A 217178-nucleotide genomic window follows, 5' to 3' on the forward strand; every position below is an offset into this window, starting at 1 on the left:
GATAATACTTTTATTCAGCAAGTAAATACATTAATAATGTTATGAAAGATTTATATTTAAAATAAGTGCTTGTATTTATCAAACTATTCTATTTTTCTTGCGCACCAAACCAACATATTAAATATATTTCTGAAGGATCATGTGACACTGAAGACTGGAGAAATTGTTGCTGTAAAATTCAGCTTTGTCATCAGCAATAATTAAAAATTTTAAATATATATATATATATTTTTTTATTTATTTTTTTATTTTAGATCAAATAAATGCAGCCTTGGTGAGCATAAGTGTCACAAGTGTATGCAGGCAGACAAAGACACAGAAGAGTAAGGTTCCAACACAAAGTTTACTCCAAACGGGTAGCGATACAAACAGGCAGAAGAGTTTACACACTTAAATATAACAGTGACCGGACAAACTCAAAGGGAACAGACATGAACTAATATACAAAAGATAACGAGGTAAACACAGCTAACCAAACTAAGTAATGACAGTAACCATAGAAACTAACGAGTGGCGGGAATTGCAATGGCACAGACCGAGGACCGATGGAGCTGAGCGACATCGCTTGTGCTGGAGACCCAGGTGATTCCGTGGTGAAGAGCGTCGGCGGTGGAGCCAGGTGTGACTGAGGACAAAGGCAATCCCGAAGGGAAGAAGGAACCCGCTGCAGCCGTAGGGGAGGAGGGACGGAGCGCAGCGGACAGAAGTAGGGCAACGACTGACCAAGGGGGAACCGGTGGGACGAGGGAACCCGGTGAAGCTGCAAGGCCGAGGGTCTCTGGTGGAGCAGAAGGTGGGAGGAGCCAAGGCAGAGCCATCAGGTCGACGGGCCGAGATGGAGCGAAGTTATCCGAGGCAGGAGGAATTAGATGTTGGGTAGGCTTGGATGGGAATCGATTCTTCCTCACTGACGTCCATCAGCCAGTCCTCGGTTCTCATTCTCATTCTCTGCTGGAGTCGCGGGCTCACACCCCTGGTCAGACTTGCTAGGGGTTGCACTTCCGGGGCGATGGTGAGTGCTGTTCTCTTGTCCTCGGGCTCTGGCTCACTCGTCGCAGCGGGTGGTCCCTCAACGTCTGCAGAGGGCTCTCGCAAATTCTTCACGATCAAAGGTGGTAAACCTGGCTCTGGGTCTGGCTGTGCTTTGAATTGGGGCCAGACGCTCTTCAGACACCTAACGATGGCCTCCCTCCAGTTAAGTCCAGTGGTGTCTAAGAGGTTTATAGGGTGGTTTAAATGAATTCTTTAAATGAATCAACCCCGCAAGATTACTGTTATAAACATGAGCCTCGTCCGAAACGCAAAGGGGGTGGTGTTGCTGTAATTTATAGTAATAGTTTCAAAACCACTAAGAAATCAAGTTTTAAATATAATTCTTTTGAAGCATTGGTGCTTAATGTAAAAATATATAGTGTAAACGATAAATCACGTTTGAGATTTGTGCTGGCTACTGTATACAGGCCACCAGGGCACCATACAGACTTTATCAAAGAATTTGCGGACTTTCTATCAGAATTAATATTGACTGCAGATAAAGTACTAATTGTTGGTGATTTTAATATACACATCGATAATGAAAAAGATGCATTGGGATTGGCATTTAAAGACATTGTAAATTCAATTGGAGTTAGACAACACGTGTCAGGACCTACTCATCGTCGTAATCATACTCTAGATCTAATATTATCACACGGAATAGATGTTGATGCCGTTGAAATTCTGCAGCAGAGCGATGACATCTCAGATCATTACCTAGTCTCGTGTAATTTGCATTTAGCCAAGGCTGCAAAGCCGACTCCGTGTTTCAAATATGTGAGACCTATCACTTCTGCTACTAAAGATTGCTTTATTAATAATCTTCCTAATCAGTTTCATCATCTCAGCATCTCAGATAGCTTAGAAGAACTAGATATTACAACAGAAACGTTTAACTCTCTCTTTTCCAGCACTTTAGACACAGTTGCTCCGTTGCGCTTAAAGAAGATTAAAGAAAATAGTCCAACGCCGTGGTACAATGAGCACACTCGGGCCCTTAAGAGAGCAGCTAGAAAAATGGAGCGCAACTGGAAGAAAACAAAACTAGAGGTATTTCGCATTTCATGGAAGGAGAGCTCTATTGCTTACAGAGAGGCTTTAAAAGCTGCTAGATCTGCTTATTTTTCAACCCTATTAGAAGAAAATAAACATAATCCTAGGTATTTATTTGAAACGGTGGCTAAACTAACGAAAAATAAAGCTTCAAGCCCAGAAGTTTCCAAGCAACACAGCAGTAATGACTTTATGAACTTCTTCAATTATAAGATTGATAATATCAGGGACAAAATTATAACTATGCAACCGTCTACTACAGTATCGCATCAGGCAGTGCATTGTAGTCTCCCTGAGGAAAAATTTGATTCATTCGTTGCTATAGGAGAGGAAGAATTTACTAAACTCATTAAATCATCTAAATCTACAACATGTATGTTAGACCCTATACCGACTAAGCTACTGAAAGAAATACTTCCAGAGGTCATAGATCCTCTTCTTAATATCATTAATTCGTCTTTGTCTCTAGGATACGTACCAAAAAACTTTAAGCTGGCTATGATTAAACCGCTTGTTAAAAAAACGCAACTTGATCCTACAGAATTAGTCAATTACAGGCCGATCTCGAATCTACCTTTTCTGTCAAAGATATTAGAAAAGGCAGTATCCTCACAACTGTGTTCCTTTCTTGAAAGAAATGATATCTGCGAGGATTTCCAGTCAGGATTTAGACCGTACCATAGTACCGAGACAGCTCTCGTTAGAGTCACAAATGATTTGCTCTTATCATCCGATCGTGGTTGTATCTCTCTATTAGTGTTACTCGATCTTAGTGCTGCATTTGACACCATTGACCACAACGTTCTTTTAAATAGATTAGAACATTATGTTGGCATTACGGGAATTGCACTAGCATGGTTTAAATCATACTTATCTGACCGTTATCAGTTTGTAGCAGTAAATGATGAGATGTCTCATCGATCACAAGTTCAGTATGGCGTACCACAAGGCTCAGTACTAGGACCGTTGCTGTTCACTCTGTACATGCTACCATTAGGAGATATCATTAGGAAACATGGAATTAGCTTTCACTGCTATGCCGATGATACTCAGCTCTATATTTCTTCAAAACCTAACGAAACTTATCAATTCACAAAATTAACGGAATGCATAGCGGATATAAAAAATTGGATGACTTGTAATTTCCTACTTCTAAATTCTGAAAAAACAGAGTTTCTAATTATTGGACAAAAAACTTCCTCACGTAATAATCTAGAATACTGTCTAACACTCGATGGCTGCTCTGTTAAGTCTTCGTCGTCGGTTAGGAACCTGGGTGTGCTCTTTGATACCAATCTTTCATTTGAAAGTCACGTGTCTAGTATCTGTAAAACTGCATTTTTCCATCTTAAAAATATATCTAAATTACGCCATATGCTCTCATTGACAAATGCGGAACAATTAGTTCATGCGTTCATGACCTCAAGGCTAGATTATTGTAATGCTCTACTGGGTGGTTGCCCTGCACGCTTAATAAACAAACTACAGCTAGTTCAAAACACAGCAGCTCGAGTTCTTACCAGAACCAGGAAGTATGACCATATTAGCCCGGTTCTGTCAAAACTGCATTGGCTCCCTATTAAACATCGCATCAATTTTAAAATATTGCTGATCACTTACAAAGCACTAAATGGTTTAGCTCCGCAGTACTTGAGCGAGCTCTTAACGCATTATAGTCCGTCACGTCTATTGCGATCTCAAAATTCCGGCCAGTTGATAATACCTAGAATATCAAAATCGACTGCTGGCGGTAGATCCTTTTCCTATTTAGCACCAAAACTCTGGAACAGTCTTCCTACCATTGTCCGGGAAGCAGACACACTCTGTCAGTTCAAAGCCAGATTAAAGACACATCTCTTTGACCTAGCTTTCACATAATACATTATAGACTTCTATAATTTAATGTTAGGCTGCATAGATTAGGTCAGCCGGAACCGGGAACACTTCCCAAAAATCCTGATGTACTCGTTACATCATGAGAAGAATGGCATCTACGCTAATTTTAGTGTCTGTGTTTATCCCGAGGTTTTCCTGCAGCCTGCCAGATCCAGGCCGTATCCAGATCTGACGAAGGACCTTCGCCTGGACCGATGACAACGCAGTGCTGAAGTGCCAACTAGTCTCTCCCTATGGAGGATCCCACTACCACTCTACAGATAAGGCGTTGTCGGGAAAATCCGTTTCGCGTTCCTACCCCAAAGCAACAAAATAAAATAAAATTCTTTATCAAAATTTATAGGGAAAGACAAGTACTTTGTTTAGGCTTGGCTTGTAGGGAATTCCAAACCTGCATATATTCAAACGCACATAACTATAGAACTCATTCTAAATGCTCATGTGAACGCCACAACGTTTCTCACAGATTCGCGTTTAAAGTCTGTGTAGAGGGATTGGTGTTGTCTTAGCGGCCCCTAATTTAATAACAAATGATCATTGCGACGGAAGCAAATCAATCAAAACTAACTTCAGATGGAAATAACTTAACTCTGCTGTAAAGCCGAAACAATCTCTGTTACCTTAAATTATACGCTTATCTCTGTAAAGCTGCTTTGAAACAATCTACATTGTTAAAAGCGCTATATAAATGAAGATGACTTGACTTGACTTGACTTGGTGAAAGTTCGCCCCAATCCAAAACAGGCTCTTTAGGGTCTCATCGTCGTGGGGGCTGGTGATGGCAAGACGTGCTCTCCTGAGAGACCTGGATGAACTGGGCGTTCCAGTCCAAATTTTGTGGTCCGGTCATCTGTCCCAGGTGTACGCAGGCAGGCAGGCAGACAAAGACACAGGGTGTGAAAACTAACAAGTGGTGAGAATCTAAACAAAGGGAAACCAGGAACTGAAGGATTTCAAATTAAAAGTCCAAGAACAAAACAAACTGAACATAATGGTGACATCATGAAACGACTTTCAAAAATATAAAAAAAAAACCTCTTGAACGATACCGTGTAAATTAGGTATGTGCAATATATTGGTGGCCACATTAATACTGAATTTAGTGAAATATTAGCTAGTAACATCAATTATTATGTTAATATTAGTAAAAATGTATTAATATTTTCACTAATATTAATATATTGTTTAATGGATTCAAATCACTTAAATTGATATCAATATAAAATATACTGCAGATATAATTTAGATATTCATATAAATCACAAATATTGATTAAACTAAACTGGGGAAATGTGATGTCACATAATTAATTCATATGTATGAGCTGTTTTATTTAAGACCTTAAAATAAGATTTACATTAAGCTCTGAAGTCTGAGTTGACTTGTAGATTAGGGTTTTAGATTATTTTAGATTTGTTAAATATTGCATGGATGTATAATAATATTAGCAATTGTATTGCTGTCTTCATATTAATATATGAAAATAAATATCTTGTAATAAGCATCAGTCAGAATATTCTGACTGATGCTTATTACAAGATATTTATATGTATGTATATATGTATATCTATATTCACATTATTCACAAGTTTCTGCATGGCCCTAACTACAGCCTAGTGTTTTATTCTGTCACATATTTATATAGCTGCGTTGAGACCAAATATCACTCAGTTGATCAGTGATGTTCTCTCTCACCGACAATGTTGTTGCTTCCTGCATTACATTTATTTATATTTTACATTTATTACTAACTCCCATTGTATTAAGAAGTAATTAATACTAATTAATTACGAATTAATGAATTACTACTACTACTACTACTTTTGTAGTAGTAGTAGTATTAGTAGTACTTTATTGGTCCCAGTTGGGAAATGAAAGTGCATTAGCAGCAATACATGAAGACAGTAAAGTACTCGCAGTACACACAAAACATACAATACACATTTAACCCTCTGATGGTCCTCGGTCATTTCTGACCGAATAATTTTCTGTTTTGAAATTTAAAAAATCACAGCTTCATCGGAAGGTTATGAAACTTGGTGACTTTTCTGGCATTAGGTATGTGAATACAAAAAAAAATTGAGGTCATGATCCGAGCATGCTAAGTGGTCGTAAACAAAAAGAGTCACACTCGTGGTCTTCGGTCAAAAATGACCGACCCATAGGAAATGAATGGGAAATTTACAAAAACACAATCTACAAATCGGACAGGATTCTAAAAAAAAGTACACCGCAGTAAAGGGGTGACACTCTACAACATCAAGAGTGCAAAAAATTCACACCCACCCACACACACACACATACAAACACACGTTTATACACATACACACCAATAAATTCAGATTACAAAAATCTGTTTTGAATTTTTAAAAATCACAGCTTCATCAGAATGTTACGAAACTTGGTGACTTTTCTGGCATTAGGTATGTGAACACACAAAAAAATTGAGTTCATGATCCGAGCATGCTAAGTGGTCGTAAAAAAATTAGTTATGATTTTGGTCTTCGGTCAAAATTACCCCCATAGGAAATGAATGGGAAATTGACAAAAACACAAAAATTCTCTACAAATCAGCCACGATGCAGAAAAAAAATGCTCAGCAATGAAGGGGTGAAGCTCTAAAACATCAAGAGTGAAAAACATAACATAATTAATAATTATAATTAATATATGTATATATAATAATTATTAAAATTATTAAAATAATAATTAATAAAATGTTATAAACCTTGGCAAAAAGTATTATTTGAGAATTTCTAAAAAAATACATTCAATCCATATCTTAAAAGTAAGTAATTTGGTCCAAAAACAACTAGAATTCACAAACATCTCCATTTAGAGCTATACAGGCATCTAGTGGTAAACCCATGCAATATCCGCCCGTCCTTCGGATGAGACGTTAAACCGAGGTCCTGACTCTCTGTGGTCATTAAAAATCCCAGGATGTCCTTCGAAAAAGAGTAGGGGTGTAACCCCGGCATCCTGGCCAAATTTGCCCCTTGGCCCCTGTCCATCATGGCCTCCTAATCATCCCCATATACTGATTGGCTTCATCACTGTCTCCTCTCCACCAGTAAGCTGGTGTGTGGTGGGCGTTCTGGCGCAATATGGCTGCCGTCGCATCATCCAAGTGGATGCTGCACATTGGTGGTGGTTGAGGAGATTCCCCCATCTATGTAAAGCGCTTTGAGGTCTCAGAAAAAGCGCTATATAAATGTAACGAATTAATATCATGTTTTATTTAATTTTATGATTAATAAATTGATGAACTTTTTTTTATTTTATTTTTTTTCTGAAAGCCTAGTCTCTATTTTACCCGAAAATACTGCATAGAAAAAAAAAAATTTTAAATCAAAAAAAAAAAAAAAAAAAATCATTATTTTCAATGGCAAAAAATGGACTATAAATATTGCATAAATATTAATAAGTTCAATAAAATTGTCTCAAAATTCTAAATTAAAAAGAATAAATATTATAGAACAAAAATAAATTGCATTGGTTTTTACTGGGATGGAGGAAGTTTCATTTTTAGGTGTCCGGTCATTTATGACCGGGAAGGCCCCCAGTGTGACTGCTAAACGAAGACCATCAGAGGGTTAATAAATAAACAAATAGCCATAATCTTGTTCGAAGTTTAAGAAGGACAAAATAGAGTAAAATATAAAAACAGGTCAGACAATAAAAGCAATAATGAATATTTTATGTCTGATAATTAACTGCCTTGAGTACAGCTATACGATGGGTGTAGTGACCTAATTCCTAGACCTCGGCACAGGATAGATGAGTTGTAAAGTCTCACAGCAGTAGGCATAAATGACTTCCTATAGCGTTCTCTGTTGCACCGTGGCTGGATCAATCGGTTGCTGAATGTACTTCTCATTTTAGCAAGCATGTCATGGAGGGGGTGTGAGGTATTGTTTGTGATGTTCAACAGCTTGGACATTATTCTCCTCTCTGTAACAACCTCAAACATGTCCAGATCCACTCTAATGACAAAGCCCGCCTTCTTAATAAGCTTATTCAGCCATTTGGTATCTCCAGCTTTAATCCTAGTGCCCCAGCACACTATGGCGTAAAACAGGGCACTAGCGACGACAGATTGATAGAACATGTGAAGCATCTTGCTACACACATTGAAGGACCTGAGTCTTCTCAAGAAATAGAGTCCGCTCTGGCCCTTTTTATAGATCGTTCCGGTGTTTTTTGTCCAGTCAAGTTTGTCATCTATGTGGATCCCCAAATACCGATAGGAGTCCACTATCTCAACGTCTCTGCCGTGAATAGAAATAGGTGAGGGATGGTCTTTTTTCCTTCTAAAATCAATTACCAATTATTTTGTTTTATTTACATTCATTTGTAGATGGTTCACTCCACACCACTTCACAAAATTGTTGACCAGAGCTCCATATTCCGTCTCTTGCCCGCCCTCAATGTAACCAACCACAGCTGAATCATCTGAAAACTAAACTGACTTCGAGTTGTAATTGAAGTCAGTCTCACAAACTGTGGTCTGCCTGTGAGGTAGTCCATGACCCAGGAGATTATGGAGGAGTCCACCTGCATAACATCCATTTTCCTTCCCAGTAATGCTGGTTGGATGCTGTTGAAGGCACTGGAGAAGTCAAAGAACATTATTCTCACAGTGCTGCCAGCTCTGTCCAGATGTGAATAGACCCTCTGCAGCATGTAGATGATGGCATCGTCCACACCCTGAGGTTGGTAGGCAAACTGTGAACCTAGGACCAACCTCTCCATGGTCTTCATACTATGGGAAGTCAGTGCTACTGGTCTATAGTCGTTTAGATGGGCGGGGCACCGTTTCTTTGGTACTGGAACAATGCAAGATGTTTTCCAGAGCACCGGAACTCTTTCCAGGCTAAGATTCAAGTTGAACAGGCGCTGGAGCACTCCCCTCAGCTAGTCGGCACAGGCTCTTAAGACTCTGGGACAAATGCCATCAGGTCTTGCTGCCTTACCCTGGTGAAGTCTCCCCAGTTCCCTCTTAACCTGGCCCTCTGTGATGGTCAATGTGGCCTGACGGCTGTCAGCTGTGAAGAGTGTCTGAGAGGGAAGCTGCTGGGGGAGTTGAAGGTGAAAATGATTGTTGTGGGTGGTCTCTATCGGTACAGTGAAGTAACAGTAGGGGGATGTGCATTGGAGAGCAGCCTGGGGCCCTATATCAAACCTGTTGAAGAACTGATTCAACTCGTTAGCCATCTCTAGGTCCCCCTTCGTTGCAGTCCCTGGCTGTTTAAATTGTTGTGTCTCTGGCTATCCTGATTATTATTAGCAGAACTGTCTAGGGGTGCAGTTCCATCTATTCAGGACCTCTTTTGATCAGAAACACCATCAGCTCATCAAGGATATGAAAAATGAAAATGTGCTTGACTGCCTTTTTGACCTTTTGGCAATATTAACTTATTTTTATTGGAATAATTTGTCAGGTATACACTCTCCAAACTTTCCGCAGTTCACAGCGCACAAAACAAAAAACTGTAAGCTGTCACCATGTATTGCCCTTGTTAACATACAACTGCCGGAACGCAAAATCTGACATTTTCCTGACCAGCATCCAGCAGGATCTGGCTCAAATTAATCACAGAGTGCTTATGTATTATGTGAATGATCATAATGCACACAAGCCATTGTTTTACCTTCACTTATTGACACAAACACACACAGGGGTCTTGAATACATGTCTAATTGCCAGCAATCTCTCTACACAGAGACCTCTCTCTATCTCTGCCAACTAGCACATTCTCGAAAGGACATTTTCTCCCAAAATTATCAGCCCTATTGTAACGGGTTATTAAAATAATGCAGCTTTATTCATAGAGGCTTGAGAGGGTGAGAGATAATGAGTGGATACATCTGCTACCAATCACATGTCCTCCAGTCCAACACACTACACATCTGGCAGCCCGAGCTGAGGTAGGAGGGAGTTTCAGTCAGTGAGCACATCCTTCCATATTTCCTCTGCTCCTTTACCCCATTACTCAAGTCTGTCGTTCCGACAGTCAGTCCTCCATCTCTATTACACATCTGCGAACATGCAGCTGACACGACAGACATGATGAGGTGCATCTGTTTCAGAAGGTGAGTCTAGTCTAAAAAGCAGAGGCAGAATGTAGAATACATAAATGAAAGAACCCAAAATGTCACCAGATTGCTACTGTACACTTTCTACACTCGCTCATTGGCAATTATGTTCAACTTTGTTTCACCAGCAGTCACAGTTACTCAGTTAGCTCAATTAGCCACAAATCACCAATATTCATAAAGAACAGTTGACGTCTGGTTTCTTTGTCATGATTTTGAGGTTGTAGAAAGAGCCAGGTCCATTAGAAATCTAGCGGAAATACAGCAAAGTGGACTTTGGAAAGCATAATTGGATCTGAAATTCTCATTAGTCAGTGGATGTCAATGTCAGAGCATTATCCAGCAAAAGTTTTAGTCGTAAGATACAGTGCACTTTCACAAACCTTGCATTGTTCCTCTATGTCCTTGCTCCATTTTAATCAATGCTTCCAAGTGACTATGACATACAAGATCAGAAAAACATTAATGTTTATGGGTCAGTGGGGCAGTACCCTCAAAGGTATATGTACCTGTTACCCCTACAACAGGGTGCATATTAATACCTCAAGAGTACATATTAGTACCTTAAGAAGTATAAACCGGGTATAGATGCTGCCTTTAAGGGTAAATAAGGAACAAAGGTGCACCCATGATGGTAGTGCCCCAGTGATATATTTTTGCAAAATTTTGTTTTACAACAGGCATGTTTATATACACATTTTTTTCCAACGAATCCAATCCAATCCAATCCAAATAAACCGATTTCAGATTCTGAAAGCTCTATGTTCCCTAGACCAGTGCACATTCATTAAACATAAGCCCTGGTCACACCACCAGCGACACGCAGTGACAAAATGATTGGATCCCATTCATTTTCAATGGAGAGCTGGCGACTTCCGGTGACATACAGTGACCATTGATGACAGGATGTGGGCATGTCCAGTGACGAGACAAAGTTGACAAATGTTTAACTTTATACAAATGCACAGCAACCTTTGGGAGTGACAGCCAATACAAGACACAGCTCATGTGAATCTTCTCCTCTATCTGAATTAATTGTGATATATATAATGCCCTCTAAAACTATTAAAATATAAACCATAAGTACCATATGTAAACATCACAGCACTGCATGTGATTTTTGAATCCGATTGAGAAAGTTGTTAGATCCAAGTGTTTCCATAGCTTAAATTATTCTTGTTAAACGGATTAAGATCTACACCACCCATTTCAATCAGATCGGAATTAATTTAGGATCAAGCTCAATCGAGGGCGGCACGGTGAGCCAGGCTCTTTCTGTGTAGAGAATGTTATCCATGTGTTGTCATGGGTTTCCTGGTGCTCTGGTTTCCCCCATTATCCAAAGACAGGATAGGTGAATTAAAGACAGTAAATAGCCCATAGGTATGGTTGAGATTGTGATAGCCATGTCTGTGTGTGTTAGCCCTGTGATGGACTGGTCATCCATCCATGGTGGTTCTTGGGATAAGCATACCCCCATCACCAAACATAAAACTGCTGGTCCTATGTAGACTTACAGATGGATTGAGCTCAATCGGATTGAAGGAGGTGATTAGCAATGTCAGTTGAGTATCAATTGCACGGAGACCGGAACTAGAGAAACATTGGACGATCCGAAGCTCTCATCGGTTTGATGGTGTTTATGCTACAAAAATGGTAAAACGATGTGTACTTGTAACACTGATTCTAGGTATCCTGAGAGGATGGGCAATGGAATTTATTTTATTCCATTTCCTAAACCCAAACACGACAGAGCAAAATGTCTGCTTTGGATTAAGCTGTGTATTAATCCAATGATGTGGGAGCAGTAACCTAGTCCTTAAAGGGATACTTCACCTCTGGAAAGAAGAATGTGTATTTAAATTGGGTCATTTATGTAGTAGAAATGTGAAATTATTTTGGAATTTGAAGACTTCTAGACTGAGAAAAGCCAGAAAATTTATTTTTGGCTCATATGGATGAAAGAAGACAACTCCCAGAATGCACTTGCTTCGCTGCTCTACTAGGCCACTCCCAAGCCACGCCTACCGGTTAGAGAGCAGTTGTAAACAACAAAGCTAAGCTACTAACGTTAGTCTCCGTGAGTCTGCCCGGGTTTTTGAGATTGCACAAAATGTCCGGGATTCGGCTTTTGCGTTCTACAGTCGCGCACAGGACGAGACTAGGGCCGCGGGAGAACGAGGCGAGGCCGGTGGCGTGATTACTGATGACCGACACCTGTGAGACGCACTGGTCTTGTATCTCTCACGGAGGAGCGGGTATTTTCTTAGCAATGATAAAACGCACATCAACCGATCACGCCACCGGCCTCGCGTCGTTCTCCCGCGGCCCTAGCCTCGTCCTGCTCGCCACAGTAAACGTGATGAATGGCGACTGTAGAACGCAAAAGCCGGTGGCGTGATTACTGATGAACGCCTGTGAGATGCACCGGTCTCGTGGGCTATCTCTCACGGAGGAGCGGGTATTTTCTTAGCAAGGGTAAAACGCACATCAACCGATCACTTGTTTAGCGTTCATGTAAACACTACATTCAAATTCACCAATCGGAATGAATTCAGTTAGATTGAAACAAAAGGTGTGCATGTAAACAATGAATGGTGAAATCAAACGCACTGGCACTGATCTGTGATAGGTCTGTTAGCGCATTAGGTCCAACCCCCTATGGGCGGGTTTGAAAGGGTGGGAACTAGTGCTTGTGGTCTCAACAGAAATCCCCCCCTCTTACACTTCCTCCAACAATGACGCAAAATTACGATTTTTGCGTCATTGTGGGAGGAAGTGTAAGAGGTAAATACGGATTTCTCCCGTCTCAGGGGAAAATGAGAGAGTGTTGCACGACCATTCAATAGTATGACTGGGTTTCTAACAATGCAAAGCTTAATGCAAATGGGTGGAGTGTTCCTTTAAGGATTCAACCCCAATCCCAATGAAGACGAAATGAAAATGTTCATTTTCTGATTGTCATACTCTCATTCAGTTGCAAATAAAGTTAGTGAGTCCATGCTAACGTACAAACCTAAATAGCTAACTGTTCTCACGTCATGTACAGACTGGTGTACAATTCAATGCCTCTCCATATTAAACTGGTTAAACGTAAATTAATTTAATTTACCCTGTGGTACATGAACAGTGTTGATCCTGGAGGTTGTAATCTGCGATCGTGACAACCGTAGAAGGGCTTCTCCCACTTGCATTGTGATCACTTTCAAATTAATCTGGTTACCCACCATATTTATTTTAAAATATTTTATACATTGAGGAAAATAAGTATTTGAACACCCTGCTATTTTGCAAGTTCTCCCACTTGGAAATCATGGAGGGGTCTGAAATTGTCATCGTAGGTGCATGTCCACTGTGAGAGACATAATCTAAAAAAAAAAAATCCCGAAATCACAATATATGATTTTTTAACTATTTATTTTTATGATACAGCTGCAAATAAGTATTTGAACACCTGTCTATCAGCTAGAATTCTGACCCTCAAAGACCTGTTAGTCTGCCTTTAAAATGTCCACCTCCACTCCATTTATTATCCTAAATTAGATGCACCTGTTTGAGGTCGTTAGCTGCATAAAGACACCTGTCCACCCCATACAATCAGTAAGAATCCAACTACTAACATGGCCAAGACCAAAGAGCTGTCCAAAGACACTAGAGACAAAATTGTACACCTCCACAAGGCTGGAAAGGGCTACGGGGAAATTGCCAAGCAGCTTGGTGAAAAAAGGTCCACTGTTGGAGCAATCATTAGAAAATGGAAGAAGCTAAACATGACTGTCAATCTCCCTCGGACTGGGGCTCCATGCAAGATCTCAACTCGTGGGGTCTCAATGATCCTAAGAAAGGTGAGAAATTAGCCCAGAACTACACGGGAGGAGCTGGTCAATGACCTGAAAAGAGCTGGGACCACCGTTTCCAAGGTTACTGTTGGTAATACACTAAGACGTCATGGTTTGAAATCATGCATGGCACGGAAGGTTCCCCTGCTTAAACCAGCCCATGTCAAGGCCCGTCTTAAGTTTGCCAATGACCATTTGGATGATCCAGAGGAGTCATGGGAGAAAGTCATGTGGTCAGATGAGACCAAAATAGAACTTTTTGGTCATAATTCCACTAAACGTGTTTGGAGGAAGAAGAATGATGAGTACCATCCCAAGAACACCATCCCTACTGTGAAGCATGGGGGTGGTAGCATCATGCTTTGGGGGTGTTTTTCTGCACATGGGACAGGGCGACTGCACTGTATTAAGGAGAGGATGACCGGGGTCATGTATTGCGAGATTTTGGGGAACAACCTCCTTCCCTCAGTTAGAGCATTGAAGATGGGTCGAGGCTGGGTCTTCCAACATGACAATGACCCGAAGCACACAGCCAGGATAACCAAGGAGTGGCTCTGTAAGACGCATATCAAGGTTCTGGCGTGGCCTAGCCAGTCTCCAGACCTAAACCCAATAGAGAATCTTTGGAGGGAGCTCAAACTCCGTGTTTCTCAGCGACAGCCCAGAAACCTGACTGATCTAGAGAAGATCTGTGTGGAGGAGTGAGCCAAAATCCCTCCTGCAGTGTGTGCAAACCTGGTGAAAAACTACAGGAAACGTTTGACCTCTGTAATTGTAAACAAAGGCTACTGTACCAAATATTAACATTGATTTTCTCAGGTGTGTGGGAGAACTTGCAAAATAGCAGGGTGTTCAAATACTTATTTTCCTCACTGTATATCCCTCCATGGCATATTTAAGTCCCACATGAATGCTACTCGACGAGAGGTGGTCCTTCTTTGTCCAAAATGTATCAAAACATCTTGGGACAAGGTTTAGCAAGTTAGCAATTCTGTTTGTTTGTCCGAGTTAGCAATAGTAACAAAAGGGTCTTACTTATGATAGGTCAGTTATAAAATTAATTAAGTTGCATTTAAACGCAAGCACATAGATTGGTCAATATCTCAGCCAACACATTTAATATGCATCAGAGGGAAGAGTTAGGTAAAGTAGCCCGTACATCTCATCAAGTCAATCCACTACCTTCATGCTCAGACTTTCACTATTGCGCAAAGACGCGCACACACACACACACACATGACATTGAAGTTGTACAATGGTTTTACAGAAATCCCTGCATGACTCCATGTCAGTAGTCCAGCATTAGCACCTGGGTGATTTCAGTTCACCTCAGGTGTTCGACTGAATGAATGGATCTGTCTGTGTAAGCCTGAGCCTGCGGTTGAACTTTTATGTCTTCCTGTGTGAGTTCATGCTGGTGATACTGGTATCCACAGAACATCAAAGTCCCAACAAAGCCTATGATGCAAGCTTGCACACACAATGGTGTTGGGGTAGGCCTAATGCTGTTACACCACACTAGAGCTCAGGAAAAAACCTTTACACGTACACACACATATTCAGTTACACAAACTTAACAACAGCTAAATGAGGACACTAAACTTTAAGTTCTGATCTACATGTCTGTGAAATCAGAACCAATAAGACAAAGCCTTATTAATTATATTTCTAAATCCCTAAGGGTTAAACCTGAGTTAATTTCAGTTTAAGCTATTTAACTTAGAACAAATGAAGATGCTCAAGAAATGAGTATAAGTCTTTCATTCTCAAGATCAGTCAAATCCATCAATGTATTTTATGAAAACTTCCCCTCTGAGTCCAAGCATTATAAGCCAAGGAAGGATCTGACGGTTGAAAGAGAATGTCTGTAAAATCGGAGAAAGGTCGAGTCATTTCAGTTGTTGGCAGCTGCTCCGGTGGCTGAGGTGAACGAATGGAAATTGCATTCAGAACAAGTGGCTTTGACCACCTGGGCTGTTGGATAAGATACAACGTGTGCAGTTAGGGCCTCTTAAAAATGATAAACTCAGATTTCACAGATCTTCTGGTCTCTGATAAATGTACTGCATTTCATTTGAGCAGGGAACAAACTATCCAAGAGAAACAGAATATTCAAAGAGGGAAAAATAATTGGAACATGAAAAGTGGGCGTTCTCCTCTACAAGAAAGGAATGAGACCTGAATGTAAAGTTCATGTGAAGTTCCCATCCAAGACTCTGCCGTAGCCCACTATTTGACGTGGAGGCTGAAAGTCAGGTCATGACATTTTGATACATCCCAATGGTAACACTTTTTATCAAATTACCTGCAATGCCTGAATAGCTATAGATGATGTCAACAAAAAAGAAAGGTCAAACTAAAGGCATAGAAAGTTATTACATTTAAAAGAAAAGTTATCACAAAAATATATTTAGCTTTTCTTTGGTATAACATGCACTGATGAATTGTGCACAACACACTTAAAACAGACACCCTAATGCGTGCAGGGCATTTTATGGGGTTAATTGAGAACGAAAGGGGACATCGCACTATGATTGGATATGATCGGTTATGATTGGATATGATTGGTTCATGTGATAAATCCCACCTCTTGTTATTGTGCGTGTTCTCATCGGCCTGAATGAAGAAAATTATGGTGTTAATGGGAAGACTAATTAAAAAGAAGTAAACAACTTAGAGATCACCGCTTTGTCACGTCAAAATCAAACTTGAAATGGCCTGAAAACATGATGACTGTGTAGGGGTTTTAGTGAGCATTCAGCTTGGGGAAATTAAGGTACATCTTCATGTCTGTGACCAGTGTGTACAAGCTTGATGACTGCTGAAAATAAGTTGGCTATCAAAAAGAACAGCTGAACATTAGTTCACAAATAATATATATGTAGTTTAAATTGTTACTGCCTTTAGCTATTATTTTGGAACAAATGTAGAAATGAGTAGCCTAAAAGAACGATTGTTCTATTTATTAAAACCAAGTATAAATTTCATCATACTTCAAAGATATTGCAAAAAATACAAAACAGAATTGTATTTGGTCTCTCTTTTTTAATGTAATGTTTATTTAACCAGGAAAATTAAGTGTAATTGGCATAAATGTACATTTGATATACAGAGAGGACTTTGCCTCATTTTAAAACACCACCGCACACCACTAGTGCACAATAAGACCAGGAAGGTGTATTAATAAAGTAAATAGGGACAATATGATAAAAACTGCGTAACTGTACTCTGTCAAACAATATTTCCCTTGGAATATAAACTGTATAACTTCACTTAGCCTAAATGGCTTGCCCACATTCTTTTCAGGGCTTTTTTTTTTTTTAGTTTACTGGCTCAATGTAGTATTCTGAAGACACAACAGGAAGTATTTGGCCACATCAGACAGATTTCAGTGAGTTTTGGTAGCATATTTTCCTTTCCCAGTGTTGCCTCCCCCACCCGCGTCTCTTTCTCATTTATTTCTCTTCATCTCTCACCATGAGGGATTCCCCTAGGCTGTTCCCATCTTGGTCTCCCAAATACAGCCCAAAAATAAAGCCCTAAAACCTGCCAAAACAAGATTAGGTAAAATAAAACCGACAAGCAGGATGTTAAAATAAACCCTTTTCCACTGATGGTGGCCAAGACGTCTATTATGTGAGATGAATGGTGTTTAAGGGCCTACTGTGCACTGTAGGGTAAGTACAGGAGAGAGTGAGGAAAATGCAGAGGAAATAAGTGGGTAGTGTCAGAGTGCTTAGCCTTGTTCTGGGTGAAATAGTCTCCAAATGATAGTTCTCATTTAAGCTCGATCATAGCAGAATGGCCACAGGAACCAATGTGCGGCAAAAACAACACATAAAATTTGTTGACAAAACATTTTGGTAAGTTGAGTGAATGGTTACATGCTACATGCTCCGATCAGAAGTGTAATGCGACTATAGAGATGTAATGTAGTGGATAGATAAGATTTTCTGGGGGGAAAATGTGTGGTTTCTGTCCATGCAAAAGTCACTACAACAACGTCAGGGTGTTGCTAGTGGTTGCTCAGCTGTACTGAGTATGTTTGAACAAGTTGCTTTGTGGTTGATATAGGGTGTTATTGGTGGTTTCCAAGGAGTTACTATGCAGTTACTTAGATGTGCTGAGTGGTATGTAGGCTAGCATTTTGCTGTGCAGTTGCTAGGGTGTTGTGGGTTGATATGTGCTTGCATATCTCTTCTGAGCATAGATATGTATATGTAGATTCCTTATTAGGGACTGCTTCTATGGGCAGCTATGTGTAAGCCTTCCGCCATACTGGAATGGTCAAATCAGGTTAATTTGCACTTGAGAGCAAGTTCTTCATGCCTTAAAAAAGTTTTAATGTAACTCAACACCCTTGCCTCATTTAGTATATACAGAACCATGAATATTCAAATTAGCCACGCCTCCACTCACTCACACCAGCTCAGAGATCCACTCACTTAACTCAACGTTTCAAAATGCATAACTTTTGCTACGGTTACGCCTGTCGTCTACACTACTCCAGCGTTTTCGACCCTCGAAAATGGATTCTTACAAAAATGCTACAGATCCCGATTTCGTTTGAAATCTCCGGGGTTGTGTTTCAGTGTAAACGGACCAAAACTGAGACTTTTGGCTTGACTACGTATTCAAATAGCTACTAATTTGTTGCTAATGTTACACAAACCATGTTCCCGTTTACTTTCTCAGTCTGCCTTCTAATAATCAGCATCCCTAGAAACGCATTTAACAACTTTAAACATCAGTGGAGAAAGGCATATAGTTCATCATAACGTTGTAATATACATCATATACATAATTAACCCGCTATATTGCTAAACTACCTGATTTTTCATGAACAGAAAAAAAACTACCAGGATAACCTGGCTTCTCTTGAGACTCCACTGCTTCCCAGTTAATGATATGCAAAAACCCAGCCCCCACATTGACGTGATTGGTTGCAAGGTAGTTTGTGACGCAAGAAATTTCAAATTTCCGATTTCAAACTGCGTTTTTGTGACTATCTTTGGTTCACTGGAGTTTTAAGGAGAAAATGCTCAGTAATGGTGTTGACTTATGAATATGCACATGGTTTGTCTTAAAGCATATTAAAAACGCCACATAGATATACACTCACCTAAAGGATTATTAGGAACACCTGTTCAATTTCTCATTAATGCAATTATCCAATCAACCAATCACATGGCAGTTGCTTCAATGCATTTAGGGGTGTGGTCCTGGTCAAGACAATCTCCTGAACTCCAAACTGAATGTCAGAATGGGAAAGAAAGGTGATTTAAGCAATTTTGAGCGTGGCATGGTTGTTGGTGCCAGACGGACCGGTCTGAGTATTTCACAATCTGCTCAGTTACTGGGATTTTCACGCACAACCATTTCTAGGGTTTACAAAGAATGGTGTGAAAAGGGAAAAACATCCAGTATGCGGCAGTCCTGTGGGCGAAAATGCCTTGTTGATGCTAGAGGTCAGAGGAAAATGGGCCGACTGATTCAAGCTGATAGAAGAGCAACTTTTACTGAAATAACCACTTGTTACAACCAAGGTATGCAGCAAAGCATTTGTGAAGCCACAACACGCACAACCTTGAGGCGGATGGGCTACAAAAGCAGAAGACCCCACCGGGTACCACTCATCTCCACTACAAATAGGAAAAAGAGGCTACAATTTGCACAAGCTCACCAAAATTGGACAGTTGAAGACTGGAAAAATGTTGCCTGGTCTGATGAGTCTCGATTTCTGTTGAGACATTCAGATGGTAGAGTCAGAATTTGGCGTAAACAGAATGAGAACATGGATCCATCATGCCTTGTTACCACTGTGCAGGCTGGTGGTGGTGGTGTAATGGTGTGGGGGATGTTTTCTTGGCACACTTTAGGCCCCTTAGTGCCAATTGGGCATTGTTTAAATGCCACGGCCTACCTGAGCATTGTTTCTGACCATGTCCATCCCTTTATGACCACCATGTACCCATCCTCTGATGGCTACTTCCAGCAGGATAATGCACCATGTCACAAAGCTCGAATCATTTCAAATTGGTTTCTTGAACATGACAATGAGTTCACTGTACTAAAATGGCCCCCACAGTTACCAGATCTCAACCCAATAGAGCATCTTTGGGATGTGGTGGAACGGGAGCTTCGTGCCCTGCATGTGCATCCCACAAATCTCCATCAACTGCAAGATGCTATCCTATCAATATGGGCCAACATTTCTAAAGAATGCTTTCAACACCTTGTTGAATCAATGCCACGTAGAATTAAGGCAGTTCTGAAGGCGAAAGGGGGTCAAACACAGTATTAGTATGGTGTTCCTAATAATCCTTTAGGTGAGTGTATATTAACAACATTAAAAACATGATTTTCACCACAAGGGGACATTAACAGTTGCCAATTTTACCAATTGTTAAACAGAAATATGTAAGCAATAATTTACATGGGGCCGTTGAATAATTAAAAAATAATGCACACTCGAGGTGCTAATGCGTTCATGATCCAAAGCAGAGTGAATCATTTTTCAATAATTAAACAGACCACAATCATTTATATTGCTTATATCCAGGTTACCACAGCTCAAGATATTGGGATTTATTCACTAATAATTGCGTTCACTATTCGTATTTTTATTTTATGTGTGTGATTTTTGCGTACGAGTGGTTTTAGTTGTTCCTGTATTTTTTCGTAAATTCAGAATATATTTTAGAAAGAAAGTTATTGGTGAATCATGATTTGTTTGTGAAAAAACTTTTGTACGCAGATTTCACGATGCGTACGCGTGCTCATGTGGATGAGACCCATTGTTCAGATGTTTTATTTCAAGATATTAGTCAGGTTTTTTGTCATTAAAACGGTTGTACGCATAACAAATTTCTTCTGCATCTCATCCCAAGCCTTCATTGTTAACTCCATTTTAGAACTAGTGACGGAGGCTAGAGAGAGATAGAGAGAGATTAAACATAAGTCTGTGTGGCTCTCAAAAGTGTTCGGCAGCAGTGTCTCCACTAATAGCTAAACTGTACGTTTAACTGCTTCAAAAACAACAACGTTGCCACCACACTACTTAGAAATGTCATGTAACTTTTCAGTTGTGAACAATTTTATAGAAAAAGTCGATCGCGGGGCAACGCTGACAATAAATTTCTGTGCACATGTATGTTTTCGAGTGTGTCAGTACAGTACGTGTGCATGAGAGAGCGAGAGAGAAAGAGAGAGAGAGGGACAAAGCATGCTTTCCATAAATAATAAAAGGAAATTTGGTGGGAAAAGCATGGAAATTGTTTTTATTTTTATCCTTTTGTTCGCTTAGGTCCATTTGCTGTTGTAATGTAGACTGTAAGGATCTTTGAATTAACTTAAATAATAATGGCAAAGTAATATGACTGCAATGCGATCTACAGGCCTGGAACTACTTCATACTATTGGTTTGTCAACCAATCAGAATCAAGCATTCAACAGCTCTGTGGTGTGTGTGTGTGTGTATATATATATATGGTGCATTATCCTGCCGGAAGTAGCCATCAGAGGATGGGTACATGGTGGTCATAAAGGGATGGACATGGTCAGAAACAATGCTCAGGTAGGCCGTGGCATTTAAACGATGCCCAATTGGCACTAAGGGACCTAAAGTGTGCCAAGAAAAAATCCCCCACACCATTACACCACCACCACCAGCCTGCACAGTGGTAACAAGGCATGATGGATCCATGTTCTCATTCTGTTTACGCCAAATTCTGACTCTACCATCTGAATGTCTCAACAGAAATCGAGACTCATCAGACCAGGCAACATTTTTCCAGTCTTCAACTGTCCAATTTTGGTGAGCTCGTGCAAATTGTAGCCTCTTTTTCCTATTTGTAGTGGAGATGAGTGGTACCCGGTGAGGTCTTCTGCTGTTGTAGCCCATCCGCCTCAAGGTTGTGTGTGTTGTGGCTTCACAAATGCTTTGCTGCATACCTCAGTTGTAATGAGTGGTTATTTCAGTCAAAGTTGCTCCTCTATCAGCCTGAATCAGTCGGCCCATTCTCCTCTGACCTCTAGCATCAACAAGGCATTTTCGCCCACAGGACTGCCGCATACTGGATGTTTTTCCCTTTTCACACCATTCTTTGTAAACCCTAGAAATGGTTGTGCGTGAAAATCCCAGTAACTGAGCAGATTGTGAAATACTCAGACCGGCCCGTCTGGCACCAACAACCATGCCACGCTCAAAATTGCTTAAATCACCTTTCTTTCCCATTCTGACATTCAGTTTGGAGTTCAGGAGATTGTCTTGACCAGGACCACACCCCTAAATGCATTGAAGCAACTGCCATGTGATTGGTTGATTAGATAATTGCATTAATGAGAAATTGAACAGGTGTTCCTAATAATCCTTTAGGTGAGTGTATATATATATATATATATATATATATATATATATATATATATATATATATACACACACACTATATTTTAATGCATTTGAGTGTTTTCGCAAAATTTGCATAATGTTGCAGATGTAGTGGGATTGCCCCTTTAACAATAGTCTGCGTAGCCCCTTTAAAAATAGCGTACGGATTGCATAAAGTGGGTGGGTACGTCAGGTAATCACGTAGCTATAAAGACACAGGTGAGAGTAGTTTCCTCATGACATTGTACCGATGTGACCTGTTTGTGTAGGTCTTGTATCTCCTTCACTCCTCGGGAAAGGTAGGTTTTGTTGAATTGGAGGCTCATAGACGGGAGGGAATTATAAACTTAGAATTTGGGTGTTTGTGGGAATTTAACTTAATTCACATGTTTGATTAATGTGCTTGTTTGGTGCAATTTTAGATTAGTCGGGCGCGTCCAGGCATTGTAGTGAGTATGAGAGTGTCATACACGTGAAAGGTAATTTTATTGTTCTCTTACCCTGTTGTGTGATTTTAAAAATGTGAGGAGTGGGGAGGGAGAAGAAAGCAAACGAAAATGTCTATTTGTTTTGCAGAAGTTGCCAGCTGCTGCTTTGCTGCGGCTTAAATAGCGTTTCCAGTTTGGGACGCGGGATTTTTGCCTTGAACGCTCGCGATTGCATTGAACGTCCTCGCTATTGCCTGTACAACGCTCACGTTGGATGCGCTAAAGCCGTGGCCTTTGATTCTGGAGCCACCTGGTGTTTGCTCACTTCGCTGGTGTAATTTTATTGATTTGTGTTCATTCGTTGTCTGTGTATTTTGTTTAAGTGTGTGTGCAATGGAGTTGAATTGAAATTGTTTTGTTTCTTTTTGGTTTGCTTTATTTTATTATTATTATTATTATTATTATTAGGTTTTGTTTATTAACTAATTTATTTAGTTTGTTTATTTTGTTATTTGGGTTGGTTGTATAATTTCTTTGTCTTGTGTTACATTGATACTGCTCAATTACGGAGCGGATTGATTCTCTTTTTTTGTTCTATTTGACTTTGGTTTATTTGGTTGGTGTTGAGTGGGTTTAAATAATTATTGTATTTTTGGGTTTGGTTGGTTTGAAGTGTTTTGATTTGTATTTATTTTGTTGTATTATTTGAGCAGTGAAATGTTTTATACAAAGACCTAATATCAAAGAAAGAAACCAACTTGTTTAGTTCTTTTTTTTTTGTGAATTGTTCTTTTGTTAGTATATATTTTTTTCTTTTTTCTTTTTGTGTGTTTGGCCAGTGTATGGGTGGCCGGCCCATTTGAACCGACTAAAAAAACGAAGCCCATTGGGCTGATTCATTCACATTGATTAAAGTGATTTTATCATTGATGTTGAACTCAAGGTGTTTTTAGTAACTAATTGATAAATAAAATTTTAATCTGTGGTTTTGTCTCTGCTCGTCCTTTTCCTTTAGTGGAAAGCCTGTTTGGGGAGGCTTGAAAATTTGGGGTCTTGAGTACGGGCCTTACTAGTGTAAGTTGATCGAGTCATACGGTCACACAGAGGTGAGGTGAGCTTATTGTCAGGTTTATGTTCCGTTATGTGGACCCTTATTTTGACATTCTATTCTGTTTCCTTTATTTCCTGTTTCCTCGCTCTGTTTAGTTTCATTGGTTACTAATTACATCCTTGTTTGCTTTCGTAGTTACGTATTGGTTTCACATGTCTAGTTTACTCTCCATTGCTCTATCCCTGTTTATATAGCCCGTGTTTCAGTTGTTCTTAGTCAGCTCTTGTGTGATTTGCATTATTTTTCTGTGTGTTTGAATTATTAATAAAGCCAAAATCTCCATCTTCATGCATGCTGACCACATCGTAACACATCGTAACAAGTATTTATATAGCAATAAATAAATAAATAAATAAATATCATGTGTATATCAAACATTGCTGATCGTGATATTGAGCAACTCAAATTCACCGCAAGGGAATAGAAATTCCTTCAGTCTGACAGCCCAAGTGGACGCAGTCAACTTGCTCTCGAGTGTTCAAGGACAATGGCTGCATCCGAAATTGCATATTTCCCTACTATATAGTAGAAAGGGGAGTTTCCTCCTCAGAGGAGGCATTGGAGGCAGAGCCTCCTCAAAAAAAATTGGATGAGAAAATAATCCATATTACAAAATTAAAACAAAGCAAATATTATAAAATGTGACATTAAAAAGTGTATAAATCACTAGTTTTTCTAAAGTAACACTATCCAACAGCAACACCAGCAGCCCATTGAGTTTTACCAGACCCCTTAAAGCAACACTAAATAACTTTTTTTACCTTAAAATAATGTTTCCAAAATCGTTACAGTGGTTCATCAAGTCGTAACAGGGTGAAAGGCACTTCTGGATTTGCTTTGCAGCCCTATCTCTGCTATAACCGCACTATGCAAGTTTGCCAGATCGGGTAGCGTTTCTGTAGTTCGAATGAGATATAAGAAACTACAAATTTGACTTGCTTTACGGCAAGCGTTACAATAGTCATTATTTAGTTTTTCTTCGTTTCTGATATCGCAATACATCATACTTTCATAGATTCATGCAACATACTCTACCTTGTCTGTGGACATCGTCCATTCTAAAGCCGGTGCTGGATAAACAGCAAGTGTGCGTGCGACAGTAGGCTGCGGTAGGCAAAATTATTTACGACAGCGGTAATGGACAATTCCGCTTACAACCTGTAGGGAGATGGAAGAGGAAAAGTTCTTTAGTGTTGCTTTAAAGCCTGCCAGGGGGTTTGGTGGGGGTTAATAGACTGAATGTGAGAAAGTTGAATGAGAGGAGACAATACCTCCATCATGCTATGATTGGATATGATTGGTTATGACTGGATATGATTGGTTCACGCAATAAAACCTGCCTCTTTTTTCCGTGCAGGTTTGCAAATCGGTCTGAATGAACAAAATGATGGCGTTAATGGGAAGACTAATTAAAAATTAAGTAAACAACTCACCCACTTCGATATCAAGTTTGCCAGAGTTATCACCTCTGTTATCACAAGTTATCACTGCTCTATGTCACATCAAAATAAACTTGAAATGGCCTGAACACAAGATGACTATGGGTTAAAGGTTTGGTAAAATTTCTAAATAAAAACAGAAAAATGCTCAGTAGCACTAAAAATTACTCAAACATTTTCACTAATCATTACTGTAGAGTGCCATTAAAGACTTCTAGACAGCAGACGTCACGCCTTCCTGGGTGGCGCGAGTGCAGTAGAGGCAGACAGTCTGAGGAACGGGTTCACAGGCACATGCGGGCAATGCCCGGATGCTTGGTTTAATGAAAGAGAGAGGGTCATGATGATGGCTCTATGTTTTAAACGAGCAGCTGGAAAAATCAGTTCCTGGCAGTAAATTATAGCACTGCTGGCATATTTATACACACTGTGGTCATACTGTATCTGTAGCATAGAGAAACTAGTACACTCAGAATGAAACTGCATCAAATTTTTCTTTCTAGGTAGTTTCTAGTCTGTCTGCAATATTTTTGCAGCCCAGGATTTAATTTAACAAAATTTTTGGGGTTGAAATTGATATTTTATCCGTCGTAATAGAGCCATTTACAGTAATCAGTAGACGTCAAAACAGTACTCTGGTGGGACCACTGTACAGTAATGTATCAGATATATCAAGCTTCATGAATAGGGTAATACTGACGAAAAATTATATCTCAATATTTTCTGGAATTTTGTCAGTAATGATAATTAGACAGAACTTCACTGAATGTGTCTCTGTGCTTGTTTATTGGCTGGTTTAGGTCTGTCGTGGACAGGTGACTCTCAAAGCTTTTAATATTCTTCATATTCTGTGTGGTGGTTACTTTTTTAATTAAGGGGCGATATTTGCCACCTCAAATTTACCTTTATAAGGGCAATTTTTTCTAACCTTGTTAGATTTCTGCATCATCATACATGTCAAATGCTCACATTTAAATAGAAAAAATCTATTAGAATAAGACACCATAGTCTTACCTATTACATTTAATCAAAAGTAACAAAATCCATTTTTTGCACTGCATAAGTGGCACAGAATGTGCATCTAAAGCACCATGTATATGTACAAACCCATTTCCAGAAAAGCTGGGATGTTTTGTAAAATGCAAAAAAATCAAGTATCTGTTATTTGTTAATTATCTTTAACCTTTATTTAACTGACAAATGTACAAAGAAAAGATTTTCTAAATTTTCACTGACCAACACATTTTAATTTTGATGGCTGCAACACACTCCAAAAAAGTTGGGACAAAGGCAAAATAAAAGTGAAAAGCTTACAGAATATCTAATTTAAACTGTTTTGAAACAGTCCTCAATGACCAGGTGAACTGTTAAGTCTCGTGATTTAGTGTAAAAGGAACATCTCTTTTTTTTTTTTTTTTGGATGGGTCATGGCTCATCACTTTGTGCCAAATATCATGAGAGAATTGTCAAACAATTCAAAAATCACATATCTATATGCAACATTGCAAAGAATTGATGTCTTTCACCATTGACCATAAAAAAATATTGTGAAAAGATTCAGGGAATCCAGAGAAATCTCAGTCTGTGTAGGGCAAGGGCAGGAGACTTATGTTGAATGTGCGTGACCTTTGAGCCCTCCGACGGCATTGCATGAGAAACCATCATGCAACTCTATCAAATACAGCCACATGTGCTCAAAGAGTACTTTGGAAAACCATTTTCACTGAACACAGTCTGACATTGCATCAAGAAATGCCACTTGAATCTCTGTTATGCAAGGAGAAAGCTATACATCAGTTCTATGCAGAGATGCCGGCGAGTTCTCTGGCCCAAGCTCATCTCAGATGGTCTAGAAGACGGTGGAAATGTGTGCTGTGGTCAGATGAGTCAATGTTTCAGCTTGTTTTTGGGAAAAACAGACAACGAGTTCTCAGTCCCAAAGACGAAAGGGACCATCCAGACTTTCATCAGCGACAGGTGCAAAAGCAAACATCTGTCCTGGTATTGGGGGGAATCAGAGCAAACGACATGGGTGACTTGCATTTGTCTGAAGGTACTATTGACATGGAGGCATATATTGGGATTATACAGAAACATTTAATGGCATCAAAATGGCATCTTTCCTGGGAAGCAAGACAATGCCAGGCCTCATTCTGCACATGCTAAAACTGAGTGGTTTCTAGACACTCTGCACCATAGAAGGGATGTGCCTGACTGCAGTCCAGATCTGTCTCTTATGAAAATGTAAGGCCCATCATGAAAAGGACAATCTGACAGTGACGACCACAGACTGTTGAGCGAGCAGTCTTGTTTCAGATAAGATTGGGCAAATATTCCGCTTGAAAGTAGTATCCTCTATTCCCAAAGGATTAAAAAGTGTAATTAAATGGAAAGGTGATCTGAGAGTGGTAAACATACCTCTGTCCCAACTTTTTTGGAGTGTGCTGCAGCCATCAAAATCAAAATTTGTTTATATTTACTAAATACACTTAAGTTGGTCAGTGAAAACTTTGAAAATCTTTTCTTTATACTTTTGTAAGTTAAATAAAGGTTAAAGAGAATAAACAAAAATCACAGATTCTTGATTTTATTGCATTTTACAAAAAATATTGAAATGCTGTATAAAATCAATATCACATTTGCAATTGTGCTGAGATTTGGGAAAAACAGCATAAGCACAGTAACTAAACCATGGGCATTTTTGCGCTATATCGAATTTTGGGGTCATTCGAACTGCATTGTAAGCTGGCACTCTCAAAGCAAGTTTTTTATATTGTTTGTTTGTTTGTTTGCAAAGTGAGTGACTTACTCAATAACACCAGCTTTAACATATACATCTTGTACACTCCAATTTAGTACCATGGTATATATCACAATAGTGCTGGTCTAAATAAAAAACATGGTTTTACCAAGCTTTCTTGTTATTGTAAATAAATAAATGTTCAAATAAAAAAATCTAAAATTCTAAAATAATTGAGGCTTAATGCAGTTAATAAACAGAGCAATTCCGTTAGATATGACTGCATACCTCAACCTTAAGCAAAATAACACCTCAATGTCAAATAACAATAACAAACAACAATACCAACCAAACCTGCGGGAGAAAATGCCCATGATGGAGCTCTCCTCCACCACCCTCAGGTCAGCCAGCAGGGCCAGCTCCAGACCTCCAGCCACAGCGTACCCACCGACTGCTGCGATCAAGGGTTTTGAAAGCCTCATACGAGACGGACCCTATACAGCAAACAACACACATCATATTTATTTATTTCTGTTCTAAATATCCTGCAAACCAAGGTTTATAGACTCAACCCTCCACTATGAATGACATTTACAGTGACAGTTTTTAATCATCAGAAGCCGCTAACTCGCTTTTACTAGTAAGTGTTTCCAATAGTATCACATGGTTCAGAAGATTGCGTGAGTTTCACAGTCTGCACTACTCTTGATGGTCTCTGTCAGAACAGGCCTTAAGGCTGTTTAAGGAAAATGGTCATGTAAAACTATTTTTGCTGCAAGAAACATTCATTAGTTATAATATTACAAGCTGAATTAAAAGGAATGCATTATATGACTCCTTTAGTATTAATATGCAATACTGCATCTGAGAAGGACCACTCCATACCATGGGACCAGGACCACGGCGGACATCTTGCTCCAGTTTGAAGGAACCAGGCCTCTGGGCCAACTCCTTCAGATCAAATCCAGCACAGAAATTCCCTCCTGAATCAAACAAACTCCATTATACAACAAAGCAGATTAAACCATGAATGTCAGACAGCATAACATAACTTAATAGCATGAGTATCCCTTTCATGTGTTCAGGCCTACACACTCTATTCTTATATTAATATTTTGACATGTATTCAGGTGCTAAATTACATATGAAAAAAACACATTAGAAAGAATGACCAATGCGATGGCATACACTTTGGTAAAGACAAAGCAACCCTTGTGAAAAAGAAGTACGCTTTAGCATACTTAATCATTTGAAGTATATAATTTCGATAATAAGAACTTAAGTACAAACTGAATGTTCTGTTTTCAGACACATCACTGCAAGTTAATTTCAATTAAATGAAAATGTATTATAGGTTAAATTTATATTAATTGCAATTAGCTGACCCTATAAAGTATGACTTAAGTATATTCATTTCATAATTACTTCTGTTGTTTTCAAATATGGTTAAAGTGTACTGCCGAATGTTCTGATAAGGTAAACTAAAGTATACTTTAATGTCATTTCTATTGAAACTTGCATTTAAATGTGATGTATTATGTACAAATGTACATACACATTTGTAATGATTAAGTTGTATTTAGTACATTTAAAAAAAATATTCACTTTAAGTAACACTTTTTTAATGTGTCATTGTTACATGCATTTATTATGGTAAATTATTCATAATTACAAGTACTAACACTAAACCAAATCCTAACCCTTAACTTAATAGTAAGTACATGTTGTTAACTCAGTTCTTATTTGTGTAATTACACTGCAAAGTGTACTCCCTTTAAGTACACTTACCCTTTTATTTTATTAATATAAGATCTGCAAGACAAGTAGTTTTTTTTAAATATACTTTAAAGATTTTAAGTACACTACAAATGCACATTCAAAATAATTAAGCGCACTTCTTCAGGGAAACACATGCTAATTACAAGTCATTTTAAACTTGAGTAAAAAGTTACCAGTTAAAACAGTCCTTCAGTGTACTTGAACAAATCATTGCTCGAACCAGCAATTATTCATAATTTAGCTGAAATGCGAACATGCCATGGACAATTTTCCTAATGGCTTCCTAATGGACTTGTAAAATCTAGACCAGTAAGTCAGCTTGTGTAATGTGCTCAATTGCATTTTAATGTTCATTTAAATGTCTTGAGATACAGTAGATGTTAACACAAATAAAGGAATCCTTGTGTGGCCAACATTAACTCTGACACTTCTTCAAAACTCAAGCAATTACTGTCATCACACATTCTTTACATGTGTTGTCAATGTAATGTTATCTGCTGTGGTCAGTTCACCTGCAGATGGTCCTCTGGCTGGGATCCAGGTTTAGAGTGTGAGAGAAATCAAAACCTCTCGTTTAACTCGTGATAAAGGTGACTGAGGAAATTTGAGTAGGGATGGTCGATCCAGGTTGAACAAATTATTTCTATTTAGCGTGTCCAATTTGATGGCCTGAGATAATTGTTTTCAATGTTGTAATATTGTCATCATAGACTTTTACATAACACAGGACTCTTGTAGCCATGTGCTGCCCACTCAGTCAAAGACTTGGCTTTTAGTATATGAAGGCAGCAAATTTAAAGGCAATGTTAGCATGCTTAAGACATAACCAAGTAAATATTTAATATCTACATTAGATCTTATGCGCCATCCTTAGAATTTGGTCTTTAAACTTCAGTTTTTGCGGAATCTCTGTATATTTCTATAGGTGCGTCTAAATCAGCTCCCTAGTTCAGTAGTCAGGGCACTGATCAGGGAGTCAACCATTTTCTCAATCGCACAGTCCTTCCAGTGCACTGAAACATTTGCTCCCTAAAAAGTCACACAATGCACCGTGAAAAACCGGGCAGCATCGATGCTCACTATGTTCACTAAACGGAAGTTCTGAAGCGCAAAACTTAAATCCTGTGAGCCAACCTACTACACAATGACACGTGATAGATGTTTTTAAAAATAAAAAACATTATTTTATTATATTTCAGCATAAACATTCATCGCTAGACAGGTAATGACCATAATCTTGCTAATATTTACAATTTATTTACAGCTGAAATGTTGCACGTATATTTAACAAGTCAAGTATTTATCATAATGTAACTTAAATAACATTACAAGTAATGTCAGAAATATATCAGCTCTGCTGTTGTTCATAAAAACCAGTTGTGATATTGTACAATGAGGATGTTCTCATGTTGCCGGAAATAGAGTCATCAGTGTCCCAATGTGTAGTGAGTGAGCCAGGGTCCTTACTGTCCTTACCAGCAGGGCCGTTTCTAGGCATAGGCAAACTAGGCGGTCGCCTAGGGCGCAAACAGCTGGGGGGCGCCAGTGAGAGCCCCCACCACACCAAGAGATTTTTTTCTCGCCCAAGCGAGTGGAAGAAAAATCCTTCTTTTTTTACATTTCCGATAATGGAGTGTATATTTGCACTAAGTGTCTGTCTTTTTGGCAAAAAGACGCCCACCACTAAATATCTACAGTGGCATAGGTCGTAAGGCGTGAGGTGCTTGAAAATAGCTTTTGATGCGTTCGACCCGAGTTCGAATCCGCCTTTTGCCAAACTCGCTCTTCTCCCTTTTCCCAACACTATGTAAAATTTATAGCCTAACATTATATTTTGTCAACGATCTAAAATCGAAATCGTGATACGGCTTTGTGCCTTTATAAAACAGCACAAGACTTTAATTAAGTAGCCTATATAGGCATTCTGTTTGTGATGCGTGATTTAGAGAAAAGTGCGCACTTTGCTCATGTGATCAGCATGATGATCTGGTGTTTTTCTCCAAAATAAAAGCTAAAGGGTTTATTTCTTGCAAGTGAAGAAATTAGGACAAAAGTATTGTAATTTTCCTATACTATAGTATAATGTAAAATATACTTTTGAAATATTCATTTTAATTTATACAGTACATATTATTGGCTATATGGATTTTACGTCATAGGAATACTTATATAAATCATAAACACCAGTGATAATGTAGTTTAGACTGAGACTATATCATAACTAAGATGTTTGAGCCCTCTTTAGTGTCCAGGTACAAGTCAATGGTTTTTCTTTGTTCAATGTGCACAGTTCATAGGTTGAAGCTCTTAATTTTTAGCTCTCAAAGTGCACCTTAACCTTAAATGTACCTTTAATTTAACCTTAAAATGTACATGTACAAAATGGTCTCAATAGGAATCTTGCCTAGGGTGCCAAAAAGGCTAGAAACGGCCCTGCTTACCAGTGCCTGAATTCGTGAACCAGATATACTGATTCACGAGCTAGGGAACCAAATGAGACGCTCCCTATGGAATCGCTGTCGAAGAGTAATTAGCTGGTGAAGTGGATATATTTAGCATGAGCATTGTAATGTTTGAAGCGGATGTCATAACAAATGTCAGTAGACCGGGAAGACTTTAAAACGAACGGTTCATTCATAAAACCGTAAGATCTTACCTTCGTGATGTGGAAATACAAACCAGAAGACAGAAAACAAACAGTGCCCCATAAAGTCTATACAAATTTCACAGCAAAATTTGGCGGGTAAAGTGCATTTATAAACTATTCTTTGCTTTACTGCTCAATCAGACGACATTCTTCATTCTTTCCACTGACCATCAAACTGAACTGAAGTCAGCCCACTTTTTCCACAGTGTGTCACAGTAGTGTGTAACTGAACTTACCGACTCCATAAAGCACTGCCACATTAAGGTTGTTGTCCTGGTCAAAGGCTGTCAGCTCCTCGGTCAGTCTCTGAGCAGTCTCTTGATTTACTGCATTACGCGCTTCAGGGCGGTTAATCCCAATGACCATCACCGCACCCCTCCTTTCAGAAACCACCGTCCCACCTGTACCTGCATTAATCACAGGAGGAAACACATGAACATTTGAGAAGAATGAATCTGTCTGCAGGCACATACAGTAGATTAAAAAAAAAAAGTGTGACATGCATGGCCTCATTTGGACACTTAAGATATTAGATAACAAAATATTAAAACAAGTTTAATTTTAAATGTCTACGATTTTATCATTTTAAAACCTAATAAAAGTTCTTTTGTGAAATGTCTTGCTAGAAAAGTGGGGCATGTGTTAACTTTCTTTGTATGCAATGCAATGACATTCATATATTTTATGTGTACAAATGCTTTTTAAGGCCATCATATAGGCCTAGGTGCCACAAAACTGCTTAACCTACAAGAGAAAAGTTTTTTGTTTTCCATAACTATCCACAACTATTCTCTCATAGATAATGACTTGATTTATTTATATATACCCACAGACATAGTACGTAAATTAAAATAAAATAATGGAAGTCAATGAATTGAGGTGATGAATAAAATGTTGTGGACAGGACAGGAGTAACGTTATGCCTACGACTGATGCAGGCAGCCATTAAAAGCTAGAGCAATTTTAGAGGTTACAAAATCTCCTGTCTGCTAATCTTCAACATGACATATTCTCACTTTGAAGTGAGCTATATTTGTGGTCTTCCACAAGAATAGAGTAGGCTAGAGCAGTCACAGGCAATTTTGTAACAGGTGATATTCGTTTTAACAAAAATTTTGCTAAATCGGAATAACATTACAACAACAAGGCCTAACGTTACTTCTTAAATGGCCGTTAAAATAGTAGCCTATACTATTACAAATTCAGTCCATAGCTTTCTTACACACACCAATGTGTAGAATCTCTGATTTTGGCATCACAAAATCTCTGCCAAACTGGCAATGATGACAGAATGAGTTTTGTAAAAACAACTTCAAGTGTAAAGTGTAGTAAATTTATACTGACCTCTACTGTTAAGAAACGGAAACACGGCTATAACTTTACCTGAGTTACCGCTGTTTCTCTCTTCTTTTAAAACGGTGCTATAAAGTCTTTGTCTTTTCACTGACTTGAAACACGTGTGGTGGATTACCCTCCAAAAGCCTTTATCAACTGACCTTCTCCCTAAAGTTAAAGCCATAATTTCGGGAAAATGATGAAAGCACTTTTAATCTGTGTTTTGCAAAATGTGTTGTGTCAAACTTCACTGTTTTATGTTTACGTAAGAAGAATCAGTATTGCGGATTACCAAAGTAAAAGTCACTCATAAATCACATACTGTAGTAACACACACACATCCTCTATTTTACTGCCAAAATTAGCAAGAAGTGACACCAAAGGTTTCCAAAACATTAAATGACAGACCTTTCACTGCATCTAAATAGAATTGCACTTCTTATCCAAAATATGGTAGCGTAAATATCTACAAATGAGAGAAACATTCTTTATCTGTTAACAAAGAAAATCAGTCTGTTATAAGGTAGCCTATATCACAAACTCACATATCTGCTTGTTTAAATTAAATATTTTAAATAAACCAATTAAATGAAATCTACCATAAGAAGAAAAAAAAAATCTGAAGATGATACTACTTTTCTGAAATTATAATAAAAAAAATTAAAGAAAAGCAGTACAAAAATATTACCATTATGTTTATAAATGCTTTACAGTTTACGGTTTTCTTTATGCAAAATATAACTCTTTTGAAATTTTATTAAAATATGGAACATTTTTGTGACAGGTTTAACAGAGTGCAGGGCAACCACCCATAATAGCATTACAATAATCTAGCCTTGATGTCATGAACGCATTAACTAATTGTTCCGCATTAGTCAATGAGAGCATGACGTAATTTAGATATATATTATGAATAAACACAGCATTGAAAATTAATTGTAATATAACAAAACTAAAAAAAATGAACTATTGTGTATGAAATATGTAATTTAAGAATGTGTATGGGATTCATTTCCCGTCAAAAGTATTGTAGTCATGAATAAAATAAATAAATAAGCGTGAATCAAAATTTCTGATTTGGTTTTTAAAACACATGTAAATAATATATTGCACAAACTGTGTTCACAGAGCAAAAAATAATAAGTACTATTTTCACAAGTAACGTGTACATTTGCAAACTTAGTGCTAAAATCAAAAGTGCTCTTTTTCAAACATTTCATGTTTTTAATTGTGTTTGTGCGATACTCAATCACAAAGTATCCTTTTCACTACACAAAATATTTCACTACACTAAATTTCATCTAGTCTATTTAAATGTTTCATTCAGAGTAGCTGCCTTTCATAATCCTATTACTATCAAACTTTTCATTTGCATCTCTTTTCATTCAGTTTAATACTTTTGTCTATTATTTAATACAACTGATCTTAATGGTTAATCAATGAAGAAAGGATGAGAGGAGCAAAATGAGCAAAATAGATTTGGTACATCTATAGATTTCTATATACAGATTCTATAGATATAGTTTCTACTTTGTTTGCAATTTCTGACACAGATACCAAATGTAATGAATTATTTTTACATTATAAGTGATTTTTCTTAGATCATAACCACTATGTTCAAAGTGTGGTCTGTGTGTCCTGGTAAACTATACATTATGGGGACAAAATGTCTCTGCAAAGATGGCAATATCCGAAATCCTTGTCCTTGTGGGGACATATACTATTAGGTCCATAAGGAAAACTGCTTTGAAATCATACTACAGTAAGTGGTTTGTTGAAAAGTCAAAATACAGAACGTTTTCTGTGATGAGTATATTTAGGGGTAGGGGATAGAATAGGCCAATAAAGTTTGTCCAGAATAAAAATCGTGTGTGTACGTACATACGTACATGTTTTTCTATCCTGGTGGGGACTTCAACCTGAATGCACACAGACTCATGGGGACTCGTGTCACAGTGGGGACCTAAATAGAGGTCCCTATGGGTACATAAGCTTATAAATCATACAGAATCATATTTTATTTGTTTTAAATTCTTATAAAAAAAAAAAAACATTGAACATTGAACTGAAATTTCAGAATTTGTAGATAGTAGTACAGGCAACAGAGGAGGTATGTCAGGCAGCAAAGGAGGTACATTAATCCCTGTTGTACATAATACTGCCAGACAAGTTCATTAATGCCCCCGAAAACCTAATCTGGTCAATTATTGCCTCTGCTCTGTTTTCTCTCTCATCCTCTTCACCAGGTGAAGAGAAAGTGGGCCATCCAGAATGTGGTGTACTGGTTCTTCAAGGCACCTATCACTCTCTCTGCAGAGAACATATTTATCTGTTATTACACCTCCATTTTTACTTTAGATCCAATAAAAATATAAAAAGTAACATAATACCTAATGTCTGATTCCTAAAGCATTCATGAAATGGAGAACTGACTACTGTAGTACTGACTTGATAATACTTACCACTGTGAATTCTGATGTTTGACTTGACATGAGAATTTTCCACATTTTGTGCTGACAACTGTTTTTGCCCCCGTGTGAAAGATGGCGTGATAAGTTGTGCACCCAGAATGGTGAAGTCGTCTTTTAGAGAGAACCCTCTGTCGCCAAAACAGAAATGACAAAATATAACTTAAGATAAAGACACTGCACAAATATATTCCATCAAAACATATGGGAATAGAGCCCACTGCAACATGGGGAATACATAACTTCAAATGCTTTCAGTAAAAATAGGAAGTTTCAAGTTAAACTCTGACCTGATCTCCAGCTTGATGGTACTTCGAGGATAGGAAATCCGAGTTCCTTACAATCTGAACATCTGATGCTCTTCTGCCCCAGCCTTTGGAGATGCACGCAATTGCGCCAGATGGGTGGCACGCAATGAAATATTTTACAGTAGTCCAGTTCTTGTATCTGGTTTAATTGACTGATCTGTGGGGAGAATTTTTGTTTTTAATTTTGGTTTAGATATGCTATATGCATATATCTTATCTGTGCAGTATAGGTGGCCATGAAAAATCTTAACGTTATAGGAAAAAAACACAGTTTTAATCAACTATAACTGGTATGCATTGCTGGTATGCATCAGCTTCTTCGAATGATCAATTCTCATCTCGAAACAGTCGATAAGCCTTGGGTACTGTACAAGCACTTCGGCTGGTATCGTGCTCCACATGCATTCCCTTTCTGGCCAGGCAATCATGAAGGATATTTTGGCATACATGAGGTCCAGTCTTCAGGTAAATATGTCACTAAACATGCTGTGTGCAATATGTAATATACACATTAATTCAGTAATAGGGTTCTAGCACAGTATAACCAGAGTAATGAACAACTGGTCTTCAGTTGAAAACTTGCACAGGACCCTTGGCTTGACAAACTGCACCAGATACTGATGCAAAAATGTCAAACCATGACAGGCCTGTCATAACTCTGCATTTGGTGTCATTTCCTTTCACGCTGTCTGAAGAAAACGTGACTTTCTTCAACTGCCTGATCGCTTCATCTTTGATTCTATTGATTCAATTCCCTAATTAGAACTAAAATACAGGACTTCTGCAATAACATATGGATAAAGTAAATTACCTGTTATGAAGTGCAGACCACACACATACACATGACGAGATATAGGATCCCACAACCATCCTGAGGAATCCTGCCACCCGATAGATAGCCTGCAGCCACTTTGTTCTTCTTCCCGGCTCCGTTTGTTTATTCGGCAGTATATAAAACTTCAGAGTGGTTTTTTTTTATTTTTTTTATTAGAGGTGCAGAATGCCAGACAGCAACTTTTCGGCATTACACCCATCAAAAATCAATCGTAATTATTACTAATAGTAAAGATCAGATCAAATAGTCCTAACCAGGTCTACAGCGAGTGTTTGAGCAACCGAACACCTCTTAAAATATTGCTCTGTGACGTGTCAATGGTCGCTTGGGCCAAGTGGTATTTATCATAGACATAATAAATACATAGACGCCCTATTGGCCGCTGGACCGTACGTCAACTGCGCCGGCGTATTGCAGAGGGCAACTTTCCGATATCTCTCATAACAAGAATTGAGAAAAATGCCTGCCTCTTGTGCTACTTGGGGCTGTACAAATCGCCGCACAATTGAAAACAGGTCTCGGGGAATTACTTTTCACAAGTAAGACTGAACATTTCTGGTTTCTGGTTGTATTTGGTCATTATATAATTAGTAATAGTAACGTTAGTTGGCCACCGGAGTCAGTCAGACTAAAATAGCAATGTCGCTAGTTAACTTTGCTGTGAAAATTGAGACATGAGTTGACATGATTTATATTATAGTTTTAACTTATATTGTATTTTATATTATAAAGAAAATTTCCTGAAAATCGAAATATTCATCTATATTTTCTTAAAACCGACTTTTATGACAAGAACTCGTTTCGGGTAGGCGACTGACATATTGTGAATCTTACTGTAACGTTAGTTAACAGTTAGTTAGTTAGATAGTTGGCTAGCTCACTTTTCTCACACATTGAAGGTTTCCCAAAGACAAAGAGTTGAGGAGACAGTGGGAAGTAGCTATACAAAGGCAAGGTTCTTCCGCAAGCGATTCCTCTGTGTTATGCAGTGAGCACTTCAAGTCGGAGGACTTTGACAGGACAGGTGAGACTGTCAGGATTAGGGATGGAGCTAAACCATCAGTCTTGTTTCCCGACTCATCTACAAAGAGTAGGTTTTTCTTCACTAGATTATAAGGATTTAGCTTGCCATTAAATGGTTATTTGTTTATATTTCTATTTCCTTTTTAGCCTGTTGCAACCATCAGGGCTTCACAAGCCTCAGGGAAAGCTGAGGAAAGCCTGTTAGTGTACTGTTCTCAGCATTTCCAAGAGACTGATCCTCCTCTGCCTAATGCTGTGACTGTGAGTATTTGTTCTAGTTAAACCCAGAACAGCTGTGAGCATTATGGCCTTGTTCATATTCAAACGTCTCTGTCTCTCACCGAAAACTACATTTTGATGAAAACAAATTAAAAAATTGTCATAATTTACTGACATCACATCACATTTTCAATCAGACAGCCACACCAGGTATATAACAAAAGAACAATTTTGTGTGAATTATAAAACAATACATACATAACAGTACACTTTGTATACCTGTCATGTATGTGTATGTGTAAGTATGTCTGTGTTTGTGTGTCAGTCAGGAAAAGCATATTCAACACCAGCATGTTTAAGAATGCAAGCCAGCAAGTATAACATTGTTCTAGCTATTCACCAACCAGCTGAGACTGTGTGCCAGGTGATATAAACTTTACTCAGAACATTTTCATCCTTCTTTCTTCTAGGACCACACCTATGCATTGCCTGCATCTCCCACTGGTTTAAAGACCAGACTCTGTGAAGCCTTGGCTAGAGTGGAGAGTCTGGAGCGAGAGAAGAGGATTGTGAAGGACCGAGAACGGAGGGCAAAGAGCACTGTGCATGATCTTCTGGAGGATCTGAAGGGGAAGAACCTCATAAATGAAGACTTGAAAGAGAGGCTCAATTTCTACTCTGGTAAAAAAAAAAAAAAAACTTTGAACTTTATGCATATCTTATGTGTACACTTTCCCATTGTTATTATTATTATTTCCATTATTACTGCAAGAACACATATTAGTTAGTCTGTTATAACTGAATTTCAGATCTTCAGGGCCACGAGTACACAAAAGAGCAGAGGGAGTTTGCCCTCACTCTTCACTTACATGGCCCAAAAGCCTATAACTATTTGATATCTCTCCATCTCCACCTCCCACATCCACATACATTACAGAGGTATTCTTCGTTTAATTTTATTTGAATTTGTTATTACAACTGATTTTGTGCACAAAGATTGCACATTGAATTTGATTGCACAAAATGGTTTAATACATTAATTAACTACTTTTCATTTTACAAAGGTGGATGAGTTCTGTAGATTCCAAACCTGGACTCAACATGATGATGTTGGACATGTTGAAAAGACGACAAGAGGAAGACCCAGCTAAATATGGATGTGTGACTCTCATTTTGGATGCCATTGATATAAAAAAAAACATGTTCAGTACAATCCTCATACGCAGAAAATGTCTGGATTTGTGGATATGGGGGATGGTATGAACGAAACTGATGTTGCCACCGAAGCTCTTGTTTTTATGGTGGTTGGCCTACAAGGCCATTGGAAGACTCCAATTGCCTACTACCTGACCAACTCTCTGTCACCAGATACACAGAAGGTCTTAATTGTGCATGCCTTGGAGGAACTGCATGAGCATGAAATAAGAGTGGTGTGTGTCACAATGGACATGCCTCTAATATTAGCATGTGCACCCAACTTGGGTGCCAGTTAAAAGCAAACTCTCTTGTGCCCTTAAAAACCTTTTTCGCACATCCAGTGACTGGTGAGAAGGTGTTTGTGATGATGGATGCTTGCCACATGTTGAAGCTGGCTCGAAATATGTTGCAGGCTTACAGTCCAATAACCAGCAGCTCTGGTCAGATCAACTGGACATTCATTGTTCATCTAAATGATGTTCAAGTCAAAGATGGAGTGCATGCAGCCAACAAGGTAACAGGCAAGCACGTGCATTTTGATACCCAGAAGATGAAGGTGTCTTTGGCTGCACAGACACAAAGTCGCTCAGTCGCTGTAGCTCTGCGCACATTGAGAGACCTTGGCTATTCACAGTTTAAACACTGTGAAGCAACGGCTGAATTCATTGAGGTAATCCTATGCAAAAATGTTGATGAATCAAATGCTTTCTCTTAATGCAAACATTTGCTTTTAGATGATTGACAGGCTATTTGACATAATGAACAGCTGCAATCCTTGTGCCAAAGGGTTCAAAAGTCCCCTGGGTTCATGGCATTGGAGAGATAGAGTTCTTGTTGAGAGCCAGGGAATATTGGATCAGTTTGGTGATGAAAGATGGCACAACATCATCAATCAAAGAGGTTATTTAAAATTGTCAAGCTTCTGTTCACGTAGAGTTCACAAGTTCATGACATAATAAGTTCATTTGATGCTCTTGTTCCCTTGTTCTGATCTTTTCACTTTCTCTATTTGTTTCTGTTGGAATTCTTCTATGTTCAGTATTTTTTCAAGTCTTTCAGGTGGCAAATTGGTATGCACTATGTTCATATTTTTAAGCCTTTCCAGTTCCGTTCTAAAATTGTTCCTAGTTGGCTTATTGCCCTAGAGGTAAATCATTTACTTAAAGGTTCCTAACCCTGACACTAATTTATACTCTTAAGGAGCATGCAGTAATTTATGTACTAGGAAAATACAATTACCAACCAGAGACATTGCACTGGTGTGGCTTCTTGGGAATCGTACCTGAATGTTTTCTCAAAAGCCCCAACATTTTTGGATTTTACAAAAACCTTTGTATCATTTGCCCTCAGTCTCTCTAACTAATCTGCTATACAAGTCAATTGAGCAAATGTTCTATTATTAGAGCTTTCTATTGGTCACCACAATGGCATGTCACCGTGTTGTTGTGCCACATCAAGACAATTTAAAACTTTCAGTGAAACTGTGCTCTCTTAAGAGTATCTTGATTTTGCCATGATCATATTGACAAAACATTTTGTTATGAAGGTACCTGTCTGTCATGGGGTTCATCATCAATACTGACACCTTAATGTTGATGATTCCTGAACAGCTACAATTTCAGCGGTACATCTGCTGTGCACTTACCATTTTAGCCAGGTTCACTTGGAGCTCCTCTTCAATTCTGGTATCAGGTAGGGATTTCAGAAATTTAGAAATGATAAGAAAATATAATCTGAAAAGAGGCAATATCTGTATTAAAGGAAGAGCTGCATGATTAATCGTAAAAAAGAATATTGATTCAAACACCTACACCATCTTATTCCTAAATGACAATTATTCATCTATGTCTATTCAACTATGTCTATACTTCCGAGTAAAATGGCTGCCAGGAGGCTTGCCCCGGTACCTGCTCTTCTATTATGTTTTGCACTTTTGTCTGTGGTATATGTGAGGGAAACATCATGCATCACATCATAGAGTCGTGAGGAGCTGTTACATATCAGGAGGATTACACCTGACAATTTGTAATTATTTGCCAACATTCCAGAGGATATACTGGATGTTAACAACACTGGCTCGCCACCATGGGGAAATACATCTAGCACAAAAAGATGGAGAACTGGAGTGGTCTCCAGGTTCAGATGCTTACCGGGCATTCCCCAGGGCTCCACTGGGGAGGTCTGACCATGCTGTGTTGCTCCTCATTCCGAAGTACAGACAAAAGCTTAAATCCATTAAGAAAACATCCAAATCTGCCAGGTCCTGGTCCATAGATGCCATTGAAACGCTTCGAGGGTGTTTCAAATGCACGAATTGGAACATATTCAGTGCAGCTTGTGACTCCCTCGACAAACTCACTGATACTGTGACGTCATGCGTCAAGTTCTGCAAGGAAATGTGCATCCCCACCAAAACAGTGACATTCTATGGCAATAAAAAAACATGGTTCTCCAAAGACTTACATCTCTTACGCAAAGAAAAGAACTGGGCGAACAAAAATGGAGACAAGAGTCAATACAGAACAGCCAAATATAAACTACGAGCTGCAATAAGGAGAGCAAAGCACAGTTATGGAACGAAACTGGAACAACAATTCTCATCAAGCAGCTCAAGATCAATATGGAAAAATCTTAAGGACATGACAGACGACAAAAAACGCCCCATCTCCCCTCTTAAATGTATAGCGGAGGATTTTCTTTTTCCAGGTGGATCATCAAGACTATTGGTCCACCTAAGTGTCAATCATTCTGGCGATATGTTTACGTAAGGCCATCATACGTGCTTGTGCACACGATTCACACGATGGCGTGCGCTCAAAACACAGGTTAGGCTTCCCACTGATGCCTCAGTCGCGAAGTTTCTACTTGACAGGTAAACTTTGGCATGCTATTTGGAGAAATCCATTTAAAATCACTGCTAGTAAAAGTTAATGTAAGCTATGATTAGCTCGTGCATGCTCTCTCGTGCACACGTTTAATAGGCGTTCCCTCTCTTGAGCAGGTAGAGTGTTGCGCATGTGCATTTTTTCAAAAAGTGGAGAGGGTGGTTTTTTTCTAAAATTCGGGAAAATCCTCCGCTATACCTTTAACAATGATCCAAGTCTCCCAGACATATTAAATAACTTTTATGCAAGATTTGAAAAACCTACCTCACCAGTCATCCTCCCCGACCCCATTCCAACACCACCCTTCTGCATCCAGGAGGATGAGGTGAGAACTACATTTAAGAGGCTAAAGATCAGGAAAGCAGCAGGGCCGGATGGGATCAGTCCTGCTTTGCTTAGCCATTGTGCAGCTCAATTGGCGCCTGTTTTTTCCACCATTTTTAATATCTCATTAAGCCAATGTACAGTCCCACAATGCTTTGAATGCTCCATCATTATTCCTTTGCCAAAGTCCTCAAAGATCACCTGCCTCAATGACTTCAGACCAGTTGCCCTAACATCTGTGGTAATTAAAGCATTTGAACGGATTATTCTGGCATACCTGAAATCCTGCACTTCCTTGCTGATGGAGTCATATCAATTCGCCTACCAAGCCAACCGGTCCGTTGAGGATGCAATCAGCATAGCGCTCCACCATACTGTACCTTGCAACATCTGGAATCACCAAACACCTACACACACATCCTGTTCATAGACTTTAGTTCCACCTTTAACACTATTAACCCATTTAAAATCTTTACCACACTCTTGGACATGAACATTGACCCAGCCATATGCCACTAGATAAGGAGCTGCCTGTGGAATAGATCACAGAGGGTGAAGGTTAATAACATAACCTCACACCCTCTCACCCTCAGTACAGGAGCTCCTCAGGGCTGTGTTCTCTCCCCTTGGCTCTTTTCGCTTTATACAGCATACTTTACATCCATGGACACTTCAGTGAAAACAATAAAGTATGCGGACGACAACCATTGTAGGCCTCATCTCAGACAATGATGAAACAGTGCCGCATGGTGGTGGACCAAGCTGTAAATTGGTGTTCGAACAATGACCTTCAGCTCAACACAGCCAAAACCCAGAAACTCATTATTGACTTTAGACGTAGGCGTAGGCCATTTCCCAAAACACCCATACAAATAAATGGCAATCCAATCACCATCACTTACTCCTTTAAATTCCTAGGAACACACATTAGCAACAACCTGAAGTGGACAACTAACACTAAACACATCATTGCAAAAGCTCAACAAAGACTTTACTTCCTCAGGCAGCTTTAAAAATTCCGGATCAAACATCAGCTCCTTGTTCTGTTCTATTCCGCTATTATCGAGTCCATCATTACATCATCAATCACAGTATGTTATGGTAGCACAGACAGCCAAACAAGAAAAAACTACAGCAGACTGTCAATAAAGCATCCAAGATCATAGGGAAACCACTGCCCTCAGTTGATTCCCTCTATACACATCGGACTGTAAAGCGAGCAAAGAAAATCATCTCCGACCCCTCACATCCTGCACACCACCTCTTTCAGCTCCTTCCCTCATGGAGGCGCTACAGGTCATGCTCTACCAAGACCAAACATTTCACAAACAGCTTTTTCCCCATAGCCATCAGGACTCTGAACTCCTCTCTTTAGTTTAGTTTAGTTGTCCTCTCATACACTACGCATGGTCATTCACCTACTGTATCTTGTATTGTTACATGTTGTGAAGTGTATTGCCTTTTTGTTGTTTGTAATGTATGATGATGTAGAGCTTAAACATACTGTACCGAAAACAAATTCCACCGGCATTGTCGTGTGGCTAAATAAACAATCTATCTATAATCTAAACCTTTGACAAGTAGGATTACAGCAAAACAATCGTGATTCATCCAGAATCACAAATTTATCCAGAATTGTGCAGCTCTAGTTCACCCAAAAATGAAACTTTGCTGGTAGTCACCATCAGGCCAAGATGAAGACTTTCTTCATTTTATGAAGATTTTTTTCAAATACATCTTAGGATGGCCTTAAGGTGAATACATTATCAGCTAATTTTCACGTTCGCGCGTGTGTGTGTGTGTGTGTGTGTGTGTGTGTGTGTGTGTGTGTGTGTGTGTGTGTGTGTGTGTGTGTTTGTGTTTGATTTTTAGGGGGATGGAATAACAATCCTACTACAGGCCAGGTCTAGGGCATTTTCCGCCGCCTCATGGTCCGGGGCGGTGTCTCTCCAAGCACATCAGGGAATGTGGCACCACAGGATCAGACCGTGTCGCTACCAGCTGTCGAAATGTCATCTCTAGATGAATCTGAGGAGCTTCCATTCCCTTTTGTAAACGTTTCTGCACTTGTGTGTGACCACAACTACCTGCCAACCCGCTTTGGAAGCCTTGTGGACAATGCCCTTGTGTACATTTCAGATTTTGTGGTGTGTCAGATTTTGAGAAAGCTTTCCTGTGATGTGTGCCGTGCTAGCATGGTGGCAGATGCTGTACCTGCGTCTTTTGATCAGAACTACCATTTGCTTTCACTCTTGCTTTTTGTACGCGAGCTACCACTAGGGGGTACGCGAGATGAACAGGGCAATGTCGGAAAAGTTTAAAAATTAACTTTTTAAATCTTATCTAATTAATTCATAAATAAATAATTTCAAATCAGGTTATAATGATATGGAAACATGAAATTAAAGTAAATCATTTGTAAACTCTATAGTAGGCTATGTTTTAATTAAAAAATAAGATACCCACAATGCATGCACGTGATTTCCTGCAGGCAGCCAGAATATCTGGCGCGATATAGTTTAGTGGACGTGGAAGTGTAGGCTATGTAGAAGGCTAGCAAACATGGAAAACTGGCTAAAAACAGGGACACTGTCCAAAAGACCTAATAAAAGAGATCAAAGAGGAGAAGCGAGAGAAACAGAGCAGGAGACAGGTAACGATGGGATGGGGAAGAATGATGAAGGCGGAGGTAGAGCGCAGGGGATAAAAGAAAGGACGAGACAGAAACTACGCAAAAAAAAAAAACGAAAGTATGATGAGGCATATCTAGGCCTAGGCTTCACATGGATTGGAGAGACAGACTGCCCAAAGCCACAGTGCGTGGTTTGCAGTGAGGTGCTATCTAACCACTCACTGAAACCCTGTCACCTTCGTCGTCACCTCCACACTAAGCATCCCAGTTTCACTGAAAAACCCCTCAAATTTTTGGAATCAAAATTGGAGGAGTTAAAAAACAGCCAGAAACAGCTACAACGTCATTCAAATCAGTCTAATAAGAATGCATTACGGACATCTTATCTTGCCAGCTACAGAATAGCAAAAAAGGGGCTCCAACACTCTCTAGTTGAAGACGTGTGCTTACCAATTGCCAAAGACATGGTTACATGTATGATTGGAGAGAGAGAAGAAAAAAGGTTGGACATGATCCCAGTGTCCGACAACACTGTGTCCCGTTCGCATCGATACAATGTCCGAGCACATCCTGACTACATTAGTCATTTGCGTGAAAGAGAGCGAATTTTATTCTCTCCAAGTAGATGAGTCCACCGATGTAGCAAATCTGGCCAATTTATTGGTGTACATCCATTACCTTTTTGAAGCCACGGTGCATGAAGATTTTTTGTTCTGTAAGCCCCTTGCTACCCCTTCCTAAGAAATCTTTGATTTAATTGATGCATTTATGAGGTCCAATGGAACTGACTGGACACACTGTGTGGGAATATGCACAGACGGTGCCAAGGCCATGACAGGAAAGCACACAGGGCTTGTAGCCCACATCAGGAAAGTCTGTCCAACCATTCTCTGGTTACATTGCAGTGTTCACAGGGAGGCCCTTGCAGCAAAAAACATGCCTGGCGATTTACTTGCAGTCCTCAATGATGCTGTGAAAATGGTGAACTTCATTAAAGCTCGTCCACTGTTATGCAATAAAATGGGCAGCGAACAAAAGGCACTGTTGTTGCACACTGAGGTGCATTGGTTGTCGCAAGGAAAAGTGTTGACAAAGCTTTTTGAATTGCGACATGAACTTCAGCAATTTTTTGAAGATAATCCCTTTCATTTGTCCTCCAGCCTGCATGGCTCGCCTATCTGGCTGACGTATTTTCTGCTCTGAATGAACTGAATTTGGGTCTGCAGGGAGTCAGTATTACCTTGTTTAACACACAAGACAAGATAGAAGCTATGGTTCTGGGCAGGCTGTGTGAGTGGGAATATGCTCCAGTGTTTCCCGACATTGCATGCGTTCTTGGATGCAAACAACGTTGTCATGGATGAACATGTAAAACGTCGAATAATTGAACACCTCAACCAACTCGCCGAGCAGCTACGGAGATATTTCCCACCTATGGATACATCCAAGTTGTGGATGCGCAACCCATTTGAAGTTTCGCTTCCTGTGCCACAGCTGTCACTTCAGGAGCAGGAACAGCTGATTGACCTGTCATCGGATGGAGCGCAGTGGATTTTTGGACCGAGGCAATGGTAGCGTACCTATACCCATCCCTGGCAAAGCGAGCGCTGAAGGTTTTGATCTCCTTCGCCACAACCTACCTATGCGAGTCAGGTTTCTCAGCTCTCACGGCAGTGAAGACAAAATATCGCCAAAGACTGCATGCTGTTGAGAAGGATTTGTGCATTAAACTGTCTTCAATTGCACCGGATATCACAGAGCTTTGTGAAAACATGCAGGCCCACCCGTCGCATTGATATTGGTAAGTGTTTTCATTAAACACTTACCTGAAATAAATACCATCAGGTTACTAGGCTACTAGGAATAATCACTTCTTTCTCTCTCTCTCTCTCTAATTTTAATTAGGTAATTTTGCCCTTCATGACAACTGTGAGGGGGGTGAATTTTTTTTATAACTCATCCGTTTAAATTATATTAAGCCTTAAATTTCTGCATAATTAAGGGTGTGCACTTTTGAGTGACAGGTGGATTCCTGCTGCTGTGGTCATTAGTCATCATTAGCCGTTTGTCTGCTGTCAGTTAGCCGTCACGTTACCTCAGCTAATTGTCTGACTGTAAAAATAAATAAATTCGGGAGTGATGTGCTGCCAAGATGGCGACGGTCGGCTACGCCCACTTTAGGCTTCAAAAACGGTCTTCAGAAACCTACGGGTGACGTCACGGACACTACGTCCATATTTTTTTACAGTCTACGGTCCACACTAGACGCGACACGACTGCGAGATGCATCAAAATCATAGACAGTAAAAGAAATGGACACAGCGGCCCCATTGGATTCAAAGGAGAAAAGTGAAGTCAATTAGAAGCACTCACTTCCTGATGGCTGACCGTACTGCGCAGACTCAAACTGAGCTTGACGACATAGATGTGACGTGAGCAACCCGTCTGTCTTCTAGTAGCTGTGCCAAGAGAAATCGGAATCATTCTCTTCCGAAACTTGCAGAGACAGAGAGCGTGAGTAGGAGGTGTCCATGAGCTAGGAGCAGAAGCAACTTTTGCTAAGTATTCTGATTAATTATTTTGTCATTTTGCCTCCACGTCCACCCGATTGCGATCGCGTGGTTAAGACGCAATCGTTAGCCTATTTTTACAAAAACTACTTCTATGGGGCCATAACGTAAGATACAAGGTAATGGAGCCTTTTATACATTTTCGTGTTTCTTTAGAAATAAATAATGGACACAATGGAGTCTTTAAACGCCTCAGATGTAAAGTTATTCGCTGTCAAAGTGACGCCAAAATGAATGGGAGTCAATGGAATGCTAACAGCAGGTGATGGTCTGCTAATCAATGGCGGCCCCTGGAGAAGCTTCAGTTTTGGCTGAAAGATTACCCCCTTGGTCAAAATCAATCAAAACCCACAGCCAATCAGAACAGCGTGTGGGCGGAGTCTCACGGCAAGTGCACAGCACCAGAGAGTAATCTTGGCCGCAATCACAAGAAAATGGATAAGTAAGCTACATAATCAAATTCACAAATATTACACCATTTATTTAACATTATTAAAAATACATAGGTTACTGATTTACGAATACAATCTTTGTCAAATAACATAGGCCTACTTGTTTGTTCACAGTTTGAACGTTCTTGTTTCCATTTGTTACATTTTGTTTCCATTTGTTAAATTTCTTGTTTCCATTTGTTAAATTCCATGAGGTGGCTTAATTATCCATTGTTGCTTTTGCAGCTACAAAGCTGGGAGCACTAAATGATATTCAAAATCACATTGCATGCTTTTAACATTAAATAAAGCACATAACAGTACCTGAGATTATCATTCCCACACTTTGTGTTTGTTGTTTCAGCCGCGACGTCGCCGAAAAATAGAAACCGTTTCTAAAATAGAATCGTCTCGTGTCGCTGTCATGGCTGGTTAGGACAAAAACTATGATTAACATGGAAAATATACCTTTTATCGTGCGTCGCGTGAAGTTAGGACACGGTGTAGGCTAAAACATATTAAAAGCTAAACAACTTAATTTGATTTCAGAAGGCCCTTTAAGACCGACCTAATTTACATGAATCTCCAACCGCAACATTTTTAAAAACAAGTGCAGAACGTGGAAAGAGGAATGAAGAGAACAACAGCAAAAGCGTACAAATAAAATAAAATATGAGCAGAAAATGAAAGAGATCTCAAAATACAGAGTAGGCTAGTAAAAGCAACATAATTTGGTGAGTGATTCAAATTATTTTGCATTAATGTTTTGTGCAATGTCATTTTTAATGTGTTTTAAGTTTTGATTCGCTTCTTGTTTTTTAAAATGCCCCTTTAAGTTTTGATTCACGCTTATTTATTTAGCCTATTTTATCCGTGACCACGTACTATTCTGATGATAACTGCATTTTTTTTTCTGTTTATGAAATATATATTTTTACATGTGTTTTGAATTTTTTTGTTTCACGATTGTTATCTTAAGTTTTGATCCGTGCCCGCAATATTTTTGAGGGGAAATTAATTCCATAAATGCGTTGGTGAAGTAAATCATGTGTAGGATTTACTATAATCAAAATAAAGCTTCAATTAATTAATTCACGAAATGTCTTAATGTCTTTATTTATTCATTGTGCTGTATTTTCTTCATTACGATTTCGCTTACTTTACAGGTAAGACTTTTATTATGAAAGGAATTTTTTTCACATGACCCGGATGTTAAAACACAAATGATTCAAAGCATGTTTTGAGTTCATTGTTTTCGCGTGTGTTTTACAACTATAATGTAGGATTTTAAATTACATTGGCGGGTGGTCAGATGCATATTGACATTGTGCAACGGAGCTGTGCTAAGCAATGCCTGTTTGTTATTCCACTCAGTTATACTGGATTTTCCATGGACTAACTTATCTGAAGATTCGTGTATGATAAAACAGATGGTTTATCGTCCAGTTCAATAGTTGTGTTGTAGTGCAGTGCACACAAATATAATATTCTTTCGGGTTATTATTTTTCTTCTGCGGAATAATGTCTTTAGCTGGAGCGCTGTGGTTTGCTGTTCAGGATGACTTATTCACACACGGCGTGTGTAACAACACAACATCATCCAGCATCAGCAACACAAAACAAGACAAACAACCCAGCATCAGTGAGCCCATCTCTGCTGCGCCCGAGACACACACTGTGACTGTCCTGGACAGACTGGATGATCGCTTTCTGTCTCAATGTTTACATCTCAATCGGCAGTGTCTGCGATTCATCGTCGATTTCATCCAGGCCCGTTTAAAGAAAGACGTGTTTGCGCCCGGCCACAGCCCGACCCCCGCAGAAGCCAACATTCTGGCCGCGCTTGCCTACTTCGCACACGGGTCTTTGCCCAGGAAAATCACAGAACGCCTGGAAATAGATCAGACAGCAGCGGGCGAGGCGGTGAACCGCATAACCAAACTCTTATCCGACCTGAGCCCCGATTTCATCACCTTCCCGAACAGTTATAATGACCGCATGGGAACCGCACAAGCCTTTAAGAACGTGAGCGGCATCCCGCATGTGGTGGGAGTGCTGGGGTATCTGCATGTGAAGGTGAGCCCTCCGGCCGGGGAGGAGCACATGTATATAAACACTGTGGGTTATCATTCAGTCATGATGCAGGTCGTGTTCGACGTGGATGGGAATCTCTTGAGTCTGGAGCAGTGCTGTCCTGGAGGAACTCCTGAGCAGACTGTTTGGGAAAACTCGGACATTGGCAGACAGTTCAGCATTTTTCAACACGGTCATACGTGGGTTGTTGGTAAGAACAGTTGAGAACCTTTAAATATAATTTAGGTCACACTTTGTCCAATTCTCACTATTAAATAACTATTAATTTGGCCTTAATACACTCCTAATTACTGCTTACTAATAGTAAGGTAGTTGTTAAGTTTAGGTATTGGGAAAGATTAAGGGATGTAGAATATGGTCATCCAGAATAAGGCATTAATATGCTTTATACGTACTAATAAACAGCCAATATCATAGTAATATGCCTGCTAATAAGCTACTAGTTAATAGTGAGAATTGGACCCTAAACTGAAGTGTTACCATAATTTATAATCAGTGCTGGCTTGATTACTTATATAAATTGTAGTCGGTTACTGTCTGATTCCAAATTACATGACAACAATTTTTTAGTTATACACATAGTTAATATAATCTTTTAGATTACTTTTGACCTAACTCATTTATCACATTGATTTCAATAGGACAATCTTTTAAGATATTGATATAAAAATACAAAGAGAAAGGGACATATAACAAATTTATAAAATTACAGTCTTTGTTCTCAACAACATGAAGTGTATTAAAATATTACATTAAGTCAAGGTTTACCAGACTGGAGTTTGTGATGGCACTGCAGGGGGTTCATGAGTTTAATGAAAATGTTCTGTTGATTAAATCATAAAAATGTAAAATTCAAATAAATAATTAAAAAATATAAACAAACCAAAATAAAACACTTACCAATAAAGATGAAATATTTGTTTACCTTCAAGTGATGTGGTCATTAACCGACATCAGAGAACTCAATAACTTAACTTTATTATTATTATTATTATTGACTTAACTTATTAATTTAAATTTCATATCTATTAGGTCAAAGAAAAGGTCTTACAAAAAAAGTTGAAATCACATGAATTTGTACATTTTAATGTGTTAGAAAGACAAAAGCTTTCCAAAGACAGTAAAGTGCAGTTAAATGACTAATTAATAGGCTACAAATAGGCTAATTATTAATGTGTTAGTTTGGAGCTGATTAGATAGTCAATGTAATCATTACATGTAATCAATAAAAAAGTAACTGTAGTCTGATTACAATTTTTTTTTAAAATGCAATATAATGTAATTACAAGTGCTTCATTTTTGGAATCTGATTAATTCTGGAATAATTGGAATCTGATTAAGCTGATTGTAAGCAGTTACTACCCAGCACTGTAATGTTACAAACTATTTCTTTTTCAGATACATGTTGTTCTTTTGAACTTTCTATCATGAAAGTGTCCTGAAAAAAAAAAAAAAAAAGTATTACAGTTGCTACATAAATACTAAGCAGCACAACCGTTTTTAACTGTGAGAAAAAGAAAAAAGAAAATTATTGAGCTGAAAATCAGCATGTTAGAGGGATTTCTGACAGATCATGTAACACTGAAGACTTGAGTAATGGCTACTGAAAATTTAGCTTTACCATCACAGAAATAAATAGCATTTTAAAATGTATGAATATAGAAAGGTTATTTTAATTTGTAATAATATTTCAAATTCATACTAATGTTTTTTCTGGATTTTAGTCAAATAAACACAGCCTCTGTGAGCAAAAGACACTTTTCAAAAATATTTTAATTCTGTTTTAAATTTAACTCATACGCTGAGCTATTCATGATTCCCTCAACGTGCTGCCACCACTATGCTTCTCCATGGGGATGGTGTTCTTTCGCTGATGTTCTGCGTTATTTTTGCACTAAACATACCTTTTAGCCTACAATTTTGTCCAAAAAGTTCAAACTTGGTCTCGTCAGACCTTAACACATTTTTCCACATGGTTTTGGGAGACTGGATATGTTTTTGCAAAGATTAGCTGGGCTTGGAGGCTTTGTTTTTGTTGTTGTTTTTTTAGTCAGAAAGGGCATTTGTCTTGCCACCATGACCCATAGCCCAGAGAGATGGAGAATACGGGATATGTCGGGTCACATGTAGGGAAGCAACCAGTACTTGTTCGAAAGAGCAACTCTTTTAATGTTGCTTTAGTGCGTCTTTTGACAGCTTCCCTGACAAGTTTATTGTCTTCTAATAATGTCACTGTTGTGCCATACTTTCTCCATTTGTTGATGACTGTCTTTGCTGTGATTCCATGGTAAATGAAATGCCTAGGAATTATTATTTTTTGTTGCCCTCACCTGAGCGATATCTTTCAACAATGAGATTACGTTGATGCTTCATGAGCTCTTTGTGGCCGATGGCTCTTATGGCAGCATACAACCATAGAAGAATCAGAAAAATCTTACAAAAACAGCAGAGATTTATTTTGAGTTAATTCGAGTCACTTCAGGTGAAAACAATGATGTATGTTATTAGTTATGTTATGTTCACATCAGCATGATTAGTTAATTCTGAACACAACCACATACCAAATTTTAAAGGGTGTGCATACTTATGCAACTTGGTTATTTTTATGAAATGTATCACTGCATAGGTTATAATTTTTTTACATTGAAGGTGCAAAAGTTCTGATATGATTTATCTTTGTTTAATTTTTTACATAAAAAAAAAGCTGTTTTAACAAGGCTTTGTAATGGCTTCCTGGAATACTTAAAGGGTTCACCCAAAAATGAAAATTGTTACTCAACCTCATGTTGTTCCAACCCCATAAGACTTTCGTTCATCTTCTCAGTTCTCGCGCATGCGTCGTGGCGCTCTCGTGAACTCACGCCAGAGGCCCACACGGAAGAAAATGAATAGTTGAATAAAGTCGTTATTTTTGGGGGGTTTTGTGCACAAAAAGAATTCTCGTCGCTTGGTAAACTTAAGGTTGAGCCACTGTAGTCACTTGGACTATTTTAACAATGTCTTTACTAACTTTTCTGGGCCGGCAGATGCAATTACCTAGCAGCCAATGAAGAAGTGAGACAGCTCTCAGATTTCATCAAAAATATCTTAATTTGTGTTCCGAAGATGAACGAAAGTCTTACAGGGTTGGAACAACATGAGGGTGAGTAATTACTCACAGAATTTTCAGTTTTGGTTCAACTAACCGTTTAATTCTTTTGGGCCAATGGAATTAAACTAGCGCTGCACAATTTGGGGGGGAAATCTAATTATGACTTCTCTGGTTAAAATTGTGATATGCGATTTAAAATGTTTTTTTTTGTTTGTTTTTTTTAAACATGAAACAGCCCTAAATTCAACTGTCAAATGTTTCGGTTGCACTTTATTTTACAGTATGTGTACTTGCATATAATTACAGCGTACTTACCTAAGAAAGTACTGGTTAATATAACATGACTACATGGGTTAAGGTTAGGTTTAGGGGTAGGTTCAGAGTTAGTACCTAGTTATTACCCAGTTATTGCAATAACTATAACAAGTACATAGTATGTAAATGGGGAACAGGACTGTAAAATAAAGTGCGACCAATATTTCTGAACAAATGAAAAACCTTAATTTACTACAATGTGATAATGTGTTGTCTTTCCACAGTCTCTACAAGTAACTAATAAAATGATTTAAAACTCAAATACAGTTTCTCCATCTCCCCTCTGTCTTTTTGTCTTTGTTCCCCAAAGGTAGCAGAAGTCTTTTAGGTTGTGGGCACGTGTTGACCCCTGTCGAGGCCTTTCGCATCAAAAGCAACGCAGCCCTGCGATTCAACCAAGCACACGCTCAGCTACATGGCCGTGCGCAACAGGTCTTTGGCAGTTTGAAAAGCCGTTTCCAGTGCCTGCGTGACATCGGCCCCATTAAGTCGCCCGAGTCGGTGGCATGCACCATCAAAGCCTGCTGCGTCCTGCACAACATCTGCAAGAAGTTCTCTGTCCCGTTACCCTTGGATTTTAACATAGAGCCGCTCCATCCACCATCAGAGGTGCTGAACATCTTGGCAGAGCAGCCATTTGACTACATGGAAGACACTAAAGAGGAGATGATAGAAATGTTTTTTAATATTTCAGAAGATGGAAACGAATGAGATGTGTCCGGATGTGAACAAGAACAGTAATATGATAGCAAGAAGCCAGAGATCGTTAGTTTAAAACGTGTACTGAATCCTATAAATGAATGAACACAGATAAACGCATGCTAAAATGCCAGTTGATTCTTCATATTCATAAGCTTTATTCAGTCAATCAATAATTGAGAAGTTAATGCTAGTATACTTATTTGTTAACAAGTGATATGAATAAAAACAAAATGCTTGTCTGTGGAAGGCTATAAACCAAGAACGCTTATTAAATCAAGTCCGTTACAAGACAAAGTATTGCAGTTTTACCATAATTCAGTGATGCTGTCTGTTGCTAATACTATGGTACTTTGACACACAGCATGATACTAAATGATTACCATATTTATATAAACCAAAAATTGTAGTACCATGTCCAAAAAAAGATGTTAATACCTGGTCATTTTTTTTATTTTTATCATTTGTAAGTTAATTACTTACAAATTGCTTATGTCTGGAAACATATCACATTGTGCCTGGATAGGATACAATGTAAATCTGTTTTTCTTAGGGGTCGTTTACACAACACTATTTTCAACTAAAAAAGGGGATTGGTCATTCAATTTGCACGACAACAGAGTTTTGGGGGCCTGAAAACATTTACGAGTTTTAAAGTGCAAGCTTTTGAAAACGTTATCGTTTCTGTATAAATTACAAAAACACAAATTTGTGAAAACGATGATGTCATTACGTGTTCAGTCTAGAGGTGTGTAGTGTTTCTTTACAAAGTGACATCGCCAACTACTGGCCTGACATGCATAATACAGCGTTTTTAATCGTTGTTGGGGATCCATGTGAACGGGCATCGTTTTGAAAACGTCATCGTCTGTATGCAAAACTTTTCAAAACCGCAAAGGAAAAACATTGTTATCGTGTAAACGTACTCCTATTCCATGACTTTTGCTTTGAATATATTTATAAATATATAATTCATCATTAAGACAGCTCAGTATTTGTACAATATTAACAGCAGACGAATTTTAATGTTAAAAGTTAAGTGCTTAAATTTCAGTTCTTACTAAAGTGACTAAGTCGACTAAAGTGACATTGTTTTTTGCACTAAACAATATATGAACAATGTTCCTATCAAACAATCAACCCTTGTTCGCTCCATCACAATCTTCATCTCATTTCAATAGGAATTAACGTGATCTGGAATTTTTCGTGAAGGCAAACGTTTTCCACATGCAGATTTCGCAACGGGTTCAAGTTGGTCACATGACTTTGCAGCGTTGATTTACATGTTATGCCTGATTTGAAAGTGACTGAAATTAGACTGAATTAGTGTCTGAAATTTCACTAATTTGACCGCTCCTTAAACCTAAAATCTGGATTTTTTATTTTTATTTTTTTTTGTCTTTCTGTGGAATACAAAAGTATTAAGAAATACGAAATGTTTGAATAATCTTTATGTGTCCGTTTCATACAACAATGGTTCACAGTAACCATGACAAACAAACAAATCTTTCCTTCCCCTGCAGTTCTCAAACATCATTCTCTATTTCACATACAGATTTGAAAATTATTTAAATCAGGGGGTGCCCAATCCTGTTCCTGGAGATCTACCTTCCTGCAAAATCAGCTTCAAATCTGATTAAACACACCTGGTCTACGTACTTATTTTTAATTATTAATAATTTCACAACCGCTAAAAAAGTTTGTATATGTTCTATATAGTATGAATGTAATCCGGGCGTACTACATTCACCGTGTTGTCATTGTGATATACCAGGGTCAGTTGGCGCTTCACTGCCAATCATAAATCTTCTCCCATGGCCTCATGGGATAGTAAAGTGTCCATTGTATGCACACTTCAGAATCTCCCCGGTAGTAGTTGGTCTTCTGGTACTTTTTATCTACTATTTTATGAGTACTGGGACATATTTATTTTGTCACACACTGTTTATCACCTACTATATAGCTGGGAAGTGTATGATTTCAGCCATAATCTTCAGGAATGCTTGATAATGACATACAGGTTTAAAATACTGGTAGGAACAGGATTGAGCAACCCTGATGTAAATAATGACTATTTTGTCATTAGACAAACTATTATTTTAAAGCTTGTTAAGTGACAGACAGCTGAGAATACAGTTACTGGCATAATACAAAAATATAGTGGAAAAATACTTTAATTGATGATCATGTTTTTTTTACCATTCATAATTGTTGGCCATGGTTTTTAGCATTCATCTGAAACAAATCAAATTCAACTTCTATTAAATAGTCCTTCTTGTATTTAAATTTTAACATAGCAAATTTCTCATTGTTTAAAAGTAATGTGCAAAATAAGCAGCATACAGCTCAAGCATTAAAAACACTAACAAAAAAAAATTAAACAAGGCTATATACACAGCTATTTAGATAAATAAAGTCTGGCAGTTAAGTTGAAATGGTAAACTCTTAGTGCTTTAGCTGAGGCTCAAAATCTATCTTTCAGTCCTGTTAGCAGTAGAATGTTATTATTATTATTATTAATATTATTACTATTTTAAATAAAATAATTATAATAACAAATGCACATAACATATGGTGTGAAATATTTCATTCAAGTTGTTGAAAGTCATGCTCAAAAAAATATACTAATGTGGCTTCAAGATTGTACTGACAAATTCCATGACTTTTGATCATGGATCATGTTTTTGATCTTATGTTACTATTATAAGAACACGGTTTTGCTAACCACACATGAATTATGTTACATTTTAAGATGTTATTCTATTTTTTTCTCATATGTTACTTCCGTTTTCATATTTTCTTAACGCGATTGCGTTGACGTAGATCATGTCTGTGTTTTCATATAGAGGCTCTGGCTGAGCCACGACTTTGGGTTTCAGAGAGTCCATGATGCACTGGTGCAGGAACACGTACTGAGACTGTAAGAGACAGAGAGGAGAAGCGTAAGACACTTGAAGAGGGTGAAAGGTGTCTACCACACAGGGATACACATCTCTTAGTCTTAATTTCCAAGTGATAATATTATTGTCCTTATACCAAAGTTTTTAAATGGCCTTCAAAACTCAATAAAAAGAAGCATGCCTTGAGAACATTTGTAAATAAAAGCCTGGTTTCACAGACAAGGCTTAGATTAAGCCAGGATTAGGCCTTAGTTAATTTAGAACATTTAAGTAGCTTTTATAAACGGGCCATAGAAAAAAAAAAGGGAAAAAAAACATTACTGGTGTGATTCTTGAGACAAAACAATGGCACTTACATATTTTAAGATAAAATATTGCTTTCAAGTTGCTTTCAGTTAAAAGAGTTCAAACATGCATTTTAGTCTGGGACTATAGGCTTAAGCCTTGTCTGTGAAACAGGGCAATTTACTATGTTATTGCATTTTGCAATGAATTCTAGGAGCTGCTGTCAAGTTGTCAAACTTAAGGGGTACTTCAACACTGGCAAAATGGGCTTTCAATAAAATGTGTCTGCCTATGCAGTCGAAAACAGGTGTTATTTTGTTATCTTTTTCTGGAAATCGTTGCTACCTGATTAGTAAAACTTTCCAAGGCCACTCCCACCAGCCTGCTATGCTTACCAGAGTCAAATATACCCTTGCTTTAGTAGGAAATACTTCTTAGAAAACTTTTAGTCATAATGGTATCGACTTGTAGTGTTCCCGGGAGCAGGAATTTAAAAACATTTAGTGGGACTCGGAGGGAGTTACTATCGGTTTCCAGTGATGTAGGCAGTGGCGGCAAAGAATTGGTAATATGGAGAGAACGTTGTGATGGACAATCTGAAAAACCTCTGTGTTTGTACTTAAAGGGGGGGTACCATGGTGTTTCATGTATTCAGAGTTGTTTACAGTGTTAAAGAGATGGATTCTCATGTTAAACATGGGCAAAGTTTAAAAAAAATATAATTTGGATGAATAACGGAGAATTTCTGTGCTGAAAATCTTACTTCCGGGTTGGTACAAGTTTCGGCTGGGGTTTTTTTTATCGTGGATCTAATGACATAGATAAGAGTGGAACTCCTTATATGAGCATTTCTCTCGGAAAAGCGCGCCCGCGCGCACGTCGACCAGAGGAGAACGAGACCGCGCACATCAACAGGAAATCATCGGCAGCCAGCGCTGCATAGGATTTGTTCAAGAATGTCTCCAAAAAAGTGTGTTTTTGGATGTGAGGGAAAGCTTACCGTGTCCAGCTTTCCAAAGAACCCAGTGTTACAGGAACAGTGGATGCGTTTGTTTTTCCGGGGCAGCAACGGAGTGTAGGAAGTGCGGTTGTGTGTTCTGGCCATTTCAGTGACGAATGTTTTATTAACAAGGCTCAGGTCGATGCTGGATTTGCAAATCGTTTGCTATTAAAACGTGGAGTGGTCCCAGTGATAAAAGACCCCCATTCATGTAAGTACAACTGGATCAGATTTCTGTCTTTTGCTGGAAATCAAGCACTACCGCTTGACTCTATAGCTCCGCCTCCAGGACCTCGGCTTTTTCCGGAGAGAATCGGAAAGCTGTATTTTTCTTTTATAAATTTAATAAAACTAAACACTTTTTTGAGATATTAAGGATGCACTACTACTCTATAGGTACTCAAGATTAACATGAGATTAGGTGAAACTGTGCATGTTATGTACCCTTTAACATTTCAAACTGGATGACTACGAACACAACATATTTTTACGCCAAATGTCGCTTACAGGTAAGAAAGCAGTTGCCACAGTGTTTCCGTTTTTAACTCTTATATGTTAATAACCCTATATTAATCCGACTGCCTGTGGGCAGGGATACAAAAATGTAGTAAAATCTAGTTTTAACAAAGCCCAGGCGGACTTTCTCAGTCCAGGTAACACCGAGAACGAGTAAGCATTGTTCATTTACATACCGACATTGGAACCATACAGAGCGAGTTGTAAATTGGCAAAGTTACACTTTAATTTTAGCGTTTTACCTGAATTGCTTGTCTTGACCTATTTTTTGTCTATATTTTTCATATAAGCCTAGTTATATTTATTTTATTGCTATTTAAATTGGTGGTTTCATTTCATGTTGCTTAGTTATTGAATATTGTGTCATAGCTGCTGAACTTTACTCATTGGCATGAGTGCTGGAAAGGCCACTTTTGATGAAGTAAAAAACAAAAAGCCAAAATTGTATATCCCAATGCACACTAAATATTAGGATATTAACCTTATAAAAAAAAGTAGCCAGTTAAGTAGTTTAAATAATTGTAGCATTATTCATGATATAGTTAAAAATATACAATCTCCCAAATTGTAATTTATTTTTTTAAGGTAAAATTCTGGTGTCCACAGCTGCCATTTTTCACAATTGTTAAGTCTCTATAAATTGCTTTTTTTTAACAGGTGTTTGAATCCTCCAGGAAGTAAGCCATAACTCAAATAAATTCATCATTATCATAATAATCACCACAACAATAATAATAATACACAGACCCAATTCTATGCCAGATTGCCAATGAACCCCTCCAACCGCAGTACATTTTACCATCATGGATTGAAACAGTGTTACCTCAGTTTGCACCATAAGTGGCCGGCAGAGTCTCATTTGCTGGACGAACGCTGCAATGCCCACTGCCTTTTCTCTGTCCAGCTGCTGCAGAAGAACGTCCAGTGCGATCAGTGTACCTGTCCGGCCCACTCCAGCACTAGAGGAAGACGAGGACGATAAACATTTGCTTTAATTAAGCAGTTTGTTTAATAATGCTGTGAGCTCTCTGAATCAGTGTGACTCATTATTGGTGTCAAGTTAAAGGGTTAGTTCACCCAGAAATGAAAATTCTGTCAGTAATTACTCACACTCATGTTGTTCCAACCCTGTAAGACTTTCGTTCTTATCTTTGGAACACAAATTAAGATATTTTATATATATTAAGAAAATATATAGTTGAATAAAGTCATTATTTTTGTTTTGTTTTTGCGCACAAAAATAATTCTCGTCACTTGATAAACTAAAGGTTGAGCCACTGTAGTCACTTGGACTATTTTAACAATGTCTTTACTAACTTTTCTGGACCGGCAGATGCAATTACCTAGCAGCCTATGAAGGAGTGAGACAGCTCTCAGATTTCATCAAAAATACCTTAATTTGTGTTCCGAAGATGAACGAAAGTCTTACGGGGTTGGAACAACATGAGGGTGAGTAGGCTAATTGCTGACAGAATTTTCATTTTTGGTTGAACTAACCCTTTAATGTTTGAGTTGGGTTTTAAAGTGAGTAGTGGTCACCTGCAGTGTACGACTGTTGGCCCTGCAGAGAAGGAATTCTCCATGTGCTGACGGACATGTCCTCTGAACTTGATCAGCTCCTCTGTGCCAAAGGGAACGCCATGATCTGGCCACGCTGTGAAGTGGAAGTGCTTCAATGTTCGTGTCTCTGAGGTGCTTTTCTATTACGTACAAAAAAAATGGACAGAAATAGATTGTCTTAAGGTTACCTGACCATGGATGCTTTCTGTTATTCATAAGTTATCACAAGGTGAATGTGATTTTACCAAGTACAACGTGTTCCTTGATCAACATCTTTGTTGATCCTGGAACAACATTTCAATCAGCCAGTCAGATGTCAAGTTTAGGCTTACAACCAGGGTTAGGTGCTTCTACATCAGTGTTATTCACCCATCATTTACCTCTGATTTTAGGGATAAGTTATTAGTAAGGATAGGGTTAGGACTAAGTTTTCGGACAGGAGTGTTGTTCCAGGATCAACAAAAAAATGTTGATCCAGGAACATGTCTGTCTTGGCAAAATCAGTGACCCATATCACAAAGAATCTGATTTTTCTTTTATCTTTTGAAATAAAATAGTTCAATATCATTTAAAAACATATAATAACCTTTGTAACTTAAAACTTCCTCACAAATCACAATTTTAAAGTAAGCTGCAAAAGAGCTTGTGAAACCTCGACAAGTTTGTGAAATCACATACATCCACATTTACACATCAATGCTATTATTATTCCTAAACACCAGATGAACTAAAAATAAGTGTAAAATATGGTATGTCGAAGCTATATTGCTATTTCTGACTGTGTGCAGCTCTGCAGATCCTACTGAAGGCTCCCAAAGAACGAGCGCATCATTTTTCTCTCATGAGCATTTCGTTTTTAACAAGATTCCTAAATGTACCAGTTTCAGCGGCACAGTTTAGCACAGATGTTTTAGCTAAAATATGTCACAATGCAATAATGGCAATGTGATGAACAACGTTGGGGGTAGCGCATTACAAGCAACTTAATTTACATAATCAGATTACTTTTTCAAGTAACTAGTAAAATATCGGAGTTACATTTTCAAATAAGTAACGCAAGTTCCTTTGTTTTCCCATTTATTGACTGAGACCTCTCCTGTCGCCATGTTGAGAGAAATCAGAAGTAAGTGCTGAGACGTTGTGTGTGCTGTGTGATGCTTATTGTAGTTCTAGACTAAATGTGATCATGCATTTACTCATCTTACTTGCACAAAAACAGATTCAGTAATCCTCAAAATGAATAAAAAAAGTGAAATGCAAACTCAATTTAACGCAAACCTTCAATAATTAAATATTAAATAATATCTAATATACTTAATTGCCCGGTTTCACAGACTAGGCTTAAGCCTAGTCCCAGACTAAAATTCATGTTTGAGCTTACTTAACATTTTATATCTTAAAATATGTCAGTGCCATTGTTTTGTCTTAAGATGCACACCAGGCAAGTTTATAAAAGCTATTAAATGTCTTAATTTAACCAAAGCCAGGTGTATTACTTTTAAAGTAACTTTCCCCAACAATGACAAAGAATGAGGCGGTTGTTAAATTTGATGTCACACTTCACCGTTTCTGGGTCCAAACGCTCTATCAGATCCAAACAAGTAATGCTAATATACACTCACGGTGTATACATGGACACAGAAAAAGAATTCAGTATGTCACGTGGATATTCACACAACAGCAAACCTTCAGAGGGAAAAGTGCTGCTGCTTATATTACATGTGAAGGGGGTGTTTCTAAAAGTTGTGAAATAATATAAAAAATGGGCAGGGTCAGAGAGAATTTAGATTTTTTTTTTTTTAAATGTTACAAAAACTAAATTACAAATAGTTTGGCCCTCCAGAAAACACTAATATCATAATCAATGCATTTCATCGGTGGTGGTTGAGGAGATTTCCTCCTTCCATATGTAAAGCACTTTGAGTACCTAGAAAAGCGCTATATTAATGTAATGAATTATTATTATTTTATTGTCACAAAAAAGAGCGATAGAAATATCTCACATTTTTGACATTAAGTTCTCGCAGAGTCCAACTTTGAGCTTTATCCTCTGATTTCACAGTCACAATCAGGTTTCCATAGAGACACGACGAGTTGTCCAGTGGCCAGTACTGCTCACACTTGACCTAGGGGAGTTCAAAAGTTATATCAGACAAAAAAATAAAAATAAAAACATTTAAAAAATAACTGCACCAGATGCAGATGGCAAATCTGCTGTGGTGTTGAAAACTATAGAAGGTTTAGATCCAGACCACTCTGTGTGAAACAGTTACACGTAACTGGATTAAAAATGCAAAACAAACATTGCATTAAACTTGATGCAACAAGAATGTAGCATAATACTGTTCACTATATGATGTACAGTTTCATATACTGTTTAAAAAAATAACATAACCTTACCCTTCCACTCTCAGTGCAATTGGTAACCATGACAATGGCCTGTGACCTTTTCTCCCACACCATTCTCCAGAAGTCATTGACGGTGGATGGCAGCGGACCTTGAGCAGCGATGTACTGTTTGCTTACATTACCGTATCCCTGATATACACATAAACATCATAAACAAACATCAGTCCACCAGGGGCATTTTACAGCTGATGTTAACTATATATATTGCACAACTTACAGGCATGTAGCTGGCATTAATATAATCAGAATCTTCTTCATCATTTACAGTGAGATGCACTCTGGAGGAGTCATCTAAAGAGAGAGAGAGAGAAGGATAAAATGACTTCCAAGACAGAAAATCTATGTGGTAATATTGTGTGTGTGTGTGTGTGTGTGTGGTCCTGGTTCGTTAAATGCCCCCACAAACCACAAAGATAGTAATACCAATCATTTTTTACCTTGTGGGGACTTTTTTTTTTTTTTTTGGTCCCATGAGGAAAACAGCTTATAAATCATATTAAATAATATTATTTTGCAAATATAAAATGCAAATGTTTTCTGTGTTGTGTTAATGGAGGGTTAGGGAATAGAATAGTGCCATTGATAGTGTGTTACTCATTTGTTCCTGTGTAGTTATTCATTAATGATGGAACAGTATTCTAAAGTGTTATCTATATACTGTTCATACATTATAAAATTAATTGTCTATGGAAAGTCCCCATACAATGTGTGTGTGTGTGTGTGTGCTTGTTTATATGATTTATGTGGACACATATTTGTATAATGACATGGGTATTACACTGTTATTACAATGTAAATGTGGTTTATGAGGACATCGTAATTAATATGGCTTAAAAACATACTAAACAATGTTTTATTAAATATGTAAAAATACAAAGGTTTTCTGTGATGGGTAGATTTAGGGGTTGGGTTAGTGTAGGGGAATAGAATATACAGTTTGTACAGTATAAAAATCATTACGCCTATGGAATGCCCTTATAATGATAGGTTCACCAGTATGTATTGTGTGTGTGTGTGTGTGTGTGTGTGTGTGTGTGTGTGTGTGTGTGTGTGTGTGTGTGTGTGAACACAAAACACTCACAAGGTAAAACATTTGAAAATCGGTTTTTGTCCTTGTTTTCAAGCAGAATAGCCGCAGCACTTGACTGTTCTATACCCACTGAACTCAAGTCCTGTTAAAGACATGTCCAATAAAAACATACTCAACAAACACTGTAAATTTTCAAAATTAACTTGATGACTCTTACATGTAAGCAGAAAGACTCTCAGTTCTCAGTGTTTGAATACTTTGCAACAGCAATTACAAAAAATGTTACCCTTGTATTTCATATTTGCTAACCCTACCTCATATTCCTCACTGAAACCTCTATTCTCATCACAACTCATGTTTTGAAAATGTTCAGGAAATTTATCCACGGGGATCGGTCTGAAAAACATTTCACAATTGTTGGTTTTCATACTATAATAACATAATATACAATGGCCCCAACAGCATGTGGACACTTAATGCACACTTAAAACTAAAAGTCTGATTGAAATTGCATTAGATGATAAACTATTCAATACATAAAGTTGTGGACATCATTGACATCCATTGTATGGAGAGAAAAAGAAAAAAAACTATCCCTTTAAGTGTGACTTAACTGTCCAAAAGCTGCAATAAAAAATAAATAAAAATTAGAAGTGTTACACATACTTGTAGTTTTTTTTTGTCACTTTTGACTCTGGTGGTTTGGAACTTCTAAAGATGAGAAAAGACATTAAAGATACAACTAATACAGCTTCTATTGCATTTTAATATAAAATAAACCCATAATCCTTGATAACTTGATAAATCAAGATCATACTTATTACGCATTGCAGAACCATAGCGGAGCCATAAATAGACTGCAGCACATATAATGATGACCAACAGGAAAAACACAAGGACACCTGCTATAACGCCTGCAGAACACAGACAGAAACAAACAGTGAACATGTCAATACATAGGTCAACTATGTGACAGCTTAGTATCTCAAAGATTTAAAGGAATATCGCAGGTTAAATTCAAGGTGAAGCGCTATTCAACTGAAGCCTGATTATGGAAGCCCATTTCCACCACAAGAAAAACAAAAAATCATGCTCTGGTAAATCATAATTATGAGATAAAAATTCAAAATGATGACATACAATGTTGAATTTAATGACAAAATTATGCTAATAATGACAAGTCTGAATCTGCCATCACAAATTTCAAGAACTAGTTTGACTTCTTGGTATCATGAACTACTGTAGCATTTATTAATCTTGCTGAATGTTAATGTTAGGCTACGTCCTATTCCTCTTTCAGTTTTGGCTGATTCTCTGAGAAGATAAACCTGCTCAACTGATCCCAATGCTGCTGATATCCACATATCATTGATAAGCTCAGATTGATATATTGCTGAGAACTTACACTTAAATGACTGACATTGTACGTTCACAAAAAAAAAGTTGTTCATTGTCAGTTTATGATATAATGCATTAATTAGTGTTCACATTTTAAAATTCTGCGCTAAATTACTATGGGTAGGTTTAAAATATAAGTACTGTGTAAAAGCATGTATGTACACAATAAGTGCATTATATCAAAAGATTAATTTAGATGTTAGTACATAGTAGTTAAAGACACCTATAAAGTGGGACCTCTAAGTCTTCTTACGTCACATGATAGCAACTGTTTGAAAAATATGCCAAAATTTAAGTAATTATTCAGTGAAAATTCCATGAGAGCTCATGACATGGAATATGAGGGTGTGTAATAATGACAGAACATTCATTTTAGATTAACCATTCCTTTAAGTTGTATTTAACCTGAGATATTTCTGTAGATTAAAGCCCATCTTATAGCCTATTAAACACATTTAGACCTTATTTTACCTCTTGGATCAGTTTGACAGTCGAGTGGTTCTGTTTTACTCTTCATGGCTCCAGAGAATGATGTCGCTTCCACTCTGTACCATTGGGCAGCTTGCAGGCTCCTCACCTCGTGTCTTGGTGATGCGTTTGAACTAAGGTTGATCTGTTGTCCACCAACGTCCACCTGCACCACATCCACAACTCCATATGGACGATCCCAAATTACAGCCAGACCATATCCTCCAGAAAAATAATCACAGCGAAGACCAAGTACAGTATTTGGAACTAGTTTGAAAGAGAAACAGAAGGATAGTAAAACAAAGAAATGATGCTGAATATCGGCCAGTCACAGTCCAAAACAGAGCATGTAAACTCACTTAACGTCAGGAGATGTGAGCACTGTAGGAGTCTCTGTTGGTCCAAATGAAACCACAGTGAGACATTGTAGCTTCCTCCAGGATAAAGCTCTTGCAGATTCACCATGTTGTTCACTACAGGGAGACGTTCAACATTGGCGGTTCCGTTTTCAGCTGTTACATTTGTGCTACCATTCACTGTAGCGTTTATCGTTGAATTGGTGACGTCCCACTTAAAGGACTCACAGTTAATGGCTGCAGAAACACAAAAACATGTCAGCTGGAGTCTTAATCTTGGGGTCTTAAAAATATTTTTTTAAATCCAAATTGGATATGCACAAAAATGCAACACTATTAACTAACAATGAGCAAATACATTTATTATTCTTTATTAACGTTAGTCAAAAAACAAAAATGAAATAAAATTGTTCACTTTTAGTTCATGTGAGCTCAGGGCCATCAAATCATATTAACAGATATAACTTTTAATTTTAATATTCTATTACTAAATGTAGTAATGAACAAACTAATATTAATAAATGCCTTTTTTTTTTTTTTTTTTTTTTATTAAACCTTATTGTAAAGTGTTACCAAAATATTGTATATAGAGTTCAAGCATTAATAACCACTCAAGTCAATTCTTTCCATGACTAGCAAGACGCGCTCAATTAAAACTCATTATTTGCTTTTCAAATAAGTAGCTAAATCAGAGTAATGCTATCAAAACTTACTGGTGATGCTCTTGATGGCGAACCCATTTTTTTGACCATTCACCTGAGTGAAGAGAGTAAAATTGTATACTGTCCCTGGTGTGAGGGTTGAGTAAACATGTGTATACTCATTTCCCTCAGAAGATCCACTGAAATGGTTCTCGCTTCCATGACTGTCAAGCAAGATGTAGTCGTAGATGTTCTTTTCGTTCAACTTACTCCATTTGATAATCAACTGTGTCAGTGATCGAGTGACTTTGACTTCAGTTACGCGAGATAGACCTGTGAAGAGATACATTTTCCACAAGAGTTGATGGTAATTAATATAAATACTGTAGAATATAAGGTAAATTCCTCTCAAATTCATCACTGATAATTTGGTACATGGCAGGGTTGTGCACCATTCAGTATTGAGTTGACAATCTGAATTTGAACTGAGGCAAACAGAATGAAGAATTGAAATACAAAATGGAACTTTATTTCATAATTAAAACTGAATGAAATCGAAAGAAATTCACAAAACTGCTGTCAGATCAATATGTAATTATTTACAAGTCTTGTCTTGGACAAATTAAATCCTTCTGTTGTGTTGAATGTCCTTAAACTGCATTTAAAGTAAATTTCAATTCGAAATCATGTGTGTTGTAGCAAATTCAAAAGCCAAATCATGAAACGAATGCAAGCTGATTCTTTCATTTTGACTTTTGCCCAACCCTGCTAATGTGGTCCATTATTATAATGCAAAGAATAGGAGACTTACTCGTGGTGTGATTGAAGTTGTATCCAGTACTTTTCACATCAAAAAACTCTGTGTACAGAGTGAAGCTGTAGCTTGTTGCAGGAATTAAATCATATATATGACATGTAACCTCATTCCCTTCTGCAATGATATTAATTTTTTCATGTGATGTTTTGTTGTATTCAAGAGAATAGTTGTATGTTTGGTTGCTTGTCTTCCATTGTAAGATCACGTAGGTGTCATTGAAATCCTCCACTATTAGTGGATCTGCAACATTAGATGGCACTGAAACAAAAGCAGATATAGTGAGATTTGTCAAGTGTAGTTAAAAACGCACAAATCCAAATAGAATAAACAGTATTTTAATTAACAGGGAGAATATGCAGGAGAATCAGAACAGCAACCACACAATGACACAAACAAGGCAGAACAAACAACTAGGGTTTAGCTACACAGGGAGAGTTAATAAACCAGAAAAGAAACAGGTGCGAGATTAATCAGAAACTAATGACCAACACGGGTAAAACAGGAGCAGGGAAGACAAAACCAAACCACAATGAACCTAAACAGGAAAAAGATTAATCCTCACAAGATATGTTATACAACAAGCCCATCATTTACTGAGTTAGTAAATTAATAATCAGAGGGATTAAGCACATTAATGGAACTCTTAACTCTGCGACAACAACCAGCATATTTTTTAAATTATTGCTGACAACTGGGGCCAGATTGAGGCCAGTTGCCCTTTCGGCACAATGAAAATGTCACAGAAAATGTTACATTCATTGATCTTGGACATCAATGAGGACAGAACTTTTTTTACGCCTTGCAAACTTAAACACTGGTGTTTCAAATTCAGCTGATTTGTCACCAAGATAATGTTATGCAGCTTGTCAACACTGACAAAGGTTTTGTCGAAATTGCACAAATTATTTGGTCTTGGAAGCATCAGTAAAACTGCAAACCAATAAGGAAGTGTTTCTATGATTGACACTGTTGTTGCAAATTCAGCTAATTTGTCACCAAGATAGGTTATCTAGCTTGTTAAAACTGACAACGGCTTCTTGGAAGCATCTGTAAAACTGTAAAACAATTAGGAAGTGTTTCTATGATTTTTAGTGAATTTATAGAGTTTCATTATAGTTTTATCATTTTCATCTTGTTGCAAATAAACAACTTTTTTTTTTTATTATTCAAAGAAAATATTTTTTTTGTTAAGAAAAGTTAAGTGATAGAAAATATTTCTGTAACACTTCAGTTTATGGTCCAATTCTCACTATTAACTATTTGCTTATTAGCATGCATATTACCAGGCTATTGACTGCTTATTAGAACTTATAAAGCACATATTAATTCTGCATTTCCATATTCTACATCCCTTAATCTTACCCAATACCTAAATTGAACAACTACCTTACTAACTTTTAGTAATTAGGAGTTTATTAAGGCAAAAGTCATAGTTAATTAATAGTGAGAATTGGACCCTAATCTAAAGTGTGACCAATATTTCTAGCAAATATAAAACTGCACTGCTAAAACTTAAAATTGATCATTGTTTTGTGGTGGGGCCAGTGAAAATATTGGCAGGGCAAGTAAAAATTCAGGTTACACAGTGTATACAGTGAATTGCATCCTAATTAAGAATTTCAGCAATGTTTCTGTTATTATTCCAGCATGTGAACAGGAATCTGAGATAAATGTCAAAGACACAGATGTGACACCCTCAACCTAAACCAACACAGCACGTGTCAGTGTTGGTTGACTGAAATTATGCACTGAGACTTACCGGTTACATTGGAGAAGTTGTATCCACTGCTCTTCACTCCTTCAAACACAGTATAGAGTGTAAATGAGTATTCAGTCCCTGGAGACAGAGACGTGACCTTATATTCCACTAAAGAATCAGTTATAGGTATTGTCTCGTTTTTATCCCAGTTGTTCAGCTCATAAGTGTAATCGTCACGGTTGTCGACTTTTTCCCATTGTAATGTTATATTAGTCTCTTCCCGATCGACGACCAAAACACTCCCAACATTAGATGGAGCTGAAGAAGAAAGAGACAGAAATGTAATATTTTCTTAACACCTGTTGATATCCACCTGTCCATCAATTAATACCATTCAGTTCCTTCACTGACTGGCAGTTACTGTATTGTGGCCGCAGACAGTAGTTGGAAATCACATCTACAAATGTCTGAATGTCTTTGCATTACATAAAAAAATCAAGAAAACAGCATTTATTTTTAAAGACTGAACAAGCACATCTTTCATATTAGATATTACAGTATACAATATAACCACTTTGTGTTCGTGCAACGTAAGTGGATCATGTTGACAGTTAATGTGATGAACTGTGTGAGGTTAGTGCATTTGGGCAAATTCCAAATGGCGTTTTTGTGTCTTTGAAGGGCACTTTTGGAAGGGGAAGTCATTAATAAGGGCGTTCCAAATGACAGCGAACACCTGAATCCCTTCAGGAAGGGCCCTTTCCACAAAACGGTTAGTAAAGGGTACATGCAACGTCACATCAAGGAAGTAATCTTATTGTTTATGGTCATATGACCCAAACAATAAGACATATAAACAGAATCATTTAAGTTCTTTTGTTATGTTTGGGATATATTACAAGCATTTTGTTATACATTTCATTTGATGTTTAATAAATAAGTTACAATATGTTTAATAGTAGATACGTTAGGTAAATGTGACTACATGCAGGGCCTAAAGAAGAGACGGCAAGTTTTAAACTTATATTTGTTTGCATCCATTGAAACATCCATTGTGTGTAATTCTTTATGCCTTGTAAAATGAAACCGTTCTCTGTGATGCATTTTACACTGGGGTTAAATTTTTGACAGTAAAAATTCAGCAAGATTACACATTGTATAAAGAATTGCATCCTAATTCAGAATCTGAGAGAAATGTCAGAAGCAGTTGTTTTGTCTGTCACACAGACTTTGGTCTTTGCGACAGACCAGATGTTTTGAGACTCACCGGTTACATTGGAGAAGTTGTATCCACTGCTCTTCACTCCTTCAAACACAGTATAGAGTGTAAATGAGTATTCAGTCCCTGGAAACAGAGATGTGACCTTATGTTCCACTAAAGAATCAGTTGGTTTTGGAGGCTCGTCTTTATCCCAGTTTTTCAGCTCATAAGTGTAATCGTCACGGTTGTCGACTTTTTCCCATTGTAATGTTATATCAGACTCTTTCCGATCGACGACCGAAACACTCCCAACATTAGATGGAACTGAAGAAGAAAGAGACAGAAATTGGCCTGTTAGAAATCACATCTACAAATGTCTGTATGTTTTTGCATTATTCCAAAAAAAAATCAAGAAATCAATATTTATTTTAAAGAGAGACTGAACAAGCACATCTTTCAAATCACATTAGATAATGGAACCACTTTGTATTGTTCTGAACTACTGTGAGAGCCTGTGTGAAGCTCTAGCAACATTTGTGTACAACATGCTGGTTCTCAAATCTGAATGCAATATTGTCAATCATTGAAGTTCTCACAAATAAGCAGTGCTTACATATCTATATTCCTTATATACATGCATAACTTAATTTAAAATAAAATTTAAAGGCATTTCATTTAAATAATATATAGTCTATTTAAATTTTAATGTAGAACTTTATATTACCACAATTCTTAAGTCAATCTACAGAGAAAACACTTCATATATTCAAAAACCTTAATGACTCACTTACCAGTTACAGCCCAGAAATGAAATCCATCGCTCTGAATCCCCCCAAGCATAGTGTAAATTGTAAAGGAATAATTAAATCCAGGAGACAGAGATGAGACGTTATAAGTTACAAGATCTTCTTCTGTTACATTGATCAGACTGATTTCGCTTCTGCTGTTCATCAGTTTATAACTGTAACTTCTGTTGCTGTCGACTATATCCCATTGGAATGTTAAGTAAGTCCCTCCTCGAGCAGTTACTGAAACATTTTTAACATCAGCGGGTTTTTGTCCCTAAGGGGAAGAAATTACATTCATTATATAATCAAATATTCTATGAAGAAACAAAATTTCAAAACAATCATTGTGTTAATAAATTCTAGATATTCCAGCAAACTAACATTGTCATATAAAAATGAGAGTGATAAATTCAGTGGTTTTCAATCCTGGTCCTATATATGGAGCCACTGCTCTGCACATTTTGTACGTTTCCCTCATCAGTCACACCCAATTCAACTCTTGGAGTCTCTACTTTTCAACCAACGAGATGAATCAGGGGACATGCAATATGTGAAGAGGTGGGGGTCCCCATGCAGGACAGCTTTGTGAAGCACTGATATAAAATATGGGCACACATAAACTAACAACACACAAATAAAGATTTACAATTTTCAATTGTATGATAAAATTTAATCAAATTTAATTGAATAATCCTTAAGTATTATTCATATTGTGAATTAAGAAAAAAAAAAAAAAAAACTTTCGTATAAATCTTAATGGAGCAAGGGGTTATTAAAAATAACCCCATCAAGGCCAGCAAGGAAACTTGGAGACAAATCCATCTTATCTTATCACATCACAAGTCTTTGTCCAGGTTTTTGCAAGTCTTTGTTGCTTCATCCTAATGTGCAATCATTAAACCCATATTACACCTCTCTTAGAATATCTTCAAGCTGCCAAGTTTAAGCAAAGACTGTGGGTGCTTCTCAAATGGAAGACTGCATCCTAAGGCTGACCTTCATTGACCAGTGCTATGAGGCTTCCTCCTCAACACTAAACACAATGTCACACTTTATTTTAGATGGCTTTAACTACTATTTTTTAATATTTCTTTTTTACTACTATTTTTAATAATTGTATTGTTTCAAGTGGTTTATTAATTCTACCGAATATAAAATGTGAATAAATCGTTTATCATCAAGCGCTGTGATCAAGTGCCGTCGAAGACCGTCTCAATTTGAAGGATCCTCGGAAGGCAGCCTTCGTTTTTGCGTCTTTCATTCAGCAATATTTGAAGGATACATCACGTGTATCCTTCACATCCTCTAATTACCACAATCCTTTATACACATTCCAAATATTAGATCCTAATACAGGATCTAATAAAAAAAAATACATAATACACTGTTAAAAAAAAAAAAAACACCCCTAAACTTAAAAACTTAAGGTCAGTTGCTACCTTAAAATGTTTAAGGATATTTAAACTGGATGTTCATTTCAGCTCTTTAAAAAAAAAAAAAAAAAGTTGAATCTTGTATAATTGAAAAAAATTAAGTTGAAATTGGATACATTTTAAAAATGAGGGTAGTTTAATGAAAAAACATGACTTACTGATCATATCAGTTTTAAAGTGTAGTTTTAATTATTAATTGCATCAGAAAGTCAGTTGATACAAAGATTTTTATTAGACAGTATTTTTTCCAAAATTAAGATAAATAGTATCTTCGGGCAGGGAGCAGGAAACCTTTGTAACGTAGCCATGCACACTTACTAGCCCATCTTATTAGTGTTCAGTGCTGAGGAGGACTCTAAAGCAGCCTTCAGATTGAGAAGCATCCTATGAATGGAAGCAATAAAATGGCGGCTTTATGGTCTCATCTACAAAATAAAATGGCCAATTGCCAATAGACCGTTTGGGAGCTGACGTCAAAGTTACACCATTTTGTACTCATCGTGGTGGCAGAAAAACAGGTAATAAGTGAGAACGGGCAAAATGAAAAAAATGTCTTGTTGTGCCTTTGGATGTCAGAAATGGAATGCAAAAGAAGATGATCTTAATTTTTATAGAATACCATGGTTGAAGAGACCCATTTAAAGCTAAACACAGACGTTTATGATTGCAAGCATTAAACGAACAGATTGGACTGATAAAACCTGCAATGATTAGTCTACTATTAAACCATCAATTTGATATAAACAAATAGGTCTACATATGCGGTTCATAGGTGACAGAATGTATTAGCCCTACAGTTACCGCATGAAATATTTAAACCTATAAAATCTGTATCTCCCAATTCTGACTTTTTCCTCACAGTTGCGTGTTTATATCTCCCAATTCTGACTTTATATATCTCGCAATTGTCAATTCGGAGAAAAAAGGACAGAATAACGAGTTTATAGCTCACAATTAATATTTTCCTTCACAGAAATGTGAGATGTAAACTCAAAATTACGTTTATTGTGTATACTTGGAGTAACAAGGATGGCTCTAGACGTTCTATGATTGATTTTTGGCTTGTCTCTAACCATTTTGATGGGAACAATATTTCTGTTAATGTCATGGCAACACCATTAACTGACCATAAGGCCATATTAATCCAAATTAATATTTCTCCAAACACAAATTGTAACAAGTATCATTCATATTGGAAAATGAATAGTTCTTTGCTTTGAAAGAACTCATTAATTATTATTGGATTAAAGCCAAAAAGGAAGGGTTGTTTAGTCAAAATTGGGAACTATTAAAATTTGAAATTGGAAAATATTTGAGGAAGTTTAGTAGCGCATTAGTCAAATCACAACATCTTGTGGAAGAGAAAGTTGTTAGTGAAATCTTATCCATTTCTAACATTCCCACTGTGGACCTGTTGGAAGGACAGAGACTGCGTCAAACAGAGCTGCAAAATGAGCTTGTACAGAATGCAAGCACAAGGAGCCTTTATTCGATCAAGGCAGAAATGGTTAGAGCATGGAGAGCAGATGTCTGCTTATTTTTTTTAACTTGAAAAGTCGAGGGCTAAACTAAATTCTGTTTCTAAAATGAATATTAATGGATCTATTACAGATCATTTTTACATAATTTCTAGCTTTTGCTATGTTACTCTAATTTATTCACTTCTAAATTCAGTGAGTATAATATGACATCTTTTTGTAAACAAAGAATGTAAAAACAATAACAGAAGTGGACCAAAAGTTATGTGATTTCCCAATAACTGTTACGGAAATTAAGCAAGCTATTGAACGTTTAAAATGTAATAAATCACCCGGTAACGATGGAATTACTACTGAGTTCTATAAGCAGTTTTCTGAGATTCTTGCCCCGTTTCTTTTTGAAGTACTCTGAAAGCTTAAAGTGCTCACAACTTCCTACAACCATGACACAAGGTATAATTTGTTTGATTCCATAAGCCCAAGAAAGATTTGTTGCTTATTGATAATTGGAGACCCATTAGTCTGTTGAATAATGACTATTGCTCATGTCTTTGCTCAAAGGTTCAAATTAGTATTAGATTCCATTATTGACAAAAATCAATCTGGGTTTATGAGAAACAGACATACATTTCATAATATCAGACTTATTTTTGATCTTATTGATTATTCTGACCTAAAAGATGATGGATTTATATTTTTCAAAGCCTTTGATTCTGTTGAGCATCCTTTTATGTTTTACTGTGTAGTAGAACACTTTGGGTTTGGGGCTTATTTCTGTAATGCCATGAAAACTCTTCATGCAGGTGGAAACATTTCTGTGAAATTAAATAATGGCACTACACAAAGATTTGATCTGGAAAGAGGAGTTAAACAAGGTTGCCCAGTTTCTGTTTACCTCTTTCTCATTGTTGCTCAGGCATTTTATCACTTCATTAAATCATGCAACATAAAAGGAATTCAAGTTGAAGAGAGAAGTGTCCTTATAAGTCAGTTGGCTGATGACACAGCTCTTTTCTTGAAAAATGTTGATCAAATTCAGTCAGCTGTCAAGATCATTGATTTTTTTTCCAGCACCTCAGGTATCTGCCTTAATTTACAAAAATGTGAACTGTTTGCTTTAAAAAGTTGCCATGCCAGAACAATTTGTAATATTCCTGTAAAGGATGCTCCAACTTATTTGGGTATTACTAAAAATGAGCAGGAGAGAATCTCACAAACTTTTGACCCTGTGATTAAAAAAGTAAAGAACAGATTTAATATTTGGTTACAGAAGGACGTGTCTTTGCTCTACAGAAGGACAACAAAAGGTTGTGTTTTGCTGGCTAAAGCAGAAGGCATTTCTAGGCTTACTTATGTAGCTACCTCGATATATTCAGATAATAAAATAAATAAGATAATTGATCAAATAATGCTGAACTTTGTGGAAAAACCCCAAATATATTATATTAGAAAATCTGTAATTGTTAATTCATATAATGGTGGTGTCACGATGCGGTAGAAACGGGGAGGAAGCAGGATCCACATGCAGCACACTTTATTCAATAAACTGAACACAATACAAAGACTCAGACCAGGAACAGGACTCAGGAGCAGTACAACCAACATCGACAGTAACACCACAAGAACTCACAAAGACTGGACTAAAACACAGGGCTTAAATACAAGGCCAAACAAGCTAAACAAGATAACAAGGGGGCGTGGCTAATCTGGAGACTAATAAACATGAAAAGACAGGGGAACACAGACTGAAATCACAACAGGTGGGCTTGATTATTTCGATTTTTCTATTTTAAATAACACCTTCAAAATTAACTGGTTGAAATATTTTCAAAAAAACCCACTAAACTCGTTTTTTGACCAACTTGGTGGCCTTTCATTTTTTGCTTATGTTTGATTATAGAATCGAAAAACTTCCAGTTAAACTGTCAGCTTTTCACAGGCAAGCACTTTTGGCTTGGAAGTTAATTTACAAGCATCATTTTTCACCACATAATTATTACATCTGGAATAATTGTAATATTTTGTACAAGCATAAAGAGTATATATTTTTGAAAACTTGGTTTGACGAGGGTATCTTTTTGGTTGGACAGTTGTTGAATTATCATATTTAATGACTTATGATGAGTCCCTTTCATACTTCAACTTCCCTGTTTCCCCTAAACAATTTTCCTCTGTAATTGGTGCTATTGTTGTCTCTTTATGTAGAGGTATTTCATACTCTAAATGTGTGTCTCTTTTCTGTGAGATGATAGGTTCTGTGGTAAAATTTGTTTTTTGACAAGCAAAAATAATAATAAGGTTATACGTTCCCTTTTTCAAAAGGAAGTAGTGAGTAAACCACATGTCATTTCCAATTGGTAAAGGTTTATTGGACCTATTAATTGGAGTAAGGTCTGGCTGTTACCTTATAAATATATTATTACAAATAAGGTCAAGGAAATTTCATTTAAGATATTGCACAAATTTTACCCCGCTAAACATTTTCTATCCAAGTTTAACAAAGACATAGATGTAAATTGTTCATTTTGTTTCTTGCAACCAGAAACATACCTCATATTTTTTTGGCACTGTCAATATACAAAGAGGTTACTGTGGGAAGTTTCTAAATTTATAAATGACAAATTGGAATGCAACTTTTCTTTTGTTATACGAACATGTAATATTTGTTTTGTTTTTTTTCAAATATGAAAAGAGTCTGGAAAATGAAGCGTATATTATTAATCTTGTGATTATATTTGTTAAATTTCATATTCATCAGAAACCTCTTTTTTCTGTGGTATTGAAAGAAATAGAAAATTAAATGGTTTCCATTAAGGACAGTACGAACAAAAATGCTGTTCAAACCATTCATTTATTGAAAACATTTAAGAAGCCTTTTATTGTTTGTTTGGTCTATTATTTAGTTTTGTTTTTACGCACTTTCTTGTATTTTATATTTTTGTATCCTTAACCCTGGCATTTTCTTTCTTTTTTTTTTCTTTCTTTTTTTCTGTTTTATAATTGTTGTTCAAGCAATAAAAAAAAAAAAAAAAAAAATCATGCTTAGGGTTGCACATGCGCATTGACTGACCTGAAATATACACTTTTTAATGTAGTTTGAGCTTAAGATTCATGTCAGATTTTATTGCTGATTTGAAAGTTATTGAAATTGAGTTTGGCAAGCAGTTTTTGACATTTTGTTATTTCCTCATTAAAGTAGATAGGAGTCGGTCTTGCACTCCTGAAATCAGCTGAAGACATAACTTTTCCATGAGCACTTGGCTAACATCTGATGATGCACTTAATCTTAATATATATATATATATTCATATTTTCATGAGTAAGAAATATCGGTAATATTATCACTATCTGTAAAATATCACTTTTCAATAAGGTTCCAATAAGTTAACTTCAGTCAATGCCTAAACTAACAATACATTTGTTACAGTATGTATTAATCTTTGCTAACAAAGTTAATAAAAATACAACTAGTCATTGTTAATTCATGTCAGCTCAGATCCATTAAATAATAATGATTTTTAAAATGTATTATAAATGTTGAAATTAACATTACCTAAGATTAATAAAGGCTTTAGAAGTATTCATTAGGGTTAATTAGTTTAGGCCTGGTTCACAGACAGGGTTCAGATTAAGTCAGGATTTGGACTTGGTTCAGTTAGGACATTTAAATAGCTTTTATAAACGTGCCCTAGGACAAAAAAAAGATTAATGATATCATCTTGAGACAAAACAATGGCACTGACATATTTTAAGATCTGTCAGTACAAGTTGCTTTCGGTTAAGACAGCTTAAACATGCATTTAGACTAGGCTTAAGACTTAATTTTCTGCGAAACTGGGGGGTAGTTTAGTAATGTTCACAAATGAAAGCTTATTTGTAAAGTGTTACCAAAATATCACTAGAATTACTCAGATGAACTCTTTAAAGTTCATTTAGGTCATTTTATTACAAACACAATCAAATGTTCAAAATGTGTTTACTTGTGACAAATGCAAATTGAAATCGCAATATCGCTAATATACATGTAAAACCAAACACAAAAGCCATTGTGTGAATGACGTCTGATGTTTCATGACACTGAGCTACACAAATGCGCACAGTGGTATAGCACATAAACTACAGTAAAATATATTTGCATAATATTACCAACAGCTTATCATCAACTATATGCTAAACATCTCTTTTTCCATTTGACATTTCAAAACTGTCTTGTCTAAAAGTAAATGTTAACCACCTATCTGGACGTGTCACTGAAACAATCTATATCTAGTACTGAATGATTCTCTTTGACAAGCTACCGTAACATGGAAGTCATTTTGAAAACAGCACAAGGAAAGATGTTGACACAACAAATCACTATCGCATGATGAAAATAGCGCATGATGATCTGACAGCTTGTTTGAAAGTACTAAAAAGTTTAGTCGCCTCTTCTCATTCACTATTGTATAAGCATTTTCGAAATACTAGGATCATAAAAAGTGGAGGTATATGAGTTATTTAGAACATTATGTAGAATTATGTACACACACAAATGAATAATCTTGTACTTCAGCTTCTTCAAAACAGCCACCCTTTACAAAATCAGTTTATTCTCTCATCCAGCATCATGAAGTGAATCCTGAGATGCTTTTTTTAAGTATTGAAAGAGTCCCATTATGCTGGACACTTCACTATCTGAGAACCTGTTTCAGAAGAGCCAACTAAATAAAATATTATATTGCATCATAAGATGTTTTTTTCTTTAAAAGAGTTCTTTGTGTTTAGAATAAATGGCCTGATTGAAAATTACAGCGCATCCAGTATATTTAGTCATAAAATGATTACATTCTGTTTTAAATGCCTTCTGCACCGAAAGAGCATAAAAGGTCACTATAGACAATAAAGTTATAACCATTACAGTAAGACCTTATTACAGCTGAATCATAACAGATACAGAATTCCTGGCTATCATTTATATTCAGGACTTTGGACTGGGATGGTATTTCAGGAGTGAAACATTAGACCCATAAATATAAAATATGAATCCACAGAATTTTGATCTCAACACATGCCATTTAGATGGGCACAAAAACATGAAAAATGTACTTACAATAAAAATAAATACAGTATTTTGTATCTTGAAAATACACAAAATTTATGTAAAATTGGCCATCCAGTGAAATATCACTATTAGGCTGAGATATATCTGGACCTATTCTTAATGCAAAGAACAATATTTAACAAATTATTATAGAAATGTCTCTTTACTGCTTCCCTTGCCTAGCAGGAAATAAGAAATCACAAACACACACACACACACACACACACACACACACACACACACACACACACACACACACACACACACACACACACAAAAAAAACTTTTCTTGAACTATGTAACAATGTAACAAATTTGCATAATGTCAGTCAATGGTCTTCATTGGCTGCCCGCGAACAACGTCTATTTTGGAAGAGTTTGGCTCATGTTTTTGACATGTCGAGAAGACGCTGTTTTCAACGCTGCAAATCCACTTTGCATGCACTTCAAAAGGATGAGGACTCGAATTGATACGGAAAACTCCATACTGTTCACATCAAGAGCTGAAGAAGCTCCGACACGCGCTGTAAGCGGCAGACCAATCACAACAGACACGGGCCTTCTGACCAATCAGAGCAGAGTAGTCTCGCGGAAACGAGGGGTTTAAAGGATTAGTTCACTTCAGAATTAAAATGTCCTGATAATTTACTCACCTCCACGTCATCCAAGAAAGATGTTCATGTCTTTCTTTCTTCAGTCGAAAAGAAATGAAGGTTTTTGAGGAAAACATTCCAGGATTTTTCTCCATAGTGGACTTTAACGACAACTTTGTCGAAATCGCAGTTTCAATGCAGCTTCAAAGGGCTCTACACGATCCCAGTCGAGGAATAAGGGTCTTATCTAGTGAAATGATTGGTCATTTTCTAAAAAAAACAAACATTTATATTCTTTTTAACCACAAATGCTCATCTTGCACTATAGCTGCGATACGTCATGCATTACCTAATCACGTTGAAAGGTCACGAATATTACGGTTCAAAAAGGTAGAGTAGAGTAGGGCGAAAAACTCCATCTAATTTTCTCCTCCAACTTCAAAATTGTCCAACATCATTGTTTTACCTTTTATTTTCTTTCTTTTAAATGGCGTTTAACTTAGTCTTTACACGTTCGCTTTGTAAACACTAGGTCTGTACTTCCGCCTACGTCACACGTGACCTTTCAACATGATTATGTAATGTGTGGCGCATCACAGCTAGTGCAAGATGAGCATTTGTGGTTAGAAAGTATATAAATGTTTGTTTTTTTTAGAAAATGGCCGGTCGTTTCGCTAGATAAGACCCTTATCCTCGACTAGGATCGCGTAGAGCCCTTTGAAGCTGCATTGAAACTGCAATTTCGACCATCAAACCGTTGGTTGCCATTAAAGTCCACTATATGGAGAAAAATCCTGGAATGTTTTCCTCAAAAACCTTCATTTCTTTTCAACTGAAGAAAGAAAGACATGAATATCTTAGATGATGTGGGGGGTGAGTCAATTATCAGGAAATGTTTATTCTGAAGTGAACTAATCCTTTAAGAGGAAATTGAAACTACGAACGAATCATTTTAAACTCTTTGAGAAAATATTGGAGTTTTTTTTTTTTTTTTTTTTACCTTGGATGCATGTAAACTTATTACAATAAGAGGCAAAATTAGTAACCTTTAAAAAAGCACAAAAGGGGTGCTTCAATTATGTTTTTTTTTTGTTGTTGTTGTTTTGCAACAAGTAGAATCAACCATCACATCCTCACCTTACCTTACTCCCAGAACTTTTTGACTTGATTCAATTTCAGATTTGATTCGAAGGATGGATTCCAAACTAATATTTCCATTATTTTGTTGTGTGAGATAGATTATGTGTGATTTTTAAGGACCGTTTAAACCAGTGTGGGCCAGTTGCATCACTACAAATACTGAAACTTGAACCGATAATGAAAAGTTGAATTGTGAAAATAACACGTCAAATTGTGAAAATGTGATTCATTGTGGCGCCTCAATGAGTAGTACTGTCGCCTCTGAACAGAAAGTTCCCAGACTGAAACGCTGCGACTGGCAACCCAACAAGGGACAGGTGGCTTGGAAAATGGATGGATGGATGGCATATTCATTGTTCATGAAGTCATAATGAAGTCATAGTTTCATTCCATAGTGATAAATGTAATACAAAAAGATGCGCAAATTGATAGTATGAATTATAAATAGTTAACAAATAATATCTGTCAGGCAAATAATATAATTTCTAGTAAGACAATACAAATATATAATCCTAATTAAATCAGAAACAGTCAAGTTGCAAACACTGTGTGAACAATTGATGTCTGGATTAGCTTTTATATTAGTTGATTATTTGCCCTATACGGTTACACTTTATTTCGATAGTCAACTTTAGACATTCTACTAACTATAAGTAACTTTTCAACTACATGTCAACTAACTCTCATTAGAGTATTAGTAGACTGTTGGGTTAGGTGTTAGGGTTCGGATTAGGAGAACAAGTTGACTTGTAGTTGCCAAGTTACTTATAGTCAGTAAAATGTCTGTTGGTGGACCAACAAAATAAAGTGTTAGCAAATATTAAGCAGACAGTCTACTAATCCTCTATTGACAGTTAGTTGACATGTTGCTGCAAAGTTACTTATAGTTAGAAGAATGTCTAAAGTGGACTATTGAAATAAAGTGTTACCTGCACTACTGTTAAATTGGCTCTTCTGAAGACTTAATTACTTGGGGTGGACTCGACTTCAAACCTTGGACTCGACTCTCAATTCTGAATGCCTCGGAATTGAAAAATCGCTTCTTTTTTTTGGAATCGAGTCCAACCCTACTTCATATTTTCTGGCGGAAATTTCAGTAACCCAGTGTTAGATGCCCATGTGCAAGAAAATTGGGGTTGTCTGAACTAAACAAATACAAATTACACTTATTTGTTTGTTTTCAAACCCTATAAAATACAAACAGTATTTTATATTTCAAATGCACACACACACACACACACACACACACACACACACACACACACACACACACACTACAGTTCAAAAGTTTGGTATGTGTCAAAAATATCAGTATCATTACTCATCACTGCAAACCAGCTTATCATTCTAATATGCTGATTCATTGCTCAAGAAACATTTCTTATTACCATCAGTATGAAAAACTACTCTTTTAATGAAACCACAATACTTTTTTGATGAAAGGAAAGTTCAAAAGATCAACATTTATTTGAAATAGAAATCTTTTGTAACATTATAGTCGGTATGTCAGTTTGGTCAAATTAATGAACGCTTGCTGAATAAAAGTATTATTTAAAAAAAAAAACATTACTGTTCCTAAACTTTTATTAACCTTTTGCCAAGGCCATTGTGAGTATACTTGAAGAGTAACATTAACTCTTAGTTTCCCTTTGTATTTATACAAGTCTTTAAGTCTTTATAAACAGAGCTAATCTTTGACTTCGATATGCTTCGATCGCTGGTATCGTCCACAGGTGTATGTGTCATGTTGCATATGGAGTATAGAGTAAGAGTATAGAGTAAGAGTGACTTACCAATGCATAAACAGCACACAGCAAAACTAAAGTCAAAACTCGTTCCATGATCAACCCGGTATGTAGTCAAAGTAAACAGCTTTTCCTAATTAACCCTTACATTCAAAATTTGTTTCTGAAAGAACTAGTCAAGCCTGTTGGCACTACAGCGTTCACACATGACAGCTTTAGTGTGTATTTAGTCTCTAAACTCTTGGTTTCTGTCGCTTCTCTCTGCCTCTGTTCCCTCTCTGCTGACTGATAATGACTTGTTTTATTGCCACTTCTCCTTTTTCTCATGACGGGAAAACAATGTACAACAACCTTTGTCCTACCTTTAACCAAAGTTCTTCCTTATTTTAAAACTCCTCCTTTTTATTCTTTCCCAACTATTTATAACTCACTTGTTCTCTCTCTTTAAATGCACCTCACCCTCCCCTGTGCTTTATTATTACAGTAGGTTGGCTTTCACTTATTTTATTTTATTTTTTATTAATATTTTCTTTATTTTGGGATATACTTTCTTACCAAAATTAAAATGGAAATACAAAAAAGGAATACAATTGAGTTGTGATCACTTAGTGTTTTTAGTTTTCTCCTTTGGATGAATGGTGCACGCTGTGGATTGGCAAGTTAACAAAAGAATCTAGAATCCTCTCAAATGATCAAACTCAGACAAACACCCTATTATTATTGCCTTTATTATAATAACAACAGACAAACATCAAGGCTTTAGCTGAGTTGGGTGTGTCTTGATATCGGATGCACATCATATAATAGGTTTTGTGTAAAGTGAACACATGGGAGTATTTCTATCTAACCTACAGTATAGCTGAGTATTTTTTTTCCCTGATGATGTAAATCACACATATACATATATGAAATATATTAACAAACAACTTCCCTTAAATGTAAACTGTCTGTAGCTAATAAGATGTGGAGGAAATGAACTGTGTAGGGTTTAGTTTACTTTTAATTATTGCCAACACAGGAGGAGCGCTGTCAGCACTAATGTAATTGTTTCCCACTCTGGTTTTCACTTGTCATGTTGCAAAATTGCTTTTGATTTTTTTTTCTCCACTTTATTTTGTTCCACTTTAGACATTAATTGTAAGTATCTTTGCAACTACATGTCAACTAACTCGTATTATACTGACTCCCAGAATATTAATAGACTGTTAGGGGAAAAGTAACTGAAAAGTTATAGTTAGTAGAATGTCTGAAGTGGACCATCGAAATAAAGTTACCGTTTTTGCCAAACATTATATGTGAAAGTGTGATGCTGAATTATATAGCTGAATATTGACAAACAAACAAACAGCAGGCAGTGAACAAGAAAAGTTTAACCATGATTACTTGTATATAAACTTGTATATTAACTGGAGAGAAAAGCACTGCAGACATGACGTATATTTGTCAAAAGCAGCTCAACAGGTTCTTCCTCTAAAAACAAACAGCCGCCTTGCACCCTTCCACTGTGCTGATGTCGTCAGGATCAACACAACACTTGTTTTGTCAACTGGCTCTTTCCACGAATAGAGTACAAATTGGTGTCCTATTTCATTTTAAAGTAATAAAGGTGCGCACAAATTCTTTGGAAAAGTATAAGTATTATCCACCATTAAAATAACATGACAAATTTCTAGTTTTAAAGCATACAATCACTGTAATAATAATTATTATTATTATTAAATTATTATTATTATTATTATTTATTTCCACCAACTAATATTTAGGGGGCATTTACATGACATTGTTTTCAAAAATAAGAAAGAAAAACTTTTTTGGCGTTCATTTACATGACAACTGAACTTTTGAAAACGGGTTTAAAAGTGCACGTTTTTTAAACATACAGTAATCATCTCCGTGTGAACTACAAAAACGCAAATTTGTGAAAACATGACGGCATACACATGCGTATTACATCTTCAGTCTAGGGCTGTGCAAAAAAATCGATTATCAATTCTAAAAAGCCACAAATTGATATTTGTTTCCATATTTATTTCCGCAAACATTGAACATAATGAGTGTTTCTCAAAGGGAATGCTGCATCCTACTGAGACTGCGTCCTTCTTAGTTCAGTTCCTCAGAGACTTGTAGGCTAGAGTCCTCCTCAGCAATTAAACGCTAATGTTTACGCCCCCATGGTCACGAACTGGCTTTTTATTAATGCAGTACAGTGAATGACAGCCATCTGCGGTCTCCCAGTAGCTTACTTTATTGACAGTTTAGTGTAAATGATTAACTTAAAGCAAAACAAAAGATAACATCTTTGCTTTCATGTCCGAAAACATTATTTTTGTCTTACATTTTTATATTAAACTCAGACAAGCTCAGTACCGACTCGTTTTCCGTCAGTTTATTTTCGTGAATTGGAATATGTGCAAAGGATTGTGGGTGATTTAAGGCCGCAAAGGATACATCCGACGCGTCCTTCAAAACAGGCTGAATGAAGGACGCTAAACGAAGGTTGCCTTCCAAGGATCCTTCAAATTGAGATGGCCTTCAGCGACGTTGGATGACGTGGCAGCCGAGATATGCAGCCTTTGCACGAAGCAACACCCACTATCTGAGAAACACCCACTATCTGAATAATAATTAATTCATAATAATAATTAAAAAAAATTACATTTATATAGCTCTTTTCTAGGTACTCAAAGCGCTTTTACATATGGAAGGGGGGAATCTCCTCAATCACCACCAATGTGCAGCATCCATCTGGATAATACGACGGCAGCCATATTGGCAGCCAAACACCTACTTCAGTTTATATGCGTGTAGTGTTTCTTTACAAAGTGACATCGCCAACTACTGGCCTGGCAGCAGAATACAGTGTTTTTAGTCATTTTCATGGATCCGTGTAAGCAGGGATGGTTTTGACAACGTTGTAGTCTGTACGCCAAAAAGGCAAAGGAAAAACTTTTCCATTTTTAGTACATTGTTGTAGCCTACTGTATATGTATCTTTAGATATATCCAACAACCCTGTTACCACATGTATTCTCAAAAAGTTTTTACCAAATTTTGAGAGAATCTTTAACCTAGGGTTGATTCATATATTTATTTAATCATTTGATTTACTAATTTATAGATTTATTTTTTTGTTTATTAGTTTGTGGTCACAAAATAAAATAAAAATCTAACTGTAAATTAAACTGTAACTTTAATTCTTGAAACAAGACTTGCAAATTTCATATACAAAAACATATAAAGTGAGTCCAAATTTGCGTACTAATAACCGGATTCCCAATAACCGGAAAAACAAAGACTGGTATGTTGCACTATGTCTGAAATCGAATACTTCCCTACTATATAGTAGCTATGCGGAAAAAAATACACCAACAAAGTAAAATGTCCGAATACATAGTATTTGAAAAACAGTGGGCAAGAAGTTCGTACTACTTCAGGCGAGATTCTGAAATACACATTCGATGGACACTTTACTATCCCATGAGGCCACTGGAGAGGATTTATGAATGGAGGTGAAGCGACGCAACTGACGCTGATAGGTAACATGATAATGTAGTAAAACATGGTGGATGTAGTAAAATGTATACACTACACGGATGATACAGTGCATAAGTACATAATGTATAATGTAGAGTTTACATCTCGCAATTCTGACTTAATTTCTCAGAAATGATAGATAAAGTATTTTATCTTGACAGATAAAGTCAGAATTGCGAGATATAAACTTGCAATTCTGACTTCTTTTCTCGCAATAGCGAGTTTATATCTCACCATTCTATCACCTTTTCTCAGAATGGTGAGATATAAACTCGCTATTGCGAGTTATCTTTATAATCTTTATCAATCTTTACAATTCTAATGAAAAAAGAAAAGACTGACTTTTTTCCTCAGAATTGCTAGTTTTTTATGTCTCACAATTGTGACTTTATAACACGTAATTGTGAACGTGGTGCAATTGTGCATTGCTCAAGTTAAAAGTTATTTTAATAAACACATACGTGATCTTGATCGATTTTTCGTCATTGAAATTACATTATTTCAGGGTGCAAACCAGGAACGGCGTTATGGGTGGGCCTGACGGGCCTAGGACCACCCACTTTTCAACAGGCCCACCCAAAACTTTTCTTACATTTTTTTTTTTTTTTTTGTCAAGAATTATAAAAAATTGGCAAATAAGTTTCATAGCTTAAGACGTCCCCCTATATAAACAAAGCATTTATTTAATCAAGCTCTAATTATGGTTCGTTGTGGATACAATGGGGCGAGGTGACGTCACCTAGCACCAGTCGAGCTTTCAAAAGCTGTTTATGTCTATTTTGATGTTTCTGCGCAAGTTCAGCAGACAGTGAGGTTCGGGATCGGATGTAGCTGTTAATCTTAGTGGATGACCGTGAATTGGCGGTATAGCCTAGTTATGATCTCGCAGTAGGCCTAGCCTAGGCTACATTTTAATGCATCTTCACTGTATATCAAGCCAAACTCAGTCTGTTGTTAATGAAATCGAAAGAAATTAATGTTGTATGAAATCGTCAAACAGGTCTTGTTTGTCAGGTCATGTCACACAGACATTTTCTTTCTTAACACACCAGCTCGAAATTCAGTATGGACTCATATTGGCCCTGTCCCAAATGGCACCCTAAGCATTTTCGTGATGTAATGCCGCTTTGACTGTCGGGAAGAAGTCTGCGGAGTCCGCATCAGTGAGGGCTCGGCAAAAGTGCGCATCGAGGGTGCATATATCGACCACAAAAGGGGCGCTCGCGAGCACCCTTCTGAAGCCTAATATGACAAATGGGACACCCAACGGTCTCACGGACTTAACGGACACGCGCACGCGGCAGCCATTGTAAGTCCGCAAGACCGAAAGTGCATATGAAGTGTGTCATTTGGGACAGGGCCTATAGTCAGCCTAATGGTGCACAGCCTATTAAGCAATCATGATTTATTTATTTATTCATTAATTTATTTATTTAACATGTAGCCTATGTGTGCATTAAAAGTACCATTTCGGCAACGAGAACGTTTCTGAGGTAAATGAAGATAAAGATGTGTTCTGGTGACTGGCGTGTTTATTGAACCAATCAGATAAGAGTAAATCGAGAGTCAGCGAGAAGCTCATTTGATTGGCTACATGAAGAAGGTGGACCCGCCCTACTCTTCGCGCTTGCAAAACTCAATGAGTGAGAGAATCGTGCCAAAACTGCAAGCGCAGGTAAAAGAAAGACGCAACTGTACAAATCGGGTTATTTCAGGAACTTTTTTGCCCCATGCACACAAGTAATTTAGACATTTGCAACAGGTTTGTTTTTTTTTACACAAAGGTTGGTTTTACACATTTAATCTGTCTTGCAGTTCCTGACTCTGTTGTTTTCGCTTGCAAATTGCTGTTCACAGGCCTGCAATGCTTTTGGCCGTATTTGTGTGCAAAAACAGTGCCAAAAGTGTAAGCGCGGAAAAATGGAAGTCAGAAGAATACAGATCCTATTTATTTTGCGTTAGCTTGAAGCTGCAGCTTCACAATACATGAAATACACTTACGAATAACAGTAATATGCTGCAAATATTTTTTCTTACACTTGAAAGGCGATTTACACCTTTACAAATCTTCTCTTGCACATGCAAATTTAATTTACGCCTGCAATCTTATGTACACTTTCACAAATCTTACCCTGCGCATGCGATTCTTTATGGCATCATATTATCTTCATAATCAATCTATTATATTCTCTATTATGTAGATAGACTCACAGATTGACAGATAATATAACAGTATATTAGTCAGGCATTTTTATTAGGTTAAACAGTGATTTGTTAACGTTTTTAATTTAAGGCCCACTCACAATTGGTCTGGCCCATCCAAAACTGGAATCCTGATGCCGTGCCTGGTGCAAACCTGATGAAAAATCAATGTTAAATTTCAACATCAATTCAGTGATAATTTGGTTGATGCATAAACATTGATTCAATATTGATTCAGTGTTGGTTTGCTATATGGGGTACGTCTCCGCACTTTTTCCCCCTTCCACTCAACAACACTCACCAGAAAAAATGGTGTGATTATCTATCATGTCATTATTATGAGATAATAAATCGAAATTATGACATTAAAAAGATTTAAAAGATTAAAATCGTTTTAAAAAGTAGATTAAAAATAAGAATTAATGAGATAAAAAGTCGAAAATGTGATTTGATGTCAAGGACTTAGTCTTTTTATGTCATAATTATGATTTAGCCTACAAAAACTGGGGTTTTTTTGTATGTTTTCAAGTCACAATTGGTGCAGGTAACATGTGGGGTTCCCCAAGGCTCTGTGCTGGGCCCATTGCTTTTTCTGTTATACATTAATGATATATGTGAGGTTTCCAAAGTATTAAAACTGATATTATTTGCAGATGATACAAACTTATTTTGTTCTGGTGACAATCTGAAACAACTTTAGGATACAATGGAAAAAGAAATGGCACTGCTAAAAAATTGGTTTGATTCGAATAAATTAACATTAAATATAAGTAAAACTAAATTTATTATATTTGTTAATCGTTTATCGAATACAATAAGTAAATTAATGATTAATGAAGTTGAAATAGAAAGGGTGTCAGCTATTAAATTTCTTGGAGTGATTATAGACAATAACTTAAATTGGAAGCCCCATATATCTTATACTAAGAACAAGATTTCAAAGTTAATTGCAATATTATATAAAGTAAAACATTTCTTAAATGAAAAATCACTATATACTTTGTATTGTTCCCTTGTGCTTCCATACATTACTTATTGTGTGGGAGTATGGGGAAATACATATAAAACAAACATCAATTCAATATTTATGCTTCAAAAGAGAGCCATACGAATAGTAAAGAAAACCACCCATAGGGAGCCAACAAACTCCCTTTTTATTGAACTAAAGGCTCTAAAGTTTAAAGAATTAGTAGAACTAAAAACATTACAAATCATGTACAAAGTAAAAAACCATCAATTGCCAGAAAGTATCCAAGGGTTGTTCACAGAAAGAGAATGCCAACATGACTTAAGGCGAACTTGTATATTCAAAAAGAACCAAGTGAGGACAAATGCAAAATACCATTGTATTTCAGTTAAAGGTGTAAATCTATGGAACAGCTGTCATGAGGAACTAAAAATACGTGGGACACTTAATAAGTTAAAGAAACTATTTAAAAATAATGCACTGAAACTATATGAAACCATTTAAAGAATGATAAATGAACAAGCTGCTTTTGTTGTATTTGGATTGTGCAACGGTATTGCATAGGAAATATTAATGTTTTTGTATTCTGTTTATATTTGTCTGTCAACATTATAATGAAGATTAAAATATTAAACATTAAAATAAAACATTATTTTATTAAAATATGAGATGTTACAAAAAGGGTAGGCATTATAAGCTTCAGCCTACACCTGTTTCAGACTGCTGTAAATATGCTGTTGTTTGTCAGCTCAACTGTGTTGAAATTAAGTTGTCTGTCTGAAATAAACTAAACTAAACTTTTCCATATAGAATAGTCTACAAATGTAGAATTTTTCAGAAACGTATAATATGTCCAAGTCATCCATCAAATTCACCTCAAAAAAGCAGAGCACAATGCTTCGGGATCAACAGGAAGCTCTGGCAACAGGTGTGTTTGCTATATCCGCCCCCTAGAGGAAGAAACAGTTTTTTGTCAGTTTTGTACGAAACCGTTATTATTTTATTACAATTATTATTACTTATTATTATTGTGGTTATTTACTCATTTTAAGTCTATTGGTTATGTATTACAAACAAGGCTAGTGTACATAAATTAAAATGGTTTCTTCCTTGATGCCAACGCATTCACACCAGTAGATGGCGGAATATGCACCAAAAGCTGGTCTGCCAACCGCCAATAAACATCAAAGAAGAAGAAGACTCCTCAACAAAAGGGAGACGCACTGTCGAGGAAACAACAACACGGGGATACAAACGGGACTTAAAATCAATCAATTGAATTATTTCTGTTTCCAGCAGTAATTTGACGCGTTTCGTTGCAGAGCAGGTGAGCTGGTGTTATACAGGTCCTGTTAAAGAGGATCCGTGGACATTTATGCAGAAAGGCGTTAAAACAGTCTCTTTGTTTGTTTGTCATTTGCGTTTGATATAATTTCAGACATTAATTATTAGACTAGGCTTCAGTATCAACAGAAATTGATTCAAGTAAATCAATGGAAACATAAACTTGCAGCGCAACAAGTTCGTGTAACTTGCGTTAGTAACAGTCACCTCGGACCACCAAAACATATTTGTGGGTCCTTATAATGCCAAATGTCTTATGTTACCAGTAAAAAGTGGCCTACATTTATTTTAAATATATCTAGTCAGTGACCGAGTCCAAGTGTATTAATCTAAAATAATTCTGTGTTTTCAGCTTAAGAATCATGAATCAAGCCTATTCATTTCCACCCCCAATATAAGACCAAATTTAGCATTTTAATCTACATTTTTTGTTAACCTTTTACCATATGTCTTGGAGTATCTCAATAATATTGATTGTTCAATTATTTTTTTTAAGTTCAATATCGTGATATATCAAATCTTGACATGAGAGTATCGTTACACCCTTAACCATTACTGTACTGTCTATAAAGATCTATAAACCTGAAGAGAAACATAAAATATAACAAAGTAACTAATAACTAAGTAATTAATCTCATGGTTACCGACCCGTCTTAAGAAAACAGAATAAAATGCAGTGCTAAATTCTAATATTATATTATTAATAAAATAAATAATTATATATAATATATGTATATGTAAAATGCATGATTTTTGAGATGGGATATCCCTGGTTTGAAGCAAGAGACCTACTTCAAGGAGAGTTTCATGTCTTTTATCTCTTCCCCCTGTCTTGCGCCACAGCTGATAAATCTATAAAACCTGTCAAATAGAATTCAGTTTCATACACTCACTTAGTATCAGCACTGAACAGTGAACACATGCTTTACAAGGTAAGAGAGAAAGATAGTTGTGCAATAATGCATATATTGTCTCTCTTGTATGTTTTCTTTGTTTGTCAAGCAGATTTACTAACCTCTTTTATTTTTCTATTAAACTGTGTTATATAGTTAATCTTTTTTTGTTGTTTTTTCATTTCAGAAATGTCTCTAGTCAAGCAGAATTTTCACCCGAATAATGAGGCAAACATCAACAAACTGATCAACCTCAAATTGACGGCCTCATATGTGTACCTCTCCCTGGTCTGTTCACACATATTGACACAACATTTATAAACTATTACATAAGTTTATGTATTTTACATTTACATAATTTTCACATTGTACCTTCCATGTACATTTTAACTTGGAAATTGGTCTATTTATTTATTTTACTTGAAATATTCTTAAATGTATTTTCCTTTTTTTGAAGCCAATAGAAATACACTAGCATAAGATATTTCATTGTCAGTAATTACTTCATGCCAAATGTGCATTGTGCACTTAATGGGCTCAAGAATATTTTTAGAATATGGAAGAATTCTAAATATCAGAGTGTTAAGAATTGAATATATAGATACTTTTATAGCACTGATGCTTTCATATTATATGAATGACTGACCTCTGCATGTCTGTTTAGTCTGTAACACTAATAGTGTTTCTCTCTGTCTCATAGGGAATGTATTTTGACAGGGATGATGTGGCTCTGCCCAACTTCTCCAAGTTTTTTCTGGAGCGTTCACAGAAGGAGAGGGATCATGCGGAGCACCTGCTGGAGTATCAAAACACGAGAGGAGGACGAGTGCTTCTACACACTATCTCGGTCTGTGAGTTTTAGGCTACATCTACATTAATCTGGATAGATTCGAAAAAACGCTCTCCGTCCACACTAGCTTTTTCCGATGTTTCAGTGTGGATGACAAACTTGAGGAAAATGCCTGAAAACGCTAAATTCACCTTACTGCACATGCGTAAAATCTCACAAAAGCTCACTGAGATGATACAGATGGAAAAATTAATAATAAAGTTATCGCACAATTCTTCTGACAGGATCATTTTATTTAGCAAAATATCTCACCATTCACTGATCACCCAGGTCACACTCAGTCACCATAGGTTTGGTCTAAAACACAACTGATCTCATGTATTGCTGCAGGACAGCAAATGTGAGTGAATATTCTGTCTTCTTTGCAGGACTGTGATATGAAGAGTGTGCAAAGTAACACATTTTAGCAATAGTGTGAAAGTGAATAGCACATAACAGGCACAATACCGGTAAACATGAATATCTATTGGTACAATATGCGTCACATGACTAAACTTACGTCATCGATTTTAAATGCCTCCATTTTGACAGTCCACACTACAACGCGAAAACAGCGTTTTCAAATTTATCCACTTTGGAGAGCGTTTTCATTAATAGAAATGCCGTCTCAGTGTGGACGGAAGGCCAAAACGGAGAGAAAAAGATGCGTTTTCAAACGAAAACGTATTAGTGTGGACAAGGTCTTAGTCCGTGTCCACCAAAGCATTTTGAACCAGTTGACACTACAGCGTACTACAGTTAAAAATTATAATCCAGTATTTTACATGTGCTTTAGTATGTTAGTGTATTCAAACACATTTGTGTGTATAATCTGATTGTGTGTGTTAAATGTATCTGGAATAATCTATATGTCATGATATATCTATAGCCGCTTTTCCACTATCGGGCCAAACCGTTCTCTTTGCTTAACCGTGTCAATCCGGCCAGCCAGCATGGCTATGGTTTGATTTTTCCATGGTGGCCCTCTTTGGAATGAAATACAAAAGCATCAGTCGTTTGCCTTTTAATGCAAGAGTTTACAGATGATATGAGATGTAAATAGCGACCGCATTATGGAGGATATGTATCCAGGCAACAGACAAGTGAACAATCATGAGTTGTGACGTCACTACACGCATTCTACCAGCACGGTTAGCCAACTGTTCTGAGAATTGAGGGCCGAAACCAGTTTGTAATCGTGCTGTGCCGTACCTGGCTCAAGTGGAAATACAACTGAAACCGCTCCTTACTGTTCTTAGAACCGTTCGACCCGACGGTGGAAAAGCGGCTTATTTGAGCATCAGCAATATAGTCAACAGTACAGTAGTCAACATTTGAAGTGGATATAAACCTTTCATCAAAGTCATACATGAATTTTGAACAATACCCGTTCTTGTCTTAGGACAGCTTTGATAAACTTTTTTGATCCACTTCAAATGTTGACTACTGTATACTATTTATAATACAATATAAATATGTGTTTATAATACTTCTGTCCATTTTTCTCTTTCTCCCTGTCACTTATCAGAAGCCCAGTCGTGATGATTGGAGTGGAGGTATGGATGCTATTACTTTTTCTCTGGATCATCAGAAATCTCTCAACCAATCCCTGCTGGAGATCCATCGTGCGGCTGGAGAAAACTCGGACCCTCATGTGAGTAGCCAAAGGGGTTTTTTTGGTATTAAAATAAGAATTGATAACCCCTTTATCTTTCTCACTTGTTTTGTGCATTCAATTATAATTGCATATTATTTTTGAATAATGGTGTATATTTCCCATCATTCTAGCTGTGTGATTTCCTAGAGAGCAACTTCTTTACTGACAGTCATGACTTTATTAAGACTCTGGGGGATCACGCTGGCAGTCTGAGTCGTCTCATCTCTTCTGACCCACACGGCAAAATGGGAGAGTACCTGTTTGACAAGCACACTCTCTGATCCGCTCAGATCTGAAGAGTTTGGCTGCCAACCTTCCATGCCAAACAGTATGTGCACAAGTGAATTATTTTAAAGAATTCTGCACAACTTTTCATTCCATTATTTTTGCCTTTCAAGAGGTATTTCTGTAAGAATCATGCAGTGTTTTTGACACCAACCTTTGTTGTACTTTTTCCATGCATAAGTGGGACTATACTGTGAATTGTGCCAGTCCAAAGACTTTGGTCTGTTTACATAATTGTATTGGTGCTACTGTGAAACCATATCTTATCTAAAACCAGCCTATAGAGTCCTGTACATCCTTCATGAGAGGTTTAGTACAGCGCACCACTAAAAGGAGTGTTTATGTGTAGACGTTATAGAACCCCGAACACTGTGAATAAATATACCTCAAACATGATGCCCGATGTCATCACTGTGAATTGATATACCTCAAACATGATGTCAATATAACAATAAATTAAGCATTCCCAAAAAAAATGGTTGTTTCTTTATTTGCTTGTAGCCTCTTTAAAGTATTTTTAAATATATAAATATTAGAAATCTAATTGCATTTAAGAACACTTGTACAATTGTTTTTTTAGCATGTAGTTCAGTTGTCAAAGTGACAATCAAAATTGAGTAAATCATTAACAGATCCCAGAGTAACTCGACACATTGGAACTTGCTGTTCTTTTCATAAACTCCTTATGAAATACTGCCCTTGCCAAAACTGGGAGCGTCTGTAAAGGCTAATTTATTTGTAAATCAAAACCAGGCAGGGGCAAATTTATCATTTGACAATCTATAAAAAAAGCATATTTATCATTCCAGGACACGAAAGCCATAATAAAATTAACTCAGTCAGTAAAACCTGTAAGCGGCTGGGCTGAGAAATTTTCTCATGTGATTCCACACTTTTCCTCTAAAGTGTGAATCCAATTAGACTGGCATTGATTTTTCCTTTCTTTTTTTCTTTTTTTTTCAGTTGTTTACACACTAATGTTGGATCTTGAAACCCAATCAACAAAACCTATAACTCGTGTACCAAATCCTAAAACCAATTTTAGTGTGTAAATGACAAAGTATTTGTGTGTTGTACATTTGAGTAGGTATTACTGTGACAGTATTTTACAACCAGTTGCAGTGTAACTGGCAATCCAAAAGGTATAAACTTACTAGTGGGATTTCAAAGTGGTTTGTGTTGATCACATCAGTTTGTTGTTGGTTTTAGACAGATCTCTTCATATGAAGTGTGTCATTTTGGTGCAAAAAAAAACATGTTGGAAGTGGAACGGGAAAAAGTGAATGCAGTGATTGCTTTTCCTTGAGAGTTTTGTGTTTAGAGCTTTGGGGAAATGTGGGAATGATTCAGCAAACGTGTGTAACCATTTGGGAAGAACTGAATGAAAAAAGGAGGATTTACTGTGATTAAGTCATTAACATACCATTTTGCACAAATTATAGTATTACAGTAAAAAAGTAATTTCCGACTAGATGGACCTGTTCTTTAAAGTGCGAATGTCTCTGGAAACTGCAAATAAAATGCTTTCTTATTTGGCATTGCACACATCTTCCTGAACAAAGCAGCTGTTTAAACTGACACTAAAGGCAGTTATGAGTAAGTCAACTAATGTGTCAGCCAGAGATAAGGACTTTGAAACGGCTGACTCATTGTGTGTGTTGTTTAGATATGAAAGGCATTCATTGGTGTTTGCGCTTGAATTGTTCTCTGTGTGGTTTAAGTAATCAAAATCCACTGAACTGGCCTGAATTCCTTACAAACAACTTTCTTTATGAATACTAAAATATGTATGTCTAACTGAAAGAATGAAATTGTAAGCTTTATATAAAATTAATATACACTACACTGTTTAACCAGTTAAATAAAGCAAGAGGGAGTTGTAATAGAATTGCTTTTTCATAGAAAGACAAAAAGCAGAGTGGAAAATACAACTTATTTACTGTAATAGATTAAAGCCTGTAAAGCCTGATATATGAAAGAATAGTCCACATTTTTTTGTTGTTCAAAATTACCAACATTTAAATGAGTCAATATATCATCAATAATTCTTTCAAAATGTGTTTTTGTCTTACCCTGATTCACTACGGTAAGCTTGTATGGTGTGGAAGTGCCATATGTTAGTTAATGATGTTTCATAAACAAAGTTCGGGAAGAGCACGTTCAAATAATCAATCCAATCAACTTGTCATCAAACAATTACCATGTCTACCCTATCAGCATGAGAGGAAGCATATATTTATTCACTCTGTCAACTCACCTAACATTCCTTGACAGTTTCCAGCATCCCTCCACCACCCCGACTCCTCACTCTTGGCTTGTTCTTTCACAGCCAGGAATACTGGGGGAGTACCAAGCCCGGAGCCCTCTCCTCGGACAGCACGCCAAATACGCGTTTATTCTATCTGACTTATTTGTAAGTGTGAACTCGTGAATCAGCAGGGCAAGTTGTTGTCCGTGGGCCCCTCTAGCGATGACACTGGTTGTCACAACGACCGAGAAAGGTTGACATGGAGCATGCTAAATCTCAAAGCTCGAATCACTCCTGGTCTGCTGGCAAAAAGAGAATGCGACTGAGCTTGTAATAATACAAGAATCAACACTGGTTTGGCTTTTCAGAGATGAAAATGGCGAGAACTGAGGGATTTGAAGTGTTGTAAAAGCAATTTTATTTGTATTTTTTATTACTCAACAGGTGAGTAAGGTTTTTTTTTTTAACAGATAAATTGCCAAATGTAGCTCTCTAACAGAGTTAATCGAAAAGCATAATCTATTGCAAAGGGTCATATTCATCAGTCACACAGAGCTGAAGCACAACCAAAACAATGTTCTTCCACAAAATGCATGCAGTTTTGTTTATAACCTCTAGAGGGCCAAAATGTTCATAGTGTACATACTTACATAAAATTGCATAGTGTAACTTTAATGGAATAGTTAATTTAACCTTTAGACAAAATAAAAAAATAAAAAAAATATATATATTCATAGTATATAATATATTTTATTCAACAAAAATAGCAATTTGGTGCAGTTGCTGATATTCATATGGCCGAAAAGTAAGTTGAAATTCTGATGGCTTGCAATGTAAATTAAAGAGATCTTTATAACAGTATAGCAGACTATTTAAATAAAATGTTCATAAATATCAGTTGTCACTTTATATCTCCCAATAATGTGTCATAGTAAGATGATATTTAAATGTTTAGTTTTATGATCAAAGCTCTGTATTTTATTTTTATTTTTTTACAATGTGGGCGAAACATATAATGCAATACAATTCAGTGATGATTGGGAGATGGATAAATAAATAAACGTTCCTCAAATGCCTGATGTATTATTTACCTGATACATTTTAACATGATTTTTCTAAAAAAAGAAAAAGTACGTATGGATAATCAAGTAAATTTAAGTTGCGTCAGTCCAGTAAGTGTTCATCTTGAAATATTACTAACAATATAAAAATGATTCTTATGTTTAAGTTTATAAAAACAATTACATATTTTCACAGTAAAAAGACAATTGTACCAAGACCTGAAAGTAGACATTTTTACAATTAAATTAATGCCTTTTATGTGCTAAAAGTGTTAATTATCAATCAGACGATTTAAAGGCAGGTAGAAGAATAAGAGACTGTTGTTTAATGATACTATACTGTGCTAAGCAATCATATCCATATACGAATTCATATCTTAGAAAAATGGAACCTATTAATATAAAAGTGCACACTTTTATATTAATAGGTTCCATTTTTCTAAGATATGAATGCTGACTAAACCAATTGACAGAGCCAGAGGCAGTCCAATTTCCACAAAAGGAAGTGTCTGTTTACGACAGTCTTGACAGGCTGAGCTAAATACTCCCTAATCTTATGATTAAGCGTGATTAGGCATACATTTGAGTAAAACATTTAAATGTTTGCTGTTTTACTACAGTTTCCAGGTGAAATGTTCACCAAATTCACTTGTCTGTCATGTTGCATGTGCAGCATTGTTGACACCAAAATAAAAATCTTTTATCATACCCAGGCTGCAGTTTTCAAGGGAACTCATACTAGTTGTATCGATTCCCGCTTGGAGCGGGTTAAGTAAGACAGGTTACACCAGTTTAATCAGATGATTTCATAAAACGTAAAAAAGTCAAACCGGGGTCTCCGGCGGTGGGCGGCAGGTGCGCTAAAGACCGCAGCTGCTAGCACGCTTCTTGAGGCCAAGGGAGTGAGGTTTACATGCACAGCTCTTACTGACCTACGTCTGTTACGCTCCCCTTCCTAAACCTCTCTCCCATCCGGGTCACGGCACCAAATGTAACCAGTCTGACTCGACCCACTCCAAGCTGGATTTGAACCGGGTTCTCCAGCATGGGAGGCGGGCTCGCTAACAAGGGTGCTAAAGCCCACCCTGGTGACTACTTTATTATGCCTTAGAGGACCAAGATGACTGAATTTCCATTTTAGACTGGACTCAACGACTGGTACCTCACTCCACTGGACCTGGACATTGGTAGAATCTGCTACTACAGCTCTTGCCATATTCCAGGCTTTTGTAAAACCTGCTGCTAAATTATTTTCATTTGCCTGCCATCTTTGAAAAAATATAGTGTTGCTGATGTTGTGTAAATCAAACAAACACAAGCCTGCTCACCTGAGTCGTTTATTTAATGATGAAGATTCATGAGTGAAACAGCTGGAAACCAATCCTCAGGATTTCAAATAAACTATATCAATCTAATGACAAGCATACAGTATATCCAAATAAAATGTTTGTTCTACCATCTGCTCCAAACGTCACAATTAAGCACCATTATTCTGCTTACAGTACAGCAGATTGGAAAACAAAACATCAGCTCATGAGTCAAAAGGAAGTTAATTCACTTCCTTAGTTGTACCAGCCACGTGTTTAACTCACAACCCAAAACATAACTTTTTTATTAATTATATTACTGTATATTATATTATATTATATTATGAAAGCATTTTTGCAGCTGAAGCCACTTCCATGTTTTGCATCATTCAAACATTTGACAGTATGAAAGTTTAGAATGAGTTTAGAATGTCACAAGCAAAATTTTTGTTGTAGAGTAAAAAAAAAAAATCCAGTGTTCCTTGTTCTGTTCCTTGGACTGTAGAGTTTCATTAAAAATCACTGTCTTCGTCAACTTCAAAATCAAGCACATGCACCTCATCGTTCTTCTGTATCACTCCTTTCTCCTCCTCCTCCTCCTCTGTACTTGTTTCTCTTCTATCCCTCTTCACAACCTGATGATATTCCTGATAGATTCCAGTCAGAGCCTGTGCGGCCTCAACAGACACTTTCAGCTTTCCAACCACATCCTGCTCTTCATCTGCGCTGACAACTGACAGATAAAAACAGACAATAATGCATGTATTTCTTAGGCATATATTTCAAGTATATTTTCATCTCCTTTAAAATGACTGAATATTACCATCGATCTGTTCTTCAATTACATCATTTCCAGTCAGAAGAAGTTCTCGTAAATCCAAGTGTGCATAGCCGACATCTTCACATTCTTCTTGCTCATTCATGGGCTCACTGACTACTGTGAACTTTAACCTAGATGATAGGAGGAAAGAAACCTAGAGATTAGACAATCTTCTTTACAAATCTTTTCTCTGAAATTATTATTGTTACATCTATCAGTATCTCTCATGTTCTCTCTGTTTACCTGCCCTGATTGGGGTCAGTGCCTTCCAGCATGGTGTAGAGGTAATGTCTCAGAGGAGCTGCTTCCAATGAATCCACATGAATAACTGACAACAAATAAGGAAACATACATTGTTAATTATGTGTTTGTTTTTCTTATCACTTTTTTTAATTCATCATACCAAGTTCATGTTAAATTTACTATATATATATATATATATATATATATACACACACACACACACACACATATATATATATATATATATATTATAGTAAATTTAACAAAAAAATGGTATGATGAATTAAAAAAAGTGATAAGAAAAAGTGCTAAGAATATATATATATATATATATATAAATTAAATAAAAATAAAGGGCCACTTCAGTAACGAGACTGCTGTATGTTTCTTAACATAATTAAGTACACTATTAAAAATGCACTGTAATCCTGACAAATTTGAAGTTGTATTTTAAAAATTACGTCTTAATAAACTTTTGTCATACTTTAAAAAAGTATTTTTTTTAATGTGTTGACTAACATGCACATGTAAAGTACTTGATTAGAATTTTAACTAAAATGTGTTATTTAATATTACATTTAAAAGTTAATATATTTTAAATGTATTAATCTGAACTTCTTTACAAATGTGTAATTATGTGTAAAAATGTATTAATATAATAATAAATACATAAAAATTCATACAAGTTTCAATTGAAATGACATTCAATATTTAGTTGACCATAAATGCACTATATTCGGAAGTATTCTTTGACCATATTTTATAAACATATGAAATATGAAATTAACATATAAGGATGTGCATAAGTCACACTTAAGTGGGCCAAAAAAAAGCACTCTAAACTTCAACTAATATTGAGTTTAATATGAATTTAAACTATAATACAACTTTAATTTAATTGCAAATAAGTGTCCAAAAAGATTACATAGAGTACGTAAGAATAATTTTCTTTTAAAGTATATCATTTCTGTAATAAGTACTCATTTTAAAAGTATGTTAAATTGTACTTGATTTTACAAGGGTGGGTCAATAGCATTTCTCTTTGTAAGTGGCATTTTTATTCCTTCAACTCAAAACTTGAAAACTAAACCTGCTAACCATTTGTCCTAACCAAGTGTGCAGCAAGTTTCCAGGGAGAAGTTATTCCATGCTGAAAGTTGATGCAAATCAAAGTCAATCAAAAAATGTTTTATATTTAATATACAGCTACTGTATGTTGAACGGAAGTTTGGACCAATGAGACGTCAGTGTGGGTGGGGCTACACAGAGTGATGTTAAAGGTCGTGGATGGTTAGGACAAAGACTTTTTACCATGGAATAACATCTGGTTAAGACACATAAAGGTAATTAATTTCCCTTCAGTGACCTTACCTCGTGTAAAGTTATAGTGTATTTCCTCCCCGTCTGTTGGCTTACGCAGGGACATGGGCGTTTCTGTCGTCTCCATGGGGATACCTAGAAGGCGGTATTCTACATACACCTGGTGTACTGAATAGTCAAGTGCAACACTGGAAGAAGGGTTAAAGGAGAGTGACAGGATTTCCACTCTGAATCTGTCTCCCTGTGAGACACAAAGACAAACGTTAATGAAGAACTGACTCTTCCCATTTAAGGCCAGATGCAAATACATGAAAACAAATGTTTCAGCTACGCCAACTTGATTTCACGGAATGGTCAAATGTGCTCTGATGCTCCGGCAAATGCATAAGCGTTCATAAGTAATTAAAGGAGAACTCCGGTCAATTTTAACATTGAGCTCATTTTTTTGTAAATTTGGAGTGCTGTCAGTACAGAGAACAACGACAAAAATCGGTGTTGCCTACACCGTGTTATCCTCTTTTTAAAATTTGCACCCTGTTGACTTCAATGTGCAAGATATGAATAAAAATGATGATATTTCAGCCAGCGCACATACCTGTATTTACATCCTGTTTTCGGTCGAAGCCCACAGTAGTCGATTGTCGAGTTCGGGCGAATGATCGTACGTACTAAACCTATGCGCGTGAACTCGACAATCGATTACGGTGGGCTTCGACCGAAAACAGGATGTAAATACAGGTATGTGCGCTGGCTGAAACATCACTTTTATTCATATCTTGCACATCTACTGCAGTCAGATTGACCCGCGTTCACTCTGAATGAATCACTCACATGGCTGGGCACTTGTAATGACACATCAAGGATGTTAAGAGGCTAAAAGCAGGTTTAAAACTTGCCCCATTGAAGTCAACAGGGTGCAAATTTTAAAAAGAGGATAACACGGTGTAGGCAACACCGATTTTTGTCGTTGTTCTCTGTACTGACAGCATTCCAAATTTACAAAAAAATGAGCTCAATGTTAAAATTGACCGGAGTTCTCCTTTAAGGGACTTAGATAATGGTGAGTTTTCTTCCAAGTGACAGTGTACAATGTACAATGTACAATACTCAAAAAGCATCAATACGATTGGTTGTCTGAAACAGCTGGTTGTCAAAGAATATGATGTGAGTTTAACATTTTCCAAATTTTATTTGCAGTCATTTAAGCAAGTATGTTGAGAAATATGGGTTTAATTTCAATTAATAGCATCTCTGATTTCTGGTAGAATCACTATATTGTGATGTTGTTCCTTAACATGGTTGAAAATGACATATCTTGGTAAAGATTTTGGTTGAAAATGACTTAATATTCTGGTAAAGATTTTGGTTGAAAATGACTTGTATAGTAGTAAAGCTTTTGGTTGAAAATTATTCAATGTTTTTTAAAAGATTTTTGGTTGAAAATACTTAGAGGTGGGCGATATGACCAAAATTATATAGTAGTTTAAATATGATATACCCATAAAGTCAACACATAATGCTTTAATCCCCAAGTAAACAAGCCAGAGGTGACAGTGGCAAAAGCATGAAAAACCCAAAAAAAAAAATTGGTAGTAGCAAGAGACAAAATTCTCTGATGGATATAAAGTATGTTTTTGCTTTTTCAAATTTTTGAGATTCTGTTGTATGTAACACGTCCATTAGTCAACTGTGCGATCATCACCTTTATACGTGGTTTTGGAGGGTGAGGAATTATGATGACGTCACTTCCATTTGAATCTCTTGATTCATCAGACTGAAGGGCGTCTATGTCACTCTGAGCTATTTTGGATAAAAGAGGTAAAAAGAAGCTTTAACTCAGTACTTTACATATTGTGTAATGAATAAGTGACTTTTGAAAATCTCACTTCTATCTTCTGTTTCATCCTCTTGTTCTTCATCTTCCTGATCCTCTATTTTGATTTGCTTCAAAAGAAACATATTGAGGACACATTTGAACTGACTGATTTAAATGCTCATAAATCTTCCTGTTACACCTTCCCAGTTCCTTACCTGTGCTGAATGGCTTCGATAGCTCCTGTGTCTACGAGGGGTGCTCAGCTCTGAGTCCGATGGTCTAAAGTCTTGATTGGACTCAGTTGACTTAATAGACATGGCAGGGGTTCTGGGTTTGACTTTGTCCTGAATGGGTAAAGATGCAGTGCGTTGTTGCTTCCTTCTAACTGACCTTGATGGTTGACCTGCACTGGATAGAGGTTTCCGATGATTCGAAGTCGGTTCAGATATCAGAATGGTTGGGGACTGAAGGGGTAAGACCGAACCTCTTTGAGAGATTCTAATGGGAGTGGATGGGTGAATGTCAGAGGTCTTGACTCCATGGTCTGCTGGAGGCCGAAGCTGAGACTGAAATTAAGTTGAAAGATTTATTTTATATTGTTGTTGAATTACTCTGGGGTGCATTTCCCGTACAACGACGTAACTCGCTGCTTCACTACCGAAGTATACGATGCTAGTCACGACAGTTTCCCGAAACCATATTGTCGCAAAAGTGGTCGTTCAACCACGTTGGTTAATGATGTCACGAATGTGTTGGAGTAAACCTCTTTTAATTAATCTGTTTGAGATCGAATTAGTGCTAGATGTTTTGCTATAAATTACAGACATGTCATCTGAGGACTATTTCTAATTTTTCTCAGTTATTTTGCTTTATTTTCAGATTCAATCATAGGCTCGTTCTTGCGTACTAGAGCACGTTCGCACATGCACACTCTTCAAAAACGATGCTTTAAATCTCTTGACAAACTAAAAGACGTAAATTACATTTGTATGTATTCTGAATAAAAGATATAGATTGTACTGAATGTCAGCTTGCTTATTTGGCTCAAGATAAGGATTTGTTGAGTCCACATGTCATGCAAACAAGAAACGATGTTTTTAACCACAGGTCGAGAGCTGTTGTTCCAAACACTCAACTTTCCGATGTTGTTTGCGAATGTTCGTTAAAACTATGTTTTCGGGAAACACAGACTCAGCTGATGTCAGAACATAGTTGGCTAATGATGCTTTTGGGAAACGCACCACTGGGCAGTTATTGTTATTTCACAGACACTCACCCTGGGCTTTGCAATGGGTCTCTGTGACACCTCAGCGCTCGGCACCATTCTCTCTTTCTCTGCTCCTTCTCTTTGCCTTGACGGAGTCTCAGGTGACTGAAAGGGGTACTTCCACCTGAGAGTGACCCTCACCATTCCTCTAGGACTGCCAGCAGGGTCTCTAAGCACATAATCACCTGACAGCAGGGAACAGAGGAAACATTATTCATCAGTTAACCTTTGCCTTAGTGAATATTGCTTATGGTTCTAAATTTGATTCCCATGGTAATATAATGTTTTTGTTACTTTTATTTGTCACTTGGTTGAATATTGGATATTTGGTTTCAAAAATATGAACTTACTAAATGTACGCTATTGGTCAAAAGTTTTAAATAATTAAGACTTTTACAAAAAAAATTTTGAAAGAAAGTAAAAGAAAGTAGTTTATGTCAATTAATAAGTCACAGAGACAGCACTTATTTGATCAACAATATAGCAAAAACAGTAATTTGTGAAATATTGGAAGTTATATTTTTATAAATGTGTTTTACTGTACTTTTTAATCAATTAAATGCATTCTTTTCAGCAAGAATGCATTTAATTTATTAAAAATCACAGTAGCCAAAAAGTAGCCAAAAATATAAAAGTCTTACTAACCCCAACTTTTAAATGGTAGTGTATCACGGTTTCCACAAAATGTTAAGCAGCAAAAACAATCAACATTGATAATAATAAGAAATGTTTTGTAAGGAATCAAATAAGCATATTAAAATGATTTCTGAAGGATCATGTGACACTGAAGACTGCAGTAATAATACTGAAAATATTTTTATCTTTGCCAAAAGATAAATCAATGACATTCTAAAATATATTAAAATTGTAACCGTTTTAAATCGTAATAATTTTTCACAATATTACTGTTTAAACACAAAATTATATTCCCACTTACATTGTTCAATTAAGGTTTTGTTTAATTGCATCTGATCATAATGATTACCTCTGATTGGTCTGCCTACAGCAAGGGCTTGTAGTGGAATTGGTGTCTTTGCCAAATAAGTGGGAGGAGTCTGACTTTCGCTGTCATCAAACACATACACCCACAGACTGCCCACATTCAGGTATTCTAATACATCCGTGGTAACAGCTAACGGATAGCTCGCTGAGTCTTCAAAGACAGGATCCACGCAGCACTGAATTATGGGTGTAGAATGAGGTGGTAGGTCATAAAGGCGATACGTTAAGTATGCATCAGGGAGTAGTCCTGGCCAGCGGGTACTGAGACCCACACAGCGCTCCAGTACCACCTCAAGCTCATTGGGTATCCCTACACCGTAATCATACATCTCCTAAAGAACACACAAAAAAATACATGTTTTTAACAGTTTTAGGTAATAATTTCAGTCAAATTAAGCAGTTCTGCAAGAGAACAACGCACACTGAATTCATATTACAGAAGACTGAAATTAGCTTGATTCAACATGTGTATGTCGGCTACATAATACGGACATTCAAATGTAGTCAGTCTACTTAAATAGAACATTTACTCTAACAATGGCTTTCGTTCTATAGGAATACAACTGGAAATGTTTAGAACCTCTAAGCTGATTCCATTCAGTGAAAGAGGCTGTTGATTGTCAAAAATGACAAAAAGTACAAAAAGTGTATGTTAAACATATCAAAGTAGTCCATATGACAATATTACAAGTTATCTGTAGCCATTTGATCATTTTTGTGTGAAAGACAGTATAGCCACAATGGAGGGCATTATTTAAATAATGTCTTTTTCCTCACACAAAAGTCTGTTACTCACACAAAATTATTATATGACTTGAAAATACAGTAAGAGCACAAGTCATATGACATGCTTTTTGGTGTTTCTTTGCTCTATTTTGTCTTTTTTTGGAGCCCCTAGTTATTGTATACATTCACTGTATGGAAAAGAGTTCGGAGATACTGTAAAGTGGGATAGTAAAGTGTCATTGTACGCACACTTCAGAATCTTGCCAGAAGTAGTAAGTCATCTGGGTACTTTTTGTCTACCTTTTAAGAGTACTGTGAATTCAGACATACTATTCTTGTCACATACTATTAGGGAAGTATGCGTTTTCAGATGCAGCCCTACACTCTTGTGAAAAAAGAAGTGTGTCTAATGGTAGTGGAGGTGCTCTTTTAAGTACATTTTAAAAAAGCTGTACTTGCAGATAATATAAAATTAATGAAATAAAAGGCTACTACTTAAAGATATATGATAAAATGACTTCTTAACACATTTAAGTACACTTTTAAAAAGTGAATTTTGTAATAATGTCAAATTAAAAGTTCATTTTAAATTGTTTTAATAATCTTTTGTTTGTTCTTGAAAGCATTACACTTATTGTGATGTGTAACATGTAAAGCACATGTAAAGTACTTGATAATAATTTTACCTGTAGGGGAGAGTGGGGTGAGTTGTGCCAGTTTTTACTCAAAGTGACTTTAAAGTGAGGCCATGACAGTAATGCCTTCAACTTAAGGATGTACATGTATTTCAGGATGTTGTGCATCCCTGAGAATAATAACTTTGGATCTGAAATAAATAGTTTCAGAAATATAGCTTTTGGGAAAAAAGTGGTCTCATGGCACAACTTGCCCCTGGTGCGGGGTAAGTTGTGCCTTTTGGGGAAATATGTTGGGGTAAATTGTGCCAGTGCTTTCTGAAGTAAAACAGAACATTTTACTGTTATGAACCGTATGCTATATGAAAGCAAGACAAATTCAATACAAAATGACTAATTTAAGGTTTATTTAGATATTGTCACCCTGGAATACCATAGCATGCGTTTTTCCAACTATGGTCAATTGCATAGGGATTTTGTATTGAACACAACTCTGGATCACAGTGTCACAGAGACAAGGGGGCGGGCTCATTTTACTCAGACGACCAATCAGTCTCTCAGGATCATTGTGAAGCTATCAAGCTATGCCCTAGCAACCATTTAGAGCACCATAGCAACACAATATATGATATTTGTGAATCATTTCAGGCAAAAAAGGCTTTGGCAATAGATGCCTGTTGACATAGCGCTGTCTGTCAATATGTAACATAAGAATAAAGTTACTAGGCTAATTTCTAAACATCCTATTGTGACTTAGGCCACTTAAAAACTGAATAAAACTTCTCTTTATTAACATAGTGCAAACTCAAAACTGAAATCAGTGTTAGCTAAATTAAACAAATAGCAGGTAGGCCTAAGTCAAACACTGATGAGGCATGCCCATCTCCTCACTTCTCAAGATTATCCCCTGTGAGTATGTAGGTCTCTAGGTGGTCTGGATCTGGCACAACTTACCCCATGCCCTTTGGCACAAATCACCCCAGACCCACAAGTTTGAATAATTAGCATGATCCAGCAGTTAAGAGCTAACATCATGCTAACTGTATAGACTCATTGTGTAGCCTACTAAAGCACTAAAACATGTGTGAAATGTTTTCAAACTTGTCTATAATTGTTCAGACACTACAATCAAAAAACCTTAATCATAGAAATTTTACTTTGAAAGGGAAAAAACAGTTTTTTGCACTAAAATGTGCTTAACTCTCATGCCATGTATCTCTCTTCTTTGGAGGATGAGTAAAATTGATTGCTTTTCAAAATTATGTGGTCACATGACCAAATTATTCTATGGTTTTCCAGAACAAGGGGTGGAACTACTTCCCCCCTGGCACAAATCACCCCACTCTCCCCTACTGTGTTATTTGATATTACATTAAAAGTTAATATATTTTAAATTTACTAAATTGCAGCGTCATCAGTACAAATGTTTAAATACATGACATACAAGTTTCCATAGAATTGACATTAAAGTATATTTTTGGTTATCATAAATACCAGTACACATTAACCATATTTCAAAGACAAAATAAGTAAATAAGAAATTACATATAAATATGTACTTAAGTCCTACTTTAGTGGTTTTAAAAAACTCTACTAAATTTCAGCTAACTGCATTCTACAATGCTTGGAATAGATTTAAACAGCATGTTTTTTATGAGAATAGAATGTGCATAGGCTTTGTCTTGGCAGACTAGATCTGATTCACTGCTGCTGGCATGAGTGAAGGCTACAGCCAAAACATGCACATACATACAGGGAATAGAATATGAGATGCTGCAAGAAAAGGAGGAAGAACTCTCTAGCAGATCTAGGCAGGTGGTGCTGGGGAAGGAGAGGGGATAAGACAATCCCCATGGCGTGCTGCTCTGAGCTGAGTCATTACGTTCAGTTCACATTTACTGTAAATATATTCTTTTAAAGTATATTATTTCCATAATAAGTACACTAAAGTCCTAAAAAGTGCAGTCCTCATACATATGACCATGGTGGCATTTACCTCTGTTTCCCCATGAGCCCATTCCGAACCTCTGGTGTGTCTTACAGCTGTTCTGCTTGTGGGTCTTTCCATTTGAGGTTCTGCGAGTTCCACCTGAGGGTGTAAACACACCCAAAACTCAAGGATCCCTACAACTTCTCCTTCAGCTCCTGCAGAACAAAGGGCAACTTACAAAATGCAGTGGGAAATAGTATTGCAATCAAGAGCTACAGCAATGAAAAGAATGTGAAATTAAACTCTCTTACTTAAGCATCATTTATATGCTATTTTAATTGCAAAGCACACGTGACCTCATTTTTCTTACCTGCGATGTTGGTTCTGTTTTTCATTCGTTCACCTCTGCACTGTAGCGCTCCCATCAGAGTGATCCTCGCTCTCCCACGGGTTATAAATTGTACCCCTCCAAGTGCTTGGTGCAGTTCAACAGTGATGGACCCTTCCTGTACCCTGAGCTTCTCCAGGTCGAAGGTGGAGAGGGCGTAATGCGACGTGAAGCCATAATTTGGCTGATAACCTGACATTAGTGGAGTTGAGAGGGTTTCAAAGTCAAGAAAGCCATAGGTGCAAAAGGTCGCAACCCCTTGGTGATCTCCTGTGTTTTGTCCCATGAGTCTCAGTCCCAGTGGTGTAAAGGTGGCTCCTGTCAGATGGATCTCCAGTAGAGATTCTCCTCCACGCAGATGTGTGACTGTGGCGCCCTCTGCTGTGAGCTGGACTGACTCTTGTGCCAGGCCTGTCCAGGTGTACTGCATGGGTATGGTCCGCTTATTGTTTCTAGGGCTGTACGCTAACTCTTTGAGTTGAGCTAAAACAATGAAGGGAAAATATGATGTAATACTTGCATTATTAAGAAAATAGGGGAGAATGGGGCTAGCTGCCACACGTTTACACTCATCTATTCCTTGTTTCTCACTAGTTTCTATAAAGACATATGCATACATAGTTGACCCTGCATACCAGTGTGGTGTTATTATGGTTTCTTGTTTATCCAATAACTAAATTACAAAAAATGTGATGCATTAGAATTTTAGTTTGGAGGATACAATTCAAAATTATTATTATTATTATTAATACTGATTTAAAATCATTTAATTTGTAACCATTTTAATTATGTAAAGTGTTTATTTTTTAATGTTAAATAATAAAACATAATACATAGTGGTTTTATTTAAACTAAATATAACTGAAAAAGATTTTAAACTATAGATATTTGAAACCAATATACAAAACAACTGCTAGAAAAAAAAAAAAAAAAAAAACATTGGTACAATCAGATTTTTTACTTAAAACTTGTGACAACTAGTCCCAATCGTTTGAATATTGTATATTCTACAACAGCAGTTCCTCTAACCTTGTAAATTGCTGATTTGAAGGCCTCTGCTTTTCAACAATTTGTCTTTTTCATTTCCCCTCCTTCTATTCTCCTCCCTCTCTCTTTCAGACTTCTCCATAACTGTCTTCATCTCGTTCTATAAAAGAAAATACTGTAAGTGTAACGGGTGATGTTTTGGATTATGTAGAGTGAAAAGAGACATTCTGAGCAATATACAGATGGTACTCAACCAGAATAATACTTTTACCGCCGCCGTTCCCGCGGCGTTAAATTGCGGGTGTGTATTTGCAGCCTCTTACCGCTAAGAGGCGCTACAATCACAGACGTCGCAAAGTGTCAGTTTATTCTCTCTATTGCGTAATCTGCCGCCACGCCGCGGCTCATTGAGAGCGATTGAAAGCTGGTAGCAAATCAATTCAAATGAAACATTGAACGAATTCATAATCACAATACTGAAATTACTGAAATTAAATTGAATAAATTGAATAATGAAAAAAAAATTCAACATTTCAAAAATTCTGGCCCTATAAAATGTTCTATTCTGTTTACCATAGTTTTAGTATTTCATCCTTACTGTTAATTGACATTAACCCCACTTACTGCAATTGAAAAAAAATGCAGCAATTGCTGCTGTTTTGCACAATATCCCTTTGCGCCACCTGGCGGTCATTTCGCGAATTACTTTGAAATGCGACTGGTTTATTTTTGCCGCGGTAGTTTTGCCGCGGCGGTAATGGGCATTTTGGTTGGTTACCATCTGTATGCTAGAGTTGTGATTTATTTTCACTGCGACTGTGTGTACCTGGAGGTCAGCATTTAGGCGATGCTGCAGTAATAATAAATCCCTAGTTTTCTGGAGTTCTAAAACAGTTTCTGCATATGAGGCTTGTACTGCGGTCAAATCCCTTGATGTGTCTTCAAACTTTCCATCCGTTTTCAAGAAGCACATCACCCCTTGAGTCTCCTGCTGCATTCTGAAGGCCTAAGAGAAGAGAACAAGAATGAAGAGTGAAACAGAAAGATGTAATGAAACAAGCAAAGAAAAGCTATTGTTATATAGCTACCTAAATATTTAGAAATATCTAAAAATCTTCAACATTTGAAACTAAAATCTTACCTTAATCTGCAGCAGAGTCTCACTCAGATCTTCCACACTCATATCAAACTCCTGATAGAGAATGAAAAACAGATTCTAATGAGCTGAATGTCTGGCCCCAGTTTCTCTTTGCGAAGGAAATTTAAGCCTAATACAGGAAACTTTACTTTTGTGACAGAGTCCAGTTTCTCTTGCAAAGATGTGACCTCCTGCCTGTGCTGCAGGACTTCTTGCTCCAAGCAGTCATGCTTTTCTCTGAGGAACATAACCATATCTGAACACAGAAAAATACATTCAGTTTGTTGGAGAGATGTTTGCATTAACATTGAAAAGATGTATTTTGCATATTTGTAATTATGAGCTCTGATTTGAACTTTGTGCACCGTTTTCAGGCTGCTATAATCAGCACTTCCAGAATAAGATGAGATGTGGTCCAGAATTGATGGTGCTAGATATAAATCTGACAGTGCAAGAGCCTTACCTCTATCTCGCTCCTTCTCCTTCTGAACTCGATCATTCTCAAGTCTCATCTGTTCCTTCTCCTGCTCCAGCATTATCTTTTCTCTCCTTTCTTCCACCAGTCTTTCTTCAAGCTTCTGTACCTCCTCTCTCGACCTATCTTCTCTAAACGGTTCCCTTGTTTTCTCTTGTTCCTCATGTTGTCCTTCTTGATGGCTTTGGGCAGACATGGTGCTATGGTGGAAACCAATGAATTAAAACTTTTAAAACTTTTCCCCACTTATTTACAGGATGGTTTAGGGGTTAAAAGACAAATCATCAACCAGTTCCATAGCTTGAATAGCCTGGAATAAAGTTGTATGGATGGGCCCCATTGACCTTACAACAACTGACAGCCCAAATAGCCAAACAAATCGCTGCATTGAGAAGCCTTGTTGCTATCCGCCATTTTGTCTGTCAAGCTTTAAAGCTTACTGAACTTACTGATACTAGTTACCCAGAGTGGCTAGTTAATGGAGTTTCGTTTGTCCATTGTTGAAATCATCCAGTGATCTTGAAAAATGCAAGGGTTGAATCAGACTTGTTGTTCTTATGATATTGACCTTAGAAAAATTGGCTTCATCCATCCATCATTCAATCCAGTGAATTATTTGGTTCAGAAACATGCCGAATGAACATCTCTGTGCTTTAATAAGAAATAAATAGTGTGACACGCAGCCAAATTTTACTTTATTTTAAGAATGTCCAACCAGCTGGTTGTCCCTCACTATCAATGCCCCTACTGTACCTACATCCTATTAAATACTGACCTCTCCAGAAGTGAATCATAGCTCTTCTTCAAGAGGTTCCTCTCCCCTTCCAGGTCGGAAACCCTCTCCTGAAGCTGAGGAACAGATGATTGTATAAGATTGCAAAGAATAAAACTTGAAATAAAAGTGCAAAAATTTGTAATAACTCAAACTGTACCTCCCCCAGAGCTTGCAGTGAAAGTGTGGCAGAGTTGAGCTGGCCCTCGAGTGTTAGCACTCGCTGCTTCTCCTGTTTCAGCTGCTCGCTTAGGTCCTCCACCTTCTCCAGCAGTGCTACTTGGCTCTCTTTTAAAGACCTTTGGCCCTACATAATTTTTACCCATATAAAATAAAGAAGACATAGAACCCTATTTATTCAATGGCATTTATCAAAATTAACTGGGTCTAACTTATCAATGTTCTGTCCAGTTCAATAGGGCTATTTCAGTGTTTAATTTTTATTCTCAGGTCATGTCAATGTTTGTATGATTATAAAGAAAAAGCTGATAATAATGAAACTTAAAATGCTTCTTTTCAGCTTAAGCTCACCTCCTCCAGCTGGTTCTCGTAAGCCTTAAGAAAGAATACAAAGAGAGGAGGTAATGAGGATGATTTGTTTTAAAGCCGAAATATAATTTGGAAGACATTATACCAATTCTTTCAAAGTGGAAGTCCCCATCTAAGATCCAATTCACCATATACACTGAATTATATATCTATATATACATACACACTTTGGACCAACTTAAAAATACTCACAGCCAAATGTATTATTTTTATGAAATTATATTTATGGATTAGTTAAATAAACTTTCATACAAAGTCAAAAGATTATTTATTATGAAGACAATATACATGCTAATTAATGCAGGTCAATAATATATTTTTACTACTTAATTCAAACATAAACAAAAGCTAAATTATCTATAATATGGTAGTTGAAATTTTACTTAATATAAAACTAAACATGTTGCTGGTGAATATTTTTATTTAGTTTACTATGAATAAAGACAGCTTTGAAAGACCTTAATGTTTATTGTGATGTGTTTTTAAAATATGCATATTTTCTTTTATGTACTAAAAAAGACAAAACTTTTAGACACACTGAACAAAACCATGAATTGCGTAATATTCTGATTTTGCATTTCAATGTTTTTATTCATTTTAAGGAATACTGAATCTGTTTTCGTGCAAGTGAGATGAATAAATGCCTGCTCACATTTTACAATAACCACACAGCACACACAATGGATGCACTTAATCCCGATTAACGGATAATAGTTTTCAAAGTTTTTTGCAGTGGTTTGGTCTTACGGCTCACCTCCTGAAGAGAAGCTAACTTTTCCTGATTGACCAGAAGGGCAGAGCTCTTTTCAGAGAGCTGTTTCTGCAGTCTGATCACATCTACATTATCTTTTATAGTGAGTCTGTAAAGAAGAATAAAAAATGTCATACACATATGTATATATATGTGTATGTATATATATATATACACACACACACACACACACATACAAACTTTTCCTACCTGTGTCCGTCGGCTTGTTGTTTGCGTAGATCTTTCACAATACCCTCAATTTCTTTCTCTTTTTCTCTGAACAATTCTCTAAGAGACTGAGTACTCAACTCATGTTCTGCCACCCTCCCTTGCTGGGTTTCTATGATGGTAGATCTGCTGAGAGAGAAAACAAGCCAGAAACTTAGAAACAAGGAGGGAAAAGCTGATATTGTAGATAAAAATGGCATTTTAATAGCTAATTAATAGCATGGAAGCAATGTCCTACTGTCTGTCTGCCAGCCGGAGTGCCTATGATAGCCACCAGAGGGCACTCCTTCCGTCTTTGTTATCTCATCATGGACTGCATTTCCCATAACCCATTGCTCGGACTCATTATGTTTGATTACTTTCAGCTGTTTCTCATTAGCCTTGTTAACTAATTCAATATGCTTTATTGAATTATTTAAAGCCCTGTGTATTCACTCACTGCAAAATAGTGTATGTGTCATACTGTATTTCTGAGTGCTTGCTGGTTTCTTGTGTAATAGTTCTGACCTTCTGTGTGGATTACCCTAAGAAATGACTGCATTTGGATCCTCAACTTGTGTGTCTAAACCATATGGGTATGGATTATCAAGATGCATTCAAATTAAGTAAATATCAAGCAAAATATACTAGCAAAGTCTTTAAGATTGAAAGCAGAACTACATAGCTGAAGTCTCTATGCTGGGATGCCATGAGCAGATTGTCATAAAGCAAATGCTTTTCAGTGCAGACCTACATTTTTGAACTGATTAAAAGTGTTTCTTCCTCCTTTTGTTTGTTTCTTTGTCTCAGCTGAGATGCAGGTATTAAGCACAGCTCTATACTGTGTTTGCAAGTTATGTAAACAAAAACATCCAACAAACCTGAGTAATGCAATTCTGCTTATATAGAAAAGAAAGAGACAGAAATATTGAGGACAATAGTTGTGTTTTGTATTGACCATATATTACATATATGAACTGTTTAGACATGCATGAATTATTTAAGCATGATTGAATAATGATGATCAGGGGTGCATTTCCCAAAAGCATTGTTAGCCAAATATGGTCGTAAGTTCCATTAAATTGTGTTGGTAACAACAGAACTTGCGACCATAGTTGGCTTCGGGAAACGCACCCCTAATAAGCATCCATTGATTACTTTTTTTGCAGTTAATATAATTTGCATATAAGAACATATAACACACAAAGACATTTTTAGACACTGTGATGATGTGAGTAATATCATCACATTCATTTCATATTGTGAACATTCCATGAGGTATTTAAAGAGCAGTTATTTTTAATGTCTTTAGACGTATTAGTTTAACACGTAGGCCAGTAAGAGCTGTGTGTAAACCTCACTTCCCTAATCTTAAGAGGCGCTCTAAAGTCTGACAATAGAGGCCGCTGTCTTTAGCCTCCTTGTTAGTGTCGACTGACACTAGAGCGCCTCTTGAGACCCATCCAGGTCACGGCACCACTGTAGCCCCTCCAGTTCGAACCGCCCGCTCTAAGTGGGGCTCGAACCCGGGCCCGTTCGCATGGGAGGTGGGCGCTCTAACAAGGAGGCAAAGACCTCAGTCTTTAGTCGCTAGAGCGCCTCTTGAGATTAGGGGAGTGAGGTTTACGCGCACAGCTCTCACTGGCCTACGTCTGTTACACTAGAGCAATTTTTTTCTGTCTATTCTCCATAGTAACTTTAAAGTGAAAACATACACAAGAACACACCCACAGGTCAACTTACAATCTGTCTATCTCTCCTCTAGTATCGTCCAGTAAACTGATGCCACAGCGGGCAGGAGCAGTTTGAGCAGCTCGTCTGATACCTCCATCTCCATCCACGCCTCGCCCTGAGACAGAGAAAGAGAGAGTAGATACTGAATAAAATCTGGACTGCAACACCAAATTATGTATATGGTGGTACCATACTGCATTATTAAGTCATTCAAAGTAACATAGACCTTGTATTTACATGCCACCATTGTATTAACATGGTGCATTTCCACAAATAAGCTTCAGCAATATTACCATTTTACCATGTCCAAAAACACAGTAACACACACACCAATACCAAGACTTTTGTAAGTGACTCCTCACCTGTTCGTGGCCTATTATGTGTTCTGATACCCAGGTCTAAGATGTGTTGCTTGGCTAAATTTAGTTTACTCTGCAGCGTCCCCTTCTGGCTCTCTAGAGTCGCTACACGAGCCTCTAGCTCTTGAATGGTGTCCTCATGCTCTCCATCCCTCCCTGCAGACGAAGGTCCGTGCTTTAATCGCAGCAGTTTAGTTGATAACCTGAACAGCCAAGACAACAGATTGTCTTACTCTTCTTGAGGCGGTGTATTTTGGGGTATAAAAACAATGATAAAAGTGTCCAAGCAAGGCGTTCAGATTGCATAGTTCTGGGACTGCATGCACCACAACTAGCATTGAGATGAATGGAAATGATGATGGAAAACTTTCCCCAAGTATTATGAATCTCGTTGTTAGTGCATGTTTCTGTACCTGCGTAGTTTTTGGTCTTGTGTGCGGCTGTGTTGTTTGAGAAGTGTGTTCTCCTCCTGTAGACGGAAACACTGGTCTTCCAGCTGCTCGCGTGGTACTCTGAACAATCGCTGACGATCTGTATAAAGACAGAGAGACTTAGAAAACAACTCAGCGTTGCTACTATTTACAGTGCTTGCTCAGAAGTTGCTCTTTTATAGCCCAGGATTGTATACTGAAGAAAGAAGTTCACAATAATATTGACTTTGTTTCAGATGCTTCTTCTAAATATAAGCACAAATTAGATAATTGCTGATATACAGTAAGAGTATAGAGCTATGAAACATGAAGAGCATGGTTGAACTAATAATGAAACAAGCAAATTCTCTTTGAAATTCTCAAGGAGAGACATTCGAGATTACTGAGGCATTTTTCTGTTCAGAAAATGTCTCCATTTGCTCTCCATTTGAATCTACTGTAACTGCTGTTAAAAAAACAACTAAATATTGTTAAGAATACATATTTTTTCCGATAGTAATAAATAAAAGTAATATATTGTTATAATAAAGTGTATTAAACCTACTAAGAAATAGTAGTGCATATATAGGACTAGTTGTTGAGTGTTGAGACACGTCTTACCCTTTATCTTGAGCACCTGTGGTGGTCTTCTCCAGCTTCTGGTGTCTTGATCTGTGTCTGAAATAAAGCATGCATTGATCTTGAACGAAACAGATCCACTCATTTAAACAAACCAGAAATAAAAATGCATATGATCTTGCAACCTAGATAAACACACACCGTGTCAGCTCTATACACACCTGTGAGAACAGTTATCAGTCCTGCTCTCAAGCCCACGTCCCGCACAGGGAGATCACCTGCTGTCTCATCCACCGTCAATGACATTATGAGAACTAACAGCTCTAACCAATCACTGCCTTTATATGAGCCGAGGCATTCAGGAAGTGATGTCACCACAGAGGAAGTCAATGGGACATTTGTATTTCTTATTCTGCGTCACAAAGAAAATAAGGAAACATTTCAAATTAAGTACTTGATTAAACTAAAAAAACTAAAATGAAACATATGAAATATGAAATATAATATTCAGCTAATTATAGAGGAGGGATTTTCATCTTTACAGCCAAACCAATGGACCTTCAACATAAAAACATCTGTGATGAATTTAAAACTGGAATTCATCACATCATTTGAGATTGTTCCAAAGTGTACTTAAATTAAAAATCCAAAGTCACTCCTGTCTCATCTCCACCCCTCTTAGGGCGTGAGAGAAGGATACAAGGAATTAAATGAAGAATCGAAGGAAGTCTTATTTGTATATTGGAATATTCTTGATCACTCAATTGTCAATTCAAAGACCCTGTTTACACCTGGTATTATGATGCATTTTGGATGATCAGATCAAAAGTGGATGATGCTAAATACAAATGTAAACAGGGTCCAAAAGGTTTTGAGCTTGCCCACTTTCGACCACTTCCAGAGGTAGTGCATTCGACTGGATTGCTTTTGTAGTGTAAACGCTCATGTGGTCGAATGTGTTCAAACCAAGTATAAGTCTCTGCAGGTGAGTAATAGGAGTTAACAGATCAGTGGGCATTTTCAACCGTGTTACCTGATTTGCCAAAGTCACAGTGAGGGTAGGGTTTAGGGGTGGGGTCGGGTGAAGGGCATCATTTTCATTGCATGATTTATAAACACCCACCAGTTTGAAAACACCCACAAATTTAGAAATGCCCACTTTTTTTCCGCGGAGACCCCATACTCGTTCGAACAGCTACAAAAGACTGCCTACTCTCCGCCTACTGACCTAAACATTATGGGAAACACACTAGCCAGACGAGATGTGATACTTTGTCGACTGGAGACCCAAGTTTGGTTTGAAGACGAAAAGCATACCAAGCAGAATGATCTCTCACCATTCCTGATTTCTAACACACACTCACAGCGTTCGCTGTGGTCTTGCGGCTTTCAGAGGAGAAACTAAACCGGGCGCATTCATTTGTAAATTGCTTGAGCTTATTTTGTCCATGCGATCGAAAGAGACCCTCCCCTCAAAGAAATTGGGACAGAAGTGGTTGAAAGTGAACAAAAGAGACATATTAAAACACCAGAACTGAATCTGAAATCGCCCCCTATACCCTCAAACAGTGCACTATTTGAGGGGACATCCATTTGTAGTGGTGTCCGAAAACATAGTGGACGTTATTGAGTGCACTTATTCAATCCCACATTGCACTGCAATAACGCGTTTACAACCGATGTACGCTCAACGGCTGTCCGAATTCGCTCACTTGTTTTCAGTCACTTCTTCAAGTGAACAGTATTAGTGGATTAACGTAGGGAATAGTGAATGAGGGTTTAGGAAGCGATTTCGGATTCAGTCTAGGTGTAAACGGGTATGTGTCTTCCTTGTCCACTTGTGATCCGATCAGATCTTAATACCAGGTGTAAACAGGGCAAAAGTGTCATCACCTGCACTGAAGGGATCTGCTCTTATGTTGTAAAATTTTGATTATTTAAAAAATCCATAATAAATAATAATATAGCAAGAAGTCCTGTTGAAATATGTGAGGTGTATGGTTTAAACTATAAAAGTTACCTTTATGATCTTACCTTACATCACAACAGAGATGCGAGGAAACATCAGTTTGAGTATTGAGAAGCACCACTAAAGTCAAATAAAGTTTAACTTAATTAAAGTTTAAGTTAACACAATAACATAAAAATCAGATGTGTTTTCAACTTTGACCACCAAATCAGCATATTGTGCAGTAATGACTGCAGAAAAATTCAGCTTTGCCATCTCAGAAATAAATTATACTTTAAAACTAGGGCTGTGAAAAGATTAATCGCGATTAATCGCATCCAAAATAAAAGTTTGTGTTTAAATAATATATGTGTGTGTACTGTGTATAATTAAATTTGTATATATAAATACACACACATGTATGTATATATTTAAGAAAAACTGTGTTATTTATATATAAAAAAATTATACTTATATATAATATAAATTATATATAAATATATACAGTATATGTATGCAAATATTTCTTAAATGTATACATGCATGTGTGTGTATTTATATATACAAAATAATTATACCAAGTACAAACACATATATTATGTAAACACAAACTTTTATTTTGGATGCGATTAATCGCGATTAATCTTTTCACAGCCCTATTTAAAACATTATTTATTAACAATATTACATTTTTTACTGAAATGTTTTATTTTAAACCTTTAAAGCAACAATTAAATAAACATTTTAAATCAAGTCAATCTTACCATCCCCATTTTTTTCTATCTAAAACTTTTTTTATTAAATGCAATAATTTCTTATGCATGCTTTCATTACCTCATATTAATTAAGAGACTGCATCAAATATATCTACAATCAAGTACTTGATAAATTAATTTGTCACACAGCAGAACAATTTCTAATTACCTAGTGAAGGCAAACAGTTGCATGAACACAAGCTGTTGATTGACAATATTATTGCAACTTCCTTTAATAAACAGAAACATCCTAATCTGAAAATGATTATGATACTGATACAGATGGAAAGGAAGACATAGATGACATAGATAAACTGTGTAAAGTTTTCTCAGTCACATACCTGTAGGAGTGTCTGTGTGTCTCTTGCGCTTTAGTGAGTGGTAATCCTCCTCTCAGCACCTGTCTGTGTCATTCATATTCCTTCAAAAGGTCTGTCCTCTTCACTGTGGTCTTCCTCATAGTCAACTCATCATCATCAGCAGCGTAAAAAACTCTCTTGTTTTGGGTCTGATTGTTAGTTTCTCTTTTACTTGGAAAGACGCTGTCTCATCAGTCCAACTTTAATCTGCTTAATCTCTTTCTTTGCACCTCCTCCTGTCAAATGTGTTCTTGCCCTTCTCACAGCATTTCTCAATTACAAATACACTGTGCATAAATACAAATATGTCATATGGTCCCTTGGAACAAACAACTTCAAACAATGTTCATTGACTGTCTGATGCACTAACAAATGCTAAAAGATGGTAATTATTATTAAGATGAGCAGCATATGGTTTGAGAACCCTTGTCTAATGTGATTGGCTGTAGTGTAGCTGTCTAATAATCTGATTGGCTGTTGTGTTTGTAGTAAAGACAAGAACAGGAGGTCACTGGAGAAAATCAGATTACAAGGATGAAAGGGAGCTTTAGTAGTGTGTGTGTGTGTGTGTGTGTGTGTGTGTGTGTGTGTGTGTGTGTGTGTGTGTGTGTGTGTGTGTGTGTGTGTGTGTGTGTGTGCAATGTCCACTGTAGGCGAGTTGCAGAACCCATGCAATTTATTTATTTATCCGATTTATTTATTTATATTCAAAAGTGATCCAAAACCGATAACCTGAAACAAACATGGCTTGAAACATAAGATGAACAAAAACGTTAACTTCACTTTATTAACATAAGACTCACCGACAGCGGTTACACAAACAAAGCTAGACAAAGGAACAAAAAATCATGAGGACACTTTATACACAAAAGATTAATGATAAATAAGACACAGCATGGTCAAGACAATGAACCATGATAAACACATGACAAGAACAACCAATCAGAATATGGGCATGATCAAGACAATGAACCAATGACAAAACAGAACTGATGAACACATGACAAGAACAACCAATCAGAATATGACAGAAGAGACAAGGGAAGCACATGACATGATCACTTGAGGGCATGAGAAATACATTACATGAACACAAAATCACAACCAATTGTGACATATCCCCCCCTCAAAGGGTGGCTCTTGACACCTAATGGAACACCCACCCCAAAACCAAAACAATAAAATGTTTAGGAGGGTGGTGGAGCGGAGGCGGGCCAGGGGGAGGGATAGGGACCAGGCGGAGGGATAGGGGCCAGGGGGAGGGACAGGGACCGGGGGAGGGATAGGGGCCAGGCCTGTGAAAGGGAACTGGACCTGGATCATGGCCTGGACCGTGGAGCAGTGAAAGGCCAAGCTCCACATCTGCTGAAGCTTATACACATAGCATGAACACAAAACCACAAGCAATCATGACAGTATTTGTAACACTTCATTTTGATGGTTCCTTTTGAACATTCTGTTGACAATAAGTAACTTTGCAACTACATGTCAGCTAACTCTAATTAGAGTATTAGACTGTCTGCTTAATATCTGCTAACTTTTAATTGTGATGGTCCTCCAACAGACATTATACTGACTATAAGTAACTTTGCCTTGTCAACTTATTCTTACTCTAACCCTTCCAGTCTACTAATACTCTACTAACACTCTAATAGGAGTTAGAAGACATGTAGGTACAACGTTACCTATAGTCAACAGAATGTGTTAAAGGGATCATCAAAATAAAGTGAAACCCAAATGTGTACCTAGAATTGAGCTAAACTTGAAAAGATATTCATAAACCTCCACATTGTAAAAATGGTTTAAGAAAAGTCATAGTTACGTCGTTATTAAGTCGTAAAAACAAATTCTTAAAGGCCAACTGAAGTGCCTTGGAACGCTCAGCTTTGTATGATGCGTTGACGTAATTTCCAATGAAACAGGAAGCTAAGGCGGTACATATTGAATGGCTCCTCCCCCTTTTGAAATAGTCAATAGCGTTTAGTTTACCTCACAGACTGCAGAGCGCTGATGATACGTTGGATTCAATAGTAGAGGTGTGAATACATTTTAGCCATTTCATTCTTAACCAACGTACAGTTGGAAAATGCAATAGAATTGTGCGTTTGAGCAACCGAACACACACTTCCACTCCTTTTTGCTCTGTGACATGTCAACTGTCACTAAGGCGAGGTGGTATTTATAGCATAGGGGCGGGACGCTTTAGATTTTAGAGAGAATTTGATTGGACAGAAGATGTGATGAGAAGTTGAAGTCCGGGGTAATGTCATAAAAATACGTGATACATTTCAGCGGAAGTGAGAGAAGTTTCGAATCTCCTAAATGTGAATTTTGTCATTGTTTTGTAACACACACCAGTTTATTCATAACCTTAAGGCTAACATATTCATGCTAAAATCTAAAAAACTTAACTTTTTGATTTCTTTTTGATTTCAGGGGGCCTTTAATTTGAGGCCATGATATCTTGTTTTTCCTTCATGTCATGTGCTGGGTTATAGGGCTAAGGGATAAACATACAGTTTGTACAGTATAAAATTATTATGTCTATGGAAAGTTTTCATAAAGTGAAAATGTGTGTGACTGGATAAATTATACACATTAAATTTCAAGTGATATTTTATTTATCTATGTTATCCCAAATGTTATTTTAAATCAAATTTGGAATAAACTGTGGTTTGTGTTCTCATTGCATTATTTAAAGGGCACCTATTATGACTCTTTTCACAAGATGTAAAATAAGTCTCTGATGTCCCCAGAGTATGTATGTGAAGTTTTAGCTCAAAATACCCAACAGATCATTTTTTACAGCATGTTTAAATTGTAATTTTTTGGGGCTTAGAAAAACGCACTGTTTTAGTGTGTGCCCTTTAAATGCAAATTAACTGCTGCTGCACGGCACAGGGGGCGGAGCCTCACGAGCTCGTGCTCAGAGTCAGGACAATCTCATCTGATAATATCAGGACAGAAACTCTCAGTTGCGGTGTTCATTTCGACTCGGAGGTGGACAATAATGCCCACAGAGCCAGATAATATATGCTGTATGGACATAGAACAGGTATAGTTTAGTTTAATTATGGTTATAACTTATTTGTCATCTGCTTTTATCCACTAATACAAGCCTGCTGTAGCAAAACCCGTCCGAATGATGACCAAAATATACTGACGAGTTCAGTGAAGTTTATTGTACATCACACAAAAGATGAGCGTTAGTTTTACTCCAGAGAATCTCTGGAAGAGCTGAATAAACATAGTATAAGAAGTGCGCATTAAAGTCTTATCCATAAACTCTCTCTCTCTCCCTTTCATTATCAACAACATACACAGCGAAGTACACAAAACACTCCTTACAACTAACAGTAAACAAATATACACACCTTTTCAGTGGGTGCTAAATAAACTGGTAAACCTTATATCCGTAAAATGACTTGAAGAGCTGTCATAAAGAGCGCGCTCGCACTTTCATTTCTGCCGTGTCCAGTCACGTTAGGCCTGTTGCTCCAGAGAGTGTAAGCTTGATCACAAACAGTACAGATCCATCCTTGAGTAACAACGGGAGTAAATGAAGACTGCTATATTCATTCTTACATCCATCAACAACACACCTCAATCGCTTAGGAGACATTCTTGTCTAAAGCTGCTCAAGCGTCGAACAATGGCGGACTCTGTGTCCAGCTCACTCAGGGCGGGTCTAGGCTCAGACTGAAGTGTCACTCAACAGTCGTGGGAGGGGCCTGCTCAATTCTACGTCACATTGCGCCGAATCTGAAAACAGCTCATTCTGAGACAGTGCTTATGATTTATTGAGATTGTAAAAAAAACACTGGGTGGATTTTTATCATTCTAGGGTGGTTTTGCTCACACACTGCCAACACACATTTATGTTCAAACACCATGTAAAAGTGAGTTTTGCATAATAGGTGCCCTTTAACTGTTTAGATATATAGTTTATTCATCACATATCAGAAATAATATTTGTACAGCTTAGGGTTTCTGTTTTTTTCTGTTAATTTCTGTTTTTGTTGATTTTCAGTCTTCATATTGTCACAGTATCCCCACTGTCAACATTGACGGGTTGTATAACAAGTGGTGCGTTGTTATTTCCTGTGTCATTCATGTCTGGGTTGAAGTAGGCCAGTAAGCTCTCATTAAAGCACTGTCCAGTGAATGAGTACATATGTGCGCATGAGCTCGTATCATAAAATGATACCTGTCCCTTTTCAAAATCCACATATATGCCAATTTTCTGCGGAAGAGTCTTTAGTGACAGAAGCACTGATTCACGGTCACAGGCCCTGTACTCACTGCCCCCTCTCAGACAAACTGCCCAGTAACCATCATCTGGGCTCAGTGTCACCAATCCCTTTCTGTTGACTGATTTCTTGGCCACTCCCAAGTCCCATGCTGTTTTACCTGAGACTCCTACTTCCCAATAACTCCTTCCCTTTGAGATGGGCTCTCTTGACAGAACGCAAGGTACAGAGTCAAAACGTTGAGCGTTGTTCGAAACTATGTGTTCTACGTTGCTGTCAGTCACACGCTTTCTGTCTGCAGACACCACCAACCAGGGGTTTGCTGTGTCAGGGTCAAGGGTAATATCCGCTGCAAAAATTACATCAGGAAAAGTCAAAGTACATTTTTTATTAAATATTGGTGAATGACATTTGTTATGCATTTTCCCCAAACCAGGATACAGTGCTATGCATACGTTTAGACACCCATGTTAAAGTTGACTAAAAAGAGGAATAAAAAATCATCTTTTGGAAACTGAACTTAATGCCTTAATTTAAAAAATTAGGAAAAATCCAACCTTTAAGGACACCAATTTTCTTTGTGAATGAATAATGTATCATAAATAAATAAATGTTCTTCCTTAAAATACAGGGTGCATAAGTTTGGACACCCCTATGTTAAATTCCCATAGAGGCAGGCAGATTTTTATTTTTAAGTATTTTTTTTTATTTATTTTTTTAGGATACTATGCATCCTGATAAAGTTCCCTTGGCCTTTGGAATTAAAATAGCCCCACATCATCACATAGCCTTCACCATACCTAGAGATTGGCATGGGGTACTTTCCATAAGATCATCTCTCAATGCAAATCAAACTAGCTATTAGGCTAACTGAAATAAAACCATGCCAATCTCTAGGTATGGTGAAGGCTATGTGATGATGTGTGGCTATTTTAATTCCAAAGGCCAAGGGAACTTTATCAGGATGCATAGTATCCTAAAAAAAAAAAAAAAAAATACTTAAAATACTTACTTACTTGACTTACTTTTTAGTCAACTTTAGTATGGGTGTCTAAACTTATGCATAGCACTGTAGCTCCACATTTTACTATAGCAAAGAAGTAGTTTGGAAATGTACCAGGGCGAAATGTTGATATATGTTGAAAAAGTTTAGATGTTTTTAAAAGATTTGAGTAAGGATTCAACATTGTTCAAGGATTCAAGTAAAGATTCAGGTTTGTTAAAAATTCAACAACAAAAACACCAAAAAGATTGTTCAAAAACTCAAATAAACATTCAATATGTTTCAGATATACATATACAAGTAAAAATTCAAGAAGGTTTAAAGTTTCAATTAAAGATTCAAAGTTTCAATTAAAGATTCAAAATGGACTAAAGACTCGAGGAAAAATTCAAGATGGTTCAAAGATTCAAGTAAAAATTAAAGATGGTCCAAAGACTCAAGTAAAGATTTCAAGATTCAAGAAAAAAAAAAAAGATTGCTTAAAGATTCACGATTGTTCAAATATATATACAAATTAAGATTAAAGTTTTTCAGATTTCCACGTAATAACAATAAAATTCAAGCTGTGTAATTTCTGCACTTGCATCACCAAATGGAATTTTTAAAATTGAAATAAAAATACAGTAAAAAAGCAGTACTTCCCCAAGCTCAAACTTTTGACTGTGCTTTTTTTTCCGTTTGACTGGTTGGGATGCTCAAAAAAAACTGATTTGATATCACCACAGAAACACAATATTTAGACTTTTCAGAGGAATTAATCTACAAATGAATCCAAAAGTTTCAAAGTGAAAGGAAGAGTTCAATAGATGTGTTATAGTCAGTCTATCAAAGATTCATAACATAACTCCATATCTTAATTATGGTATAATACCTGCATACTGGGAAATGGCCTCAAGTTCTGTAAAAAAAGAAAATGTCCTATTAAGTTTAAGCAAAATTACATTTTCCATCACAATAATGATAACCATTTTGTGTGTGAATATTAACATTAAGTTATTTTAGCTGTCAAATAACAAAGAAGTACCTCTCTTTGTGACGGTGTATATTTGTGTTTTCAGCAGTTCTTCTGCAGCATTCAGGGTTTCTCTCAGCACCTCCATTCCCTGACAGGTGTGCACACTGATCTGAGACCAGCTTTTACACTGAGGCAACTCACTTGGGCTACGGAAAGCCTGGAAGGGTAAAAAATACAAGTACTTTCATTAAAGTCAACATCTTCACAACCTTCATATATTTCACTGAACAATCAAAGTGTTAAGTTGATATTGAAATATATATTATGTTATGATTGTTAATTAACATGAAGAACAGGTATAATCTGGCTGAAAAGATGCACAGAAGAGTCACCTGTATCATGTAAAGATGGTCTTCAGAGCATGAGAGCTTTTCCAGCTCAGAGTTTCTTGCATTCAGTTTATCGATTTCTTCTTCCAGCTCTTTAATAAGGCCCTCTACATGTTTCTCTGCAGTTTTCTGCTTGTGTTTCATCTTTCTGAGCAGCTGAGACTGTCTCTTTTCAATAAACTGCTGCAGTGCACTGAAGACCTCAACACTGTATGCCATCTCTCTTTCTGTGTTTTCCTAAAAGATAAATAACAGGCAACAAAACAAGAATGGACTTGTGCGAAATGTTGACTATACCTATATTTATGACTATACCTATGGCAGGTTTATAATCCATACTATTTCATTTCAGTAAACCTATGGTCGATGTCACCTTTGTATCTTGTTTATAAACAACATTTTAAAATTAATTTCATTTAGAATGTATTAAAGGAATAGTTCACTTTAAAATGAAAATTATGTCATCATATACTCACCCTCATGTTGTTTCAAACCTGTATGAATTTCTTTCTTCTACTGAACACAAAGGAAGATATTTAGAAGAATATCAGCAACCAGGCAGTTTCTGGGTCCCATTGACTTCAATAGTAGGAAAAAAATATACTATGGAAGTCAATGGGACCCAGAAACTGTCTGGTTACTGACATTCTTCTAAATATCTTCCTTTGTGTTCAGCAGAAGAAACAAATTCATACAGGTTTGAAACAACATGAGGGTGAGTATATGATGACAGAATTTTCATTTTAAAGTGAACTATTCCTTTAAAGAGTTCATTTGTAATCTCATTTTGATAAAAGCATCTGCCAAATTAAAACAAAAATTAAAGATGTAGTTTGCAGGTTCTTACTTTGTTTAGTTTTATAGAGTGTTTGAGTTCCTCAACTTTACTCCATCTCTCCACAATCATCTGCTTCAGGTCAGACTGTGTCTTTAATAACTGAGTCTATGACAAACACAGAGAGAACACAGATCGCAATTCTGTCTCATGAAAATACATAAATGACACAAGAGCAGCTGTGAAAACAAAACACATGCTGATTTAAAAAAAAATTATTATTTTTTTTGTCCAGACAGCACTGAGGTTCTAATGATAATCATCAAGGATAATAATTCAAATTCAAATGTAAAAATCTGAATTCATTATAGTAATCAGAACTAGAGATGAAAATATGCTAATTTTCTCTGAGAAAACAAATGATCTGAAAATGCTTCATATGTCTATGGAGGTTATATTATGTTTCATTGTTTTTGTTCACGTTCCTGTGTTTCCTTACACAACATTTATTTTCCAGTAAAAGAAGTATATATAGAAGAAGTAAAATTCCTATATATTTTCTCTATAGAGAAAGCAATTTTTTACGATAACAATATAACCCTTCTCATAAGTTATACATACATGTACATATTAGAATATTTGGCAATACAATATTAGGTCAATGTTTTATATTATGTTTCTTTAACTTTATTTACATAAAAATGTTCAATGTACTTATTGTGTTCATGTTGTATTGTAAAACACTTTTAGTGCTATTGGGGTGGGATACAGGATGTTAGGGACAGGTTTGGTGATATGGTTAGGTTTTAAGGGTGGGTTAAGGTGAAAGGGAAGGGTCAACAGTGATGGAATTACAGAAAACAGCATGCATGTTTTTTTTTAAATATATGAAAATACAAAGTAAAAGCATGTATTTACAAAATGAGTGCATTGTATGAACAGATTAATTTAAATGTTACTACATGCCCTTATAAAAAGAGACCTAATAAAAAGTTTGACCAAATATTATGTTGTGTTACCATTGTTTTTGATTAAAATCATAATCATTGATTAGTCAAGTAGCATCTAAATGAGCCCAAACCTTTCTCTCTGCCCATTCTGTCTCCACTGGTATTGTGTGGTGTGTGCGGTGTTCTGTATTCATGCACAACACACAAACTGCAGACTGGTCGTATCTGCAGTAAAGCTCCAAGGGTCTTTCATGTATCCTGCAAATTCGCTTATCCATCCGCTGTGGCTGCACGAGCTTGTGCTTGGTGAACCTGGAGGTGTGGGACGTCACATGCACCTCACAGTATGACGCCACACACACCAGGCAAGACTTTACAGCACCGGATGCTTTCTCCAAAGGGCACATGTCACATAAAACATTGTATGATGTGACTGGACGATATTCTGATGACCTCTGACCCTTCTGCTTACGGATTTGCTCGGCCATCTCACGAGCAAAAGAATTTTCGCAGAGCTCTGGTGTTTCCTGGAAAACTGCGGAGCATTTGGGGCAATGGGAGGAGCCAGATGCTGTCCACTGACCTAGGATACATGACTGGCAAAACGTATGACCACATGGAAGGGACACGGGATGGGTGAAAACATTCAGACACACTGAGCACTGGAACAAGTCCTTAGACAGGAAAGGGGTGGAAGATGACATCACTATGGTAGAGGAGGGAAGAAAAACAAAGTGACGTCATAAATAAATGGACTGAGTCAGAAACCCGCACAGAGAACAACAAGAGGAATATATAAACACGAATGAGGTGGCAGATTTAACATGGGCCTGGATCCATAAAATACAAGTAGTGTCAAGCGATGAAATAACAATGATTATAGGTAACAGTGACATTCATTTTACTGGAAGACCCTTTAAAATTCTGCTTCAGATCCACTGTACATTGAATGGCCGTCCACATTTACATATCAACGATACTTTTGTGGTGTTCAGAAACTTGGCCCATCCAGCCAGAATAGAATATATGTGTAATTTTTGCCTAAATTTGTCCCCATCACTTTATGAAACAGCTCACATCAGGTATGTATACAGATGAAGCTTCTCCAGTTGTTGAGCAGGAGCTTTTATTTTGTTTATTTGCTACAACAGTAATTCAGTGATTTTGTATCTTTTTATGCTGCAGCTGTGACGGCTTGCTATCCATACATAGGTATTAATACGTAATTTTCAAAGATAGAAAACTTACTTTTTGTACGTTTGGATAGATACTGAAACGTATACGTATCTGCAACATTTAAACGTAACATTATTACGATTTTACAGCTACAAAACGTTAACAATTTACGAATCTTTCATATCATAAAGATATCTGTATAATTTCCCTTTTACCATTTTATAGATAAATGTAAGATCCCTTAAACCTCTCCCAAACCTAAACATACCCATTTTATACAGAATATAAAAAGGATAAAACGTAATGGACAGAGGGAAATGGCAGGGTTTTTTTAACAATACAGCATTAAAATATATTTTGAGCCACTAATCCTTCTCCTACCCCTAAACCTACCCATAACCATTTCTTAAAACTACGTCGGCTACAAGGAAAACAACAGACATGTATAATCACAATAATTTATTTATTGCGAAAATGCCAAAACCGGTACTAAAAGTCGTTCGACAATGTGTTGCAGTCCTCTCTAGCAGTATATAATAGTTTTGTATGAGGTACAGAGCAGAATTTAAATTAAATACATACTTTCTTAACATTTTACTTTAAAGTACATTTTAAATTGTTTAATAATGTTTCGTCATGCTTTAAAGATGTACACTTATTTCGATGTGCTGACTAACATTCTAAAGCACACACACACACACAACTTGTTTTAATATCTTTACGTAGATTTTCCATAGACGTAATGATTTTTATACTGTACAAACTGTATATTCTATCCCCCCTACACTAAACCAACCCCTAAACCTATCAGAGAAAACATTCTGCACTTTTACATTTGCAAAAAACATCACTTGGTATGATGTAGAAGCTGTTTTCCTCACCTAAATGATGACACAATGTCAAAATTTTCACATTTGACTATTTTTGTGGGGACATTTAGTCCTCTCAATGTATATTAACTTTGCTATACATAGCAAAATGAACAAAGGAGAATATGTGCACAGAGCATTGTATGAATACACTGCACAAACCACATAAAAAAAAAAGCCTTTGAGACTGGTTCATGATGTGGGTGTGTGTTCTGTCTATTGTTCATTTATGTACTTGTTAGAAATAGAGAAAAAAAAGTCTGGCTTTTTTAATGGCTAAATCTTCTCGTGAATACTTCTTTCATTAGTGTTTCATGTTCACAGTTTCATCTTGCTGCCTTGCCTTATCACTAAACATTCACCAAGAGGTCAAAGTCCAGTAAAGTCAGGTGAATGCACACTCTGCCAGTGTTGTGCCCAAGAAATAATTTACACTTGTTCATTTCATTGTGTATCTATTGGTAAATCATGAGTAAAATATGATTTCTCAAATACCCACGTCTCACTGTAATGAGCGTTTGTAACACAACTGTTAAAACAACTCTTACCTGTAAGAAAAGGTGTTTCAGTCAGGAAGCAGAAAAGCAATGTTGTCACCAGCAGCTGAATGACAATTGTAAGTGATTGTGAGGTTAAGCTCCGCCTCTTTTGGCAGGGATGGGTTCATACTCCATTAAACTGTTGAGTTAACCCTTTCAATAACCATGAATCTAAAGGATGCTGTGAATGCAGAAAGAGGTGTTTGATGTTTGATGTCTTGCATGAGGCCTACATCGTGCTAACACTTATGTCTAGCATACTTCCTTTTCAAATCAAGTTAAATAAAATCAAGTTTATCTGATTCAATCTGATTGTGTACTTAGTTTGTGAATTTAAAGAATGGAAAGTAGCCTTTTCACTGACAGGCAACAGAAAATACACCAGGAGAAATTCTACATGATGTATTGTGAAGTATTGAATCATGACATTGTGATGTGTATCTAAAATATAAAGACACCAGAATTATTTTCATTTGTAAGTTGTTTTTGATTAGCATTCCTTGTTAAAAAGAAGTACACTATACTGTCACAGTCACCCTGGACTCTGTTCTGTCATTCACACGCTCGTGCTTCCCAGAGCTTTAAAGGCCTACTGAAGTGCCTTGAAACACACAGCGTTATTCAGTGTGTTGACAATTTCCACTGAAACAGAAAGACAGAGCGGGACATATCAAGCAGCCCCTCCCCTTTTTTTAAAATAGCCAATAGCGTTTCGTTTATATCACAGCTCAGCCAGAGTTGAGCTCCGCAAAGCAGCATTTGACAGCCACAGTCTAATAGATTCCTCTTTTAGATATATGAAACTGTTACTAAATAAAACAGTGAATGTAATCATGCTGAGGATGTGTGGTTTGAAAAGTGTGTAATTTATCATTTTTGTGCATGGCACTGATGTTATACTCATCAGTGCTGTTTCTAATGCTGAGTCTGTCTAATCGTTTCTCCTCCATATCGCTTTTAAATATACCATTCTGTGTAGAATTCAAATGCTTTTTGTGGGCAATTCGCTTTGTCTCTGGAACAGAGCAAACTGTGTGTGCACTGCGTTGGTTCAGGTGACACTAACGTGAAACCTTGATTCGCCCCAATGGAAAGCATTATGTACACTGTCTGAATCGTTCCCTATCCCCTATATATTGCATTATGTGCCATTCACCATATTAAAAATAGTAGCTGAAGTGCAGAGTGATGTCATCAAAATCACTGATTTACATTGGTGGTGGTGAGAGACTAAGTTTTGAATGCAAATTTCTAAATGTGAAATTTTTTTATTATTGTTTTGGAACTCACAAGCTTATAGATAACCTTAAGGCTAACGCATTTTACTAAAAGCCAAAAGAAATAAAATTTTGATTTCATGGGGACTTTATCGAGCCGCACCTGTCTTTCGTCATTAGCATGTGTGGAGCAGATATAAAGGCTGAAACTAAGATTAGTCCGGGTCAGGCTTTGAATGCTGTAAAGAATACTTGCTGCGCCATATGCAAAGGACCAAACTCACAGAAGGTTTTCTGTTTTGACGTTTGATTATACCTGTGAATACCAACCTGAAACATGTTCAATGCCTCGTTTCAAAGACTGTGACAGACTTTACCTGTGAATACCAACCTTAGTTATGTTTGAGCCCTCGTTTCACAAACTGTGAGAGATGATGCATCCTTCCAAAGACTTTGAAAAGGCTTACCTGTGAATAACCACCTGCGTTTTATCCTGTTCAGCCAGCGAAAGCCTCCCTGCATCATGTGCTGTTTCACCCGATGTTTCTCTTCGTTCCAGTCAACTTGCTTGTCCTATGTTGATTTCAATAAAACTCCTGCAACTTTTAAATAGTACTTATTTAAGAAATAATGCACTTGAATTCATTTATATGCAAAATGAATGTAATTTTTTGGATGCTTGATTGCATGTTAATTAAAATGACAATGTATTATATTTTAAATTTACAATTTGTTGAATTAGAATGTAGATGTCACCATGATGCCATGTATCGTCTGCACCTATTCTCGTTAGTCCCTGATTCGTTTACCTGTGCCTGTTTAGCCTCCTCAGTCTGTGTATTTATTCTCCCCGTTCTGTTCATCCTTTGTCATTTATTGAATGTGGTCACGCTGTATGTGTTACTCATCAGTAAACTTTAATGTTATTTGGATCTTGCATCATTCGTCTTCCTTCCACGGCAAGTTCATGACAGAATAACTGACCCTCTAAACAAGTATTTAATTACAAGAAGTTGGACTCACCCGCACTGCACCTCCTTCACCCGGATAACCGACAGTGGCTGGGGTATCTAGTCATGATGCTCCAGAATGGTGAACTCTCTCACCACTTGAGAGCCAGAGGCATCCACGGAGAAGATCGAAGAGCCGGAGCTTGGGCAGGTGGATCAATCCATCGCAGAGCCAAGAGGGGACATAGACCTAATAGACCTGTGGTCGGCGGATCCTATTCCCACCCAAGTCCCCACCCTCGTATCATCAGTCTCTTCACCGGTTCCATCCGGAGACCTTCTTCTGCCCTCTTCCTCCTCCAACATCCTGAGCCCATCTCCATCGCTGGTTTCGTCCAGTCCCTTGGATCCATCGGCACCACTAGTGTCATCAAGCTCCTCGGCTCTGCCACCGCCGCTAGCTCCGTGCAGCTCACCTGCCTTGCCTCGGGCCTCTCCAACACCAGTGCGGCATAAAGGAAAGCTATGCATCGGGCCTCCGGGCCCACGTCTTCACCTCAGCCCGTCAACCCGTCACCTGCACCTTGCCTCACCACTCCCTCGTCACCGCCGCAGCCCGGCTGCCCGGAGACTCCACTGGGTTCCATCGGGACTCCAGGTCGGCCTTCAACGGTCGACACCCAGCTGCTGACACGGACTTCCGGGGGTTCCGGCGACACCTACACCCTGCACCCCACGTCATTATCGGACTCCTCCCTTCCTCTGGTTTCCCCGTCGCCCTCTCTTACCACATCGTCGCCCCGGTCAGCCGGATCCCTGTCAACGCCTCAGTTCCATGAGTCAGCGGCTGGGCTCCAAGCTTCCAGCGCTTCAGAGTCGCCCCGGTCCGTCAGCCTCTCTACTACACCGGTTCCTACCTTCACCACAGTTCCACCCTGGATTCTCCCTAACCCGTCACTCAGGTCTCGACCCTGGCTCCTCCCACCTTCAGCTTCACCATGGTCCACCATTCCACCGACTCCTCAATATCATCACCATCCATCACCAGCTCCACGCCCTCCACCTAAGCCTACGCCTCATCTCCACACCCTCCTCTCTGTTGTCATCGTGGCGTGAGGACGCGCCTACCCGAGCCACCATGATGTCATGTATTGTCTGCACCTGTTCTCATTAGTCCCTGATTTACCTTCCTCCACCTGCGCCTGTTTAGCTCCCTCCTCACTCAGTGTATTTATACTCCCCGTTCTGTTCATCCTTTGTCAGTCACCAGTAAACATGTATATTTGGATCCTGCATCATTCGTCTTCCTTCCACGGCAAGTTCATGACAGTAGAATGTACATTTAATGTAATATCATCGTCCTCTGTTGGCTTTAAAGTGTACTGACAAGCATAACTAAAAACTAAAATAAAACTAAATATTTGATGCAATTCCTTCTAATAATGGAATGTTTTGTGTTTAAATATATTTGTAACTACAGTTGTAACAATGATCAATCAAGTGCTTTACATGTTCTTTGGGTATGTCTGTCAAAATAAGTGTAGGCCTCTTTACAGCACAAACAAGGTCAGATCCAACCCCCCTAACCCAAAATTTGCCTATTAGGCTCAGTATACATGGTAGTAGTATAGTAGTATGCTATACTAAACATAACAGCCTGTGGCCATGCACACTAGCATCCATGGTCCTTGACTGTAGCAGTTCTTGTGCTATATCAAACCCCAATATACAAAACTTCCATACAAAATCAGTCAATTTAGATCAATAGCTGTACAGAAATTATCAAAAGGTTTGATTTTAAATGACTGTAAGAGCGAACGTGCTTAGTAACAATACTTTCTGATTTATTGATTGAAAAAAAAAAAAAAGCACGTGTAATCTCTGATCAAAGATTATCAGGGCAGAAAGGCTATTTTCATCCACAACGTGTCCCAGATGGGAACAATGTCGAGCATGATGTTTTGTGTGGATTAGATGAGCAGTTGATGCTCTGCAGTCACCATAAATAAGAGCTCTCAAAGGAAATGAGCACAAGATTAACACATATTCATCACTGGGGAGGATTTTTTTATTAATATTTATTTATTTTTATAACATACCTAAAATAAATATAGAGGCGTGGTTTATATGACTGGTGAATTAATGGAGAAACATTCTATAACTGCATAACAGATGTGATGGGGAGGGGGAGAGAGATTAGTGGTGCTTTAATGATTTGAAAGCACTTGAGCTTAAAGCTGATGGGGAGGGGGTTAAACCACCAGCACACTTATCACAATATACACAATTCAGCATGTCTGCCTGAGGGCTGCTGGGCAAACAAGCCTGGGCATCTTATTAATGTTAACTTAGGTATTTCCGACCCAACATATCCAGAGGAATTCATTTATCAGGTAGGATTTTTTTTTTTTTTTCTTCTTTTCTTATACAGAGCCATTATTTCATTTTCATATAACACTTTAGCAGACCAAACAGGACACACATCAGCAATGGACACATTTTCAGGACAAATCATTTCAGGGTTTTTTTTGTGCGTGTGTGTGTGTGTGTGTGTGTGTGTGTGTGTGTGTGTGTGTGTGTGTGTGTGTGTGTGTGACATATGTAACGCGAGCCGATATTAATTCATAAATGTGTGCTTTACCATCATAACCTGTTGCTGGAGATCGGCGCGAAATCCGCGAATAACGCTCGCGTTCCTGCGAATGGTGCAGCGCGTTTAGAGAGCGCATGCAGGGCGCGTCCACACTTACCACAGCTTTTAGAAATAATAATCAACTTTTAATAGCAATATTTATTTCATGCATTTATGAGAAATGTAGAAGCTCACAAAGTAGATTGTATTTGATGTATAAATAGTCAAATGGAGCTAAAGAAAAAAGGTAGGCTATATTTCTTTTTATTTGCAAATCAAGGCGTAACATAATTTATGTTTAAAGAACTATAGCAAAAATAATCTGCCACACGCTAAATGATAGTGTAGATGAAGGGGTTACAGAGAAGTTACATTTATGTAATTCAAAGCAATGATGGTTAGCAAATGAATCGTGACAAATTTATCAACACATAGGCTACTTCAAATCAATTATTAAATGATTATGGAAAACAATTAATTGCTCTATATATAGGGTCATGTACTTTTCATAGTCCTACAAACAATATTTTCGTTGGAATTTTAGTTGGAACATAACCTCCAAGGACATTACCCCATAAAATATTGATTTAATCATCTTCAATAAAACTGAAAAACATAAGCATTCAGAGATTTTCATTAGTTCCATAAATCTGCATATATCTGAAAACAAAATTATACTTGCACAAATTACTCATGGACTAGAAACATTTTGCAGTGCATATTGATAAACAGGTATTAAAGAAGATGGATGTGTTTCTTGTCATGAATCAGTCAATCAATGAAGAGAGAAAGATATAATTTTTTGAAGAGGTGCCTTGTTTATCTGAGTTATCTGAGCTTTGGTTCTGTCCCCAATAATCTTGTTACGCATGGGAGAGAGAAAGAGAGAGAGAGAGAGAGAGAGAGAGAGAGACATAGACCAGTAAGAGATGGGGGTGGATGGATGTATGGCAAAGGAGGGTAAATACATCATGGATTAGAATCAGCCATGTTTGTTATCATGGCTTTAGGGAACATACATGCACATACATGTACAACGAATATTATTTAAGGAGATATTATGTGAACCAAATGCTCAACTTTTTAATGTGTGAACAGACTTTATAATCAGTGTACAGTATAGAATTAGTCATAACTGTATACGACTAATTGTTTGAGCTGGTTTTAGCACTGACTCCTGTGCTGTCATGTTTCCAAGGAAACTCGGTTTATCTTTCCCAATATTTTTTTTTTTAAACGAAAAAAAAAAAACTGTAATCACAATAATATTCTGAGCCAAGAATAAAGATGCCTGTTTAGATCATTTAGTGCATTAGTTGTTGCTTACAGTATATGGTTATTCACTTTTCTTAATAAAAGAAAAGATTAGAAAAACCCTTCAGCAAGTCAAGAATGACTTTGAAGAGTTTTTTCTTTTATTTACCATTATGATAAAGATGTATCTAATTCAGGCATTTTGTATTTCTTTACGGGTTTTGTGAGGTTACTGAACAGTTTCTTCCATACATCCTCTGTCTTTTTGTGTTACGTTATTTTCAGGCTGTGCATTTGATTCTTGACACACAGCTGGGATGAAGTTTGTGAATATGGGTGTCCGTGTTCGGAGGACTGCTGAACCAGCAGAACCGGAACCTGAACCTGAACCTGAACCACAGCCCAAACCAGAACATGAGCCACATCCTGCTCCCCCAACTCATCATGACTATGAGAACATGAAGAGCAAGTTCATGAATGAGCTGGAACATCTTCCATGTAAGTACATTTACTCAAGTTAACATGAAAGAGTAAGCAAGCAAAGATGAGTTTACTTTCTTGTGTTCGATTCATTGAATAGCATTTCTTATTATCTATCTATCTATCTATCTATCTATCTATCTATCTATCTATCTATCTATCTATCTATCTATCTATCTACACTGTAAATAAAAATCATGATTTGTTATCATAACTCTTCTTTTTTTTTGTCAAATCAACTTAGATCATTTATGTGGTTCAGATAGCATAATATTTTGAGTTTCTGTTGATTAAACCAATCTCCTTCATTGTATTAACTTATTTTTTTAATTTCAATGAACTTGAAATTTTAAGGCAACCAGGTTACTTACCTTTTTAAGTTAAACCAACAATAATGCAAATATCTATCTATCTATCTATCTATCTATCTATCTATCTATCTATCTATCTATCTATCTATCTATCTATCTATCTATCTATCTATCTATCCATCCATCCATCCATCCATCCATCCATCCATCCATCCATCCATCCATCCATCCATCCATTCATCAATTAATAAATGTGTGCGGGGAAACACAAAACCAGGACAATGAAGAGAGTAGATGTAGATCAGACAGTTAATTTATTACATTTATAAATAATTCTGTTCAGTTCCTCAACTCACTGCGCTTAATGTCATTAAAATACAGAATTCGCTGATCTTGTTGTGATTGTGTAACCTGACAGGACACAATATCATTCTTCATTTTCAGTCATTACCTGCATTTGATTAGAAGTGAAATTACATAAATGGAGCACTTTGATTTATGTTCTTGTTCAGCTTTATAGACGATGACAATTTCAAATTAAAAGCACATTGAGTTGATGTCATAAGACACTAAGCGAGTATTGTCCTGTGTGCTGTCCTGTACCTGTTTCCATGGAGACTGACCAGCTCTCTGCTCCCCTTAGTGCCGATGTGGGCTGTAGGAGCCATCGTGGTGGTGGTTCTCGCCCTTGTGGCTTGTTTTACATATTGCATGTTCAAGAAATGCTTCGGCAAGAAGAAGAAATCCAAGAAAGCTCGAGAGAAGAAGAGAGCGGCACGGAAAAAAGTAGAAGGGACTGAAAAAGAGGGTGAAGGAGAAAAGGTGCAAGAGCAAATACAGGTTTCACTTTATTTTAGGGTGATGTTGTTACAGTGTAATTACACAAGTAAGTACTGAGTAATAATAATTAATTACATGTATTTACTATAGGGTTAGGGTTTTTGGTTACACTTTATTTTAAGGTGTCATTGTTACAGTGTAATTATATATTTAAGTACTAAGTAATATTAAGCAACTACATGTACTTACTATAGGGTTAGGGTAGGATTAGGATTTGGTTGAAGGTTCATTGCATGTAATTATGCATAATTTATTGTTATTACTATGGCAAGTACATGTAACATATGTAACAAGGACACTGTAAAATAAAGTGTTACCGGGTTTTTTAGGGTTAGTTACTTCTAATTATGCACAACTGTTATTTCTATAGTAAGTACACATAACGTGTAACCATGTCACCCTAAAATAAAGTGTTACCCAAATACATAAACACACCTCGATTTCAAAGTTTTTTTTAATATTTTTCATTATGGTTCATTATAGAATATATATATATATATATATATATATATATACATGTATGTGTGTGTGTGAAAAAAATACAGTTGCTAGATTTCATATACACTTTATTAATCTGACTATCAATCTTGCAGGAGGAAGGAGAAAAAAAGGAGGGAGACGAGCAAAAAGATGAGCATGAAAATCTGGGAAAACTGGAATTCTCTTTGGATTACAACTTCACTGATGCTCAGGTGCATTCCTGATGTATGAAAATACTTTTCAAAAGTTGTGATGATGTCACTGTAACAAGAAAATGGAATCAACATTAATTTTGTGTCAACAGCTGATAGTCGGAGTTCTTCAGGCTCAGGATCTTCCTGCTATGGATATTGGCGGCACATCTGACCCATACGTAAAAGTTTACCTGCTTCCAGACAAGAAGAAGAAGTTTGAAACCAAAGTCCAGCGCAAAAACCTCTGCCCTGTCTTCAACGAGACCTTTATCTTCAAGGTTTTTCTTAAATGTTGTTTGTTTACATACTGTAGTACGTAGCCGGATTCTGTACATGATGATTTATATATGTGTTAGCGTGAACATGTGGTTTTATTGTCTGTAGTTTTGTCTTTTTGAGTGTTCTAGCATCTGTTTAGTTCCACCTTGTAGTTTGTTTGTCCATTTCTCTCTCTCTCTCAGGTTTTGTGTCAGGGTTTTGTCTCCTTGTGTGGCATCTTAAGTTCCCAGAAATCCCTGCTTCCCTACACTGGTTTTGTCATTCATTTTTTGATTGACAGCTATCCAGGTATCTCTGAGGTTAAACACATTTTTGAAGGAATAGTTCACGTAAAACTGAACACGTAAAAATGTACTAAAAAGGAATGTTTATTATAATAATTATAATTTATTCGCCCTCATGTTGTTACAAACCATATGACTACTCTTTAAAAAAAAAAAAAGAGAACATTTTTGAAGAATGTTCACACTGTCCTTTTCCATACAGCGACAGTTCACCATAGACTGCCATTAATGGAAAAGGGCTGCATAAACATTCTACATTCTGTTCTCTTTTTTTTTTTTTTTTTCAACATAACGGTGACTAAATACTGGCAAAATGTACATTTTTTGGAAGAATTATTCCTTTAATTATCAGCTGAATTGCTGAATCTCTTTTTCGGATTTTCAGCATTTTAGTAAAGACGTCTCAATGTTTTATGACATATTAACACTGGGAAATTGCTTTACACAAAATGCTGATATCTAATTTGAGCTAATATGTTTGTGACTCACTTATAGATTCCCTATGCTGAGTTGGGCGGTAAAACTTTGGTGCTTCAGGTGTTCGACTTTGATCGGTTTGGTAAACATGATGTGATTGGCCAGATAAAGATTCCTATGAACTGTGTGGATCTCGCACAGCCACTGCATGAATGGAGAGATCTCGAAAATGGAGAAAAGGAGGAGGTACATAGTATTTCCTGTCAATATTTGTATCTATTCTGTATCTATTATTATATTTAATCTTTATAAACTGTATATATTCTAAAGTTGCTCTCTTTAACAGGAGAAACTTGGAGACGTTTGTATTTCTCTGCGTTATGTGCCCACTGCTGGTAAACTCACCGTCAACATAATGGAGGCCAAAAATCTCAAGAAGATGGATGTCGGTGGTTTATCAGGTACAATTCATAATTTAAATTAAATCACATCTATAAAATAGCAGAAATTAAAGGTAGCCTACACTATGTCTGCGTGACTGTGTGGATGAATATGATAATCCTACTGCTCATAAAGCATTCACTAGTCTTAAGAGATATAACCAGTTTAGTAAGCTAACTAGCTTGACATTACTGTAGCGTACTGTTGTAGTACTGTAATTCGTATGATTTGTCTAAACCCCAGTGATAGGTAGGTTTAGGGGCGGGTTCAGGGGTAGGTCATTCATATGAATTCATATGAATTGGGTACCTTGTAAAATATGTACTATTTAGCAGAAATCATACGAATTTGTACGAGTGAGTTCGTATGAATTCGTGCGATAGCCACCTCGTAAAATACGTACAAATTGGCGTGAGATTGGGTTGGACGAGACATGCACAGTCGAGTCACGTATGTCCACAATTTCCTGCGGAAACTATCCCGCTAGGGATAAACACTTATAATAGGCTTACCATAGTGAATCAGGGTTTGGAAGAAGGATTGATGATGTGTTGAGTAATTATTTATTAAATTAAATTAAATTTTTTACTATTTTGTATATTTGTATACTTTACTATTTTTCTAAAATGTGGAAAATACGGCTAATTTCAGAATGAGTCGGTCTGTCCAAAACAATTTGAATAGTAAATTTCATGTATTCACAGTTAGCTAAATATTTTCTTAATATATATATATTTTTTTTTACGCTTGCATCTGAACCACTTTGATAACGATTCTACTTCCTGTGTCAGATCCGTATGTGAAGATTGTGCTACAGCATAACGGAAAGCGTCTGAAAAAGAAGAAAACTACAGTTAAAAAGAACACACTGAACCCATACTTCAATGAGAGCTTCAGCTTTGAGGTCCCATTTGAACAGATTCAGGTGATGTGTGATTATTCTTGCGTCTGGTATATCCTGTAGTGTGTCCATTACTGTACATGTACAAATTTTGAATGGGACATTTATAGATGACCATGCAAAATTGAATAAACTCATATTCTAAAGTCCAAATCTATTCAAATGCAGAAAGTCCAACTCGTCATCACTGTATTTGACTACGACAAGCTTGGCAGCAACGACCCTATCGGCAAAACCTTAATTGGTTATGGCGCCACAGGTGTCGGCCTACGCCATTGGTCAGACATGCTGGCCAATCCCCGGCGTCCAGTGGCCCAGTGGCACGTTCTTCAAACAGAAGAAGAGGTTGATGCTACTCTGAAGGCGCCACATCGCTAACCATCGTCATGGTAACAAGTGGATATACCCAGAGTACACTCACATCCAGGGTAACAGTGAATCATCCATCTACTGAGCAACTTAGTGAATGGCACTGATAAGCACTGCATGCATCAGCTTTACTAGCATGACCAGTGATCTTTACTCTATGTTTCATGCAAGCATTGCAGAGTTATAGTTTCACACTTAATGTTTTCTCTCCCAAGGTAATTTTGTGTTATGTGAAGATCGTCATGATTTGTTATGAGTTGTGTTTCTAAATGCATGTTTTTATGTTTGGAGTAGATGTGTTTTCTTTATGGTAACTGTCACTCTGCATGGTTTCGTAAGTTATTTTGTTGTGTTAAAGACGTGATGATGAATTGTTGCTAATTTTGGTGAGAGCTAAACCAGTACAGAGAGTATGTCTATGATTTTCGGCAAATATAAAATGAGATCTTGAAATATTCTCTTCTGCATTTAATTAATAGCTATGCAAATGACAACAGTTTGAATAGTTATATTTATATAAATAGATTGATATTTTGTATTCCCAATGCTAAAGTCACTTTGTGTTTGAAAATGCAAATCAAATTAAACCGATGTATCACTTGTTTCTTGTGTGCGCTCTATTTAACTACACTTTTGATGTTGAGGACCACCTCCAACAGACACATTTTATAAAATCCACTTTATGTTTTCACTGTATAACAGTACGTTTTTGCATAATTCAGAATTAATTAATTGGCTTTTCTATAGTCATATTACAGTTGTGGTCAGAATGAATGGCACCCCTGGTACACTGTAAAAAATGATCGTCATTTTAACGGTAAAAGACTGTAAAAATGCTACAGTGAAAAACTGTTAATTGGTTAACAGAAAGTTTCCGAACTATATACGGTAAATAACTGTGATAGATCTAATGGTACATAAATGTAATTTTACTGTAAAATACCGTTAAATTTACAGTTTTTGAAAGTGAAAAAGAACAACTCATTTTATAATTTACAGTGAAAAACCGTAAATTGACATTCCCACAATTCCCTGTGTGACACTTCACATTTGATGTATTTTTGTTGAAATAATTGTTTCTTCATAGTTTTCTTCGTTTTTTTCTAATCAGTTAAGTACATTAGGGTTTTATGTTACATTTAATGTTGTTAAATTAATGTTTATTGCATTTTTAAAATTGCATGTGTTACCATGATGGTGTTTAATGTTTGAGTGAATGACACTGTGCAGCTTCTCTATATTAGTATTAACTCTCTTGTGGAAGAGCTGCTTGTGATGAGCTTTCATTGATCATGTGAGTCTCATCACTGCTGTGATTGGTGGTTATTAGTGCATTACAATGGTACAAAACAGATATTAATACTTCAATAGGACGGTAACTTCACATTATATCAGATAATAAAATACGGTTTATTACTGTAAATTTTAAGTTAAGTCTGTAAAACCAATAACGTTGCTACCGTATTTTTGATGGTAAAGTTCTGGCAACCACAGTTGCCGTTTTTTTACCGTAAAAATCACGGTTTAATTTTTACAGTGTAAATATGATCAAAAATGGCTGTAAAAATAAATACACATTGTTTATCCTTTTGATGTTTCATTAAAAAAAAATCAAAGTAAAATAATTGAAAGTGAGGGGAAATCACATTATGAAATAGATGTTTTTCTCCAAAACACGTTGGCCACAATTATTGACACCCCTAGAATGTTTTACGAGTAAAATATATATTATATAATGTGGGTAAAATATAATATTCCCATCAATATTTACCTTTTTTTAGCACACCAGGGTGACTAGGAAAATATGATTTCTTGTTTCACAGGAGTTTAAATATGAGGAAACTCAAAGGCCAAATTCCCTTATTCATCCATCACAATGAGTAAAACCAAAGAATATTGTTATGATATGCATCAAAAAATTGTTGAGCATCACAAAATAGAAATGGCTGTAAGAAAATTGCTACAGAATTGAAAATCCCCATTTTGATCATCAGGGCAATAATTAAGAAGTTCCAATCAACTAAAGATGTTACGAATCTGCCAGGAAGAGGACGTGTGTCTATATTGTCTTAATGCACGGTGAGGAGGAGAGTTTGAGTGGCCAAAGACTCTTCAAGGATCACAGATGGAGAATTGCAGAGATTAGGGGGTCAGAAGCCTCATCCCCACATGTTGTTTGGGAGGGTTTCAAGAAAAATCCTCTTATAATGGGCCATGGTTGGATCTTCCATCAGGACAACGGTCCAAAACAAACATCAAAATCAACACAAAAATGTGTTACGGAGCACAAAATGAAGCTTCTGCCATGACCATCCCAGTTCCCTGACCTGATGAGTGGAGTGAACTGAAGAGAAGAAGTTGGGAATCTGAAGGATCTGGAGAGATTCTGTATGAAGGAATGGTCTCTGATCTCTTGTCAGGTGTTCTCCAAACTCATCAGGCATTATAGGAGAAGACTCAGAGCTGTTATCTTGGCAAAAGGAGATTGCAAAAAGTATTTAATAAAAGGGTGCCAATAATTGTGGCCAACGTGTTTTGGAGAAAAACATTTATTTGATAATGTGATTTCCACTCACTTTCAATTATTTTACTTCAAGGTTAAATGTTTGCAAAATTATTGATTGAAAAATCAAAAGGATAAACAATGCAGATTTATTTTTTACAGTCATTTTTGATCATATTTACCAGGTGTGCCATTAATTCTGTATAAGTAAGAAGAAATACTTGCTGTACTTGTAATTATAAAGTACATAAAGTGCAAAAATAATACATTCATTTTGATCAGTCAAGCAGAACTCATGGAATGTGAAGCATGATTGCTTTTATTAACACATTAGTGGTTAAGACGTGACATTACAAGAGAGTATTCATATGCTTCATCAGCTACACAAGCAAAAATAAAATAAAAAAGCTTAAAATAAGCTTAAAAAGATGCTTAAAATAAAAAAGCTAAGATGCTTATAATAGTTTTGCAGTAGGCAATTACTGAAATGATACAATCTGAGCAATTAAGAGAATGAAGGTAACATCTGAGAAATGATTGTGCTCTCTAAGTAATAGCAGTGATCCATAATCATAAGCATTTAATTCAAGATCAGGAGGTGCTGATGACATTAGCTGTTTGCAGTTCATACCTATTTTTTCTTATTATATGTTTGTGCTCATAGGTCTATAAATGAGGAATCGCTGTTGACCTATTATAACATTACCATACATGTCCACCAGGGGACGTGCAAATGTTACACAAACAGTATTGCAGTTCATGACATTCTGAAACCAAGATCATTTTATAGACCTTTATACTTCATCTATAGTCAATGTATTTTGATAGTTTCCAGCAAACCAATGCAAAATATTATGAGGATAAAACGTTTATTCATATAATATTTTCTTGGTGTTTCATTGGTTTCATCTTTTTTTTTAACTATGTATAATTTGTGTGATTTTTCACAATGGGACAAACAACAACAACAACAACAGTGTAACAGTTTGACTATGACAGCCTGTTTTAAGGAAATGTAAAATTATTCATTAAACTCTAAGCTATATAAAAGATATGTAAAAATGAGCACTTAGAAGCAATACTTCAGGTTTTCTTATCTTGGTTTGTTCTTCCACCTTCTATGAAAAGTGAAGAACAGTCTGTAGCTCTGAGACTAGAACAAGAAGAAAAATAATCAGTCACAATTTATATTAAGTGGCCTTAACTCCTAAACCTAACCATACCTCAAAGTCGTTAGCAGGAAATGTGGGAATTTTCCAAAACAACATTTGGCTATACAGTAAATCTATAGTCTTGTGGGTATTTCATGTTAGTGCATAGTAGTTAAGGCCACCTAATATAAAGTGTGACCAAATAATCTTCTAGTACAACAGAACTACCTGTCCAAGAAGTCTGTTGTTCATTTGATCAAGCCTATCTATTTCATATAGTCAAAAATGTCAGTTCATTCTTTCTAACTAGCATAAAAATGTTTCCAGAAACTGTATTTCATCTTATTGGTCAGCATGCCTAGTCCCTGCCCCTTACCCTTATCAAACAAGGTGAACTCAAGGAACTAAGGTACGTGGACTAGTACAGTAAATCTCTCAGTCGCACATACATCAGGTGAACGGAGTCACCTTATATTTGAAACATTTTGCTGCTAGAAAAGACGTAAATACACACATGCAAACGGATACATTCACATTCTCCTGCAACATCCAACATCTGGATCAGCAGTACAGCACACATGTTCAGGGCGCCTACACAATAGAGGTTATGTTATGTCAAAGAACGCTGCAACACTTTAATGGGTGCAAAGGCTGGGAGGACAAAAATCTGGGTTTGGATGCTCTATAGCAAACAAAAGCTTTTCTTGTTTTTATCAATTACAATCTAGAGAGTTGTGCTTTCAGAAATCATATTTGCTGCATTGACACTTGATATCAAACTGAGCCGGCTCATCAACATGGTTAAAAACTTATTTGATGCATTGCCACCCATCAAATGTTCTAATGTGTAAGCGCCAAACACACACATGCACATGCATACACACAAACACACACACACACACACACACACACTAATCGCTGTCTCTGTCATGGTCTTCCACCAACACCAGCTCGTCTCCCCTCTCCAGTAGCGCCCTTATCTCAGGGCTGTCTTCTGTCTCGTCGTCTTCCTCAACCATGTCTCCTCCTTCCATCTCCATCTCCTCATCTTCTCCTCCCTCCATCACTGCGTTCTCCACCTCCTCTGTGTCCCCGCCGACTTCCACCATCTCGGTTCCCTGGATCTCCAATTCTCCCTCACGGATCTTCTTCACGTGGAAGGTGAACGGTGGAACCTTGTAGACAGCCGTTTTGGAGCGGGCATAGATGACGTGGTCAGGAGTGAAAGACTTCATCACCTTCTTCTGCGAGTTCTTCATCTTCTCCTTGTGCTCGGGGTTCACAGACATGCGAGTGGTGAGTTTGCCCATCTTTTTCTCTATGTTGTGACGTGTTTTCTCCAGGTTCTCTCGGGTCTTCTGTTTGGTCTTCTCGAGGTTCTCCTTGGTCTTCTGCCTGGATTTTTCAAAGTTCTCTTTGGTCTTCATGCGAGTTTTCTCCAAGTTCTCTTTGGTCTTCTGTTTGGTCTTCTCCAAGTTATCCTTGGTCTTTTGCTTGGTTTTCTCCATACTTCCCTTGGAGAAAGCGGTTTTGATGCTCTGGACGCGTTGCAGGCTGCTCCGTTTGATGCGCTCTGCTCGAGACTCCCCAATGGTCTCCTCGATCTCCACCTCCTCTTCATCAGAGGACAGGTCCAGATGAACTTTCTCTCTGTCCTCACCTTCATCCTCTGCGGCTGCTTTGTGTTCACCTTCAGCTTCTCCTTCCACAGGCTCTGGAAACTTCATAGATTTGGCCACATTGACTTTTGAAGGTATTTTCACCTCATCCTGCAGAGAGACACCAAAATAGTCATATAATTTACTGCCATGAGGGCAAGCACACATACACAATTCTCAAAACAATTGTCTTTCTTTATCAAAGTATACAAGCAGAGAGAATCTGTGGCGGGCTCCGGGCCTCAAGCCATAACCTAATAAAGAACCTAACTACCGCCTACCAACATGCTACCATTATCCAGGCACCAGTATCTATTTTCCCCATAGCTGTATCTCTCTCCTTAAGGAAATGAGAAAATAATAAGCATCCTTTGCCAAAAGCATGTAACAGATCCCCAAACTAAGCACCACCAAAAACAATCAATGTCCTGTCTTTATTTAACCCATTTAATGGCCCTATTGTTCAGCATCCGTACTAACATTGATGGTGACCTTACTCACAAAAACACACCCACCCACATGCTGAATTTACAACAAGACCATTATTAGGGAGAGTATTTGATTTCACTGAGGTCCTGTTATTATTTTATGGGTCACTACAAACACTTTATCATGCACTTGTATGGTATGTATCATTTAAAGAGTCACCTTCTATTTGGCATTATAATTTTTTTTTATTCCTTTCTTACTTCTTTCTGTATTAGTAAATATGTTCATAAAATGGTTAAATAAAAGATAGTCTTGTGTCTTTTCAATATGTATTTTATATTTTTATTTGAGATGATCTAATTTGGCACAATGTAATTTATATGCCTTCCTTATGTAATAAACTGTATAACATGTCACAGAACTTCAATTTAAAAGTTACTTTCAAAATCGAACAGGTCCCCATTTCACAGATAGCCCTTTTAAATGATGTCAAATGTCAAACAAGCACGTGCAGATAATGCATAAGAGCTATTTTTTAAAAATGACAAATTAATACTTCAGAGGTTGACACAGGGAGAACATGCACAATGTACTGCTGTTCCTCTTATGTTCCTCAACAGTGTTTTTGTTTTCTTTCTTTTGTTGTTCTTCCATTCTTTCATCGCCCTTCCCTTCCGACCTGTCTCCCACCCTCCTGCCCGACCCTAATTCCCTGCATTCCATCCCGCGAAGCCCCTCGTTCCCAAGCGCACTCTTTTCTTCAGCACAATGCTCTGACTTGTTTGTAAAGGAGACATATTTTCCATCCGTGTGATACATTGAGTCATCCCGTTTTGCTACGGTAATGTCTTTGCCAACATTCCCAGGCCAAACTAACTAATACAAGGATGTATTTTCTTATTGTTTGATTTATTATTTCCTCTGCATCAAGCAGGGACAAAGGATCTACACAGAAAACAACAAACATGGAATCAACAAACAAGTAAACAAAGTGTTGGTGTAAAGGTGTTTTCTGCTGCTGTAAATGTTTGTATTTGTATTAATCTACTGTAATACCCCCAACCACATCAAAACAGATGTGTCATCCCACTTGTTCATACTGCACATGGGGGTGGACGTATTTCAGATTAATATATTAATGTCTTAATATTTGGGTTGTACCATGAGGATGATGTATAGTATGCCTGATTTATTTAAGTTCAAGAGTTTATTTTGTGTCAAATAGAGAGAGAAATATTAGAGTAAACCAATTATTAAGACCAATAAGAGCTCTGTCAAAGTTGGAAAATGTTCATTCTAATGGCCTTGTGTGGCGAAATTTTAGTGAAATTTCACAGCCAATAAAAGGTCTACTCTCCATTGTCAATAGTGTAGCAATGTATGAAGCACAACTAACACAGAAATCACCTTTAAACCAAGCAGCTTACACAAATCTGTATGACTGTATGTCTGGATAGCTCTGAATCTGTATAACTTGAGGAAAATCTAACGCTATCTAACCACCAATTCGTACAAATTCGCATGAGTTGGCGTACGAATCGGGCAACTCGTAAAATATATACAAATTGGCGTGAGATCAGGTTGGGAAAATCTGCCTGGGAAAATGTTTTGCCATCTCACAAAACTTTTAATTGTGCAGATTCCAATATAAATGACTAGATTTCTCCAGCGAAAATCGAAAACCGCACCTGACTTCACGCTAAATCAATTTGGGGTTGTGTGGACAAACCCATGACAAAAATGGACAAACCCAACCGTTGGTTAATTTAAACCAACGGTTGGGTTGGTCCATATATTTGACCCAAACATGGGTTGAAGCAACCCAGCATTATTTTTTTAAGTGTAGCGATATCAAGTTTAGCAAACGTTCTCTTCAATAGTAAGTACATCAGCAATGTTTAGAAAACTGTGCTTGTCAAACTATTTCTTGGGGTCAAAGTAAAGCCTGTCGGTTAATTTATGGTCTTTTAGCATGTATCAGATAAAACAGTGGAGATCTGACAGGAAAATGAAGGGAGAAGAGGTCATGTCACAGGCCAGATTTAAATCCAGGTCCCCTCAAGCAAAATACCTTCTTATGGTGTATGACGAACAACACACTATCCCAAAGAATTTTAAGGTAATGAACTTTGCTAGATGCTAATGCTTGCAGGCTAACACAAACAGTACTGAAAAGTCTCAAGTATCAAGACATTTTTATTACACAATCAAAAGTATGGACTAGAATATAAGAAGGGCATCTAATCTAAGCACTAAAGACCCAAAGGTCAGAAGGTCGCTGATCTTGTGTAAACAACATTCTGTAAAAGCAGCTGTAATGGAAGAAACAGTAAGATGGAACATGTTAGAGGAAGTTAGGCAGTCACCTTGGTGAGCCCACATCCCAAAGTGCCTCTCTCAAGTTAATGTTGCATTGTTCTGCTGAGCGGAGAGGAAGGGAAACACGCACTCCACCACTAGAAACCATTGGAAAATGTGAGTAAATGTGAGTATGAAGGGAACGATAAGAGCTGGGGAGTTACTTTTCACATTCCCAAGAAAAATTCCCTTTGAAATTGTTCCCTTTTGAAAGGCTAGATCCCTTCAAACCATGAGACAGAACTCACGTTATACGTTATTAGGTTCATATTTAGTGTAATCTGTGTAAAATGCATGGCTATTTTGTTGTTTGCACTGTGGATTTGAGCATAGTTTGAGCATATAGCATAACAATATACTAATTTTGACTTCATGTGTGCATGACATGGTTTTTACAGAGATCTATAAATCTAACCACAAAATTTGACATTCATTTGTAATGGTATACTTTATCATACTTTAAAAAAAAAACAGTACTTATGGTAATAATACAATTTAAAAGAATTTACTTAAGTGTGAACTGAATGTAATGTTTTTGGACACTTAACTGCATATTAATTGCAGTTAAATGAAAATGTATTATAGTTTAAATTGTATTAAATGCGGTAATATTTACTTTAGAGTGCTTTTTTGACCAATTTAAGTAGGACTTAAGTACTGTACACCTTTATATGTAATTTCATAATTCAGTTGTATTTAAATATGGTTAAAGTGTAATCCCACCATCTCACCCTTCACACACACAACACAGTTGCCTTAGAAACAAGTAACACAGTATCTGAGTCAGTGCAGCAACACATTTTAAGGAATGAGAAATGAATTCTTCCACTTTCTTTCTCATTCTGTCTCTCATCGTGGTCAGGGAAGAAAGATGGTGTCATGCAACGGCTTTCTCCTTTTTTTCCTCTTAAACACAAGGTGTTCTACACGTACACACACACACGTATGAATTACTTTCAGAGACTGCTTGGACTTTTCCATGAGCCAACCACAGAAGCATGGAGGGCCGTGGGCTACAGAGATTGACATAATATATGAGCACAGGAACAGAAGAGTTGTTTGTGTGTCTCTGAGACAGTGTGAACAAACACAAAATGAAACAACAAGAGATCTTTTGACTGTGTGTGCGTCACATGGTGTGTGGTTTGGTTAACTGTCTCTCTATCTGCTGTCTGTCTGTCTGACTCTCTCATGTGTTTGCAGGTAGGTTTGTCATATGCTGATATCAGCTGGCTTCAATCCCAGGTGGGGTTTCCTTTCCTTTATACTTTCATTCATCCGTCCATTTTTCAGACTCTGTCTGTCTTTTGTTTCATATGAAAACAGCTTTTTTCCTCACATACCACAACTTTATATCTCCACAAATGAGAAGAGAAGTGTTTCATTATGGTTCACCACAGAGTAATTTACCAAAAATGGAAATTTTGTCATTATTTATTCTTCTTCTTTCCAAACCCATATGCTGGAAAACAAAAGAAGAATTTTTAAGACCCTAATTCTTAACGTTTAACTTTAACTTTAGGTCCAGATTAGTGAACCGAACAATTTATTCAAAAATCAAGATTGATTCTTGAGTTCACCTCACTGACTCTGATTATACTGTATAAATTTCAATCTATTTCTCACAGTTGCCATCACATGGATTCAGAAGATTTGGAATATTCTTGACTGCATTTATGGTGCTTGTATTCTTTTGGAGATTGATGAAGAACAGCCATTGAATGTTAAAAACCTGCACAAAGTTTTCTTCAAAATATAAAAGTTTTGTTCCACGGAAGAAAGAATGCCATACGGGGTTGAAAGAACAAAATGGTTGAGTTTAATGACAGAATTCTCATTTTTGGTTGAACTAATCCTCATTAGAACAAGAAACCGAGCTGAAAATGTTTGCACATGTCAGCAGACTGATAAATGAAAACACTGTGTGTGCATGGTGGAATATTTCCACTGCCTCACAGAAGCGTCTCTTTTCAGCCACATGTGAAGAGCTCTTTCACATCTGCCTGCCTCCAGCCTGACGTGTCTCTATGGCGACGAGGGATTCCCTCCCAAAACACCCTCCGCCCCACCTTTCCATTCAAAGCCACAGACTACAGCACAGGGTCAGGGAAGAGGGAAAATGAGTGGGTGTGGGGTTTTCCCAAGAATATAGCACTGGATGTGTGGAAGGGAATCCTCCGGACATGTTGCATAACTTCATCATGGAAGGAAATGAAAACGTGGAACACCAGGATAAGGGAGTACGTGTGGAATGTGAATGTGTTTGTCGAGCACAGATGGCTTTGGTAAGATTTAGTAAGATTTAGTTTCACACACACACACACACACACACAAAAACATAAAAACACACAACAGTTTTTTTGTAGTTAATTTACGATTAATCACCCCAAACATTAAAGTTTTTAATATATTTTTATGTTGTAATTCTTTCAAATTGAATCTACAAAATAATTTAGATTCAACATAAGACGGTATATTTTAAATATTTGTTTAATGTCATATTTTTACTAAGCACTATGAATCACTGATGCCAGTATTAAGTTATTCAGTCAAGAGCAGTGAGTGATTTTCTCTTTGTCTTTTGTTCTTTGATTAACAATAATGACAGACAGCAGCAGGTTTATTAGGCTGCTGTCACTTTAAGAGCTGACGCACATGACATAAGTCAGACACATCCTATTTTCTTACAACTTTTTACATTTATTTAACACTTTTTAAATGTAAGACTGTGCCTCCAATGATACTCAAAAAAAAGGGAATTTTGATTTAATTTTGTTAATCTTGAATGGTTTAATAGCACTAGAAAGAATGACAGTGTGGTCAAATACTGTAGCGCAGCCAAAGGATGACAGAAAATAGATGCTGCGTTAACTGTTAAATATTTTTAACGTGTTAAGGCCTGTTCACACCGGGACGAATTTCGCACGTGATATTCGCCGACGTTTAACGCCTCGTTACTAAACAAAGGGCGCCAATGTGAGTGTGCACACCGACACGAAAAACGCCACGCGTAAAAGCGTCATTTTTAAAAAAACGCCTCGGGTTCGTTTTTTTGGTTTGACGCGCTGCGTCAAAAACTATCCAACCAATGAGATTGGCGCTTTTGCTCACGTGTCTGGAGCTTCTGAAGTTACAGTAAAACACAACTTGGGGGCGCTCAAACACAAAACGGTCTTGCCGAGCACACATACGTAACGGCGAAGAAGATATACGCCAAGTAGCGTCTATACTGCCGGGAAGAAATAAGACGAGGAAGATGCAAGGCAAGATGAATGTAGAGCTGCTGGTCTCGTTGGTGTCGGAACATAAAGAACTATATGACAAACGCGACAGCGACTACAAAAATCTTGATAAAAGAGAACCGTTATGGAGTGGTACAGTATTGCACCTTGTGTACCGGGGTATTTCTGTTTTACATTAAGCGCCATCTAATGTCAGGGAATGAATTTGCATGTTCACTCGGCTCATCGTCAGCGAAAATCGCTTGGGTGTGAACACAAAAAACGCGTCGAAAAACGCTGGCGAATAATGCGCGCTGATATTCGTCCCGGTGTGTAGGGTGCTTTATACTGAAAAAAAAAATTATCACAAAATGAACACGTTAATAACTAACCCTAATTAATAATAAAAAGGAAGGTTTAGATGGATTTAAAAAATAGGGAAGTCTACATCACAACTATACAATATCATTGGAATCACAAGTTTATTTCCAGCTGATGAACAATAAAAACACTGAGAGCAGAATCCACCCGACTTGAAAGTGCCAATACAGTAGTTTGATTCTTTTCTGTGACAATACCACACATATACGTAGATGCCACATTCCCTTCTCCACTGTTAACATGCTCTCGAGTGTTCAAGGACCAGCTTTGACCTTTCCAATATGGCAGACGGCTTACTTTAGCGGCCCATAGAAACAGTCGCTAATGAGGCATCTATGTATTCGTTACTATGGTGGCACCTACCAAATTAGATGACTTAAAAAAGTGGAACAGTATTTCCACCAAATATTGATGACTTCACTATTTCACTACTTCATTGATGAGTTCACCTTGGATGCTAAGAGTCAACACTTACACAAACTTAGAGTCAGTCCTTGGCCTTGGACCGCGGCCCTGAAACTGTATCCTCCGCCACTGAGGTGTCATGATTCTCGAAAGACAGAACATAGTATTGGTGTTGTTTGAATTCAAAGTCTGAACTATCTGTTCTTTTATCATGATAATCCTCATCATGTTAATGGAGGAACAGAAGGAGAGAGAAATTGGAAAACACTGTGTGGACATACTCCAGAGAAAAGTCTATTCTTTTCAGCTGTTCTTTTGCGGAGTTATTTTCTCTGCAAAAGAGAGAGAGAGGGAGAGAAAGAGGGAGAGAAAGAGAGAGAGAGAGAGAGAGAGAGAGAGAGAGAGAGAGAGAGAGAGAGAGAGAGAGAGAGAGAGAGAGAGAGAGAGAGAGAGAGAGAGAGAGAGAGAGAGAGAGAGAGAGAGAGATTTGACTATATAAAGTGATGGTATGCTGGCTTTCCCTGCAGGGAATATTTGATGAATCAGAGGCTGTTGTTGAGATAGAGAGAGCAAGGCTGTTCAACTGTTACAACACCAAATTAAACTCTTTGATGCCATAAACACTGGCAGTTTACATGGCAACCGCACAACAATATCCTTATGGTGACCATCAAGACAACTGTGGCAACTGTGTGTGCTTAGCAATTGCGGCTGTCCTCGATAATTCACATCCATGTGGAGTTCTGTGTAAACTTTAGGAAATCAATATACTATAAAATGGCAGAGTCCATTGGAACACGCTGCTCTGAGAAAGTGAACATTGGCATACAGCATCTGGAACTCACAAAGCAATTCTTTATTTTCATATTCATCAACAACAGACTGTTCAAAATTGTTTCCTAAAGGTTTAAGGCATGGCGCATGGAGCAACTCATGCGTTTGTTGCCATGTTGAGTTTTATAAGCAAAGCAGGCAGTTTCCAGTCTGTGGTAAGCTGCAACCCATTTCTTAAACTGACGGTTTCCTATATGCAGTACAGTGAAAAAATATTTAGCTTGTTTTTCAGAACATGCCATCGCCGTTGGTTGGTTCTGCCCGCTGATTTAGAGCGCTGTCTGGCACCACGATCACGGTTGCCATGGTGCTGCTGAGTTACTCTTTCCAATAACAATGGAGGAGAGAGGTTAGTGTTTACACAGAGATTTATGACTGTGTGGAACATCAGTACATCCTCTCTGTACAGCCGTAGTAATGTACCAAATGCTCCCCACAGCAAAATACTGATTCAGACTTCTGTTTCTTATTTTTACACTTTTTTTGCCCTGCACCAAACGCTAAACAGCTCTGAAAATGAATACAAAGGCTTTCAAATTTCTAACACAAAAGGATTACCTTTGTTAAAATATCATACTATTGGCAAATAATAATACATATCCAATATTTAATATTAATATTTAATATTTCTTTGGTCAAAAAAAAAAAATAGGTAATCCCAAATGGTTTACATTTTGTTATTAATTACTCACCCTGATGTCGTTTCAAAACCCATAAAACTTTCGTTCATCTTGATTTTGATGAAATCTGAGTGCTTTCTGTCCCTCCATTGACAGCTACGCAACAGACACTTTTTGACGCTTCAAAAGGTTCATAAATCAGTTGTGGTAAACGGGAGCTCAAGAATGCATGCTTAAAGGGGGGGTACAATGGTGTTTCATGTATTCAGAGTTGTTTACAGTGTTAAAGAGATGGATTCTCATGCTAAACATGGGCAAAGTTTTAAAAAAATATTTTGGACGAATAACGGAGAATTTCTATGCTGAAAATCTTACTTCCGGGTTGGTACAAGTTTCGGCTGTTTTTTTTTAGATCGTGGATCTAATGACGTAGATCAGAGTGCAACTCCTTATATGAGCATTTCTCCCGGAAAAGCGCGCCCGCGAGCACGTCGACTAGAGGAGAGCGAGACCGCGCACATCAACGCGCTTCAACAGGAAATCATCGGCGCCAGCGCTGCGTAGGATTTGTTCAAGAATGTCTCCAAAAAAGTGTGTTTTTGGATGTGAGGGAAAGCTTACCGTGTTCAGTTTTCCAAAGAACCCAGTGTTACAGGAACAGTGGATGCAGTTTGTTTTTCCGGGGCAGCAACGGAGTGTAGGAAGTGCGGTTGTGTGTTCTGGTCGTTTCAGTGACGAATGTTTTATTAACAAGGCCCAGGTCGACGCTGGATTTGCAAATCGTTTGCTATTAAAACGTGGAGCGGTCCCAGTGATAAAAGACCCCATTCATGTAAGTACAACTGGATCAGATTTCTGTCTTTTGCTGGAAATCAAGAACTACCGCTTGACTCTATAGCTCCGCCTCCAGGACCTCGGCTTTTTCCGGAGAGAATCGGAAAGCTGTATTTTTCTATTCTAAGTATAATAAAACTAAACACTTTTTTGAGATATTAAGGATGCACTACTACTCTATAGGTACTCAAGATTAACATGAGATTAGGTGAAACTGTGCATGTTATGTACCCTTTAACGTGCGAGAACCAATGAGGTTCACTGTCATGCGTTATGCACGTTTGAGCTTCAGCAAGAACCAATGATGTTCAATATCTTGTGTTACGCACGTTTGAGCTTCAGCAAGAACCAAGGATGTTCAATATCTTGTGTTACGCAGCACGTTTGAGCTTCCGCAAGAACCAATGAGGTTTGTTCGCGCACGCCAAGCAGGTTCAGTTGAGGTTTATGTTCGCTGATCACTTTTCAAATGTGAATAAAAGCCTAAATTCAATCTGTTCATCATAAAGTGACGAGTCTCTTCAGAAAATTTGGGCTAAACCGCTCAATTCATATGGATTAGTTTTACAATCTCTTTATGAACTTTTTGAAGCTTCAAAGTGGTAGTTGCGTAGACTGTCAATGAAGAGGACAGAAAGCTCTCAGATTTAATCTTCACTTGTGTTTTAAAGATGAACGAAAGTCTTATGGGTTTGGAACAACATCAGGGTGAGTAAATGATGACAGAATTAAATTTTTTGGGTGAACTAACACTTTAACAGTGTGTATATACTCCAATCCACAAACGGCCAGGGATCAATCTCTTTCTCCTTTATTATTGTTCTTGCTGTTTATACAAAGGGGGTAGTTTCTTGTAAAATAAAGAAGAATGCTACCTCTGTGTAGGCCCACTGTGACCATCATTCATCTCAGACAAGAACCACTGCTGGGGACTAGCTACCTAAAAGTAGCAATAGCAATAGTAGCAATAACTACTTTTTTTCCAGTACAGTGTCAGGAGCTATGTTTGGTTTTTTTTCCTCAATGAGTAGCTGTACAGTCTGTCTTCCTAGAATATCCACAAGTAGTAGGAAGTCTGATTCTTTTTTGTTTGTTTGTTTTTCATTTTAGTGATTCAGTTCATTCTGATTAAGTATGTGCGACATTTTACATGTACTTTGTATGGAGTGGTTTATACTTTTAGTTATATGTAGCATAAATGTATTTGGTCATTTTTATACTGTAACCGCGATTAAATACTTTAATAAAACGATTTCATAAAGCTTTGTCTGGAAACTACAGATTTATATGGATAACGTAAGTGGGCGTTGATTATATTATATTTGTGATGTTAGCATTTACTGGGAAGACTAAAAGGAGACACCCCTTAAAAACTGATCATTCAGACATAGGTTCAGAATGAGAGTTGAAAATAATCGTTTTTCCACATATATGAGTGTTTTTTGTGCAAAAAGTGAACAATATAAGTGAACCTCAATGAACATATTAAAATAATTTAAAAAAAATCCATGTCATGACCCCTTTAACACACTTAATTAATTACTCTGAATTAAAAAAGTATATTCTTTTAAAGTATATTAGTTATGTACCAAGTACATTTAATAAGTTAGAGTTTACTGAAGTGTACTGTTTTTACTGTTATGTTGCTTTTTTTTTTATTAAGTTAACAAAGGGCATCTAAACTGTAGTTTAACTTCTTTAAATTACAAGTATATTGTAGCTCATATACAGTTTCAAAGAATCCTGAAAAGAAGGAGAAAATGAAAGATGGAGGGTAGGAGATAGAGAGCACACAAGATAAAGCCAATGCCAAACTGAGAAACATGGGCCAAAAGCCAGAGTCATGCTGTTATGCCTCATGCCCGTCTGAAGATTAACTGCACAGAAAGAAATCAAAAAAGACACACAGCACTGGGCCGTGCCAGCGGTGGATATAGCCATCCATTCTGCTATTCCCTTCAGCTGGACATGATGCTTTCTGATCAATTACAGAGAATAACCCAACTTCATCTATGAGCCTTCTCCCCCTCTCATAATCAAACAACTATGCAGCGGATCCTATTTATAGCAACCACTAGTGCCGTTCCTTCCCTTCTCACAGATGTGTGTGTGCTAGCTGTGTTTTAGAAGCCCAGATGTCGTTCTGTTCTCATAGCGTCACCCTGCATGCTTCTTACTGTCTGTTTCACAAACTTTTCCTCTAATGCTCTTGTTTTCCAGCTCTCATACGCTGTCTCTCTCTCTCTCTTCGGTCAGTGGAGAAAGCCCCTGCCTCGCTGAAATTGCTTCCAAAGTGACACAAGGCAAATGGGCTTTTCTACATGACGCAGACAACGGGAGTATTTCTGTAACTTTGCCATATATGGTATACCAGTGTAACGGGCAGTTAAAATACATTAGTTATCAACTTACTCTAGTATGTGATCAGTCTTCATTATGTAAGTTATATGATACACTTAAGCATTCCAGCCTCTATAAGGTGGACAAGATCCAAGTTTGTCCTTCTAATTTCTCACTTATCTCTACTTGAATTAAATCATCTTAATCCATTGCTACAGATTTCTCACCATAATCAAAATATTTTAGATTTTAGCTCATGGACTTTTGAGGATTGACTTTCATATTGCTGCCTATTCTGAACAGGATCCACTTAGAGAGGAAGAGATTGAACCTAACTAACAACTAACAAAGGTGTGCTGAAGGATCTATTTTATATACTATAAACAGCTACAAAAATCTTAAATGTTTTACAGTTTTTTTCGATTGCTAAACGACAGTGGGCACAACTGGAGTCACATGTGCAAAACTCTAACTACAGTCTGCACAGCAGCAGTTCATGTGGACCAAACTCTAGTTCGTTTTTCATTGCTTGAACACAGTTTTCAAAACTCTACACACTTATCCCATGACTTTAACCACAACCTGCACAACACTCTGGACTTACAGCACTTTGTTCAAATGGTAACACACTGCTGTCAAAACTGTGAACCACACATTCAAAACAGAATAGATTTCAGCCTTGTGCCTTTCAAACACTGCTGATTGCAATTTCAGCTGAAAGGCTCCCATACACAAAATAAATATATTTGAAATATATTTTTGGAATATATGCAAATATTCGAAATTGGCCCAATAAATATATTTTAGTTACAGTAAATATATGTAAATATATTTCACACTTACAGTAACATCATATATTTTTGTTATATTTCAGAATATATTTCAAAATGATAAATATAAGTGACCAACAATGCAAATATATTTCAATGTATTTGGAATATATGCCACATCTATTTTTTACACTTTACTGTAAAATATATTTCAATATATTTTTTTTCTGTATGGGTGGAGGTGGAAAGTGTTTGGTCACCACCCACATGACCAAATGTCTCTTTTGGAAGCCATGCGTGCCGGATGTGAGGACACGAGTCCAGAGGACTGCCAGGGATATAAGGCACTCCAGAAGGTTCTTCCCCAGGTGCATGGCAAGAGAGAACATTAGATGTGATGTTGATGAAAACCTGTGGCCTGATGCTAGAAAGAGGCAGGATTAGCCCCTCAATTATTTGTTTGAATTACAGTATGTACTTTTAGTTTCTACCTTTTTTCTCATTACTGTAATTCCGTAAATTACTACAGACTATTGAAGCAAACTGCTAATTTTCATTTACCTTAAAGAATTGTTATGTTCTAAAAAATTAAATAAATCACGTGAAAGAATGTCACTCTTTTCTTTGAAGAAAATATTACTTTGTATGAAGTCACTGAAATTGTTCAAACTGTAAAGATGAAAAGTTAGTATTTTCTGTATTGGTGTTTGATGCTAGTGTTTTTACTCTCAGTGTGTTCTGAGTGACAGTGTGTGTTATCTCAGTGAGGGTTGTGCATAGTGTTTGGCTGCACTGAGCCTGTTTTGAGCCATGTGTTAAGAGTTGTGTTGCTTGGAGTGAGTTTTGCAGGTGATGTGAACTGTTGAGCTCAGGTGACTGTTGGTAGTGCAGACTGTAGTTAGAGTTTTGCACATGTAGCTCCAGTTGTGCTCACTGTCGTTTAGCAATCGAAAAAAACTGTAATTATGCAATTTATTCTATATTTATATTATTTCTATTTTAAATGAATAATGTTTTATTCATCAGATAATTCTGAAGAAAAACATTTATCATGATTTCCACAAAAATATTTAGCAGCACAACTGTTTTCAACATTGATAATAATAATAAATGCTTCCTGAGCAGCAAATCAGCCTATTAGAATGATTTCTAATACACAGTGTGTGTGTGTGTGTGTGTGTGTGTGTGTGTGTGTGTGTGTGTGTGTGTGTGTGTGTGTGTGTGTGTGTGTGTGTGTGTGTGTGTGTGCGTTTCTTTTTTACGTTTATTGTGAAATTAAATAGCTTGCATACCTTATTATTATTATATTATTAAACTGCTCACATAACAGCTATCAGTGACAGTCATAGCAAATGTATTCAACAGTTTGAGGTAAAGTTCAGGCCATTGAGCCGTCAGGATTTGGGAGGCAGGGAGTATCAGGGTGTGAAAGGTACTGGCAGGTTGATAAATGTGTGATATACTGGCAGGGTAAAACTGAGTGGTTGCAAAATGGGATGAGAAGCAAAAGAGCTGGATGGAGACGGGGGAGTTTTAGGAGTCAGGATGCCTAAAGAATGAATCACCACGGTAAATATGAGCTCCACTTTGTTAAAACACCACACCCTACCACAAAACCCTCCTCTCTTATTCCCTTTCCTGCTTTCACTGAATAGAAGAATAAGAACTGGAATACACCTTTAAATCCATGCCCAGAGGGCCCAAGAAGCAACAATGAATGTTACTAAAGTGTTAGGAGTATGGAGTAAATCACTCCGCAGAAGTAGCAGTGCTTCGCCTTCTGAGAATATAGTTCCCAGTATGTATACGGTTAGAAGATGGCTGTGTCTCATGTGACCTTGTTCTTTGTAAACGCGGTGACTTTACAAATCACAACATGTAAATAGGAAAATGTTGGCGTTATTTTGTCACTTATTGGGAGCCGTATGCTAGCTGGAGCCATTTACCTCCAGTCTTTGTGCTAAGCTAGGCTAGCAGTGGGTGCGTCAGACAGAGTTACGGCACGCACGGAGATGAGAAGGGTATGTATGGACTTATCTAACTCTGGGGGATACAGTGAATAAGTCCCAAAAAGTCGACATGTTCCTTTAATATATTAATAGGCTATAGGCTATGAAGAGTTCTTCATTCATTCTCACTGTAATTAACACAATTATTATTGTTTAATTAGCTCATAGTAAAGGAATTGTTTATTGTTATTAGAAGTAAATAGTTCTCACTTTAGATTAGGTCACGGAAAATGGGAAATTTCATAAATTAGACATTAATTGCATTCATATTCAGTATTCCTTAAAATGTTTACAGATACATTAAGCACAATTAAGTGGAGCACTTAATTAATGACTTTTTTCCATTTTCCGCGACATAATCTGAAGTGAGAACTATTTACAATTAATAAGTTGTTTAAAAAGCATAAAAAACATTATCTTGCTCTTTAAATATGAGCTAATTAAACAATAATAATTGTGTTATTAATAGTGTTATCCAAGCATTTATTTTTTCTGGGTTTTTTTTTTTTTTTTTCATTTTTGGGAAGGGAATGAACCTATGAATCTTAGTGATGCCGTTTATATTTATATATGTAGCCTACCTACTTTCCTATTACATGTTCCTAGTTTTTAATAATTCTACGCATGTTATCCCAACTAAGTTTTTTTTTTTTGGGGGGGGGTCTTTATAATGTTTTCTCAAATTGTAATAGATTGCTGTGTTTTTTCTGCATTAGAAAGGTTTCACAAATAAAGACCAAAATAGTATATTTGAAAAAAGAAAATTCTAAATCACATATGCTCACATGAGATGAAGACTCATCAGCAATCAAATAAAAGCAACTTTTTTCTATGTTAAGCAGTTCACCTCATGGAGGCTGACATGTGAAATACATACTATGTGCTATTACTTAGTAACCTCTATTGTTTTTGGACTCTTTTGCTTACAGAAAAAACTATCACAACTGACTGCAGAACATTTCTACAATGGGGTCAGTAATTGAAAATATTTGTATAATGCTGCATCCACACCACTAGGTGTCAGTATAAGTCCAAGATAACTGCAATATCGGCCAGTGCTACATAAACAAACAAAAAATTTCAGAGGTCACTTTTAAGTCCCACCTAAATATCAAGTTTCACTCATAAATCTGTCTTATTAAGTAAAATGGGTTCCACACATACAAGAGAACGTAAAAATTTAATAACTGCAAAAATCCAAACCATTATGATAATGTGCTGCAAGACATTTGTACCTTTACTATTACCTGAAACACATTACACACAACTATGATACTTAACTGATGCCAACTGATCTAAAAAAAAAAAAGAAAAAAAAAAGAAAAAAAAACCTTTTGTCCCACTCAATTGAATATCAAACACATAATCAAAAGAGAGAATGAATTATGTCAAAAGCATGTTAGCACAAGATGTAGCTGAGTGAGAGACAGTCAGTTGTAGCAGCAGCAGATGACAGGATGAATGCTTGTGATGATATAGACGGGTCAGAAAGGCAAAGACTCAGCAGTACTAAACAAGATTCTAGGACTACGATTACAGCTTCCATCTGCTTGAAAGAGAAAAGACCAAAGTTGCAATATTGACCATTTTGTGTCCAGGAGTGTCCCATCTCCTCTTACTACTGTCTCTGCTGTAGTCTAACTACATTACATTATGACTAGCTTTCAGTAGCTTGTCAACTAGCTTCCACAACACTACATGACAGTCCCTGCTGAATGACAACTATTATTCTTTCACTCAGAACAGAAGAGCTAAAGGTTGTGAAGAGAGGGGCGTCTCCCTTGGGCAGGGACACAAAAACTCCACTAAACACATTCTAACTCGTGACCCTGGAGTGTCTGTCAGACACACATTTCACAAATTATGAAATATAACGTTGGCCTACTGTGCTAAAGGAGACAAACGATTAGTTTGCTCTTTGTCCTTTAAACCATTTCAACACACCCGTCGAACATGCAAATCAGATGTGTGTGTAATTATCTAATGGTTAGATTTGCATGCCATTGCTGAAACGTCTTGGCACTGATGAGTTCAGCACTCTCCATATGACATGCATTAGGCCTGAAACATATGCAAGTTTTTGAATGTAAACGCTTCTACTGAAGCTTGATTTCAAGAAACGCTGTGCTCTAAAATGCACCAGAATGCAATTTATAACACAACACTCAGCATTGCTGTACAAAGGGTGCTATAGCAGACATTAGCATAAACTATTTTCTACTGTCAGTTGTTCAAAACAGCATCAAAGAACTAGTGCCAACGACTGTTTTTTTCACCTTACGTCCTCTGCATCTGAGCCAAAATGTTACATTTTAACGCACCAGAAAGATTGACGGCTAATAGCCAACTACCATGAGCATTCGCGCATGCGTTAGAGGAAATAACTTATAACTACAAATAACAAGGTCACATGAGACACAGTCATCTTCTAACCGTATACATACTGGGAACTATATTCTCAGAAGGCGAAGCACTGTTACTTCTGCGGAGTGATTTGCTCGCAGCACCTGAGAAGCCCTGTGGTGAGGAGCAGAGAGTTCGCTCAGAGTTGGAGTTTGCTCCCCGTGGTGAGGATCCCTGCTCCTCACCACAGGGCTTCTCAGGCGCTGCGAGCAAATCACTCCACCCAAGTAGCAGTGCTTCACCTTCTGAGAATATAGTTCCCAGTATGTATACGGTTAGAAGATGGCTGTGTCTCATGAGACCTTGTTATTTGTACACGCTGTGACTATACAAATCACAACATGTAAATAGGAAAATGTTGGTGTTATTTTGTCACTTATTGGGAGCAGTATGCTAGCTGGAGCCATTAACCTCCAGTATTTGTGCTAAGCTAGGCTAGCGATGGGTGCGTCAAACAGACTTACAGCACGCACGGAGATGAGAAGGGTATGTATGGGCTTGTCTAACTCTTGGGGATACGGTGAATAAGCTAAAGTCCCAAAAAGTCGGCGTGTTCCTTTAAGGGATACAATTACCACAGGGGGACTTTAATTAAGTGGCTTTGATGAAAGTAAATCAGAAATGTATTTTTCGCTTTGAGTTATGTCTGTGAAATAATCATCACAAAGGCTACACATTTTTCTAATCAACTGTAATATCACTGTAGTACCATTTATTTAATATGTTTTATATTTAATATTAAAAAAAAACAACAACACCAGTTGGCTGTTTGCATGTCAGTCAGAAGGTCTATTCCTCAAGTGGGCCAGTTGCTCTTGGCCAAAATAAGCTGCAGACCATGACAAAGTCAAAAGTCTGACGACTCAAGACAATAAAGCGAGAATGCATGTTGTATAATGTGATGCTCACATACATCGACCAAGTATTCACATCTATTTGCATATTTGACTTTGTTTCTCTATAGAAGAAAAAGAAGAGGGATTGAGCAAGTAAATGAAGGAACAAATTAATGAAAAGAGTGGAATTTGATCTTCCTAAACTTGCAAAATAACAGGGTGGAACTGTGAGCGACCCACCCTCCCTCTCTGATGAGCGAAGGAAGGATATTGGGAAGAGTAATTAGTGGAGTGTGTGTGCGTGGGGCGGGCAGCTCCAGCCTCTTCTGACTCACTGTGTGGAAACTCTGAATGTTCTTGCGCCACTGTGCAAAGCTGCAAGCTATTACACATCGCATTATACAGCCGAAAAAACCTCTAACTACAGACAGACTGTCTGAGTAAATCTCTCTGACTATTTTTGCATGAGGCTACCATTTTTTAGCTTTTCCCACTCACCTCTACTCTGTCCTTACCCTCTGTTCATGTTCTTCCATTCCCTCTTTCCCTAACAAACCACTCCCTCCCTTTTTAAAATAGTCTCTGGATTTTGTTTGTGGTATTTTCCATCTCTGAGAAAAAGAAAGAGACCTTCTCTACATTAATCCAGCATGACTGCCGTGTTGGGGAGAGAATGCATGTAAAAACATGTCAGTGTTCGTTTATTCTGCGGCCATCAAACAGAATCCTGCTTTTATAAGGCAGCAGGTAGCCCAGCTCCGAACACACACAGTATGTGTGGCCGTCAGTTCACACTAACACAGTTTTTTTCCTTCAGAAATCAGAATACATAAAAACTACATTTAAAATGCTTTTATTTATTTTTTCCTTAAAGGGATAGTTCACCCAAAAATTGTAATTCAGTCATCATTTACTCACCCTCATGTTGTTCAAAACCTGCATGAGTTTCTTTCTTTTGTTGAACACCTAAAAATAAATTCTGAAGAATGTTGGTAACCAGACAGTTGATGGTAGCCATTGACATCTGTAGTATGTTTTTTTTTTTTTTTTTTTTACTATGGAAGTCAGTGGCTACTATCAACTGTCTATACCAACATTCTTCTAAATAGCTTCTTTTGTGTTCAACAGAAGAAAGAAACTCAAACAGATTTGGGACAACTTGAGTGTGAGTAAATGATGACAAAATTTTCATTTTTGGGTGAACTATCCCTTTAAGCCACACCTTAATGTCTGAGATAACAAAATGTCACGATTAAAAGATTCTGCTTCTTCTCAGAAGTCATTTCTTCATTATTTTTTGCCCAATGGCTTTTAATCATGTGGTGATTTTTAGTATGAGGTCAGTTCACACAGTTGTCCTAGAGTAACCAGGTGTTGTTTTATGCATTAACTACCAACATTTCACAATAAACATGACCAAATATCTCTGTAATCTTAAATTTACACTCAATTTTTACACTTAATTTTACACAAGAAAGGTCTGTAAAAATAGTGTACTGCACTAATAGGAAGATTTTTAAACATATAAACAAATAAACAGATTTTTCACAAGTGTTTTACTCGTATTGTGAAGCACACATTAGGTTTGAATGAAATGTCTGTAAACTTAATGAAAAGGGTATTGGTAAAAAAAAATTCACAGATGTTTTTCTTACAGTGTAACCATATATGTGACTTAAACTTCTTGTTATATGTTGTGCTTGAAAAGTGTGCTTATACTTTTATTCTGTAAAACAAGTGACATTTTTCCTCAATAAACTCCTAATTACTGCTTATTAATAGTTAGTAAGGTAGAATATGGTCATGCAGAATAAGGCATTAAAACGTGCTTAAAGACAAGTACTAATAAACAGCCAATATCCTAGTAATATGCATGCTAATAATCAAAGTTAATAGTGAGAATTGGACCCTAAACTAAAGTGTTACCCATAAACTCATTACCCAAAGCCACACCCTACCAACTAACTGTGACATGTGATGTACCCTGCATTTTACATTACACTGGTAGGCCTATACAAATGTATTATACAAATCACATTTACAAAACACAGTTGTGATGTCTTCTACAAAATATTTTTGGAAATTATGGAAAGAAAAAACACAAGCGAGATCTCGTCAATATCCCAAACGTTTCTCCCAGACACCAATAACTTTTACAATAACTTTTACAAAGACTTTTACTTTGTTTCTCTTTTTAAAAAAAACACACAACAGGAATATTGCTTCTAATTTGAGAAGAGATCTCAACAGTGAAGAGATAACAATAACGTTTCTTATCAATTTCCTCCAAGATCTGAGCTATGAGCTATCTGTTGTGCATTCATTAGATCTATTGCATGTCAACAATTGTCATTTGTCTCCACTTTTATTCATCATAGAAAATTTCAAGACAAACATTTAAGACAATGTTGATGTTTCATTGAAATATAACTGAGAACTCGTGAACCTGAGCAATCCTAAGTGTCGTCTGTGTGCACACCCCTCACCTGGTAGATCATGACTTTGAAGTTTCTTCTCTTCAGAAGTTCGTTCTCGTTGCTCTCCAGGCGTTTGATCTGCCCGGCCTGTTTCTCCATGTTCCCCCGCACCGACTTCACGTTCACGCTCACCTTACGCACCTTCTCCAGCATCTTATTGACCGTGTTTGCCGTGGTGGTGTGGCTCTTGGACAGTTTGGTGAGTTCCCCCTGGATGCCCATCACTGATCTCTCCATCTCCTTTTGACGGGCTTCCAGCCCAGCCTGCGTCTGCTGGATCTGGTCCACGGCTCCGATGATTTTGTCCAGCAGCGCCAGGACCATGACTCCATTCATCTCACCTTTCTCTCCCTCACCTGCCTCTTCTTTCTCAGCGGCATCTTTTGTTTTGTTCTCAGTGTTGACTTCATCTTCATCATCAGAGCCTGGGAGATTCATTTCATCTTCTGAGATCTCAGTAAGGGATTTGTGCAGCTCAGGCACCTCCAGGTGCAGATGGCTGTCTTGAATCACTTCCATGTTTAAAAGCTTAAGTATCTAGTAAAATCAATGGAATGTGAAAGGATAAAAGCAGTGGAAAGTTCTGTGTCCTTACTCGCCTTTCTTTCTGCTCTCAGGATTCCCCTCTAGAGTTCACCTAACTGTTCCCTCCTCTGTCACACTAACCACATCTGCTCTCCTCTTTCTCTCTCTCTCTCTCTCTCTCGTGCTCTCTCTCTCTCACTCACTTTCTCTCTCTCTCTGTGTGTGTTTGGGATCTGGCCAGAGCAGCAGAGGCTGGCGAGTAGGCTGTGGACGGTCTGTACTGCATGAGCGCTGGGTCGTGAATGCCACACTTTCCTGTGAAACCCTCCAGACAAATCAGCTGCGTGCCAGCTGCCTTCCTCTTACCCACTGACACTCCCCCTGCACCGTGTGTAGCTCTACATGTGTGTGTGTGTGTGTGTGTGTGTTGGAGAGCAGTGCTCCACCCTGTGGCCTGCACTGGGACCCCATAGTAAAAAAAAAAAAAAGTCTACATTTAGAGTCCATGAAGAGTCCATGATCTACTCTAGAAAAAGTAGTTTTCTTCTATGCTCACTGTGGTTTTGCCAAGTAAGACATGTTCCTGGAACAACATATAGTCGATCCTGGAACATCATTCCAATCCAAAAATGTAGTCCTAACCCTATCCCTACAACTAAACCTAACCCTTCCCATAACTTATCCCTAAAATCACAGGGGAATATACTGATAGATGCACCTAACCCTGGTTGTACTGGTAACTTGACATAAACTGTTAACTCGTCCCTCAAATCTGATTTGATTGATTGTTGACTGGAATGTTGATCCAGGAACATGTTGTACTTGGTGAAATCATGTTCACCTTTATTCTACATAAGGATGGTCCACCTTGTGGCTGTCATGATCACATGACCATGACAAATACTACACCCCTGAAATAATAGGACATAACCTTGTACATAACCACAAAAGGTTATTAAAACATTATTTAAAATGTACCTTAAAGGTGTAAATTAATGTTAAGAAACAGGCACGAAAGCGTACTCTAGAGCTCTTTATGGGCTCTTTACTGGCCTTATCTTATTAATACTATATAACCTCTAAGTACAGTTTTTTTTAATTATATACTTTTTTAGATTTGAAGTTTACAGTTAAGTGCAATTCTTTACAAATTTCAACAGAAACGACATACAGCATCAGTACATGTGGCAGTACACTAATTTAAAAGGCAATAGAAATAATTCTGAAATTCCTACTTAAGGGTCAAAAATTCACTCTAAAATTCAACTTTAGAATTGTATTTAATATAAATTTAAACTATAATACATTTTCATTTAACTGTAAATAACAAGCAATTAAGTGTCTGAAAACATCAGTTTGCACTTATCCTTTTTAAGTATATTATTTCTGTAATAAGTACTATTAAAGTGTACGTCTTAGGTGAACTCAAATATTTCTTATCAAATTCTGCCAAATCAAATCGCTATTTGATATACACTCACCTAAAGGATTATTAGGAACACCTGTTCAATTTCTCATTAATGCAATTATCTAATCAACCAATCACATGGCAGTTGCTTCAGTGCATTTAGGGGTGTGGTCCTGGTCAAGACAATCTCCTGAACTCCAAACTGAATGTCAGAATGGGAAAGAAAAGTGATTTAAGCAATTTTGAGCGTGGCATGGTTGTTGGTGCCAGACGGGCCGGTCTGAGTATTTCACAATCTGCTCAGTTACTGGGATTTTCACGCACAACCATTTCTAGGGTTTACAAAGAATGGTGTGAAAAGGGAAAAACATCCAGTATGCGGCAGTCCTGTGGGCGAAAATGCCTTGTTGATGCTAGAGGTCAGAGGAGAATGGGCCGACTGATTCAAGCTGATAGAAGAGCAACTTTGACCGAAATAACCACTCGTTACAACCGAGGTATGCAGCAAAGCATTTGTGAAGCCACAACACGCACAACCTTGAGGTGGATGGGCTACAACAGCAGAAGACCCCACCGGGTACCACTCATCTCCACTACAAATAGGAAAAAGAGGCTACAATTTGCACGATCTCACCAAAATTGGACAGTTCAAGACTGGAAAAATGTTGCCTGGTCTGATGAGTCTCGATTTCTGTTGAGACATTCAGATGGTAGAGTCAGAATTTGGCGTAAACAGAATGAGAACATGGATCCATCATGCCTTGTTACCACTGTGCAGGCTGGTGGTGGTGGTGTAATGGTGTGGGGGATGTTTTCTTGGCACACTTTAGGCCCCTTAGTGCCAATTGGGCATCGTTTAAATGCCACGGCCTACCTGAGCATTGTTTCTGACCATGTCCATCCCTTTATGACCACCATGTACCCATCCTCTGATGGCTACTTCCAGCAGGATAATGCACCATGTCACAAAGCTCGAATCATTTCAAATTGGTTTCTTGAACATGACAATGAGTTCACTGTACTAAAATAGCCCCCACAGTCACCAGATCTCAACCCAATAGAGCATCTTTGGGATGTGGTGGAACGGGAGCTTCGTGCCCTGGATGTGCATCCCACAAATCTCCATCAACTGCAAGATGCTATCCTATCAATATGGGCCAACATTTCTAAAGAATGCTTTCAGCACCTTGTTGAATCAATGCCACGTAGAATTAAGGCAGTTCTGAAGGCGAAAGGGGATCAAACACAGTATTAGTATGGTGTTCCTAATAATCCTTTAGGTGAGTGTATACGTAAATATATATAATCGCAATAATTGTAAACTGTAGCTGTAAATTATACTGTATATCAACAATTGTCTAATCTGTGTCTATTTTATACCTCCTGATGAATTAGGAAAAAGGTAATACTTATATGAAACAATTCCAAACTCCAAACTCGTAATATCTTTTAGCTCTTTTACTCTTGAGTAATAAAATTTCCCTCTGGGACAGTGCTGTATATGTGTGAAGATAACATGAGGTTCTGGAGAGTGTAACAGTATTAGACAGGCACAGACACAGCGAGAGCTGGAATGTCATCCAGACCTGCAGGGTTTTTCAGTTCCCTAAAAGCCAATTTTTCCCATACAGCACGTTAAAAAAAACCCTATCCAAAGGAAGAGTTTACAAAAATAACTTGAGCTCTTACTGTATGCGTGTGGGCCCTGCGTGTGTATGCATGTGCGAGTAAGTGTACTATTCCATCTCATCCCTCACTGATGGTCACAAATCGGTATGATAATCACATGCACAACAAGGAAGAGGAAAGTTCAACGCAGTCTTTAAATCACAGGAATACACCCAATGAATAGCAAGGAAACACAACCGACCATAGTCAATATCCGACATCCAAATAATGAAACACAAGAACTTATGTACACAGGTTAATGACGGGAACACAGCTGAATGAGATGATGAAATCAAATTAGTAACTATGACAACAAACAAGGCAGGGAGATATGGTGCAAACAAACTAGCTGAATGCTACACTGATAGAAAGCTATACTATTTTAGAGAGAATAATGTAATATTCAGTGAAGATTTATTGATGATAACATTACTGTATTTCCTTTCCAGTGGAATGGAAAAATGGTTTTGTGGATTTGGAGTGTCTCCAAAAATGAGCTCAGTGAAACTTTAAACATCAGAGGCCCTGTTTACAACTGGTATTAAGATGCGTTTTGAAGTATTAAAACATATTAAAACGTTTTGAGCTTGTCCACTTTCTACCATTTCCAGAGTTAGTCGCAAACGCATTAGACCGGATTGCTTTCGTAGTGTAAACGCTCATGTAGTCGAATGTGTTCGAACAGCCACAGAAGACACATTATGTAAACATTATGGGAAGACTGGATTTTAAATTTGTTGGCTGAAGACCCAAGTTTGGTTTGAAGACGGAAAACGTACCAAGTACCAACATCGGTGCGGTCTTGCGGCTGTCAGAGCAGAAACGAAAGCTGCTGCTCTCTGCATGTTTTTCCGGAGTCTCCTTTAGTGTTCATATATTGCGCAAGCTTATTTTATCCATTAGATCGAAATATCTGGAAAAAACACACACATTTACCCGCCCATAGACCCTCCCCTCAAAGAAATCAGAACAGAAGTGGCTGAAAGTGGACAAAAGAGACTGATTAAAACACCAGGTGTAAATGGGAATGTGTTTCCCTCGTCCATTTGCAATCCAAAACGCATCTTAATACCAGGTGTAAACAGGGCCAGAGAAGGTATTCATTATCTTCAGAGCTTTGATTGTCCAGGTGCTAAATAAAATTCTAAAATATCAAAGCTTTGACATTATAAGTTAACAGTAATGAAATTCATAATACTTGGCCTTATTTAAGGGTTACCATGCAACGCAAAGGAAAGACTTGCAGCTTGCTTCAGCTGGTCAGTGTGAATTGTCAGGCGTTTGTACGTTTCTCACCTCTGGTTCTTCAGTAGTTTCTGACTCTAAATATATAGAGGTTCATTACAGAGTCTGTGCTACATTCTTCTGAGGTCTGCCCTCTCACCTTTCGCTGTTTCACACAAACCTGCATCATTCAGTCTTTATCAGACCACACAGAGGAAAGGTCTATTCCCGTAAACACTATATGGCTAAATAATTAAATAGTCAGAGAGCTAACTATTGAACTTTTAGACACATACTGTCATAAGTGTCAAAAGGAAAATACTCAGAAATTCTATCTCTCTTTTGCTCCATAAAGCAGTAAAGAAAAGTATGATTTTTTTCTTTTTTTGGCTACAAAGCACCTTTAAATGTTAATATGAAATGAAAAAGAACCCTATTTTCTTAATACATATTTCTGGTTACAGTACAACAATAATTTCTGGATGTATTGTGCATTAACCATCAGTATTGGTTATTCTAAATATAAAATACCTTTAATTAGACTTTCCTTTTCAGTTGTTCAAATTATGTATATTATTATATTAATTTATATTTAGATTATGTTTATTTATATTAATATTTAAATCACAAATATTACATTATAGTAGATGTTTTACCAATGATCAGCAGATTCTGTTTTCGAGGGTTCAATGATAGACTTATTATTATCCCTGTCTGCATTGTCATGACATAAAAAATAAAAAAAGCAGACTTCAGATATTTATTTGTGTGTCCCGTGTGGTCCCGCACCGGGCCGCACCATGACCAACTGATGAATGTGTATGCTAATGAATAGCTTTGCCCAGGTCGTAGATCTATCTAACAAATGTTATATAGATTACATATATTATAAATGTTTATACATTTTGTCTTTTTTAATGGAATGTCATGTCAGATATCCAAAAGAAAACATATGCTAGTATAAAAATCTTCGTCTTTCTAAGATATCAAATCATGTTCCCTAAATAATTTCAGTAATGGTGATTCATCTTATCCACTTAACCTCTTATTTTATCAATACAATGTACTAAAGAAGGCTATACCAACTCTTATTCCCAAGGGTTGGTTTTAATAGCAGAAGCACACGTTAATAAGAACAACCAACATTTTAAAAAAATACTAATAATAAACAAATGTATAAACATTGTTCATAACCAAAAGGGAATACATAAATGTACACAGAAAAGGAAATCACGTGACCCTGACAGCAGCAGCAGGCGTGACGTCACGTAGCACGTCTGATCATCATCGCAGAGGTGAGGTGATCTCTGAAGACATCGAGGACGGTGAGAGCGTTTATCTTTTACATATTTGTGATTTTTTTTTTTCTCTACACACTTTTAACACTTCCACTATATGTATACAAGACATAAATGAGTGGATGAACCATTTAATTTGTGGTCGCTGGAATGAGAAGGTGATGCTTGAATCTAATCTGTCTGCCATAGCATTGGTAAATATATTAATATCTGCTCTGATTGTGATTATGGTTACAATGTTATGTTATATTCGCGAGAAAGAATAAACAGATACAAACATTTAGTTATTAGTGAATTGTAAAATCTGCGTTCCAGAGCATATTAACTTACTGTTTCATTCTTGCGTTAATTTGTTCAATTAGGAATTAATGTTTTACTTAATTTAGCTGAAAATGCGACTACATGAGTGTTATTTCTCTAACTGGTCTATTTATAATAAATGTTGGGATGATGGCAAAATTATTCACTGTAGCCTTATTAAACAAAAATGAACATCTTACAAATGAATATGCATGTATTAGACGTTTCACAAGTGCCGGAATCTGTTAGTATATTATATAATGTGATAAAACTCTGATAAAAATGAGCGTTAGCAATAGATAGAGGAGCGCGTAATGGCGTCCTTCAGAGCTGAAGGACAGTGCGGTAGAGATGTGAGAGATGTTGAGGCATTAGCCAATCAGCTCGCAGAGATGCGAACGTTGTTGAGGCTCTTAGCCAATCACCTCTTAGAGATGCGAGGGGTGTTGAGTTCATCAGCCATTCAGAAAGGATGCTGAGCTTTCAGCCAATCGGCTCTTTGAGATGCGAGAGATGCTGTGCCCAGCCCAGAGATTCTCTTATGAGAAGAGAAGCAGCCTCGGTTTCTGAATCATTCGAGAAAGTGTAATGGTCATTACTTTCATTGCTTTATTTCAGTCAGCTAAACAATTTGTGGATATCAAAATAAATGCCAAATGTTCAGTTAATTTTGTGAAAGCCTGCATTTGAATCTATTAAGGTAGAATTATAATAAAATAAAATGTAATTTAAATAATTCATATAATTGATTCATTATAACTGTCAATGACTGGTCAAAAGTTTGGAATAATTAATTTGGATTTTTTTTTTTTATGTTTTTGAAAGAAGTCTCTTATGCTCTCCATTGCTGCATAAAATTATAAAATTAATTCATTTATTCAGCATTAAATTGTTCAAAAGTGATAAGATATTTATAATGTTACAAAATGTTATTTATTTATTTATTAAATAAGTGCTGGTCATGGAGCTTTATTCATGAATATTGGGGGGAAATGTATCACGATTTCCACAAAAATGTTAAGCCACAAAAAAATGTTTTAAATTTGATAATAATAAGAATCATTATTAATCATTGGGCACCAATATTAATTGATCATATAAAAAAAAATATTTAGCACCAAATCAGAATATTAGAATAATTTCTGAAGGATCATGTGACACTGAAGACTGGAGTAATTATGTCTATCTATCTATCTATCTATCTATCTATCTATCTATCTATCTATCTATCTATCTATCTATCTATCTATCTATCTATCATCGCTTTCTGTATGTCTGTATCATTCATAAAATGTCCTTCTGTTCTCCTGACAGGAAGTATCCAGTGAGATTGATTTCTGATCCGTGTGAGTTCCTGTGGTCTACAGCATCATGGGGGAGTTGTTCCGCAGTGAGGAGATGACTCTGGCCCAGCTCTTCCTCCAGTCTGAAGCGGCCTATTGCTGTGTCAGTGAACTGGGAGAGCTGGGAATGGTCCAGTTCAGAGATGTGAGTAGAGACAGTTTGCTTTCTCTCTCTCTTCCTGCTCTCTCCTCTGTCATATTTTGTCCTCTATCATATCTGTTGATAATGAGTGCAAACCTCTTTCTTTCAGCTCAACCCTGATGTGAACGTGTTTCAGAGGAAGTTTGTGAATGAAGTGAGACGTTGTGAGGAGATGGACAGGAAGCTCAGTGAGTGGATCAACACATGGACACAAATACTGTATACACCAAGACCAGTAACGGTCCAGAGTCCTGAGAATGTTTAACGGCTGCAGAGCGTTTCTGATTGGCTAAAATGGTGGACAAAGTCAGGTGTGACAGAAAGAACAGCTTTATGTGTACTACGCTAAACCATCACTAACAGAACCTTTAAGATAAATACCAAAATATAAAAAAAGTAAGAAAAAATGAACATATCAAATTATAAATGTTTAGTTATATGCTGTTACATTATATGTTGTGATTTATTATTTTATATTGTGGCTAAAAGACACACATTGTGCTTTTCATCTCATAGTGTATGACTGCAGAAAAAATATTTATATCTTTTTATTGAATATTGATTGAGAATTTAAAGGGGAAGAAATCTTAAAAGTGGTTTGTTTTGTGTAAAAATCATGGTGAGGGGGTCCTTATACCATTCTCGTCATCTCATACATTTATGTTACAATTTGGTAAAAGCACCCCAGTATTGGTACTAATACTTTAGCTAAAGTAATATGTTTTGCATAATATCTAAAATACAGTCACTTCAGCAAAGTTTTTACCATATTTTGTTTATTTTGATAAATATTTTTTATTTAATTACTTTATGCAAATAAATACTCTTGTCATGAAATGTTCATTTAAAAAAAAAAAATATATATATATATTCATAAAGATTCTTGCACTGCTTTAAAAATGAATCTATGATATGAATTAATATGAAATTATTCATATTCTATTTTTAAATATGATTGTTTCATTATAAATATGATCATTATCTCTATTGTGGACACCCTACTTAATAAATTATATTAACCATCTAAATCTAACATGTCGTGTCAACAATTGGAAATGTCAGCCAGCTATTTATTATCATGTTAATTATTGTACATTTCGCCCAGACAGCAGGGGCGCTTTTTACTCCAAATACTATACTTTTACATACTCTTCAGTTATTGAAAAACTGTTGATTTAATTATAAACAGAACTGAAAATCAAAATGTACTGTAATTTAAATAATTCATATAATTAATTCATTATAACTGACAATGACTGGTCAAAAGTTTGGAATAATTAATTTGGATTTTTTTTTTTAATGTTTTTGAAAGAAGTCTCTTATGCTCTCCATTGCTGCATACAATTATAAAATTAATTCATTTATTCAGCATTAAATTGCCACAAAAAATGTTTTAAAATTGATAATAATAAGAAGCATTATTAATCATTGGGCACCAATATTAATTGATCATATAAAAAAAAACTCTTCAGAAATATATTAAAAAAAAATTTTTTTTAAAAATTCAAATTCATATTCTAGTGAGGCTGGCCCAGTGAGGCTGTATGTGGTAATTTTAATGATTATGATTTGCTACATAAATCTAGAAAAAAAGAAGAAAAAAAGAAGAAGAAATAGTTGATCATGTCCAAAATTTCCACATACTGCAACATGGATGTTTAGGAAAGTGGTGCAATGATTATTTATTCCATCTAGTGGATTAGATTAGAGGAAAATAAAATAAAACCTGCCCTTTAACTCAGCACACTTTAACTTTTAGCCCTGTTTTACCCTACTTTGTTACAAGTATAATTTTGACCTTGAAGGGGTCAGCCATAAAACGCTGCTGCTTAAGGCCTATATTGCTTATGGCAAGATCCACCACTAAACAAGTAAAAAAAAATTCACCCTTCACCCTCTGAAAAATAATAAAAGAGAAGGAATTGTTAAATATTATTATACATCACTGCTGGTGTCATGTTCTTCAGGGTTTGTTGAGAAGGAGATTAAGAAAGCCAACATTCCAACTATGGACACTGGTGAGAATCCTGAAGTTCCATTCCCACGAGACATGATTGACCTTGAGGTAATTTTACTCTGTCTTGGTTATGTTAGACTTTGGTTATATATTAATATTAATATTTTCAATTGATGTTTTTAACTTATATTTATATCTTTGATCGCCAGGCAACCTTTGAGAAGCTGGAGAATGAGCTGAAGGAGATCAACACTAATCAAGAGGCCCTGAAGAAGAACTTTCTAGAGCTGACCGAACTCAAGCATATCCTCAGACGTACCCAGCAGTTCTTTGATGAGGTAAGCCTGTCCTCTCTGGCAATGTGAAAGCAATCCACTGAGAGAAACTGAAAAAACTCAAGACCCTTTGAGGTGTTAGTTAACCCTTTGGTCCACTACAGTGGAAAGGGCTTTCAAATCCACTTTGAAATGTTACATCTAAACCACCTCTGACCCTAACATATAATTCTACCGGACTCTTTTTAGATGGAGGATCCTAATCTGTTGGAAGAATCGTCATCTCTGCTGGACCCCAGTGAGGCTGGCCGAGGTGCCCCACTGCGACTGGGGTGAGTTCCAGTGCAATTTCACAATTCTTGATACCAATTTTGATACCATTGCAACAACTGATATTTTAATAACAAAACAAAAAAAATGCATACAAGTATACTAGAATGTTAAGCAGGGATGAGCCATTTCGGTCCTTGGAGTGCCACTGTCCAACCCTAATCAAACACACCTGAACAAGCCAACCAAGGTCTTCAGGATTACTAGAAAGTTGCAGGCAGTTGAGTTTTTATCAGGGTTGGTTGAGCTAAACTCTGCAGGACCTCCAGAACGAAATAGCCCATCCCTGATATGAAGTATGTACGTTTTATTATAATATAATTATTATAGCCTATATAATAATACATTATTATTAAATTAAGCCAATAACATAATAAACGACATAGATTAACATGTATAATGTTATGTTATGTGGACTTTTATTTTGATACTCTGTGCTGTTTCCGTTAGTCGCTGAGTGAGTCTCAATCAGCTCCCTAGTTCAGTAGTCAGGGCACTGATCAGGGAGTCTCAATCACAAAAATTTACCAGTGCACTGAAACGTTTGCTCCCTAAAAAGTCCCACAGTGCATCGTGAAAACCAGTGAGCATCGATAGTCATTATGTTTCCTTAACGGAATTTTTGAAGCACGAAACATAAATCACATCAGCCAATTCCCTACACATAATGACACATGATAGATGTTTTTTTAATTATAAAAAATAGAATTATATTTCAGATTAAAGATACACCACTAGACAGTTAACGAACAAAATCTAGCTAACATTTATAATGCATTTATGGCTAAAATGTTGCATGTATAGAAAATGATGTATCATAATGTACTTTAAATAACATTAAAAAGTAATATCAGAAATATATCAGTTCTGCTGTTGTTCATAAATACCAGTTGTGATGTTGTACAATGAGGACGTTGTCATGTCGCCGGAAGCTTGGGAATTGATTGAGACAAAACCCCTGTTTCTCCTAGTTCTCCTAAAAAAAATAAAAAATTTACATTTACAGCGTTAGATTAAACTGAGAAGGGTCATAGCACTTGCATAGTGTTGTCCTACTGTTAGTTTAACTGCTTCTATTGTTCTCATTTGTAAGTCGCTTTGGATAAAAGCGTCTGCTAAATGAATAAATGTAAATGTAAATGTAGTTTCTGTTTCCTAGGTTATTGATTATGTCCCTTAGTTTCTATGGTTACCTATGATTTGCACCTGTGTCTCGTTTAGTTTCTTTTGTTTGTTCCCTGTATATATAGCTAGCCCTTAGTTTGCACTCTGAGTTTGTTGGTTATCATCTGTTTAATGTGGTTGTTTTCTATGATTATCTTTACTCCTGCATGCTCCTACTGTAGTTGTGTTGCTGAGAAATATTGTTCTCATTTTTGGTTCTCTTTTGTCATGCAATTTTTACAACCGTTCGGCCTGAACCCAGAGTACCCCCCCCCCCCCCCCCCCCCCCCCCCCCCCCCCCCCCCGTATAGGTATAATGTGTATATACCTCTTACCATTGATTGCTGTGTGCTCTCCACTTGTGTTAATTATCTGAACGTGCTCCTCCCGAACTTTGTTAATAAAACATCATTAATGGAATTTGAGAATTTTGGGGGAGATATTTTCAGTGAATAATGATTTAATTTTCTTTCTGTTCAATGTTTTCTGTTGCTGTTTAATAATTTGGTCACTGCAGAGTTCATAAGAATTAACTTTTATTGTTTGGAATTAAGATTTCATTTTTTAGAACATATTTAAAAAAAATTATGATAGTGGGTTTAGGATTTTAAAAACTGATTTTCACTGGAATTACTGTAAAAGAAAAAAAATGGAATTGGTGCATAGGCTACCTACTCATGTAGGCTACCTACTCATGTACTCATGTAACTGTACTCTTGTACAGTTGTGGGCAAGCCTTTATGTTTATCAGAGCTTTTATCTATTCAAAAAGATCACAATATGCGCACAATATGTCTTTCGTAATGTATTATTAGAAGAGAATTCAGAATCAGAGTTTTTTTAAACAGATTTGCATTGACTTTAGTAAGTACTCTGCTGATAATACAGGTTTGTTTACCCTGTAGGTTTGTGGCTGGGGTTATAAACCGTGAGAGAATCCCCACGTTTGAAAGGATGCTGTGGAGAGTCTGCCGTGGAAATGTCTTTTTACGTCAGGCAGAGATTGAGGACCCTCTTGAGGACCCCACAACAGTCAGTCTCTATTCTTATTGTGAATTATTTAGTGATTAAGTCAGTCAGGGTGTCTGCATTTGACATTTTATTTAAAAGTGTGATAAAATATTGATCAAGTCATGGGTCTTTGTTTGTCACAGGGTGATCAGGTGCACAAATCCGTGTTTATCATCTTCTTCCAAGGAGACCAGCTGAAGAACAGAGTGAAGAAGATCTGTGAAGGGTATGTAGCAGGGTCTTTTCTGAATTATTTTGATCATTTTATCCAAAAGTAATCAAACATTTTAAACTGGTCGCCAGGTTCCGTGCATCTCTGTACCCTTGCCCTGAAACCCCTCAGGAGAGGAAAGAAATGGCAGCGGGTGTCAACACCCGCATTGATGACCTCCAGATGGTATGCCACAGTCCAACTGTGGTTCTCTTTGTCTCAACTCAATTTTGTTGATTACCTTTAAATTCATGCAAAAATAGCATTAAATGCCCTAATCATACAGTGTTTGCTGTGTTCAATCAATCATATAGGTACTGAATCAAACAGAAGACCACCGGCAGAGGGTTTTGCAGGCCGCTGCGAAAACCATACGTGTGTGGTTCATCAAAGTGAGGAAGATGAAGGCCATTTATCACACTTTGAACCTCTGTAATATCGATGTTACTCAGAAATGTTTGATCGCTGAGGTCTGGTGCCCCGTTTCTGACCTCGATTCCATTCAATTCGCTCTGCGGAGGGGAACAGTGAGTATTATTCATTCATGATGATTTCGACCACTGAGATATGATTTATTTTAGTCATTCAATCCTAATGAAAGCAAGAAAACAATATGCTTTGCATATTCACTTCTAGTCAAAAGCTCGGACAGCATAAATACTTTTCTTATGATATTAAAAACCTGTAAATCTACAGGCTTATGCTAAAACAAGTCATGATCATGAGACTCATGAAGTTGATTGTATTTCCATTTGTGTTATTTCATAGTTTACATCACTTTTTTACTATTATACTTAAATGTGGAAATATTGCTAATAAAGAATGAGTAGATGTTATTGGCAGTGTACATTGAAAAGGTAATATCTCACTAATAATACAAATTTACTCACAATTTTACTCTTGTAGGAACGGAGTGGCTCCACAGTTCCCTCCATCTTAAACCGAATGCAGACCAAACAGACTCCACCAACTTTCAACAAGACCAACAAGTTCACCTCAGGGTTCCAAAACATTGTGGATGCTTACGGCATCGGAACCTACCGAGAGATCAACCCAGGTAATTCGTATGCATTTATAAAGGAATTGTTAGATTTTACAAAAAAAAAACTTTATGATATTTTGTAAATAACCAGAGCTTTACCATTTAGTTTAGCAAACTGCTGTCCACTTTTTCTCCCGCAATAAATGATGTTTTTTTTTTAACATTTGTATGATTGGATTGTTTCTCTTTTGTTTCTTGCAGCGCCATACACAATCATTACATTCCCATTCCTGTTTGCTGTCATGTTTGGGGACATGGGTCATGGCGTGCTGATGACATGTGCAGCTCTTTACCTTGTCATCAGAGAGACCCGTCTGCTTGCTCAGAAGAGTGACAATGAGGTCTCAGCTTCTCAGTAATTCTTACATTAAAGATGGATTATATCAAATTTGGAGTCGAAATCAAATGGAGTTGTTAGTGTATGTTAATAATGATCTTTTAATGGATTTAAAATTGACATTTTTGCATTCACATTTTAAAATGACAAGCCTTTCAGTATATCCAGAACTAACTTTCTGTTTCAATGTATTTAACATACAATTATATAATATAGCAATATATCATAGTGTAATCATAAAGCCATATTCAGAGATGCTGAATTTGTATGAATATTTTGGTAACACTTTACAATAAGGTTCATTAGTTAACATTATATATGTACCTTTGTAACAAATATAACCTTTGATTTTAATAACGTATTAGTAAATGTTGAAATTAATATTAACTAATATTAATAAATGCTGATGAAGTATTGTTCATTCTTAGTTCATGTTAACTAAGGTAGTTAAGGAACTAATTAGTCATATACTAATATTATAAATCTCTTTCTTTCGTCTCACGTCTTGTGTGTGTTTGTCTGTGTGTGTGTGTGTGTGTGTGTGTGTGTGTGTGTGTGTGTGAATAGATGTTTAACATGATATTTGCAGGTCGTTATATCGTTCTTCTGATGGGGATATTCTCAGTCTACACCGGGTTGATTTATAATGACTGCTTTTCCAAGTCCATCAACATGTTCGGCTCTGGCTGGAGTGTGCGGCCCATGTTTTTCCCTAAGGGAAACTGGACGTAAGTTTACAGCATTAAATCGGTGAAACAGTTTAAAAATAATATATTTTGAATTTAGAATGAAACTAATGACAAAATTCAAAAATGTGAGATTCTTCTGTTTCTGTCTGTACGGTGTGTGTTTGTTTGTAGATTTGAGACTCTGGATAGTAACTCAGTTCTTCAGTTAAACCCTACTGTTCCTGGTGTGTTTGGTGGCCCGTATCCTCTGGGCATTGACCCGGTATGTGCCGCATCACACAAAAACACATGCATACAATAGACCAGTGGTTCCCAAACCTGTCCTGAAGGCACCCCAACGCTGCACATTTTCTTTGTCTCCCTAATCAAACACACCTGATTCAACTCATCAGCTCATTAACCCATGTGATAATGAGCTGATGAGTTGAAGCAGGTGTGTTTGATTAGGGAGACAAAGAAAACGTGCAGTGTTGGGGTGCCTTCAGGACAGGTTTGGGAACCACTGCAATAGACACACAGATTTTAAGGCTGCACAATATTGGAAAAACCTGACACTACAATGTTTATTTTTTTCTGCAAAATATTCAGTATTTCGAATCGTGATATGAAGAAATACAGTGTTCACCAGGAGTGTTCATTTGAAAAGTCACATGTGGAAATAATGAATAAATCAGAGGGAAAATGGCTGGAAATAAATTTTAAACTTTTTTTTAACATGTGCATGTAACGATCAATAAATCAAATAGCACAAACGAGACCTTCTCTTCCTGTGTACTTTTACCCTGTAGTTTATCTCTAGTATCAAACATTTTCAAAATGCAGTTTCCTAATAGCTATCTTTAAAACTCAATTGTAAAATGAAGCATTTATCTTCAACAAATTGTGTGTGAACTACAGAGATGCTGGTATAATGCTGTTCCACTAATGTTCCTCTGTTAGATCTGGAATATTGCCTCAAATAAGCTGACGTTCCTGAACTCGTTTAAGATGAAGATGTCTATAATCCTGGGTGTAATTCACATGTTGTTTGGAGTCTCGCTGTCTCTCTTCAATCACCTGTAAGTGTGTGTCCAAATGTATGTATGTGTGTGTGTGCCAAGGTGCGACGCAAGTGTTTTTTGCTAGTTTCAGCCCGACGCAGTTATCATTTCCACGTGCTGCTATATTGTTTAAATAGTAAATGCATTTGCACCCATTTGTGCGCCCATGGGCGTGCTGGTCTGAAAACGAGTTGTGTTCAGGCGCATTGTCTAACTGGCGCATTGTCTATCTACACTCACCTAAAGGATTATTAGGAACACCTGTTCAATTTCTCATTAATGCAATTATCTAATCAACCAATCACATGGCAGTTGCTTCAATGCATTTAGGGGTGTGGTCCTGGTCAAGACAATCTCCTGAACTCCAAACTGAATGTCAGAATGGGAAAGAAAGGTGATTTAAGCAATTTTGAGCGTGGCATGGTTGTTGGTGCCAGACGGGCCGGTCTGAGTATTTCACAATCTGCTCAGTTACTAGGATTTTCACGCACAACCATTTCTAGGGTTTACAAAGAATGGTGTGAAAAGGGAAAAAACATCCAGTATGCGGCAGTCCTGTGGGCGAAAATGCCTTGTTGATGCTAGAGGTCAGAGGAGAATGGGCCGACTGATTCAAGCTGATAGAAGAGCAACTTTGACTGAAATAACCACTCGTTACAACCGAGGTATGCAGCAAAACATTTGTGAAGCCACAACACGCACAGCCTTGAGGCGGATGGGCTACAACAGCAGAAGACCCCACCGGGTACCACTCATCTCCACTACAAATAGGAAAAAGAGGCTACAATTTGCACGAGCTCACCAAAATTGGACAGTTGAAGACTGGAAAAATGTTGCGTCTCGATTTCTGTTGAGACATTCAGATGGTAAAGTCAGAATTTGGCGTAAACAGAATGAGAACATGGATCCATCATGCCTTGTTACCACTGTGCAGGCTGGTGGTGGTGGTGTAATGGTGTGGGGGATGTTTTCTTGGCACACTTTAGGCCCCTTAGTGCCAATTGGGCATCGTTTAAATGCCACGGCCTACCTGAGCATTGTTTCTGACCATGTCCATCCCTTTATGACCACCATGCATGTACCCATCCTCTGATGGCTACTTCCAGCAGGATAATGCACCATGTCACAAAGCTTGAATCATTTCAAATTGGTTTCTTGAACATGACAATGAGTTCACTGTACTAAAATGGCCCCCACAGTCACCAGATCTCAACCCAATAGAGCATCTTTGGGATGTGGTGGAACGGGAGCTTCGTGCCCTGGATGTGCATCCCACAAATCTCCATCAACTGCAAGATGCTATCCTATCAATATGGGCCAACATTTCTAAAGAATGCTTTCAGCACCTTGTTGAATCAATGCCACGTAGAATTAAGGCAGTTCTGAAGGCGAAAGGGGGTCAAACACAGTATTAGTATGGTGTTCCTAATAATCCTTTAGGTGAGTGTATTTCAGTCTAACTGAAATAGACTGCGCCATTGACCAACTTAAACCTGGTCTAAAGTCAATGGAGCAATATTTTTTTTGTTATTTAAAAAGCACGTTAGTAATGAGCGCGCCTATAGGCGGGTCCACAACGCACGAACACTTTGTCCCATAGATGGTCTACTTGCGCGCTTTAACCTTGCGCACGAGCAGATCCATTTCCTCGCTAGAGAAGCATTCAGTTTTTCCGCTTGCAAATTCCCCCAGGGAGATGAGATTTTTTTGCATGTTACGACCAAAACACACCCATCACTCATTAAGAGAATAGGGACAACCCTTTTAGACCATGCGCCGGGCACGCCGACCATTTTTCCCGTCGTTTAACTAGCAAAAGTGGATTCGGACACGCTCTCGCTTGCCCCGTGCGCTTTAGACCATGCGCTTAGAAGCGTTGAAATAGGGCCACTAGAGTTTTATCTACTGCTCTAACTGCAGCTTTTTTTCCCCATGTGTCTCACAGGTACTTTAAGAAACCTCTGAACATTTTCCTGGGTTTCATCCCTGAGATTGTGTTCATGAGCAGTCTGTTCGGTTATCTGGCCCTGCTCATCTTTTACAAGTGGATTGCTTACGATGCAGCAATCTCTAAAGACGCTCCCAGTCTACTGATAGCCTTCATCAATATGTTTCTTTTCAACTACAATGACCCCACCAACAAACCTCTGTACAGAGGGCAGGTAACGCCCACATTTACATAAAACAATGGTTGTAGATAGAGAGAATTGTGGTTAGAACAGGATAGAGTTCTGGTTGAATGATTGGGGGATCTCTTTCTATGTGTGCATAGGCGGGGATTCAGTCTCTGTTGGTGGTGATAGCTTTGGCGTGTGTGCCATGCATGCTGGTGGTGAAGACTTTGGTCCTGCGCCGTCAGTACCTGTGGAGGAAGCACCTGGTATGTTTATTTTCTCTAACCAAAACCAGCCAAAATTCCTTTTTCTGTTTTATTTTATGTCATTAAATAAGAGGACATGATGTGCATACCTTGCCATTAGAATCGCCATTGGCTATTACATTTTTACTTGCCAGACTTTATATAAATACAGATGAATGATGAATGATTTTTGTATAAATGACTTGAAATATGCTTCTCTTCATAAAATAGCACATATTTTTACAAAGATGCAATATTATTTGATATATATATATATATATTTTTTTTTTTTTTATGGTAGAAATTATGGGCTGGGAGTGATGATTAACACATAATTTGTCATTAGGTGTTTCTATAAAAAATAACAATACTACAAATAAAATACTACTACTAATTTGGTAACACTTTATTTTACAGTGTCCTTCTTACACATTACATGTAGTTACTATATAATAACTATAAATTCAACCAACCCTAAACCTAATCCTATAGTAAGTACATGTATTTAATTAATATTACACAGTACTTAAATGTATAATTACACTGTAACAAAGACACCTTAAAAAAAGTGTCAAATATAGAGCATATCCACTGATATCAAGACTCTAAACTGCACTGTAAAGACTATAAACGTTCAGCTGTAGGCACATGAAAATATATCTGTACTACGCTTATTCTTAGCCTCTTAATCAAGAATTTATTATTTATTTGCCTAGCTCAAAATGTACTCCCATATGCAAGTGATTTGCTTGCAATGTAGAGGGTTAAGTGGAATGTTGAAAGGAATGCTTGTTATTTTCTTGTCTATGACAAATACTGTATATGAACACACAGTCCTCTGGTACTGGGGTTTGGAGTTTTATAGACTGTGAGCTTTGTGTTTCCTCAGATGTTTTTTAACAGCATGCCATGGGACAAAGCCAAGTACAACACCTTTCCTGAATTTCTTCATAGATGAATGTTTGTGTGTACATTCACTGCCGTTCAAAAGTTCGGGATTTGTACGATTTTTTTAAAAGAAGTCTCTTCTGCTCACCAAGGCTGCATTTATTTGATACAAAATTCAGTAAAAAACAGTAATATAGTGACATATTATCTATATTTTCTATTTGAATATATTTTAAAGTCTAATTTATTGCAGGGATGCAAAGTTGAATTTTCAGCATCATTACTCCAGTCTTCAGTGTCACATGATCCTTCAGAAATCATTCTAGTATGATGATTTGCTGCTCAGGAAACATTTCTGGTTATCATTGGTGAAAACTGTTTGTTTTTTTTTTTCAGGATTCTTTGATGAATAGAAAGTAAAAAGAACAGCATTTATTTTAAAAATAATCTTTTGTAACATTGTAAATGTCTTTACTGTTGCTTTTGATTCATTTTAATGCTGAATAAACATTAATTTATTTCCAAAAAAAAAAAAACATTTGTACTGACCCCAAAATTTTGTTACAAAATATTTCTATTTCAGAAAAAAAATCTAATCTAAGTATCCTGAAAAAAAAAATGTACACAACTGTTTTCAACACTGATAATAATAATAAATGTTTCTTGAGCAGCAAATCAGCATATTAAAATTATTTCTGAAGGATCATGTGAGTAATGATGATGCTGAAAATTCAGCTTTGATCACAGGAATAAATTACATTTTATAATGTATTCAAATAGAAAACAGTTGTTTAAATGTGTAATAATATTTCACAATATTACTGTTTTTTTTGTATCATTAATCAAATGAATGCAGCCTTGGTGAGCATAAAAGAACATTAAAAACATTTAAAAAGTCGTACGATCCCAAACTTTTGAATGACAGTGTATGTCAGTAGAATTGTGCATGTTTTTTTCATCTGTAGATAGGATCACATGAGATTGTGAAGGAAGGGTCAACTCTGGTTTGGCCCTATGGGGCACCTACCATGCTTGAAGAATTTACAGCAGGTGGAAGATTGTGTAGGATAACTAAGAAAAAGAAAACAGGTCACAGATCATTTCCATTCAAAGAACCGTTTTAGCGCTGAGAGTACAGATTTTTTCAAAATGATAAAATACTTGATTATTGATGATGATATTATTATTTTAGCAAAATAGCTATATTTGTAGGATTAATGTGGAAGGATATATTTATCTCTTTACCATAATGCACAGAGAATTTTCTACAGTTTTTTAGTAAAACTTAATAAGACTTAAATTTATCCATCATAATGTTGAACTAGAATCCGTTCTTGTTCTAATGGGGTGAAATCTATTGAATTCAGCTGGATTGATATATTGTATACCATCCAAATATTGCAAATCCACCCTAAAAGTACAAAAAATACCCCCGAGATTTCAAATATGGCAGCCAAAAGTGTGGATTTTTTACCAGTCAACTTTTGATATAATTTATGATGCTCTTTTTTATTCTATTCTATTTCGGGCTTTTCAGTGTGAGTTAAATATTTTCTTTTGGCCCATTTTACCCGTAAAAGAAAACCTGCTAACTAACCAACTGAAAATAAGGTGTTTTTTCCCCTTCAATTCCAGCCCTTGTTTACAATTATGTAATACTTATAAATTATTATATACTAAATTAACAGTAGTTATTAAGATTGATGTGGTTTTGAATTGAGTAAAATGTGCTTGAAAAAAAAAAAACATGATCAGAACATCGACTTGCCTAATAATTATGCATGCACTATATATTTTAAAAGGATAGGCTTAAAGGTTCACCCAAAACTGAAAATACTGTTATTATTTTCTCACCCTCAAGTTAATCGAAACCTGAATTAATTTATTTCTTCTGCTGAACATAAAAGAAGATATTTTGAAGAATGTCGGTAACCAAACAGTTGATGGGCCCCATATTTCCATAGTTTTTTTTTTAAATAATATGCAAGTCAATGGGGTCCATCAACTGTCTGGTTACCGACATTCTTCAAAATATCTTCTTTTGTGTTCAGCAGAAGAAATAAATTCATTCAGGTTTGAAACAACTTGAGGGTGAGTAAATGATGACAGAATTAAACTATCCCTATAAGTGTGAACTGTATGTAATGTTTTCAGACACTTAAATGCATGTTAATTTGAATTAAAAGAACAAAGGATTCTAGTTTAAATGTATGTTAAATGCAATTAGCTGAACCTTAGGCTAACCTGCTTTTTTAGGAACCTTTTGTGAGGGCCGGCTGCTGTGTGATTGACAGGTATAGCTCCATCATGTTTGGTAGGTGCCCCAAACAGCCGTACCAGACACAGCAAACACTCTGGCGGCCCATGGCATGCTGATAGCCACACAGACCTTGTTTGTATTTAGTCCCAGATGAGGGAGGCAAGACCTGCAGAGAATCTAGAAACTTTAGAGCAGACAGGCACCAGCTCACCCACCGGACTCACCCAACAGGGCACGCAGAAATTCGGTGGCGTCCGGGTCGGGAACGGGCCTACGGAGGACGAGGCGGAGATCATTGACCACGACCAGCTCTCACAGCACTCAGAGGAAGGAGATGAGGTGGGTGGAGTCTGTGATGTCAGCCAGCTCTACGTTGTTTATTCCTTATTGCATATACATAAAAATACAATCTAATCACAACCTAGTCACAGCTGAGAGACGTTTTGGTGGGACACAGAAAAACTTTACTAGAGAGACGTTTACTTGTGACTTTGTGAGATGTTGTAGGTGGAATGCAGTGAGATCAAGATTAATGAAAAAGTAACTATAGTTTATAAACTACCAATTAAACTTACTACTTAAATGAAAGATGGTTAAGCAATTTGTTATCCCACAGTGATTTGAGAAACTCACTCGTGTAAACAGAGGAGTAACTCCTCATGGAGACTCTGTTAGCCTGACTCATCCATTCCAAACATACCCACCACTGGAATGTGCTAAATATTTTCATCTCCTGTCTTAACTTTTGACCGTATGTTCTATGAGCAGTCGTATGAGCAGATTAAAAACAACAAATAATGAAAATACACTTGAATGAACGAAAAGCTGCTTTCTTGGTGCCATGATGTTTTAGATACTGTGAATAAAACCTGTCACAAACATTTCCAGGTCATATATATATGAAATTATATGCAAAAATGCAATGAAGCCTGCTTTTAAGGCCAGTATAATTGACCATGGTAGCAAATGTTGTAAGAAAAATTATTGTATTAATTAGTTTTTACTGTAATGCAGTAAAAATGACTAATGAGAATCTAATGATAATCATTTTTGAGAATGAGAATTATAACAAACTCCAAAAATAAAACCAAATGCATTACAGATGAAATAATAAATGTGCTTAATTTTTATGAAAATAATGTTACAATACAAACAAATCCTAATACTTATATAACTATAATGATACTTCTGATTTCAAATATTCAAATATACTATAATGCTTAATGAAAATAACTGAAATGGCAAAAGTTAATTTGAGTGCAATATTTTGGGGGTGTTTTATTTGAGATTAAGGAGCCGTTTACATGACACCACTTTCAAAAAAAAAAAAAAAACTTATGCATTTTGCCATTCATTTATGTTTTGGGGACCTGAAACCACAAACTTGTGAAATCTGGTTTCAAACAGAATTTAAACCAAAAAAACTATAGTTATCGTCTATGTGTAAGCAACAAATACGTGAATAATGTGACGTCATGCGCATGAGTATTACGTGTTCATTCAATAGGTGAGTGTTGTTTCTTTACAAAGTGACATCGCCAACTACTGGCCTGACATGCATAATACAGCGTTTTTAGTCGTTTTTGCGGATCCGCGTGAACGTGGATCGTTTTGACTCCGTTGCCATCTGAATGCGAAAAACGCGAAGAAAAAACTTTTCTACTAGAACTTTAGCCTTTAGCTACTTTAGCCTACTAGATTTTATTTGTGGGCAAGATAAAGGGCAATAACTTGTTATTTTGAACACATTCAAATACATTTTTCAGGGATTTTTTATTTTTTTATTTTTTTTATGAATAGCTTATCTTGTTAGCAGAAGCTATTTACACTGACTTCGCCCACCGTTGTCTGATTGAGCAAGACAAAATTACAAAAAAAACAAAAAACATATGATAACAGTGTGGAGAGATCAGTGGTTGGCATTAGTTTTTGACGTGACTGACCTTTTTCTGAACTCATTCTTCTCCCTTTTCCCATCACATATCAGCTTGGAGAGGTGTTTATTTTACATAAAAAAAGATGATATTCGAAAAATGGAAATATATTTAGACAAGTGGAAATAAAATGCCTTATGGGCATTCGATAGTGGGAAATAGCGGCTTTAGCGGGTATTTAATTGGCCTAGAATTGAAATTGGATGTGGTGTCCACATCAACCGTGACAAGTACAGCTCATTTTATCATGCTCAAAACCATGACTCCCTTTTTTGGACCTTCGAGGACACCTTTACTGATCAGCAAATTCAGTATGGTTAGGGGTAGGTGTATAGGGGTGTCACGTACTGCTCAGAGACACGAAGTAGGAGATCCAAATGCAGCTTTATTTTGTGGGGCAATCCAGAGGCGTAATCCAACATACAGGCTAGGGTCATACACAGGAAAGCAGTCCAAAACAAAGAAACAAACAAACAAACAAAACAGGCAGGGACCAGAGGCAAGAGAGTAATCCAGGGACCAGAGGCAAGAGAGTAATCCAGGAAACAGGGCAAGATATCCAAAAACAAGAAACAAGACAACCAGGGAAACGCTCAGAATGGCAGTGTAACACTTAACAAGACTTCGCGGTGAGTGAATGAATGAACAAGGTATATATAGACAGACTAACAGGATGATGAGACAGGTGAATGCAATCAGTGATAAGTGATGATGAGTCCGGGCAGTGAGTTATGGGAAATGTAGTTAGTGAGTGAATATGATAGTCTGATGTGGACTGCCCTCTGGTGGCTCACAAGGGCAGCTCTAGCTGGTGATCGTTACATAGCCCCTCCCCAAAGAGCGGCTTCCAGACGCTCCAAAACTGTCCAGGTGGGAGGTGGCCCGGAGGCGGATCCGGGGGCGGGATGGAGGGCCAGGTCCGTGGAGCGGAAGAGGACCTTGAGACTGTGGTAATACGGGAGGCCAGGACGGAGCAGGCAGTCCATCGGGCGGCCAGGACGGAGCAGGCAGTCCATCGGGCGGCCAGGGCGGAGACGACCGTCCATCGGGCGGAGACGACCGTCCATCGGGCGGAGACGACCGTCCATCGGGCGGAGACGACCGTCCATCGGGCGGAGACGACCGTCCATCGGGCGGCCAGGGCGGAGACGACCGTCCATCGGGCGGCCAGGGCGGAGACGACCGTCCATCGGGCGGCCAGGGCGGAGACGACCGTCCATCGGGCGGCCAGGGCGGAGACGACCGTCCATCGGGCGGCCAGGGCGGAGACGACCGTCCATCGGGCGGCCAGGGCGGAGACGACCGTCCATCGGGCGGCCAGGGCGGAGACGACCGTCCATCGGGCGGCCAGGGCGGAGACGACCGTCCATCGGGCGGCCAGGGCGGAGACGACCGTCCATCGGGCGGCCAGGGCGGAGACGACCGTCCATCGGGCGGCCAGGGCGGAGACGACCGTCCATCGGGCGGCCAGGGCGGAGACGACCGGCTCCGGCTCAGGAACAGACACTGGCTCCGGCTCAGGAACAGACACTGGCTCCGGCTCAGGAACAGACACTGGCTCCGGCTCAGGAACAGACACTGGCTCCGGCTCAGGAACAGACACTGGCTCCGGCTCAGGAACAGACACTGGCTCCGGCTCAGGAACAGACACTGGCTCCGGCTCAGGAACAGACACTGGCTCCGGCTCAGGAACAGACACTGGCTCCGGCTCAGGAACAGACGTGTCAGCGGCCATCTTGTCCATAGAAACTGGCTCGGTGGAGACCATCTCGTCCTGAGACACTGGTTCGGTGGCGGAGGTCATCGTGTCCGGAGACACAGGCGTGGAGTCGGCCATCTTGTCCGAATACACAGGCGTGGAGTCGGCCATCTTGTCCGAAGACACAGGCGTGGAGTCGGCCATCTTGTCCGAAGACACAGGCGTGGAGTCGGCCATCTTGTCCGAAGACACAGGCGTGGAGTCGGCCATCTTGTCCGAAGACACAGGCGTGGAGTCGGCCATCTTGTCCGAAGACACAGGCGTGGAGTCGGCCATCTTGTCCGAAGACACAGGCGTGGAGTCGGCCATCTTGTCCGAAGACACAGGCGTGGAGTCGGCCATCTTGTCCGAAGACACAGGCGTGGAGTCGGCCATCTTGTCCGAAGACACAGGCGTGGAGTCGGCCATCTTGTCTGTAGACACAGGCGCAGAAAGAGGAAGAGGAACAGATTCAAGCTCAGTATCCGGATCAGTTTCAGGCTCAGGAACAGATTCAGTCTCGGCGGGACGAGACACTTGACGGGCGGACGTGACGTGAAGCTCAGTCTCTGGATCGGCAGAAGTGACGTGAAGCTCAGTCTCTGGATCGGCAGAAGTGACGTGAAGCTCAGTCTCTGGATCGGCAGAAGTGACGTGAAGCTCAGTCTCTGGATCGGCAGAAGTGACGTGAAGCTCAGTCTCTGGATCGGCAGAAGTGACGTGAAGCTCAGTCTCTGGATCGGCAGAAGTGACGTGAAGCTCAGTCTCTGGATCGGCAGAAGTGACGTGAAGCTCAGTCTCTGGATCGGCAGAAGTGACGTGAAGCTCAGTCTCTGGATCGGCAGAAGTGACGTGAAGCTCAGTCTCTGGATCGGCAGAAGTGACGTGAAGCTCACTCTCTGGATCGGCAGAAGTGACGTGAAGCTCAGTCTCTGGATCGGCAGAAGTGACGTGAACAGTCTCTGGATCAGCAGAAGTGACGTGAAGCTCACTCTCTGGATCGGCAGAAGTGACGTGAACAGTCTCTGGATCAGTAGAAGCAACGTGAACAGTCTCTGGATCAGCAGAAGCGACGTGAACAGTCTCTGGATCAGCAGAAGCGCACTCTGAGCTTGACGGGACCAGCGGCGGCGAGGGCTTTGAGCTGGGTAGGACCAGCGGCGAAGAGGACTCTGAGCTGGTTAGGACCAGCGATGAAGAAGGCTTTGAGCTGGACTGAACCAGCGGCGAAGAGGGCTCTGAGCTGGGCGGGACCAGCGGCGAAGAGGGCTCTGAGCTGGACGGGACCAGCAGTGAAGGCTCTGTGCTGGACGGGACCAGCAGTGAAGGCTCTGTGCTGGACGGGACCAGCGGTGAAGAGGGCTCTAGCTTGGCTGGCATGTCGCTTGCTGTCTTGGCTTCGGCAGATCTGGCGTGAAGTGCAGGCTCGGCTGGACTGGCGTGAAGTGCAGGCTCGGCTGGACGGGGGTGCCACGGAAGGAAGCTCTCCAGACATCTGGAGAGTGCCTCTCTCCAATCCAGACCAGAGAGATCGGGGAGCTCCCTCGGGTCGACCTCCTTAGCCCCCAGCCGGTAACATAACTTAATAGCCTCGTCACCCAGAGAGCAAGAGGCAGCGAGAGGAAAAAACCCCCAGGTGTACTGGAACAGATCGAGGCTATCCAGGGCTAAGGCCGCGATCTGTCCAGCGAACTCCCGGCTCATGCTGGGAAGATCAGGTGAGATCCGTACTGCTGTATTACAGGAGGTCACAGCTGCTGGATCTGAAGTGTGGCGAAGTCTTCTGTCACGTACTGCTCAGAGACACGAAGTAGGAGATCCAAATGCAGCTTTATTTTGTGGGGCAATCCAGAGGCGTAATCCAACATACAGGCTAGGGTCATACACAGGAAAGCAGTCCAAAACAAAGAAACAAACAAACAAACAAACCAGGCAGGGACCAGAGGCAAGAGAGTAATCCAGGGACCAGAGGCAAGAGAGTAATCCAGGAAACAGGGCAAGATATCCAAAAACAAGACAACCAGGGAAACACTCAGAATGGCAGTGTAACACTTAACAAGACTTCGCGGTGAGTGAATGAATGAACAAGGTATATATAGACAGACTAACAGGATGATGAGACAGGTGAATGCAATCAGTGAATGAGGTACAGGTGAATGTGATCAGTGATAAGTGATGATGAGTCCGGGCAGTGAGTTATGGGAAATGTAGTTAGTGAGTTAATATGATAGTCTGATGTGGACTGCCCTCTGGTGGCTCACAAGGGCAGCTCTAGCTGGTGATCGTTACAAGGGGAGGGCTTTAGGGAGAGGGACAAGTAATAGCCAAATGAGGCAGCACTGAATATGTTGTTATTGCATAATGTTTTATAATATACTACAATACACTGAGGTGAAAATGGTATCTGCCTTTATTTGCAATAAGTATAAATTGCATATAACTAGTATTTACATCTATCGCTATTTACAGCATTTCTAAAATCTAAAATAGCCTTCTATTTGCACTTAGTGCTAAGAAAATACTTTTTGTTGCTATGTACACTTGTCACTATGTAAATAGCAACTACTGTTATTTGCACTTAGTGCAAATAGTTGCTGCCTTTTTTATTATTAAATGTTAGTGTCATCACTTGATGTGTGGTCTGTTTTAGACACAGTGGAACAGAAAGTTAGCCATATGGGGATTCAGTCATTTTGGAATGCACTGTAGTTTTGAAACTGTTTTGAAACAGTAATTATTTATGGCCATCGTAATTGAATCTGTCTGTAATTTATGATTATGATGAAGATTATGAGTTATGACTGAGTCTCGGGTATTATCCACACATGGCATTGATTGTTTGTGGTGTAAGATCCTCATCTACTGAGATGGAAAAATGAGTGCAAACATAAGGGCATGATCCTGCATGCACATATCTGAATATTTCCATAACAGCAGTCTATCAGTATAGGTGCAGTATAGAATGCTATGCACATACATCACACACCTGTGAGTAGTGTTTCCACTTAAGTTTCCTAACAGATTGCAGTTTTTATTTGTCTGATGTGTAACCTTTGATCTGCCTTTCCAATCATTCTCAGTGGAATGCATTAGAATTTATCACCGTTAATTCCACAGTAATTGAATTAGAAACATTGATACTAGTCTTTCTGATTTGTTTATCTAAAATTCTGTTCTCTTCTTTTCAAGCATTCGGAGGAAGAACCGGTAAGAGACATTTCTGTATTGTTATATTTGCATACAATCTTTCTCATATATAATTTATTCATAAAAAGGATATTAATTCAAACAAAATTGTAATGATTTATTCAAATGAACAGCTTCTCATAATTTTAGACGCACTTTAAATATAAAATATACTCAAAGAATTTAAGTCATTTTCTCAAAATAGAAATCTCTTTCAAAAACGTGTCCAATCAAACGGTGAAAACATTGTTTCTGTTCAAGCAATTAAATCAAAAAGACTAAAAACTGAGAAGGGCCTGTCTGCATCCCGCAGTACTACAATACACACATCTCTACAAGTTACGCTTCCCGCAAAGAATAAGTTATGTAACGGATGTGGATGTCAATCCTAACCTCAATCAAATTTACTCTAGAGTTTCATAATTTAAATTCTTTAAAAAATTGGGAAAACAAGCAAAATGATTTCCGCCGTCTGTGATCTAGAGGATGTGATCGAATGCCTTATCAGTGGGTGGCGATAGTGAAGAGAAAAAAATGGTAGATGAATGGAAAGATCATTCTTGGATACACTTACCTGCTGTTTCTTAGTGAGACAGTTATTTCTACACTCAATTGTTAAAATTATATAGTCTGCTTGATATCGTGTTAATACAAACTATGAGTCACTCAATAGCCTTGGACTTCAGGTTCCTTAGATATCCTGATAACACACCTCTGTGATAGAACAATGAGAGTGTTACGTCAGGTTTTCCATGATGGCTTTTGTGCCATTCGGCATGCTTGACAAAAGAGTCAAGTGGAAAAGGGAAACCAGCTCCTGCCAAGCCAAACTTTACAAGTAGGAATGATCAGTCCTGTGTTTTCCTTCGTGATAAACACACCTGACATCAATGTTCCCTCAATTGTATCGCTAACGTTGCAGAGTAAGACCTATTTCTATTGGACAGAAACTTTGACCACCTGAGCAGGAACATCCTGGACATATTGATGGACTCCAGCTGAAGTGCTGTCCATACATTTAGGCTATGTTCGGATTCCAGTCCAAAATTGTCATGCCCTTCACTCGCTAACTTCCCTCCGTCTCATTCACTCGGATGTACGTCATTGCTTACGAGTGCCCACTACTGGCGGAAACTGCAATGGGCTGAACTGGAACGTCCTAAGCCCTTGATCACTTGGAATCAGCTAAAGAGTTGATTTATTTTTTACATTTTTTTCCCTTTAAGAATTTGTTTAATGCAGCATCCAAATGTATATAGGTGTGTGTGTGGGTTGTTTTAAATAAAAAAAAAATATATATAATTAATATATCATAGAGTTGTTTGTTGTGGTGGTGATTAGACGAGATTTGTGGTGACGTCACAATCGTACTGCATTGTGGGACATATAGGTGCCTGAAGTGTACATATGAAGTAGACTCGCTCCCTCTGTCAAAATCGAGGGAACGAGGGTCTGTCCATATAAACTTCCCTCGTCCACTTCACGAAGTGGAACGCACTTCAAAATGGCGGCGGGGATTCCCCCGAGGGGAAGTGCTTTGGGAAGTTCGCAAGTGCGTGTCTAAAAGTGGACTGGAACGCAGCACAGTTTGTCATGCATATTCAAGCATGCATAAGTATGTATAGTATGTATATATAGTACTCTGAATTTCCATCCATCCTGTCTCCAAAGTCCAAACTGCTTGTCAGGGTCATGGGATACAGGTCCATTTCAGCCTTCTACTTTTATTATGAAATAAACTTCATCAAAGACTCTTCATAGAACAGTGTTTGTGTAAATACACTGCTCATATCTTGACAAAAGAGGATCTGTGAACTTTAGACCGAATGTGGAAGAAAAAAGACAGGAAACACTGAGATCACTGACATCACAATCATCGCAGCTCTATTGTTCTCAACACTAATGACTCCATGCAGCTTAAGCAATATGAAAATATTATGATGGAAAGTGAAGATGAATTACGAAGCCAGTGTTCCTTCTAATGCTCATTTTTAGAATCTGATAACACTTCACTGGCCAAGTATGCTCACATTCGCAAAAACATTCACTTCAGTTAAGAAGCTTCCAGTACTTGTAGAAAGTACAAGAGCAGAATATTAAAATAATATATGCACAGAAAAACATACAAAAAATGTTCAGCTGTGTGCAAATATAAGTGGGTGTATAATTTGAATAATAAATATAACAAATATAACGTTTTATTACGTTCCTGTAGCTCAAACAGTATAGCATGGCACTAGCAACGTAATGAGTCTGGAACGCAGGGAATGTATGAACTGATAAAAATATAGTATACTATCAGTGCAGTGTAAGTCACTTTTTTTAAATGGATAAACATAAATGTAAATGAGACCTTATAAGTTCTGAAAAGAATACTAGCTTACTTCTCTCTGAATTCTGCATAGTATACACTTCATACTGCTTATTGTAAGTATTTTTTAAACTATTTATGCATTTTTAATTAAATACTTATATAATCTTGGCAGTCGGATCCAACAATGAGTCACATGTCGGTATTTCAGGTTTATTAATCACAAATGGGCAGTTTAAAGGCAACTTTAAAGGAATAGTTCACCCAAAAAGGAAAGTTCTGTTATCCTTTACCCTCGTGTTGTTCCAAACCCATTAGACTTTCGTTCATCTTCAGCCTGGGAGATTTCTGACCCTTCATTGAAAGTCCATGCAAGCAAAACTTTGATGCTTCAAAAAGTTCATAAAGAGATTTTAAAAGAAGTTTATATGAATTGAGTGGTTTAATCCAAGTCTTCAGAGGCTACGTCTACACTAATCCAGATACATTTGAAAAAGCATATTTTTCTCTTCATTTTGGCCTTCTATCCACACTGAGACAGGACATTTTTGTCCTTTTTGAAAATGCTCTCTCAAGTGGATAAAACGTTGTTTTCGTGTTGTAGTGTGAACTGTGAAAACAGTGGTACCTGTATGTGCTATTCACTTTCACAGTTTGCTAAAGATACGTTACATTGTAAAATCTTCGTATTATATTCCTGCAAAGATAGCAGAAAATGTACTCGCAATTGCTGTCCTGTGGCAAAACATAAGGGCAATTGAGTTTTAGACCATATAATGAGTGGCGATTGAGAAGGACCTGAATGCACCAGTAAGTGATGAGATATTTTGCTATTAAAGGGATACTGCCAGAAGAATAGCATGAGAATTTTATTATGTCTGGTCTTTTATTACATTTTACGCATTCACAGTAAGATGATTTATTTTAAGCATCTTCCAATGTTTCAGTGTGGACGATAAACTTTTGGAAAATGCAGACAGAGAGCATTTTGAAACGAAACAGGTTTCAAATGTATCCGGATTAATGTAGAAGCAGCCTGAAGAGACATGATGGCTTTATAGGATAAACATTGCATGTACATAGAGCATGGTAAACTAAAGCACAAAGTACAAGTTAAATAACAGAAATTTTTTTTTTTTTTTTTTTTGGCTCCTACATTCAAAGATCATTATTGACCCAATTCTGGTTTTCTCTTTTTGTCTGCAGTTTAACTTTGGAGATATGGCTGTTCATCAGGCCATTCACACTATAGAGTACTGTTTGGGCTGCATCTCCAACACGGCCTCGTACCTGCGGCTCTGGGCCCTTAGTTTGGCTCATGCTCGTAAGTGCACACACACACACACACAAATATCCACAGCATATCCACTGACTTGTTGAAATATAACTTTCTCTTTTTTCTGTATATCAGAGTTATCTGAGGTTCTTTGGGGAATGGTGATGCGTATTGGGCTGTCCTCTCGGAGCGGTGGCGGATTCTTTGCCTTGTCGATCATTTTCTCTGCCTTTGCTACACTAACAGTGTGCATCTTACTCATCATGGAGGGACTGTCTGCATTCCTGCATGCTCTGCGCTTGCATTGGTGAGATACACAAACCAACAAATGAAATACTGAATTTATTTTAAATTTAAACAATTGATCTTTAACATTTTTGTTGATTTTATGAAGACTTCACTCTAAAATACCACCTGAACTATATGTCTTGTTCAGTCATGAAACTCTAGATGACACAGACTGATAGGTTCTTTACAATAGCAAACACATAATTTCATCATTTCACCCTCTAGGTTAACTATAGACCCGATATAGGTTACATGCCGTTTTTACATTCTATCATGTAAGCAAAGTACACAAACAGTGATTACAAGGTGGTTTTGTTTTTTCATTTCTTCATTAATTTAATTTCTTTGTTATCTAATTGATGACTAGTCTATTCTTGGGCAATGGTTTAGACGTCTATTAAATTTTTCACTGACAGCCCAAATTTTGTCTTGTTTTAGCCTAGATGTTTGGGCTGTGTTTGGACGGCTATTAGACATCTTTTAAATGCAAAATTGCTTGCTGGGTTACTACATGGCACAAGCTGCTTGGCCTTCTGCAGCCAATGACATTGCTTGTTGAACATTTAAATATTCTGGTTCAGAATAGAGTTTAGAATTGCTCTAAAACCCTCCACCTCCCCCAGCTCCACCTGTCTAGATCTGCCTATTCATGCAGCAGCAGCATGTCTTACATGCTCACGGCAGCATGTTTGTGTGTCTATTGCCAGTAGCAAGTCCATATTTGCTTTGCAGCAGCGAGAGAAGCATGCGTACCAGATCTAGTCAAAGTCCCTTTCAAGAAAAGTCTGTTCACAAGGCGGCCATATTTGCAATGCCTCCAGGCAGCTATTCCTGGCATCCAAGACCAAGTCCAAACTACTTGAATGGAGGAATCTTTGAAATCCCAAAAACTGCTTGTCGAACTCACAGTTAAATCAGCAACAAAATCTTACATGAACTGTCCCATAAATGTTATCAAATACTGTTAAAAAAGCATATTTTTTTCAGGCTGGAGCAGCCATTGAATATGCGCAGTCATAAGCGCGCATCACAGAACACAGACTGTTTCAGTAGTAACTGGAGTTTATAACAGCAGTTGCAGTGACGCGATGACTTTATCAATCAGCGATTTGCTCTCTTATTTAGATGGTTGGACTTATTCCACCATATTGCGCGTTGCACATTCTCCCATTCATAAGTAATATGAGTGCACCGTCTTTCTATATACAGTGAGGAAAATAAGTATTTGAACACCCTGCTATTTTGCCAGTTCTCCCACTTAGAAATCATGGAGGGGTCTGAAATTGTCATCGTAGGTGCATGTCCACTGTGAGAGACATAATCAAAAAAAAAAATCCAGAAATCACAATGTATGATTTTTTAATTATTTATTTGTATGATACAGCTGCAAATAAGTATTTGAACACCTGAGAAAATCAATGTTAATATTTGGTACAGTAGCCTTTGTTTGCAATTACAGAGGTCAAACGTTTCCTGTAGTTTTTCACCAGGTTTGTACACACTGCAGGAGGGATTTTGGCCCACTCCTCCACACAGATCTTCTCTAGATCAGTCTGGTTTCTGGGCTGTCGCTGAGAAACACGGAGTTTGAGCTCCCTCCAAAGATTCTCTATTGGGTTTAGGTCTGGAGACTGGCTAGGCCACGCCAGAACCTTTGATATGCTTCTTACAGAGCCACTCCTTGGTTATCCTGGCTGTGTGCTTCGGGTCATTGCCATGTTGGAAGACCCAGTCTCGACCCATCTTCAATGCTCTAACTGAGGGAAGGAGATTGTTCCCCAAAATCTCGCAATACATGGCCCCGGTCATCCTCTCCTTAATACAGTGCAGTCGAACTGTCCCATGTGCAGAAAAACACCCCCAAAGCATGATGCTACCACCCCCATGCTTCACAGTAGGGATGGTGTTCTTGGGATGGTACTCATCATTCTTCTTCCTCCAAACACGTTTAGTGGAATTATGACCAAAAAGTTCTATTTTGGTCTCATCTGACCACATGACTTTCTCCCATGACTCCTCTGGATCATCCAAATGGTCATTGGCAAACTTAAGACGGGCCATGTGCTGGTTTAAGCAGGGGAACCTTCCGTGCCATGCATGATTTCAAACCATGACGTCTTAGTGTATTACCAACAGTAACCTTGGAAACGGTGGTCCCAGCTCTTTTCAGGTCATTGACCAGCTCCTCCCGTGTAGTTCTGGGTTGATTTCTCACCTTTCTTAGGATCATTGAGACCCCACGAGGTGAGATCTTGCATGGAGCCCCAGTCCGAGGGAGATTGACAGTCATGTTTAGCTTCTTCCATTTTCTAATGATTGCTCCAACAGTGGACCTTTTTTCACCAAGCTGCTTGGCAATTTCCCCGTAGCCCTTTCCAGCCTTGTGGAGGTGTACAATTTTGTCTCTAGTGTCTTTGGACAGCTCTTTGGTCTTGGCCATGTTAGTAGTTGGATTCTTACAGATTGTATGGGGTGGACAGGTGTCTTTATGCAGCTAACGACCTCAAACAGGTGCATCTAATTTAGGATAATAAATGGAGTGGAGGTGGACATTTTAAAGACAGACTAACAGGTCTTTGAGGGTCAGAATTCTAGCTGATAGACAGGTGTTCAAATACTTATTTGCAGCTGTATCATACAAATAAATAGTTAAAAAATCATATATTGTGATTTCTGGATTTTTTTTTTTTTTTTGATTATGTCTCTCACAGTGGACATGCACCTACGATGACAATTTCAGACCCCTCCATGATTTCTAAGTGGGAGAACTTGCAAAATAGCAGGGTGTTCAAATACTTATTTTCCTCACTGTATAAAGTCTTTTATCTAGTCCACCAAGACCAAATACATTAACATTGTCATATCCTTTAACATGCCAAATTTATCTATGTTGTCATGATTGAAATGATGTTAGCAAAAAATCTATGAATGAATGGAGCGGAACAGCTAAGAGGATTAGTCTCTTCTATAACTGTTTTTTTTATCTATCTATCCTCGCCACACTTTTCTGTTAATATTTGAAAGTCTAGTTTATGTCATCCTTCTAAAATGTGCAACAGAGGTAAAGAGTGTGAAGAGGAAACATATCACTTCCTCTATAACTTTATGTCCTGATAACTGGTTTTATTTTATTATTGCAAGGCAGAACTGCCTTTCCATTGCCCAAACATTCAGATATTACTGCAGATAACATACTTCAGATATTATTTCACAGATTTAATTAGAGGAATAACACATACCTAAATCTGAAGGCATTGTTTCACCCAGTGCAATATATATATATATATATATATATATAGTAAATATACATTGATCATTATCAGCAAACTGTTTCTGCAGCTAAAATATAATGTACATTTATTGTTGATACTGTAACACTAGAAGATAATACACATAACACCTGGTGAAACATGAAATGAAACATAAAACGGTGTTCTGCTGTATTGCAATGGAGCAAAATTTTATTTCATGACATCTGCTTGTTATTTTATCTTATATTTCATTTGTTTCATTCATTGCCTTGCGAGGTGATATGTTAAAGTACGCAGCTTTCTGAATGCTATAGTCACGGTAAGAATGACTTTTAGTGAGAGTTTTAATTGTGGCATTTCAATATCATTCCCGGCCCGACCCATTTTCAAAGCTTTCCACATGCATGTTGGAGGCAAATAAAGTTCTGCACTCTTGGTGCTTTTATTTGTTCCATGTGCGGAAAGATGGAAGAGTCTTTTCTCTCTTGACTTAAATATTTATCACAGCAGTGAGAAATTCCTCCACTCTTAAATGTTCTAACACACACAAACAGGATGAACATCTGAAATAAGGAGGCAATGTTTCCTTTCTGTTGTTATTTATTTTTTCCAATATAAAATCATTTTCCAGTTCCATTTGATGTTTAAAAGCTTCCCCCAGTTTGTGTCTGGACATTACCTTTCTCAAAATCTCAACCTTCAGTTCAAAAATATGTTCTCTACACTGCAAATCTAAACACTCTTATCTATGAGCTGCTGATAGTGACGGAATGTGTGACTACAGCTTTTCACTCCTTATCTTCGGATAAACCTGTAGAAATTGAAAAATGTTCCCACTATAGACAAAGTTTGAGAAATAGCCCAAAAAAACAATTTATCCACAGAGCTTAATGATATGAAAGTTTTAAAAAGGCAAAAATGCTTATATGAAAAGAAAGTCGATATGATCTTTGCACAGAACTTTCTGAGGATGTCAAAAGAGCGCTTTGTGCATTTGTTTTACAGTCTAACTATAATGTATAATATTTTTTTATATAGGATTTAAACTGATACACTGTAAATCCAACAGTTGTTCTAATTAACACTTTTTAGTTTACTTAATGTCGTAAATTATTTGTAGTCTATTCTAGTATAATTCTAATTCTAGTAATCTGTACTATTCACATACTATGCCTTGGTTACTCAGAGAACACAAGTTAAGATTAATTGATTGTTTTGAGTGCCTTTTTGTCAAGAAAAAAAAGGGGGAAATTCTCATTTCCTCCACTTCTGCAGTTATCTTTCTCTAGTTGCATTTACTCATTTACCAAAGTCATCTTGAATGTTGAATTGTCAATACAAGTGAAAAATATGAGAGAACATCACATAAGATGACTTCATAAATTGATGTTGATTTTCCTAAAATGTTTTTGTTTGAACTCACCATTATGGTAATTAGTGTTCCCTTTCGAAAGCTACACTTAAAGGGGTGGTTCAGGATTTTCGACATCGGACCTCATTTTCAAGTGAGTCTGGTTGTTATTCATCAATGGAGACAGTTTTCAAAAAAATTCATCCAGTCCTTACTTTTGGATAGTTCGCCTATGCTAGGCTAGCGCGAGTCAACGGTGCACATTAGCCTGCCATTAAAAACAGTTCTCTTACGAGAGGTTCTCTCGTATTGCGTAGTTACTACGCTACGGGAAAGCCTTTCTTTCTCGAGATACTGAAGCCAAAAATTATCCTTAATTTTTATAATCTTGTCAACGCAGTGCGGCAGCCTGCAGACCTAGGGCAGGCTTACTAGCGTGCCCATTGGCTGCCCTGCGGCAACTGCAGCAGCCTACCGCTGAGCCCTTGGCGTGACGTCACGACCAATGAGCACGCTTGGCGCGCTTAATGCGTCACAGCCCGCGAAAAGGGGTGTGGCTTAGCGTATAAAAGCGGGGCTCGGAGGCTGCTTCTCTGATTTCTGTCTTTTCAGCGAAGCTCTACGCATCGCTGCTCTCTGAGGAAGCCGCCGTCGAAACAAGCGACCAGCACGCCGAGGATCTCAGCCTGAGGACGCCGGCCGCCTTCGCCGCCTTCAGCTTTCCCTGCCTGCTTCGCTATCCGGCGAATATATCCTTTTACTGCTCTGTGTTGTATGTGTTTGTGTGTTCGCCCCGCGACACACTTTGCATCTAAAAGAGCGCGAGGCGTTGTTGCAAATGCCTCGCTCATCCTGTGGCTCGTGCAGAGCCGCGCTCAGCGACGGAGACCGCCACGTGATCTGCGCTCTCTGCCTGGGTTTCGACCACGCAGCCCGCGCCCTTCACGGGCGGCTGCGAACAGTGTGAGGACTTGCCGATGTCGACCCTGCGGGCTCGACTCGCCATGTTTCACGATCCTCCACCTTCTCCGGCTGCCTCTTCCGGGCCGTGTAAGAAAATACGCCGCTCTCAAAGGCTTTCCGAGCCGGTGGTTATAGCTGAGCGCTCGCCGGAGCCCCTCCCGCGAGCCTCGCTCTCTCCTTCTCCCCCGCCCTTCACCGACGCGCAGCGGCCGGCCTCTGCCCGCACTGCCGTCGCATCAGGGGGTGAAGCAGACCAGCTGGTTACTCCCCTCTGTCAAGCCGCGCAAACGGCGCCGCTCACAAGGGATGTCAGAACGGACGGTCACGGGCTATAGCTTCCTTTACGTTACAAGGAAGCTACCCCCCCCCCGGATGACGCACGCCCTCTCCCCCTCTGTTCGAGCCGCGCAAGGCGCCGCTCACAAGGGATGTCAGAAGTAGACGGTCACGGGCTGGCTTCCTTTACGTTATAAGAAAGCTACCCCGCGCCTCGGTCGCGCGCGTCACTCTCCGGCCACCTCCGTTTCTCACACATTTCTCAGTCCCCTCCTAGCTCAGGCGACTAGAAATATCTATATTGCAGTAAACGAGCCTGTTGTTATACACGCACGCCTGCAAACAAACAATGTCACAGCACATAATGACATCTTCCCGCTCTCTCTCCCTTTGTTCGAGCCGCGCAACTGCGCCGTTCTCAAGGGATATCAGAGCGGACGTCACGAGCACCGGCGAAAGGAGGAAGAGAGAGTGATTTCGTCCCGCTTAGGCCGGACTTCCTCCAATCCTCGCATATTTCTCAGTCCCCTCTAAGTTCAGGCGGCTGGAAATACTAATACTGCAGTAAACGAGCCTGTTTTAATACATGCGCGCCTGCAAACAAACGCTCGGTCATATGCTCGCACTGACTGGAAGCTCATGTGTGCCCCTGTGGCTCAGTGGCAGAACATTAGGCTTCCGCACCAGAGATCCGTGTTCGAATCCGGCTCTGGCAGCAGAAAAACTTTTTTCTGCTTGCTTCTCCGAGTTCGCGGCCAGCTTTCTTACATACAGAAAGCAAACCCGCATCTCACGGGATACATATTTCTCAGTCCCCTCTAAGTTCAGGCGGCTGGAAATACTAATACTGCAGTAAACGGGCCTGTCTTAATACACGCGCGCCTGCAAACAAACGCCGAAACACGACGCTCGGTCATATGCTCGCACTGACCGGAAGCTCATGTGTGCCCCTGTGGTTCAGTGGCAGAACATTAGGCTTCCGCACCAGAGACCCGTGTTCGAATCCGGCTCTGGCAGCAGAAAAACTTTTTTTCTGCTTGCTTCTCCTAGCTCGCGGCCAGCTTTCTTACATACAGAAAGCAAACCCGCATCTCACGGGATAAATATTTCTCAGTCCCCTCTAAGTTCAGGCGGCTGGAAATACTAATGCTGCAGTAAACGGGCCTGTTTTAATACACGCGCGCCTGCAAACAAACGCCGAAACACGACGCTCGGTCATATGCTCGCACCAACTGGAAGCTCATGTGTGCCCCTGTGGCTCAGTGGCAGAATATTACGCTTCTGCACTGGAGAACCGTGTTCAAATCCGGCTCTGGCGGCAGAAAAATATTTTTTTCTGCTGGCTTCTCCGAGCTCGCGGCCAGCTTTCTTACATACAGAAAGCGAACCCGCATCTCACAGGATGGTGCTTGAGTATTTATGAGCGTCTAAACATATGAGCCATCAAAGCATTTGATCTATAACGCCGATGGTGTTACAAGTGTAGAAAATGTGCCCACTCCCATGTGCTCACTGCTACACACAAAACACGGTCTCCCCGGTAACGCTCACAGAGCGCACTCTCATAAAGCGGACACATGCCGCTTGAGTACTAAGTGTAGTAAATGTGCCCACAACTCTGTGCTCACACCTAGCTGCTGCCCGCTCTATCACACAGTTACCCCGGGTTGCAGATCCTCTAAAGCTCACAAACATTCCGGCTCTGGCCGAAGGTGTCATAAGTGTAGAAAATGTGCCCACTCCCATGTGCTCACTGCTTCACACAAACATGGTCCCCATGGTAACGCGCATAGAGCGCTCTCTCATAAAGCGGACACAAGCCGCTCGAGTACTAAGTGTAGTAAATGTGCCCACAACTTTGTGCTCACACCTACCCGCTGCTCGCTCTGCCATTCAGTTACCTCGGGTCGCACACCCTCTAAGCTCCCAAACACTGGCCGTGTCATAAGTGTAAACTCTGCGCCCGCTCACGTGCACGCGCACTCACTTTTAGACATTACAATCCCCACGCCGCTTTCGCGCCAGGGGTGTTTGTCAGCAAATCGCGCTCCATCCTCTGGGACCGAGCTACCGAACGCTGTACAGCCGGCCAATACTGTTTACCAGCCCCCGTGTTCGAGCACCAGCGGCGCGCACGCCGCTCCATCCTCTCTGATACAGGTTCCCCAATCCCGCGCAGTGCGGCGATCTGAACCCAGAGACCATTCGACCCCTAGCTATGCATGCGGAAGCATGGGAAGCTATTCAGGGCGCGTCAGAATGGGTGCTGAGTACTATAAAACACGGCTATTCGCTTCAATTCGCTCGTCGCCCTCCGCGCTTTCTAGCACAGACGGAGACGAAAGTGAGTTCAGAAGCTGCGCACCTGCTTCAAGCTGAAATAGCGAAGCTGCTGCGCAAAAGGGCTATAGAACAGGTTCATCCTTCTCTGAGCGAGTCGAGCTTTTACAGCCGCTACTTCCTCGTACCCAAGAAGGACGGAGCGTTAAGACCTATTTTAGATCTGAGACATCTGAACAAAGCCCTCATGAGACGGCCGTTCAAAATGATCACAACCAGAAAAATCCTCGCGCAGATTCGCCCAGGAGACTGGTTTATCTCTCTCGATCTAAAAGACGCATATTTTCAGATCCAGATAACTCCCCGTCACAGGCCATTCTTGAGATTCGCCTTCAACGGTCGAGTATATCAGTACACAATCCTGCCCTTCGGCCTGTCTTTGGCACCCCGTACATTACGAAATGCATGGACACGGCTCTCGCTCCCCTGAGAAAACAGGGAATGCGAATACTGAATTATCTGGACGATTGGCTTATTCTAGCGCTGTCAGAGACGGAACTTGTGTCTCACAGAACAGCGCTTCTTAGCCATCTGGAGGATCTGGGTCTCTCGGTCACTGGACCAAGAGCTCGCTATCGCCCCGTCAGTCAATTTCCTTCTTGGAATAGAACTGGACTCGGTGGCTATGACGGCCAGACTGTCGGAGCAGCGCGCGCGCCGCATCCGCCTCCTCGCCGCATCCCTCCAAATAGGCAGCCGGGTTCCGCTGAGGACATTCCAGCGTATCCTGGGGCATATTGCCTCAGCTGCAGCAGCGCTCCAGCTGGGCTTACTGCGCATGCGCCCGCTTCAACGCTGGCTGAAAGCGCGCGTGCCCCACCGAGCCTGGGCGGCCGGCGGCTTGCGAGTCAAAGTGAATCAGAGCTGCATTTCAGCCCTGCAGCCCTGGCTGGCAGCCGAATGGTATCACACAGGAGTGACTATGGGAGTGATTTCACACCGGAAAGTTGTCTCGACAGACGCTTCCAACCTAGGTTGGGGAGCGCTCTTCGAAGGCAGACCGGTCTATGGCCGCTGGTCAGACCAGGAGAATCTCCTACACATAAACTGTCTAGAGATGCTCGCGGTCGAGAAAGCGCTCAAACACTTCCTCCCATTCCTCCACGGTCACCATGTTCTAGTCCGCACGGACAATACATCGGTAGTGGCCTATGTGAATCGCCAGGGCGGTGTCAGATCAAAGACGCTCTGCACCCTGGCGGAACGCCTCCTCGTGTGGGCTCAGCACTCTGCGCTCGCTGAGAGCCGCGCATGTGCCTGGCCACCTGAACGAGGGCCCCGACAGACTGTCCAGGGACAACGTTCCCCCTGGGGAGTGGTCTCTACACCCCCAAACAGTCCAGTCACTGTGGCGCCGTTTCGGCAAAGCGAAAGTCGACCTTTTTGCGTCAAAAGACAACGCTCATTGCCCAGAGTTCTTCTCGAAGAACGAGGACTCGCTGGCCCAGACCTGGCCCAGCGGCCCGCTGTATGCTTTTCCCCCGGTCTCTCTGCTGCCTCAGGTCATCAAGAGAATCAGGGAAGCGCGCCACACAGTGCTCCTCTTAGCCCCATACTGGGAGAACCAAGCTTGGTTCCCGGATCTAATACAGCTGGCAGACTCAGCCCCCTGGCCGATACCGGTGAAGAGAGACCTTCTCTCTCTAGCCCGCGGCTCGATATGGCATCCCCATCCAGAGCGCTGTCTCTGCATGCGTGGAGCCTCAACGATTACACGCTGATCTGCCAGACGGGGTCATGAACACGATCATACAATCTAGAGCCCCCTCTACGAGGCGGCTCTACATGTCGAAATGGTCAGTGTTTAACAGATGGTGCACTGCTAAGGGGCTCGATCCACAGACATGTGGGGTATCGCGAGTACTGTGTTTCCTTCAAGAGTTACTGGACGCGGGCAGGTCCCCCTCCACGCTCAAAGTCTATGTCACGGCCATTTCAGCGCTCTCTGTTCAGAGCTGGGCCGCGCATTAGGAAGGAACGAGTTCGTCATCCGCTTCCTTAGAGGAGCCAGGAGGATGAACCCCCCGCGACCCCCCTCGGTTCCTATGTGGGATCTTTCACTGGTCTTGGAGGCCCTGAAAGCGCATCCCTTCGAACCCTTGGAAACTGTGGATATGAAATACCTCACGCTCAAAACCGTTTTTCTGATAGCACTGTCTTCAGTCAAACGAGTGGTGGAACAGCTCTTTGTTTCGTTTGGCGGGCGCACCAAGGGTCTCGCCGCCTCGAAACACAGCCTGTCCAGATGGATAGTGGACGCTATTGCTGCTGCTTATGCGTCTAAAGACCTGCAGTGCCCATTGGGCATTCAAGCTCACTCCACCAGAGGCATGGCCTCGTCGTGGGCGTGGTCCAGCGGGATTCCCATTCATGACATTTGTGCAGCGGCAGGCTGGGCCTCCCCCTCCACATTTGTTAGGTTTTACAACCTGGATGTTCCCGCCTTGCAGGCGAAAGTGTTATCAGTCTAAGTCTCGCGTATGCCAGCCCACTATCTGTGCGCGGGCTACGTTGTGTGATTTAGCTCTACTGGTTGAGCTGCACTATACAGGGAATTGTCAGTTCGGACCGGCCGTGCCGCTCCTAACCCCCTAGTGTGTGCTTATGTACGGCGCTAGCCCTCTGTGGGCCGCCCGGCTCTCTGCTATCACGTTCCCCGGGCTCTCCCTGGGACTCATTCAGTGGATGCTGGGCGCGCACGGCGTTGACAAGGGTGTTCCCGTAGCGTAGTAACTACGCAATACGAGAGAACCTCTCGTAAGAGAACGTTTCGGTTACTAACGTAACCTCTGTTCTCTCTAGAAGAGGGAACGAGTATTGCGTAGCCCGCCGTGCTCGCGCCACGAGCTCATTCGCTTCATGCGACAGAAACCAGAGAAGCAGCCTCCGAGCCCCGCTTTTATACGCTAAGCCACACCCCTTTTCGCGGGCTGTGACGCATTAAGCGCGCCAAGCGTGCTCATTGGTCGTGACGTCACGCCAAGGGCTCAGCGGTAGGCTGCTGCAGTTGCCGCAGGGCAGCCAATGGGCACGCTAGTAAGCCTGCCCTAGGTCTGCAGGCTGCCGCACTGCGTTGACAAGATTATAAAAATTAAGGATAATTTTTGGCTTCAGTATCTCGAGAAAGAAAGGCTTTCCCGTAGCGTAGTAACTACGCAATACTCGTTCCCTCTTCTAGAGAGAACAGAGGTTACGTTAGTAACCGAAACGTTTTACCCACTCCACAGTACACCAAAAACAAATCAATTATAACGCCAGACTATCGATGTAAATGTCTGTTGTAAATGTCTGTTGTAAATGTCTGTTGAGAGAATAATGTTAGAAATCAAAGTACTCTTGTATCTCAATTATCTGCGGCAGGTAATACACTTGCGTGATTGTTATGTGGACCGGCTCTCTCGGTTTCCTAGGTAACCAAATATAACTCCGCCGCTGCTGTAGACTGCATATAAATACAGGGAACAAATTATAACTAATGCAATGTGATGAAAGGGTAGTTTGATTTCTAACATTATTCTCTCAACAGACATTTACATTGATAGTCTGGCGTTATAATATATTTGTTTTTGGTGTACTGTGGAGTGGGTAAAACTGTTTTTAATGGCAGGCTAACGTGCACCGTTGACTCGCGCTAGCCTAGCATAGGCGAACTATCCAAAAGTAAGGACTGGATGAATTTTTTTGAAAACTGTCTCCACTGATGAATAACAACCAGACTTACTTGAAAATGAGGTCCGATGTCGAAAATCCTGAACCACCCCTTTAATGCTGCACTTGATTCAGTGCTCTGGGAACACTTTTGTGTGAAATATGTGTGTAACACGTCAATGGAATTGACTTTTATAGCCTCGAACAGTGACGTCATCAAAATGTGCGCTCGTCAGAGGCTATAATTAGATGTGCCACTGGTGCATCGACAGGTCTTTTTGTCTTCAGACCATACTGTGTGTGTGTGTGTGTGTGTGTGTGTGTGTGTGTGTGTGTGTGTGTGTGTGTGTGTGTGTGTGTGTGTGTGTGTGTGTGTGTGTGTGAGATGGTAGGAGTTAGTTTTCACTAGGCAGTGCACAGAAAATTCTCTTTATCCTCTCATTCTGTCAAACAAGAGAAAAGGGAAAAAAATTGCAATGTGCAAAGCAAACGGTGTGTGTATTACACCAGTATTGCTGGCCACATTCCACCCATTGGCCCTTGCCAATCATGACCTCCTAATAATCCCCATCCACTATATTGGCTCTATCACTCTCTCTCATCTCCACCTATAGCTGGTGTGTGGTGAGCGCACTGTGCCTTTGTACTGTCACACACCAGTATTGCTTTGTTTGTTTTGGGGGAGGAGCACGCTGCCCTTACATTGGAGAAGGGCGAGTGCGAGCATTGTGAATTGTGAATGGTTAAGATGCTACGCACTCGCCTTGCTTTCTTTCAAGGGCCAACACCCGCTTTGCCATCATGCGGGGCTCCCATATGGATCAGGCTGAGGGGCGAGAGACAGGTCCGTCCCTATCGCTCGCACTCTCTCCAGATCCGGATGTCCTCTTGCTCGACCCTGGTGCCTCTTCGGCTCAGGTGGAGGACAGCAAATCTCTTGAATCCGATATGGATTACGAGTTGCCTCCGATATGCATTTGTCCCTCCGTGCGACCAAGCAAACGGTCCGTGCTATTGGTCGTTCAATGGGTGCTTTGGTCAGCACTGAGAGGTATCTGTGGCTGAATAATGGCGCAAATACCAGTAAATTGACTAGCGCAAACCTTAGTAAATCACCTTGCATGATTCATTTAAATACATTTCTCCCATAAATTTTGCGTCTGAAAGGGAAACTCCTACAAATGCATATGCAATAAGGTCAGCCACAAAAATAACCCTGTCCACGCCTTTTCAGCGCTAATTTTTCACTGCGTGTGTTCAGTAAACCCTGACAATAGTTTTTTAATGCCAAAAAGAGCTGGTGCAAGCTGTTAGTAACTCTGGCCCTTGGTTTGGTTTTAAGAAAACAATACTTTTATTCAGCATGGACACATTCAATTGTTCAAAAGTAACAGAACTTTCTATTCATCAAAGAATTTCGGGGAAAAAACAGTTTTCAGAAAAATATTAAGAATCAAATGTTTTTTAAGCACCAAATCAGCAAATTAGAATGATTTCTGAATGATCATGTGACACTGAAGACTGGAGTAACGATGCTGAAAATTCAGCTTTGCCCAAACAAGGAATAATGTACATTTTAAAATATATTACAAAACCGTTAGTATAAATACAAATTATATTTCACTGTTTTTACTGTATTTTTAAACAAATATATTTTTAAACTATACAAATATTTTTAAACTATGCTGCCTTAGTGAGCATAGGAGACATTTTATGTTTTCCAAGTGTATGTGTGTTTTAACGCTGCTAGTGCGTGTATGACTGAGAGGGCATGAGAGACATTTTGGCCACTGATAGCTGCCACAGTATAGCAGACTTCCCGACGGCTGACACAATCCGCATATGGTCTTACAACCCAACCCCGATTCTCACTCTTTTACTTCAACACCCTTTCTCTTTTGAGGAAATTACCACAAACATACTTTAAATAAATAAAGATGCAAGTACAATGTTGTCAACAGGAATCCACAGGTGTCTTTTGTATTAAATGTCCTGCTCTGACACTGTGTTCTTTTGTCCTGTTTTTCCTGTCATTTAGGGTGGAGTTCCAGAACAAATTCTACACAGGACAGGGCTTCAAGTTTGTCCCGTTTTCCTTCGAGAGTATCCTGGAGGGTCGATTTGATGAATGAGCTACTACAACTCCATCAAATATCATCAATTCCCACTTCTGCATGGATCTTCTCTCACCCTGTCATCTTAAGGAGCAGTGCTGTCTGGTGAAGTGTTTGTAAAATGTGACCCCTGACCTCTAAATGCACATTTTCTGGGGTGTTTTTGAGATGTGGTGTTCTGTAAGCCTTTCTCCCAGATTTATTGCCCAACTTTCTGTAAACAGTCCCTCAAAACAGTCTATCAACTATAATGGATGTAATGGTTGTATTAGATGGATTTAAATCAACCAACGTGTAAAAAGTCTTATGCTCATAGTGACCAAAATGAAAATCTGTAATGAATCATGATTGGAAATCTAGATTGAACTGCCTAATTAATTATTTTGAATCATTTTACTGACTGCACTCAAAAAGAGTCACAGCTAGAGCAGAGCATAACTGGAATAAAACGTATGTTCACTATAGAAATTTTCATGACTTTTACATGTTTAAAATGTTTAATATTTCCAGATTTACAAGCTTAGCCATCACAGCTAACCATGAAAACCTGCATTTACATCTAAAACAATCAGTAAGCCTAGCCTTTATGGTTAAATGACATGATGGATCTATAGATAAACACTAATGAATGTTGTGGTTTCCCTGCTGATGTAATTCTGCACTTGTTGTGTCTTTCCACAAAATATTCTACTGTATTTGTGTTGTTTTGAAGGGGCAGATGAAATTGATGGTTTCAGGGATATCTCAAACTTGAGTCAAACTGGCTCTAAGTTGATCCCACATTGCAGCTAGTCATAAAAAAGCAACATTTAACAGAGTAAGGGTTAACATCCTGTTACTGAATTAAAGACCCCCTGTGGTGAAAATCAAGTGTGGAGTTTGTGGTCATGTGGTGTTTTTAATATGCTTTAAGACAAACCATGTGCAAAGTCATAAGTCAACACCATTGCTGAGTATTTTCTCCTTAAAACTCCAGTGAACCAAAGACAGTCTCGAAAATGCGAACTGAAATCGCTACCTTGTAACCAATCACGTCAATGTGCCAGCAGTCTTTTGCATATCATTAACTGTGGTCTCGAGAGAAGCCAGGTTATATATATTTTTCTGTTGATATGAAAAATCAGGCACATTTAGCAATATAGCTAAAAGCCTTTCTCCACATCCTAAGTTGTTCAAAAAAATCATATTAATTACCGTTATGTGTTTGATGTTTTTATGCGATTCATAAAACGCATTACCATTATGAAACATCGACTATATGAGTTGACCGAGTGGATCTCCGAGCTGGAGTGAGTGAGTGGAGGTGGGGCTTATTTGCATATTCATGGGTCTGTGTATATTAAATGAAGCAAGGGTGTAGAGTTACTGTACATTCAAACTATTTTAAGGCGTTAAAAAATAAAAAATAAATAACAGGAAAAAAACGTTTATATATGTAATTTTGGTGATCAAAGATGAGTTTTAAGGGATAACATTTTTGACTACAGGGGGACTTTAACAGCAATAAATATATCACAGCCGTAGCTAGTAAAATATGTTAATGTTTGGTGGACAACTTTGTCTTGCTTAAAAGTGAAACATATCAACGTGGAAATAATATGTAAAAGATTCAATTAATTATCTATTTATTTGTTGCAGTGTTTTATTGTTTTGCTGTGGTGATGTGGCAGGTCTTCTTGCAGAAAAGAGTGTTTGTGCATGAATGAACATTTCAGTAAGGCTTATACAATTAAAACAGTCCAAGATGTTTGTTGTTCAGTGTGAAACCCTGTTCCTCCTAAATTTGACAATTAAATATCTGGGGACAATAAACTCATGTCAGTGTTTATTTTAGATCTAAGACTCTTTGTTCTCTTCAAATACACATTTGATCGTTGGTATTAAAGTGTTAGCCTAGTTCACTCAAAAATAAAAAATGGAATGTCATCCTTTACTCACCCTGTCCTTCCAAACCCGTAAGACTTTCGTTCAAAAGAAGATATTTTTAATGAAATCTGAGAGACTTCTGTTCCTCCATTGAGAGTCCAAGCAAGTAATTCATATCAAGCGGTTTAGTCCTACATTTCTGAAGAGACTCAATCGCTTTACATGATGAATAGATTGAATTTAGACTTTAATTTACATATAAACATTGATCAGCAAACATAAAATCAACCCTACAGACTGATGCTTGATGCACAAGAACAAACCTCATTGGTTCTTGCTGAAGCTCAAACGTGCTGCGTAACACGAGAATGAACCTCATTGGCTCTTGCTGAAGCTCAAACGTGCTGCGTAACATGAGAATGAACCTCATTGGCTCTTGCTGAAGCTCAAATGTGCTGCGTAAAACGAGAATGAACCTCATTGGCTCTTGCTGAAGCTCAAACGTGCTGCGTAACACAAGAATGAACCTCATTGGTTCTTGCTGAAGCTCAAACGTGCTGCGTAACACAAGAATGAACCTCATTGGTTCTTGCTGAAACTCAAACGTGCTGCATAACACGAGAATGAACCTCATTGGCTCTTGCTGAAGCTCAAATGTGCTGCGTAAAACGAGAATGAACCTCATTGGCTCTTGCTGAAGCTCAAACATGCTGCATAACACGAGAATGAACCTCATTGGCTCTTGCTGAAACTCAAACGTGCTGCGTAACACAAGAATGAACCTCATTGGTTCTTGCTGAAGCTCAAACGTGCTGCGTAACACAAGAATGAACCTCATTGGTTCTTGCTGAAACTCAAACGTGCTGCATAACACGAGAATGAACCTCATTGGCTCTTGCTGAAGTTTAAACGTGCTGCGTAACACAAGAATGAACCTCATTGGTTCTTGCTGAAACTCAAACTTGCTGCGTAACACGAGAATGAACCTCATTGGTTCTTGCTGAAGCTCAAACGTGCTGCGTAACACAAGAATGAACCTCATTGGTTCTTGCTGAAACTCAAACGTG

General features: G+C 38.0%; 9 protein-coding genes across 17 annotated transcripts in view; 4 read left to right on the forward strand and 5 right to left on the reverse strand.

The window, feature by feature from the left end:
- The window catches only part of LOC307153973 (enoyl-CoA hydratase EchA19), a 36667-nt gene extending 2614 nt beyond the window's left edge, over positions 1-34053 (reverse strand). The window contains exons 1-4 of one of the 2 annotated variants that reach the window (XM_079863818.1): positions 33839-34053; positions 32692-32862; positions 28915-29012; positions 28379-28523 (exon numbers count right to left, since the gene is read on the reverse strand). In XM_079863818.1, coding sequence (XP_079719944.1) covers positions 28379-28523; positions 28915-29012; positions 32692-32862; positions 33839-33974 — 550 coding nt within the window. In that variant the 5' untranslated portion in view covers positions 33975-34053. Of the gene's footprint in view, positions 1-28378; positions 28524-28914; positions 29013-32691; positions 32863-33683; positions 33807-33838 lie in introns of those variants that run through there. The other variant, XM_079863819.1, reaches the window with a different exon arrangement.
- A 15826-nt stretch (positions 34054-49879) lies between these two features.
- Positions 49880-55526, forward strand: LOC307153919 (putative nuclease HARBI1). Its single transcript, XM_079863714.1, has 2 exons — positions 49880-50966; positions 54493-55526. The coding sequence occupies exons 1-2, from the start codon at positions 50204-50206 to the stop codon at positions 54891-54893; spliced, it is 1164 nt and encodes a 387-aa protein (XP_079719840.1). The 5' UTR covers positions 49880-50203; the 3' UTR covers positions 54894-55526.
- Positions 55527-57559: 2033 nt separating this feature from the next.
- On the reverse strand, positions 57560-83789 carry LOC307153918 (receptor-type tyrosine-protein phosphatase H-like). The gene is made up of 18 exons (XM_079863713.1): positions 83467-83789; positions 71953-72223; positions 71228-71485; positions 70021-70278; positions 68256-68519; positions 67517-67777; positions 66807-67040; positions 66451-66714; positions 65399-65495; positions 65248-65292; positions 64896-64977; positions 64633-64723; positions 63769-63842; positions 63543-63680; positions 63146-63268; positions 61122-61282; positions 60406-60541; positions 57560-57799 (listed from the first exon to the last, which is right to left on the reverse strand). Exons 1-18 carry the CDS (start codon positions 83512-83514, stop codon positions 57653-57655), a joined length of 2952 nt encoding a protein of 983 aa, XP_079719839.1. The 5' UTR covers positions 83515-83789; the 3' UTR covers positions 57560-57652.
- Positions 83790-91289: 7500 nt separating this feature from the next.
- Positions 91290-95596, forward strand: LOC307153974 (ferritin, lower subunit). Of its 3 annotated transcripts, none has more exons than XM_079863820.1 (5): positions 91290-91447; positions 92545-92645; positions 93058-93204; positions 94715-94840; positions 94975-95596. In XM_079863820.1, the coding sequence occupies exons 2-5, from the start codon at positions 92547-92549 to the stop codon at positions 95122-95124; spliced, it is 522 nt and encodes a 173-aa protein (XP_079719946.1). In that variant the 5' UTR covers positions 91290-91447; positions 92545-92546; the 3' UTR covers positions 95125-95596. The 3 variants fall into 3 exon arrangements, with proteins under 3 accessions (XP_079719946.1, XP_079719948.1, XP_079719947.1); XM_079863822.1 differs by having other exon boundaries at positions 91310-91447; positions 93058-93208; XM_079863821.1 differs by having other exon boundaries at positions 91376-91400.
- Positions 95597-100256: 4660 nt separating this feature from the next.
- rpgrip1 (RPGR interacting protein 1) lies at positions 100257-121351 on the reverse strand (the record flags this gene model as incomplete). The annotated part of the gene is made up of 27 exons (XM_079863615.1): positions 120897-121351; positions 118074-118264; positions 117895-117951; positions 117277-117394; positions 116867-117066; positions 116514-116619; positions 114774-114920; positions 114567-114672; positions 113795-113818; positions 113424-113570; positions 113267-113340; positions 112480-112691; positions 112166-112272; positions 112020-112070; positions 111705-111884; positions 110921-111038; positions 109874-110374; positions 109570-109718; positions 106196-106544; positions 105220-105395; positions 104159-104509; positions 104014-104071; positions 103830-103927; positions 102179-102368; positions 100808-100892; positions 100568-100695; positions 100257-100477 (listed from the first exon to the last, which is right to left on the reverse strand). The coding sequence occupies exons 2-27, from the start codon at positions 118156-118158 to the stop codon at positions 100257-100259; spliced, it is 4038 nt and encodes a 1345-aa protein (XP_079719741.1). The 5' UTR covers positions 118159-118264; positions 120897-121351.
- A 3590-nt stretch (positions 121352-124941) lies between these two features.
- btr33 (bloodthirsty-related gene family, member 33) lies at positions 124942-131883 on the reverse strand. Its single transcript, XM_079863737.1, has 7 exons — positions 131830-131883; positions 129368-129942; positions 128359-128454; positions 127515-127748; positions 127192-127339; positions 127039-127065; positions 124942-125513 (listed from the first exon to the last, which is right to left on the reverse strand). The coding sequence occupies exons 2-7, from the start codon at positions 129938-129940 to the stop codon at positions 124948-124950; spliced, it is 1644 nt and encodes a 547-aa protein (XP_079719863.1). The 5' UTR covers positions 129941-129942; positions 131830-131883; the 3' UTR covers positions 124942-124947.
- Positions 131884-136246: 4363 nt separating this feature from the next.
- Positions 136247-143472, forward strand: syt5b (synaptotagmin Vb). Of its 2 annotated transcripts, none has more exons than XM_079863922.1 (9): positions 136247-136380; positions 138159-138371; positions 139308-139486; positions 140098-140196; positions 140289-140456; positions 141237-141404; positions 141505-141619; positions 142391-142524; positions 142669-143472. In XM_079863922.1, exons 2-9 carry the CDS (start codon positions 138191-138193, stop codon positions 142876-142878), a joined length of 1254 nt encoding a protein of 417 aa, XP_079720048.1. In that variant the 5' UTR covers positions 136247-136380; positions 138159-138190; the 3' UTR covers positions 142879-143472. The 2 variants fall into 2 exon arrangements, with proteins under 2 accessions (XP_079720048.1, XP_079720049.1); XM_079863923.1 differs by having other exon boundaries at positions 136269-136380; positions 138186-138371.
- Positions 143473-145670: 2198 nt separating this feature from the next.
- cavin1b (caveolae associated protein 1b) lies at positions 145671-168942 on the reverse strand. Its single transcript, XM_079863815.1, has 2 exons — positions 168108-168942; positions 145671-148292 (listed from the first exon to the last, which is right to left on the reverse strand). Exons 1-2 carry the CDS (start codon positions 168615-168617, stop codon positions 147435-147437), a joined length of 1368 nt encoding a protein of 455 aa, XP_079719941.1. The 5' UTR covers positions 168618-168942; the 3' UTR covers positions 145671-147434.
- A 5217-nt stretch (positions 168943-174159) lies between these two features.
- Positions 174160-216077, forward strand: atp6v0a1b (ATPase H+ transporting V0 subunit a1b). 5 transcript variants are annotated; one of them, XM_079863811.1, is made up of 22 exons: positions 174160-174248; positions 175836-176009; positions 176116-176194; positions 177974-178071; positions 178173-178301; positions 178488-178570; positions 180638-180764; positions 180887-180969; positions 181047-181140; positions 181269-181481; positions 181861-182011; positions 182198-182337; positions 182901-183061; positions 183194-183284; positions 183962-184080; positions 186008-186224; positions 186335-186442; positions 189801-189908; positions 196431-196448; positions 199945-200062; positions 200150-200321; positions 214170-216077. In XM_079863811.1, the coding sequence occupies exons 2-22, from the start codon at positions 175893-175895 to the stop codon at positions 214261-214263; spliced, it is 2520 nt and encodes an 839-aa protein (XP_079719937.1). In that variant the 5' UTR covers positions 174160-174248; positions 175836-175892; the 3' UTR covers positions 214264-216077. The 5 variants fall into 5 exon arrangements, 3 of the variants coding, with proteins under 3 accessions (XP_079719937.1, XP_079719936.1, XP_079719938.1); XM_079863810.1 differs by having other exon boundaries at positions 174170-174248; positions 189714-189908; positions 214170-216055; XM_079863812.1 differs by having other exon boundaries at positions 174233-174415; positions 214170-216055.
- The last annotated feature ends 1101 nt before the right edge of the window (positions 216078-217178 follow it).

The sequence above is a fragment of the Squalius cephalus genome (assembly GCF_949319135.1).
Source record: "Squalius cephalus genome assembly, chromosome: 25".
Classification (NCBI taxonomy): domain Eukaryota; kingdom Metazoa; phylum Chordata; class Actinopteri; order Cypriniformes; family Leuciscidae; genus Squalius; species Squalius cephalus.

Excerpts from the sequence above, each read along its gene's own strand:
- LOC307153919 (XM_079863714.1), top strand. The coding sequence starts at position 50,204 with ATGTCTTTAGCTGGAGCGCTGTGGTTTGCTGTTCAGGATGACTTATTC. Across the intron at positions 50,967-54,492 it reads CGGTCATACGTGGGTTGTTG|GTAGCAGAAGTCTTTTAGGT; the intron begins GTAAGAACAGTT and ends TGTTCCCCAAAG.
- LOC307153918 (XM_079863713.1), bottom strand. The coding sequence starts at position 83,514 with ATGGAACGAGTTTTGACTTTAGTTTTGCTGTGTGCTGTTTATGCATTG. Across the intron at positions 65,496-66,450 it reads CTGTCAAACTGATCCAAGAG|GCGTTATAGCAGGTGTCCTT; the intron begins GTAAAATAAGGT and ends TGTGTTCTGCAG. Across the intron at positions 64,724-64,895 it reads GTTTCAGTGAGGAATATGAG|GACTTGAGTTCAGTGGGTAT; the intron begins GTAGGGTTAGCA and ends TGTCTTTAACAG.
- LOC307153974 (XM_079863820.1), top strand. The coding sequence starts at position 92,547 with ATGTCTCTAGTCAAGCAGAATTTTCACCCGAATAATGAGGCAAACATC. Across the intron at positions 92,646-93,057 it reads CATATGTGTACCTCTCCCTG|GGAATGTATTTTGACAGGGA; the intron begins GTCTGTTCACAC and ends TCTGTCTCATAG. Across the intron at positions 93,205-94,714 it reads TGCTTCTACACACTATCTCG|AAGCCCAGTCGTGATGATTG; the intron begins GTCTGTGAGTTT and ends GTCACTTATCAG.
- btr33 (XM_079863737.1), bottom strand. The coding sequence starts at position 129,940 with ATGTCATCTTCCACCCCTTTCCTGTCTAAGGACTTGTTCCAGTGCTCA. Across the intron at positions 128,455-129,367 it reads CAGAATGGGCAGAGAGAAAG|ACTCAGTTATTAAAGACACA; the intron begins GTTTGGGCTCAT and ends TGTTTGTCATAG. Across the intron at positions 127,066-127,191 it reads ATACACCGTCACAAAGAGAG|AACTTGAGGCCATTTCCCAG; the intron begins GTACTTCTTTGT and ends CTTTTTTTACAG.
- syt5b (XM_079863922.1), top strand. The coding sequence starts at position 138,191 with ATGAAGTTTGTGAATATGGGTGTCCGTGTTCGGAGGACTGCTGAACCA. Across the intron at positions 141,405-141,504 it reads AAAATGGAGAAAAGGAGGAG|GAGAAACTTGGAGACGTTTG; the intron begins GTACATAGTATT and ends TCTCTTTAACAG. Across the intron at positions 142,525-142,668 it reads TCCCATTTGAACAGATTCAG|AAAGTCCAACTCGTCATCAC; the intron begins GTGATGTGTGAT and ends ATTCAAATGCAG.
- cavin1b (XM_079863815.1), bottom strand. The coding sequence starts at position 168,617 with ATGGAAGTGATTCAAGACAGCCATCTGCACCTGGAGGTGCCTGAGCTG. Across the intron at positions 148,293-168,107 it reads TCAAAGTCATGATCTACCAG|GATGAGGTGAAAATACCTTC; the intron begins GTGAGGGGTGTG and ends GTCTCTCTGCAG.
- atp6v0a1b (XM_079863810.1), top strand. The coding sequence starts at position 175,893 with ATGGGGGAGTTGTTCCGCAGTGAGGAGATGACTCTGGCCCAGCTCTTC. Across the intron at positions 178,302-178,487 it reads CCCAGCAGTTCTTTGATGAG|ATGGAGGATCCTAATCTGTT; the intron begins GTAAGCCTGTCC and ends GACTCTTTTTAG. Across the intron at positions 183,285-183,961 it reads ATCCTCTGGGCATTGACCCG|ATCTGGAATATTGCCTCAAA; the intron begins GTATGTGCCGCA and ends TTCCTCTGTTAG.